Source organism: Bos javanicus, chromosome 1 (genome assembly GCF_032452875.1).
Source record: "Bos javanicus breed banteng chromosome 1, ARS-OSU_banteng_1.0, whole genome shotgun sequence".
Taxonomy (NCBI): Eukaryota; Metazoa; Chordata; class Mammalia; order Artiodactyla; family Bovidae; genus Bos; species Bos javanicus.
In genome coordinates, this window is record NC_083868.1 from 86,860,848 (window position 1) to 87,149,205 (window position 288,358).

A 288,358-nucleotide genomic window follows, 5' to 3' on the forward strand; every position below is an offset into this window, starting at 1 on the left:
CACCACTCCTCAAACAGAAAATCTTCCTGTTTTCTTTGTACATTCTAGTTTTTCAGTTTGAAATATTGCTGTTGTTTGGTAGCTAAGTCATGTCCAACTCTTTGTGACCCCATGACCTGTGGCATGCCAGCTTCCTTGTCCTTCATTATCTCCCTGAATTTGCTCAGACTCATGTCCATTGAGTCAGTGATGCCATCCAACCATCTCATCCTCTGTCATCCCCTTTTCCTTTCACCCTCAATCTTTCCCAGCATCAGAGTCTTTTCCAATTAATAGGCTATTTGCCTTAGGTGGCCAAAGTATTGGAGTTTCAGCTTCAGCACCATTCCTCCAATGAATATCCAGGGTTTGTTTCCTTTAGGATTGACTGGGTTGATCTTGCTGTCCAGGAAATTCTTAAGAGTCTTCACAAGCACCACAGCTTGAAAGCATCAATTTTCTTTAGCACTCAGCCTTCTTTATGGTCCAACTCTCACAGCCTTATTTAACTACTGGAAAAGCCACTGCTTTGACTAGATGGACCTTTGTTGGCAAAATGATGTCTCTGCTTTTTAATGCACTGTCTAGGCTTGTCATAGCTTTTCGTCCAAGGAGCAAGCATTTTTTAATTTCTGCATGCCTGCAGTCACCGTGATTTTGGAGGTCCCTAAAATAACATCTCTCACTGTTCCTACTTTTTCCCCACCTATTTGCCATGAAGTGATGGGACCAGATGCCATGATTTTTTTTTTTTTGAAATATTTGTTTACTTAAAAACTTCTGTTAATACTTGAAGGCCAGCTTTTCCCAAGATAATTAATTTTAAACTCATAGGTGTTCCTATGCCTTTTGGTATACTTTCTAATTAAACTGAGTGGAATTAACTGCTTCCTTTTCCTGTGGTGAAACTCTGATTTTTCACACTCCTCTGTCTCCCAGATCTGCTCTCCTAGTCGTTTACTTTTCCTTCATAGTTTTCATCACTTTGTATTTTTCTTTGTTTGTGAGACATGTATTCTACTTGACAATTGCTGTCTTTTAAAAAACTTTCTATTGACATTTTAAAATAAAAATTCATTTTAATGGGGGTACAGCAATTAATAAATTATAGGATTGTAATTAGAATTAGATATGATAATATATAAAAATAATTTAGCATATAGTATTGGCTGTGACCGGCGTGCTAAGCGCAGCCGAGAGGAGCCACCCCATGTCCGAGGTCAGGGGCAGAAGCCAGGAGGACCCCATGCCCAAAGGGCGGAGGCCAAGAGGAGTTACCCCATGTCCAAGGTCAGGGGCAGTGGCCAAGAGTACCAGACTGTGATGGCGCAGGAACAGCCGAGAGGAGCTACCCCTCATCCGAGGTTGGGGGGCGGAGGGGCGGCCGAGAGGAGATACCCAGCGTCCAAGGTCAGGGGCAGTGACGAGAGGAGATACCCCACGTCTGAGGTCAGGGGCGGTGGCCGGGAGCAGATACCCCATCCCCCTAAGCCCGAGGCCAGGGGCGGCGGCCGAGAGGAACTACCATACGCCGAGGCTGGGGTGTTGACCAGGAGGACCAACCCCACGTCCAAGGAGCGGTGGCTGTGCGGGCGCAGGAGGGCCTAGAGGAGCTATCCCACATTGAAGGTCAGGAAGGGCAGCGGTGAGGAGATACCCCTCATCCAAGGTAAGGAGCAATGGCTGCGCTTTGCTGGAGCAGCCGTGAAGACATACCCCATGCCCAAGGTAGGAGAAACCCAAGTAAGACGGTAGGTGTTGCAAGATGGCATCAGAAGGCAAACACACTGAAACCATACTCACAGGAAACTAGTCAATCTAATCACACTAGGACCACAGCCTTGTCTAACTCAATGAAACTAAGCCATGCCCGTGGGGCAACCCAAGATGGGCGGGTCATGGTGGAGAGATCTGACAGAATGTGGTCCACTGGAGAAGTGAATAGCAAACAACTTCAGTATTCTTGCCCTGAGAATCTCATGAACAATATGAAAAGGCAAAATGATAGGATACTGAAAGAGAAACTCCCCAGGTCAGTAGGTGCCAAATATGCTACTGGAGATCAGTGGAGAAATAACTCCATAAAGAATGAAGGGATAGAGCCAAAGCAAAAACAATACCCAGTTGTGGATGTGACTGGTGATAGAAGCAAGGTCCAATGCTGTAAAGAGCAATATTGCATAGGAACCTGGATGTCAGGTCCGTGAGTCAAGGCAAATTGGAAGTGGTCAAACAAGAGATGGCAAGAGTGAATGTTGACATTCTAGGAATCAGTGAACTGAAATGGACTGGAATGGGTGAATTTAACTCAGATGACCATTATGTCTACTGCTGTGGGCAGGAATACTTCAGAAGAATTGGAGTGGCCATCATGGTCAACAAAAGAGTCCAAAATGCAGTACTTGGATGCAATCTCAAAAACGACAGAATGATCTCTGTTCATTTCCAAGGCAAACCATTCAATATCACAGTAACCAAGTCTATGCCCAAACCAGTAATGCTGAAGAAGCTGAAGTTGAATGGTTCTAGGAAGACCTACAAGACCTTTTAGAACTAACACCCAAAAAAGATGTCCTTTTCATTATAGAGGACTGGAATGCAAAAGTAGGAAGTCAAGAAACACCTGGAGTAACAGGCAAATTTGGCCTTGGAATACGGAATGAAGCAGGGCAAAGACTAATAGAGTTTTGCCAAGAAAATGCACTGGTCATAGCAAACACCCTCTTCCAACAACACAAGAGAAGACTCTATACATGGACATCACTGAAATCAGATTGATTATATTCTTTGCAGCCAAAGATGGAGAAGCTCTATACAGTCAGCAAAAACAAGACCAGGAGCTGACTGTGGCTCAGGTCATGATTTCCTTATTGCCAAGTTCAGACTTAAATTGAAGAAAGTAGGGAAAACCACTAGACCATTCAGGTATGACCTAAATCAAATCCCTTATGATTATACAGTGGAAGTGAGAAATAGATTTAAGGGCCTAGATCTGATAGATAGAGTGCCTGATGAACTATGGAATGAGGTTCGTGACATTGTACAGGAGACAGGGATCAAGACCATCCCCATGGAAAAGAAATGCAAAAAAGCAAAATGGCTGTCTGGGGAGGCCTTATAAATAGCTGTGAAAAGAAAGAAGCAAAAAGCAAAGGAGGAAAGGAAAGATATAAACCTCTGAATGCAGAGTGCCAAAGAATAGCAAGAAGAGATAAGAAAGGCTTCTTCAGCGATCAATGCAAAGAAATAGAGGAAAACAACAGAATGGGAAAGACTAGAAATCTCTTCAAGAAAATCAGAGATACCAAGGAACATTTCATGCAAAGATGGGCTCGATAAAGGACAGAAATGGTATGGACCTAACAGAAGCAGAAGATATTAAGAAGAGGTGGCAAGAATACACAGAAGAACTGTACAAAAAAGATCTTCACGACCCAGATAATCATGATGGTATGATCACTGATCTAGAGCCAGACATCCTGGAATGTGAAGTCAAGTGGGCCTTAGAAAGCATCACTACAAACAAAGCTAGTGGAGATGATAGAATTCCAGTTGAGCTATTCCAAATCCTGAAATATGGTGCTGTGAAAGTGCTGCACTCAATATGCCAGCAAATTTGGAAAACTCAGCAGTGGCCACAAGACTGGAAACGGTCAGTTTTCATTCCAATCCCAAAGAAAGGCAATGCCAAAGAATGCTCAAACTACCACACGATTGCACTCATCTCACATGCTAGTAAAGTAATGCTCAAAATTCTCCAGGCCAGGCTTCAGCAATATGTGAACCATGAACTTCCTGATGTTCAAGCTGGTTTTAGAAAAGGCAGAGCAACCAGAGATCAAATGGCCAACATCTGCTGGATCATAGAAAAAGCAAGAGAGTTCCAGAAAAAACATCTATTTCTGCTTTATTGACTATGCCAAAGCCTTTGACTGTGTGGATCACAATAAACTGTGGAAAATTCTGAAAGAGATGGGAATACCAGACCACCTGATCTGCTTCTTGAGAAATTTGTATGCAGGTCAGGAAGCAACAGTCAGAACTGGACATGGAACAACAGATTGGTTCCAAATAGGAAAAGGAGTACGTCAAGGCTGTATGTTGTCACCCTGCTTATTTAACTTCTATGCAGAGTACATCATGAGAAACGCTGGACTGGAAGAAGCACAAGCTGGAATCAAGATTGCTGGGAGAAATATCAATAACCTCAGATATGCAGATGATACCACTCTTATAGCAGAAAGTGAATAGGAACTAAAAAGCCTCTTGATGAAAGTGAAAGTGGAGAGTGAAAAAGTTGGCTTAAAGCTCAACATTCAGAAAACGAAGATCATGGCATCTGGTCCCATCACTTCATGGGAAATAGATGGGGAAACAGTGGAAACAGTGTCAGACTTTATTTTTCTTGGCTCCAAAATCACTGCAGATGGTGACTGCAGCCATGAAATTAAAAGACGCTTACTCCTTGGAAGGAAAGTTATGACCAACCTAGATAGCATATTGAAAAGCAGAGACATTACTTTGCCAACAAAGGTTGGTTTTTCCTGTGGTCATGTATAGATGTGCGAGTTGGCAAGTTGGACTGTGAAGAAGGCTGAGCACCGAAGAATTGATGCTTTTGAAGTGGTGTTGGAGAAGACTCTTGAGAGTCCCTTGGACTGCAAGGAGATCCAACCAGTCCATTCTGAAGGAGATCAGCCCTGGGATTTCTTTGGAAGGAATGATGCTAAAGCTGAAACTCCAGTACTTTGGCCACCTCATGTGAAGAGTTGACTCATTGGAAAAGACTCTGATGCTAGGAGGGATTGGGGGCAAGAGAAGAAGGGGATGACAAAGGATGAGATGGCTGGATGGCATCACTGACTCAATGGACGTGAGTCTCAGTGAACTCCGGGTGTTGGTGTTGGACAGGGAGGCCTGGCGTGCTGGGATTCATGGGGTTGCAAAGAGTCGGACATGACTGAGTGACTGATCTGATCTGATCTGATCTATTGACAATATGTGGTAGTTTTTAGTATTAAGGTTTGCATAGAGCAACTCCTCTTTGGATTGTAAAAGCACATTTTTTATCATTTCCTTTCCCCTACAAACACAGGAGTATGTTCTTTTCGTGGCTATGCTAAATGAATATTACCTAAATTAATGAATGAAGAAAGAAATAATGTTTCTGACTGGGATTGCTTCTATCATTAGACAAAGCTATATGTAAACTTGGAAAATTTTTAAACTGAAATAAATTTTCTTCTTATTTTATTTTTTCTTTCTCTGAAATTGTTTCTTTTTTAATCTCAGTTAGCCCAACAACATGAATGACTAATTACAAAAAGGCTGAATTCTAGAGACATGACATGACCAACTAGATATAAGTTACAAGTGCCATCAGTTCAGTTCAGTCACTCAGTCATGCCTGACTCTTTGCAACCCCATAAATTGCAGCACGTCAGGCCTCCCTGTCCATCACCAACTCCTGAAGTTCACTCAAACTCATGTCCATTGAGTCAGTGATGCCATCCAGCCATCTCATCCTCTGTCGTCTCCTTCTCCTCCTGCATCAGGAGTCCCCCAATCCCTCCCAGCATCAGAGTCTTTTCCAATGAGTCAACTCTTCGCATGAAGTGGCCAAAGTACTGGAGTTTCAGCTTTAGCATCATTCCTTCCAAAGAACACCCAGGACTGATCTCCTTTAGAATGGACTGGTTGGATCTCCTTGCAGTCCAAGGGACTCTCAAGAGTCTTCTCCAACACCACAGTTCAAAAGCATCAATTCTTCAGCGCTCAGCTTTCTTCACAGTCCAACTCTCACATCCATACATGACTACTTGAAAAACCATAGCCTTGACTAGATGGACCTTTGTTGGCAAAGTAATGTCTCTGCAAGTGCCATAGGTGATCCTAATAATCAGAAAGCTATAGCATTGGGTGATGGTACCCCTCTCCTTTATTTCATCATATGCTAATCAACCACAGGTTATTGGCATAGTTTACTATGGTTATCAAGCAGTGTAAACACTGCTTTAACTCTAAGAAATTTGTTTATGAAATATATAGGAAAACCTATCTTAAAATAACAGAATGGTCCATTCTTCCTAGTTGTAAGCATTACTCAATGACAAGGGCAACATAAATGTTTCTAAATCATACAGAACCAGAGAGAAAACATGGCAAATCTTACCATGGTAACATGGTAAATGCTTAAATTCTTTCCATGGAATAATAAGCTAGAAACATTGCTTCCTCATTGCTATGGATGTTGCTTTATGGATCATGGATTATGGATAGGTCAGAACATTTGAGCCTATGGGATTTAATACTATTCAATATATTTTATAAATTAGGACAAAACCATAACTTTGTTAGTTATTACTCTTCAGATTGTAGTTGTAGAATCATATGTAGTCAAACAAAAAGGAAAGTTCATTGGCTTCCATTACTGAAAAGTCATGAATGGTTATATTCAGGGGTTCAAGCAATGTCATTACTATTGTCTGTCTTGCTCACTGTTGGCTCCATTTTAACGCAAGTCTCTCCTTTCAGTAGTGGCCAACATTTTCATATGCATATGCCATCCTCTTAGCAACCGCTACAAGAAGATAACTTTTATTTCATAGCGGTTCTAACACACTTCCTATGACTGTTTGCATTATCAGATTCCAAGTTCCTTACTGAACTAATCACTATGGCTATTGCTTGATTCCTAGGCCTGGTTCATATAGTTCCATAAAGTCCCTTGAAATGCAGTAGTAGGGCCAACCTGAGAAAATTACATAATATCTGAGTTGGGAAGCAGTTCTCCAAAGGGAAATCAAGTAGTTTCTGGGCTGGTGAATATAACAGTTATCTATTATCATCATGTTACATTTTACTTTCTTTTTTAGAAACAGTTATATTGGTAGAGTTTTTTTTTTTTTTAGATTATTTTTAAAGTCTTCATTGAACTTGTTACAATGTTGCTTCTGTTTTATATTTTGGTGTGTATGTGTGTTTTTTTGTTGTTTGTTTGTTTTTGCCACAAGACATGTGGGATTTTAACTCCTTGACCAGGGATCGAACCCCCACTCCCTACACTGAAAGGTGAAATCTTGACCACTGGACTGCCAGGGAATTCCCCACAGTTTATTTTCTTAATTTTGACCTTATTATAAATAAAGCTATTGTGAATTTTTTTCCTTTATCAAAATTAACTAGAATAGGAGCACTAGGATATGTTCTTACTTGACCAAACCTTACATACTAGGTGTTGTATGTTTCAAAGTAGACCTAAATGATTGAAATCATCTGACTCTAATACACGTTATTGCCAACTCACTCTTGAACTGATGCCTCTAATGCATTCATAGTTTGTAATGTAAGAGAGGTACAGTCCAGGAGAAAAGTAGGGTCAGAGAGAAGACACAGTACAATGAGAATACACTTTTATCACAAAATTTAAAAATTAAATATTTACATACAATCCTCATTGATTCAAGCAAATAGTTTATAGTGCCTATATTTCACTATTTTCAAAGGGTTCAAGAACCAGTTGAAAATAATCTATGGGTTAAAATATGAGTTTAGGTAGCTCAGTAGTAAAGAATCCACCTGCCAATATAGGGGATGTGGGTTTGATCCCTGGACCAGGAAGATCCCCTGGAGGAGGAAATGACAACCCACCCAGTATTCTTGCCTGGAAAATCCCGTGGACAGAGGAGCCAGGAGGGCTAGTGTCCATGGGATTGCAGACAGTCTCACACGACTGAGCCCAGATGCACACATAATGTAGTAAATGTATTTGTTGGAGGAGGCTATGGGAATCCAGAGAAGGGACATTTTCCTAGAGTGTAAAATGAGATGTGTATGTTGTAGGCAGATATGCTGGGAAGCAAATGTAGTCTCTACATATTGCTGAAACACAATTTCAGTGTTGTTTAATAACTTAAAAATTTCTTAAAATTTCTTAACTCTTAAAAAAGAGTAATAGCCAAAGAAAGAAGGTAACCTGCATTTCATTTCCTATAAATTGCTTTAGTGGAAATAATGTTCCACTGACCTCTTATGATGTTCAGCTTATTAATTTTACAGCTTTCCTGTCCTCTACATTACCAGTCAAGGATGGAATTTTGGAATGGAAAAAGAACAAGAAAACCTGTAACTAATTTTTAAAAGGATACTGTGAATAAGGCATTTCTTTTAAAGTCCTCTGAGTATACTCAGCAGAACTCTGGTTTTATTCATGAGTAATTAGAAAAAAATTGCAGCACACAACTGTCTTTGTCAAATGAGAGAGAGTCTCAATGGAAAAGGAAAAGGAAATATCAACTTGTGGGTGCCTATTCCTTTTCAGATGCCAGGTTATGTGCTCCCTGGACTCTGACATGGGATAATGGAGTTCTTGTCTCAGCCTAACCAGTACATCAGTTCACGGGTAGTCTTAGACACTTCATCTTTTCTTTTGCTTCCTTATCTGAAAAATGAAATAGTGTTAACATTTCTTACTTTAAAGAACAGAAATGACTGCTTTCTCTTCCCTTTCCTTTTTTTCTCTCTCCTTCCACTTCCTTCTGCTACTTCTTTTTCTTTCTCAAAACATTTCATGAAAGCCCACTGAATATGGCACTGTGATTAGTGCTGGGGATGCAAACAATTCTTTTCCTCAGGAGATCATAGGCAGTAGGAGAAACAGAAAAGTGAAGAAGAAATGCCAGTATAGTGTGATCTATGTTCTGGGAAGAAGAGAGAACTTTACCTCAGGCTACTGGTAGTCTCTTAACAGTTGGGAAAAGAAAAATATCTTTCTGCAGGATAAGCATTGACTTATAATAATCAAACTTAAAGGGGAATAAACATCAAGTACTTTAACATAACTCAGTGAGTCATGTCAGCCATGATCATAGTACCCATCCACTGGACCTTTAGACCTGGAACAAAAGGACGTTTTTTTTACATCGGTTTGTTAGTACCACTGCTCTTTCTAATTGTTCCACATCAGTGACCATGTGGCACTGACATCTCAGGGCTCTGGTGAGGGTTAAAATATATATGAAAGTGCTATTCTTATGCAAGTGATATTTTAAAATTTCATTTACTATGTATTCAACAGATACTGTGAACTTAATCTATGCAATGAATTGGCTAAGCACTGAGAAATAAATGCAAATAATATGCTTTTCTAATCCTAAGGAGTTTAATGTCTAGAATAAGGAAACAGTGATGTGAAAAGATATTATGATACAATCTGTTGAGAGCAATAATACAAGGATACTCTGTCCACGGTATCAAGGTAGCTCAGAAGAGGAATTTTCTTTTCTGGCACATCAGGGAAAGCTTCATAATGGATAAACTTTGGGTTGGGCTTGGAGCATGAGTTGGAGAAGGCAATAGCACCCCACTCCAGTACTCTTGCCTGGAAAATCCCATGGATGGAGGAGCCTGGTAGGCTGCAGTCCATGGGGTTGCTAAGAGTCGGACATGACTGAGCGACTTCACTTTCACTTTTCACTTTCATGCACTGGAGAAAGAAATGCCAACTCACTCCAGTGTTCTTGCTTGGAGAATCCCAGGGACGAGGGAGCCTGGCGGGCTGCCATCTATGGGGTCGCACAGAGTTGGACATGACTGAAGTATTTAGCAGTGCAGTGGAGGATGAGTAAAAGTTTAGTAAGAGGATGTTGTAGTGTGTGGGTATGGGAAATGGAAAAGGCATTCTGGGCAGTGGGAAAACTATGTGCAAACACAGGAGAGCTTGTAACAGTACAAACAGTTAAAGTGTTTGAGGAACTTTAACTTTTACTCTGGCTGAAACACAAAGTATGTGCAGGATGTTGAAGCTAGAAAAGTTAAGAGGAAGAAGACAAGACATTGTGTTTCACATATAAGGAGATCTCTAAGGAGATCTTTGCATAAAATGTTCCCTTGGTATCTCTAATTTTCTTGAAGAGATCTCTAGTCTTTCCCATTCTCTTGTTTTCCTCTATTTCTTTGCATTGATCGCTGAGGAAGGCTTTCTTATCTCTTCTGGCTATTCTTTGGAACTCTGCATTCAGATGCTTCAATCTTTCATTTTCTCCTTTGCTTTTCATTTCTCTTCTTCTCACAGCTATTTGTAAGGCCTCCCCAGACAGCCATTTTGCTTTTTTGCCTTTCTTTTCATGGGTATGGTCTTGATCCCTGTCTCCTGTACAATGTCATGAACCTCCATCCATAGTTCATCAGGCACTCTATCTATCAGATCTAGGCCCTTAAATCTATTTCTCACTTCCACTGTATAATCATAAGGGGTTTGATTTAGGTCATACCTGAATGGTCTAGTGGTTTTCCCTACTTTCTTCAATTTAAGTCTGAATTTGGCAATAAGGAAATCATGACCTGAGCCACAGTCAGCTCCTGGTCTTGTTTTTGCTGACTGTATAGAGCTTCTCCATCTTTGGCTGCAAAGAATATAATCAATCTGATTTCAGTGTTGACCATCTGATGATGTCCATGTATAGAGTCTTCTCTTGTGTTGCTGGAAGAGGGTGTTTGCTATGACCAGTGCATTTTCTTGGCAAAACTCTATTAGTCTTTGCCCTGCTTCATTCCGTATTCCAAGGCCAAATTTGCCTGTTACTCCAGGTGTTTCTTGACTTCCTACTTTTGCATTCCAGTCCCTATAATGAAAAGGACATCTTTTTTGGGTGTTAGTTCTAAAAGGTCTTGTAGGTCTTCCTAGAACCGTTGAACTTCAGCTTCTTCAGCATTACTGGTTGGGGCATAGACTTGGATTACTGTGATATTGAATGGTTTGCCTTGGAAATGAACAGAGATCATTCTGTCGTTTTTGAGATTGCATCCAAGTATGCATTTCGGACTCTTTTGTTGACCATGATGGCTACTCCATTTCTTCTGAGGGATTCCTGCCTGCAGTAGTAGATATAATGGTTGTCTGAGTTAAATTCACCCATTCCAGTCCATTTTAGTTTGCTGATTCCTAGAATGTCAATGTTCACTCTTGCCATCTCCTGTTTGACCACTTCCAATTTGCCTTGATTCATGGACCTGACATTCCAGGTTCCTATGCAATATTGCTCTTTACAGCATTGGACCTTGCTTCTATCACCAGTCACATCCAAACTGGGTATTGTTTTTGCTTTGGCTCCATCCCTTCATTCTTTCCGGAGTTATTTCTCCACTGATCTCCAGTAGTATATTGGGCACCTACTGACCTGGGGAGTTCCTCTTTCAGTATCCTATCATTTTGCCTTTTCATACTGTTCATGGGGTTCTCAAGGCAAGAATACTGAAGTGTTTTGCCATTCCCTACTCCAGTGGACCACATTCTGTCAGCTCTCTCCACTATGACCCGCCCGTCTTGGGTTGCCCCACAGGCATGGCTTAGTTTCATTGAGTTAGACAAGGCTGTGGTCCTAGTGTGATTAGATTGACTAGTTTTCTGTGATTATGGTTTCAGTGTGATCTCTTCAAGAAAATTAGAGATACCAAGGGAACATTTCACGCAAAGATGGGCTCGATAAAGGACAGAAATGGTATGGACCTAACAGAAGCAGAAGATATTAAGAAGAGGTGGCAAGAATACACAGAAGAACTGTACAAAAAAAATCTTCATGACCCGGATAATCACGATGGTGTGATCACTGACCTAGAGCCAGACATCCTGGAATGTGAAGTCAAGTGGGCCTTAGAAAGCATCACTATGAACAAAGCTAGTGAAGGTGATGGAATTCCAGTTGAGCTATTTCAAATCCTGAAAGATGATGCTGTGAAAGTGCTGTACTCAATATTCCAGCAAACTTGGAAAACTCAGCAGTGGCCACAGGACTGGAAAAGGTCAGTTTTCATTCCAATCCCAAAGAAAGGCAATGCCAAAGAATGCTCAAACTACCGCACAATTGCACTCATCTCACACACTAGTAAAGTAATGCTCAAAATTCTCCAGGCCAGGCTTCAGCAATATGTGAACCGTGAACTTCCAGATTTTCAAGAAGAACCAGAGATCAAATTGCCAACATCTGCTGGATCATAGAAAAAGCAAGAGAGTTATAGAAAAACATCTATTTCTGCTTTATTGACTATGCCAAAGCCTTTGACTGTGTGGATCACAATAAACTGTGGAAAATTCTGAAAGAGATGGGAATACCAGACCACCTGACCTGTCTTTTGAGAAACCTATATTCAGGTCAGGAAGCAACAGAAAGCAACTGGTTATGGAACAACAGACTGGTTCCAAATAGGAAAAGGAGTACATGAAGGTTGAATATTGTCACCCTGTTTATTTAACTTATATGCAGAGTACATCATGAGAAACACTGGGCTGGAAGAAGCACAAGCTGGAATCAAGATTGCTGGGAGAAATATTAATAACCTCAGATATGCAGATGACATCACTCTTATGGCAGAAAGTGAAGAGGAACTAAAAAGCCTCTTGGTGAAAGTGAAAGGGGAGAGTGAAAAAGTTGGCTTAACGCTCAACATTCAGAAAACGAAGATCATGGCATCTGGTCCCATCATTTCATGGACAATAGATGGGGAAACAGTGGAAACAGTGTCAGACTTTATTTTTGGGGGCTCCAAAATCACTACAGATGGCAACTGCAGCCATGAAATTAAAAGACACTTACTCCTTGGAAGGAAAGTTATGACCAACCTAGATAGCATATTCAAAAGCAGAGACATTACTTTGCCAACAAAGGTCCGGCTAGTCAAGGCTATGGTTTTTCCTGTGGTTATGTATGGATGTGAGAGTTGGACTGTGAAGAAAGCTGAGCGCCAAAGAATTGATGCTTTTGAACTGTGGTGTTGGAAAAGACTCTTGAGAGTCCCTTGGACTGCAAGGAGATCCAACCAGTCCATTCTAAAGGAGATCAGCCCTGGGATTTCTTTGGAAGAAATGATGCTAAAGCTGAAACTCCAGTTCTTTGGCCACCTCATGCAAAGAGTTGACTCATTGGAAAAGACTCTGATTCTGGGAGGGATTGGGGGAAAGAGGAGAAGGGGATGACACAGGATGAGATGGCTGGATGGCATCACTGACTCGATGGATGTGAGTCTGAGTTAACTCTGAGAGTTGGTGATGGACAGGGAGGCCTGGCATGTTGCAGTTCATGGGGTCGCAAGGAGTTGGACACAACTGAGCGACTGAACTGAACTGAACTAAGGAGATCAGATTTCTTGTTACAGGCATTGTGGAATCACTGAGGGGTTCAAAACACTGCAGTTATTTATAATTGGATAGGGTTTTAGAAAAATCAGACTTGGAGCAGTATGGATAATGTATTAGGATGAGGAAAAAGAAAAGCCCATTAAGAGGTGATTGCATTATTCACAATAGCTAAGGTAAGGAAACAATTTAAATGTTTGTTGACAGATGAATGAATAAAGAAACACACACACACACACAATAGAATATTATTCAGCCTTAAAACAGAAGGAAATTTGCCATTTGCAATGACATGAGTGAACTTGGAAGAACTTGTGCTAAGTGAAATAAACTAGACACAGAAGGATATGTACTGCATGTTTTCACTTATATGTGGGCTCTAAAATAGTCAGATTCATAGAAGAGGAAAGTAGAATGGTAGTTGCCAGTGGTAAGGTAAAGGAAAAAATAGGGAGGCGGTCAAAGGGTACCTATCCATTCATCCATCGTGTGCTCATTTGTGTCCAACTTTTTGTGACTCCATGGACTATAGCCCACCAGGCTTCTCCATCCATGGGATTTCTCAGGCAAGAATACTGGAGTGGGTTGCCATTTCCTCCTCCAGGGGATCTTTCTGACCCAGGAATAGAACCCATGTCTCCTGTGTTTCCTACATTGCAGGCAGATTCTTTACTGCTTGAGCCATCAGGGAAGCCATTGGTCAAAGGAGACCTAGTTTCAGTCTGCAAGAAAATAAATTTTGGAGATACGTGGAAAGGTGACTATAGTTAATAATTCTGTGTTGTATGTTGAAAATTTGCTACATCTGAATTTTTTTCATTATAGACACACATACACACACAAAAAAAGAGAAAGAAAAAAGAAGAATTGTACAAAGGAAGGAAAGAATGAAATGGTAATTACATGTGGTGATGGGTATGTTACTTAGCTTGGTGTGGTGATCATTTCACAATGCATACATATATCAAAACACTAAAATGTATACTTGTTTACTTTAGATAGATAGTGAAGTCACTCAGTCGTGTCCGACTCTTTGCAACCCCATGGACAGCAGCCAACAAGGCTCCTCCGTCCATAGGATTTTCCAGGCGAGAATACTGGAGTGGGTTGCCATTTCCTTCTCCAGGGGATCTTCCCGACCCAGGGATCGAACCGGGTCTCCCACATTGTAGGCAGACGCTTTACCGTCTGAGCCACCAGGGAAGTCCTTAGTTTACTTTAAATATATACAGTTATTATTTATCAATTATACTTGAATAAAATGAAAGATAACAGTTCCATCAAGAGATCAATAGGATAATAACAGTTTTATCGTTAGGTAAAGATAAGAAACATAAAGAGAGTAGGCTTGGATGGGAGGAAAAGATGATGAATTTAATATTGGGTATGTTGAATTTGAAGCAGAATCAGGTGTCTGGCAGTCAGAAGTGTGATCCAGTTTAGAGTCACCAAATTTTGGAGTCCATTGGCACATAGGTAGAAGCTCCCAGCATAATTTCTTGTTCTTTTTAAAAAATGTCTTTTGTTCTGAAGCGATGTGAATTATAAAGGACATGTCTAAAATATAATAACTTACAGCAACTGATACTTAGTAAAGACGGTTTATGGTTTATAAACACTTGCCCAGAAAACGCTTATGTCTGAGAGTAAGCTAGTCCATCTCTTCTCTTCTAGTATCATGCAGTGTTGTTCATTGCGGATAGAAGAGGCTGTTGGAGTGGTAGAATTAAAGAGTGTGGATCAAGAAGCAATCCATTTATGTGTGGAAAGAGAACTAAAAGCTCTCCTCACAATGGAATCATTGTTTTCTGCTTGGTTTCTTTTCATAACAGAGCTATTATCATTTACTAGTTTTTCTGGGTCCAGAAAACTTATCCCCATTCTAGTAAAAGGTCAAATGTTGTTTCTATCCTATGCACTTTTCCTCACACCCAGGCTTTAAGTAGTGGCTTCAAATTCATATTTTATTTTTAAAAAGCACAGGTAAAAGATATTCCTTGATAGTCTTTTTCCCCTGCTTTTTCTTCCTTTAAAAATAAAACCAAGTAAATATATTTTGTATAATATAAATTATCTTACTGTCGAAGAAGATTGATACCAGGATTTTGTTTGATGAAAATAAATATACAGAGAAAAATAATGAGGGTAATAATTTCCCATGTCCATGTATATTTTTTCTAAAATATTTCACATTAATTCTCATAACTTGTGAGGTAGGCAGGGAAGATGCTATTATTCCTATTTCACAAATACTTTTTTCAGATTTAGTGATTTTCAAAACCTATAAGTTGGAAACTGGGAACCTATAAGTTGGAAAAGGGTCTACAGGAAGTACTATAGTACTCTACGAAATAAAAAAAATTATCAAGTTTAATGTATACCTGTGGCGGATTCATTTTGATATTTGGCAAAACTAATACAATTATGTAAAGTTTAAAAAAAAAGATTCAGTTCATTAAAAATACACCAAATTATATATTTCCTTAATGACAAAATAAAGGGTTTAACCAAAGGTGTCTGAAGCCTGTTAATGTTAATGTCTATCAATTGTTCCATGAACAAATGCAGTGTTCACTGTTTGCACAGTTCCTATTATCCAGAAAATTAATGGATTATTTCAGGTCATCATGTATGTTGGGCCAGTATTTATTCCAGAGACTGAGAATCTCTCATTAATTTCATAATTCCTCATATTATTATAAAGGCTTGCTTTGCACTAGAGTGTACATTATTGTTGTTAATTTACATTTTATGTGACAACTACTCCCCATGCATTATTTGAAATGACTAAATAACCATAGCCAGCATTAAATGAGATCACACTCTGTACCAGGGTGTGTGGGCTCTACATTCATTTTATAATTTAATGCTCCAGCAATGGTGTAAGGGAGGTAAAAGAAGTATTCTTACTACCTTCCTTTCACAGATTAGGAAATTTAGTTACAGTGGAATCAAGTCACAGTGAAGATGGTTTAGGATCCATTCCTATCCAGGTCTGTGCTGTGTTGCTCAGTCATGTCTGACTCTTTGTTCTAGCCAGGTCTAGTGAACTCCCAAATCCACCTACTATGGAGTCTCTCTGACATAAAACACACATAAATTATTGGGTAATTTTTGTGCTTAGTCATGTCTGACTCTTTGCAGACCCATGGACTGTAGCTTGCCAGGCTCTTCTGCCCATGGGATTTTCCAGCCAAGAATACAGGAGTGGATTGCCATTTTCTTTTTCAGGATATCTTCCTGACCCAGGGATCAAACCTGTGTCTCTTGTGTCGCTTGCATTGGCAGGCAGATTCTTTACCACTAGCACCACCTGGGAAGCTCTGGATTATTGGGGGGAGGCACTAGGAACAGAAAAAGAGATTTTAGAAGGAGGATATATAATAATTTAATAATAATTTAGTTGCTACAATTTCTACTATATCCACCTCCAAGTTTCCTGACAAAGCAAAAAACATGAGTGTTTGGGTTGGAAGTAATCCATCTGACAACAGAAATATTCATTTTTTCCATACTTCTGTATGATAAAGATATTGAATATGAAAATGGTTTACATCTTTTAGAAAAAATTTTGCAAAAGGCATCAGTCAGTCAGTTCAGTCACTCAGTCATGTCCGACTCTTTGTGACCCCATTGACTGCAACACACTAGGCCTCCCGGTCCATCGCCAACTCCTGGAGTTTACTCAAACTCATGTCCATTGAGTCATTGAATGAGTCATCCAATGAGTCCATTGGATGGTGATGCCATCCAACCATCTCATCTTCTGTTTTCCCCTTCTCCTGCCTTTCAATCTTTCCCAGCATCAGGGTCTTTTCAAATGAGTCAGCTCTTCACATCAAGTGGCCAAAGTATTGGAGTTTCAGCTTCAACATCAGTCTTTCCAATGAGTATTCATGACTGATTTCCTTTAGGATGGACTGGTTGGGTCTTCTTGCAGTCCAAGGGACTCTCAGGAGTCTTCTCCAACACCATACTTCAAAAACATCAATTCTTTGGTGCTCAGCTTTCTTTATAGTCCAACTCTCAATTCCAGACATGACTACTGGAAAAACCATAGCCTTGACTAGACAGAACTTTGTTGGCAAAAAGTAATGTCTCTGCTTTTTAATATGCTGTCTAGGTTGGTCATAATTTTTCTCCCAAGGAGTAAGAGTCTTTTAATTTTATGGCTGCAGTCACCATCTTCAGTGATTTTGGAGGCCCCCCCCCCAAAAAAAAAAATAAAGTCTGACACTGTTTCCACTGTTTCCCCATCTATTTGCCATGAAGTGATGGGACTGGATGCCATGATCTTAGTTTTCTGAATGTTGAGCTTTAAGCCAACTTTTTCACTCTCCTCTTTCACTTTCATCAAGAGGCTCTTTAGTTCTTCTTCACTTTCTTCCATAAGGGTGGTGTCATCTGCAAGTACCTTGCAAAAGGCATAAATGTCTTCAAATGGATGAGGTCTCTTCCTTGAGATTTGCCAGACTTGTTGGGTTGGTGGTTGGCTGTCTTTGATAAAATATTGAATTGTTTTTAGTCAATATTTCTTCAAATATTTTTCTGCCTTCTTTTTACTCTCCTTGCTTTCTGAAACTCTAGTTAAATATATATCAGATGGCTTGATATGCCTCATATGTCACTGAGGCTTGTTTTTCCTTCTCTTTGTGCTTCTGTTTGGTTGACTTCTAATGACTCATGCTCAAGTTCACTGATCTTTTCTTCTGTTGTGTCCAATCTACCATTAATCTTTTCAAACATTCTTTTTATATATTGTATTTTTCACTTCTAGAATTTTACCCAATCCCTCCTGAAATTTTCTAAATATTTTTTCACTATAGTAACTTTTTTCATTTATGTTATAACATAATAATCATAGTTATCTTAAAACCCTTATCTTTTAAGTATAATTTCTGGGTTTTCTGTAGGTGTCTTTTTATTGAGTGATTTTTCTTGCCTATGTGCCATATTTTTCTGTTTATTCACATGTCTGGATATGTTTTTATTGTATACTGTATTTTATAGCTGATATGTTATAAGAGACATTGAATTTTGATATCTTCCTCTGAAGATTGTTGGGTTTGTTCACATAAGAGCTAACTTGAATGCATAGAGATCCAGCTTTATGCTTTCTTCATAAAAGTGTATTTAGATATTGCCCTTAATTTTAGGGATAATATTTTAATTCTTGAGCTTAATTTATATTCATGAGACATGGATTCTGGGATATTAGTGGAAAACTCAAGGGGCTTACATGCCTTTATAACTTGGCAGGACCAAATTCCAGTCTTTATCTCACCTATGGTGGGCAGATACTGAATTGTCTGCTCTACTACCACTATTCCTTCTTTTACACCTAGGACAGAATGTCCAAGTGAGAATTCTATGCTATCTTGTCCGACCATGTACTGGTGAAATTTCTACTTTCCCTTCCAAACTGCTATCTGGGTCAGATATGGTCATCAGAGTTGCACCACAGAAATGTTTTTCTTAGATATGTTCCTGAGAACTGAAGGTAGACAATGGTGATCTTGAAGTAGAAAACACAGAGCTAACTTTTCTCATTTGTCCTGTCCCAGGATGTACTTCAAGTCTGCCATCTACCCAACTAGGATAAACTGTATATTTTCCACATTCATCTATCACCTTGTCTACTGATTTCCCTAGTGGTCTCTGTTAACATTTGGTGAGGCTGAATTCAGATTATGCCCTAGAAACTGTTTGTTTATCTTCTCTTGGGAATTTTGTTCTAATTGTGGCATTATTGACTTTTCTTATGAATTGGACTTATTCTTGGGATTAATTTTTTTCAAAGTATAATAAAATATGTTTAGGAGTACATATACAGGTGCAAAAATGATAAACACAAATGAATAACACAGAAGAGAAATAACATTTGTAGGGGAAAGAGAATATTATGATTAAGCAGGAGCTCACAAAGGACTCCTGATATGCTGGTAAATTCTTTTTCTCAATCTGGATATGTGGTTGTTCATTATGTTATGATCCTTTAAGCTATACATACTCATATTACATGGAGAATGCAATGGCACCCACTCCAGCACTCTTGCTTGGAAAATCCCACGAACGGAGGAGCCTGGTGGGCTGCAGTCCATGGGGTCGCTAAGAGTCGGACACGACTGAGCGACTTCACTTTCATGAATTGGAGAAGGAAATGGCAACCCACTCCAGTGTTCTTGCCTGGAGAATCCCAGGGATGGGGGAGCCTGGTGGGCTGCCTTCCATGGGGCTGCACAGAGTCGGATACGACTGAAGTGACTTAGCAGCAGCAGCAGCATTCATTTTACACACACTTCTGTGTGTAAAATATATAATTATTGATGATGACATTCAAAGATGCAGTTAACTAAAATAGTGTCTTTCCTTATGGAAATAAAAAGTAAAAGTTTAGAACCTAATTCACCAAGGTTCACATCATACCTGTAACAAATTCTAGTAGTGTAATTTGAGGCAGATTATTTAGCCTCTCCAAGGCTCAGTTTTGTCAAGTATAAAATGAGAATAAAAGTAACTACTTTACAGAGGCATTGAATGATGAGTTAGCATGCATAAAGTACTTCCTAGCACAGAATCTGGTACATAGTAGGTCCTCAGTAAATATGTGCATCAACCATCCACCCTCAAATTTACTTTCCTGAGTATTGGACAACTAGAGACAGAGTCAGATCCAGAGCCAAATTAAATTCTTTGTATTAATTATGAGGCTGTTTCAGCTCAGCTTTCTTGGAACTTCATTTTTATTCCAAAGCCAACAATTATTCATGGTACTCCATCGTTTTACATACGAAGTTGCTGTATCTTTCAGTATCCTTAAAATTCAGTGCCCCAAATATTTTCTCTGTTATTAAAGTACACAAAAATAGAGGATAAGGGAAAAAAAGAAAAAAAGATAAGGCATAGGAGCCATGCATAGGGAAGAAACAAATTGGGTGAAAATAAATGAACCGTGAAAAGAGGACCCATAGGAAGTTTATACAAAGTCTTCCATATTTTAATGATTCACACGGTAGAATCTTGTATTAATCAGCAGCACTCCAAGAATATAGCCATATGAAGAAGCACTTAGCTCCAAGGCATACTGCTCTGCCTAGAATGAATCTTTGATAAACACAGAATATTTTCCACAGGCTAGCAAAGGCATTTACAGATACATGGGGAAAATGTCTCTGTTTTTTTTTTTCTCCCCTTAAGGCTAAATTTATGTGAAAGAAAATTTAGAAACCACATAAGAAAGGAACAGTTAGAATGAAGTTATCACTCCTAATTAAATTTAACATTGAAAACAACCTCTTCATTTCTGTGGACAATTTTTGGTTTTATTTTCTAACTTTTTATCACAAGCGAAAAGCAAGGGAAAAAAGAAAAGATAAACACAGATTTCCAAAGAACAGCACAAAGAGACAAGAAAGCCTTCTTCAGTGAACAGTATATAAAACTAGAAGAAAACAACAGAAGAGAAAAGACTAGAAATCTCTTCAGGAAAATTGGAGATATCAAGGGAATATTTTGCCCAAAGATGGGCAGAAATGATAGATACCTAGTAGATGCTGAAGGGATCAAGAAGAGATGGAAAGAATACATGGAAGAACTATATCAAAAAAGAACTAAATGAACCAGATTACTATGATGGTGTGGTCAGCCATTCAGAATCAGACTTTCTGGAGAGCGAAGTCAAGTGGGCCTTAGGAAGCACTTCTGTTAATAAAGCTAGTGGATGTGATGGAATTCCAGTAGAACTATTCAAAACCCTAAAGGATGATGCCATCAAGGTGTTGCATTCAATATGTCAGCAAATCTGGAAGACCCAGCAGTGGCCACAGGACTGGAAAATGTCAATTCTCATCCCAATTCCCAGGAAGGGTATTACTAATGAATGTGCTAGCCATCGGACAGTTGCACTCATTTCCCATGATAGGAAGGTCATGCTTAAAATCTTGCATGCTAGGCTTCAATGTTATGCAAACCAAGAATTTCCAAATGTCCAAGCTGGATTAAGAAAAGGAAGAGGAACTACAGATCAAATTGCTAACATTCACTGGATCACAGAGAAAGCTAGGGACTTCCAGAAAAACATCTATCTCTGTTTCTTCAACTACACCAAAGGCTTTTACTGTGTGGATGATAATAAATTGTGGAAATCTCCTAAAGAGATGGAAATACCAGACCATCTTACCTGTCTCCTGAGAAACCTGTATATTGGTCAATAAGCAACAGTTAGAACTCTGTATGGAACAGCTGATTGGTTCAAGATTGAGAAAGGATTATGACAGAGCTGTCTGCTGTCACCCTGTTGTGTATGCTGAGCAGATCATAAGAAATGCCAGGCTGGATGATTTACAAGCTGGAATCAAGATAGGTGAGAGAAACATTAACAACCTCAAATATGTAGATGATACCACTCTAATGGCAGAAAGTGAAGAGGAACTAAAGAACCTCTTGAAGGTGAAGGAAGAGAGTGAAAGAGCCAGCTTAAGACTAAATATTAAAAACAAAATAAAACAAAACTAAGATCATGACATCTGGTCCCATTACTTCATGGCAAATAGTGGGGGGAAAAGGTGAAAGTAGTGACAGATTTCCTCTTGGGCTCTAAAATCACTGTGGATGGTAACTGCAGCCATGAAATCAGAAGACATTTGCTTCTTGGCAGGAAAGCAATGACAAACCTAGACAGTGTGTTGACAAGCAGAGACATAACTCTGCTAACAAAGGTCTGTATAGTCAAGGGTATGGTCTTCCCAGCAGTCATGTATGGTTGTGGGAGCTGGACCTTAAAGTAGGCAAAGTGCAGAAGAATTACACCCTTGAACTGTGGTGCTGGAGAAGACTTCTGAGAGTTCCTTGGACAGCAAGGAGATCAACCTAGTCAATCTTAAGGGACATCAATCCTGAATACTCTTTGGAAGGACTGATGCTGAAGCTGAAACTCTGGTATTTTGGTGATCCGATGGGAACAGCTGACTCACTGGAAAAGTCCGTGATACTGGGAAAGATTGAGGGCAGAAGGAGAAGAGGATGTTAGAGGATGAGATGGCTGGGTGGCATCACCGATGCAATGGACATGAACGTGGGCAGACTTTGGGAGATGGCGAGGGACAGAGAGGCCTGGTGTGCTGCAGTCCATGGGGTCACAAAGAGTTGGACATGAGTGGGTGACTGAACAACTTTTCTTTGGTGCAGAGGTTCATATCCATACCCTTTACACAAACAAAAAATAATGATTTAGAGACAGCACACTCCTATGTTGAAATTATTTTACTATTATATCAGTTCAGTTAAAGGTGAAAATGATCAGAGTGTAAGATTTGGGAGTTAGCCAGACTGAAGATATTGAATCATGGAATAACAAAAGTGGACACTGGAATTGGACAGATCCAGTTTTGAATCCAGGCACAATCATTCTTTAGCTTTATCATCTAAAGAATGTATTTAATCTTTGCCAGCAAGGAGATCAACCTAGTCAATCTTAAGGGAAATCAATCCTGAATACTCTTTGGAAGGACTGATGCTGAAGCTGAAACTCCAGTATTTTGGTGATCCGATGGGAACAGCTGACTCATTGGAAAAGTCCGTGATACTGGGAAAGATTGAGGGCAGAAGGAGAAGAGGATGTTAGAGGATGAGCCAGCATCAGTGTTCCTTTTAGCAAAGTGCCATGTCATTTATCTTTAAAGAGTTATTGTGGGATTAAATGAGAAGGCGTGTATGAAAGGCCTAACATCATGCCTCTTTACTTCCCACTAGAAGCTAGATTAGGACTGGAAACAGATCTAAGACCTCCTGAGTCCCATATAGACTATAGTTAAACTGCTTCCTTGCGCTCCTCCTCACTTTTTGCCTGACCTGTGCTATTGATTACACTTGTATAATACAGCTCTGTGGGCTCACTCACTTGCTGCTCTCACCCTGCCTCCAAACACAAAGCTGTCTTAAATCAAAACCAACTTCTTCCAGGCTGGCAATTAAAGAATAAGCCTCACAATAGGAAAAATGGTGTTCTTTTAGAGCCATGATTCCTTCCCCCTAGATTGAATTTCTCCTTAGTTTTTTCACCAGTATTGCTGCCCCCACTCTCTGGTTTCAGGAATGTTCTTTCCATAAACTATGGATTAAAGTATGACTATAGAAACAGTCCCTAATTTCCCCTTTACACGATGAACACAGTTATTATTCATTAAATATTTGTTAATTGCCTAGTGTACTCTTGGTACTGTTCTAAGTAAACACCCCTCCCTGCATGGAGCTTGAATTTTTACATACACCAGAAAATAATGTTTGAAAATAGGTTTACCAAACACACGAGAAAACAGAAAAGGAAAGAGATAAAGTTGGTAATGGGTGAGGAAATAACCTGGCTCATAAATCTGGCTTCTTATCTCTCTTCAGCCTGTGACCTACCTCAGAATGTTTTTTACTAGTCTGTGTCTCGAAGTGTCATTAGAAATTCCTTCTTCAACATCTAGGACTGTTCTTAATCTTGATTTGACTCCTTCAAGTTGAAATGAGAAGTGTGGGACCTAGAGATATTGTATTTCAAGAATCAGCTGGTCTCAGAACTAGTTTTGCTACTTTTCAGGGGCAAGAGAGACTCCCCACTTGTTTATAGGGATGTGATCTTTCCCCATCACCTTAAAGCAACATTAAGTAAGCAACAATATCCAGTAAACATAAGATATGCCCTGGGGCTATATACATATTGCAGTGTTGGAGTGGTGGAGAGAATGGCCATGTTTAATCACATAAAAACATGCATGTAGATACTTACTCAGGCATAGAATTTTAATTGAGTTACTGGGTTTATCCTGTATTTTATTGATGACTGCACATTTGTGTGAAGAGGCTTTTCTTCCTCACATAGAACAAGATGAAAATTCATGTATTCAGGGATATTTTGGGGGATTTGTTATTTAAAATGACATTCATACTTGCCACATACAACTAATTCTGAACAGCAACATGGACCTAGAGATTATCATACTGTGTGAAGTAAGCCAGACAGAAAAAGACAATATCATAAGATATTGCTGATACACGGAATCTAAAAAAATGATACAAATGAATGTATGTACAGACAAAAATAAACTCATTGGCATAGAAAACAAATTTATAGTTACCAAAAGGGAAATGGAGGAGAAGGATAAATTAAGAGTTTGGAATTAACATATACACACTAATGATGCTAAAGCTGAAACTCCAGTACTTTGGCCACCTCATGCGAAGAGTTGACTCATTGGAAAGGACTCTGATGATGGGAGGGATTGGGGGCAGGAGGAGAAGGGGAGACAGAGGATGAGATGGCTGGATGGCATCAATGACTTGATGGACGTGAGTCTGAGTGAACTCCGGGAATTGGTGATGGACAGGGAGGCCTGGCGTGCTGCGATTCATGGGGTTGAAAAGAGTCGGACACGACTGAGCAACTGATCTGATCTGATATATGAAATATTAGATTGGTACAAATGAAATTGTGGATATGGACAGTGAATTTTAAATCATTATAACTAGGCTCAGACATCTTTATTAATCAAAATAGGATCCATTATAATCACATTTTGCCAATGAGAAATAAATTTATTTATTCCTATAGCATAGAAATCCATGTTTTAGGATTCAGTGAATTCTTGGAAAGCATTTTCTGCATCTTGCTGGTTGTTGAAGTACTTTCCCTGCAAAAGGTTGTTGAGATGCTTGAAGACTGGTAGTCTGTTGGTGAGAGATCAGGTGAATGTGGTGGATGAGGTAAAATTTGTAGCCCAATTCATTCAACATTTGAAGCATTAGTTGTGTGATATGAGGTCAGGTACTGGTGTGAAGAAGAATTGGGCCCTTTCTGTTGACCAATGCTTGCTGGAGGCTTTGCAGTTTTCAGTGCATCTCATTGATTTGTTGAGCATACTTCTCAGATATAATGGTTTCACCAGGATTCAAAAAGCACCGGCAGCAGACCATCAAATAGTGACCATGACCTTTTTTTTATTCAAGTGTGATGCTGGGAAAGATTGAAGGTGGGAAGTGAAGGGCACGACAGAAGATGAGATGGTTGGATGGCATCACCAACTCAATGGATATGAGTTTGAGTACACTCCAGGAGCTGGTGATGGACAGGGAGGCCTGGCATGTTGCAGTCTATGGGGTTGCCAAGAGTTGGACACGGCTGAGCGACTGAACTAAACTTGGAATGTCTTCTTGGTCCAACCATTGAGCTGGTCATTGCTGGTTGTACAAAATCCACTTTTTGTCACATGTCACAATCCAATTGAGAAATAATTCCTTGTTGTTGCACACAATAAGAAAAGATGACACTTAAAAAACAATTTTTTTAAAATTTGCGGTAAGCTCATTAGGCACCCACTTATCAAGCTTTTTCACCTTTCCAGTTTACTGCAAAATGCCAAACGATCGTAGAATGGTTGATGCTGAGTTCTTTTGCAACTTCATGTAAGAGGATCAGCTTCAATGATTGCTTTCTATTGGTTGTTTACAACCTATGATGCCTGGCCACTATACTCCTTATCTTCAAGGCTCTTGTCTCTTTTGCAAAACTTGAATTGCAACTGTATAGTAGGTTTGTTAGCAGTTCCTGGGCCAAAGGTGTTGTTGGTATTGCAAGTTGTCTCCGCTGCTTTACAACCCATTTTAAACTCAAATAAGAAAATTGCTAGAATTTGCTTTTTGTCTAACATCATTTCCATAGTCTAAAATAAATATAAAATAAGTAGCAAGTGATAAGTCATTGGCAAAAAACATAAAGCAAGAAATGTGCATTAAAATGATGCATAACAAAACCACATTTATTTAAGAATGTATTCCATTAGTAAATGGCGAATTTCAAGAATGCAAAAAAAGCAATTACTTTTGCACCAATCTAACAGGTAACTAACAAAGACTTACTGTGTTATAGTGTTATATAATATGTACATATTATATATATATAACTGAATCACTTTGCTGTATACCTGAAGCTAACACAAGATTGTAAATCAACTATATTTCAATTAAAAAAAAATATCTGTGTATTCTGGGATATATTGGGATTCGTTATTTAAAATGACATACATTCTTACCACATACACTCATATTTGTAACAAAACATTTTGACTGGTTTAGCTGTGTTCAGACCCTGCTAGTATCAATAACATCTCCTTCCACTTTCTTTGAGTTAGTTGTATTTTTTAATCATGCAAAGTTTTTACTGTGAGTATATTTTCCATGCATGTGCATGCTCTTTTGCCCTAGGACCCCCAAAGAATAAAATATTAGATATTTATGAGTTATTATCTTACCTTTAGTTGGAGCATAATTTGACATATGCCTTATATCTATTTTAGAGAATTATTTGAGGGATTATTCATTTATTAGATATAGAAAAAGATACATTCCCTAGAAAACATTTTTCCAGTTTTAAATACTGTGGCAAATTGTCAGGTTCTGCCACGTTAATTTTTCAAGTGACAATGTGATTAGGATACTATCTGTGTACTTTTAGGGGGATATACTGCATTGGGGGATGCTTGAAAGCTGAGTATCAGTGATTCTATCAAGCCTGGTATCTTTCTATCTTCTCAAAATTTGCCAAGAGACCTCAATTCTGAAATAATATGAAGACTGTCATAACTTTTCATCAGCTCTCTGTTTTATTGGCTTGTTTTCCTAATGTAATTTACAATACTTCATGGTTAATTCTTTTCTCCATGCTTGCAAAAACTTTTGTTAAAGGTTTTCTAACAAAGGTGAAGTTCTTTAGCACACAGGCTCTTTATAATCCTTTTTATCTACAATCAAGAGCCTCTTCTTTGGTCCTATCCTTTATCTCTCTTTAAACATTTTCCCATTCTTTCTCTTGAATGGGGCTACCTCCATCCTTGATTACTATAAAATGCAAGAGCCTGTAGCTTTTCTCACTTATGATATTTATAATATGAGGAGGAACTGTCATGGTAAAAAACCAAGAGTAGAGCTTGCATGTTTGGTGTTATATGCTCTGTGCATTTGGGTAAATTCCAACTGTGTTCTTAACTCATCTAACTTTTGTGGTCCCAAGAAGGAGAATAATATTCAATTTCTTTATATTTTCTCTTTTTCCACAGTATATTACGTGCCTATGCATATTTTCTTGAATTTGCTAATTTAATATATTCTCTTCCTGCTAATCTTATACAATTCCCTCCTCTGATATAATAGATCTTCTTGTAATCAATACTAACTCCAATAAAGTAAATGAATCTTCAGGCATAGGTTAAACAGTTCTATAAATGAAACAAAGCTTTAGTTTTTCCTATGATGTCATTTTTTTTTACTCTGAAAACCTCTTTATTGTAAAAATAACTCTAATTAAAACCAGTTTTCATTTATACATATAAGAAACAAGGTTAATTAATGTCTTCCACATTAATAATAATGAGTCAGGTGAGAGGAAAATTCATTTTCTTTATAGCACTTTCAATAACTGCTGTAATTAATATATTAAATTATTTCATATTCTCTTTTATATCAAAGAGAAAAATGTAAATCATATTTTTAAAAAAACAAAGTTACATTCAAATCAGATCAGTCGATCAGTCGTGTCCAACTCTTTGCGACCCCATAAATCGCAGCACGCCAGGCCTCCCTGTCCATCACCAACTCCCAGAGTTCACTCAGACTCACGTCCATCGAGTCAGTGATGCCATCCAGCCATCTCATCCTCTGTCTTCCCCTTCTCCTCTTGCCCCCAATCCCTCCCAGCATCAGAGTCTTTTCCAATGAGTCAACTCTTCACATGAGGTGGCCAAAGTACTGGACTTTCAGCTTTAGCATCATTCCTTCCAAAGAAATCCCAGGGCTGGTCTCCTTCAGAATGGACTGGGTGGATTTCCTTGCAGGCCAAGGGACTCTCAAGAGTCTTCTCCAACACCACAGTTCAAAAGCATCAATTCTTCGGTGCTCAGCCTTCTTCACAGTCCAACTCTCACATCCATACATGACCACTGGAAAAACCATAGCCTTGACTAGACGAACCTTTGTTGGCAAAGTAATGTCTCTGCTTTTGAATATGCTATCTAGGTTGGTCATAACTTTCCTTCCAAGGAGTAAGCGTCTTTTAATTTCATGGCTGCAGTCACCATCTGCAGTGATTTTGGAGCCCCCAAAATAAAGTCTGACACTGTAAGAAAGTTAAAAGACAGCCAACAGGATGTCGGAAAATGCAACTCACATATATAGTAAGGGTTGGCACCCCACTCCAGTACTCTTGCCTGAAAAATCCCATGAATGGAGGAGCCTGCAGTGGGCTGCAGTCCATGGGGTCGCGAAGAGTTGGACATGACTGAGAGACTTCACTTTCACTTTTCACTCTTATGCATTGGAGAAGGAAATGGCAACCCACTCCAGTGTTCTTGCCTGGAGAATCCCAGGGACAGAGGAGTCTGGTAGGCTGCAGTCTCTCGGGTTGCACAGAGTTGGACACAACTGAAGTGATTTAGCAGCAGCGGCAGCAGCATACTTCCCTAAATATATAAAGATCTCCTATAACTCAGCAAGAAAAGGAAAACTCTATTTAAAAAATGGATAAAAGACTTTACAAAATAGACAAAAGATGCTCAACATCATCTTAGACATTAGGGAAATTCAAATCAAAACCACAATGAGATATCACTTCATATCTACTAGAATGGCTATTATAATAATTTTGAAAATGCAGAAAATAACAAGTGTTGGCAAGGATGTGAGAAACCTTGTACAATGCTGATGGAAATATAAAATTTTGTAACTACTGTGGAAAATGGTTTGGTGTTTTTTCAAAAAATTGAACATAGAATTACCATATGATCCAGCAATTCCACTTTGAGGTATATACTCCAAAAAATTGATAAAAGGAACTCAAACAGATACTTGTATGCCAGTATTCATTGCAGCCTTATTAGCAATAGCCAAAGAGTATAAACACCCAGATGTCCATCAACCAGTGAATGGATAACCAAAATGTGGTGTATTTATAGTGTATGATTGTAATTATATGAAGTTTTCTAGAATAGGCAAAGTCATAGAGGTAGAAAATAGATGAGAAGTTAACAGGGGATTGAGCAAGAGAGGAGAAAAGGAGAATTATTACTTAATGGTTACAGACTTTCTATTTTGGGCCATGAAAATGTTTTGGAAAGAGTGGTGATGATTTTTTAACATGGTGACTGTAATTAATATCATTTAATTGCACACTTAAAATTATTTAAATGGCTAATTTTATGCTATATATATTTTACCACCAGTTAAAAATTTAAAACAATTTCCCTGAAAGGCAAATTTAATTTAAGAAGGTATTTCATTTCTGGTGTGCTGGTAAAAATCAGTGGTTGTAATTGCTACTAATTCCAAAGAAGCCTCCCAAAAGTTTCATTTCCATAACCAACTTTTCCTTGGTTTGGGGATATGAAAAATACTTCTGAGAATTTTTTTAAAGTTATTTTCTTAGTATGCCCAGGAATACAGCCAAAAAATCCAGAATTGGCACTCTGATTTCCATTTTCAATTCAGTTCAGTACTCAGTTGTGTCCGACTCTTTGCAACCCTATGGACTGTAGCACGCCAGGCTTCCCTGTCCATCACCAGCTCCAGGAGTTTACCCAAACTCATGTCCATTGAGTCGGTGATGTCATCCAACCATCTCATCCTCTGTCGTCCCCTTCTCCTCCCGCCTTCAATCTTTCCCAGCATCAGTGTCTTTTCCAATGAGTCAGCTCTTCTCATCAGGTGGCCAAAGTACTGGAGTTTCAGCTTCAACATCAGTCCTTCCAAAGAACACCCAGGACTGATCTCCTTTAGGATGGACTGGTTGGATCTCCTTGCAGTCCAAGGGACTCTCAAGAGTCTTCTCCAACACCACAGTTCAAAAACATAAATTCTTTGGTGCTCAGCCTTCTTCACAGTCCAACTCTCCATACATGACCAGTGGAAAAATCATAGCCTTGACTAGACAGACCTTTGTTGGCAAAGCAATGTCTCTGCTTTTTAATATGCTGTTTAGGTCTAACTTTTCTTCCAAGTCTTTTAATTTTATGGCTGCAGTCACCATCTGTAGTGATTTTGGAGCCCCCCAAAATAAAGTCTGACACTGTTTCCACTGTTTTCCCATCTATTTGCCATGAAGTGATGGGACTGGATGCCATGATCTTAGTTTGTGAATGTTGAGCTTTATGCCAACTTTTTTCACTCTCCTCTTTCACTTTCATCAAGAGGCTCTTTAGTTCTTCTTCATTTTCTGCCATAAGGGTGGTGTCATCTGCATATCTGAGGCTATTGATATTTCTCCCAGCAATCTTGATTCCATCTTAGGCACATTTAAAACCATACATAGTGAAATTATTTTAACGGATTCTAAGTTCTACAAGAATGGCTCATATTCTTTCTGCAGCTAAACAGTACTTAGCAAACCTATATGATTCCAGAGAGTATCCTCATTTACATTAATAGGCTTAACTGAAGTAGTAATTCAAGTAGAAGTTAGATGTTCTTTTTAAGCTGTAATAGAAAACATCAAGTTTGAAGTATTACTTGGGGATTGTTATCTTAGAGGGCGCACAAACATTTAGAGGCTTGTGTGTGTGTGTTTTTTTTTTTTTTTAAAGAGAATTTGAAACAGTGGCAACAATAAAAAGACAACTTAGGAATTGCCTCAATTTTTTTTAATTTTATTTTATTTTTAAACTTTACATAATTGTATTAGTTTTGCCAAATATCAAAATGAATCCACCACAGGTGTACATGTGTTCCCCATCCTGAACCCTCCTCCCTCCTCCCTCCCCATACCATCCCTCTGGGTCATCCCAGTTCACTAGCCCCAAGCATCCAGTATCCTGCATCGAACCTGGACTGGCATCTCGTTTCATACATGATATTTTAAATGTTTCAGTGCCATTCTCCCAAATCTTCCCACCCTCTCCCTCTCCCACAGAGTCCATAAGACTGTTCTATACACCAGTGTCTCTTTTGCTGTCTCGTACACAGGGTTATTGTTATCATCTTTCTAAATTCCATATATATGTGTTAGTATACTGTATTGGTGTTTTTCCTTCTGGCTAACTTCACTCTGTATAATAGGCTCCAGTTTCATCCACCTCATTAGAACTGATTCAAATGTTTTCTTTTTAATGGCTGAGTAATACTCCATTGTGTATAGGTACCACAGCTTTCTTATTCATTCATCTGCTGATGGACATCTAGGTTGCTTCCATGTCCTGGCTATTATAAACAGTGCTGCGATGAACATTGGGGTACATGTGTCTCTTTCCCTTCTGGTTTCCTCAGTGTGTATGCCCAGCAGTGGGATTGCTGGATCATAAGGCAGTTCTATTTCCAGTTTTTTAAGGAATCTCCACACTGTTCTCCATAGTGGCCGTACTAGTTTGCATTCCCACCAACAGTGTAAGAGGGTTCCCTTTTCTCCACACCCTCTCCAGCATTTATTATTTGTAGACTTTTGGATAGCAGCCATTCTGACTGGTGTGAAATGGTACCTCATAGTGGTTTTGATTTGCATTTCTCTGATAATGAGTGATGTTGAGCATCTTTTCATGTGTTTGTTAGCCCTCTGAATGTCTTCTTTGGAGAAATGTCTATTTAGTTCTTTGGCCCATTTTTTGATTGGGTCCTTTATTTTTCTGGAGTTGAGCTGTAGGAGTTGCTTGTATATTTTTGAGATTAGTTGTTTGTCAGTTGCTTCATTTGCTATTATTTTCTCCCATTCTGAAGGCTGTCTTTTCACCTTGCTAATAGTTTCCTTTGATGTGCAGAAGCTTTTAAGGTTAATTAGGTCCCATTTGTTTATTTTTGCTTTTATTTCCAATATTCTGGGAGGTGGGTCATAGAGGATCCTGCTGTGATGTATGTCAGAGAGTGTTTTGCCTATGTTCTCCTCTAGGAGTTTTATAGTTTCTGGTCTTACATTTAGATCTTTAATCCATTTTGAGTTTATTTTTTTGTGTGGTGTTAGAAAGTGTTCTAGTTTCATTCTTTTACAAGTGGTTGACCAGATTTCCCAGCACCACTTGTTAAAGAGATTGTCTTTAATCCATTGTATATTCTTGCCTCCTTTGTCAAAGATAAGGTGTCCATATGTGCGTGGATTTATCTCTGGGCTTTCTATTTTGTCCCATTGATCTATATTTCTGTCTTTGTGCCAGTACCATGCTGTCTTGATAACAGTGGCTTTGTAGTAGAGCCTGAAGTCAGGTAGGTTGATTCCTCCAGTTCCATTCTTCTTTCTCAAGATTGCTTTGGCTATTCGAGGTTTTTTGTATTTCCACACAAATTGTGAAATTATTTGTTCTAGCTCTGTGAAGAATACTGTTGGTAGCTTGATAGGGATTGCATTGAATCTATAAATTGCTTTGGGTAGTATACTCATTTTTTTTAGATGAGAGAACTATAATTCTGGAAAGCAAATATGTTACAGCTTCTCAAGATTCTTTGGGTTAGCACAATGAAAATCTGCAGGGCTTTATGAAAATTTAAAACTCTTTATCCTAACTAGTTGGTCATACACAATAACTTTAAAGTTTCTCATCTTTATTTTGCAAAGGAAAATGTTGAGAAATGTTAGGTTTGGATGCTCAATTTCTGCATTTCTTCTGGTCCCGTGACCTTTTTTTCACTCCATCCTACGAAATCACAAGAAGCCCTAAAAATGAGATATTCCTTTCATTCCAATCCAGCCTACCCAATCACTGTTAGCATCTGCTTGATAAATTTTCACCAATCACTGAGCAGCAGAGTTCCTTTAGGAACATTTGACTAATTAAAATGTCTCTCCCATAATGTGTAATCTGAAGAGGATGAGAAAGACAGAGAAATGTTTAAGTACTAATAATTTTTGCTGGTATCTTTTGCCAAATAACAGGACAGATTGTAGAAATTTGGCTGCTGCTGTATCTCAAAGGTGTTCTTCAGCAGAGTGGGCTGCTTTACAGGATTCATAGAGCCAAATTTGGCTCCCTGCTTCCATCAACTGTAAGGAACTTTTTTATATGACATTTTTCATTTCACGTACTGATTTCATCTCTGATGTTTATTATTTTTATCTTTAGTTTACACATCATTTGATTATCCCAGGTATTAATTGTATTTTAGTCTTTTGAAGTGTTTTGTTTATGCTACCTCAAAACATTTTTGAAAACAGAAAAGGAAGGTCTTTGTTTCTAAGAGAAAAATAGTGACACTTGGCAAATGCTTACTGTGTATTAAAACTCGTTAAGCATTTTACATGCATCAATAAATGGAATCCTTACGACCCTACATGGCAGGTTACTAGTATTATCTGCATTTTTTAGAAGAGGAAACTGAGGCACAGAAAAGGTTGAGATACACAGCCTTTATATAATGGAGCTAGGAATCTTGGCCCCAGACCTCATGCTCTACCATTACATCATATTGCTTTGTCTAGTATATTGAAAATCTCTTCCTATATTTTTTACCAAATTGGCTAATTGAATTCTCATTAATTGTATTAATCATAGTGCAACCTCTTTTATCTGTTCACCAAATATTTATCCTATTTGTATGTGTTGTATCAGTTGTATCAGAGCCTATTTGTATCAGTTGCTCTTAAAGTTGTTAGAAGTAGTGAGGTCTGAGATTTTTTTTTTAGTGGGTAAATGGGTTAAATCTTAAGGGAAAGATTTACTATGAAGTCAGTGAAACTTAAGCTTCATCTGCACAAGAGCTTTCCAAAACCCTGGAAGTGGTCCCAAGTCAATGTTAGCATTGTCAAATGCTTTTGTAAATTTAAAAAAAATTAGATATCATTAACAGCAATAGGTCAAGATTGCTATCTCTTACTACATCCACTCACTCTCTGTCACACTTTCAGTATTAGGCAGCATTGGAGTGGCCAGAATTATTCTGGGGATCCAGTTAAAGGGAAGTGGAGTCAAGAACACATTCAGCTTGAGTTTTGCATAATATATATATGAAGTTTGCCGTCACTTTCTTACATTACTAAGTTATTATCCCACTGTAGGAATAATTTCCAGGATAAATTTTGAGTAGAAGCAATGAATTAGCCTTTTGAATAGTTTAATAATGCAATTAATAAAGAGGAATACAACATATGAACACATTGGGAAAATATTTTAATTTGATATGAGTACTGAAATTGATGATAGCATAACTCTAGGATAAATTGATTAATGGATATCACTGAGTCAGTGAATATGTTAGGTTAGACTCTAGACAGGAAAACAAGAAATATGCTGAGATCATAGAGCACATACAGGAAACACACTGAAAAGGGTTTCCCACAGATGACAATAACTTTAAAAATATAGATGACACAAACAAAAACAAATTGTGATGCTAAAAAAATAAAAACTATTTTAAGTGATTAAAACTATCTTATTTGATCATGTTAGAGGAAAGTCTGAATTTTTTTTACTTATCATAGAAAATTTATAAAACCATTATCATCTCAAGAGGTTTTGAAAGAATATGCTGTCAAAACTATAGGAAACACCTATTTTAACAGCACTTCAGGCAGTTACTTCTGTATTTAATTTTGTATTCATAACACTGTAGTTTTTCTTGCAAAGAGCTTATTTTTCTGGATGTGGAAAAGAAGCTTCAAAGGCTTCATTGATTTGCTCATATTCACAAAGGTCTAAAGTTCAATATCCAGAATTCAGGTTTAGTTTGACCAATTTTACTCTTTTCTCCCCTACACTTCATTGCATTCCATACCTAAGATCTGTTTTTAAAGCAAAGTCTGGAAATGTATGGATAAATGAAAACAACACTAGATTTTAACGGACTGGCATGATCTTGTAAGGATATCTTGTTTGAACTCCTGTAAAGCTATAAAGATCATCTCAATGCACACTTAATAATGGTCTAAACTTAGACTTCACAAGTTTGGTGCTTGTAAACATTCAGGGATGTGACAAAGGGGGTTGCTTATTAAGCAAATAAGGCATGTCCACAAAGGTAAAAGAGAATGTGTAAGGAATAGAACGTGCTGTTTTCAAGCCCTTTGTTTTATTTTTGTATGACAGTTTCCTTTGACCCTTTATTTTCAGTAGGCTTAACTGAATGCATTAGGTTTTAGAGACACGTCACTGAATCATGTGTCTAGTCTTCAAGCTATAAAAGTTTTTGCATATACATTGTGCTTCTCATTGGTTGTTGTGTCTTCAAATCCATCAAGTTATCACGTTAACCTGGGAGGTCTTATTATGTACATATTCTTTATTATATTCCAGGTACTAAGACGTTTTATTGAATATCAGGCACTAAGTTTCTTACATATGTTAATTCATGTTATAGTCATAGTAATCTTTCGAGATTGGCATTATTATGATCATTCCCAGATGGAAATTGAGGCATAGAAAAGTTAAGTAGCTTGTTCAAAGCCATGCAGCTGATTCAATGGGACTCAAATCCAGACTTTGGTGCCTGAGCCATTAACCAGGCACTATATTACTCCCTTTATCATATCTGTGAGAGGGATAATGCTGTTTGCAAGATTTTACTTGGATATATTTATTCAGTATGAAGGCTGTAGCTGTAGGTCATGTTCTATAAGCAGTTGGTTCCTTTTCTTTGTCTTTGCTGCTGCTAAGTCGCTTCAGTCGTGTCCGACTCTGTGAGACCCCATAGATGGAAGCCCACCAGGCGCTGCCATCCCTGGGATTCTCCAGGCAAGAACACTGGAGTGGGTTGCCATTTCTTCCTCCAATGCATGAAAGTGAAAAGTGAAAGTGAAGTCGCTCAGTCGTGTCCAACTCTTAGCGACCCCATGGACTGCAGCCCACCAGGCTCCTCCATCCATGGGATTTTCCAAGCAAGAGTACTGGACTGGGTTGCCATTGCCTTCTCTGAGTTTCTTTGTCTTTATTTCCTCTAAATTAAAAATTCTTTCATCATAATTATAGGTTCTTGGAAATGGCAGCAACTGTTTGTTGGCACTGTCACGTAGTTCCAGATTTTCAACTGCATAGTCGATCCAGAAATATGAAGAAATTTTCCACTGAAACTTATTTTGAGCTTTCTGAAAGATGCTACATAGGCAAAGTTACACACAAAACCTAAAATCTTCAATTTGGTAGATATAGCCAGTGGTTTTCCAATTTACTTTTTAGATGATACCCAGCTTTGAAAGTACAACCCATTTTCTAATGCAAGGTTTGTATTTTGTTTTTAAAAAGTCAGATGAAACTGGAACCTATTATACAGAGTGAAGTAAGCCAGAAAGAAAAACACCAATACAGTATACTAACGCATATATATGGAATTTAGAAAGATGGTAACAATAACCCTGTGTACAAGACAGCAAAAGAGACACTGATGTATAGATCAGTCTATGGACTCTGTGGGAGAGGGAGAGGGTGGGGAGATTTGGGAGAATGGCATTGAAACATGTGTAATATCATGTATGAAATGAGTCGCCAGTCCAGGTTCGATGCACGATACTGGATGCTTGGGGCTGGTGCACTGGGACGACCCAGAGGGAGGGTATGGGGAGGGAGGAGGGAGGAGGATTCAGGATGGGGAACACAGGTATACCTGTGGCGGATTCATTTTGATATTTGGCAAAACTAATACAATATTGTAACGTTTAAAAATAAAATTAAATTAAAAAAAAAAGTCAGATTTCTTTCTCTGGCTGGCATTGAACTCTTAGTGGTCAAGTTGAATGTCCCACCACTTGCACTTTTAAAGAAATCCTGATATCCCCAGTCTCAATATCAAAATTGTTCCGTTTTGGCCACAAGGTGATAAATTCAGACTATTCAAGATACAGGATGTATTTTAAACAGATATCTTGAGCACACCACTTTGAATAAGATAAGTCATTTCCTGGTATTATTAATTTAAGAAGATGAAATACTTTTATCTTGTCCAACTTCTCAAAACCTCATATGAACACCTGTTCTTTCAATAGCTGGCATTCTTTTTTCCATTTCATTTTATATTTAGTAAATATGCATTTCATATTACTTATAAAGGTAAACCACCTTTACCTTTATGACACCCAAATGGGTGGGTCATAGGGAAGAGTCCTGCCAAAATGTGGTTCACTGGAGGAGGAAATTGCAACCCACTCCAGCATTCTTGTCTGGAGAACCCCAGGGATAGTATGAAAAGGCAAAAATGTATGACACTGGAAGATGAGCCCCTCAGGTCAGAAGGAGTCTAATATGCTACTGGGGAAAAGTAGAGGACAATTACTAATAGCAGCCAGAAAGAATGAAGCGGTTGGACCAAAGCAGAAATTATGTTCAGTTGTGGATGTGTCTGGTGGTGGAAGTCAAGTCTGATGTGGTAGTCAAGTCTGATGTGGTAAAGAACAATATTTCATAGGAAACTGGAATATTACGTACATGAATCAAGGTACATAGGAAATGGTCAAGTAGGAGAAGATGGCAAGATTGAACATGGACATATTAGGTATCAGCGAACTAAAATGGACAGGAATGGGTGAATTTAATTCATATGACCATTATATCTACTACTGTGGGCAAGAGTCCCTTATAACTGAAGCAACTGAGTGCAAATGCACACAATGTTCATATATGATGATAGTCTGAACTGAAATATTTCTGTTACCATTTGTCATCACTTTTATGCTTTTCTGAATTACTCTAAGTCACTGATCTATTTTTGTTGATACAATACAACACTATGACAATAATTTAAAATACCAACTTTATGCAAAAGATGTGAAAATTCCTTAGCTGAGACTAATTCAACTTGTTAACTTTGACTATAGCTATTCTTGCTTCTCTTGAATATAACTTAAGGAAATAATGATGATTAAGAAGAACAATATTTAGGGGGTGGTAATAATTAATCTTGCATTTGGCATTTATGAAGTGTAGGTGAACAAAACTAAATACTTACTTTTTCTTTTGAAACTGCCAGACCACCATGGACCACTTGATAATATGCAGGCAGTAGTGTTCTGGTAATTGTTTAACATCAGGCTCCTGGGGGGAGGGTCCCTGATTTGTAGCATTTGCCAGATTTTGTGGAGTAAATACTTCCACTATGGAAAAGGAGTATGTCAAGGCTGTATATTGTCATGCTGCTTATTCAATTTATATGCAGAATACATCATGAGAAATGCTGGGCTGGAGGAAGCACAAGCTGGAATCAAGATTGCCAGGAGAAATCTCAATAACCTCAGATATGCAGATGACACCACCCTTATGGCAGAAAGTGAAGAGTAACTCAAAAGCCTCTTGATGAAAGTGAAAGAGGAGAGTGAAAAAGTTGGCTTAAAGCTCCACATTCAGAAAACTAAGATCATGGCATGTGGTCCCATCACTTCATGGCAAATAGATGGGGAAACTGGAAACAGTGTCAGACTTTATTTTGGGGGGCTCCAAAATCACTGCAGATGGTGATTGCAGCCTAGATAGCATATTCAAAAGCAGAGACATTACTTTGCCAACAAAGGTCTGTCTAGTCAAGGCTATGGTTTTTCCAGTGGTCCTGTATGGATTTGAGAGTTGGACTGTGAAGAGAGCTGAGCGACGAGGAATTGATGCATTTAAACTGTGGTGTTGGAGAAGACTCTTGAGAGTCCCTTGGACTGCAAGGAGATCCAGCCAGTCCATCCTAAAGGAGATCAGTCCTGGGTGTTCTTTGGAAGGACTGATGCTAAGGCTGAAACTTCAATACTTTGGCCACCTCATGTGCAGAGTTGACTCATTGGAAAAGACTCTGATTCTGGGAGGGATTGGGGGCAGGAGGAGAAGGGGACGACAGAGGATGAGATGGCTGGATGGCATCACCGGCTTGATGGACATGAGTTTGAGTAAACTCCAGGAGTTGGTGATGGACAGGAAGGCCTGGCGTGCTACGATTCATGGGGTCACAAAGAGTCGGATACAACTGAGTGACTGATCTGAACTGAACTGATGACCAATTTCAAGCTACTACCAGCTTTTAAAATTCCTCAATACTTAACAGTTGGTTCTCACAACGTCAGAGTTGCATTAGCTTGTTCCAGCATCCATTGCAGGGACCATGCACTCATCTTGAAAAACCCAGATCAAAGAGAGAAATGTGATAACTATTCTGAATTAAAAACTAAGGCTTAAACTGTAAGACTTCCTTTTTTTACTTCAATTTGTGTGTGTGTGTATGTCTTAGAACTGGCTTATTAGATGCAACTAATTATATTTATAATTCAGCAGAGATCCTAGTTTTGAAACCAAAGTAAAATTTTATATATATACCTTGATTTTATTAAATATGTGAATTAAATTGGAAAATAACTAGAGCTTAAATACTTAAACCAAAATAAGACAGAATTTATTTAAATCTGTGAAAAGTCAGTATATAGTGAGTTGAGCTGTACTTCTCAATAAAGACATGTTCAACTGCTAACCCTTCCTTCCCTTCTCATACTATAAATGTGATTGTATTTAGAAATAGGGTTTTGCAGATGTAATCAAGTTAAGAATCTCAAGATATAGATGTGAATTTAGAATTGGTCCTAAAGCCAATGAGTGGTGTCCTTATAAGAGAAAGGACACAGAAGCACAGACATTGTGAGGAGCAGGGCATGTGAAGACAAAGGCAGAGACTGGTCCTGCTGCCACAAACCAAGGAACACCAGGAACCACCAGAAGCTGAAGTGGCAAGGAAGGACTCTTCAGGGAGCATGATTATGCCAGCTCCTTGATTTCAGACTTCTAGTCTCCAGAACTGTGAGAAAATAAAATTTTGTTCTTTTAAGAGACCAAGTAATTTGTTACAGCAGCCCTGGAGACTAATACACAGTATATCAAATTAGTAGTAAAACAAGGAAAAATACTATTTGGCTAGTTTGTTTTAAACTGAGTTACACAACCCTTCAATTTATTTATTTGTTTTTACACTGAATAAGAGTTTTATTTCTACCACTATTAATTTAAATGTAAAATTACTATTTGTTGATAAAAAGTAATTAACCATTAAATAGAATAATAGTAACTGTTAAGACTTACTGTTGCTATTAAGATCATCGCCCTAAGTACCATAACTAACTCAATTGAGTATCATAACTAAGTTATTTAGGAAACTGACACTCATAATATCAAATAAATGCCTAAAGACATTAAGCAAGTCATTTCCATGAATAAATTTGGCTGGATCTGGTGTGCAATAGTACATGAAGAGGTCTCTGGGAACTGGAGTGCTCATGCTGCACATGAAAGAGGACGTAGCTATTGAATTCTGCCTTCTTGTTGCTGGTGGAAATGTGAGTTGCCAGACCCCAGATTTTTCTGAGGAGAAGCTAGGAGTCCAGATTTTTATGTGATATTCCTGAAATTTTAAATTTGCCTCAAAAAAAGTGTTCAAAAAAGGAAAGGGAAAAAGATAGAAGAGAAAAAGACTAGAGACAAGCTATCTGCTTTTGGACAAATATGTGACCTCTTCTTAATAAAATAATTTGTGTTTAAAAATTTGAGTCCGTTTAATTTTGGAAACTGGAATTTTTTTGTATGTCATCAATTAGCAATGCCTCACAGTAGAGTAGATTTAAAATTCTGTGTCCTTTTTTTAAAACTGAAGTATAGCTGATTTACAATGTTGTGTTAGTTTCAGGTGGACAGCAAAGTGATTCAGCTGGTTCCTTGTGCTAGGCAACATGTCCTTGTTGGTTATCTATTTTACATATAGTAGTGTGTATAGATTACTTTGCCAACAAAGGTTCGTCTAGGCAAGGCTATGGTTTTTCCTGTGATCATGTATGGATGTGCAAGTTGGTGAGTTGGACTGTGAAGAAGGCCGAGCACCCAAGAATTGATGCTTTTGAACTGTGGTGTTGGAGAAGACTCTTGAGAGTCCCTTGGACTGCAAGGAGATCCAACCAGTCCATTCTGAAGGAGATCAGCCCTGGGATTTCTTTGGAAGGAATGATGCTAAAGCTGAAACTCCAGTACTTTGGCCACCTCATGCGAAGAGTCGACTCATTGGAAAAGACTCTGATGCTGGGAGGAATTGGGGGCAAGAGGAGAAGAGGACAAAAGAGGATGAGATGGCTGGATGGCATCACTGACTCGATGAATGTGAGTCTGAGTGAACTCTGGGAGTTGGTGATGGACAGGGAGGCCTGGCGTGCTGCGATTCATGGGGTCGCAAAGAGTCGGACACGACTGAGTGACTGATCTGATCTAATCTGATATATTAATCCCAAATTCCAAACTTATTCCTCCTCCACCTTTCCCCTTTAGTAATCATAAGTTTATTTTCTATGTCTGTGGGTCCATTTCTGTTTTGAATATCACTTGTATAATTTTTTTAAGATTCTGCATGCCAGTGATACCATATGATGTTAGTCTATCTGGCAACTTCACCTAGTATGATAATCTCTAGGTCCATCCATGTTGCTGCAAATGGCATTATTTCATTTTTAATGGCTGAGTAATAGTCCATTGTTTTGGAATATTGCATACCTTAGCTACTAGAGCTCATCAATGAATTTGGTAAAGTTGCAGAATACAAAATTAATACACAAAAATCTCATATATTCCTATACACTAACAATGAAACATCAGAAAGAGAAATTAAGCAAACAATCCCATTTACCATTGTGTCAAATTCCTAGGAATAAATAAGAATAAACCTACCTAAGGAGGCAAAAGGCTTATACTCCAAAAACTTTAAGACATTGAAGAAAAATGGATGATGACACAAACATGGAAGATAGTACCATGGTCTTGGATTGGAAGAATCAATATTGTCAAAATGACTATACTACTCAAGGCAATCTACAAAGTCAGTGCAATCCCTATCAAATTACCAATGGCATTTTTCACCTAACTAGAGCAAAGTCTCTGTCCTTTACCATCTTATTAAAGTAGCTAGAGTGGTCAATGATCTATGAAGAGAAGAAAATCTTAAATGTCTGGGGAACTCATTTTCTAAAACCATTTTGAAATTAAGGCTTTCAAATAATGAAAATCTTTTGTTCTTAAAAACAATATCTAATTTATTCTATAAATTTGGTTTCTCATATATAATGTTTTAAGAGACCAGACTGTGTCAGTAATAAGAGTTGTTATTTTGTGAATGATGTGGCCTCTCATCTCTTGTTTGAAGCCTATAAATTTTAGGACTAGTTTTTGTGTCTTAAAAACATTAACCCTCTCAGTTGAAAGAAAGTTCATTTTCTCAATTTAAACTTACATTTGGGACAGGTATTTTTAGCTGTGAGGATAAAGGTGAATGGTTTGCTTTGCTGGTGTCATGCTGTCTTTAAATTTCATGAAAAGAAGGAATTAGGAACAACTTCTGGACAATGTACTGCAGCACATAGCAACTGAGGTTAATTTATTTTGATTCTTTATTGCTGCCTACTGTGAGGTTACAATAGATGGATGACAGTTTACATTATCCAGAGACACAGCCCTCATCAGAGAGCTGAAGACACTGTCAAAGGAGCTATAGGTCAGTGCTCAGGGTGCAGAGGTTTTGAGACAATGCATAGAAGTGGGCCAGACAAGGTCTGGCTGCAAAGGGAGCAAACCAATGAGTTATTACAGTTCAGTTCAGTTCAGTCACCCAGTCGTGTCCAACTCTGCGACCCCATGAATGGCAGCACGCCAGGCACAACTGAGCGACTTCCCTTTAACTTTCACCCATTGAAGACGGAAATGGCAACCCACTCCAGTACTCTTGCCTGGAGAACCCCAGGGACGAGGGAGCCTGGTAGGCTTCCATCTTTGGGGTCTCACAGAGTCAGACACGACTGAAGTGACTTAGCAGCAGCAGCAGGCCTCCCTGTCCATAACCAACTTCCGGAGTTCACTCAAACTCACGTCCATCATGTCAGTGATGCCAACCAGCCATCTCATTCTCTGTAGTCCCCTTCTCCTCCTGCCCCCAATCCCTCCCAGCATCAGAGTCTTTTCCAATGAGTCAACTTTTCACATGAGGTGGCCAAAGTACTGGAGTTTCAGCTTTAGCATCATTCCTTCCAAAGAACATCCAGGACCGATCTCCTTTAGAATGGACTGGTTGGAGCTCCTTGCAGTCCAAGGGACTCTCAAGAGCCCTTTCCAACACCACAGTTCAAAAGCATCAATTCTTCGGCACTCAGCTTTCTTCACAGTCCAACTCTCACATCCATACATGACCACTGGAAAAATCAAAGCTTTGACCAGACGAACCTTTGTTGGCAAAGTAATATCTCTGCTTTTTAATATGCTATCTAGGTTGGTCATAACTTTTCTTCCAAGGAGTAAGCGTCTTTTAATTTTATGGCTGCAGTCACCATCTGCAGTGATTTTGGAGCCCAAAAAGATAAAGTCTGACACTGTTTCCACTGTTTCCCCATCTATTTGCCATGAAGTGATGGGACCACGTGCCATGATCTTCATATTCTGAATGTTGAGGTTTATGCCAACTTTTTCACTCTCCTCTTCACTTTTATCAAGAGGCTTTTGAGCTCCTCTTCACTTTCTGCCATAAGGGTGGTGTCATCTGCATATCTGAGGTTATTGATATTTCTCCCGGCAATCTTGATTCCAGCTTGTGTTTCTTCCAGTCGAGCGTTTCTCATGATGTACTCTGCATATAAGTTAAATAAGCAGGGTGACAATATACAGCCTTGACGTACTCCTTTTCCTATTTGGAACCTTTGTTGTTCCATGTCCAGTTCTAACTGTTGCTTCCTGACCTGCATATAGGTTTCTCAAGAGGCAGGTCAGGTGGTCTGGTATTCCCATCTCTTTCAGAATTTTCCACAGTTTATTGTGATCCACACAGTCAAAGGCTTTGGCATAGTCAATAAAGCAGAAATAGATGCTTTTCTGGAAATCTCTTGCTTTTTCCATGATCCAGCGGATGTTGGCAATTTGATCTCTGGTTCCTCTGCCTTTTCTAAAACCAGCTTGAACGTCTGGAAGTTCATGGTTCACGTATTGCTGAAGCCTGGCTTGGAGAATTTTGAGCATTACTTTACTAGCATGTGAGATGAATGCAATTGTATCATAAAGGTAAATAAGAGAAAGTTTGGCCATTTCTACAAAGTACCAATACTGATCAAAAATGGTGAAGGAAAGACAACTGTGCCTCATGGAGCAAAAGAATAGGATTTACAGGGAGGTTTAATTTAAAATCATTTAAATAAATATAGCCAGTTGGGAGAAATATTGAAATACATTGAATAAATTTAAATATAACTATAAAGAGAAAATATGCCTAATTATTTGGAGTTCTCTGAGGAAGCACATGAATTTATGAAAAATGAACTATAAGATTGGGAGGTGAGTGACAAATGTTTGCTATAGAGAAAGAGATGGCTTGGGACAAAAATCCAAAGGAAGGATGAGTGAATATTTTTCTTAAGAAGAAAAAGACAAAGATTTCTTCTTAAGAGAACGTATTATTCAATATTTTCAAATTAAGAGATAAAAAGTAATCTAAAGGAGGTGGACAATGTAAATATCCATTTTTCATTTGATTATATATTATTTATGACTCAAATAGCCTGGTCAATTGATACATATCCTAACATATCTGTGTGAGCAAAACAAAAGCAGATGAAGTTCCTCTCCTACATTTACTATGCTAGTTTATTTTTTTTTAATTGTTAGCAAAATATATATGTGCATAGTCTGAAAAGTACAATAAGACTAAAACTTACAGCAATAGCAGTTCTTTGATTCAATCTTTCCTTTCTTTCTGATCATCTTAAGAGGCAACCATTTTCTATTCATTTATCCATGATCCTCTAGCTTTACTTGAATACATTTAAATAATGTAATTACTCTGGGATTCTTGATTGATCAGCTTTAGACATTATCAGTGTTATACATAATACTGTAGATGCAGGCTTCTGAGTCAGTTACCACACACCACTTTTGTTTTTCTAATAGAAGTTGTCCTGAGTCTTGAATAAAGCAATTATCCCTTTGCATCTGGGATATTATATACAAGTCTAGTAAATGGACCTCAAGAAAAGAACTAAAATGGCTAAAAGGTTGGATGTATGCTGCTTGTAGGATGACTGAAAAGGGAGGACAGACCACAGCTAACACAGGGCATGAATAATGTCTAAAATATATGTAAGAGGAATCCCACCTGATCTGGGCACCTGAACTAAGCAATTATGGCAAGATTGTGGGATACAAGGTTAATACACAAAAGTCAGTTGCTTTCTCATATACCAGAACTTAAAAAGTAGAATTTGAAATTAGTAACAGAATATCATTTACATTAGCACCTTCAAAAATGAAATACTTAGGTTTAAGTCTAGCAAAATATGTGCAAAATCTAGAAAATGAGGAAAACTACAAACTGATGAAAGAACTAAATAAATGAAAATATTACATGTTCATGAACAGGAAGAATCAATATTGTCAAGTCGTTAATTCTTCCCAAGTTGATCCATAGACTTAACACAGTCCTGGTCAAAATCCTTGCAAGTTATTTTCTGGATATCCACAATATGATTCTAAAGTTTACATGGAGAGGCAAAAGAGGCAAAAGCTACCAGTGTAGCTGATGTAGTATTCAAAGAGAATAACAAAGTTAAAGAACTGTCATTACTTAACTTCAAGCTTACTATGCTGCTGCTGCTGCTGCTGCTGCTAAGTCGCTTCAGTTGTGTCCGACTCTGTGAGACCCCATAGATGGCAGCCCACCAGGCTCCCCCGTCCCTGGAATTCTCCAGGCAAGAACACTGGAGTGGGTTGCCATTTCCTTCTCCAATGCATGAAAGTGAAAAGTGAAAATGAAGTCGCTCAGTTATGTTCAACTCCTAGAGACCTCATGGACTGCAGCCTACCAGGCTCCTCCACCCATGGGATTTTCCAGGCAAGAGTACTGGACTGGGGTGCCATTACCTTCTCCCAAGCTTACTATAAGGTTGCAGTAATCAAGACAGCATGATATTCATGAAAAAACAGACAAATAGATCATTTGAACAGACTAAAGAGCTTACAAATAGACCACAAAAATGTGATTAACTGATCTTAGACAAAGGAAAAAGGCAATAAACTGGAGCAGAGATAGTCTTCTGAACAAATGGTATGGGGAAAACTGTACATTCACATGCAAGAAAAAAATGAATTAGGCACTAACTTATACTCTTCATTAAGTTAATTCAAAATGATCAAAGCCTTAACTGTAAAACACAAAACTATAAAACTTCTAGAAGACGACATAAAAGAAAATCTAGATGACCTTGGATTTGATGTTAGCTACAATACTAAAGGCATAATTTACAAAAGAAACTATTGATAAACTGTTTTTCATTAAATTAAAAAATTTTTGCTCTGCAAGAGACACTGTCAAGAGAATGAAAAGACAAGCCACAGACTGGAAGAAAATATATGGAAAATACATGTCTGATAAATGACTATTTTACAAAATATACAAAGAACACTTAAAATTTAACAAATAGGAAAACAGACAACCTGATTAAAAAACTGGCAGACAACTTAACAGACACCTAACCAGAGAGTTTATACAGATGGCAAATAAGAATATGAAAATATGCCCCATATTTTATGTAATCAGGGGATTGTAAATTAAAACAACAGTGAGGTACCACTACATACCTATTAGAATATGGCCAAAATCAGAAACACTGATGACACCAAATGTTGGCAGGCTGTGGAGCAACAAGAACTCTCGTTCACTGCTGGTGGTACAAGTCACTTTGAGAGATAGTTTGGCAGTTTGTTGTAAAACTAACATGTTCTTATCGTATGATTTAGCAGTTATATTCCTTGATTTTTACTCAACGGAGTTGAAAATTCACCTGCACACAAATAGCTATTCTTAGATGTTTATGACAGCTTTCTTCATACTTGCCAAAACTTGGAATCAACCAAGAGGCCCTTCAGTAGGCAAATGGATAAACTGTGGAATGGAATGGAATATTATTTACCACTATAAAGAAAGGAATCATTAAGCAATAAAAAGACATGGAGAAACTTTAAATGCATATTACTATATGAAAGAAGCCAGCCTGGGAAAGCTGCATACTGTATGATTCCAACTATACATGTTCTGGAGGCATTATAAATCTGTCCAAACTGATAGAATGTATAACACCAAGAGTGAACCATAATGTAAACTATGGAGTTTGATGATGACATGTCAGTGTAGGGTCATCAGTTGATGAACTGCAAAAAATGTGCCATGCTGGTGGAATACATTGATAGTGGGGGAAGCTATGCACATGTATATGTGCAGGAGTTTATGGGAAATGTTTTTACCTTTCACTCAGTTTTTCTGTGAACCTAAAACTCTTCTAAAAATCAAATTCTATTTAATAAAAAATTAAGTAATGCCAGGAGAAAATAAGTCAATATAAAAAATGAAGCACAGGTTCATATCTTGATAAGAAGTATACTGTTTCTCCTACTTCTTCCTATTTCTGCATTTCTGTATTGAATGCATAATATCAAACTTAAATTTATTTACTAGGACACGAGGGATAGGCCCATGAATGTCACTTTAAAAAATGAGAACAAGAGAAAACAAGATCTTCACACCTTTTAATGCTGACTAGCAGCATGCAAATACAAGGATACACTGTATTTTCAGATAGGATCAGTCAACATTCATTGTCATGTGAATTTGCTGCTACTGCCAAATATATCAGTCAAAGGTTAATTTATTTAAGCATAATTTTGGAAAAGGGATTAAAGATGTTACTACATTGTAGGTAGCACACATTATTTCTCAAAGTAGTGAAATGATAAAGGGAATCAAATAAGAGGAATATGTCGGGAACAGAAAATAGATAGGAACCAAAGTGTTTTAAGTAATAAGTGATGTTTCTCTGGAAAATAAATACCATAGAAGATTCCAATAATTAGAAGAAGTAATTGTAAATTTGAAAATAAATTTAAGGTGAGAATTGGTAAACCAAGGCCTTTCCCTATGTAGACATTCATTCTGAATATGTTTCCTAGGGAATTATGTATATATTTCTATATGAAATATGTTTATATTATATTGTATTAAATATATTTCTATATTGTCTGGAAGTAAGTAGAAGAAATGTATGCTTTCCTCCTTGTAATTATCAGTACAAATATATATTTTAAATACCCTAGTGTTGAATTTGCATTTGCCCTGCATACTTTGCAGTTCAGTCTAGTTTACATACACATAAAACTTGCTTCTCCGAAGTCTTTAAAATATACAACTGTCAAGTAGAGAAGAAATTTTTGATAGGATTTTTTTTTGAAATGCTAATAGGAATTTTGTATTGCTGTTGATTATGAATTCAGTTAACATCTTGTGTAAAAAATTTTTTTCTAAGGTTAATAAGGATTTTTAAAAGATTTGAGGATAAGAAAGTTCCTTAACAGAAGTATCCATAAGTATGGGAAAAAAATAGCACCATTGTCTTTCTCCTAAATTGCCTTTCCTTCTTTTTTTGGGGGGGGGTGGTGGGTATACAAAAGAACCATTCTTATATGAAAATGTGACCTTTTTAGGATTATAAATGTCAAAACATGGCCTTTTTATTTTTCCAACTTTCTGACAGGCAAATATCTAATTTATTTACTAATGTCAGCTTTTTCACATTTGTGTTCCTAGCTCTTACCTCAGTGCTTGACACATTAAGACCCTCATAAATGTTGATTGAATTTCAAATGAATTCTTTGAAAAGATTTAGCTGTTCAAATCATAGATATTATTCCTATCATTATCACATTGCCATGATCAGACATTTACTAAGAACCCTTTGTTGAAGTAGAAGAAAGTGTAATATGTCCATGAAACCACATACTGTGAGAAAGGTAGAGTCTTGCAGCATAAAAGTTTAAACTGGAAAATAAAATGAGGGTTAATTAGTGGAAAAAGTGTTAAGTCACTCAGTTGTGTCCAAATCTTTGAAACTCCATGGACTGTAGCCCACCAGACTCCTCTGTCCTTGGAATTCTCCAGGCAAGAATACTGGAGTGGGTTGCAATTCCCTTCTCCAGAGGATTTTCCTGACCCAGGGTCTCTTGCATTGCAGGCAGATTCTTTGTCATCTGAGCAACCAGGGAAAGGACATATATTTTCCAGCTATGTCACTACAGTCACATTATACTATTGATGTAATACATTACATTAGTACTGAGTGATCTAGGTTGTTCTAGAGGCAGACACTGGAGCAAAGATTCCAGTGCAAAGAGAAGAACCACAAAATGAGATAGGGATGGAAGAAAGCTGATAGAGGATACATATCTTGCAAGTTATTACTGCTTGGAACTCTGGGAGTCAATGTGAAATTTAAGTCACAGAATTATCGCACCTGCGGATGCAGGAGTTGGAGTATTTATATTCAGTCTTTCTGAGTCACGGGTTGAGCATTGCTCCCAGGTGGTGTTAATTCCCTGGCATGCACAGCCTACCAATCAAGAAGTAGAATCCGGTCACCAGAAAAAGCCCTCAGGCACAGAGAAGCAGAAATCTTGCATTTTGGAAAGGTGCCAGTGATAATTGAAATGGTAAAGCAAATAGAAAAGAGTTGGGCAGAGATTGTATCTGATACAAATATTATTCTACTCTGAAAGGAATAAAGACACTATGGGATAGCCTATTCCAGGTCTTAGGGCAAGAACAATTTAGATAGTTTTGGGAAAAGTTTTGTTAGAAAAGAGACATTTTAAAGGTTATTGTGGCAGTGCTAAAATTGTAGTAATATAAGCATCAAAATAATAATGATGATTATTGTGGCCAACTGGAATGAGTTGAGTCTGTATAAGTCACAATAATCATTATTTTGTTGATTACATCAAATATGAATTCATAATAATATAAAGTATACAAAAGAGTTGTTATAACTTTATAGTTGTAACAGAAGAGTGAATGGAATAGAGAATGTCTAATTTTTTATTTAAAAAAAAAAAGGCAAATGCTAATACAGTTGAGTGTGCCTCTGCTTATGAAGCATAGATAGGTACTCCTTTCCAGCCAACACAGGGATTCAGGAGTACTTTTATTGTTACTGGTATAAGTAGCAGTCACACCAAACACTAGTTGTACTGGTGGTCACACATTGTAACCAGTCCGGAAGACAATTGAGCTGTGAATCAGCATCAGTGATCATACACAATAGCCAAGGAAGACCAGGGCTTGACTGTGTGCTCAAGATGATAAATTAGCTCCATGAGATAAAGAAGAGACTGTATTGCAAATTCAAACTTAAATTGAAGAAAGTAGGAAAAGCCACTAGACCATTCAGGTATGACCTAAATAAAATCCCTTATGATTACAGTGTAAGTAACAATGTATATTCAAGGGATTAGATCTGATAGAGTGCCTGAAGAGCTGTGGACAGGAGTTCATAACATTGTACAGGAGGTGGTGATCAAAACCATCCCCAAGAAAAAGGAATGCAAAAAAGCAAAATGGTCATCTGAGGAGGCCTTATAAACAGCTGAGAAAAGAAGAGAAGCAAAAGGCAAAGGAGAAAAGGAAAGCTATAGCCATTTGAATGCAGAGTTCCAAATAATATCAAAGCCTTCCTCAGTGATCAATGCAAAGAAATAGAGGAATACATTAGAATGGGAAAGACTAGAGATCTTGTCAAGAAAATTAGAGATATCAAGGGAACATTTCATTCAAAGATGGGCACAATAAAGGATAGAAATAGTATGGACCTAACAGAAGCAGAGGATATTAAGAAGAGGTGGTAAGAATATATAGAAGAACTATACAAAAAAAGATCTTCATGACCCAGATAACCACAATGGTGTGATCACTCACCTAGAGCCAGACATCCTGGAATGTGAAGTCAAGTGGGCCTTAGGAAGCATCACTATGAGCAAAGCTGGTGGAGGTGATGGAATTCCAGTTGAGCTATTTCAAATTCTAAAAGATGATGCTGTGAAAGTGCTACATTCAATATGCCAACAAGTTTGGAAAGCTCAGCAGTGGCCACAGGACTGGAAAAGGTCAGTTTTCATTCCAATCCCAAAGAAAGGCAGTGCCAGAGAATGTTCAAACTACTGTACAATTGCACTCATCTCACATGCTAACAAAGTAATGTTCAAAATTCTTCAGGTGAGGCTTCAATAGTATGTGAACCAAGAACTTAAATATTCAAGCTGGATTTAGAAAAGGCAGAGGAACCGGAGAACAAATTGCCAACATCTATTGGATCATAGAAAAAACAGGGGAATTCCAGAAAAACATCTACTTCTTCTTCACTGACTATGCTAAAGACTTTGACTGTGTGGATCACAACAAACTATGGGAAATTCTGAAAGAGATGAGAATACCAGATCACCTCACCTGCCTCCTAATAAACCTACATGCATGTCAAGAAGCAACAGTTAGAACCAGGCATGGAACAATGAACTGGTTCCAAATTGGGAAAGGAATAAGTCAAGGCTGTATATTGTCACCCCGTTTATTTAACTTATATGCAGGGTACATCATGCAAAATGCCAGGCTGGATGAAGCACAAACTGGAATTAAGATTGCCAGGAGAAATATCAATGACCTCCAAGATGCAGATGACACCATCCTTATGACAGAAAGCAAAGAGGAACTAAAGCACCTCTTGATGAAGGTGAAGGAGGTGAGTGAAAAAGCTGGCTTAAAACTCAACATTCAGAAAACTAAGATTATGACATTTGGTCCCATCACTTCATGGCAAATACATGAGGGAAACAATGGAAACTGACAAACTTTATTTTCTTGGGTTCTGAAATCACTGCAGATAGTGACTGCAGCCATGAAATTAAAAGACACATGAAAAGCTATGACAAATCTAGACAGGGTATTAAAAGCATAGACATTACTTTGCTAATAAAGGTCTGTCTAGTCAAAGCTATGGTTTCTCCAATAGTCATGTGGGGATGTGAGACCAAAAAGAAATCTGAGCACCCAAGAATTGATGATTTTGAACTGTGGTGTTGGAAAAGAATCTTTAGAGTCCCTTGGACTGCAAGGAGATCAAACCAGTCAATCCTCAAGGAAATCAGTCCTGAATATTCATTGGAAGGACTGATGCTGAAGCTGAAACTCCAATACTTTGGCCACCTGATGCAAGGAACTGACTCACTGGAAAAGACCCTGATGCTGGGAAATATTGAAGGCAGGAAAAGAAGGGGATGACAGAAGACAAGATGGTTAGATGGCATTACTGACTCGATGGACGTGAGTTTGAGCAAGCTCCAGGAGTTGGTGATAGAGAAGCTTCACATGCTATAGTCCATGGGGTCACAAAGAGTCAGACAAGACTGAGCAACTGAACTGAACTGAATGGCTAAAGCTGACACAATCTCCATCTTCTTGGAGACACAACCTCTAACTGACCCTACCATTAGAAATAATAATGATAAATGCATAAAATTTAATAATATTGACAAGTCAATATCTTATGACACAGTAATGTGTGTGTTTGTGTGCTTAGTTGCTCAGTCATGCCCGACTCGTTGCAACCACATGGACTGCAGCTCACCAGGCTTCTCTGTCCATGGGGATTCTCCAGGTAAGAATACTGGAGTGTGTTGCCACGCCCTCCTCCAGGGGATATTCCCAACACAGAGACTGAGCCCAGCTCTCCCGCATTGCAGGCGGATTCTTTACCAACTGAGCCACCAGGGAAGCCCAGGATGCAATAATGGATTATAGTAAATCTTGCCAAGTGAGAATTTAAAAGTTCATCTTGTAACATAACCATCCAGGGAAAATAATTACTGCACTGTCCTTAAAGCAGTGTTTTGACTATAGATTCTGAAATGCAGAAAGGTCAGCTTCCTTCATAGCTCAGTTTATAAAGAATTCGCCTTTAAGCAGGAGACCCCAGTTAGATTCCTGTTTTGGGAAGATCACGACTGAGCGACTGAACTGACTGACTGACTGACCTACTCCTGTATTCTTGGTCTTCCCTTGTGGCTGAGCTGGTAAAGAATTGCCTGCAATGTGGGCCACCTGGGTTTGATCCCTGGGTTGGGAAGATCCCCTGGAGAAGGGAAAGGCTACCCACTTAAGTATTCTGGCTTGGAGAATTCCATGGACTGTATAGTCCATGGGATTGCAAAGAGTTGGACAGCACTGAACGACTTTCACTTTCACTTTCTGAAATGCAAAGAAATCTTAACCTACTGTCAACTTTTTGTTAGTGATAATATATCAGTGATGTTATTTTGAATATTATATTTATTTATATTATATTTACATATAATGCTTATAATAGGAAAAAGAGAACAATTATGTTAATGTTGTTAGAAATCAAAGTATTCATAGAGAGAGACTGAGAGAGAATCAATGACATTAAATAAAAATCCTGTGACTAAATTCCAATTGGAATATTAGACTGAACTAACAACATTTTTTCTTCTCTTAAAAAGTAAGTATTCCCCAGCTGTGTTCATTGAAAAGGCATGGAAGTATGACAACCCAGGAGCAATGAGCATACAGAATGCCCAAATTGTAGTGTTGAGATTCCTCTACTAAGAGGAGTCAGAGCTCCTTGGAGTAAATGGCTGATTCCATATAGGGGGCAGAAAATGTTGAAGGTGAACCTGTAATATCTCGTTGTGCCAGGAGCCAAAGAAGCTATCAAAGATTAGTGGGGTTATGATAAAACAGGAAGCAACATGAAGAGACTCCTTTTGTTCAATATTAAGATTACAATGTTGATTATATCATACTGAATGTAAAAAAGCTGTGTTTCTAACAATATTAATCCTTCCACTCCATGGACATAGTATATCTTTCCATCTGTTTCTGTCATCTTCAGTCTCTTTCATCAGTGTCTTAAAGTTTTCTGAGCACAGGACTCAGACTCAAAGAAGTTCTGAGTACACGACCCCTTTGTTGTTGTTGTTCATTCACTAAGTCATGTCCAACTTTTTGTGACCCCATGAGCTGCAACATTCCAGGCTTCCCTGTCCATCAGTATCTCCCTGAGTTTTCTCAGACTTGTTCATTGAGTCAGCGATGCCATTCAACCATCTTATTTTCTGTTGTACACTTCTCCTCCTGCCTTCAGTTTTTCCCAACATCAGAGTCTTTTCCAATGAGTCAGCTGTTCGCATCATGTGGCCAAAATATTGGAGCTTCAGCTTTAGCATCAGTCCTTCCAATGAATATTCAGTGTTGATTCCCTTTAGGATTTAATGGTTTGATTGCCTTGCTGCCCAAGGGACTCTCAAGAGTCTTCTCCAGCACCATAGTAGGTTTATTCCTAGATATTGTATTCTTTTTGTTACAGTAGCAAATGGGATTTTTTTCTTTAATTTCTTTTTCTGACAGTTTTTTGTTAGTGTATAGAAATGCTATATATTTCTGTATATTAGTTTGTATCCTACAAATTTACAAATTTATTGATGAGCTTTATCAGTTTTCTGGTGGCATCTTTGGATTTTCTGTATATAGAATTATGTAATCTGCAAACAGTGACAGTTTTACTTCCTTTTAAATTTGGATTCCTTTTACTTTTTTTTCTTTGCTGTGACTAGTACTTCCAAAACTATCTTGGATAAAAGTGGTGAGAGTAGACAAGGCAATGTACAAATTCAATGCAGTCACTGTCAAAATACCAATGGCATTTTCCACAGATTTAGAGCAAGTAATTTTATAATTTATATGGAAACACAAAAGGCCCTGAACAGCCAAAACAATCTTGAGAAAGAACAGAACTGGAGGAGTCACCCTCTCTGACTTCAGACTATACTACAAAACTACAGTAATCAAAACAGTATGGTAGTAGCACAAAAAAATCAGACATATAGATCAGTGGAATAGGATAGAGATTCCAGAAATATAATCACACACTTATAGTCAATTAATACATGACAGAGGAAGAAAGAATATAGAATAGAGAAAAGACGATCTTTTCAGTGAGTTGTGCTGGGAGAACTGGACAGCTGCATGCAAATGAATAAAATTAGAATATTCTCTAACACTACATACAAAAATAAACTTAAAGTGAATTAAAGACCTAAATGTAAGACTGGAAGCAATAAAACTCCTGGAGGAAAACAGGCTGAACATGCTGACATAAATTACAGCATAGTTTTTGCCTAAAGCAAAAGAAATAAATGCAAAAATAAACAAATGGGATCTAGTTAAACTTAAAAGGTTTTGTGCACCATAGGAAATCACTGACAGAATGAAAAGACAACCTACTGAATGGGGAAATCTACTTGCAAATGATATGACTTGATAAGGTATTAATATCCAACAAATATAAACAGTTCATATAACTCAACATCCAAAAACCAAACAGTCCAATTAAAAAATTGGCATAAGACTTAAAAAGACATTTTTTCCAAAGAGGAAATGCAGGTGGCCAATAGGCACATGAGAAGATGCTCAACATTGCTAATCATCAGGGAAATACAAATCAAAACCACGATGAGATATTATCTCACACCTGTCAGAATGGCTATCATCAAAAGAATACAAATAACAAAGCTGGTGAGGATGTGGAGAAAAGGGAAACTTCCTGCACTAAGAATGTAAATTGGTGCAACCACTGAGGAAGACAGCATGCAGGTTCCTCAAAAAACTAAAAATAGAACTACCATATGACTCAACAATTTCACTCCTGGGTGTATACCTGATAAACAAAAACACTTATTTGAAAAGATACATTCACCTCAGTGTTCATAGCAGCAGTATTTACAATAGCCAAGATATGGTAGCAACCTAAGCGTAAGTGTCCATCAACAAAAGAATGTATATATATATATATATATATATATATATATATATATATACACACACACACATACACACACACATACATACTTACATAATGGAATACTATACTACTCAGCCATAAAAAAGAATGAAATTTTGTCATTTGTAGCAATATGGATGGACTTGGAAGGCATTATGTTAAGTGAAATGTCAGACAGAGAAAGACAAATACTATATGCTTTCACTTATATGTGGAATCTAATACAACAAAGTAGTGAATATAGCAAAAAGGAAGCAGACTCATAGATATAGAGAACAAATTAGTGGTTACTAGTGGGGAGAGGGAAGATGGGAGAGGCAATATAGGAGTAGAGAATTATTAGGTACAAAATAAGCTATAAGGATATATTGTATAATAGGGGGAATATACTCACTGCTTTATAATAACTATAAATGGAGTACAATCTTGAAAAACTGTGAATCACTCTGTTGTAAACCTTTATATAATATTGTATAGCAACTATATTTGAAGTTTAAAGCTGTGTTTCTAATGGTAGGATGAGGAGAAGAAAGGTATGAAAAAGAGAAAGATACCAAAACTCATTGGAAACTATCAAATATTGCTTGGACATCAACTCATTCCTTTAAATATGGGCAATTTAAAAAAGGAATTAAGCATTTATCCTGCCCTTTATAAATTTTATTTTGATTTAACTGCATAAACCTGTGAATAAAGGAACGAAGAAGATTCTACCTAATTAATATGGAAGAGTAAGACTATTGCAGAATCACCATTTTGTAAATACTGATTAAATAATTTACAGTTGGCCTTCCATATCTGGAGGTTCTGCATCCTTGTATACTGAGCGCCAACTGTACTTTGCCACGTGATATTCCGGATATGAGCATCTGAGGATTTGGGTATCCATTAGTTATCCTGAGGGATGACGGTATTTAGATAATGCTCGTCGACGGATGTTTATGGATAACTTTATAATGAAGGGAATCAAGCTGACCAATCCCTTAACATGTAGATTAATCTTGACACCTTTAAAAGTGAGGTAACCAACTGTACTTTCTTGATGTAACACAGTGTTAAGGAGACAGCATCTCCTTTGTGGCATTCTTCAATCTCCTCCCCCAGATATTGAACCTGAATCAAATCAAGCCTTTAACACCAATTTCTAATACATAGGAAATTCCTGAAGAGAAGGAATCAGTTTTATGATACCATGAGGAAGCAATTAATCATATACATGTTGCAGATATTCCACAGGACTGCTCACTGGTTTCTTCAACAAGTCAGAGGAATGAAAAATAAAAAGATACTTTTCTAGATTCAAAGACTTAAAAATAACTTAAAAGACCTAACAAATAGAGTTGGGTGGATTTGTTCTGATACTTATTTGAACCAACTAAATTAAATAAGGGCTTCCCAGCTGGTGCGAGTGGTAAAGAACCTGCCTGCCAATGCAGGACGTGAAATAAAGGATACTTTGAATGTGGACTGAGAATTGATCATAGCAAAGAATTGTTAATTTTGTTAGCTTCAATAATAGTACTGAGGTTAAATACCCTTACCTTCGTAGATGCACTCTGAAGTAGTTAAGGGTGAAATTACATGACATCTTGAATTTGCTTTAAAATATTCAATAAATAATAGGGGAGGGAGGAAACTGATGAAATAAATATGACAAAATATTGACAAGTGTTAAAGGTAGGGAATGTGTATATGAGAGTTTCCTGTACTTGCTGCACTTTTGTTGTTTGAAATTTTCACAATAAAATATATTTTAAAGTATCTTTTAGTTAAGGAGCACAAAAGTGATACCTGTGTAAAAGGTATGGATTGTAGAAGTTTAGAGTTGAAGCACTTTGAGAGAAGAAATCAAGTTCCTCAACTTAATAAAAATTCCATCAAAACATGTGCACTTGACTGTTCTGGTGAACATCACAAACCTGGGAAGATATCAAATTTAGGCCAAAACTCTGTGAAGTTATTCTAGTAAGTAGAATAGGAAGGTATAAGAACACAGAAAGTGAAGAAATGAATTAAACTCGTGGTGTCGATATTTTAAGGTAACTGAAATTGTGTACTTGGCAACACATTTTGTACTTACTGCATCTGTGTGCATTTTGTCTAGTGTACAGGAATCTGATGTACTCAGAAGAATCAGTTGTGCTAAACTATAACTGGAATTTCGTAAGGAAACGATCATATTACAATCAGTGTTTAAATGCTCAAGAAAAATAGGTTTCCAAAAATTTTTTAGAATCAGATACATGATTTGATAAACTGAACATTAAAGTAAAAATAGTTATGTTTTTCACTAGCTGCACAAAGGTCCTTGGAGACTTATTGAGTTAATCTATACGTGGTATTGCAAATATGGGCTTCCTTGGTGACTCAGTGGTAAAGAATCCACCTGCCAAGCAGGAGAAGCATGTTTGATCCCTGAGTTGGAAAGATACCCTGGAGTAGAAAAATGGTAGCCCACTCCAGTATTCTTGCCTGGGAAAATCCCATGGACAGAGGAGCTTGGCAGGCTATAGTCCATGCAGTCACAAAAGAGTTAGACATGACTGAGCAACTAAGCAACAACTGGAAATACACTGAGATAATTAGTATTTTTAAGAGTTTTCAGATCAGATCAGATCAGTAGCTCAGTCGTGTCCAACTCTTTGCGACCCCATGAATCGCAGCACGCCAGGCCTCCCTGTCCATCACCAACTCCCACAGTTCACTCAGACTCATATCCATCGAGTCAGTGATGCCATCCAGCCATCTCATCCTCTGTCGTCCCCTTCTCCTCCTGCCCCCAATCCCTCCCAGCATCAGAGTCTTTTCCAATGAGTCGACTCTTTGCATGAGGTGGCCAAAGTACTGAAGTTTCAGCTTTAGCATCATTCCTTCCAAAGAAATCCCAGGGCTGATCTCCTTCAGAATGGACTGGTTGGATCTCCTTGCAGTCCAAGGGACTCTCAAGAGTCTTCTCCAACACCACAGTTCAAAAGCATCAATTCTTCGGTGCTCAGCCTTCTTCACAGTCCAACTCTCACATCCATACATGACCACAGGAAAAACCATAGCCTTGACTAGACGGACCTTTGTTGCCAAAGTAATGTCTCTGCTTTTGAATATGCTATCTATGTTGGTCATAACTTTCCTTCCAAGGAGTAAGCATCTTTTAATTTCATGGCTGCAGTCACCATCTGTGGTGATTTTGGATCCAAGAAAAATAAAGTCTGACACTGTTTCCACTGTTTCCCCATCTATTTCCCATGAAGTGGTGGGACTGGATGCCATGATCTTCATTTTCTGAATGTTGAGCTTTAAGCCAACTTTTTCACTCTCCACTTTTAGTTTCATCAAAAGGCTTTTGAGTTCCTCTTCCCTTTCTGCCATAAGGGTGGTGTCATCTGCATATCTGAGGTTATTGATATTTCTCCCGGCAATCTTGATTCCAGCTTGTGTTTCTTCCAGTCGAGCGTTTCTCATGATGTACTCTGCATATAAGTTGAATAACAGGGTGACAAAATACAGCCTTGATGAACTCCTTTTCCTATTTGGAACCAGTCTGTCATTCCATGGCCAGTTCTAACTGTTGCTTCCTGACCGGCATACAAATTTCTCAAGAGGCAGATCAGGTGTTCTGGTATTCCCATCTCTTTCAGAATTTTCCACAGTTTATTGTGATCCACACAGTCAAAGGCTTTGGCATAGTCAATAAAGCAGAAATAGATGTTTTTCTGGAACTCTCTTGCTTTTTCCATGATCCAGCGGATGTTGGCAATTTGACCTCTGGTTCCTCTGCCTTTTCTAAAACCAGCTTGAACATCAAGAAGTTCAGTGGCTCAGAGGTTAAAGCGTCTGTCTGCAATACGGGAGACCTGGGTTCAATCCCTGGGTCAGGAAGATCCCCTGGAGAAGGAAATGGCAACTCAGTCCAGTATTCTTGCTTGGAGAATTCCATGGACGGAGGAGCCTGGTGGGCTACAGTCCACAGGGTTGCAAAGAGTTGGACACGACTGAGCGACTTCACTTTAAAGAGTTTTAGTTTTTTACTAAAAGGAGAGAAATATTCTCTACCACAAAAATGGAACTGCTGCATTTCATTTTGCTGATGAGTTCTTTTTCAGATTTACATTCATTTGTTAGAAATTTAGTATCTTACCTCCAAGATTTTTGCAACTTGATGTAAATTGATTTGGTTGTTCAGTGTTCATTTAAAATTCTTGACATTGTGTGTGTCTATATCTTGTTCGTGTAGACTAGCATCTTCTTTAGGAAATGGCTGTCCTTGCGGTATGTATCACTGGACTGATAAGTATGATGACAATGATGAAGAAAGATGTCACTAAGTTATGTTGATGGGCAGTGTATCTCATGGGATAATACAAACAATGTTTCTTAACTACAGGATTTGATGGATATATTTTTATTATATTAAGATGAAAAATACAGTTATTACTTGTCCAGTCACATGTCTTTTCTGAAAGAGCTGTGTTTCACAATTAAGAGTCTTAAGGACAAGCCAAAAAATATATGCTTGCTAATCCACTTTACATTTTAGGAATCCTAAGAGTTGAACATAAAGTTTCCCCCTCCTTACCCCTCAAAGATACCATCCTAGTGCTGCCTGCTCAAGAAGAGACTGATGTCTTCTTAATTCTCACAACTATAACATATTTTTAATCCCTTGAGAGAACACCAGTCTCAGGCAAATATGTCACATCTCAGATTGCTGTGATGGGCTTCTTTCAGATGTAAGCAGCTATGTTTATGACTTTAAAAGTAAGTGGCCATTTGAGCCTGGGTCATACTAGTGTGCATAAATCCAGAAGGACCTTTTGCAAAAAAAAAAAAAAAAGGAAAATAATTCATTTCTTTCTTTTTCCTTTTGGCATCTTTTACCCTAAATAATGCCCATGCTCGTGTGATTTTTCCAGCTCTCTCACAAAACCTGTTCTCTGGAACATACTATTTACTGACACATTTTCTACTGAAAACATGGCTGCATTTCTTGCTTTCACACACAGGATGCCAGTTCCTGAAGTTTCTGTTTGTCTTAGATGTGTGGCATCAGAATGACAAGACTGTGTCTATTAAACCCTTACAATGTATCATACTGTATAATAGCAGAAAATCAATGTGGTTGCATGTCGTTCATTTATTTCTAGAAAAACTACTTTATACTGTGTGATTTCCAGTAAGATTTGTCATTTAATGAACACTTACTAATTTTCTACCAAATTCTTACTTTTTCTAAGATCAGTTTCCTTCCATGATTCCAGTTTCCTTTCATGTTGCTATCAATGCACTTCGAACAATTTCTGATGTTAGATTTAATACATTCCAAAGCAGACAACTGGAAGAGTAAAAGTTCTAATGCCCAAGATGTATGGAAAGTATTTAAAGGACTACTTTTTAAACATGGACCCCTGCATTTTCATATTATAGTGGGTCCTGTCAATCATGTAGCCATATGGAGCAAGGGTAACTATTTAAATGACACTCTAACCTACTGGTTAATTTTGCTTGTTTATGACTATATATGGGGCTTCCCTGGTGGCTCAGATGGTAAAGAAGCTGCCTGCAATACAGAAGACCCAGGTTTGATCCCTGGGTCCGGAAGATCTCCTGGAGAAGGGAATGGCAACCCACTCTAGTATTCTTGCCTGGAGAATTCCATGGACAGAGGCACTTGGTGGCCTACAGTCCATGGGGTTGCAAAGAGTCAGACACAACTGAGCAACTAACACTTACTCACTTATGACTGTATGTAATGGATACACACACTCACAGTACTTTTCTTGTGTCTGGCTCCTTTAATTCAATAATTGTGTATTCTTGCATATGATCATGTAGTTGTAGGTTGTTTACACTCATTATTATAGAGCAAGAAGTTTCTGTGTTCAACCACCAGAATTCTGTTTTAGTAGAGCCAGGGTGGGGCCCAATAATTTGTCTAACAAGTCTGGGAGAGTCATGTTGATGCTGATGGTCAGAGAATATGAAATGGTAGTCTAGTTAAGGAGATTAAAAAGGTAAATAGACAATTCTAATGGCACCCCACTCCAGTACTCTTGCCTGGAAAATCCTATGGATGGAGGAGCCTGGAAGGCTGCAGTCCATGGGGTCGCTGAGGGTTGGACATGACTGAGCGACTTCACTTTCACTGTTCCCTTTCATGCACTGGAGAAGGCAATGGCAACCCACTCCAGTGTTCTTGCCTGGAGAATCCCAGGGACGGGGGAGCCTGGTGGGCTGCCGTCTATGGGGCTGCACAGAGTCGGACACGACTGAAGTGACTTAGTAGTAGTAGTAATGCAAAAATAAATGCTACTGTGCTCTGGGGACATATAGGATGGAAAAAGAAAAAGAACGCAGAGTGATAGTGATGGTGGTAAAACATCCTCACTGAAATAACCACTGTGCTGAATTTGGAGATGGAGTGTTAGCTATAGAGGAAAAGGTAATTCTAGGCAGAGAAAAACTTTGTGGAAGATTTGGTGGGTGATTTTAAGCCACTTTTAGGGTATTGCAGCAGTTCCACTTGGCAGGAACACTAAATGAAGTTACAGAGAAACCTGGTGATTCAGCAGTCAAGAAACTGACTGCAATGCAGGAGATGCAGGAGATGAATATTCTATCCCTGTGTCTGAAAGATGCGCTGGAGGAGGGCATGGCAACTTGCTCCAGTATTCTTGTCTGGAGAATCCGATGGATTGAGGAGCCTGCCGGGATATAGTCCATAGGGTCACAAAGAGTTGGCCATGCCTGAAGCAACTGAGCATGCAAGCATGCATGCAGAGACAACCAGAGGAAAAAAGGAAAAGCAGAATGTCTTGAAGTGACTAATTTAGTAGACTGGAAGTCCAGCATCAGATGAATGAATGTATCTCATAGTCTAAATTTACATCCAAGTAATGGAGGGTATTTACCCATACAGAAAAGTGAAATTATTTACATTAGAAAAGATTGTCATAGAATTCCTGTTTTTCTCTGTAACATTTAAGTCAGGAAAAAAATTACTCTTCCAAATGGATTTATGCCTTACTTTTAAAACAAGATATACATTTTCTTTCTTTTCTAAAACGAACTATATAGCCACATAAAGGATAATAAGAATAATGTAATCATAATACTTTTGAGTACTACGCCTCATTTAATCCTACCTAAAATCCTATGAAGTATGTATTATTTCCCTTTTATAAATGTTTTATGAATGATAGAATGAGATATGGAAGCTTAAGCAATTTGGTAAAGCCCATTCCGTTAAATTTGGGACCCAGGTCTAATTCCAAGGCCACACTCTTAAGCTACAAGTCTGCTTTCTTTGTGTTTCATGTTGACCATAACATGATAGAACTGTGGTCTGGGGCCATGAAATGGTCCTTTAGGCAAGATCTATCAGGATTCATCTTTGGAAGAATCTCAACCTTACCTTCATAGAGTTAGCAGTCTGGTAGGCAAAAAGATATGACTACAAATGGGTGATAAATCATTACAGTGAACAATTGGGCACTACTAAATCAGAAGACAGTTCTATTTGATGAAAAGAGTACAAGTATACAGAAAGAATTTAGAAAGACTATGAGGTACAAGCTGAGTACTTCAATCCATGTAGGTACTTGGCAAGCAAAAAGAAAAGGCTTAGGCAGGGGGAAGATTTTGAACAAAAGCTCTGTATGTTCTAGGGACTGAAAATAGTTCCATCTGGTTTAGAAATGAGGTAAATCAGGAAGAAAATGAAACTGAAAAGGTGAATAGATTACCTAATCTATTCCATTACATGGTCTTCTATGCCATGTAAAGTCATAGGGACTTTGTTACTGGCAAGGGAAAGATTAAACAGGGGAGTCACATGATAATATTTACCTTTTAAAAAATGTTTTTGAAATATAAAAGTATTTTGTCAGATTATTATATGCAGAGTACATCATGAGAAATGCTGGGCTGGAGGAAGCACAGGCTGGAATCAGGATTGCCAGGAGAAATATCAATAACCTCAGATATGCAGATGACACCGCCCTTTAGGCAGAAAGTGAGGAAGAACTAAAGAACCTCTTGATGAAGGTGAAAGAGGAGAGTGAAAAAGTTGGCTTAAAGCTCAACATTCAGAAAACTAAGATCATGGCATCTGGTCCCACCACTTCATGGGAAATAGATGGGGAAACAGTAGAAACAGTGGCTGACTTTATTTTTCTGGGCTCCAAAATCACTCCAGATGGTGACTGCAGCCATGAAATTAAAAGACGCTTACTCCTTGGAAGGAAAGTTATGACCAACCTAGATAGCATATTCAAAAGCAGAGATATTACTTTGCCAACAAAGGTCCGTCTACTCAAGGCTATGGTTTTTCCAGTGGTCATGTATGGATGTGAGAGTTGGACTATAAAGAAAGCTGAGGCGGGGAGGAGCCAAGATGGCGGAGGAGTAGGACGGGGAGAACACTTTCTCCCCCACAAATTGATCAAAAGAGCATTTAAACGTCGAGTAAATTCCACAAAACTACTTCTGAATGCCAGCAGAGGACATCAGGCACCCAGAAAAGCAACCCAACTCTTCGAAAGGAGGTAGGAAAAAATATAAAAGACAAAAAAAAAAGAGACAAAAGAGGGAGGGACGGAGTTCCGTCCCGGGAAGGGAGTCTTAAAAAGAGAGAAGTTTCCAAACACCAGGAAACCTTCTCACTGCCGAATCTGTGCCGAGCTTTGGAAGCACAGAGGGCAACATAACAGGGACAAAAAATAAACAATTAGAACTCGCAGATTGCGAGCCCTACGGTAACTCCCCCAGCGGAGAAGCAGCGCAGACGCCGGCACACGCCATTAGCAAGCGGGGGCTGGGCAGGGAGGCGCGGCGCGGGCTGCATCGCTCAGAGTAAGAATCTGGCCTGAATACCCTGAGCGCTATCTGAGCGAAATAATTTGGGCTAGCAAACCAGACTGTGGGATATCTACCACGCGAAAAGCCAGCCCCAACCTAAGACACCGCCAGGCCCGCGCACGGAACAAAGGACTGAACAGAGATAGCCGGCTGCAGACCTTCCCCCTCCGGTAACAGGCAGCCAGAGCCGGAAGGGGACAATCGCAGCCCCAGAGAGACATTATCTATAAAACTGTAAGCAGGCTTCTTTGCTAACTAAAACTTCTTGGGGGTCTGGACGGTCAACATCTGCCTGAGACGGTGCGCCGGTTTTACACCCAGATAACTGAGTGGCGGGGAGGCGATAAGTTGCAGCATTGGTGTTCGCCAAACACCTCGTCACCTGAGCTGCTCGGACCTGGGAAGAGCACAAAACGCAGGCCCAACAGAATCTGCGCCTCTGAGGACTACCCGAGTGCCTGAACCTGAGCGGCTTGGACCTGGGAGGTACATGCAGCCCAGGGCCGGCCTCGGATTATTCTTGGCGGAACAACCTAGAGCCCGAGCAGTGTGGGCAGGGAGGCTACACGCGCCGTGAGTCGGGGCAGACCCAGTGTGGCTGAGGCACTGCAAGCGCACGCCAGTGTTACTTGTTTGCAGCATCCCTCCCTCCTCCCCACAGCGCGACTGAACAAGTGAGCCTAAAAAAAAAAAAAAAAGTTTCCCCCACCGTCCCCTTTGTGTCAGGGCGAAAGCCAGACACTGAAGAGACCAGCAAACAGAAGAAGTTATAACAGAGGGAAACGCCTTGGAAGCTACAGGCAATAGATTAAACCCTGTGGTTACTACGGACTATATAGGAAGGGGCCTATAGATCTTGAGAAATATAAGTCAGACCAAGGAACTAGCCAAAAATGAACTGAACCCACCATACAACATAACCAGAGAAAGTCCTAGATATATTTTTACTATTTTTACAATCATTCTTTCTTTTTTTTAATTAAAAAAATTTTTTTTAAGTCCTCTATTGTTCCTTTAATTTTCACTTTTATAACCTATTACTTTGCAGAAAAAAAAAAAAGACCCTATTTTTTTCTTCTTCAGCAAACTTCATATATATATATATTTTATAATTTTTTGACCTTGTTTTTTTTTTTTTTTTTTCTTCTTCTTTTCTTTAACATTGTATTTTTGAAATTCCAAACTCTACTCTAGTTTTTTAATTTTAGCTTTTTGGTATATGTTACCAATTTTGTACCTACAGTTTTTTTTATATAATTTCAGTGATTTTTTTTTTTTCTGTTTCTTTCTCTTCTTCTTTTATATAACATTGTATATCTGAAATTCCAAACTCTACTCTAGATTTTTAATTTATGCTTTTTGGTATTTGATATCAAATTTGTACCTGTATTTTCTTTATAATTTTTGCGACATTGTTTTTGTTTGTTTGTTTTCTCTCTTTATGTTTCTTCTTCCTTTTTTCTTAACATTGTATTTATGAAATTCCAAACTCTACTCTAGATTTTTAATTTTTGCTTTTTGGTATTAGTTATCAATTTTGTACCTGTATTTTCTTTATAATTTTCGCAACCTTGTTTATTTTTCTTTGTTCGTTTTTTCTCTCTTTCTTTTCCTTCTTCTTTTCTTTAACATCGTATTTTTGAAATTCCAAACTCTACTCTAGATTTTTAATTTTTGTTTTTATGTATTTGTTACCAATTTTGTACCTTTAAGAACCCAATGTTCAGGACCCATTTTTCACTTCGAGTGAGATTACTGGCTTGACTGCTCTATCTCCCTTTGGACTCTCCTTTTTCTCCACCAGGTCGCCTGTGTCTCCTCCCTAACCCCTCTCTACTCTACCCAACTCTGTGAGTTTATGTGTGTTACAGATGGTGGAGAACACTTAGGGAACTGATTACTGGCTGGATCTGTCTCCCTCCTTTCCATTCCCCCCTTTTATCCCTCTGGCCACCTCTCTCTCCTTCCTCCTTCTTCTCTTCTCTGTATAACTCCATGAACATTTCTGAGTGGTCCAGTTGTGGAGTGCACATAAGGAAGTGACTACTGGCTACCCCACTCTCTCCACTATTGATTCCACCTCATCTCAATTGGGTCACCTCTAACTCCCTCCTCCCACTTCTCTTCTCCATGTAATGCTGTGAACCTCTCTGAGTGACCCTCACAGTAGAGAAACTTTTCATCTTTAATGTAGATGTTTTATCAATGGTGCTGTATAGAAGGAGAAGTTTTGAAACTACTGTAAAAATAAGACCGATAACTGGAAGCAGGAGGCTTAAGTCCAAACCCTGACTCCGAGGAACTCCTGACTCCAAGGAACATTAATTGACAGGAGCTCATCAAACGCCTCCAAACCAACACTGAAACTAAGCACCACGCAAGGGCTAACAAGTTCCAGGGCAAGACATACCAAGCAAATTCTCCACCAACAAAGGAGCACAGCCCTGAGCTTCAAGATACAAGCTGCCCAAAGTCACCCCAAAACCATAGACATCTCATAACTCATTACTGGACACCCACCAGAACACCGACACAAGCTTCCCTAACCAGGAAACCTTGACAAGCCACCTGTACAAACCCACACACAGCGAGGAAAAGCCACAATAAAGAGAACTCCACAAACTGCCAGAATATAGAAAGGACACCCCAAACTCAGCAATTTAAACAAGATGAAGAGACAGAGGAATACCCAGCAGATAAAGGAACAGGATAAAAGCCCACCAAACCAAACAAAAGAGGAAGAGATAGGGAATCTACCTGATAAAGAATTCCGAATAATGATAGTGAAATTGATCCAAAATCTTGAAATCAAAATGGAATCACAGATAAATAGCTTGGAGACTAAGATTGAGAAGATGCAAGAAAGGTTTAACAAGGACCTAGAAGAAATAAAAGAGAGTCAATATAAAATGAATAATGCAATAAATGAAATTAAAAACACTCAGGAGCCAACAAATAGTAGAATAACAGAGGCAGAAGACAGGATTAGTGAATTAGAAGATAGAATGGTAGAAATAAATGAATCAGAGAGGATAAAAGAAAAACGAATTAAAAGAAATGAGGACAATCTCAGAGACCTCCAGGACAATATTAAATGCTACAACATTCAAATCATAGGGGTCCCAGAAGAAGAAGACAAAAAGAAAGACCATGAGAAAATACTTGAGGAGATAATAGTTGAAAACTCCCTAAAATGGGGAAGGAAATAATCACCCAAGTCCAAGAAACCCAGAGAGTCCCAAACAGGATAAACCCAAGGCGAAACACCCCAAGACACATATTAATCAAATTAACAAAGATCAAACACAAAGAACAAATATTAAAAGCAGCAAGGGAAAAACAACAAATAACACACAAGGGAATTCCCATAAGGATAACAGCTGATCTTTCAATAGAAACTCTTCGAGCCAGGAGGGAATGGCAAGACATACTTAAAATGATGAAAGAAAATAACCTACAGCCCAGATTATTGTACCCAGCAAGGATCTCATTCAAGTATGAAGGAGAAATCAAAAGCTTTTCAGACAAGCAAAAGCTGAAAGAATTCTGCACCACCAAACCAGCTCTCCAACAAATACTAAAGGATATTCTCTAGACAGGAAACACAAAAACGGTGTATAAGTTTGAACCCAAAACAATAAAGTAAATGGCAATGGGATCATACTTATCAGTAATTACCTTAAACGTAAATGGGTTGAATGCCCCAACCAAAAGACAAAGACTGGCTGAATGGATACAAAAACAAGATCCCTACATATGTTGTCTACAAGACACCCACCTCAAAACAGGGGACACATACAGACTGAAAGTGAAGGGCTGGAAAAAGATTTTCCATGCAAATAGGGACCAAAAGAAAGCAGGAGTAGCAATACTCATATCAGATAAAATAGACTTTAAAACAAAGGCTGTGAAGAGAGACAAAGAAGATCACTACATAATGATCAAAGGATCAATCCAAGAAGAAGATATAACAATTATAAATATATATGCACCCAACACGGGAGCGCCACAGTATGTAAGACAAATGCTAACAAGTATGAAAGGAGAAATTAACAATAACACAATAATAGTGAGAGACTTTAATACCCCACTCACACCTATGGATAGATCAACTAAACAGAAAATTAACAAGGAAACACAAACTTTAAATGATACAATAGACCAGTTAGACCTAATTGATATCTATAGGACATTTCATCCCAAAACAATGAATTTCACCTTTCTCTCAAGCGCACATGGAACCTTCTCCAGGATAGATCACATCCTAGGCCATAAAACTAGCCTTGGTAAATTCAAAAATAGAAATCATTCCAAGCATCTTTTCTGACCACATTGCAGTAAGATTAGATCTCAATTACAGGAGAAAAACTATTAAAAATTCCAACATATGGAGGCTGAACAACACGCTGCTGAATAACCAACAAATCACAGAAGAAATCAAAAGAAATCAAAATTTGCATAGAAACGAATGAAAATGAAAACACAACAACCCAAAACCTGTAGGACACAGTAAAAGCAGTCCTAAGGGGAAAGTTCATAGCAATACAGGCAAACCTCAAGAAACAAGAAAAAGTCAAATAAATAACCTAACTCTACACCTAAAGCAACTAGAAAAGGAAGAAATGAAGAACCCCAGGGTTAGTAGAAGGAAAGAAATCTTAAAATTAGAGCAGAAATAAATGCAAAAGAAACAGAAGAGACCATACCAAAAATCAACAAAACCAAAAGCTGGTTCTTTGAAAAGATAAATAAAATTGACAAACCATTAGCCAGACTCATCAAGAAACAAAGGGAGAAAAATCAAATCAACAAAATTAGAAATGAAAATTGAGAGATCACAACAGACAACACAGAAATACAAAGGATCATAAGAGACTACTATCAACAATTATATGCCAATAAAATGGACAACGTGGAAGAAATGGACAAATTCTTAGAAAAGTACAACTTTCCAAAACTCGACCAGGAAGAAATAGAAAATCTTAACAGACCCATCACAAGCACGGAAATTGAAACTGTAATCAAAAATCTTCCAGCAAACAAAAGCCCAGGTCCAGATGGCTTCACAGCCGAATTCTACCAAAAATTTAGAGAAGAGCTAACACCTATCCTGCTCAAACTCTTCCAGAAAATTGCAGAGGAAGGTAAACTTCCAAACTCATTCTATGAGGCCACCATCACCCTAATACCAAAACCTGACAAAGATCCCACAAAAAAAGAAAACTACAGGCCAATATCACTGATGAACATAGATGCAAAAATCCTTAACAAAATTCTAGCAACCAGAATCCAACAACACATTAAAAAGATCATACACCATGACCAAGTGGGCTTTATCCCAGGGATGCAAGGATTCTTCAATATCCACAAATCAATCAATGTAATACACCACATTAACAAATTGAAAAATAAAAACCATATGATTATCTCAATAGATGCAGAGAAAGCTTTTGACAAAATTCAACATCCATTTATGATAAAAACTCTCCAGAAAGCAGGAATAGAAGGAACATACCTCAACATAATAAAAGTTATATATGACAAACCCACAGCAAACATTATCCTCAATGGTGAAAAATTGAAAGCATTTCCTCTAAAGTCAGGAACAAGACAAGGGTGCCCAATTTCACCATTACTATTCAACATAGTTTTGGAAGTTTTGGCCACAACAATCAGAGCAGAAAAAGAAATAAAAGGAATCCAATGGAAAAGAAGAAGTAAAACTCTCACTATTTGCAGATGACATGATCCTCTACATAGAAAACCCTAAAGACTCCACCAGAAAATTACTAGAACTAATCAATGACTATAGTAAAGTTGCAGGATATAAAATCAACACACAGAAATCACTTGCATTCCTATACACTAATAATGAGAAAACAGAAAGAGAAATTAAGGAAACAATTCCATTCACCATTGCAACGGAAAGAATAAAATACTTAGGAATATATCTACCTAAAGAAACTAAAGACCTATATATAGAAAACCATAAAACACTGGTGAGAGAAATCAAAGAGGACACTAATAGATGGAGAAATATACCATGTTCATGGATTGGAAGAATCAATATAGTGAAAATGAGTATATTACCCAAAGCAATCTATAGATTCAATGCAATCCCTATCAAACTACCAACAGTATTCTTCACAGAACTAGAACAAATAATTTCACAATTTGTATGGAAATACAAAAAACCTCGAATAGCCAAAGCGATCTTGAGAAAGAAGAATGGAACTGGAGGAATCAACCTACCTGACTTCAGGCTCTACTACAAAGCCACAGTCATCAAGACAGTATGGTACTGGCACAAAGACAGAAATATAGATCAATGGAACAAAATAGAAAGCCCAGAGATAAATCCATGCACATATGGACACCTTATCTTTGACAAAGGAGGCAAGAATATACAATGGATTAAAGACAACTCTTTAACAAGTGGTGCTGGGAAATCTGATCAACCACTTGTAAAAGAATGAAACTGGAACACTTTCTAACACCATACAGAAAAATAAACTCAAAATGGATTAAAGATCTAAACATAAGACCAGAAACTATAAAACTCCTAGAGGAGAACATAGGCAAAACACTCTCTGACATACATCACAGCAGGATCCTCTATGACCCACCTCCCAGAATATCGAAAATAAAAGCAAAAATAAACAAATGGGACCTAATTAACCTTAAAAGCTTCTGCACATCAAAGGAAACTATCAGCAAGGTGAAAAGACAGCCTTCAGAATGGGAGAAAATAATAGCAAATGAAGCAACTGACAAACAACTAATCTCAAAAATATACAAGCAACTCCTCCAGCTCAACTCCAGAAAAAATAAATGACCCAATCAAAAAATGGGCCAAAGAACTAAATAGACATTTCTCCAAAGAAGACATACAGATGGCTAACAAACACATGAAAAGATGCTCAACATCACTCATTATCAGAGAAATGCAAATCAAAACCACTATGAGGTACCATTTCACACCAGTCAGAATGGCTACGATCCAAAAGTCTACAAGCAATAAATGCTGGAGAGGGTGTGGAGAAAAGGGAACCCTCTTACACTGTTGGTGGGAATGTAAACTAGTACAGCCACTATGGAGAACAGTGTGGAGATTCCTTAAAAAACTGGAAATAGAACTGCCATATGATCCAGCAATCCCACTGCTGGGTATACACACTGAGGAAACCAGAATTGAAAGAGACACGTGTACCACAATGTTCATCGCAGCACTGTTTATAATAGCCAGGACATGGAAGCAACCTAGATGTCCATCAGCAAATGAATGGATAAGAAAGCTGTGGTACATATACACAATGGAGTATTACTCAGCCATTAAAAAGAATACATTTGAATCAGTTCTAATGAGGTGGATGAAACTGGAGCCTATTATACAGAGTGAAGTAAGCCAGAAGGAAAAACACCAATACAGTATACTAACGCATATATATGGAATTTAGAAAGATGGTAACAATAACCCAGTGTACGAGACAGCAAAAGTGACGCTGATGTATGGAACAGTCTTATGGACTCTGTGGGAGAGGGAGAGGGTGGGAAGATTTGGGAGAATGGCATTGAAACAGGTAAAATATCATGTATGAAACGAGATACCAGTCCAGATTCAATGCACGATACTGGATGCTTGGGGCTAATGCACTGGGACGACCCAGAGGGATGGTATGGGGAGGGAGGAGGGAGGAGGGTTCAGGATGGGGAGCACATGTATACCTGTGATGGATTCATTTTGATATTTGGCAAAACTAATACAATTATGTAAAGTTTAAAAATAAAAAAAAAAAAAAAGAAAAGAAAGCTGAGCACCAAAGAATTGTTTTGTGGAGTTAGAGAAGACTCTTGAGAGTCCCTTGGACTGCAAGAAGACCCAACCAGTCCATCCTAAAGGAAATCAGTCCTGAATATTCATTGGAAGGACTGATGCTGAAGCTGAAACTCCAATACTTTGGCCACCTGATGCAAAGAGCTGACTTATTTGAAAAGACCCTGATGCTGGGAGATCTTGAGGGCAGAAGAAGGATGAGATGGTTGGATGGCATCACCAACTCAATGGGCATAGGTTTGGGTGAATTCTGGGATTTGGTGATGGACAGGGAGGCCTGCCTTGCTGTGGTTCAAGGGGTCGTAAAGAGTCGGACACGACTGAGTGACTGAACTGTACTGAACTCCATTATAGGCTATTATAAGATAGTGGGTATAGTTCTCTGTGTTATACAGTATATCCTTGTTGCTTACTTATTTTATATATAATAGTTTTTAGCTGTTAATCCCATAGCCTAATTTGTCCCTCTCCCCTTACCTATACATTTTGGTAACCACAAATTTGTTTTCTATATCTGTGAGTCTGTTCCTGTTTTGCATGTACATTCATTTGCATTTTGTAGGATTCCATGTATAAGTGATATACTATTTGTCTTTCACTATATGACTTATTTCACTAAGTATAATATTCTCTAGGTTCATCCATGTTGCTGCATATAGCAGTGTTTCATTCTTTTTTTCATAGCTGAATTATATATACATATAATTGGGCTTCCATGGTAGCTCAGACAGTAAAGAAACTGCCTGCAACATGGGAGACCTAGGTTCAATCCCTGGGTCAGGAAGATACCCTGGAGAAGAGAATGTCTACCCAGTCCAGTATTCTAGCCTGGAGAATTCCATGAACAGAGGAACCTGACAGGCTACAGTCCATGGGATTGCAAGGAGTCAGATGAATGAATGACTTTCACTTTCACATATATACAACCAACCACATTTTCTTAAGCCAATCATCTGTTGATGGGCATTAGTGTGCTTCCATGTCTTGGTTACTGTAAATAGTGCTGCTATGAACATTGGAGGTGCGTGTATCTTTTCAAATTAGTTTTCATTTGTTTTCATGATATATACCCAGGAATGAAATTGCTGGATCTTATGATAATTTTATTTTTAGTTTTTTGAAGACTCTCCATACTGTTATCCATAGTGGCTGCACCAATTTTTATCCCCACCAACAGTATAGGAGGATTCCCTTTTCTCCACATCTTCTCCATAAAGTGTTTTTTGTAGATTTTATGATAGTCATTCTGACACATGTGAGGTGATAGCTCATTGTGGGTTTTTTTTTAAGGATTTTTTTTTAATGTGGACCATTTTTTCAGTCTTTATTGAATCTGTTACAAGGTTGCTTCTGTTGTTTATGTTCTCGTATTTTGACCATGAACATGTATGATAGCTCCCTGACCAGGGATCAAACCCGCACCTCCTTCATTGGAAAGTGACGTTCTACGCACTGGACTTCCAGGGAAGTCCCCTTATTGTGGTCTGAAAATCCCTTATGATTATACAGTGGAAGTGAGAAATATATTTAAGGGACTAGATCTGATAGATAGAGTGCCTGATGACTATGGACTGAGATCCGTGACATTGTACAGGAGACAGGGATCAAGACCATCCCCATGGAAAAGAAATGCAAAAAAGCAAAATGGCTGTCTGGGGAGGCCTTACAAATAGCTGTGAAAAGAAGAGAAACGGAAAGCAAAAGAGAAGAGGAAACATAAGAGCATCTGAATGCAGAGTTCCAAAGAATAGCAAGAAGAGATAAGAAAGCCTTCCTCAGCGATCAATGCAAAGAAATAGAGGAAAATAACAGAATGGGAAAGACTAGAGATCTTTTCAAGAAAATTAGAGATACCAAGGGAACATTTCATGCAAAGATGGGCTCGATAAAGGACAGAAATGGTATGGACCTAACAGAAGCAGAAGATATTATGAAGAGGTGGCAAGAATACAGAGAAGGACTGTACAAAAAAGAACTTTATGACCCAGATAACCATGATAGTGTGATCACTGACCTAGAGCCAGACATCCTGGAATGTGAAGTCAAGTGGGCCTTAGAAGGCATCCTTACAAAAAAGGTTAGTGGAAGTGATGGAATTTCAGTTGAGCTATTTCAAATCTTGAAAGATGATGCTGTGAAAGTGCTGCACTCAATATGCCAGCAAATTTGGAAAACTCAGCAGTGGCCACAGGACTGGAAAAGGTCAATTTTCATTCTAGTCCCAAAGAAAGGCAATGCCAAAGAATGCTCAAACTACCGCACAATGGCACTCATCTCACACGCTAGTAAAGTAATGCTCAAAATTCTCCAAGCCAGGCTTTAGCAATATGTGAACCGTGAACTTCCTGATGTTCAAGCTTGTTTTAGAGAAGACAGAGGAACCAGAGACCAAATTACCAACATCTGCTGGATCATCGAAAAAGCAAGAGAGTTCCAGAAAAACATCTATTTCTGCTTTATTGACTATGCCAAAGCCTTTGTGTGGATCACAATAAACTGTGGAAAATTCTGAAAGAGATGGGAATACCAGACCACTTGAGCTGCCTCTTGAGAAACCTATATGCAGGTCAGGAAGCAACAGTTAGAACTGGACATGGAACAACAGACTGGTTCCAAATAGGAAAAGGAGTACGTCAAGGCTGTATATTGTCACCCTGCTTATTTAACTTATATGCAGAGTATATCATGAGAAATGCTGGGCTGGAAGAAGCACAAGCTGGAATCAAGATTGCCGGGAGAAATATCAATAACCTCAGATATGCAGATGATACCACCCTTATGGCAGAAAGTAAGAGGAACTAAAAAGCCTCTTGATGAAGGTGAAAGAGGAGAGTGAAAAAGTTGGCTTAAAGCTCAATGTTCAGAAAACTAAGATCATGGCATCTGGTGCCATCACTTCTTAGGAAATAGACGGGGAAACAGTGGAAACAGTGTCAGACTTTATTTTTCTGGGCTTCAAAATCACTTCAGATGGTGATTGCAGCCATGAAATTAAAAGACACTTACTCCTTGGAAGGAAAGTTATGACCAACATAGATAGCATATTCAGAAGCAGAGACATTACTTTGCCAACAAAGGTCCGTCTAGTCAAGGCTATGGTTTTTCCAGCAGTCATGTATGGATGTGAGAGTTGGACTGTGAAGATGGCTGAGCGCTGAAGAATTGATGCTTTTGAACTGTGGTGTTGGAGAAGACTCTTGAGAGTCCCTTGGACTGCAAGGAGATCCAACCAGTCCATTCTGAAGGAGATCAGCCCTGGGATTTCTTTGGAAGGAATGATGCTAAGCTGAAACTCCAGTACTTTGGCCACCTCATGTGAAGAGTTGACTCATTGGAAAAGATTCTGATATGGGAGGGATTGGGAGCAGAAGGAGAAGGGGACGACAGATGATGGGATGGCTGGATGGCATCACTGACTCGATGGACATGAGTCTTTGTGAACTCTGGGAGTTGGTGATGGACAGGGAGGCCTGGCGTACTGCTATTCACGGGGTTGCAAAGAGTTGGATACGACTGAGCGACTGAACTGAACTGAAGTGAACTGAATAATTAGTGATGTTGAGAATCTTTTCAAGTGCCTGTTAGTCATCTGTATGTCTTCCTTGGAGAAATGTCTAGTCAGGTCTTCTGCCCACTTTTTTAATTGGTTCTTTTAAAATGAGTTACATGCGCTGTTTGTTTATTTTGGGTATTAACTCCTTGTTGATCACATCATTTGCAAATGTTTTCTCCCATTCTGTAGTCATCCTTTTCTTTTGTCAAAGATTTCCTTTGCTGTGCAAAAGTTTTTAAGTGTAATTCAGTCTCATTTGTTTGTTTTTGCTTTTATTTCTTTTGCCTTAGGAATATATTGAAAACAATATTGCTATGACTTATCTCAAAGAGTGCTCTGCCTGTGTTCTCTTCTATAAGTTTTGGGGTTTCAGTCCTTAAACCTGAAACTATTTGAGTTTATTTTTGTACATGGTATGAAGAAATGTTCTAATCTCATTGTTTTACATGTAGCTACCCAGTTTTCCCAGTACCACTTGTTGAACAGACTCTCTTTCACCATTGTATAATCTTGCCTCCTTTGTTGTAGACTAATTGGCTATATGAGCATGGGTTTATTTCTGGGTTCTTCATTCTATTCCATTGATCTATAAGTCTGCTTTTGTACCAATAACATGCTGTTTTGATTGCTTTGGCTTTGTAGTACGCTCTGAAGTCTATGAGAGTTATACATCAAGCTTTGTTCTTTTTTCTCAGGATTGCTTTGGCAATTTGGAATCTTTTGTGTTTCCATATAAATGTTAGTATTTTTTGTTCTAATTTTGTAAAAAAAAGTCATGGCTGTTATTAGTGTTGAGCATTATAACAGATTTCTGCATAGTAATATTGTATTTTACAAACTTGCTGATTTCATTCATTAGTTCTAATAGTTTTAGGGTGGATATTTTAGGATTCTGTATATAGAATATCATATTATCTGCAAATAATGACAGTTTTACCTTTTTCCTTCCAATTTGCATACCTTTTATTTCTTTTTCTTGTCCGATTGCTGTGGCTAGAACTTCCAATACTATGTTAATAGAGTACTATGTTAATAGATACAATACTGTGTTAATAGACTTGTTCCTCTACATTTTCATTTTCCTTAACTTTCTCTGTCTCTATGAATTTAGATACAATGGCTACCTATTATGGTCTTGGAAGTGCTGTTCTTATGTAGAAGTGTTCCGGTGTAGATTATGTTTACCCAGTATCTTTGGTGGAAGGACTGGGTTTGATATGTTCACTAGTCAATATCTTTCCTCAAGGTGTGCTGAACACAGTCACTTCAATCGGGGGTATGGCTTGTGATAGAGGAGCTGGGGTCTGTTCAGAGTTTGAGGCAGAACTTCCTCTCTGTTCAGTGGTCCTCACCACCCTGTTAAGGGCAGGGTCTGCTCCCAGGTTGCTTGATCAGCAGCCCTGAAAGTTTGGCTCAAGCTGGCTTGTTCCTTTTAAGTGTGTGTTTTTTTCCTCTCCCCACACTGGGGACTTTGCCCCAGTGAAGGAGATGCTGAAGCTTGTGGAGCTTGTGACCTTAGAGAGTCACATGGACTGCCTGTGTAGATATTTGTGGCTCTGCTCAGATGCAGCCCATGGTTGTGTATTTCCTCCTATTTTATTGATTATAAACAATTACAGTGTTTTTACTAGATATCAACTTACTTATGGGCAGGGTTTTTAAAATTTGGAGACATTAATATTAGTTGTCACCATGGTAACAATAATGAGGTTGGTAACTACCATTCATTAAGTATCCGTGATAAACTTGGTATTTCATGTATACTAATTATATCAGTTAGATTATTTACCAATTCTATGAAGCAGGCAGATATTATTGCTACTTTAGAGATAAGAATCTTAAGGCTTAAATAATTATCCTAGTTCACATAGTAAGTGGTAGGGCAAAGATTTAAACTCAAATATGACCTAGAAGGTCATGCCTTTAACCATTAAACTAATTCTTACACTCTGTCTCTCAGGTTGGTACATGGTAGAGAGTTAATGTTTAGTAAATGTCTGTCTTTTAAATACATAAAAGAACTCGAGCAATACATGTGAACAAAGTTTTGTATGTCCCAGAGGATTTACTTTAATGATTGAAAATAAATGTAAATGGAAATGATATATAATTATGCATCATATATATGCATAAAAAGATGATTTTAAATTTAAAAATCTAAACCTAAAAGGTAAATTAAATGTGTGGTAAAGGGGCTGATTTTCATACACTTGAAAAACTAAGGTTAAGAAGAAAGAAAAAAGAAATGTGAAGGCATACTTTCATGTAAATAAGAAAGGAGAAGTAAAAAGATTTGTATGTGGTGGGGACTGTGGCAATTCATCATCAATTGTCTCAGGAACTATGACTCACTGTTAGAACAATTATGCCTAATTTGACCCTTCCAAAAAAGTTATTTCTAGCACTTTGAACTTTCATATGTTCTAAGCAGCAACTTTTAAAAACTGAAGTTATGTGGGATTATGTTTAATCTCCCTATATTATTCAAGATATGCTAACTACTGTAACAAAATACCTCTAATCTCAGTGGTATAAAAAACAAAAGTTAATTCTTGCTCATATTAAAATAAATAGGCATGGGGGAGAAGGACTCTGATATATGCAGTCATTCTGGGATGTAGGCTTATTCCATTTAGTGTAATTACTATCCCCAGGGCTTCAGTAACCTCCACTGGATCCTCCACATGCAGTCAACAGTTTAAGAAAAACAGAGTGATGATATTTACTCGAGGTTTTAGTGTCCATATATAGAAGTGCATCACTTCTTTCTTCTCATATTCCAGCAGACAAACTCAGTCCCATGATCCATGTAACTATAGGAGAGCTCTGATAGTAGCTTGATAATGTGCTAAGAAGTGAGAACAAATATCAGGGCCCAATTATTCAGTCACTTGCATACTCCCTAACTATATAGTTAGCTCCTAAGAGACATAAATATCACTTTTTAATTATTTGTATGCTCTATAATCCCTAAGAGTTTCTGGAATATAGTATACTCTCAACTAATTGTTGAATGACTACCCAAACTCTCTAGCTCACTTTTTAGCTTTAGAGCCATTTAAAGATCCTCAAAGGCCCTAATCCCACTTATTTTAGAAGCCCAAATCTGTATGGTATCAAACTATCAGCACATATCACATACCATATTAATATACTTTTTACCACTAAGATTTGAAAAACACTGTAAATTCTTGATTTTGGAATTATTTGACTACTGTAAAATGGTAAAATTGATCAAAAAGAGAATTGGTTACATTGAAAAAGAAAAGGGAATAAAGGCTTGATAGATAAAATAAACTGCATTGTTAATAAATTCAAGAAAAAGGGTATAGGATTAAAACATCTCTTAACACATGAAATAAGGAGAAGGAAACTGAAAACTGCAGCATTCTTACCATCACAACATTAAATCAAGAACACTGTTGAATTTTGACTAAATGGAGGAGAAATTATCATAACTAAGAGTAAGCTACAAAGGTGCATCTAGTCAAAGCTATGGTTTTTCCAGTAGCCATGTATGGATGTGAGAGTTGGACTATGAAGAAAGCTGAGGGCCTAAGAATTGGTACTTTTGAACTGTGGTATTGGAGAAGACTCTTGAGAGTCCCTTGGCCTGCAAGGGGATCAAACTAGTCAATCCTCAAGGAAATTAGTCCTGAATATTCATTGGAAGGACTGATGCTGAAACTGAAACTCCAATACTTTGGCCATCTGATGCAAATAGCTGACTCATTGGCAAAGACCTTGATGCTTGGAAAGATTGAAGGCAGGAGGAGAAGGGGACAACAGAGGATGAGACGGTTGCATGGCACCACTGACTCGATGAACATGAGTTTGAGCAAGCTCCGAGAGTTGCTGAGAGACAGGGAAGCCTGGCATGCTGCAGTCCAAGGGGTTGCAAAGAGTCATACATGACTGACCGAATGAACTGAACTGAACTGAACACAGTCACCCCTTCTGGCTACCTTGGTAACTAAAACCTATATTACGATGTTACTATAGTGAAAAATGCCTCCAGGAAAATAATAAAACTAATGATTAGAAGTCAAACCACATGTGACCCCTCCCCCCAATCTGAGGGAAGATCTTTGACTTTTGGAAGGGGTTAAGAAAAAGCATCACTACGAAAAAAGCTAGTGGAGGTGATAGAATTCCAATTGAGCTATTTCAAATCTTGAAAGATGATGCTGTGAAAGTGCTGCACTCAATATGCCAGCAAATTTGGAAAACTCAGCAGTGACCACAGGACTGGAAAAGGTCAGTTTTCATTCCAATCCCAGAGAAAGGCAATGCCAAAGAATGCTCAATCTACCGCACAATGGCACTCATCTCACACGCTAGTAAAGTAATGCTCAAAATTCTCTAAGCCAGGCTTCAGCAATACATGAAACGTGAACTTCCAGATGTTCAAGCTGGCTTTATAAAAGGCAGAGGAACCGGAGATCAAATTGCCAACATCTGCTGGATCATGGAAAAAGCAAGAGAGTTCCATAAAAACATCTATTTCTGCTTTATTGACTATGCTAAAGCCTTTGACTGTGTGGATCACAATAAACTGGAAAATTCTTAAAGAGATGGGAATACCAGACCACCTGACCTGCCTCTTGAGAAATTTGTATGCAGGTCAAGAAGCAACAGTTAAAACTGGACATGGAACAACAGACTGGTTCCAAATAGGAAAAGGAGTACGTCAAGGCTGTATATTGTCACCCTATTTATTTAACTTATATGCAGAGTACATCATGAGAAACTCTGGGCTAGAGGAAGCACAAGCTGGAATCAAGATTCCTGGGAGAAATATCAATAACCTCAGATATGCAGATGACACCACCCTTATGGCAGAAAGTAAGAGGAACTACAAAGCCTCTTGATGAAAGTGAAAGTGGAGAGTGAAAAAGTTGGTTAAAGCTCAACATTCAGAAAACTAAGATCATGGCATCTGGTCCCATCACTTCATGGGAAATAGATGGGAAACAGTGTCAGACTTTATTTTCTGGGGCTCCAAAATCACTGCAGATGGTGATTTCAGCCATGAAATTAAAAGACGCTTACTCCTTGGAAGGAAAGTTATGATAAACCTAGATAGCATATTAAAAAGCAGAGACATTACTTTGCCAACAAAGGTCCGTCTAGTCAAGGCTATGGTTTTTCCAATGCTCATGTATTAATGTGAGAGTTGTACTGTGAAGAAAGCTGAGCACCAAAGAATTGTTGTTTTTGAACTGTGGTGTTGGAGAAGACTCTTGAGAGTCCCTTGGACTGCAAGGAGATCCAACCAGTCCATTCTAAAGGAGATCAGCCCTGGGATTTCTTCAGGAGGAATGATGCTAAAGCTGAAACTCCAGTACTTTGGCCACCTCATGCGAAGAGTTGACTCATTGGAAAAGGCTCTGATGCTGGGAGGGATTGGGGGCAGGAGGAGAAGGGGACGACAGAGGATGAGATGGCTGGATCGCGTCACTGATTCGATGGATGTGAGTCTGATTGAACTCTGGGAGTTGTTGATGGACAGGGAGGCCTGGCATGCTGTGATTCATGGGTTCACAAAGAGTTGGACACGACTGAATGACTGAACTGAACTTAACTGAAGAATAATTTGGGATGTTGGGTTAAATTGGGGACTGCTTGCTTGGAAACTTCCTGGGTACAAAGGACATTGTATTCTGTACTGACTTAGCTGTGCATAAATTAAATGTTCATCTTCCATGTTACCTCATCTGTCTTAACTGATACAATCAGAAACCCTATACAAGGTGTTTAATGGACAGAAACCCTATACAAGGAAGTAGAAGACAGAATTTTAAGTAATTAAGTGAAATCAGTTTTGATTTCTTCACAATAATTATATATACTGCTGCTGCTGCTAAGTCACTTCAGTTGTGTCCGACTCTGTGCAACCCCATAGATGGCAGCCCACCAGGCTCCTCCATCTCTGGGATTCTCCAGACAAGAACACTGGAGTGGAATGTCATTTCCTTCTCCAATGCATGAAAGTGAAAAGTGTAAATGAAGTTGCTCAGTCCTGTCCGACTCTTAGCGACCCCATGGACTGCAGCCTACCAGGCTCCTCTGTCCATGGGGTTTTCCAGCCAAGAGTACTGGAGTGGATTGCCATTGCCTTCTCCAATTATATATACTAGAGAATTCTTAATGAAGTGAAAAAATTTAAGAATTACTTTCAAATGTAAAGACAATGTGAATTCTAAGAATGAAGTCGACTTGCTATAGTTTATTTAAATATTTAATTATTTAGATTTTGCTCCTTTTTATATTTTGATGCCAGTGCATATATATATATTTCGTGTCTCCAGTGTTTGTGTAAGCCCTTGAAAAGCTCAGAGATCCTGGGCTCTATGCCCACATTGTGTAACAGAGCAAATGGTCATGTTTGGTTCTTGCCAATTGGGTTTGAACTGAAGCGTGGTATGTGGAGAGAGGCACTTTCTCCTGTGTCATTTCACAGATGGAAACCAAGGGCATTTATTCAGAGGGTTTTCTTTTGACAGATAAGTTTGAATTTTATAAATGATAAATATAAATACACACACACATATATATATGTATATAAATAATGGGCTTCCCTGATAGCTCAGTTGGTAAAGAATCTGCCTGCAATGTAGGAAACTGGTTCAATTCCTGTTTCAGGAAGATATACTGGAAAAGGGATAGGCTACTCACTCCAGTATTCTTGGGCTTCCCTAGTGGCTTAGCTGGCAAAGAACCCACATGCAATGTGGGAGAGCTGGGTTTGATCCCTCAGTTGGGAAGATCCCCTGAAGAAGGGAAAGGCTACCCACTCCAGTGTCTTTGTCTGAAGAATTCCATGGACTGTATAGTCCATGGGGTCACAAGAGCCCAACATGACTGAGCTACTTTCACTTCACTTTATATATAAATAAAAATAAAAAGATAGACAAAGTTCTACTAGGTGCCAGACCCTGTGCTGGTTCTTACTCTTTTTAGTAGGCCTTTCCTTTGAAGGCTTTATATTTACCAGTCATTTACTACGTTGGCATGAATCAAGTTTTCATATATATTATAAATGTAAAAATTATAATTTTCTAAATCCATTGTTCCCTCTGGTAGTCTATATAAGGCACCACTTTTTCTTCTCTTCTATCTACATATCTACCATCTACCTATCATCAATATAGAATCATGCATTCTTATTTTATTCAATGGATTATTATTTTCAGTTTGTGTTAAATTGCTGCCAGTGGGCCTCCTTTACAGTGGTTCCTGATCCCTTTATCATGTCCCCATATTTTTCAGTATTTCCTTATTTTCCAAGAACTCTAGATCCTTTTATTGTGGAAAGCTATTTAGAAATGGAGATTTGTATGCTAGTTGTGTTTCCTGCTAATAGATTTTATTACTTCCTTGGAGCAAAAAAGGCTAGAAAATACACTCTCCACAACACACACACACACACATTTTTTCTAAGATTTCCTGTTCCAGTCCAAATTCTGAATGATTCTTTCTTTACTATCCTTATTCCATTTGCATCTCCCCTCTGCAGTGAGAACCCTGGTTCCTAATGTCAACATGTTCACTTACTTTCTCTGTTCTACAGTACACACACAAAAAGTTTCAGAATTGCTATACTGTTATAGAAAACAAATCTACTAAAAAACAGTTCAATATTTGTTTCAATTTTTATTTTCTTTTGACTACAGATATATAGTTAAACTGTTTGCAAAGGTTAAAAATTTACTTAGTATTTTAAAAAATTGTCCTTCAGCCTCCTTACCAAATTTTAAGGCCTGGCTGATTCCAGTCTTTTTTTAAGCTTAAGTGTAAGAATACCCAGCTGTGGATGTGACTGGTGATAGAAGCAAGGTCTGATGCTATAAAGAGCAATATTGCATAGGTCCATGAATCAAGGCAAATTGGAAGTGGTCAAACAAGAGACGGTAGGAGTGAATGTTGACATTCTAGGAATCAGCGAACTAAAATGGACTGGAATGGGTAAATTTAACTCAGATGACCATTATATCTACTACTGTGGGCAGGAATCCCTCAGAAGAAATGGAGTGGCCATCATGGCCAACAAAAGAGTCTGAAATACAGTACTTGGATGCAATCTCAAAAATGACAGAATGATCTCTGTTCATTTCCTAGGCAAACCATTCAATATTACAGTAATCCAAGTCTATGCCCCAACCAGTAACACTGAAGAAGCTGAAGATGAACGGTCCTAGGAAGACATACAAGACCTTTTAGAACTAACACCCCAAAAAGATGTCTTTTTCAATATAGGGGACTGGAATGCAAAAGTAGGAAGTCAAGAAACACCTGGAGTAACAGGCAAATTTGGCCTTGGAATACAGAATACAGCAGGGCAAAGACTAATAGAGTTTTGCAAAGAAAATGCACTGGTCATAACAAACACCCTCTTCCAACAACACAAGAGAAGACTCTATACATGGACATCACCAGATGGTCAACACCGAAATCAGATTGATTATATTCTTTGCAGCCAAAAATGGAGAAGCTCTATACAGTCAGCAAAAACAAGACCAGGAGATGACTGTGGCTCAGGCCATGAACTCATTATTGCCAAATTCGGACTTAAATTGAAGAAAGTAGGGAAAACCACTAGACCATTCAGGTATAATCTAAATCAAATCCCTTATGATTATACAGTGGAAGTGAGAAATAGATTTAAGGGACTAGATCTGATACATAGAGTGCCTGATGAACTATGGAATGGGGTTCATGACATTGTACAGGAGACAGGGATCAAGACCATTCCAACAGAAAAGAAATGCAAAAAAGCAAAATGGCTGTCTGGGGAGGCCTTACAAATAGCTGTGAAAAAGAAGAGAAGCAAAAAGCAAAAGAGAAGAGGAAACATAAGAGCATCTGAATGCAGAGTTCCAAAGAATAGCAAGAAGAGATAAGAAAGCCTTCTTCAGCAATCAATGCAAAGAAATAGAGGAAAACAACAGAATGGGAAAGACTAGGGATCTCTTCAAGAAAATCAGAGATACCAAAGGAACATTTCATGCAAAGATGGGCTCGATAAAGGACAGAAATGGTATGGACCTAACAGAAGCAGAAGATATTAAGAAGGGATGGCAAGAATACACAGAAGAACTGTACAAAAAGATCTTCACAACCCAGATAATCACAATGGTGTGATCACTCACCTAGAGCCAGACATCCTGGAATGTGAAGTCAAGTGGGCCTTAGAAAGCATCACTACGAACAAAGCTAGTGGAGGTGATGGAATTCCAGTTGAGCTATTCCAAATCCTGAAAGATGATGCTGTGAAAGTGCTGCACTCAATATGCCAGCAAATTTGGAAAACTCAGCAGTGGCCACAGGACTGGAAAAGGTCAGTTTTCATTCCAATCCCAGAGAAAGGCAATGCCAAAGAATGCTCAAACTACCGCACAATTGCACTCATCTCACACGCTAGTAAAGTAATGCTCAAAATTCTCCAAGCCAGGCTTTAGCAATATGTGAACCGTGAACTTCCTGATGTTCAAGCTTGTTTTAGAGAAGACAGAGGAACCAGAGATCAAATTGCCAACATCTGCTGGATCATGGAAAAAGCAAGAGAGTTCCAGAAAAACATCTATTTCTGCTTTATTGACTATGCCAAAGCCTTTGACTGTGTGGATCACAATAAACTGTGGAAAGTTCTGAAAGAGATGGGAATACCAGACCACTTGATCTGCCTCTTGAGAAATCTGTATGCAGGTCAGGAAGCAACAGTTAGAACTGGACATGGAACAACAGACTGGTTCCAAATAGGAAAAGGAGTTCGTCAAGGCTGTATATTGTCACCCTGTTTATTTAACTTATATGCAGAGTGCATCATGAGAAACGCTGGACTGGAAGAAACACAAGCTGGAATCAAGATTGCCAGGAGAAATCTCAATAACCTCAGATATGCAGATGACACCACCCTTATGGCAGAAAGTGAGGAGCAGCTCAAAAGCCTCTTGATGAAAGTGAAAGTGGAGAGTGAAAAAGTTGGCTTAAAGCTCAACATTCAGAAAACGAAGATCATGGCATGTGGTCCCATCACTTCATGGGAAATAGATGGGGAAACATTGGAAACAGTGTCAGACTTTATTTTGGGGGGCTCCAAAATCACTACAGATGGTGACTGTAGCCATGAAATTAAAAGACGCTTACTCCTTGGAAGTAAAGTTATGACCAACATAGATAGCATATTCAAAAGCAGAGACATTACTTTGCCAACAAATGTCCGTCTAGTCAAGGCTATGGTTTTTCCTGTGGTCATGTATGGATGTGAGAGTTGGACTGTGAAGAAGGCTGAGCACCGAAGAATTGATGCTTTTGAACTGTGGTGTTGGAGAAGACTCTTGAGAGTCCCTTGGACTGCAAGGAGATCCAACCAGTCCCTTCTGAAGGAGATCAGCCCTGGGATTTCTTTGGAAGGAATGATGCTAAAGCTGAAACTCCAGTACTTTGGCCACCTCATGGGAAGAGTTGACTCATTGGAAAAGACTCTGATGCTAGGAGGGATTGGGGGAAAGAGGAGAAGGGGACGACAGATGATGGGATGGCTGGATGGCATCACTGACTCGATGGACGTGAGTCTGAGTGAACTCCGGGATTTGGTGATGGATATGGAGGCCTGGCGTGCTTCGATTCATGGGGTCGCAAAGAGTCAGACACGACTGAGTGACTGATCTGATCTGATCTGTAACTCTCTAGTGGATGCCTTCCCAAGCTCTATATTAAATTAGGTCTGCTTGTTAGATGGTCTCATAGCATCCTATGCTTTTCTTCTACAGAACTTTTCCTTTTTTGTCTTTATGGTTGTTTACGGAGTCTCCTCCCAATATGCTGTAAGTTTCAAAAGGACAGAGATAATGTCTCCCTTATCGCCCCTTATTCCCCTATGAACACATAGTAGGTATTAAAATAAAAGTTCATTGGGTAAATGAATTATATCTAATAGTTGCTATAGGAGCAGAAAAAAAGAAGAAATTATAAAAGGTTGTTTGTTACATTCCTTCTTTCTCTCACTATTCCACCCTTTTGTTTCCTTCTCCAGAGGCAGAGATTTCTCAATTTAGTTGACAAATATTTGTTAAACAACATTTTTGAGCACCTAATGCATATTTCCTGAGAACTGAAATATATATATATATACACTTATATATTTATTTATATATAATTTAGGAGACTAAGATCTAGTACCAACAAAAATGAATTTAAAATGGCTTAAAGACAATAATTATAAGACACAGCATCAGAAAATTCGTAGAAGAGAGTATAGGCAAAGCGTTCTCTGATGTAAAGTGTACCAGTGTTTTCTTAGGTCGTTATCCCAAGGCAACAGAAATGAAAACAAAAATAAATGAGACCTTATCAAAGTCACAGGCATTTGCATAGCAAAGGAGACCATAAAAACAAATGGAAAGACAACCTACAGAATGGGAGAAAATATTTGAAAATCATTGATGTAACAGACAAAGGCTTAATCTCCAATATATGCAAACAGCTCATAAAACTCAATAATAACAAAAAAGCCCAATCAAAAAATGGGCAAAAGATTTTAAAAGACATTTCTCCAAAATAGACAATCAGTTGGCCAGTAGACACATGAAAAAATGCTCAACATCACTAATCATTAGGGAAATGCAAATCAAAACTACAATGAAGTAACACCTCATACTGATCAGAATGGCCATCATTAAAAAGTGTATGAATAACATATGCTGGGAAGGGTGTGGAAAAAAGGGAAACCGCCTACATTGTTGATGGGAATGTAAGTTGGTACAGCCATTATGGAAAACAGTATGAAGGTTCCTCAGAAAACTAAAAATAAAGTTACCATATGGTCCAGCAATCTCACTTCTGGGAATATACCCATAAAAACTATAATTCAAAAAGATACATGTTCATAGCAGCACCATTCATGATAGCCAAGGTATGGAAACAACCTAAATGTCCATCAACAGGTGAATGGATAAAGAAGATGTACATATATGTGATATGACATATATAATATAAATGATATATACTACTCAGCCATAATGAATCATAATAATGCCATTTGCAGCACCAGGGATTCAACTAGAGATTATCATACTAAGTGAAGTAGTTAGAAAAAGAAAGACAAACACCATATGACACCACTCATATGTGAAATCTAAAATATGGCACAAATAAAAAAAATAAAATATGGTACAAATGAACCTATATACAAAACAGAAACAGACTCATAGACATAAAGAACAGACTTGTGGTTGCCAAGGGGGAGGGGAGAGAGAGAGATGGGCTGGGAGTTTGGAGTTGGTAGATGCAAACTATTGTATTTAGAATGGATACACAGCAAGGTCCTAATATATGGCAAACTATATTCAATATCCTGTGATAAACCATAATGGAAAAGAATAAAAAAAAGAATGTACATATGTGTATAAATGAGTCACTTTGCTATACAGCGGAGATTGGCACAACATTGTAAATCAGCTATGCTTCAATTAAAAACAAAAGAAAAAGATCTAGTGCCAAAATGTATTGTCTAATGTCTAAAGAAATCAACAGGGCTTTCTCAAAGACCCCAGAAAGATCGGGCAGATGGGTTACTACATTTATCTGCCTTAAAATGTAGATGTTCTTTTGACTCATAATCAGTACATTTCATGTTCATTTTTGAAGATATTTCTGCCAAGTATGCTTTCTCTTCAGTGGTTAAATGTAAAAATAGAACTTCTCACTTGAGAAGACTCTGAATTAGGTTCCACATATGAGTGTGAAAATCTATTACTGATAGGATTGCAGTGTAAATAGTTGTAAATAAAATTTTAAGGTGGATCAAAAGCCACGTGATTTCTCATTTGGACCCTTCTAATGGAAACCATGTGGCCCATGATTAAATTGAATTTCTCTTTATATGTTAGAAAACAATAAATAGGAAACAAAGCAATTTAAATAATGACAAGAAGCTGTTCATGAGGAATTTAAATGAAATAGGAAGAAAATTACTATGAAGTGATTTCTGTCATATGCTTTACCTTCCTCTATTGTTCTTAGATCCCAAGAATCCTGTGTCATCTTTCTTTATACCCTAAATCAGATAGTTATTTTTTTTTCTGTTGAATTCTTTTACTTAGTAAAGGAAAAGTTCCTTTCCTTCACTTTTTCTTCTGAATAAAGTTGGAGGATAATCAAATAAAGAAGAATGTAAAAGGAGAACTATGCTGTGATGGGCAAGTATAGGCTTGAATCCAGAAAAGCCTGTCTCTCGGTTCAGTTCGGTTCAGTTGCTCAGTCATGTCCAATTCTGTGACCTCATGGACTGCAGCGTGCCAGGCTTCCCTGTCCGTTACCAACTCCCGGAGCTTGCTCAAACTCATGTCCATTGAGTCGGTGATACCATCCAACCATCTCATCCTCTGTCACCTCCTTCTCCTCCCGCCTTCAATCTTTCCCAGCATCAGGGTCTTTGCCAATGAGTCAGTTCTTTGCATCAGGAGGCCAAAGTATTGGAGCTTCAGCTTCAGCATCAGTCCTTCCAATGAACATTTAGGACTATTTCCTTTAGGATGGACTTGCTGGATCTCCTTGTAGTCCAAGGGACTCTTAAGAGTCTTCTCCAACACCACAGTTCAAAAACATCAATTCCTCAGTGGTCAGCTTTCTTCACAGTCCAACTCTCACATCCAGACATGACTACTGAAAAAACCATAGCCTTCACTAGATGGACCTTTGTTGGCAAAGTAATGTCTCTGCTTTTTAATATGCTGTCTAAGGTGGTCATAGCTTTTCTTCCAAGGAGAAAGTGTCTTTTAATTTCATGGTTGCAATCACCATCTGTAGTGATTTTGGAGCCCAAAAAATGGAACCCAAAAGATGCAGAGTACATCAGGCAAAATGCCAGGCTGGATGAAGCATAAGCTGGAATCAAGAGTTCCAGGAGAAATATCAATAACCTCAGATACACAGGTGACTTCACTCATACGGCAGAAAGTGAAGAGGAACTGAGGAGCATCTTGATGAAATAGTGAGAAACTTGTAGAAGACTACAAGGAGATCCAACCAGTCCATCCTAAAGGAGATCAGTCTTGGGTGTTCATTGGAAGGACTGATGTTGAAGCTTAAACTCCAATACTTTGGCCACCTGATGCGAAGAGCTTGCTCATTTGAAAAGACCGTGATCCTGGAAAGATTGAGGGCAGGAGGAGAAGGGGACAGCAGAGGATGAGATGGTTGGATGGTACCGCCACTGGTTGGGGCTAACACCATAAACTGTGGAAAATTCTGAAAGAGATGGGAATACCAGACCACCTGACCTGCCTCTTGAGAAATTTGTATGCAGGTCAGGAAGCAACAGTTAGAACTGGACATGGAACAACAGACTGGTTCCAAATAGGAAAAGGAGTATGTCAAGGCTGTATATTGTCATACTGCTTATTTAACTTATATGCAGAGTACATCATGAGAAATGCTGGGCTGGAAGAAGCACAAGCTGGAGTCAAGATTGCTGGGAGAGATATCAATAACCTCAGATATGCAAATGACACCACCCTTATGGCAGAAAGGGAAGAGGAACTAAAAAGCCTCTTGATGAAGGTAAAAGAGGAGAGTGAAAAAGTTGGCTTAAAACTCAATATTCAGAAAAAGAAGATCATGGCATGTGGTCCCATCACTTCATGGGAAATAGATGGGGAAACAGTGGAAACAGTGTCAGACTTTATTTTTGGGGGCTCCAAAATCACTGCAGATGGTGACTGCAGCCATGAAATTAAAAGACGCTTACTCCTTGGAAGGAAAGTTATGACCAACCTAGATAGCATATTCAAAAGCAGAGACATTACTTTGGCAACAAAGGTCCGTCTAGTCAAGGCTATGGTTTTTCCAGTGGTCATATATGGATGTGAGAGTTGGACTGTGAAGAAGGCTGAGCACCGAAGAACTGATGCTTTTGAACTGTGGTGTTGGGGAAGACTCTTGAGAGTTCCTTGGACTGCAAGGAGATCCAACCAGTTCATTCTGAAGGAGATCAGCCCTGGGATTTCTTTGGAAGGAATGATGCTGAAGCTGAAACTCCAGTACTTTGGCCACCTCATGAGAAGAGTTGACTCATTGGAAAAGACTCTGATGCTGGGAGGGATTGGGGCCTGGAGGAGAAGGGGCCAACAGAGAATGAGATGGCTGGATGGCATCACTGACTTGATGGACGTGAGTCTGAGTGAACTCTGGGAGTTGGTGATGGACAGGGAGGCCTGGCGTGCTGCGATTCATGGGGTCGCAAAGAGTCGGACATGACTGAGTGACTGACCTGAACTAAACTGAACACCAGTTCTAGTAGACAGTATTTTTGAACCTCACTTGCCTATAAGTAGAGAGATTCCACCATCTAAACAAACAGGAGGCAGGACAACATGCAATCCAAGAGGCAAGGTTCCAAGAGCAGCCAAAGTCCATAACAAGAGGACACTAGCTGATGACAGGAGGTGTCCAAAGCTGTAACTGGGGAGAGGATATGAATGAAAACTGGGGGAAGAAAGTTGCAGGAATAATAAAGATGTAAATGGAGCATCTGACGGAGCATTCTAATCAGGAGTACCAAATTGTTCCTTGATCTCTCTTTCCTTTAAAGTTGAGTTGGTGTTGGACAGGGAGGCCTGGCGTGCTGCGATTCATGGGGTGGCAAAGAGTCAGACATGACTGAGCGACTGAACTGAACTGAATTGAACCATGGATGGGTCCACCATGGTCGGTGGACTCAGTGGACATGGGTTTGGGTAGACTCCGGCAGTTGGTGATGGACAGGGAGGCCTGGTGTGCTGCAGTTCGTGGGATTGCAAGGAGTCGGACATGACTCAGCGACTGAACTGAACTCTGCATCTAAGTGAAATAAGCAGGGTGACAGTATACAGCCTTGACTTACTCCTTTCCCAATTTGGAACCAGTCCATTGTTCCATGTCTGGTTTTGACTGTTGCTTCTTGACCTGCATACAGATTTCTTAGGAGGCAGGTAAAGTGATCTGGTATTCCCATCTCTTTAAGAATTTTCCATAGTTTGTTGTGATCCATGCAGTCAAAGGCTTTGGCATAGTCAGTACAGAAGTAGACACTTTTTTGGAACTCTCTTGCTTTTCGATGATCCAGCAGATGTTGGCAATTTGATCTCTGGTTTCTCTGCCTTCTCTAAATCCAGCTTGAACATCTGGAAGTTCTTGGTTCATATACTGTTGAAGCCTCACTTGGAGAATTTTGAACATTACTTTGCCAGTGTGAGATGAATGCAATTGTGCTGTAGTTAGAACATTGTTTGCATTGCCTTTCTTTGGGATTGGAATATAAACCGACCTTTTCCAGTCCTGTGGCCACTGCTGAGTTTCAAGGCAAGTATAGGCCTTGAATCCAGAGAAGCTTGTCTGTACATCTTAGCTATACCAGCTAGAAAGTCTTGGAGAAAGCAGATGTTTCTAAGTCTCTTTTTCTTCATCACTAAAATGATGGTTTAGTTGCAGGCTTAAAATTACATACAGCACTGTTACACTGTGCCTGGTATGTGGAAAGTATAAATAATTTGTAGTCAGTATGTGGAGTCTTTATTTTATCTCTATCCATAGGCAATTATTATGTATCTGCTATTTGTTCTGTGCACTAAATGAGATGTAAGTTATTTGTAAGATATAGTCCATCACATATAGGGCTTGGCCGGGTTAGCTAAGGAGGACTGAATCTGGAGTTACTCTTACCATATAGGTGGGAAGAAGGCCACCCATGGCTGTTGAAGAGACAGCAGAACACAAAACAACTGAAGTTTGCCTGAGTCCTTTGGAAGACTCCACATATAAAGGATCCACTGTGGATTCAAAATGGGACACAAAGTCAAAAAATGGGTGCTATTCTTACAACCACACATGTAATTCAAACTAGTCATATCTTTCTACAGGTACAAAATTGATAGTCATTGTGCTAGCTGTTAAAAAAAAAAATTTCAACTCTCTGGTAAAAACTGGCATGAAAAATGTAGGACCATGATCCTGCAAAGACTGAGATCTTCAACAGGTTTGTCAAGAGAGTTTCAGGATACAGAAGCCAAGGAAGAGCTAGTTAGCCGAGCTGGAATATAGAGAAGGGACTGGATCCCAAGAATGAAACAGAGTACTTTTTTCAAGGCTGGATTTAAGACTAGAGTCAGAGACACAGTAAATGATTGAATAGTGAGATAGTAAAAATAATTGAATTATCAAATCAGGTACATGAATCAGATTTTGGCCAGGAGCAAGTTTTACTAATGATTTCAGGCATGCAAGTAATCATGAGACACAGGTGAAGCACAGAGACATCTGAAATGGTCAGTGTAGCTTACTGGGTGTTTTGTTGTTTGTTTTTTGCTGCATCAGGTTGTTTCCTGGTCCCAGATTAATATATGAGGTCTCCAATGAGGTGTGCAATTAAGTCACTTATTGGGAAAAACTATTTGGACCACAAAACATCTCCAGTTTATGTTTGGATAGTTATATAGTTTATATGTCTATTAATCCATTGATTCCAGGTATGTTATCATAAACAATCTTATAACAGGTATGTCCTTCTACAGATGAGGACTATCTTGTTAGAAAATACCATAACTTTGTTTAATAGAGGTCATTAGTTTTAGCATGTTTACAGGGATATTTGACCAGGTCATCTTTTCCCCCCCTCCCCCTGAAGATGTCCCTTGCCAATGGGATGAGGAATGGGAGAGGGGAACTGCAAATCTGTTTAACTATTTACTTCCCTATGATAAGACCCAGAAAATTGGAATCAAGCAAAATTCTGTCCTTCCTGAAATCTAGATTCCTTCTGGAGTTGGACTTTAGGATGGAACTAGCTGATGGGGAGCATACAGAACTAGGGGGAAAAGGAACTTTTGAGCTCATCTCCATACTCAGTGGATGGATATACTCTGTATCATTAAGGATTTAAAAGGATAAGTGAACTTCACAACCCAGATAATCATGATGGTGTGATCACTCACACTCACCTATAGCCAGACATCCTGGAATGTGAAGTCAAGTGGGCCTTAGGAAGCATCACTACAAACAAAGCTAGTGGAGGTGATGGAATTCCAGTTGAGCTATTCCAAATCCTGAAAGATGATGCTGTGAAAGTGCTGCACTCAATATGCCAGCAAATTTGGAAAACTCAGCAGTGGCCACAGGACTGGAAAAGGTCAGTTTTCATTCCAATCCCAAAGAAAGGCAATGCCAAAGAATGCTCAAACTACCCCACAATTGCACTCATCTCATATGCTAGTAAAGCAATGCTCAAAATTCTCCAAGCCAGGCTTCAACAATACGTGAACTGTGAACTTCCAGATGTTCAAGCTGGTTTTAGAAAAGGCAGAGGAACCAGAGATCAAATTGCCAACATCCACTGGATCATTGAAAAAGCAAGAGAGTTCCAGAAAAATATCTATTTCTGTTTTATTGACTATGCCAAAGCCTTTGACTGTGTGGATCACATAAACTGTGGAAAATTCTGAAGGAGACGGCAATACCAGACCACCTGACCTGCCTCTTGGGAAACCTGTATGCAGGTCAAGAAGCAACAGTTAGAACTGGACATGGAACAACAGACTGGTTCCAAATAGGAAAAGGAGTACGTCAAGGCTGTATATTGCCACCCTGCTTATTTAACTTATATGCAGAGTACATCATGAGAAACGCTGGGCTGGAAGAAGCACAAGCTGGAATCAAGATTGCCGGGAGAAATATTAATAACCTCAGATATGCAGATTATAGTGCCCTTATGGCAGAAAGGGAAGAGGAACTAAAAAGCCTCTTGATGAAAGTGAAAGAGGAGAGTGAAAAAGTTGGCTTAAAGCTCAACATTCAGAAAACGAAGATCATGACATGTGGTCCCATCACTTCATGGGAAATAGATGGGGAAACGATGGAAACAGTGTCAGATGTTATTTTTCTGGGCTCCAAAATCACCGCAGATGGTGATTGCAGCCATGAAATTAAAAGACACTTACTCCTTGGAAGGAAAGGTATGACCAACCTAGATAGCATATTAAAAAGCAGAGACATTACTTTGTCAACAAAGGTCCTTCTAGTCTAGGCTGTGGTTTCTCCAGTAGTCATGTATGGACATGAGAGCTGGACTATAAAGAAGGCTGAGCGCTGAAGAATTGATGCTTTTGAACTGTGGTGTTGGAGAAGACTCTTGAGTGTCCCTTGGACTGCAAGGAGATCCAACGAGTCCATCCTAAAGATCAGTCCTGGGTGTTCATTGGAAGGACTGATGTTGAGGCTGACACTCCAATACTTTGGCCACCTGATGCGGAGAGTGACTCATTTGAAAAGACCCTAATGCTGGGAAAGATTGAGGGCAGGAGGAGAAGGGGACAGCAGAGGATGAGATGGTTGGATGGCATCACCAACTCAATGGACATGGGTTTGGGTAGACTCCGGCAGTGGTGATGGAAAGGGAGGCCTGGCATGCTGCGGTTCATGGGGTTGCAAAGAGTCAGACACAACTGAGTGACTGAACTGAACAGAACTGAACATATAATAGATAATAAGGGCCTTGAGTGGATGGATAAAGGGAGAGTAGGTGAGTTAGAATAATCAGGGCAGGTTTTGTGACCTTCTTTGCTTTCCTTCTCTTTTAATTTAACCCTTTCTCTCAGCCCTCGGGATAGTAAGGGGGATTTCTGCACTCCACTATTGAATGAAGTTCTGTCCATATAGTCAAGGCTTGCTCTAAGTCTAAAATAGAAATATTAAAGGTAAAAGAGAAATTAACTTTGAAAAAAGATATTGATAGGTAGGGGTTTCTGCTCCTTGAACTGACTTAATTTAACATTGAAGTATGGTCTGCTTCCCTGGTAGCTCAACTGGTAAAGAATCTGCCTGCAATGCAGAAGATCCTCGTTCAATTCTTGGGTGAGGAAGATCCCCTGCAGAAGGGATGGTCTAACCACTCCAGTATTCTTGGGCTTCCCTGGTGGCTCAGATGGTAAAGAATCTGCCTACAAGCTGGGAGACCTGGGGAAGTTCCCTTGGAGAAGGGAACAGCTACCCACTCCATTATTCTGGCCTGGATAATTCCATGGACAGAGGAAATGTTAATTTATCACTGACATATGGTCCATTGTCAAGCCTGAAATCCTCTCCTAATAACATCTCACACCAGTTGGAAATATTTTGTAGAGAGATCATGATTCCTTGATCATGGTTTTTTGTGCAATATTTACACCCAAACTAATGTGAACAAATTAATTTCCTTATTCAAGGCAGAAGAAATATGCATGGAAGGACCCTGCAGCTTCTCTGAGTCTTCTGGTTAATAATGTGAGCAATGAATCATCTATTACCTTGAAATATTTCATCTATTGTTGTCTTGAAATATCATTTAAATGTTTTATTTTTTTCTAGATTTCCATGCTTTTATTTTTGTTACCAACTGAATTTAATTTTCTAGAACACAACCAGTATAGGAGCTTCAATACATGTTTCTTGATTTAATTTGCAGATCTATGGGACCTTGGGAAAATATTTTAGAAATTAGTCTCTTTGGTATCTATGTCTGCTAAGGCACCTTTAAGAATCTGTAATGACAAGCCAAATACAATTTATAATAGAAAATTTAAATTTTACATTGGTGGGTATTCATGATTTCCAGCTTCATTTTTAAGAGCCTATACAATAGTTCAAAAATAACACAAGACTTAAAGAGAAGAATAAAAAACATTAAATACCATCAAAAGGGAATTAAGCTGCAATCAAATGAAAGTATCCTGAGTACAGTTTGAAACAGATTCTAAGTGGAAGGGTTGAAAATTTTCTAATTTTTTAATAGGCTTTAATTTTTTATCCTTAATCTATTGTAAAAAGTTCCAAGAAAATCTTAGTTTCTTGTACTATCTATACTGGTCAGATTTTAATCAGAAAAATAGATGCTACTTTAAGGATTCCAACAGGGTCTCAAAGTAGATGATTCTCTGGAGTTTGTCAGATAGCCTTTGCATCTGCTCATACTACCAGCAGTGACTACTGATTTCTCTTCCACCTACCAAATTCTAAAAGTCTAATTGCTTCTCATCATCAGAAACTGACTTAGATTTTAGGGATTCTGGGAAATGTATTAATAGTTTTGAGTCTTACCTAAGATGGTGAGGAGATGTAGAAATAGGTAGGCAGCGATATCCAGGAAACCAAAGATCATCTTGCGCACTGTTCAGCATTTAAAAATTTTAAAAGCAGTTGTATAGACAATTATTATATTAATATTTACATAATTGATTCAAAGATACAATGAACTTCCTCTTCTTATAAAAACCAGGCATTTTTAGATATAGTTAAGGAAATTCAAAATGACTCTAAGTGTCATAGTAGGAAGTAGTACTCTAGGGAAAAATTTTGTTACTTCTATTTATCATCAAAGTCACACCAAAGTGTGTGACAAAGTCACACCAGAATATTCTTTGCTATTGTTTCATGCTGAAAGAGTTCCATGAGCTATGGTGAACTAAGTTTTCTCATTTTTTGACATCACAAACATGAATATAGGGCAATAATGATGATAATCTTGTTATCTTGATGATAGATATAAAAAGAAAAACAAATATAAAAGGCATTTAATGTAATCAACTGCCTTACTGCCTCTTGAGAAATCTGTAGGCAGGTTAAGAAGCAACAGAACACACATGGAAAAACAGATTGGTTCCACATTGGAAAAGTAGTATGTCAAGTATTGTCATCCTGCTTATTTGATTTCTCTGAAAAGTACAGCATGAGAAATGCTGTGCTGGATGAAGCACAAGCTGGAATCAAGGTTGCCAGGAGAAATATCAATAGCCTCAGATATGCAGATGACACCACCCTTATGGAAGAAAGTGAAGGGGAATTAAAGAGACTCTTGATAAAAGTGAAAGAGGACAGTGAAAAAGCTGGTTTAAAACTCAACATTCAAAAAATGAAGATCATGGCATCTGGTCCATTACTTCATGGCAAATAGATGGGGAAACAATGAAAACAGTGACAGACTTTATTTTCTTGCAAAATCACTGCAGACAGTGACTGCAGCCATGAAATTAAAGGACACTTGCTTCTTGGAAGAAAAGCTGTGACAAACCTATACAGCATATTAAGCAGAGACATTAATTTGTGGACAAAAGTCCATCTAGTCAAAGCTATGGTTTTTCCAGTAGTCAAGTATGGATATAGGAGTTGGACCATAAAGAAAGCTGAGCGCCAAAGAATTGATGATTTTGAACTGTGGTGTTGGAGAAGACTCTTGAGAGTCCCTTGGGCTTTAAGGAGACCAAACCAGTCAATCCTGAAGGAAATCAGTCCTGAATATTCATTGGAAAGACTGATGCTGAAGCTGAAACTCCAATATTTTGGCCACCTGATGCGAAGAACTGACTCATTTGAAAAGACCCTGATGCTGGGAAAGATTGAAGGCAGGAAGAGAAAGGGATGACAGAGGTTGAGATAGTTGGATGGCATCACCAACTTAATAGACGTGAGTTTGAGCAAGCTCTGGGAGTTGGTGATGGACAGGGGACCTGGCACGCTGTAGTCCATGGGGTCGCAAGGAGTTGTACATGACTGACTGACTGAACTGAATTGAATACAGTTAACAATGTTGTTGTTGTGTGTGCGCAGTCACTCAGCCGTTTCCAACTCTTTGCGACCCCATGGACTGCAATCTGCCAGGGTCCTCTGTCCATGGAATATCCAGGCAAGAATACTAGAATGGGTTGCCATTTCCTCTTCCAGGGATCTTCCAAACCTACGGATTGAACCCGTATTTCCTGATTCTCCTGCATTAACAGGCAGATTTTTTACCACTGAGCCACCTGGAAAGCTTCATTGTTGAGTCAAGGATCTTTAGAAAACAAAATTGGTTGTTGATTTGAAAACTTCTTTTAGTAATGTACTTATTATTGTTACTGATATAATTAATTGTTGACTTTTAGAGGTCTATGCAATTAAAAAAAAAAAACAATAACCTGCAGCAAGCATAAATATCCTCATTTATGGATAAGGACAACAGGGATTCACATCACAGACAGTAAGTGACACAACCAGGAATTGAGCCTACAGAATTCTTGCTCTTAACCAATTGCATGAGCCTTTATAGTAAGGAGAAACTTTAGAAAAACCTTGTCTAAACCATGCATTTTATATTTCAATGAACTAAAAGCTTGAGAGCTGAAGCATATTGCCTTTGATTATACTGCTAATTGCAGAGTTGTTACTATGACCTGGGTACAATAGCCAGGCCAGACTAAGTTTGGCTGCCTGAAATTGCAATGGCTTTAGTACAACAAATATTTGTTTCTTCTTTTATGAAGTCTAGTAGAAGTCAAAAAGTCAAGCAGTCCCACCCTATGGTGCATGTAGCTTCCACTGGTTTTGAACTGCCTGGGATTGAAAGTGACATGATAGAATAAATCAAATGACTTCAACTTAAATACCATGATAGGAAATATGGTCTTCCTACCAGAGTGGTAAGCACACAATATTGCCCCTGTCATAACAGGGGTCCTGGTACCCAGCCACATACTCTTATCATGACATTAGTCTGCCTTTCATCCCATATGCTTTCCAGGTTTGAAGCCAGCTGATATTCTTCAATAACAGTATTTGTAGCTAAAATATATTTGTTCCCATAAAGCTGGTAATTCTGGTCTTTTTTTCTTATTTTAAAAATATTAACTGTGGCTGCTTATAATGGATGTGATTTTTTAAAATCAGTTCCCACTCGATATAAATTTCAAAGTATATATGAAACTTCAACATAAGCCCCTTATTCTAAGTAGATAGGGGACTCATCAGACCTCATAGAAACAGTTCAAGTTTCAAATTTATTTTTCTAGCTTTACAATGCAAATGGGCACTGTACACATTTCATATCCATTGTACACATTCATTTTCCATTGGAAACTGTTGCTTTGGAGTTATAGCTGCATGATTTTTAGATAAAATATCTATAGAAATATATCATCTTGATAAAGAGGAGAATCAACATTCTTTATGTTACTCTGCAGAGAAAAAGTATAACAAATGCTAAGCGATGTCTTTGGTATACGAAGTACAGTGAATAGAAGATGCATTCATTCATCATGCAAAAATGCAAATATTTACTGAGTAATAACTAAATACAAAGAAGACCATATGGATCCTTGTTCTACACTGACACCCAAGAATCATAAAATATGGTTGGACTGCTGAATATTGCCGAACAAGGTATATAGCCAGTGGGCTTGGCATGCTCAAATCCTGCACATTCCAGAGAAAGGACTGGTCCGTGACTAGCTCATGGGAGACAATCTCTGAGCCCTTATAATATTTTGCCTGAAAAGAGTATCTTTGTATACCTGAGACCTCGAACTATACAAGACAGTTTATGCTAACAGTGAAATTTATAGCAAATACTTGTCTTGGTCACCTGATGTGAAGAGCCGACTCATGGGAAAATACCCTGATGCTGGGAAAGACTGAAGGCAACAAGAGAAGGGAACAACAGAGGATAAGATGGTTAGATAGCATCACTAACTCAATGGACATGAGTTTGAGCAAATTCCAGAGACAGTAGAGGACAAAGAGGCCTGGAATGCTGCAGCCCATGGGGTTGCAAAGAGTTTTAGTGACTGAACAACTGAACAACTTAGTGACTGAACAGCAAGAGCTTGCTTTTGTTCTCCTGCAATGCTGGAACTATGCTGTTTTAGTTTGACCTCTGAGGGGCAGGTGGAGTGGTTGGAGTCTGAATAGTTAGTTCATTCATATAAGCATGGTGTGCTTATGTACTGACCTACAATAAGAACCTAGGACACCAAAGTTCTAGTGAGCTCCTTTGGTTAACAATACATCCTGCACATTGTTCTGGGGAAAATTAAATGCTGTCTGTACAATTTTAACGGGAAAGAATAACTTGCAGCTGGTTTCTCCTGGACTCTCTCCTATGCATCTTTTGCTGATTTTAATCTGCATCCTTTCACTGTAATAAATTGTATCCATGAATAAACAGCTTTACTGATATCTGAGTTTGTTAAACCTGAGTGCAGTCTTGGGCTCTCCTGAAACACAGCTGAATAAAAGTTCATAAACAGAAAAAAAGAATCCCAAATGAATTGTGAGACACTAAGTGTCATAAAAATATATTAACATTTTTAAAATGTGTTACTGTTTACAAAAATTTCCTATAATTTTTTTATAGGAATTCAGAAGGAGTGAGAACCACTTCAAACTGTAGAGATTGAGCAAGGTTTTATGGAGGAAGACTCAGGATGTTGAGCAGGATCTCAAAGGGCTCAGGAGAGGAGAGAAGACAGAACAAGGTAAGGAAATGCAATCCAGGGTCAAGGGCACAAAGCAGAACACTTATGCTCAAGTGTGAATTTGAAGAAGGTAAGTAAAGAGTTAAGACTGGAGATGTAAGCTGGGGCCAAATTACAGGGTTTTAATGCTGATATTGTTTACCATAAAACTAAAAGTTTAACTTTTATAAATTAAACTAATCAAATTTCAGAAAGTTTCTGTGTGTGGAGAGAGTTACCTGTAGGGGGTCTCCATATGCTGCAAAATTCTGATGATAAAGTAACTCTTAGTGCCAGAAAAAAAGTCACTGTAATAATAACCTAGCAGGGTTCCAAATGTATCCTCTTACAGTGATGTCCACATCAAATTTGCACAATTTATAACTGCAAAATTGAATTGTCTCCAGCCAGAAGTTGTAAGTTCCACCTGTCATCTGAGAATCCAGCTGTGTTCTTTTTGGATTGTTACAAAATCACATTAATAAGGATTCTGCAATCAGAATTTAGCTCACACTTCTGGGTAATGATTCATGATCCACAACTGTCTCCAGCTCAGCTTCCCTGTGGCTCCACTGGCCCTAAAGCCCCCAAAACTGTTGTTGTCAGGAAGACACACTGTTATTACTCTTTTTGTTATTCACTGAGTGCCTTAAATACACACCATTTTCTTTGGAAGTAAGTTGTGGGGGGTGGGATTGGAATGGGTAGTATTTGTAAGAAAAAGATGTCAGGTTTATGGAAGGGTTTGGATTACAGAAAAATATTAAACCCAATGTAGTTCTTAAAAAGTTGTTATAGTGGGCAGACCACCCCACTTCTTTATTTCTATAGCAAAATATTATGCCAATCAGCCATTTCCTTTTTGCCCAGCTATATAATTATTATAGTGGTATGTATTTTTGTTTCAAGTGTATTTGTTCCATCAGGAGTAGAAGAAAACAGAGGCACTCTATATTTGATGGTCCTTAGTTTGGAGAAGGCAATGGCACCCCACTCCAGTACTCTTGCCTGGAAAATCCTATGGATGGAGGAGCCTGGTGGGCTGCAGTCCATGGGATCGCTAAAAGTCGGACATGACTGAGCGACTTCATTTTCACTTTTCACTTTCATGCATTGGAGAAGGAAATGGCAACCCACTCCAGTATTCTTGCCTGGAGAATCCCAGGGATGGAGGAGCCTGGTGGGCTGCCATCTATGGGGTCGCACAGAGTCCGACATGACTGAAGCGACTTAGCAGCAGCAGCAGCAGCAGTTTGGTTCAATGCAAAGTTCTGGCCCTCCAGTCATATTATTGTGCAGATATACTCTTTCATATTTTTAAAAATTATCATCTGTAATTAAATTACATGAACATTTTCTCCAGTTTCTTATTGTATTAATATCTATTAGGCATGAGCTTTCAATATGACTAAAATTGAATCATTTATTCTTCTTTCTTCAAATTGTATGCTTTCCATGTATTCTCTATCTCAACATCACTAGTATCCACCCAGACTCCAAAGTTGAACCTAAAATCATTCTGACTTTTCCCACTCCAGTCTTTACTTCCAATCAGTTATCAACTTCTGGCTAACTTACTGTCTGAAAACGTCACCATCCTGTCCACTTCTTTTCCTGCCTATCACTATTCCTTAGTCTAGGACACCATTACTTCTCACATAAATTGAGGAAATAACTTCTTGCCTGGTTCCTCTGTTTCTCATCTTCCATCCCCTAAGTCATTTTCTTTTCCAAAATATATTATGAAATATTGTACTAAATTTTCAGAACACAGAGCAAGAGATACATGATGGTCAGGGGAGATCTTTCCTGCCACTTTTCCTCTCCTCCCTCCCTTGTTCAGTCCTTGAGTAGAACTGGGCAGTGGGGAGGAGGCAGAGTGAGGGAAGAAAATAAGCCAACTATACCTCTCCTCTCTCAAGGAAGCCTACACTAAGGTGAGATGAAAACTTTAACTAGAGTATTTTGGGATACAAAAAAGAATTCTGATATAGACATGTTAATTTTGAGATATCAACTGGGCATTTGATGGAGATATTGAATAGGTAGTTGGATTTATGAATCTATTGATAAAATTTAAGGCTGAAGGGTGCCCACTCTCACTACTTCCATTCAACAGAGTGCTGGCAGTGCTAGTCTAGTATTTAGGCAAGAAAAATAAATAAAAGGTGTCCAAATTGGAACAAAGAGGTTAAATTGTCTCTGTTTGCAGATAACATGATCTTATATATATAAAACCCTAAAGATTACACTGAAAATTGCTAGAACTAATAAATAGATTAAATAAAGCTACAGGATACAAAATCAGTTGTGTTTCTATATATTAACAAACTATCTGAAAAAAAAGCTTTTAAAAATTCCATTTACAATAGCATCAAAAACAATAAAATACTTAGGAATAAATTTAATCAAAGGTATTAAAGATCTCTACATTGAAAATTGTAAGACATTGATGAAAGAAATGGAAGAAGAAACAAAAATGGAAAGGTATCCCATGTTCATACATCAGAAGAATTAATATTTTAAAATATCCATACTGCAGTCCATGGATTTGCAAAAAGTCAGACATGACTGAGCAACTGAACAACAATACTGCCTAAGCCACCTATAGATTCAATGCAATGGCTAATAAAAATCCCAATAGAATTTTTCACAGCAAAAAAAAACACAAAAAACCTAAATTTGCATAAAACCCAAAAAGATCCCAAATAACCAAATCAATCTTGAGAAAGGAAAACAGAGCTTGGTGGTTTTATACTTCCTAATTTCAAACTATTACAAAATCACAGAACAGACAGTCTCTGACTTATCATGCTTTGACTTAGGATTTTTCAAATTTATGATGATATGAAAATAATATACATTCAGTAGAAATTGTACTTTGAACTTTGATCTTTTCCTAGGCTAGCAATATGCAGTGGGATACTCTCTTGTGATGCTAGGCAGCTCCCAGTCAGTCACTTGATCAGCAGGGTATTTAAACAACAATTCTGTACCTATAAACCATTCTGTTTTTCACTTTCACTATGGTATTCACTAAATTGAATGAGATTTTGAATATTTTATTATAAAATAAAATTTCTGTTGGATGATTTTGCCCAAGTAGGCTAATATAAGTGTTCTGAGCATCTTTAAGTTAGGTTAGGTTAAGTTATAATGTTTGGTAGGTTAGTTGTGTTAAGTCATTTCCAATTTACAATATTTTCACTTTACAATGAAAATATGATCAGGAAAACTTTTTCAGGAGGTAACCCCTTTGTAAGTCAAGAGAAGTTTGTGTCAAAACAATATGGTAATGGGCTAAAAACACAAACATAGATCAATGAAACCAAATAGATCTCAGAAATAAATCTATGGATGTACAGTCAGCATCCTTGACAAGGGTGTCAGGAACACACAATGGGGAAAGGAGAGTATCTTCAATAAGTGGTATTGGGAAAACTGAATGTCCATATGCAAAAGAATGGAGTTGAACTGTTATCTTACACTATGCACATAAATTAACTCAAAATGCATTAAGGGCTTAAACATAAGACCTGAAACTACAAAATTATAGAAAATATATGAAAAAATTTCCTTGACTTTAGTCTTGACAATGATTTTTTAGGTATTACACCAAAAGCAAATGCAACAATAGCAAAAAAAAAAAAAAATAAGGGGGGTTCCCATCAAACTGAAAAACCCATAAAAAAGTAGATAATCCTGCTACTTGCAACAATATAGACGAAAATTGAACGAATTATGCTAAGTGAAATAAGCCAGAGAAGGACCAATTCTATATGATCTCACTTATATGTGGAATCTAAAAAAATCAAACTTATAGAAACAGAATAAAATGGTTGTGGACAGAGTCTGGGGGTTTACAGAAATAAAATGTTGGTTAAAGGATATAAACTTTCAGTTATAAGATAAATAAGTTCTGGGGATCTAGTGTACAGCATGGTGGCTATAGTTAATAATACACATTGTATACTTGAAATCTAATGAGAGAGTAAATATTAACTGATCTCATCACACATACACACAAAAAGGTAGCTATGTAAATTGGTGGATGCTTTAGCTAATTTTATTGTGGTAGTCATTTCACTAAATGCATGTTTCAAAACATTATGTTGTACAGCTTAAATTTATACAAGTTATTTTGTCAATTATATTTCAATAAATCTGGGGGAAAGTGTTAAATCAAAATGGGAAAAATCCACTTCCTCCACAATAAATAAAATAAAATGTAAGGCTGGAGATAAAATTTAGGAGTCTTCAGGACATTAGTGGTATCAAAAGCCAGGAAACTAAGTGAGATCATAAGGGAGTGAATATAAATAGAAAAAAAAAGTGGGAGTTGAAGACTGAGATATACAGCTTTCCAATGTTTAGATGATGGGTTGGTGGGGAGAAAACATAAAGGAGACTGAGAAGGTACTTTCAGAGATGAGAAAGGAAAATGAGTAGTGTCCTGGGAGCTAAGTGAAGAATGTGTTGCAATGATGTAGCCTGATGGCCTTTGTGAAATGGTGGTGAAGAGGAAGGAAATTGAGGATGGAGGAATAACCACTGTATTTAGCAATATGGAGACTGTTGGTGACCTTTCAATTCAGTGAAGGGGCTGGGGGGAAAGCCTAATTTGAATAGTCCCTAAAGAGAACAGGAAGAGAGTCATTGAGTCTAGGAAGTATAGACAAGGCGAGGAAGAATTTTTCTCTAAAAGAAAATGAGGTGCTTGCTGGAGGCAGAGGTGGACTAAGGATTTTTAAGATGACAGATATTTACATGCCACTGAGCAAGAGAAAATTGATGATGCAGGAAAGAGAGAGGACAGTGAATGAAGCAATGATCTTTGTCAGCAAGAGGGGTTTGGATTTGGTGCACGAGTGGCGGACTTTGGTTTATCCGAGTGTCGATAGTTCATCTTTCCTTCTTTCTTCCTTTCCTCCTTCCCCTCATCCATTCCTTTTTTCTTCTTCGATTTTAATGTTAGAGTTTTAAAACAGAATATTATTCACACAATTGATGATGGGAAAGGGGGAAGGGCAGGCAATTCAGAGATTAGTAAGAACAGGAAGCAACAAACCTTAGGGCTAAAGCAGCAGGTTGTTCAGTCCCCGAGTCATGTCTGATTCTTTGTGACCCCATGGACTGCAGCACGCCAGGCTTCCCCGTCCATCTCCAACTCTTGGAGCTTACTCAAAATCATGTCCGTCGAATTGGTGATACCATCCAACCATCTCATCCTCTGTCATCACTTTCTCCTCCCAGCTTCAATCTTTCCCAGCATCAGGGTCTTTCCAATGAATCCGTTCTTCACATCAGGTGGCCAAAGTATTGGAGTTTCAGCTTCAGTATCAGTTCTTCCAGTGAATATTCAGGACTGATTTCCTTTGGGATTGACTGGTCGGATCTCCTTGCAAACCAAGGGACTCTCAAGAGTCTTCTCCAACAGTACAGCTCAAAAGCATCAATTCTTCAGCGCTCAGCTTTATTTATAGTCCAACTCTCACATCCATACATGACTACTGGAAAAGCCATAATTTGACTAGACAGACCTCTGTTGGTAAAGTAATGTCTCTGCTTTTTAATATGCTATCTAAGTTGGTCATAGCTCTTCTTCCAAGGAGCAAGCGTCTCAGTTTCACGGTTGCAGTCACCATATGCAGTGATTTTGGAGCCCAAAAGTATAAAAAGTCTCTTACTGTTTCCATTGTTTCCCCATCTATTTGCCATTAAGTAACAGGACCAGATGGAGAAGGCAATATGTCACCCCACTCCAGTACTCTTGCCTAGAAAATCCCATGGACAGAGGAGCCTGGAAGGCTGCAGTCCATGGGGTCACTGAGGGTCAGACACAACTGAGCGACTTCACTTTCATGCATTGGAGAAGGAAATGGCAACCCACTTCAGTGTTCTTGCCTGGAGAATCCCAGGGACGGGGGAACCTGGTGGGCTGCCATCTATGGGGTCACACAGAGTCGGACACGACTGAAGTGACTTAGCAGCAATAGGACCAGATGCCATGATCTTAGTTTTCTGAATGTTGAATTTTAAGCCAACTTTTTCACTCTTTTTCAATTCGAAGAGTCTCTTTAGTTCCTCTTTGCTTTCTTCCATAAGGGTGGTGTCATCTGCATATCTGAAGTTATTGATTTTTTTTCCCTCGCAATCTTGATTCCAGCCTGTGCTTCATCCAGCCTGGCATTTCGAATAATGTACTCTGCATATAAGTTAAATAAGCAGGGTGACAATATACAGCCTTTATGTACTCCTTTCCTAATTTTGAACTAGTAGGTTGTTCATATCCGGTTCTAACTGTTGTTTCTTGACCTTCATTCAAGTTTCTCAGGAGGCAGGCAAGGTGGCCTGGTATTCCTATCTCTTGAAGAATTTTCCACAGTTTGTTGTGATCCACACAGTCAAAGGCTTTAGCATAATCATTAAAGCAGTAGTAGTTGTTTTTCTAGAATTCCCTTGATTTTTCTATGATCCAATGGATGTTGGCAATTTGATCTCTGGTTCCTCTGCCTTTTCTAAATCCAGATTGAACATATAGAAGTTCTCAGTTCACATACTGTTGAAACCTATCTTGGAGAATTTTGAGCATGACCTTGCTAGCATGTGAAATGAGCAACAGTTGTGTAGTAGTTTGAACATTCTTTGGCACTGCCTTTCTTTGGAATGAAAACTGATCTTTTCCAGTGCTGTGGCCACTGCTGAGTTTTTCAAATTTGCTGGCATATTGAGTACAGCACTTTAACAGCATCATCTTTTAGGATTTGAAGTAACTCAGCTGGCATCTATCCCCTCCACTAGCTTTGTTCGTAGAGATGCTTCCTAAGGCCCACTTGATTTTACACTCCAAGATGTCTGGCTCTATGTGAGTGGTCACCCCATTGTGGTTATCCAGGTCATTAAGACCTTTTTGTATAGTTCTTCTGTGTATTCTTGCCACTTCTTCTTAATCTTGTTTCCTTCTTTTAGGTCCTTACCATTTCTTTCCTTTATTGTACCCATCTTTGCATGAAATATTTCCCTTGTATCTCTAATTTTCTTGAAGCAATCTCTAGTCTTTCTCATTCTGTTGTTTTCCTCTATTTCTTTTCATTGTTTTTTAAGAAAAGTTTTCTTTATAATATTGTATTGGTTTTACCATACATCAACAATTAAATTTATATTAAAAAATAGCAAAGTTCTCTGTTTTTTTTTTAAGATTCACATAAAATATAAAATATAAGAAGAAAAGAGCACCATCAAAAAAAGAAAAGTTTTCTTGTCTCTCCTTGCTATTCTTTGGAACTCTGCATTCAGATGGGTATATCTTTTCTTTTCTCCTTTGCCTTTCACTTCTCTTCTTTTCTTGGCTATTTGTAAGGCCTTCTCAGATAACCATTTTGCCCCTTTGCATTTCTTTTTCTTGGGGATGGTTTTGATCACTGCCTCTTGTACAATGTTATGAACCTCTGTCCATTGTTCTTCTGGAATTCTGTCTATCAGATCTAATCCCTTGAATCTATTTGTCACTTCCACTATATAATCGTAAGGGACTTAATTTAGGTCATATTTGAATGGCTTAGAGGTTTTCCCTACTTTATTCAATTTAAGTCTGAATTTGGCAATAAGGAGTTCATGATCTGAGCCACAGTCAGCTCCTGGTCTTGTTTGTGCTTACTGTATAGAGCTTCTCCATCTTCAGCTGCAAGGAGTATAATCAATCTGATTTCGGTATTGACCATTTGATGATGTCCATGTGTAGAGTTGTCTTTTGTATTGTTGGAAGAGGGTGTTTGTTATGACCAGTGTGTTCTTTTGGCAAAACTCTGTTAGCCTTTGTCCTGGTTAATTTTGTATTCCAAGGCCAAACTTGTCTGTTAGCCTGGTATATCTTGACTTCTTACTTTTGCATGTATATATTGGTTTGCCCACAAAGTTCATTTGAGTTTTCTGTACTATGTATGAACTTTTTTTGGCCAACCCAATGCAATGACTCTTTCATAATAGGAGCTGAAGGCATCTTTTTTCCACCTTCCCCTTTGGGAAACATCTCTCAAAGCATTGCTTTCTAGAATGATAAAGAAACTATTCTTCTAAAGAGAATTTTGCCACAAAGTCTTATCTTTGGATTTCCTTTCAGTTGTTGCTGTTCAGTCACTCAGTCATGTCCAACTCTTTGTGACCCCATGGACTGAAACACAGCAGGTTTTTTTGTTCTTCACCATCTCCTGGAGCTTGCTCAAACTCATTTCCATTGAGTCAGTGATGATATAAAACAATCTTATCCTCTGTCATCCCCTTCTACTCCTGCCTTCAGTCTTTGCCAGCTTCAGGGTCTTTTCCAATGAGTTGGCTCTTCCCATCAGGTGGCCAAAGTATCGGAGCTTCAGCTTCAGCATCAGTCCTTCCAATAAATATTCGGGGTTGATTTACTTTAGGATTGACTGGTTTGATCTCCTTCCAGTCCAAGGGACTCTCAAGCGTCTTCTCCAACACTACTGTTCAGAAGCATCAATCCTTTGGTGCTCAGCCTCCTTTATGGTCCAACTCTCACAACCATATCTGACTACTGGTAAAACCACAGCTTGGATTATCCAGACCTTTGTTGCAAAGTTATGTCTCTGCTTTTAATGCATTGTCTAATTTTGTCACAGCTTTTCTTCCAAGGTGCAAGTGTCTTTTAATTTCATGGCTGCAATCACCATCCACAGTGATTTTTTGGAACTCAAGAAAATAAAGTCTGTCACAGTTTCCACTGTTTTCCCATCTATTTGCCATGAAGTGATGGGACCAGATGCCATGATATTAGTTTTTTGAATGTTGAGTCTTAAGCCAACTTTTTCACTCTCCTCTTTCACATTCATCAAGAGGCTCTTTAGTTCCCCTTTGCTTTCTTCCATAAGGGTGGTGTTATCTGCATATCTGAGGTTATTGATATTTCTTCTGGCAATCTTGATTCCAGCTTGTGCTTCATCCAGCCCAGAATTTCTAATGATGTACTCTGCGTATAAGTTAAATAAGTAGGGTCACACTATGAAGCCTCAATGTACTCCTTTTCTAATTTTGAACCAGTGTGTTGTTCATGTCTGGTTCCAACTGTTGCTTCTTGATCTGCATACAGATTTTTCAGGAGGCAGGTAAGGTGGGCTGGTATTCCCGTATTTTGAAGAATTTTCCACAGTTTGTTGTGATCCAAATAGTCAAAGGCTTTAGCATAGTCATAAAGGCAGAAGTAGTTGTTTTTCTGGTATTCCCTTGTTTTTTCTATGATACTAATGGATGTTGGCAATTTGATCTCTGGTTCCTCTGCCTTTTCTAAAGCCAGCTTGAACATCTGGAGGTTCTCAGTTCATGTACTGTTGAAGCCTAGCTTGGATGATTTTGAGCATTATCTTGCTAGCACATGAAATGAATGCAATTGTGTGGTAGTTTGAACATTCTTTGACATTTCCTTTCTTTGAGATTGGAATGAAAACTGACCTTTTCCAGTCCTGTGGCCAGTGCTGAGTTTTCCAAATTTGCTGGCATATTGAGTGCAGCCCTTTCACAGCATCATCTTTTAGGATTTGAAATAGCTCACCTGTAATTCTATCACCTCCACTAGGTTTGTTCATAGGGATGTTTCCCAAGGCTCACTTGACTTCACATTCCAGGATGTCTTGCTCTAAGTGAGTGGTCACACTATCATTGTTATCCATAATTAATTTCAGTAGTCTTTATCAAAAGCAGCATAGACCCAAAGTTGACACAAAGGGGGAAGTTCTCAGAGATCACATGTTTTAAGGATTATTTCTCTGAAACTTCAGTCACTTTGGGGTCCCCTGACAATATAGTGTTTATAGAGGTGACTACAAAAATCAATAAACAAGTGTTTCCAGAAGAGCCTAAAGTCAATAGCCCTTAATCCTTGCTTCTAAAATAGGATGTTATAATTTTTCATAGATCTTAAAATAGAGTATTTGTAATTGCTGCACTGATATGTTAAGGGAGACTTATCTCTTGACAGTAATAACTGCTGTCAAGGTTAAGATTCATGTTCACAAAAGTGTGCATGATACCAAATAAACTTAATTTATGTAATATGACCTAATTTGAAATTTGCGATAACTTTGTCTTGGAAAGACATAAGTGTCTGAGCTAAGGATGATAAACTCCAATGCTTGTATTGATAGATGGTCCATACTTTCAAAGCATTCATTGCCTAGTAGGGTTTTCCCTTAATGAAAAGGTCTGCATAAATTATGATTCAGGAAGAAAATAATCTATTTAACAAAAAGCTTTAAGTAAACAAATTGTATGACTCACTACAACTAATTTTTATCTCTTCATTAAAATAGAACATGAATTCTTATTTTGCTTAGAATATAATTAAATTGCAATGGAATGAACAAAACTATTTTAACAGGTAATCCTAGAATCAGAATCTGAATTTGTCACATATAATATCAGAGTGATTTTGGGCAAGCCATCAACTTGTGAATAATGATATCTGCTCTGTAGTATTCCATGGAAGATAATTAAGGAAATACTTAAGAGTTTTTCCCACTACCTGTTTCTACATCCAGAAATATTTGATGATTCACGTTCTTCCCTTCTATGGGAAATGCTTCACTTCTTAGCCATCAATTCTAGTTATCTGGTCTTTGGACAGTAATAAAAAATGATTTAAAAATATTTTCTGTGTTTCAGGCATTTTAATAATGTTATCCCCTAAATTACTCAAATAAAAAGGGTTTATTTTGTGTTTTTAACTTATATATATAATTTGTAACATATATATAACTTACATATATAATTTTTAACTTATATATATAATTGAGGGGAATTCTTTTTTCTCCTGATAACCAGACTTGTCCAGAAATTTCAAAACCAGAGGAAAGTTTATGGAAGCAAAAACATTTTTCTTTATTTCTTCATTCCTTAGTGGCACCACTACTATTTTTGGATGTACTTTTCCTTTAATCTTTTAATAAAAACTTTTCTTTATATAATTTGAAATGATACCTTATATACATATGCAGTTTGGTATCTCATTTTGGAGGGTAACTTTACATTATATGTATTTTCCAAGTCATTAAACACATAGTAAAGTACCATGTTCCATTGTAGTGTTTAAAAACAAAAACCAAGAGAGTAAATTCAAAGATCTAATTGACATTACTCAATGAATCAAGCAGCAGTCTATCTAGCAAGTAGGAGATCTGAGGAGCTGTAAAAACTGGAAGATTTTTATGGGCACAAAGAGGGTGGGATAATGAAGTCATAAACAAAAGAAAGGATTATTTCAGCAAGATGACCTCCCTTTAGAGGCAGGGCAGGGGTCTCTGATTCAGATTACCTCAGTAGTGCTGATTAGATAATTCCAAATTGCCTGGTTAATGGTCACATTTCTGGGAGTGGCGGAAACTGCAGTTAAGTCTTGGTTTGTTGTCATAGGTCACGAAGTAACAGTTAGAACCGGCCATGAAGCAACAGACTGGTTCCAAATCAGGAAAGGAGTACATTAAGGCTGTACATTGTCAGCCTGCTTATTTAACTTAGATGCAGAGTACATCATTTGAAATGCTAGGTTGGATGAAGCACAAGCTGTAATCAAGATTGCTGGGAGAAATACCAATAACCTCAGATATGCAGGTGACACCACTCCTATGGCAGAAAATGAAGTACTAAAAAGCCTCTTGATGAAAGTGAAAGAGGAGAGTGAAAAAGTTGTCTTAATATTTGGCAAAACTAATACAATTTGTAAAGTTTAAAAATAAAATTAAATTAAAAAAAAAAAGTTGGCTTAAAACTCAACATTCAGAAAACTAAGATCATGGCATCCAGTCCCATCACTTCATGACAAGTAGATGGGGAAACAATGGAAACAGTGAAAGACTTTATTTTGGGGGGCTCCAAAATCACTGCAGATGATAACTGCAGCCATGAAATTAAAAGACACTTGCTCCTTGGAAAAAGAGCTATGACCAACCTAGACAGCATATTAAAACGCATTACTTTCCAACAAAGGTGCATCTAGTCAAAACTATGGTTTTTCCAGTACTCAGGTTTGGATGTGAGAGTTGGACTATAAATAAAGCTGAGCGCTGAAGAACTGATGTTTTTGAACTGTGGTGTTGGAGAAGACACTTGAGAGTCCCTTGGACTGCAAGGAGATCCAACCAGTCAATCCTAAAGTAAATCAACCTGAATATTCACTGGAAGGACTGATGCTGACACTGAAACTCCAATTCTTTGGCTACTTGATGGGAAGAACTGACTCATTGGAGAAGACCCTCGTGCTGGGAAAGATTAAAAGCAGGAGGAGAAGGAGACAACAGAGAATAAGATGGTTGGATGGCATCACCGACTTGATGGATATGAGTTTGAGTAAACTCCAGGAGTTTGTGATGCCCAGGGAAGCCTGGCTGCTGCTGTCCATGGGGTCACAAAGAGTCAGACACAACTGAGTGACTGTACTGAACTGAACTTATTGTCATAGGATTGACTGGTTTGATCTCCTTGCAGTCCAAGGACTCTCTGGAGTCTTGTCAAGAATTATTGTCGTAGAGCTTAGCACAACTGATTCCATTTTAAACCTGTTTCTTTTTTAACAGTAGAGATATATCATAATTATTTAAGAGGATTAAATTATTCCTTTAAATTTGGGCTCTTTGCTTGTGTTCCACTTTCTTTATTATAATTAATACTATAAATATGTTAGTACATTAATGTATGCACACTTATGGATTGCTGGATTGTTTTGTGAGAATAGACATTCAGTAATATATTTACAGGTCAAAGTTTACAAACTTTTTAAAAGCACTTGATAAGAAGTGCCAAACTGATTGCATCAGCAATAACCCAGGTATTATATTATTTTAAGTGTTTAAGGAAGAAAATAATAACAATATATACTATTTCAGGTCTCAGTTGTTTAAATAATAATGATATTGGAGATGTTCTAATATGCTTACTGGACACTTGAATTTCTTTCTTTTAGCAAATTGCTTGTGAAAGAACAAATTATTTTCTATTCTGTTTGGTAAATATTCCTTTAGCATTTTCTATGCGCCATCTGGAACAACAGGAGTTGGTGTATAGAGATTCATAAAATGTAATCCCTATCTTCAAGGAATTCTAAATATCAAAGGAGAGAAGGAAAAAAAGTATAATAATATCAATCATAGAAACAAAAGTGATTTTAGTTAGAATAGAGAAAGGGGTAATTAATCTTTAAGACTAAGGAAATTTTTAAAGGATGAATACACATTTTCCAGGCAGATAATTAAGGAAAGGGCTTCTCAGTACAGAGTTAAGAGCACACAAAAAGACTGGAAGTTTGGAAGAGCAAATATTCAGTAACTAATAGTTAGCAACTAATGGAGTATGCAGTGGGTCAAGAGGGGATAGAGTGGGCAGAGATGAAGATGGGAAGATGAAAAAGTTTATAAGAAGCAAATCGTGATGAACCTCAGTGTGATATTCCATGCTGAGCAATATGACTTGACCCTGAAGGTAATATGTAGCTTCTGAATTCAACCTTTTTACTATTAATTTGTGATTTCATAACTAAATAAGAAGATAGCAATTTAAGCTTTTAAAATTTCTCATCTGTAAACTAGAACAATCTGTTTATGTTTTTGCTATTCTCAACATGCAATGAAAAAACCAACACTGATTATGTGATGTTACCTTGGAGACATGGAAATTATTTTAGGAAGCATACTGATTACCTTATCCAGAGATCAATTCCACCAGGGCCCAATTATTTCCCTGGTATCACACATGTCCTTTAATCTACTCAGCTCTGGAAAACTGTGACACTTTCCTCAACAAAAGTATATGTATTTTAACACTGACAAGCAATTTTCATTTTACACAGATTCAACATCCATGTCTTTACTAAGACATCATATCACATGACATTTTATTTAGGGATATAATTAACCCATATTTCCCCTTTTATATGTTAAAGTTTAAAAATATAGATGTTAATTTGACAGCTGACTATCACCTTCCCCCTGAAGGTCAAGGAGTCCCAACCAGCCTCAGGCCAAACTATGTAGGGATCCTCTCTTGTGCTCTAGTTCTCTCAGCACTGCAGACACAACCATATTTGGCAAGCAAGCATTGAATGGCAGAATTCCAAGGAATTATTTAAATAACAACTGAAGGTCAAGCTAATGCACTTCTTAAAAATATTTTTTAACTAGAGTACTATATATACAGAAAAAAATATAAATAAGTATATTGCTAGATGAGCTATCAAGCATAAACACCACATGTTACCACAAGACACAAAATAAAATATTACCAGCATCCCAGAAGCCTAACTCAAACCCTGTCATATATACTCACAACATACCAATCATTATACTAATTTCTAATGCTATTGATATCTTTTCCCTCTTATTATTTATTATTGTTTTGTACCTGACTTTTATTGCTCCCTCAACATAATATTTGTCCAATTGACTATGTTGTAAATATACCACAGTTTCTAAGTTTACATTATTTTTTATAAACCATGAGGATGTTCTCCATTATTATTACAAATAATGCTGCTACAAGCATACTTCCCAGATGGCTCAATGGTAAAGAATCCACCTGCCAATGGAGGAGATGCAGAAGATGCAGGTTCGATCCCTGGGTCAGGAAGATGCCCTGGAAGAGGAAATGAGAACACACTCCAGTGTTCTTGCCTGAAAAATCCCATGAACAGAGGAAGCCTGACAGGCTACAGTCCATGGAGTCACAGAGTCAGACACGACCAAACAACTGAGCACAGCACAGCACAGCGCAGCACAGCACCACAAACATACTTGCGCGTGACTTTTGGTGTGCATATATGTGCATACCAAATGTTGGATGTATGCCTAGGAGTGGAATGCTAGATCATAGTGTGCCTATATTCATCATATACTAATAATATACACCAAGTAGCATTCTAAAGTGGTTGTATAATTTTTGTTCTTATCAACAGTGTATGTATCTGTACTTCATCCTCACTGATACATGTTATTATCAGTCCTTTTAATTTGAGTCCTTCTGGAAGGTGTTTGATGGTGTCTCATTTAGTTTTAGTTATATTTCTCTGATGACTAATTAAGTAGAAGATCTTTTCATACATTTATTTGTTCTTTGTATACCTTTTTTTTTTTTTTTTTAATGAACTTCACTGGTGGCTCAGATGGTAAAGCGTCTGTCTACAATGCGGGAGACCTGGGTTCCATCCCTGGGTCGGGAAGATCCGCTGGAGAAGGAAATGGCAATCCACTCCAGTACTATTGCCTGGAAAATCCCATGGGCAGAGGGGCCTGGTAGGCTACAGTCCATGGGGTCGCAAAGAGTTGGACACGACTGAGCGACTTCACTTTCCTTTCCTTTCCTATACCCTTTTTTGGCTTTCTGGGTGACTCAGTGGTAAAGAATCTGCCTGCCAATGCAGGACACTTGAATTCAATCCCTGTGCTGGAAAGATCCCTTGGAGAAGGAAATGGCAACCCACTCCAGTATTCTTGCCTAGGAAATCCCATGGACAGACAAACCTGGTGGCCTACAGTCCGTGGAGTGACAAAGAGTCAGACACAACTTAGCAAGTAAACAACAAAAACATCCTTTTTAATGAAATGTTTGTTTAAGTGTCTTCCTCATCTTTAATTTCATCATTTACCCTTTGACTTATTGAATTGTGAGGGTATTTTATACATTCAAAAAATCACATGCAAGTATGTTTGTGGTGCTGTGCTCAGTTGTTTGGTCATGTCTGACTCTTTGTGGGCTTCCCTGGTGGTAAAGCATCTTCCTCAGATGGTAAAGCATCTGCCTGCAATGTGGGAGACCTGGGTTCAATCACTGGGTTGGGAAGATCCCCTGGAGAAGGAAATGGCAACCCACTCCAGTACTCTTGCCTGGAAAATCTCATGGATGGAGGAGCCTGGTAGGCTACAGTCCATGAGGTCGAAGAGTCGAAGACAACTAAGAGACTTCACTTTATACATTCCAGATACTAGCTCTTTGCCAATTACAGTTGTATCTTCTCCTAGTGTGTAATGTGTCTTTTTCTCTCTCTTTATGGTATCATCTGATGAACAGAAATTCTTCATTTTAATGTAGCTCAATTCATCAGTTTCTTCCTTTTATGGTTAGTTTATTTTGTACTGTGAAAAAACTCTTTTCACACCGTACTTGTGTACCTTGAAAGAGAGGACAGAATGCTCCCCTCCCCACCACCCCAACCCAAAGAAAAGTTTACTCACTTTCCTTGCTATTTGTAACCAATGGGAATTAACATGAGCAATGCACTTTTGAGGGTATAGGAGCATTTGAGTCTGCATAAACTCACATCAGTTTGTTTCTTTAAATAACTTTTTGTTTGAGCTCAGTTTTTTTGTTTTGTTTTTTTTGTTTTGTTTTTTGAGAACCAGGGACTCTCTTTAGTCATTTGGTCTGTTCATACCACCAAGTACTGAAATCATATCCAAGAAAGAGCATCAAGGATATCAATCCAGGGGACCATATCCATTTGTCTTTTCAGAGAAAGATGGGCTTGGGTTGAGAACCAGTTCATCAGTAACCTTGCTAAAGAACTAGAAGGTGGTTTGGGCCAATCTAAGAGGGAGTGGCTGTAATTTCCTATGACCAACTTAAATATGTTTCTGGAACAAGTCACATGAGTAGAGCAATGGCATGGAACACATGTAGAAGTGCTCATTTTCAGACATATTTCCCTCATATTTTCTTTCTTTATGTGTTAGGCTATTCCTATATCAATAAAATCCTCTTAAATTTTAATCTACTAATTGTAAACATAACCATAATCTTAACAAACTCATAAACAAGAAAGTACTTTTTTATTTCTGAGAGTTCTGTTTATATTAAGAGGGCATTAACATTGTGTTTCCCTAAGTACATCAGGGAAATGTGTGATTCTGTCTTTTTTTTCCTTCTTCATTAAAAGTTTTTTTTATAGCCTTCCAAGGGTACTAGCACAATTGCTTATTGAAGAGAAGAAGGCTAAGTGACCTAAAATAGCTGTGCCTTTCCCTGCCTTCAGCCTCATTTAGAACATTGTTCATCTTTGGAGCAGTGAAGTCCTGTAATCCTTCCTGGTTGTAGTTGGCAGTCATTTTCCACACTGGTAGCAAAGCATGTGTATCTTCTATGTGTTTTATTAGGTGAAAGAACTTTAGAGTCTATGGGACTTTAAAGGAAAGAGAGATCAAGGAACAATTTGGTACTCCTGATTAGAATGCTCCATCAGATGCTCCATTTACATCTTTATTATTCCTGCAACTTTCTGCCCCCAGTTTTCATTCATATCCTCTCCCCAGTTACAGTTTTGGACACCTCCTGTCATCAGCTAGTGTCCTCTTGTTATGGACTTTGCCTGCTCTTGGAACCTTGCCTCTTGGATTGAGTGTTGTCCTGCCTCCTGTTTGTTTAGATGGTGGAATCTCTCTACTTATAAGCAAGTGAGGTTCAAAAATACTGCCTACTAGAACTGGTGTTCAGTTCACTTCAGTTCAGTCACTCATTCGTGTCCAACTCTTTGCGACCCCATGAATTGCAGCACACCAGGCCTCCCTGTCCATCACCAACTCCCGGAGTTCACTCAAACTCATGTCCATCGAGTTGGTGATGCCTTCCAGCCATCTCATCCTCTGTCGTCCCCTATTCCACCTGCCCCCAATCTCTCCCAGCATCAGAGTCTTTTCCAATGAGTCAACTCTTCCCATGAGGTGGCCAAAATACTGGAGTTTCAGCTTTAGCATCATTCCTTCAAAAGAACACCCAGGAATGATCTCCTTCAGAAAGGACTGGTTGGCTCTCCTTGCAGTCCAAGGGACTCTCAAGAGTCTTCTCCAACACCACAGTTCAAAAGCATCAATTCTTCAGCACTCAGCTTTCTTCACAGTCCAACTCTCACATCCATCATGACCACTGGAATAACCATAGCCTTGACTAGACAGACCTTTGTTGGCAAAATAATGTCTCTGCTTTTGAATATGCTATCTAGGTTGATCATACTTTTCTTATAAGGAGTAAGTGTCTTTTAATTTCATGGCTGCAGTCACCATCTGCAGTGATTTTGGAGCCCAGAAAAATAAAGTCTGACACTGTTTCCACTGTTTCCCCATCTATTTCCCATGAAGTGATGGGACCACATGCCATGATCTTAGTTTTCTGAATGTTGAGCTTTGGGCCAACTTTTTCACTCTCCACTTTCACTTTCATCAAGAGGCTTTTGAGTTCCTCTTCCCTTTCTGCCATAAGGGTGGTGTCATCTGCATATCTGAGATTATTGATATTTCTCCCAGCAATCTTGATTCCAACTTGTGCTTCTTCCAGCCCAGCGTTTCTCATGATGTACTCTGCATATAAGTTAAAGAAGCAGGGTGACAATATACAGCCTTGACGTACTCCTTTTCCTATTTGGAACCAATCTGTTGTTCCACATCCAGTTCTAACTGTTGCTTCCTGACCTGCATACAGGTTTCTCAAGAGACAGGTCAGGTGTCCTGGTATTCCCATCTCTTTCAGAATTTTCCACAGTTTACTGTGACCCACACAGTGAAAGGCTTTGGCATAGTCAATAAAGCAGAAATAGATGTTTTTCTGGAACTCTCTTGCTTTCTTGATGATCCAGCGCATGTTGGCAATTTGATCTCTGGTTCCTCTGCCTTTTATAAAGCCAGCTTGAACATCTGGAAGTTCACGGTTCACGTATTGCTGAAGCCTGGCTTAGAGAATTTTGAGCATTACTTTACTAGCGTGTGAGATGAGTGCAATTGTGCGGTAGTTTGAGCATTCTTTGGCATTGCCTTTCTTTGGGATTGGAATGAAAACTGACCTTTTCCAGTCCTGTGGCCACTGCTGAGTTTTCCAAATTTGCTGGCATATTGAGTGCATCGCTTTCACAGCATCATCTTTCAGGATTTGAAATAGCTCAACTGGAATTCCATCACCTCCACTAGCTTTGTTCGTAGTGATGCTTCCTAAGGCCCACTTGACTTCACATTCCAGGATGTCTGGCTCTAGGTGAGTGATCACACCATCATGATTATCTTGGTCGTAAAGATCTTTTTTGTATAGTTCTTCTGTGTGTTCCTGCCATCTCTTCTTAATATCTTCTGCTTCTGTTAGGTCCATACCATTTCTGTCCTTTATCGAGCTCATCTTTGCATGAAATGTTCCCTTGGTATCTCTAATTTTCTTGAAGAGATCCCTAGTCTTTCCCATTCTGTTGTTTTCCTCTATTTCTTTGCATTGATCACTGAAGAAGGCTTTCTTATCTCTTCTTGCTATTCTTTGGAACTCTGCATTCAGATGCTTCTATCTTTCCTTGTTCCTTTGCTTTTCGCTTCTCTTCTTTTCACAGCTATTTGTAAGGCATCCTCAGACAGCCATGTTGCTTTATTACATTTCTTTTCCCTGGGAATGGTCTTGATGCCTGTCTCCTGTACAATGTCATGAACCTCTGTCCATAGTTCATCAGGCACTCTATCAGATCTAGTCCCTTAAATCTATTTCTCACTTCCACTGTATAATCATAAGGGATTTGATTTAGGTCATACCTGTGTGGTATAGTGGTTTTCCCTACCTTCTTCAATTTAAGTCTGAATTTGGCAATAAGGAGTTCATGATGTGAGCCACAGTCAGCTCCTGGTCTTGTTTTTGTTGACTCTATAGAGCTTCTCCATCTTTGGCTGCAAAGAATATAATCAGTCTGATTTCAGTGTTGACCATCTGGTGATGTCCATGTGTAGAGTCTTCTCTTGTGTTGTTGGAAGAGGGTGTTTGCTATGACCAGTGCATTTTCTTGGCAAAACTCTATCAGTCTTTGCCCTGCTTCATTCCATATTCCAAGGCCAAATTTGCCTGTTACTTCAGGTGTTTCTTGACTTCCTACTTTTGCATTCCAGTCTCCTATAATGAAAAGGACATCTTTTTTGGGTGTTAGTTCTAAAAGGTCTTGTAGGTCTTCATAGAACCGTTCAACTTCAGCTTCTTCAGCATTACTGGTTTGGGCATAGACTTGGATTACTGTGATATTGAATGGTTTGCCTTGGCAATGAAGAGAGATCATTCTGTCGTTTTTGAGATTGCATCCAAGTACTGTATTTCAGACTCTTTTGTTGACCATGATGGCTACTCCATTTCTTCTGAGGATTTCCTGCCCACAGTAGTAGATATAATGGTCATCTGAGTTAAATTCACCCATTCCAGTCCATTTTAGTTTGCTGATTCCTAGAATGTTGACGTTCAGCCTTGCCATCTCCTGTTGGACCACTTCCAATTTGCCTTGATTCATGGACCTGCCATTCCAGGTTCCTATGCAATATTGCTCTTTACAGCATCGGACCTTGCTTCTATCACCAGTCACATCCACAATTGGGTATTGTTTTTGCTTTGGCTCCATCCCTTCATTCTTTCTGGAGTTATTTCTCCACTGATCTCCAGTAGCATATTGGGCACCTACTGACCTGGAGAGTTCCTCTTTCAGTATCCTATCATTTTGCCTTTTCATACTGTTCATGGGGTTCTCAAGGCAAGAATACTGAAGTGGTTTGCCATTTGCTTCTCCAGTGGACCACATTCTGTCAGCCCTCTCCACCATGACCCGCCCATCTTGGGTGGCCCCACGGGCATGGCTTAGTTTCATTGAGTTAGACAAGGCTGTGGTCCTAGTGTGATTAGATTGACTAGTTTTCTGTGATTATGGTTTCAGTGTGTCTGCCCTCTGATGCCCTCTTGCAGCACCTACCATCTTACTTGGGTTTCTCTTACCTTGGACGTGGGGTATCTCTTAACAGCTGCTCCAGCAAAGCTCAGCCGCTGCTCCTTACCTTGGACAAGGATATCTCCTCACCGCCGCCAGAACTGGTGTGATGGAACCCAAATTCTTTCCTATAAATTCCTACTTGTATCCCTACCCCATTCCACCTCAAATTTTACTGAACTATTTCTACATTTCTAAATATCTCCCCCACCCCCATCCCTTCCTCCATCTGCCTCTCTTTTTGCTGTTGTGGATCTAGTACCCCCTGACTATTCTGCTTGGAACCCTTTCTGCCCACTTATCATACACTGCTTGTATTTATCCTTCACAACTCACTTCAGGCATCAAACTTCTCAGGAATCTTTTATAATTGTTTTTCCAACCCAATCCTGATCACTTATGTTGTCTTAGGAGCCTTTTCTGTGGTTCCTCATAGCTTAGTGTGTGTGCCTCGAGCCTCTCTAGTCAGGTGTTTACTCATCTGTCTCCAAGACTATACGTTTCTTAAAGTTAGGGAATCCCATATTTTTCCTTGTTGGTTTCTCAATTTTTATGCCAATGCCTGACACACAACTAGCAAAATATATGACTCTACTAATGTTTCTCTGTATACATCCTAATAGAGGAAGAAATTGGCTTATTTTTTAGCCTTATTAATAGAGAAAAACACTTTAATTGGCTTTCCACTAATTTCAAGTTTATGAAAATATAAACAAGGACTAATCTCAAGCTTAACAAAATATGTGTCAAAAATGGTACAATTTAAGCTTCTAGGCAAGAGTGTTTAAATTATTCAAGGAAACAAATACTTAAGTATTAATTTAGAGAAAGGAAATTCATATGATGATTATGTCATTCTTATATTTATTAACTTTATAAATTATACATATAAAATAATTTTTATAGTTTTATAGTATAAAGGGGGAGACCAAAGACTTATACTAGGTAACATTTTTTTTAACTATTAGCTGATATCCTTGAAAACAAGAGAACAATTTCAGGATGTTTTGGAACACCTAAAACAACATGAACAGATTTCAACCAGTTGATGATTATGAATCTTATTGCAAAGAGTAGGCCTTTAAAGCCAGAAGATCTCTGCAACTAGCAACCTGTGTGATTTTAAACAACTTATTCATCCTCTATAAGCCTCAATTTTTCTCATTTGAAAAATGAAATTGCCCTAAGGATAACAGGAAAAAAGAGTATGATTCATACAATGCTTGGCCCAGCATGACATTTAGTGCTAGTAGAAACTATTATTATACTAAACTGATCTAAGTTAATGAGAGTCTTTTATGTCTTCAAAGTTTTCCTAGTACTTCCTGATAATAATTATAATTATATTTTCTTCAAGGAAAGCAAAAAGTAAATGATACTTTTTTATTTTTAAGCATTTGTTGTTGTTGTTCAGTTAGTCAGTCACGTCCAACTCTTTGCAACCCCATGGACTGTAGTACTCCAGGCTTCCCTGTCCATCCCCAGCTCCCGCAGCTTACTCAAACTCATGTCTGTCAAATCGGTGATGCCATCCAACCATCTCATCCTTTGTTGTCCCCTTCTCCTCCCACCTTCAATCTTTCCCAGCATCAGGGTCTTTTCCAATGAGTCAGTTCTTTGCAACAGATGGCCAAAGGACTGGAGTTTCAGCATCAGTCCTTCCAATGAATATTCAGAACTGATTTCCTTTAGGATGGACTGCTTGGATCTCCTTGTTGTCCAAAAGATTCTCAAGAGTCTTTCTGACGCTAGAGTTCAAAAGCATTAATTCTTCAGTGCTCAGTTTTCTTTATAGTGCAACTCTGTCCTTCACCATCTCCCGGAGCCTGCTCAAACTCATGTCCATCAAGTTGGTGTCACCATTCAACCATCTTGTTCTCTGTAGTCCTCTTCTCCTCCTGCCTTCAATCTTTCCAAGCATCAGGGTCTTTTCTAATGAGCCAGCTTTTCTCATCAGGTGGCCGAAGTATCGGAGCTTCAGCTTCAGCATCAGTCCTTCCAATGAATATTCAGGATTGATTTCCTTTAGGATTTACTGATTTGATCTCCTGTAGTCCAAGGGACTCTCGTTTTAAGCATTAGATTCCATGAAATACTTATTTTCCCTGTGAGCAATCATCAGGTGCTGTTATTGTTTTGCTTTGTTTTAATCTAACAGTATCCCTAACCTTAACCCTAACCTTTCTTTTGAGAAACTCCTACCTTTTATATGGATTGGGTAGATTGAACCCAACCCCCTCAGCTTTGGGAAACTCATCCTTTTTTTTTTTTTTATAGCTTAGTTAGATTGAATGCAGCCACTTCCCCATACCCAGAGGTCTGAGCTCAGTGTCCAGATTTGCTCAATAAGAATAGTATATCTCTCTCCTTCAGTGCTGGATTCATAATTCAAATAGGGCCAATCAGCCTTTCCTGTTATGTTATATGAGGACATGGGGAGAAAGTAGGACTTTCTTCCTCTCAGATCAAGAGCTGTGAGAAAACCATAAACTAGAGTTACTTTCTCCCATCTTCTTTAGCTACTTGGAAGGGGCTATCTGAAGAAGAAAATGAAATCAAAACATGATACAAAACAGAGATGAATAGAGATAAACCCTGGATCAAGCCATGAAACTTTCATTTATGTGAAACAATAAATTATTTTTTCTTTGCATTTGATCTATAAATAGAACTAATATAATTTGCAATTTATGGAGTCCCTGCTAAGAGTTGCCTCCTTAGCACAATAGGCAGCATGCCAGACTCATAATCTGAAGGTCTTAAGTTTGAACCTTAAAGAGGGCAATGCAAAGCTTTGGGCTTCCCTGGTGGCTCTGATGGTAAAGAATCTGCCTGCAATGCAGGAGACTTGGGTTTGATCCCTGGATCAGGGAGATTCCCTGGCAAAAGGAATTGTCACCCACTCCAGTATTCTTGCATGGAAAATTCCATGGACATAGGAGCCTGATGGGCTACACATGGGGTTGCAAAGATTTGGAAATGACTTAGAGACAAATGCTTTCACTTTTTCACTGTTAATATACCTCAAAGCAGCAGGAAACTGAGATAGTAGGAAATAAAAAAAAAAAAGAAAATCTTGCTGGTCAGCACAACGATTCATGATCAAAACCTTTATATGACAGACAAACATTTATATGACAGTCAATTTTACTAACATGCTTCCTCAAATAAAAATGAAAGAATGTACCTATCCTAGAAAATTAAGAAACTCAAAATATCCATTTGTTTTTTACTAATTGAAAGCTATGAAAAATGTATTTATAGATATTGACTCTGATATTAGGAGAAAAAAAAAAGCTGGGCTGATTCTTTTAATTTGGTGTTTCCTGTCACAAATTTTTTCCACAGTTTATTGTGATCCACACAGTCAAAGGTTTAGGCATAGTCAATAAAGCAGAAATAGATGTTTTTCTGGAACTCTCTTGCTTTTTCCATGATCCAGCAGATGTTGGCAATTTGATCTCTGGTTCCTCTGCCTTTTCTAAAACCAGCTTGAACATCTGGAAGTTCACGGTTCACGTATTGCTGAAGCCTGGCTTAGAGAATTTTGAGCATTACTTTACTAGCGTGTGAGATGAGTGCAATTGTGCGGTAGTTTGAGCATTCTTTGGCATTGCCTTTCTTTGGGATTGGAGTGAAAACTGACCTTTTCCAGTCCTGTGGCCACTGCTGAGTTTTCCAAATTTGCTGGCATATTAAGTGCATTGCTTTCACAGCATCATCTTTCAGGATTTGAAATAGCTCGACTGGAATTCCATCACCTCCACTAGCTTTGTTCATAGTGATGCTTCCTAAGGCCCACTTGACTTCACATTCCAGGATGTCTGGCTCTAGGTGAGTGATCACACCATCATGATTATCTTGGTCGTAAAGATCTTTTTTGTATAGTTCTTCTGTGTATTCTTGCCACCTCTTCTTAATATCTTCTGCTTCTATTAGGTCCATACCATTTCTGTCCTTTGCATCTTTGCATGAAATGTTCCCTTGGTATCTCTAATTTTCTTGAAGAGATCTCTAGTCTTTCCCATTCTGTTGTTTTCCTCTATTTCTTTGCATTGAATACTGAGTGAGGCTTTCTTATCTCTTCTTGCTATTCTTTGGAACTCTGCATTCAGATGCTTATATCTTTCCTTTTCTCCTTTGCTTTTCGCTTCTCTAGAAATGAGAATACCAGACCACCTGACCTGCCTCTTGAGAAACCTATATGCAGGTCAGGAAGCAACAGTTAGAACTGGACATGGAACAACAGACTGGTTCCAAATAGGAAAAGGAGTACGTCAAGGCTGTATATTGTCACCCTGCTTCTTTAACTTATATGCAGAGTACATCATGAGAAACGCTGGGCTGGAAGAAGCACAAGTTGGAATCAAGATTGCTGGGAGAAATATCAATAATCTCAGATATGCAGATGACACCACCCTTATGGCAGAAAGGGAAGAGGAACTCAAAAGCCTCTTGATGAAAGTGAAAGTGGAGAGTGAAAAAGTTGGCCCAAAGCTCAACATTCAGAAAACTAAGATCATGGCATGTGGTCCCATCACTTCATGGGAAATAGATGGGGAAACATTGGAAACAGTGTCAGACTTTATTTTGGGGGGCTCCAAAATCACTGCAGATGGTGATTGCAGCCATAAAATTAAAAGACACTTACTCCTTAGAAGGAAAGTTATGAGCAACCTAGATAGCATATTCAAAAGCAGAAACGTTACTTTGCCAACAAAGGTCTGTCTAGTCAAGGCTGTTTTTTTCCAGTGGTCATGTATGGATGTGAGAGTTGGACTGTGAAGAAAGCTGAGCACTGAAGAATTGATGTTTTTGAACTGTGGTGTTGGAGAAGACTCTTGAGAGTCCCTTGAACTGCAAGGAGATCCAACCAGTCCATCCTAAAGGAGATCAGTCCTGGGTGTTCATTGGAAGGACTGATGCTGAAGCTGAAACTCCAATACTTTGGCCACCTCATGCAAAGAATTGACTCATTGGAAAAGACCCTGATGCTGGGAGGGATTGGGGGCAGGAGGAGAAGGCCACGACAGAGGATGAGATGGCTGGATGGCATCACCGACTTGATGGATGTGAGTTTGAGTGAACTCTGGGAGTTGGTGGTGGACAGGGAGGCCTGGTGTGCTGCGATTCATGGGGTCTCGAAGAGTCAGATATGACTGAGCGACTGAACTGAACTGAACTGATCACAAATTTACAAATGGAATCAATGGATCTTTCCTCTTCCTATTGATCCCCAAATAGCTCAAAACAAGTGAATATTCTACTGAATATCCTAAAATTATCAGTAGTCTTTAGATCGAAAGTTCAAACCAAAGTGAAACAAAATTCTCAGGAGGGACAGTGGTGTTGGTAAAGGAGGAAATATGATTATTATCCATGCCACAGATAAAATTAAAGCCTCTTATTTTAAAATCGTGTAAAATGGTTTTTGTTTGTATCTTCTCTGGTACAGCCTGGGTTTAATATGTGATCCAGTACTGGTAAGAACTATTCAAGAGTCATGCCCAACCTATATTATAGGATCACTCATGGTCTAAAAGTCTTTCATCTAGTCCGTGTTTTTTCCCTAGGATACTTCCAGTGGATATCTTATATGTATGCTCAGAAACAGGTCTTGAGCTTTGAGATGATAGCCACTGTTTATTTCCTCTTTCGCTTACCACTTACTTCTCATTTCATGACACCCAGCAATAGCAAACACTTTTAGTTATATACTCTAATTTTCACCTTCTCCCTTGCTAAAAGAATCCTGACTTTTTGCAGGATGACAATGTACTCATTAAGAGGGATAGATGATGTTGTTGTTGTTCAGGCACTAAGTTGTGTCCAATTCTTTGTGACCTTGTGGACTGCAGCACCAGGCTTCCCTTCACCATCTCCTGGAGTTTGTTCAAACTCATATCCATTGAGTTGGTAATGCGTTCCAACCATCTCATCCTCTGCCACCCCCGTCTCCTTTTGCTTTCAATCTTTCCCAGAATCAGGGTCTTTTCCAATGAATCGGCTCTTCACATCAGATAGCCAAAGTATTGGAACTTCAGCATCAGTCCTTCCAATGAATGTCCAGGGTTAATTTCCTTTAGGATTGGCTGGTTTGATCTCCTTGCTGTCCAAGGGACTCTCAAGAGTCTTCTCCAGCACTACAGTTTAAAAGCATCAATTTTTCAGTGTTCTACCTTCTTTATAGTCCAACTCTCACATCATACATGACTACTGGAAAAACCATAGCTTTGACTACATGGACCTTAGTCAGCAGAGTGATGTCTCTGCTTTTAAATATGCTGTCTAGTTTTGTCATAGCTTTACTTCCAAGGAGCAAGCATCTTTTAATTTCATGGCTGCACACACCATCCTCAGTGATTATGGAGCCTAAGGAAAAAAAAATCTGTCACTGCTTCCACTTTTTCCCCTTTTATTTGCCATGAAGTGATGGGACCAGATGCCATGATCTTAGGTTTTTGAATGTTGAGTTTTAAGCCAGATTTTCCACTCTCTTCTTTCACCTTCATCAAGAGATTCTTTAGTTCCTGTTCACTTCCTACCATTAGAGTGGTATCATCTACATATCTGAGGTTGTTGATATTTCTCCCGGCAATCTTTATTCCAGCTTGTGATTCATCCAGCTGGGCATTTCACATGATGTACTCTGCATATAATTTAACAATCAGGGTCACAATATACAGCCTTGTCATATTCCTTTCCCAATTTTGAACCAGTCCATTGTTCCATGTAAGATTCTAACTGTTGCTTCTTTTTTTTTTTTCTTTGCATTTTTATTTTTTATTTTTTTTAATTTAAATTTATTTATTTTAATTGGAGGCTAATTACTTTACAATATTGTATTGGAACTGTTGCTTCTTGACCTGCATACAGATTTCTCAGAAGGCAGGTGAGGTGGTCTGATATTCCCATCTCTTTAAGAATTTTCCACAGTTTGTTATGAACCACACAAAAGCTTTAGTGTATGATAAAGTGTCTGCCTGCAATGTGGGAGACCCAGGTTCAATCCCTGGGTCAGGAAGATACCCTGGAGAAGGAAATGTCAACCCACTCCAGTACTCTTGCCTGGAAAATTCCATGGATGGAGGGGCCTGGTAGGCTACAGTCCATGAGGTGGCAAAGAGTCAAACACAACTGAATGACTTCACTTTATGAAGCAGAAGTAGATGCTTTTTCTGGAATAGTTGATTAGTCTAAGCTAATTATGGCTGGCCTAGTCCTGGCTTTGCCAGAGGTGGTCTTGTCACATTGCCATGGTCAATGAGACCCCAAAACAAATTTGTTCTGGGGTGGTTCTAGGAGAGCTTTTTATTTCTTGATTAAAAGTGGCACACTCTGTCATGATTTCTTTCACTTTTTCGCTCTTCCTGGCTTGTATGTGAATTTATTATCTAAACAGCAGCAGCTGTATTGCAGTCATGAGCTAGGACAGAAGGATGAAAGCTGAATTGCTAAGACTGGCAGAACATAGAGTTGGAAAAGCCTGGATCCTTGAAGTCATTGTTGAGTGGCTGAAACAATGCAGCAGCTAGCTTTCATGCTATAATTCTTGGCATGTAAGAAACACACTACTATTTGTTGAAACTACTGTTAGTCAAGTTTATTTCTGATTTGCAACCAAATCCAATAATAATTTCCACATATCCTGTTTTGGCCTCCTTTGCTTGGAAAACTGAGGAAAGATGTCTCTTCACTCCCTGCTGGACATCAGAATCTCTGCCGGTTGCTTATACTGAGTGGATACGTCTTGTCCTCCTTGTCTAGTGGGCACCATTGTCTCCTTTGAGTCAACCTGTTACCCCAACTGGGCATCATTTCCTTAGTGTAGTAGTCCTGCTGATGTTCCTGTTACTCACATTATTTAAACAGAGGGCAAATACAGTAGTAAAGACCAAACACCAAAGTGCATATTCTCAAGTTAAGATGAACATAGTTTGAAATTAGAGAACAAAAGTGAATCAGGTCTATACAACATTGACCCTTATAAAAATGGAGAGCCATTTGCCAGTAATACTTCAAGACTGGACTGAGATATACTATATATGCTGTTTCTCTCAAACTGACAAGATTTAACTACTTATTTAATTTTTTTTAGTGGAAATGAGGAGAAATTGATTTACTATTAATACACATCAAAAAAGGTAGCATACTAAACTCACTTCTACTGACTGAAGCAGATTCAGTCTTCTAAAGAAACTAGAAGCATTTCTTCTTCTCTGTCATCCTGGTCCTCTCTTCAGTGTTCTTTGTCAATTTTCTTAACCAAAAAACTTTGTGTGAAATATATTAAAGAATTTAACATTTGGACAATGAAATAGACCATGTGTTCACTTTAAATAACCTTGTGCCATTGCTTTATTTCAGAAATTTCAGCTGTGATCGCTGATTTCAGTTTCCTCAGAATACTCAAGAATAGATAGGCACATCAAGCAGGACTGTTTGCATGTCTGCTTGGCAGAAGTAATACCAGTTTGCGTTTTGCTAGTCAACTGTGGATGGAAACTTGAGTTAACTGGCACCTATTTATCCCGTTGGTGTCTTAGTAATCCTTAAAGACTGAGATCCTAAGCAGTTGCCTGGTTGGCATGCCCCTAACTATCAGTTCAGTTCAGCTGCTCAGTCGTGTATGACTCTTTGTGATGCCATGGACTGCAGCATGCCAGGCTTCCCTGTCCATCACCAACTCCTGAAGTTTACTCAAACTCATGTCCATTGAGTTGGTGATACCATCTCATCCTCTATCATCCCCTTCTCCTCCTGCCTTCAATCTTTCCCAGCATCAGGGTTTTTTCCAATGAGTCAGTTCTTTGCACCAAGTGGCCAAAGTATTGGAGTTTCATCTTCAGCATCAGTCCTTCCAATGAATATTCAGGACTGATTTCCTTTAGGATGGACTGGTTGGATCTCCTTGCAGTCCAGGGGTCTCTCAAGAGTCTTCTTCAACACCCCAGTTCAAAAGCATCACTTCTTAAGCGCTTAGCTTTCTTTGAAGTCCAACTTTCACATCCATTAGATGCCCCTAACTATAGTTTTAAATGATTCAAAGTCATTGGAGAAATGTAGAGGGAGGAAAAAGAAAGGCATCTACAGTGTCCAGAGGGAAATCCTCTGGACTGCTGGGTGCAGAGCTCTCTTAGTGTGGGCATTTCTGCCTTCAGGCCTGAAAGGAAAGAGCACAGTTCCCACAGGATAAATCCTGATTTGAGCTTGTTAAAAAAATTTAGAATCTTCAACTAAATCAACTAGCACAAAATAGTTTATCTGTCTCTTTTTAAAAATTCAGAAAGCTAAAAATTTATTGGAAATCTTTTATATATTAACCACTGTGCTAAAAAATGTAGGTGGTATTATAAAAGTATCAACAAAAGAATTACAAATCACAATGGGATTGAAATTAGAAGTGAAATGTGCCAATAACTGGATAGGCAAAATAAAAATGAAATGCATTAATCCATGTTAATATGTGCATTATTTGTTGTCTTCAACAGCATTGATTTCACTCTGTGTGCGGACTCTGTTATTTTAAGCTTTGCAATATAACACAGTATCAGCATCCAGCTAATAGAAAGATGAGTAAAGAGGACTTTACTCTTTAGTAAAGTACTCTTTAGGTCCACTCAGTATTCTAGAAGAAGTGAAAAATAATGTATTATATTTTAAAAAGTGTATTACTAGCAACTTTCTATAACTCAGCTGATATTCAGCACATTAGTCCCCATTTATTTGGCCTCAGGAAATTATTGTAACTGGAGGGAAAGCAAAATCAAAGATACACATTTTTAAACTTGAGCAAAAATCTGAGATGGGTCAATTTTTTTACTAAGATTTGGAGCCATAATTTTTAAAATGTACTTTCACCAAATTAGTTCTGACTGTATTGGGTCACTCTGAGAGAAATGATGGTTCTATCATAAGTAAAGCTGTTGGGAAGAAGAATTTCTTCTGTCCTGTGGAAATGACTAGGCCTTTGACTTGCATCATGGAAGACCTTTTGTCATATATCACAACTTCACAAGAGAGGCCTTAAGCTCTCCTAGCAAGAAAAAATTAATTGCAATAATAGCCTTTGAAAGGAATCTTAGAAATGAATATCTTCAGAACATTCAAGACACAGAAATAAGTAATATAGCTATTTAAATACTTTAAGTCATATGTGCAAATTCAGTGAATATTTAGTACTAGTTAATCTTCCCTTTATATAATAGATGAGTTTAAATAAGGTCAGATTTAAAATTTGTACAGAGAATCTTACTTTTGCTTTTTCTTTAAAATTAGAATATATTTCCTTTTGGGAAAAAAAAAGTATCACTATAGACTTAAGTTAAACATCTTTGATAAAAAAATAAAACCTAGTGGGCAAGTCCATGCTACACTCACCATCATGTTTTACAAACAGAAAAGATGTGTAGAAAGACAAAGTTCTTATTTAGCAGTTCACTAATAATTTTGAGTCAAATTCTCTTTCTCCTGTTCTTTCACAACTTTAAGAGATTCCATTAGGTACCTTCTATTCCTCTTCTCCTGACCTGTTTATATGTTCTTCCTGCTGTATCAGGGATTCCCTTAGCGCTGCATTCAAGGATACCTGAAATTTTTGCATGGCTAATTTTTTAAATTTTGTTTACATTGCTTCGAGATGTATATATAATTAGGTAACTCTAGCTCTTCAACCAACAAATACCAAAATATCAACAACTCAGCACATTATACGGTTATGCTATGCTCATCTAATAGTGTAATGTATATGTTCCTGGTTGGAAGGCAGTCTTCTTCTACAAAACTTACTCTTAGTAAAGTGGGAAGAGTGTTTTGGGAGGAAAGGGGTTTGTTTTTGTTTTTTTTTTTTTTTTTGCTATATTTATTCCTATAATTTTCTGAAAGAGAAATATTTGACTCTCACTGGCTCCAAACTCCAATTTCTCTACATAAACTTCTCTCAGATTTGTGAACAAGTTCCAAAGCAAATCTGTGAATCTTCTACAAATTTGAAAATGGTGTACATTGTTCTGTGTGTCAGATCCTTTAGTATTATTTGATAATGCTACTTTTAATGTCAAGGGTGTCTTGACTGAGCCAAAGCCAAAAACTAGAATGGTTAGTGGGTTGAGCTAGTTGAACTGCACTCTCTCATTTGTTTATCTCCATAAGCTAATGACTGACATAGGAAAATAAAGCATTTAAACAATGTTTCCCAGAAGAGATGACTAGATGGTATTCAAATTGCCAAGAAGGGGTGAACTCACCATCAGAAGGACAGCTTGGGGTGTGGTTTGCTCAAGTCATTATTGAGACATCAGACTTGATATCCCAATAATAGAAGTATAATTAGAGCCTCTTTGTGAAAGTGAAAGAGGAGAGTGAAAAACCTGGCTTAAAACTCAGCACTCAAAAAACTAAGATCAGGGCATCTAGTCCCATCACTTCATGGCAAATAGATGGGGAAACAATAGAAACATTGACAGACTTTATTTTGAGGGGCTTCAAAATCACTGCAGATGGTGACTGCAGCCTTGAAATTAAAAGATGCTTGCCCCTCGGAAGAAAAGCTATGACCAACCTAGATAGTATATTAAAAGCAGAGACCTTACTTTGGACAAAGGTCTGTATAGTCAAAGTTATGATTTTTCTAATAGTCATGTATGGATGTGAGAGTTGGGCCATAAAGAAAACTGAGCACCCAAGAATTGATGCTTTTGAACTGTGGTGTTGGAGAAGACTCTTGAGAGTCTTCTTGGACTTGAGTCCCCTGGACTGCAAGATCAAACCAGTCAATCCTAAAGGAATGCGCTCCTGAATATTCATTGGAAGGACTGATGCTGAAGCTGAAGCTCCAATACTTTGGACACCTGATGCAAAGAACTGACTCACTGGAAAAGACCCTGATGCTGGGAAAGATTGAAGGCAGGAGAAAGGGATGACAGAGGATGAGATGGTTGGATGGCATCACCGACTCTATGGACATGAGTTTGAGCAAGCTCCAAGAGTTAGTGGTGGACAGGGAAGCCTGGAATGCTGCAGTCAATGGGTTCACAAAGAATCAGACACCACTGTGCGACTGAACTGAACTGAACTGATACCTCAGTAAATAAGTGAATGAAGAAAGCCAGGAAGGGAGGGAGGAATAAAAGAAGGAAGTATCTAGCAGCCAGAGAGGAGTAGTGGTTCTGAGCTAGGTATGATGGTCAGTACTTGAGCATGACATTTCTCACATTCATGGGCAGCATGTGAACCCTGGGGAGAAGATGGCCTCTGCATGGACCATCTCACTAAATATGGTAACATGCTCCCCTGCTGTGGGACTCTTATAAATCAGCCTCCCTCACCTGGCCCCAAGTTCTGCTACTCTCCTCCTATTCTTCTCTGCTGATGGATAAATCCTCTGCCCTACCCAGGTGAAGATCTCACCAGCTGTGCCAAGTACCAGGTCTGCCTGCACAATGTGCAGTACACAAGCCAGCAGTCACTAGCAATGGAAGAAAAATGTTCCTTTTCTGTACAATGTTCAGTTGTCAGAGAACTGTAACCTATCACCAGTCTCCTGTTATTCCTCAAGACTGGCACAGATATTGTCTTTGGGATACAATGTCAGCCATACTACATAACGACTCAAACCAGGGTTCAAATCTCGCTTCCACCACTTGCTCTGTATGTGATCTTTATCTTTCTGAGCCTCAGTTTTCTCATCTTTAAATATGCAAAACAGTAATACCTGCCCTATTTCCTTTGTTGTTGTTCCGTCACTAATTCATGTCTGATTATTTGCGACCTCATGAACTGCAGCATACCAGGCTTCCTTGTCCTTCACTATCTCCTGCAGCTGGCTCAAATTCATGTCCATTGAGTCAGTGATACTATCTAACCATCTCATCCTCTGCCACCCTCTTCTCCTATTGCCTTCATTCTTTCCCAGCATCAGGGTCTTTTTCCAGTGAATCAGCTCTTCATATCATGTAGTCAAAGTATTGGAGCTTCAGCTTCAGCATCAGCTCTTCCAATGAATATTCAGGACTGAGTTCCTTTAGGATGGACTGCTTTGATCTCCCTGCAGCCCAGGGAACTCTCAAGAGTCTTCTCCAGTACCACAATTCAAAAGTATCAATTTTTCGGCACTCAGCCTTCTTTATGGTTCAACTCTCATGTCTGTACATGACTACTGTAAAAACCATAGCTTTGACTATACACTATTGACTATACAGTTGACAAAGTGATGTCTCTGCTTTTTAATACGCCATCTGGATTTGTCATAGCTTCTATTACATTTTCTTTAAAGAATCAAGTGAGATAATGTTTGTAAAATTATACTGTGAAGCATAAAGTATTATATAAATTTGAATAATTTTTTAACTATTATCATCAATTTGTAAAAGAAAATAGGAAAAAAATATTAATGAGAAAGAAAAGTTTATTCTGAAATCGTCATTCTCCAAAGTATAGTCAAAGGTATATTCCAGATGGCAAAGTCACTTTCTTTTCACTAAAGACTTAGATTTCTGATCCCCTAGTGAGGAACAGAGAATGTAGAATTAAGAGAAGAGCATTAATGAAGAAAGCACAGAGAAATTACTTATATGGGCATTTCTAGGTGAACGATATTTTAGAGATGGTCCAACTAATGTGAACTTTGTAGAAAATGTTAGATGATCCTTGAACTGACAGATGATACATTTTGATACAGCGTGGTAGAAAATGGCCACTTTTTAAATGTGATGAACCCATAATTCATAGGGGTTCATCATAAATTATTAGAGCTTATAATCTTATTTGCAGCTAATATAGGAAATTAGAGACATTCTTCTTGAGCACTTCACATTAAGATGTAACTTCTTTTCTGAATGATAGAAAATGAATAGCTGCATTACTGGCATGAACTTGCATGTCACTTTTGAATTTATAGATAATTTTAAGAAAGACTATACACTTTGAAAAATCTAATACTGAACTTAAAGACAAACTCTTAAAATAACTTTTTAAGTTTCATCATTAATAGGGTAAATGTCACCCTGATGACTCAAAGTTATTAATATAGATCACATTTTTGTGATTCTTGAGCCTGAACTCAGTCCAGCTCAGCCCTTCGTTCTTGTTGATATGAACATATTGCCAAAAAAAATTAAAGTGAAGGTTTTGATCCTAATGCAGATCCATTCTAATCAAGCAGCCAGTTGAGAGAATAACAATGGGTGAACACTAGCCAACATCAAAACTAGAAAAACAGTTCAAAATAAATTTACTACTGTTGGTGATCAATACCACCTTGCCATGCACAGATTCACTCTTAAGTGAGATTTTCTTTTTCTCTCCATTTATTTTACTTTTTAACTTTTAAATGGAGCAAATCCATTTTTTAAAGTTTTTTCCATAGTGTCATTTACATGATACTGCACAAGGTTTAAAGTGATTTAAACACATACACAAGCACAAGAGATAAATAATTTACAAAGAGCAACCAATTCTTCTTGAAAGTTACTGAACTTTTTTAGTGACCTAAAGATAATTTAGGAAGGGGTGAATTTAACTCAGATGAGCATTGTATCTACTATTGTTGGCAAGAATCCCTTAGAAGAAATGCATTATGCAGTATGTCAGTAGTATCATTCAATATTACAGTAATCCAAGTCTATGCCCTGACCAGTAATGAAAAGAAGCTGAAGTTGAATGGTTCTATGAAGACCTACAAGACATTCTAGAACTAACACCCAAAAAGATGTACCTTTCATTATAGGGGACTGAATGCAAAAGTAGGAAGTCAAAAGATAGCTGGAGTAACAGAAACATTTGGCCTTGGAGTACAAAATGAAGCAGGGCAAAGGCTAACAGAGTTTTTCCAAGAGAATACACTGGTCATAGCAAACACCCTCTTCCAACAACACAAGAGAAGACTCTACACATGGACATCACCAGATGGTCAACACCAAAATCAGATTGATTATATTCTTTGCAGCCAAAGATGGAGAAGCTCTATACAGTCAGCAAAAACAAGACCAGGAGCTGACTGTGGCTCAGATCATGAACTCCTTATTGCCAAATTCAGGTTAAATTGAAGAAAGTAGGGAAAATTACTAGACCATTCAGGTAAGACCTAAATCAAATCCCTTATGATTATACAGTGGAAGTGACAAATAGATTCAAGGGATTAGATCTGATAGAGTACCTGAAGAACTATGGATGGAGGTTTGGGAACAGGCATTGATTAAGACCATCCCCAAGAAAAAGAAATGCAGAAAGGCAAAATGGTTGACTGAGGAGGCCTTACAAATAGGCCTCCTATTTGTGAAAAGAAGAGAAGCTAAAGGCAAAGGAGAAAAGGAAAGATATACCCATCTGAATGCAGATTTCCAAAGAACAACAAGGAGAGATAAGAGTCTTCCTCAGTGATCAATGCAAAGAAATAGAGGAAAACAATAGAATGGGAGAGACCAGAGATCTCTTCAAGAAAATTAGAGATACCAAGGGAACATTTCATTCACAGATGGGCACAATAAAGTACAGAATGGTATGGGCCTAACAGAAGCAGAAGATATTAAAGAGGTGGTAAGAATACACAGAGGAACTATACAAAAAAGATCTTCAAGACCCAGATAACCACAATGGTGTGATCACTCACCTAGAGCCAGACATCCTGGAATGTGAAGTCAAGTGGCCCTTAGGAAGCATCACTATGAACAAAGCTAGTGGAGGTGATGGAATTCCAGTTGAACTATTTCAAATCCTGTAAGATGATGCTGTGAAAGCGATGCACTCAATATGCCAGCAAATTTGGAAAACTCAGCAGGGGCCACAAGACTAGCAAAGGTCAGTTTTCATTCCAATCCCAAAGAATATTCAAACCACCACACAGTTGCACTTGTCTCACACACTAACAAAGTAATGCTCAAAATTCCCCAGGCCAGGTTTTAGCAGTATGTGATAAGTGAACTTCTAGATGTTCAAGCTGGATTTAGAAAAGGCATAGGAACCAGAGGTCAAATTGCCAATATCCATTGGATCATCAAAAAAGCAAGAGAGTTCCAGAAAAGCATCTATTTCTGCTTTATTGACTATGCCAAAGCCTTTGACTGTGTGGATCACAACAAATTGTGGGAAATTCTCCAAGAGATGGGAATAATAGACCACCTCACTTGCCTCCTGAGAAATTTGTATGCAGGTCAAGAGGAAACAGTGAGAACAGGACATGGAACAACAGACTAGTTCCAAATTGGGAGAGGAGTACATCAAGGCTGTATATTGTCACCTTGCTTGTTTAACTTATATGCAGAGTACATCATATGAAATGCCAGGCTGGATGAAGCACAAGCTGGAATCAAGATTGCCAGAAGAAATATCAGTAACTTCAGATATGCAGATGACACCACCCTTATGGAAGAAAATGAAGAATAACTAAAGAGCCTCTTGATGAAAGTGACAGAGGAAAGTGAAAAAAATTGGCTTAAAGCTCAACATTCAGAAAACTAAGATCATGGCATCCATTCCCATCACTTCATGGCAAATAGATGGGAAACAATGGAAACAGAGACAGACTTTATTTTCTTGGGCTCCAAAATCACAGATGGTGACTGTAGCCATTAAGTTCAAACATGCTTGCTCCTTGGAAGAAAACCTAAGACCAACCTAGACAGCTTGTTAAAAAGCAGAGACACTACTTTGCTAACAAAGTTCCATCTAGTAAAAGCTGTGGTTTTTCCAGTAGTCATGTATGGTTGTGAGAGTTGGACTATAAATAAAGCTGACCACTGAAGAACTGATACTTTTGAACTGTGGTATTGGAGAAGACTCTTGAGAGTCCCTTGAACTGCAAGAAGATCCAACCAGTCCATCCTGAAGGAAAGCAGTCCTGAATATTCATGGGAAGGACTGATGCTAAAGCTGAAATTCCAATGCTTTGGCCACCTGATACAAAGAACTGATTCATTGGAAAAGACCCTGATGATGGGAAAGATTGAAGGCAGGGGGAGAAGGGGACGGCAGAGGGTGAGATGGTTGTATGGCATCACCAACATGATGGACATGAGTTTGAGTAAGCTCCAGGAGTTGGTAATAGACAGGGAAGCCTGGAGTGCTGCAGTCCCTGGGGTTGCAAAGAGTCGGACATGACTGAGTGACTGAACTGAACTGACTGAACTCAAGATAATTTAAAACATAATGTGCTAAATAGGAATGGAGGGAGAAAGAGAGAAAGATGGAGAGTAATTTCAAATAAAACCCTTTCCTCCACAGATACCACCAGTTTATCCTAAGAATTAAGAATTTATTAGAGTTAATTAAAACAAACAAGAAAATCTCATATCTTATTAAACTGAAAAATAACCTTAATATCATTTTTGCAGTTGGCCTCAAAATTTCCCCCTAATTTCTATTACCCCTCACCTACTTCAATCCCTCATTATATACACAATATTAATATAGCCTTCTAGAGAGCCCTACCTCTCCTTCCCCTCTGATCATTCTTCTACAGTTACTATCTGACCATGTTCCCACTTGAAATCCACACTTGAGATGGCTTCTGCTACTTGTAGGTTGAAATCTCAAATACTCACCTGGGTTTCAAGGTCCTCAATGGCAAGACATCTCCCAACCTTTCTAATCATGTGTTCTGCCTGGATTCTAACATCAATAATGTAGATTAGACTTAATAGAAATTATGATTTAATCAGATTTGTATAAATTAGATATGATTAAAAAGAATATATCTAAAGCAGTTTTCATGATTCCTGGAAAAGTGTAGGCATTAATAAATTATAACTGCTATTGGTTTTGCTGTTAGTGTTATTATTGTCATTTACTATCTCTGTCTGGAATGCCTGCTTAAATCTCATCATTTAAAATTCCGCAATTCCTAGGATCCTCTCTTCCTCGCTGTCCCACAGCACAATATTGAAACCTTGTTTATAAACTCTATTTATCACAGTATTGATTTTTTTCTTTCATTGTCTATGTCTCATCATGATAATGAACTTTTGGGCAAAAGGAACCATATTTACACTTAGCATTATAGCTTCTAAGCTAATATTTTATATGTACCATTCAATAAATGTTTTTTATTGAATATATGGCATAGGAAAATCAATATGTTATACAGTATGTTCAACTAAATTGCAAATTCATTTGCAAAGTATGACTATGATGACCAAATAACATATTATTACAAAGAGGGACACTTTGAGAGTAAGAAAGGATATTCTTGATCATTATGTGGAGACAGTAGGCACACACTAGAATGTAAGGTAATCAAGTAGGGTAAAACTCCATGAAAACACAGCTGAATGCTGCAAAGATTATCCCAATCATATTATCCCTTCCTTCATGATCATCATGAAAGCAAGCCTGTTACAGAGAGAAGGTTGGGGGTATGATTGAGTTTTTACAAGATGAAGGAGCACTAACAGAAGCCACTGGAGTATGTACCACACTTTGAGCATCCTTAGAATTAGCCTGAGTTGACAAGACTACAAAGGATTTAAAACAAGCCCCCTTCTCTCATTGCACACCTGAAATGAAGAGTATGAGCAGAATGTCTTGAATTTGTCTGGCATGTTGAACTGGTGTGTGATGGGGGAGTGTCCCTGGGCAGAGGAATGTGCTGCCTCCTAAGTGTAAGAACTTTCCCTGAGCAGTTTCCTTTCTCATTCTAGAGCTGCTCAGGCTATAGCCACGGAAGCTGTAGCCTTCACAGCTCTGTGCATCTTTCCGTTTCTACACTCCTCTCACTTTGTATCTGTTAATGCTACGTGACTATTTTATAAAAAAGGTTTTATTCTACCCTCTAACCGTCCTTAGTGAGCATATTCTTAGGCCTTCAGTGGAGCTGCTCACAGAATGTTGTTAAAAAACAAACTTCAGCGGACTAAATTGGAAGATTTAATTGACTTTAGTGATTCATGAATTGGGCAGCATCCCATCTAGCAGCAACAAGGGTGCTCCAAGAAGTTATATAACATGGGGGTTTTTATAGAAAGGAGGGTGGGGCGAAGAAGCCATTAGCGAAAGGTAAGAAACAGTTATTTGGGGACAGGACATTGTCTTTTGGGAGGGCTAAAGGGACTGTACAGGTTTCATCAGGCAGATTGCCTCTTCTTCCCTTGGTGGATCAGAGGTGAGATAGAGAGGGCCCATGTGACAGATTATCTCACTGATGCTGACCAGAGTGATTAAGATTACATTTCTGGTGGAAGTTGAAACTACAATATGGTATATTATTGAGTGAAGTCGCTCAGTCATGTCCGACTCTGCGACTCGATGGACTGTAGCCTACCAGGCCCCTCTGTCCATGGGATTTTCCAGGCAATAGTCCTGGAGTGGATTGCCAGTTCCTTCTCCAGGGGATCTTCCTAACCCAGGGATCCAACCCGGGTTTCCTGCATTGTAGACAGACACTTTACCATCTGAGCCACCAGGGAACTCAAAAAAAAAAAAAAAAAGGTCAGAATCAACCTTACTGAAACTCTAGTGAAAGTGAAGTCGCTCAGTCGTGTCCGACTCTTTGCGACCGAATGGGCTGTAGTCCCCCAGGCTCCTTCCATCCATGGAATTCTCTAGGCAATAGTCCTGGAGTGGGTTGCCATTTCCTTCTCCAGGGGAATCTTCCTGACCCAGGATCGAACCCGGGTGTCCCGCACTGCAGGCAGACGCTTTACTGTCTGAGCCACCAGAGAATCCCAAGTACATTATTGACAGGTGTTAAATCTAGGTTTGGTATTCCTTGATTGAAATTTAATCTCTGGGAGAACTGGGACAGAGAGCATTACTCCCTATTTCATCAGATTTAAAACCTAGTATATTATTGATAGGTGTTAAATCTAGGTTTGGTATCATGGACTTAATTTAGCATGAGTGACACCATTTTGGACCTGTTTGTTTGTTTTTTTTTCTTAACAATATGAAAAAGGGGCATTTTCCAAAGAAGGATGTGGTCCTCCCTCATGGAGGTGGCCCTGCAGTGAATCAGAGAGTTGACAGAGTCCACACAGGAGTTAGGAGGAATCTGATGAAATAGGGAGTAATGCTCTGTGTCCCAGTTCTCCCGGAGATTAAATTTCAATCAAGGAATTTAGCAGTGCTTTTTATACTCAGTGAGTGAACATCTGATCACTTGGCCAATGTCCAGAACACAGAATGACCATAATATCACAGTTCAATGAAGGGCTGTTACTGTAGTGTGGGAGAACTGAGAACCAGGAGACTAATCTAGGCAGGGCTCACCAACCAGCTGTGTGACTTTGAACAAGTCATATAACAACCCTGTGTCTTAAGTTATAAAAAGACAGTAACATCATTGAATAATTTATAATAATGCAAGTAGCTGTGAGATCACTTGTAACTTTGTAAATAGCTTGGAATATCTTATCTTTTATTAAGGTAGGCCACTTTATTCCCTTTACATTACACTTCAAAGTCTTTGAGATATAAATGTTTCTTTTAAGTACTGTTCTGAGTGCAGTTAAGCTGTTTCTTTTCATGATCACAATTTTTGGGTCACATTAGTGCAAGACAAGTTTTATTACTTAATGAAAAACAAGTAAGTATATTTTCCTTTTCAAATTAAGAAAATTAGCTTGAGATGATATGGCTTTTGACAGCAATAATGCTTGTTGTGAGCCAAGTGTCTAATTTGGAATGCAGATACACTTAACTATGTAGGATTTAATTAATTCTGAAAAAAACAGCATATTGTTTGGAAGCACTATGGTATCTTAATCTATCTAATTTCATTAATAGTTTGAAGGGAAAATACCAGACTTTTGATCCAGTTCTACTCTGCCAGTCAGTTGCTCTGTGACCTCTGGTAAGTCATTTAACATTTCTGGATCTTACTTTTACTTGCAAATCACCTGGAGTAGCTAGTATCTAAAATCCTTTCTAGTTCTAAAATACAGACTATTTCACAACCATTACAATTTTATTTTTATTCATTTATTTTAAAAATTTATTTGGCAGCACTGGGTCTTAGTTGCGGCACGTGGGATCTAGTACTCTGATAGAGATTGAACCTGGCCCCACTGCATTGGTAGAGCAGTCTTAGCCTGTGGGCCACGATAGAAATCCCACAACCATTACAATTTTAAAAGCAATTTTAAATTTAACCTTTTTTCTTTTTTATTAAAACTAATACATGCTTGGTTGGGATTAATTTACTCAGCACCAAGCAAATGACAGCCCCGTGATGGTATTTACAAAATGAAGTTGTCAAAATGAAAGAGTGACTTTTCAAAAAAGAGTATTAAAGTGCAATTGACTTTGAAATAACCTGTCTAGGCATGGCTCACAAATTCTACCCAAAGCAACATTCTTGAGACTGTTTGCTTAGTATGCAAATTAAAATCATCATTAAAAGATCAGTAGCCATGTGGTGGCTCTATGATTAATGATTTCTACAGCCAAAGGGAGAGATTTGAGTTAATTAGCCTGCCTGATCTCCTGCCCCCTTTGCCTCCTGGGACAGAGCTGAGTGCAGAGGTCTTCCTCGGGGGAGAAGGAGGGGCTCTCAGTCATGGAGAGCGGGCTCTAAACTGACCATGGCCATCTCATCCACTTCATCACCCCATCCTTTTAGCTGAAAGGAGGTCATTCCTTGAAAGACAAAGTGATAATGGTCCCCATGAGAGAACCAGGGTTATTAGATTGCTTATTTGGTCTCTGATGGAAATCAAATTAATAAATTGTGGGAATAAAAATACTTGACAAGAATTAAGAAACAACAAAAAAAAGAAAAGTATAATGTAAACTCCAAAATTTTTAAAAAGGACAAAACCCAACCACTTTCCATTTTTCCTGTTCCGCTCTCTGCTCTTGCCTGTTTTTTTCCTACCTTTACGTAAGACGTCTCAGTATAGTAAATAGAAAAAGCTGCCCCGTGCCTTCCCCACTAACTTGTATTGTAATCTTGGCAAGTGAATACTTCTCTGGGACTGTTTCTAGCTTCAATAACTCAGTGACTTCATAACTCTTTAATTTTACTTAAAAAAAAAAGACAACAATATGAAGTTTGAAGGTCAGGGAAATTGTAGATCAGAAATTGGTGAGGCAAATAGGACTTAAGGAAACAAAGTAGAGACTGTTGGGGTTTTGAAGTCTCAGTAAAGTGGTCTATGCCCAGGTCAGCAAGAACTAGAGCTGCTGGAAGTACCTAGGCTGTTGCACTTTCACTTGAACACTTTTGTTCCTACTCTGGACACTTGGATTACTCAAAGATGTCAGTTCTGGAAGTTTTAATCCATTTTTGTATTATTCTTGTCATCATTTTCTCCACTTCTGCTCTCTTATTGCTGAGCTCTGATGGCAAAAATCATGCAAGCACTTAGACTGATATCACCAAAAATCTGTGGCCTTCAACCCCTCATCAACCACTGAAAACCCCACCTCACCTTTTCTCTGTCACCACTCTCTCTGAGCAGAGAACTTCTTGACCTCACAGAAAATAATAGAATTTTTCCCAGGACCTCTTCAATGTTCCTTTGCTACTAACTCTTTCCTCCTAGCACATAAAATTAGCTCTTTCCCTTTCTTAAAAACTATTTCTACACTCTATTGTGGTCACCACTATTAATTTCCCTCCTTTCATAGAAAAGCTCCTAAGAAAGAAGTTATGTCATTTTTTCTTCGGCTTCTATTTACTTTCAGATAGTTTCTGTCTGGGTTTGGATTCCCTCAGAAGCAGACTCTGGGTTGAGGGTTCAATTGCAAGTAGATTATTTGGAAGGTGATCCCAGGAATCACATTAGAGTGAAGGAAAGCCAGGCAGGGAAGGAGGAAGCCACTACTGGATATGGAATCAAACAATCACTGCTGCCAGCTCTCAAATCTGTATATCCAAGTCACTTTCCTAGTTCCAGATCCATGTTTCAGTTCAGTTCAGTTGCTTAGTCATGTCTAACTCTTTGCGACCCCATGAATCGCAGCACACCAGGCTTCCCTGTCCATCACCAACTCCCGGAGCTTACCCAAACTCATGTCCATCGAGTTGGTGATGCCATCCAACCATCTCATCCTCTGTCATCCCCTTCTCCTCCTGCCCCCAATCCCTCTCAGCATCAGGGTCTTTTCCAATGAGTAACTCTTTGCATGAGGTGGCCAAAGCATTGGAGTTTCAGCATCAGCATCAGTCCTTCCAATGAACACCCAGGACTAATCTCCTAGATGGACTGGTTGGCTCTCCTTGCAGTCCAAGGGACTCTCAAGAGTCTTCTCCAACACCGCAGTTCAAAAGCATCAATTCTTTGGTGCTCAGCTTTCTCCACAGTCCAACTCTCACATCCATACACGACCACTGCAAAAACCATAGCCTTGACTAGATCCATGTTTATAAATGTACAAAATGCCCATAATTGGATATCTATGACAATTTAAATCCAACATCTACAAATACTGGTGTCATGGTTTCAAGACCTGGCTCCCCTACTGACTACATATGCAGCACTGAGCAAGTTATTTAATCTCCATAATTCCCAGATAAATCCTCTGGGAAAAAAAAGGGGGGGCAATAATTGTGTATCAATAATGTTTTGACAATTAAATGAAGTCATTTGTGTTAGGTACTAAGCACAGTACTGGGTACGTAAGAAGTGATTGGTGATCATTAGCTTTCATTATTAATGTAATAAGGACTTTTTCCACAAACATTTCTTAACATGTATTCCCTCTATGTTAATGGCATTGCCATCTACCCACTTAAATCAGAAATTTTCAAATCATCCTAGAATCTTTTCTCACTCTCAACATCAGGCACCATATTCTGCCAATTCCACCTCCCACATATGTCTTAAATTTGTCATTTCCTCTTCATCCTTCTTCCTCTGCCTTAATGCCAGCCCTCAGCACTCTTGCTTAGATTAGAATTCCTTAGGGGATTCTTCCTGTTCACAATGCCTAACATAGTGTCTGACACAAAGTAATCATTTAATAAATGTTTGAATGAATATCATCAAATTATCTCTATCATAATAAATGGTACCACAGGCCTAAGAGTTTTCCTTGATTCCACTTAATTCCTCATAGCACACATTTAATCCATGGTAACCCTGTTGCCTCTACTTCCAAAATACACCCAGAGTCCAAGCATTTCTTAACATCTCCCCCAGTATAGTACTAGTTTAAAACCAGACTCATCTGCCCACCCAGACTTTCCTCCTTTCTATATAACTGCCACATGGAAACTGGAGTCATCAAAACATAAATTAGATCTTAGCATTTAACAATCTTAAAAATTTCCTATGGCTTCTTGATAAAATTTTTAATATCCACAGGGACTCCAAAGTTCCCTATTGACTTCTCCACTTTACCTCTTTCCCTTTCTCTCTTCGCTCACTATATTTTGGCCACCGTGGCCTTTGTGCTATACCTGGAACATACCTGGAACATACAAAATATGCACATTTTTTAGCTGTTGTTTTCTGCTCGGACTAATCACTCATCCCTGGGTCTTCACACAACTGCCTCTTTCTCACCATTCAAATCTCAGCTCCCCATAGTTATCTCATTACTAACTTGGGTCTTTATGTAAATCTTATTCTCTATCTCCCCATCCTCACTCCTAGAACATAAAGTACTTGAGGCAGAATTTTTATCTCATTTCTCACCGTCTCCCAGGACCCAGAACAGTATCTAGTACATAGTTGGAGATGAATAAATATTTGTCAACAAACGTTTATTAATACATACTACATTCAAAATCAGGCTCTGTAGGACACTAAAAGAAGTAAAAAGTTTAAAAGATATTAACAAGAACATTATTAACAGCAATAACAAGACCCTAAATACACATAAATAAGGATGAGAAATAAATTAGAAAAGTTAGAAACAGCTAATTTGTTAGGATGATAAGATTGCATGTCTTTGCTTTTGAAAGCTTCATTAATTATCACTAATGTAGAGCAACAAATGAAAATTACTCGTTGAGTGCTATGACAAAAGGTCCCGTAGCACTTCTCAGAAGTATTTTGTAGTCAGGATGGTCTAAGGACTAACTTCTGTTACTCAGGTCACTTAGAAAATAAATAAATGTTTGATATAGTATATAATGAACATTTTTATTCTTTAATTTATTTCTCGATAATAGTCTATGAAATCTTAAACAGCAGTGTTAACATCATAAGGAAAGAGAATATTCTAAAGTTATGATTCTTTGATGGGCTGAGCTGGAATAATATTTGTGTGTGTTTGTGGAGGGGCAATTAGTGAATACATAGAGAAGGTGTTTTCAGTTTGGGGGCCTCCAACTACTCATCAAATTGCAGGTGGCACAGCCATTTGTCATGGATTCCCTGTTCCACTTAACCTGGAAATTCTGAACAAGTATCTGAGGTTCTCTTGATTTCCCTTGAGAGTCCCTGTACCAAAAACAGCTTCTTACGGTTAACTTGAGCTGAGAAACAAATTGGTCTGAGAACATTCCCATGATTCCTGTTACCAGAGAATACTGTTTCTTTTAATTATAGCACAGATTTGCAGAGTTTTACTGAGAAGCAGAAAAGAAGAATAATAAAAAGCTATCAGGGTATTTTTTTAAAAAGGAAAGGGCAGGAGAATGAGTTTATCAAGTTTGATACCATCATGATTGACGATAGGCTTCAGTGATCCACACAATAGGATAATTTGATATTATAAACCACTTCTTCGGTTCTACTTTGGTCAGTAATGATAAAATGGGATACATGAAAATCAGTTTACAAATCAAGATCTCATGATTATATGTCTTACTACTACTGCTGCTGTGAACACATTCAGTTGTGTCCCACTCTTTGCAATCCCATGGCCTCTAGCTCGTAGGCTCTTCTGTCCATGGGATTTCCCAGGCAAGAATACTGGAGTGGGTTGCCATTTCCTTCTCTGTCATATGGCTTAGCCAAATAAAAATAAATAAATGAATAAATATGGATAATTATGTCAATACCAGTATGAAATCAGAGTAACAGTCATTCTCACTCCGTAACGCCAGACAATGAGAAATCAGAGCACTTGGAAAAAAAGAGTGCTGGTTTTGTATTACCCAAAATATTGGTAAACATAAATTTTGTACTCAGATTCTAAGATTGACATTAAAAAGAATAAAGCATTTAGCTCTTATGGTAGGAATTTCTAGCTGCTGTAGCTAAATCTTTTCCCTTCTTGCTGGACACTTAGGTAGACTATATTTCTTAGACTCATTTTCAGTTAGATGTCGCCATGTGGGTGAATTTTGGCCAATAGGATACAATCAAAGATGATGTATATCCTTCAACAACTGGTCCATAAAGTCTCTCATGCAAAATTTTTATCCCCTTTTGGCTTGATGCAATGGACAGAGTGACCTTGGAAGCCCCACTTGAAGCTATAGAGCCACAAGATAGAAGAATCTGGGTCCTTGGACCATTTGGTAGAAAGCTACTTGTCAATCAGGATTTTGCCTAGGATTTTCTAAGTGAGAAATAAACTTCTCTCATGCTAAGCCTCTGAGATATGGGGATTTATCTCTTATAGTAGCTACTGTTACCTATACAACTGGTTAGATTTGTTGCTTATAAATTAAAGGTCCTATTGGTTCTATCACAAGCTTTTCACAAAAAGCGCTAAACATTTTAAACTGCATCTTCAATCTCACAGTCATATTTTTTCATTTATATATAATTTTCCAACAATAACTACTGATTGGGAAAATTCTGTCCACTGGGATTGTATATTATATAACATCCCAGAAAGCTAAGAGCTTCCCAAGTGAACTAATTCATAAATTTATGAATTGATGATTTTTTAGGCCAATTATAGTAGTTAACAATGAAAGTCAAATAGTTACATAGCTTAGAATTGTCGTATATATTATAAAAGAAATAAAGATTAAGTCAAGTTGTTATGTTAAGTGATTCTAAAGTTTACAATAATTATCCCAAAATGATGTGCCAAAATAAATACCTCTCAAAGAAATGTTTCTGAGATCAGGTCACAAATCATCATTTTCAAGCAGTGGGTAAAAAGATACATTTTTTAAAAAGGGACATATGACCATTTCTCCAAATGGTGTAAATAAACATTTGGTGTCCTTTCAAGACCACATGAATTGATGTCTTCAGATACTAACTAAAGGTAGATAATCTTTCAAAAAGAATTTCTGTCCAGAGATACAATTATAGGTTATGGTATAATTCTTAATGCAGGAAACTTTCATTCTTCAATCTTATGCTTTTCTTTTTTTAAACTGGAAACACTTTTGTTACTAGTTGCAAACCAGAAAAAGTACTTAATCAATCATACTTTTAAAACCTTACTGAGCGGATGAGAAAACAAACTGTTCTTTGGCTTAAAAATTGAAGATTATGGAAATAGATTTCAAGGTGTTGACTCATGCATGCAGTTATATGACTCTATCAGTACTCTGTTTGTATATGTGAATATTTATGAAGCTCCTGGAGGTTTAAAAGTCACATGAATGAGAATTCTTGGTAAGGAAAGGCAGAAAAGATCTTATTAATGAAATTTTGAAGAAGGACCAAACTCTTAAACTTGATAAATAATTTCTTAGGAGCAGAGATTATCAGTTAAAAATATTTTTGTAACCACCATCCTAGTTTAGGCATTGACTGACTCACTGTTACCTGTATTTTCTCTCTGGTTTAATCCAGTCACACATATGCCAACAAAATGCTTTTTTTTTTACTTTTCTGTTGATTGATAATATTGTGCTACAGTTGTACAGCAAAGTGATTCAGTTACATATAAATATATACATTTTTTCAGATTATTTTCCATTATATTATTATAAGACATTGAATATAATTTCCTGTGCTATTACAGGGAAATAAATCCTAGTTTCTTATCTATTTTATGTATAGTAGTTTGTATCTATTAATTTCATTCTCTTAATTTCTCTCCCCTTCCCTTCCCTCTTTGGTAACTATAAGTTTGTTTTATATGTCTGTGAGTCTCTTTCTGTTTTGTATTAATATATAGATTCATTTGTATTATTTTTTAGGGTTTCTAGCCTTCATTAAATGAAGCTGGACTCAAATAAATTATTAATAGGCAGTGAGTTCCCAGCTGCCTCTCATGGCAAATCCATTTTTACTTCAAAGCTCTTTACCAATTCTAATCCAAATAGTGCTTTTCTTCCTTTGTCCTACTTCCTTCCGTCTCTCCTACCGGCTTCCACCCTAAATTATCTTGGTTTTGAATTTGTTTAAATCTGTGAAATGAACATAAATAAATCCATGCCAAAAGATTGGCTACAGAAATAATGTTTGCAAAAGCACCTAGTGGAATTCCTGGCACATACTGAGTGCCTTCATGCTCAGTCACGTCTGACTCACTCACGTAATGTAGCCCACCAGGTTCCTCTGTAGATGGAATTTTCCAGGCAAGGATGTTGGAGTGGGTTGCCATTTCTTACTCCAGGGGATCTTCCTGACCCAGGGATAGAACCTGCATCTCCTGCATCTCTTGCATTGGCAGGTGGGTTCTTTACCACTGATGCTTTAGTTTTTGCATCATATAAATCACCTCAACATAATACATTAAAATAATAATGGTGATTTATTATTTCTCCTGGCTTCTGTGGATCAAGGAGTTAAGAAGGACTCAGTGGGCCATTCTTATTTAGAGTTTCTCATGCATTTGCAGTCATCTGTCAAATTGGGTTGCAGTTATCTGAAAGAAGTAGAAGACGTGATGAAACTCACTTGCTTAGCTAGCAGCTTAGTCCTAGTAGTTGGCTGGGGCCTTTGGTTTCTCTCCATGAAGACTTTCCCACATGATATGGTGGCTAGCTTTCCTCCACTCCCCTGGAGTGGTTCCTTGGTTCCCAAGAAACCAAGGTGAAAGTTTCAGCATCATTTATGAGCTTGCCTGGGAACTCATATACCACCATTTCCACTATATTCTACTGGTCACTAGAGACAGCCCTGATTTCAAGTGAAAATAGTTTATACAAGAGGGTGGTGCCTCCCAGAATATTGGAAATAAAAGCAAAAATAAACAAATGGGACCTAATTAACCTTAAAAGCTTCTGCACATCAAAGGAAACTATTAGCAAGGTGAAAAGACAGCCTTCAGAATGGGAGAAAATAATAGCAAATGAAGCAACCGACAAACAACTAATCTCAAAAATATACAAGCAACTCCTACAGCTCAACTCCAGAAAAATAAACGACCCAATCAAAAAATGGGCCAAAGAACTAAATAGACATTTCTCCAAAGAAGACATACAGATGGCTAACAAACACATGAAAAGATGCTCAACATCACTCATTATCAGAGAAATGCAAATCAAAACCACTATGAGGTACCATTTCACGCCAGTCAGAATGGCTGCGATCCAAAAGTCTACAAATAATAAATGCTGGAGAGGGTGTGGAGAAAAGGGAACCCTCTTACACTGTTGGTGGGAATGCAAACTAGTACGTACAGCCACTATGGAGAACAGTGTGGAGATTCCTTAAAAAACTGGAAATAGAACTGCCTTATGATCCAGCAATCCCACTGCTGGGCATACACACTGAGGAAACCAGAAGGGAAAGAGACACGTGTACCCCAATGTTCATCGCAGCACTGTTTATAATAGCCAAGACATGGAAGCAACCTAGATGTCCATCAGCAGATGAATGGATAAGAAAGTAGTGGTACATATACACAATGGAGTATTACTCAGCCATTAAAAAGAATACATTTGAATCAGTTCTAATGAGGTGGATGAAACTGGAGCCTATTATACAGAGTGAAGTAAGCCAGAAGGAAAAACATAAATACAGTATACTAACGCATATATATGGAATTTAGAAAGATGGTAACAATAACCCAGTGTACGAGACAGCAAAAGAGACACTGATGTATAGAACAGTCTTATGGACTCTGTGGGAGAGGGAGAGGGTGGGAAGATTTGGGAGAATGGCATTGAAACATGTAAAATATCATGTAGGAAACGAGTTGCCAGTCCAGGTTCGATGCACGATGCTGGATGCTTGGGGCTGGTGCACTGGGACGGCCCAGAGGGATGGTATGGGGAGGGAGAAGGGAGGAGGGGGAGGGAGGAGGGAGGAGGGGGAGGGAGGAGGGAGGAGGGGGAGGGAGGAGGGGGAGGGATAGGGAACACATGTATACCTGTGATGGATTCATTTTGATATTTGGCAAAACTAATACAATTATGTAAAGTTTAAAAATAAAATAAAATTAGAAAAAAAAAACAAAACAAAACAAGAGGGTGGTGGTGGTTTAGTCGTTTACTAAGTTGTATCCAACTCTTTGTGACCACATGGACTGTAGCCTGCCAGGCTCCTCTGTCCATGGATTCTCCAGGCAAGAATACTGGAGTGGGTTGCCATTTCCTTCTCCAATACAACAGAGTAAATACCAGAAAATGTGGATCATTGGAGGCTATCTTGACGGCTGCCTATCAGAGTTAGATATTAATTCCCTTAGAGAAAATGGTGACTCTTTGGATTACTGCCAGACTAACCAGAGTGCTTTTCAGTTTCACCTTAAAGTTTTCCTTTTTAGGCTAGCTAAGCCCAAATTCCTGCCTCATATTGGTGCTCTCTCTCTCTCTTGCACACACACACACAAACTAGCATCCACATATAAATTCTGTATACACGATTTTTCAAATTTGAATCATCAATTTTTTAGAAAAGTAAAATCTTAGAGTAGTTTCAGATGAACAGAAAAGTTGTTAAGATAGCACAGAGAATCCCCATGTTTTCCCCAATTAGTCTCCCCTATTATTTTAGGCAAAACTTTGAAAGAAAGAAAAGGGTTTTGAGAGGTCAAGATGGAACAGTGCAAGTAAAAACCCTAAGGCCAAGAACCATCCCCTTCAGCATTTTCGAGGTGCCAGAATCCAGCATTTGTAAAGGAGGCAGAGTGATATAGACTGAGGGAGAACTAAATGACTCAGATGAAGTTATTACTATTATTACTTATTATGGCTTTAAAAAGAAGCAATTATTATTTAAAAATCATTTTAAGAAAGTGGAGTAATAAAACTGGAGGTGGACAGGTAACCAACTTGGAAAATTCATGGTCCAAAAGGGCCAAAATTGAGTAACTTGTTTCCTAAAACCCATGTTAACTCTTCCAGACAGAATTTTCTCCTTGTTCTCATATGACTTTGGTCTTGTAATGATCTGTTTCCCACTAAGCAAGTGTTATGAGTTACTCTGTCTTGGTCTGGGTTTCTCTCAAAGCAGACTAACAGAGATAGGATTTGGGTCAAGCAGTCTTTGGAGAGGTGCAAAGAACATGTATAGATAAGGAAGGAAGTAATCAAGAAAGGGAAGGCAGCCTTTAAGAGATATGTTTTTAAGTCAACTCTTGTCATGGGTGTCTGGTAATTACTATCCCATAGGGAAACTGGAAAACCATTCAAGACTTAGTACTCAGTATTATCCCAGACAAGAAAACGGGATCTGAGATGAGTATTTTTATTTCTACACTAATTAGTCATTGGTTACAATTACTCTTGTACCTGTACAGGCACCTCTGGCTCGTGGTTCACATAAGCATAGTGTATTCTGGAAGCCTGAGGGCAACCCACCAGCAAAGATACCAGTGTTGCAAAGATACCAGTGTTGTTTGAAAGCCTACTTGATGTGTGTTAAGGGGAGCTAAAAGAACAGGGTGGAGTGTTAAGCGTGTATGCTATTCATGTCTTATGTGTACCTGTGTGCTAAGTTGCTCCAGTCGGGTCCAACTCTTTGTGACCCCATGAACTATAGCTCTCTAGGCTTCTCTGTCCATGGGATTCTCCAAGCAAGAATACTGGAGTGGATTGTCATGCCCTCCTCCAGGGGATCTTCCTGGCCCAGGCTTCAGACCTGCATCTCTTCCATCTTCTGCATTGGCAGGCAGCTTTTTTACCACTAGCACTACCTGGGAAGACCTCATATCTTGTACTTCTGTGTAATCATTTATGCATTTATTCACCTGACTTTTCACCTCGAATTTTCCCATACAATGGCTAGTATGCAGTGAGGAACTTCATTTTGATATTTGGGAAAACTAATACAATATTGTACAGTTTAAAAATAAAATAAAATTTAAAAAAAAAGAAGAAAAGGGAGGGAAGAGAAGAAGGGTGGGAAAAAGGGAAAGAAATAGAAAGGAAAGAACAAGAAATGCATAGAAGAAAAAGGAAGGGAAAGGAGAGGAGTGGAAGGGAAATATGCACCCTATGTTGTGATTTGGAATGGAGAAATCTCCCTTCTGTTTACCTCTTTTGGCAGCAAAATACAGATAAAATGTATACAAATGCTAAGGAAATAAAGAATTCCCAGGAGGAGGCAATGGCACCTCACTCCAGTACTCTTGCCTGGAAAATCCCATGGACGGAGGAGCCTGGTAGGCTGCAGTCCATGGGGTCGCTAAGAGTTGGACACGACTGAGCGACTTCACTTTCACTTTTCACTTTCATGCATTAGAGAAGGAAATGACATCCCACTCCAGTGTTCTTGCCTGGAGAATCCCAGGGATGGTAGAGCCTGGTGGGCTGCCGTCTATGGGGTTGCACCTCTCGAGTTGGACACAACTGAAGCGACGTAGCAGCAGCAGCAGCAGGATGGCATACATAATGCTGTCTAAAACATTAATTCAGGTATTTACTATCAGAGTTTATTATAGAGTCAGAGTTACATTCTTTTAAATTTTCCTTGTCCTATCAAAAGCCAAAAAGTTGCTATATAGCTGGTAAGGATCTCTCAAACACCAAACAGCATATGGTGTTTGAGAAAGGATTCTAAGAAAGTAAGTGAGGATTTTTTTCCTTGCCTTACTAGATAATGAGTTTTATAATGGAAACACAATTGCAAGTTACATAATGAAGTAGGTCAGAGCTATTGATTTTCCCAGTGACAAGACTTCCTTCCTGACTGACCATACCAAAAAGATGATAGAAAGCTAATAATGGCAAATTGTGTTACCTGAGTTTTGTACTTCTGTTCGGATTAAGCTCATTACTTCTGCACATTGAAAATGTTAACCTAAAGCAGCTTTGTGAAGCAGCGTTGCAGGTGGCCACTGCACTTGGAATCAGTGCAACAGACTTTGACTAGCTTTTGTGACTTTGGAGTCGCCATGAAAATTTCTCAGGTCCCAGTTTCATCATTTGTAATATTAGGACACTGGACTAAGCTGTAAGTTGGAAATTCAGATGCCAGTGCCTCCTGAATGAATGAGAATGATGATGCCAAACTGAAGAGCACATACCCCATCTAAGGGGGTGGACATTACTCAGATCCAACCAAGGATTGCCATGCTGAAATTTCAAGCTCATGCTGTCAAATCTTCCTGAGAATCAAAATGTGATATTTAAGTTACTTTCAGATTTTAATGTGTTGGTACAATTTTTATGAAAAATACAGTATGATCCAAGGAAGGCTTATTGATAATGAGCAGAATAGAGCCCAAGGCTATTACTCACTTCTGGACTAGATGAATCTCAAATGTGCTTCTAGTTACAACTTTCTGAAAATGATACATGGAAGCCTAAATGTGTTCTAAGGTGGAGACACCTGTGCGTAGTGCTGCTTCTATTCCTCCACCTGCTTTCTTCCCCAAAGGGGTTTGTATACCTTGGTTGAGGTCCAAGGAGATTGCCAATAATCTTTCTCAGCTAGGCATTTCTGCAGTAGCTTTGGCACCTTGTTTCCTGATGACCCAGATCTATGTCTTGAAACTTAAAAATTGGTGGAGCTAATCATCCCAACTTTGGATGAATTTCTATTACTTACCATTCTTACCTTAAGATTGTGTCAGTCCTTGTATTCCTCTGTATTCTGGAACCTTGTTGAAATCTCCCCTAACAACTTTTGTATCCTCCTTGATATTTAATTAGGATTTGGAAATATTGACACCCTTAAGGTCCAGGATGCACCTTCAATCCTAGCAGATGCCACGGAAAGTGGGTTAGTTATTTCAAGTGAGTGATAGAAAGCACATTCTAGACATAGAGGGATAGGAGAAGGAACAATAGAAAACAAAGAGAAGGAACAATAGGAAATAAGAAAAATAGATGGTGCAAAGTGTTAGAAAGAGTGAAATAACACTAGAAGGGTTGGGGGCCATCTTTGCAGGGATGCCTTGAAAAAACATTTCTTACTCTGAGATGGAGATCAAATAAGAGCTTGTAAAAGCAAACTGTTGGGAAGGAAAGAGAAGATCATATGACTTGGGGTCCTCAATCTTTCCTGTAAAGTAGGTGATAAGGTTTTATTCAGGAAGTGAATAGCAATAAATTACATTTAATGAGGGAGAAAACAATTGAGAAAATGTTCTCTCCAAAAATGTCATATGTAGACAAATGTGGATGATTTTTTAAAATACCAAGTAGATTTAAGAGTTAATAGATTTGAGTCAGCAAGAACCCACTGTGGAACAAACTGAACCAGCTTATTGCCTATTGCCCTTCTCTAAGAAGGTAAATCATAGCTTTAGGATAAATGAAGAATCAAAAAGAGCATAGGAGTAGGAGAAGGGAAATTTTAGTTTCGTAGATCTTGGATATAGAGCTATTTTGTGGGAACCTAAGATGCAGGATGTGGTCATGTCTGTGAGTGGTTTAAATTGGAGATGAAGCCATATGTATTAAGAAGGTCAAGAAACTGTGACACCAATGGGGGAAAATACCAAAGTTTCCAAGGAATGTAGCTGTAGAGGACACCATGAGTTGAGGTAGGAGGTTGTTGTACAGGTTAGTTATATTGGGGATGGCAGTAAGGAATAACAAGCTTATCCTTGGTTTGAGAATTTTGATAAATAGCATAATGGGTTGCCTCAAGGGGATAGACTTGTCAGGGAAATGGAATTGTTAGTAAAAAAAAAAGTACCATCTTATTTGGGGGGAGAAAGTAAAAAGAGTGACCCTATATTGTTTCCTGGCAACAGGGTAGGGTTTCAATGGAAGGAGAAAGCAGAGGATCATGGAAGAGATCCAGCAAGCAGTAGTTTTTAAATCAGACAGAGTTGGGTTTGAATCTGATCCTGCCACTTACTAGCTGCAGGGTTGATCCAGTTTTAGAATCCCACTTTAAGAATAATATAAGCAGTGACATTAGCAAGATGGCAAACTCATAAGTCTCATGCCTCCACAAAAACAATAATTTAATAACTACTCATAGATGAAAACAGCTCTGGAGAGCTATGGACTACAATTAAGAAACTGTAGCAGAATAGTTGAGCAATAAAGTTGAGGATGGCTGTGTTGGAAAGCACTTTACCTGCACCTCGCATCCTCCATCCTGGCACAGCCTGGGGCCAAAAGGGATCCCCTGGACTGAAAACTCTCTCATGGGAGTAAAGGAAACCAGAAGGGCCCCAGCAACCTTCACCACAAAGAACAGCTGATCCCAGCTGACAGAGCTTCTTAGAGTCATGCTAAGCAAGAGCTGTATGTGTCTGTATCCTTACCAAGCAAGAGCTGTCACTGCATCCCTCTAGGGCCAGAGCTGCCACGCCCTACTCTCCTTCACTGCAGTCTACTCAGTCCTGGTGCCACAGCATGGGCACCCGTGTCCCAGACGCTAGCATTGCTATCACTGCGCATATACCTTTGTCCCTGACCTTGGCACCGAGAAAGAGCCCCTTGGCACCGAGAAAGAGCCCCTTGGCACCGAGAAAGAGCCCCTTGGCAGTAACTTATTCCCAGCAGCATTCACACTGTGAACATCTGCAGTGCAATTGAACTTAAGTTGTTATCAACTTAAAATAGAAAGTTATAACGACAGGATATTTTATGCAAGCCTGGAACTAATCACAAAGGAAAAAAAAAAAAAAAACCTGTAATAGGTACACAGAAGATACAGAGAAAAGAATCAAAGCATATCGCCCCCCCCCAAAATATCATCAGATAACAAAGGAAGACAGCAAGATAGGAAGAGAAGAATAAAACAGCTGCAAAACAAAAAACAATTAACATAACAGAAATAGTAAGTCCTCACTTATCAGTAATTATATTGAATAGATTAAACTGTTTAATCAAAAGGCATAAAGTAGCCAAATAGATTTTTTTTAAAGAGCCAGAGTCTACAAAAGACTTACTTTAGATTTGAAGACACTCAGGTTGAATGTGAAAGGATTGGAACAGATATTCCATACAAATGGTAACCAAAAAGAGGGGAAGAGAGGCTATGCTTGCATCAGACAAAATAGATATTAAGTTAAAAACTGCCTCTAGAGCCAAAGAAGGTCATTATGTAATGATTAAGAGGTCAGTTCAACAGGTAGATATGACAATTATACAGCAATTCAAATACAGTTAACAATACTTTACTGTATACTTGAAATTTGCTAATAGCATAAATCTAAGTGTTCTCACAACACATGCACAAAGAAAGTGGTAGCTATGTCGGGTAGCTTGGTTGTAGCAGTTATTTCACAATGTGTACATATATAAAACATCAAATTGTATAGTTTTTATTTGTCAATTATGCATCAAAAAATGGGAAAAAAAGAAAAATAATACAAAATATGAAACTAAAATTAGAACCAATGTGAATTTTTATTTTGAACAAAATCATAATACACTTAAAAAATTTAAAGCTAACAAATACCAAAAACATTCCAATTTTCAGAAAGATAACAATATATATATATTTTTTAATAACTACCTAACAACTATATACACTACGTGATTCCCATAGTGCTTTCTTTCATACATTTCTGTAGGACATAAAATTCTTTAGCCATTTCTTCTTGTACAGTAGTTTAGCAATATCATTTTCTATTATAAGAATAGAAATGCAATTCAATCCTTCATATAGCATCGTTGCTATAAACTTTTTAAATAATTGCTAAGAAAAATGCCTTTTGCCTTCATAAGTCATTATTGATATTGTCATATCGATTTGTAGAGTTTTTGCCAAATTTGGGAAAACCTGAATTAATCCTCCCATATGTGAATTTAAGATTTGGAAGCATTCCCACCGACTAGCTTTTGTGTCTGTAGACCTTAAACCTTGCCTCTCCTCTGTTGCTTTGTTGTTTAGTTACTAAGTTGTGTCCAACTCTTTGCAATCCCATGGACTGTGTAGCCTGCCAGGCTCCTTTCTGTCCATGGAATTCTCCAGGCAAGAATACTGGAGTAGGTTTCCATTTCCTTCTCCGGGGAATCTTCCTGACCCAGGGATCGAACCTGGTCTCCTGCTTTGGCAGGCGGGTTCTTTACCACTGAGCCACCAGGGAAGTCCCAAATTAAGTACAGCTCTCAACTTGCCTGTATCCATCTCCCCAAAAAGTTTATGGCCACTCCAGTCCCATGAGAGAGTGTGTGATGGTGAGGAAGTTGTAGTGGAAAGAGAAAATAGTCTTAACTGATTTCTATTAAAATTCCTTACTTTTGATGATTTAGTGAAAACATGACCATATGAATGCACGCTATGACTTCTCACAGAGCCTTTGAAATGGAGGAGCTAAAGCCTAACCTGCATCAACTTCATAGAAAATCACCTGTTGGGTAGTTAGGGACCTCATAGCAGATACACAACTTTTCTAGAATCTATTCTGCATGTTATATGACAGATGAATTAAAAGAATGTATATAAAGTGCCAGTGCCCAGCGTATAGTAAATTATCAATAAAGGGCAAATAAAAAGTAATTAGTATATTTTGCAAACCAGTGAGTCTTTTGTGTTGATTATAGTAGGTGCCATTCAAACACTCAAAGGCTATGAACATTTGTTGTTTTTATGGTTTGTTTTCATTTAAAGCTAGAGTAGATTATTTGAGTACTTTTTACACATCCCCTTAGAACTAGGGGCACCATGGAGTTATTATAATGCAGAACTTGGAATCACCAGGGATTGGGGTGGGGGGGACAGTTTAGAGCAGAGCAGTAGAGGCAAAACAGCATAAGTCCATAAGGAAATCCTATCTCCTAAAGGATTTCTTCTCCTTTTACTCTGCCAGCTGCATAGGTACACATACTCAGATATGAGTATTTGTCATATCTTCAGATTCCTGATAGAAGGTCAGGAATAAATGAATACATGTATGAACAAACACCCATTTTTTGAGTAGCTTTCCTGTGTCAGTCATTGTCCTGGACCTTCTCCTATTTGCCATCTCAGTTAAACTTCACGGGAAGTCTGTGCTTGTGAGGGTCCTCAATGTACAGATGAAGAAACAAACAAGGAGAGGTGATCAGCCTCCTCAGCCCTCGCTTGGAGTGTTTTTTGTAGAAGTGGAAAAGCCCAGGGGGAGAGAAGCTGTTCTCCATCTGCGTGGTTCTCAGTCACACCACAGAAAGGCAAGAACCAGCTGGCCTGGTCCTCCTCCTCCTTGTCCAGGTCCTGGGGCAAAGCCAGCACTCTAAGTCACTTTCCAGAATTCTGTGTGTCAGGCCAAGAGGGCAGGGCTAATTCCCATTAAAAAAAGAGTAAATGCCATGAACAAAATGGGAGTGGGAATAGGTTAAAGGGTTGGGAAAGAGAAAGCAATGCTATTTTCAACATACAGTGACTGTTGAATGGAAGTCCACATATTCTTGATCAATAAAAATACAGTTTTGGATAACACTAGGAGCATTTTTCTTACCTCCCCCAGCCCAAATTTTGAAGTAACATCAGTCAAAATACCTGCTTTATTTTAGTTTTCTTAAATATAATTTATATAATTTGAACATATGAAAATCTGTGTTTTTAAAAATAGATTAAAATTCCTTTATTTTGTTGACTAAAGGAGTTGTTATAAAATACCTCTAACTAATCAAAATGCAAAAGTAGGAAGTCAAGATATGCCTGGAGTAACAGGCAAGTTTGACCTTGGAGAACAAAATAAAGCAGGTCAAAGGTTAACCGAATTCTGCCAAGAGAATACACTAGTCATAGGAAATACACTTTTTCATAAACACAAAAGCCAGCTTTACACATGGACATCCCCAAATGGTCAATACCGAAATAAAATTGGTTACATTCTTTGTAGCCAAAGATGGAAAAGCTGTATACAGTCAGCAAAAACAAGACCTGGAGCTGACTGTGGCTCAGATAATCAGCTTCTCATAGCAAAATTCAGGCTTCAGTTCAGTTCAGTGACTCAGTCATGTCCAACTCTTTGCGACCCCATGGACTGCAGCACACGAGGCCTCACTATCCATCACCAGCTCCCAGAGTTTACTCAAATTCATGTCCATGAGTTGGTGATGCCATCCAGCCATCTCATCCTCTGTTGTTCCCTTCTCCTCCCACCTTCAATCTTTCCCAGCATCAGGGTCTTTTCAAATGAGTCAGTTCTTTGCATCAGGAGGCCAAAGTATTGGAGTTTCAGCTTCAACATCAGTCCTTCCAATGAATATTCAGGACTGATTTCCTTTAGGATGGACTGGTTGGATCTCCTTGCAGTCCAAGGGACTCTCAAGAGTCTTCTCCAACACCACAGTTCGAAAGCATCAATTCTTCCGCACTCAGCTTTCTTCACAGTCCAACTCTCACATCCATACATGACCACTGGAAAAACCATAGCCTTGACTAGATGGACCTTTGTTGGCAAAGTAATGTCTCTGCTTTTGAATATGATATCTAGGTTGGTCATAACTTTTCTTACAAGGAGTAAGTGTCTTTTAATTTCATGGCTGCAGTCACCATCTGCAATGATTATGGAGCCCCAGAAAATAAAGTCTGCCACTGTTTCCACTGTTTCTCCATCTATTTGCCATGTTTCCCTGTGGTCATGTATGGATGTGAGAGTTGGACTGTGAAGAAAGCTGAGCACCGAAGAATTGATGCTTTTGAACTGTGGTGTTGGAGAAGACTCTTGAGAGTCCCTTGGACTGCAAGGAGATCCAACCAGTCCATTCTGAAGGAGATCAGCCCTGGGGTTTCTTTGGAAGAAATGGTGCTAAAGCTGAAACTCCAGTACTTTGGCCACCTCATGCGAAGAGTTGACTCACTGGAAAAGACTCTGATGCTGGGAGAGATTGGGGGCAAGAGGAGAAGGGGATGACAGAGGATGAGATAGCTGGATGGCATCACTGACTCGATGGACCTGAGTCTGAGTGAACTCCGGGAGTTGGTGATGGACAGGGAGACCTGGCGTGCTGCGATTCATGGAGTCTCAAAGAGTCGGACACAACTGAGCGACTGATCTGATCTGATGGGACTGGATGCCATGATCTCTGTTTTCTGAATGTTGAGCTTTAAGCCAACTTTTTCACTCTCCTCTTTCACTTTTATCAAGAGGCTGTTTAGTTCTTCTTCATTTTCTACCATAAGGATGATGTTAATTCAGGTTTAAACTATAGGAAACCAGGAAAAGTGATAGGCCAGTCAAGTATGACTTAAATCTAATCCCATATGAATTTGCAGTAAAGATAATGAGTAGATTCAAGGGACTAGATCTAGTTAAAAGTATGCCTAAAGAACTATGAACAGGGGTCCGTAATATAGTATAGGAGGTGGCGAACAAAACCATCCCAAAGAAAAATAAAAGCAAGAAGGCAGAGTGATTATCTGAGGAGCCTTTACAAATAGCAGAAGAATGAAGAGGAGTGAAAAGCAAGGGAGAGAGGGAAAGGTACATCTAATTAAATGCAGAGTTCCAAAAAATATCTAGAAGAGACAAGAAGGACTTCTTCAATGAACAATGCTTAATAACAGAAGAAACAACAAAAGGGAACAGATTAGAGATCTCTTCAGGAAAATTTGAAGCATCAAGGGAGCATTCTGCCCAAACATGGGCACACTAAAGGATAAAAATGGTAGAGACCTAGTAGACACTGAAGAGATCAAGAAGAGATGGAGAGAATATATGGAAGAACTGTATGAAAAGTATCTTAATGAACCAGATTACTATGATGGTGTGGTTAGTTACTAGAGTCATAAATTCTGGAGAGAAAAGTCAAATGGACTTCAGGAAGCACTAAGCTAGTGGATGTGATGAAATTCCAGCAGAACTATTCAAATCCCTAAAGAATGATACCAACAAGGTTTTACATTCATTATGTTAGCAAATCTGGAAGACCCAGCAGTGGCCACAGGATTGGAAAAGGTCAATCCTCATCCCAACTCCCAAGAAGGGTAGTACCAAAGACTATACTAGCCACTGGACAATTGCACTTAGTTCCCATGGTGGTGAGTTAGTGCTAGTCGCTCAGTCGTGCCCGACTCTTTGCGACCCCATGGACTGCAGTCCACCACGCTCCTGTGTCCATGAGATTTTCCAGGCAAAGATACTGGAGTGGGTTACCATTTCCTTCTCCAGGGGATCTTCCCAATCCAGGGATCAAACCAGGGTCTCCTGCACTGCAGGCAGATTCTTTACCGACTGAGCTACAAGGGTAGTAAGGTCATGCTTAAAATCTTGCATGGTAGGCTTCAGCATTATGTGAAACAAGAACTTCCAGATGTCCAAGCTGGATTTAGAAAAGGAAGAGGAACTAGAAATCAAATTGCCAACATTCGCTGGATTATAGAGAAAGCAAGGGAATTTCAGAAAAACATCTATCTGTTTCATCAACTATGCTAAAGTCTTTGACTGTGTAGACCATGCAAACTGTGGAAAGCTCTTAGAGAGATGGGAATACCAGACCATCTTATCTGTCTCCTGAGAAACCTGTATGTGGGTAAAGAAGCAATGGTTAGAACCCTGTATGAAACAACTGGTTGGTTCAAGATTGGGAAAGGAGTACGACAGGGCTGTCTGCTGTCACCCTGTTTGTTTACCCTATACACTGAGGACATCATGAGAAATGCCAGGCTGGATACAAGCTGGAATCAAGATAGGCAGAAGAAACCTCTACAACCTCATATATGTAGATGATACCACTCTAATGGAAGAAAGTGAAGAGGAACTAAAGAGCCTCTTGATGAGGGTGAAGGAGGAGGTGAAAGAGCCATCTTAAGACTAAATATTAAAAAACTAAGATCATGGCATCTGGCCCCATTACTTCATGGCAAATAGAAGGGGATAAGGTGGAAGTAATGGCAGATTTCCTCTTCTTGGGCTCCAGAATCACTGTGGATGGTGACTGCAGCCATTAAATCTGAAGACAGGCAAATTTTCTTGGCAGGAAAGCTAAGATAAACTTAGACAATGTGTTGAAAATCAGAGACATTACTCTGATGACTAAGAACCATATAGTCAAGGCTATGGTCTTCCCAGTGGTCATGGGTATGGTTGTGAGAGCTTGACAGTAAAGAAGGCAGAATGCCAAAGAATTGATGCCTTAGAACTGTGGTGCTGAAGAAGAGTCCTGAAAGTACCTTGGACAGCAAAGATTTCAAACCAGTTAATATTAAGGGAGATAAACTCTGAATATTTACTGGAAGGACTGATGCTGAAGCCATAGCTCCAGGATTTTGGTCATCTGATGTGAACAGATGACTCATTGGAAAAGTCCCTGATGCTGAGAAAGACCAAGGACAGAAGCAGAAGAGGGCTTCAGAGCATGAGATGGCTGGATGGCATCACCAATACAATGAACATGAACTTGGGAAAACTCCAGGAGATAGTGAGGGACAGGAAGGCCTAGCGTGTTGCAGTCCATGGGGTTACAAAGAGTCGGACATGACTGGGTGAGTAAACAACAACATAAGGGCAGTTTTCTTACCTTCCCCAGCCCAAACCTTGAGGTAGCATCAGTCAGAATAGCTGCTTTATTTTAGTTTTTTAAAATATAATTTATATAATTCTAACATATGAAAATCTGTGTTTTTAAAATAGGCTAAAATGCCTTTTTTTTTTTTTTTTGACTAAAGGAGTTATCATAAAATACCTTTAACTAATCAGTACCCTCAGAACATTTCATTTCTTGAGGATTTGTCTATTACCATAAGCAGCAAGGTATACTGTACATCAAACTGACTGTACATTGAGCTGTGGGTGTCTCTCATGCCATTAATGATGGGACCTGTATCTCAGGGCTGAGAAGAAAACTGAAAAAGTACTGGAATAATTTTATTCCTGCCCTTTACCACTACCTCTGACTCTGACCATCAGATCTCTATGCTGCTGGCCACCACTCCCATTTCTTGTCCTACTCACATAAGAGGTGAGGAGGCAAAGGAAGAGGCCCTGTTACATGTGAGTGGGAGAAAGGGTGAATGCCACTGGTTGTGTTCCCGAGAAGCAGGTCCTTAGATATCAAAACATCTATGAAAGAAAGGGAAGGGGGAGAAAACAAGATTGGGCAAGGGGAGATTTCAGATCATGATACAGGTCTGGCATGATCTCTGCCAACTTTGTGGAGCTCCAGAGCAAATATTGACCATCAGAGGAATTCTGAATTATGCAGAAATATTCTCCCAACTTGCTCAGTCATTGTCTGCCAGTTTTTCCAGGAAGAGTGAGGCCCTGGCTGTCTGCAGTTGAGGCAAACTTTGAAGAAGCCAGTGATTTGAGGCTTTCTACTCTCGATTGCTTCCTACAGTAGGGCGGAAATTCATTCCTGGAAGAAGGATATGGGCAGCTCATTTCTGTGTCTATCATAGTCCCTCTTGGATCTCCTTCTCCACTCGTTTTGGCAGCAGATTCTCGGGGATTTTGATGGACCTCTTTCCTGAGAGAAACCTGGAAAAGAGACATTAGTAGTACGAACTGTAGCTGCCATAGCTAAAGTAGGTACCAACAACTGGTACTCACAGTCTCCATCCTCCACTCTACTTTCCAGGACCTCCTCACTTTAAGTACTACATCAACTCTTCTCTACAGCATAACTGGTAGCATTACCCAAACCCTTATTCCTGAGGGATCTAAGCCCATCTGAATGTCCCACCTTGGGCCAAGATGATTGTCCACTTACACCCTGCCTTGTGGAGTCATTGCATGGAGACAGCCCTGAGAAGAGTAGCACCCTGGGTTCTCTGCTGCCAACACAGATCCTAAAAGACCAATGGATAGAGGCTCCCTGCTGATCACATTCCCTGCATGTGACAGCAAGTCCTTCCTTGGAAGCAGAGCTAAGCAGTACATTTCCACATCAGTGATTGGGGGATGCTATTTTAAGTATCTCTCACAAAATAATAAGAAAAATATGATTTATGCTAAAATAATAATTCATCTATTATTCAATATTTGTATATTTTTCTTTTTTAAGTTAAAAAGAATGATATTCTTGATTAAAAGCTTAGGTTTATCTTTAAATTCACATATTTCTAGGTTACTAGGTGGAACAGAAGATGAGGAAATAACCATCTGGCTCTTTAATAAGTGTGAGTTTTTTATTTAGTAGGTGGTGGTTGTGTTAAAGAATGCAGGCCCTTTGGGGTGTCTGTCTACATTCCTTAAAAAAGGAGACACAAATTCCAAAATAGTCTTGTTTGGCTGTTTAAGAGTCAGTTATTTTTCTGATAACTAATGCTTCAGAGTGAAACATAAAGTCCTGGTAAAACTGAATGAGTGAATGGTAGGGATATGTGGTAAACCAGAAGAACAAGAAGATGAATTTCCAGAGATGACTGTTAAAAACAAAAAAAAAAGCCTCAAGTGATGGGGACCATCCTCAAGAGAGGGGAGAATGAAAAATGAATTCATTCTTTAATAAACAGGCATCAGTGTCAGAAAGGAACAGACTCTTAACCGGGACTAGTGCAAAACCTAACTCGCTGGGAAGAGGCTCTGCTCTGTGGGAGCCATCCAGTGAGCTCACCTCAATGTGAACACAATGACTCTTGCAGTTGTTTGCACAAGCAGTAGTATGACACAAATGTGGAACCTAAAAGAGACTAGAGTCTTATGAAGTAATTGGTAGGACCGAGCTGGAAATAGCACATTTATCACTATCAGTATAGTTAGCCAACTTCAGTCGCTTGGAAAAACATGGGTATGTATAACATATATATACATACTTGGTATAGGCATTTATACAAACTTTGCAGATAAATTCCAACATTTGTTTCATAAGAGAACATAGATACAAATATATTATACAGAAATCTACATCTTGGCAAATTAACCAGTCTTGCTCTGTTGACTAAATGAGTCCTATCTAAGTCTTGAAAACAAATTAACCTTTAAAACCTATAGTGTCAAACTTTTGGTAGAATTCTTTAAAGACAAGGACTTTGTTGAAATTCTTAGGGTCGTGCTTGGCATGTCATAGTAATTCAATAAATATTCACTGTATGAAGGATACATGGATGATGAATGAATGATATTTGATTAAGTACCTGTAGAATAGGGAAGTGACTCAATTTTTAGAAGCTTATGATACACTTCATTTAGTTCAAATCATTAGGAATGGCTACAATGATACGGACTGTAAGAACTGGAATGGTCTTTAGCCATGCTTCCCTGGTGACTCAGAGGTTAAAGCGTCTGCCTGGAATGAGGAAGACCTGGGTTCGATCCCTGGGTCGGGAACATCCCCTGGAGAAGGAAATGGCAACCCACTCCAGTACTCTTGCCTGGAGAATCCCATGGAGGGAGGAGCCTGGTAGGCTACAGTCTATGGGGTCTCAAAGAGTCGGACATGACTGAGAGACTTCACTTTACTTTCACAACCCAGGAAAAGAAAATGGCATCCCACTCCAGTATGCTTGCCTGGAAAGTTCCATGGACAGAGGAGCCTCACATGCTATAGTCCATGGGGTTGCAAAGAGTCAAACATGACCAAATGATGAGCGTGCCCACAATTTAGAACTGTCTAGTTAAATTCTCTTATTTTACTCACGAGACAAGTGAAGCTTAGAGGAGTGAAATGACTCACATAGGATCAATCTGTGATCTAACCTGTTCTAGACTCCAGGTATTCTGACTTTGATTCACAGTGCTACCAGATGGTTATTAATAGATCTTATATTGGTTCCACATAGATATGTTCATCTGTATAATACCATGCTGGAGAAAGAGAGAGAATTTATGCAATATTTCTTCTGTTTTTATAATTGACATAGCATCATATGAATTTCACATGTATACCATAAAGGTTTGACTTTACCTTATCTTGACTTTACCTTTACTTTATGTTGTGAAATGATTGCCACAATAAGTATAGTTAATGTCCATCATCTCATACTGATACAATAAAAAGAAGAAAGAAAGAGTCTGATTCCGTTTAGATTTCTTCTTGTTTCCCCCTACAACATTATGTGTATAAGGGTGGTCAACTGACTATGCATATGCATAGGAACCCCTGTCTTCTTCTCCTTTTACCATTTCTTTCTGGCCTGGAGTATTTTCTTTTTGTGGATATTTTAGAGTTAACTTCATTTTGGATTCTAGCAAACCTGACCATTGAAAACAGGTGAGGCCCTGTCTCAGGTGCCTGTTCTGTTTACAGTTTCCACACAACAAACATTTCAGTCTTTTGCAGGTGCAGTTACTAGATTTAAGCCATATTGTGTCATGCACTTTGCTGTTCACTTTCCATCTCAAATGCCCTCTGCAGCTAACCTTTTAACAGAGTGCCTTCTGTCATCACTAAAGGATCCACAGAACTCTGTCACAGAATAATAACCTTGGCATCCCTGTGCCAGGTGCCAAACCCCTCTCTGCATCCCATTATAGAATTTGGTTCTCTCTGGTACTTAGTCACTTGGAAGTGGAAGCTGGCCTTCAATAACCTTTCTATTTTTAATTGCAGTCTTATTTTCCTTCTCCCATTATTTCTCATCTCCTTAGCTCTGTGATGCCTTGGTTCAGGTCAGGCTCAGCTCAACTTCCACTTTCTTCACTTAACCTCTCAATTCTCCTGACAGCTCATTCTTTTCCTTTGTCAAAGCTGTACTTTGCAGAATGTTCTCAGTCTATAATTGGTGTTTTGGTTCATGATTAGGCAAAGGTATGTATTTTATTTCTGATTATAAAGTACTAGTTTATAACATGAAAGAAAATGTTTATGGAGCAGGTACTGCTGTAAGCTTGGTGATGAAGCACTCAACAACATTGCCCCTATCCTCAGTGCAGCTTACATCTTAAGGGGAAGGTAGATTATAAATGTACATATATACATTCAATGTTGAGTTTTAAACTAACTTTTTCACTCTCCTCTTTCACTTTCATCAAGAGGCTGTTTAGTTCTTCTTCACTTTCTGCCATAAGGGTGGTGTCATCCACATATCTGGGGTTATTGATATTTCTCCCAGCAATTTTGATTCCAGCTTGTGTGTCATCCAGCCCAGCATTTCTCATGATGTACTCTGCAGTTAATAAGCAGGGTGAAAATATACAGCCTTGATGTACTCGTTTCCCAATTTGGAACCAGTCTGTTGTTCCAAGTCCAATTCTACTGTTGTTTCTTGACCTGCATACAGATTTATCAAAAGGCAGGTCAGGTGGGCTATTATCCCCATCTAAGAATTTTCCACAGTTTCTTGTGATCCATACAGTCAAAGGCTTTGACGTAGTCAATAAAGCTGAAGTAGTTGTTTTTCTTGAACACTTTTGCTTTTTCGATCGATGATCCAGCAGATGTTGGCAATTTGATCTCTGGTTCCTCTGCCTTTTCTAAATCCAGTTTGAACATCTGGAAGTTTACGGTTCACATACTGTTGAAGCCTGGCTTGGAGAATTTAAAACTCAACATTCAGAAAACTAAGATCATGGCAACCAGTTCCATCACTTCGTGGCAAATAGATGGGAAAACAATGGAAACAGTGAAAGACTTTATATTTTGGGTCTCCAAAATCACTGCAGATGGTGACTGCAGCCATGAAATTAAAAGACGCTTACTCCTTGGAAGAAAAATTATGACCAACCTAGAAGACATATTAAAAAGCAGAGACATTACTTTGCCAACAAAGATCTGTCTAGTCAAGGCTATGGTTTTTCCAGTAGTCAGGTATGGATGTTAGAGTTGGACTATAAAGAAAGCTGAGCACTGAAGAATTGATGATTTTGAACTGTGATGTTAGAGAAAACTCTTAAGGACCCCTTGAACTGCAAGGAGATTCAACTAGTCCATCCTAAAGAAAATCAGTCCTGAATATTCATTGGAAGGTGAAACTCCAATACTTTGGCCACCTGATGGGAAGAACTGACTCATTGGCAAAGACCCTAATACTGGGAAAGATTGAAGGTGGAGGAGAAGGGGATGACAGAGGATGAAATGGTTAGATGACATCACCGACTCAATGGACATGAGTTTGAGTAGGCTCTGGGAGTTGGTGATGGACAGGGAGGCTTGGCATGCTGCAGTCCATGGGGTTGCAAAAAGTCAGACACAACTGAATGACTGAACTGAACTGAACTGATATACATTCAATGTATATACATGTATATATATATTCAGTTGAAATGAGGTAGTGATAGTTCTATAAAGGAAAATAAAGCAGCAGGAGAAAATAGATAAGAACAGAGAGTTGAAGGAGTAATATTCTAGGTAGAATCAGGAGACTCTCTCTAAGAATTTGACTCTGTATAGGGATAAAATGAAAAACTATATCTGAAGGGACCTGGACAAGTGTGTGCCAGGAAGAGGGACTAACAAATGCAAAGGTGGGAACAATCATGATCACTTCAAAGATGAACAAGTGTAAGACGTGGATGATCAAAAGCTGGAGAAGTAGGGCAGAGCCAGATCTCACACAGCCCAGGGAAAGATGTGAGGAAGCCATTGGGGAAGAAATACAGAACAACATGGTCTGAATTGTGTACTACTAAAACTATTCTAGCTGTGGTGCCTTGAATTGACCTGGGGGAGTTGGGTGGGGAGAAGGTTTGGGCAAGAATGGAAACCGAGAAGCCAATCTGTGGCTATTGAAGTAAATCTAGATAAGATTTTGCAAGATGGCAATAGAGCTTATCAGAAGTGGTCAAATTCAGGATGTATTTTGCTCTAAAGAAAGGAGGTAAGGATGACTCTTAGTTTTGGGGCCTGAGCAAAAAGAGAATGGAGAGATCATTAATAATTTGTGAAAGCTGGGCAGAGTGCATCTGTCTGGTTTGTGTGGTGGGCAGGAAAGAAATTCGAGTCCTAATTAGATGTAAATTTGAGATGCTGGACTTGAATTTTCGAAGGAATAACCAATACAATATTGTAAAGTTAAAAAATAAAAAAAAAAATCTTAGAGTGCTCTAATTCAAAGGAAAATACCTATTAACATTGTAGGTTTTCTTTATAAGTGTATTTACTTTATATTTTTATTTAGCTTCAAGCCCACCTTATTTCAAAAGAATTGTGTTCTTTGAGCTCATATACAAAGCTATGTTGTATTAGATAATGTTCTGATGTGTAAAGGGAATTTTCTGAAAAGTTCCTCTGTGCAAACTAAAAGTATCTATGCAAGTTTTAAATATGTAAGAGAGTTTGACAAGACACCAAGAAAGCCCAGGCCTTAATGTTTTCAAAAGGGGTCTGATAGTCACCCAATGAAAGTACAGTGTGGGAACACTGGTAGTAAAGGCTGGATATGCAAGCCCCTCCATTCCTTCAGCTATTGATGTTTAATATTAATAAGGGTTAGAACAGGATGAGGTCAGCTTCATAAGGAGCTATGTAGGGATCTGAGGAGAAGCTGGTATTGATTTTTAGAAGCTTGGAAGCTATAATGGTTGCATTAGAAGCACCCTGAACTGAGAGTGAGGAGACCTGCCCCCCTGGTCACACAGTACTGTGAAATCATTTTCCTGCTGTGTGACCTTCTATCCCACGGTCTCCCTGGAATTCAGTTTCCATACATTTGAAGCAGTGTCAAAACTGAAACTTGTAGGAATATTTAAAGGATTTGATAAAATAATGAATAGGAAATACTTGAAGGGTAATGAAGCAATAAAAACTATATTTTATATATAATGCAAACCGTATATATCATACAAAGGTAAATTTATGAATAACCTGTGAGTTATACAAGAATCATATTCCTTTTATGCCATACCATGTAGATATGTTAGTGGCATGATTACATACATAAAAGTTCATCAATCTTTTTACACTAAGAACTGCAAAATTACACATTATCTGGAATTAAGGTTATAATTTTCTCATATATTAATCTCAGAATGCACATAATTATAAATAAAATGATATGTCACAATATGCATTATGTCCTACTGACGTAAGTAAATAGACACGGTAACCATTGATGAGTCTCTATTATGAGAACTAGTGGGTTAGAAAGGTCTCAGTGGGTGACTTAATCTGAGCATTCACTACTAACCAAACATTTTTCCAGGTACCTCTGATACCTAGATAATTTTTAATAATTTTCCAGTGAGATGCCTGCATAAATATTGAGTCGGCAAAAAAGTTCATTTAGGTTTTTCCATAACATTTTACAGACAAACCCAAACAAACTTTTTGGCCAACCCATACAAATTATGTAATTCCTATTTAGGTAAATTGAGACCATTTTTGAAGATGTGTATGTGTATGTATGTGTGTATGTCTAATATGTCTCTTTCTTTCACATAACATTATATAAATTCTACTTTGATTATAAATATCATCAAAAACTATGGAAAAAGATATGCCTTGATTAGACTTAATGGAGATTCAAGGGTAGTGCTGGTTTATAACCTAAAAAACTTTCTAAGTCTTAAAATTTTTAATTTTATTTCATAACCTCACAGAGGGTAATATGGGGCCTTTAAAATGGAACAAGTTTTTTAAAAAGTAAATGTACCTATACCAGCTGGTACATTGAATAAAGCATACAAAAATTGCTTCACTTGTTTGTCTTTATAATGCCTTATTCAAAAAAATTCTTGAAATTATTTATGAAACAATGTCAGTAAAAGTAAAAGTGATGTGATTAACGAAATGAATTTAAAGGGAAAATGAAGGTAGGCAGAGATCTCAAAGCTGAGAGGCAATGATATTACAAAAAAAAAAAAAAAACTGCTGAAATATCTTGCTAGAGATGTGTTTGTTCATGATTTGGTTCTGAGTTTCCTATAAGGCCCCCACCAAAGGAAACGATTCCTGAGTCAGTGACAATTTTATAAAAGCAGATAATATAGAAATTTCTTTGGTTGTGTTTTGTTTCCCCCTAAGAAACACATTTGTTGTAAGTAAATATAACTTGAATGGTGTAGGCCTTTTCCTTTTCCCACTTAAAATGTTGTGGTTATCAGTTTGGTAATGAGTTTTTAAATTGAGAATCAACCTTTATAATCTATTGCTGCCACAAAGATCACCTGTGACTTAATAGGCACTTTCAAAAAGCAGAGACAATATGACTTGACTTGGTGGGTGATGACCTAGAAATTTATGATGAACAAAACACAGGTAAGTAGGAAACGCTTGCAGCAGAGAGGATATCAAGCTAAAATTTGAAAATATCTGACACCATTGTTTATTACTAGTTTTATAATCACCCCAAAGGGGAGAAACTTTCTTATTCTGTATGTTTTCATCTGAAAAATTCTGATTTTGAAGTAGATGACATTTAATCTACCTTGCTAGCTGTGAGAATCTGTTTGCACTTACACTCTGGACTCAGATGAACAAAATGGGTTGCCCTGAAAAAGGAAAACAGTGTTCAGTATGATTGTGAGTGCCAGAGTACCAGAAAGATAACAATGGCTCATTGAATGCCTTAATGTATTAATTCTATAATATTTTAAAATGTTTAATTTTTGTATAAAGATTTTAGACATAGTTTTTCCTGTATAGCAACTCTTCATTTTCTGACTTCTTGCTCTGAATATCATCAATTGGGAAACTGTACTGGTACATGCAGCTGAAAAATCAAACTCTTCAAATCCTCCCATCCATTACAAGGCCCACCACACACTCTCAGGTTCTTCACCTTACCATAAAAATTTAGAAAACTGGAAAAAATAAGAAGATAAAACGGAAAGTGTTATTTTATAAAAAACATTTCAAGCTGTCAAATAAGTAAAAGATCTACTTGCTGGGAGATAAAGACAACTGTTCTGTCTTCATATATACATTTTTTTTATATCAACAGGTTTATGGAATTATTTTGCCTACCAGAAAGCTAGTAGAGCTCATCTATGAATTCAGTAAAGTTTCTGGATACAAAATTAATATATAGAATCTATTGCATTTATATATATTTACAATGAAATATCAGAAAGAGAAATTAAAGAAGAAATCCCATTTACCATCATAGCAAAATGAATAAAATACCTGGGGAAAAAAATCTACCTAAGGAGACAAAGGACCTATACTCTGAAAACTGTAAGACATGAATGAAAGAAATTGAAAACAGCACAAACAGATGGAAAGATATACCATGTTAATGTTCTTGGACTGGAAAAATTAATATTGTTAAAATGACCATACTACCCAAGGCAGTCTATAGATTCAGTGCAATCCTTAGTAAATTGCCAATGATATTTTTCATAGAATTAGAACAAAAAAAATTGTTTTTTAATTTGTATGGAAACACAAAAGTCCCTGAATAGCCTAAACAATCTGGAGAAAGAAGAATAGACCTAGAGGAATCAGGCTCCCTGACTTCAGTCCATACTACAAAGCTACAGTAATCAAAATGCTAATTGGCACAATCAGACACATAGATCAATGGAACAGGATGGACAGCCCAGACATAAACTTGCACACTTAATCTGTGACAAAGCAGTGAAGAATACACAGTGGAGAAATAAAAAGAAAACAGTCTCTTTAACAAGTAGGGCTGAGAAAACTGGACAGCTACAGATAAAAGAATAGAGATGATTTGAGAGAGTAGCAATGAAATGTGTATATTACCATATGTGAAATAGATTACCAGTCCAAGTTCAATGCATGAAACAGGACACTCAAAGCAAGTGTACTGGGACAACCCTGAGGGAGGGGATGGGAAGGGAGGTGGGAAGGGGGTTCAGGATGGGGGACACATGTACACCCATGGCTGATTCATGTCAATGTATGGCAAAACCACTACAACACTGTAAAGTAATTAGCCTCCAATTAAAATAAATAAATTAATTTTTTAAAAAGAATACAATTAGAACATTCTCTAACCAAATACAAAATAAAAACCTCAAAATGAATCAAAGACTTAAATGTAAGACCAGATACTATAAAACTCATAGAGAAAAACATAAACAGAACACACTGACATAAATTACAGCAATATTTTTTTTGTTCCCTATCTTAGAGTAATGGAAATGTAAACAAAAATAAACAAATAGGGCCTAGGCAAACATAAGCTTTTTCATAGCAAAGAAAACAATAAACAAAACAAAAGGACAACCTACTGAATGGAAGAAAATATTATTATCTGCAAATAATGCTACCAACAAGGGATTGATTACCAACATATGCAAACAGCTCTTACATCTTAATATCAATAAAACAAACAACCCAATCAAAAAATGGTCAGAAGACCTGAATAGACATCTCTCCAAAGGGGACATATGGATGGCCAACTCAAGCTTAAAGTATTAAGAATTACTCAGGAAATGCAAATCAAAACTACAATGAGGTATCACTTCACACCAGTCAGAATGGCCATCATTAAAAACTCTACAAATAACAAATACTGGAGAGGATGCACAGAAAAAGGAGCTCTCTTACACTATTGGTGGGAATGTAAATTTGTGCAACCAATATAGAGAACAATATGGGGGTTCCTTAAAAAACTAGAGTTAGAGTTACCATGATTCTGTAATCCCTCTCCTGCACATATATCCTGCGAAAATTCTAATTCATAAAGATACATGCACCCCAATATTCATAGCAGCACTATTTACAATAGCCAAGACATTGAAGCTACCTAAATGTCCATTGACAGATGAATAGATAAAGAAGATATGGTATATACATACAATGAAATACTACTCATAAAAATGAATGAGGTATTGCCATTTTGCAGCAACATGGATAGACCTAGAGAATATCACACTAAGTGAAGTCAGACAGAGAAAGACAAATATTCTATGATATGACTTATATGTAGAATCTAAAAAAGGATACAAATGAACTTATTTAAAAACAGTTATATACTCACAGATATAGGAAAAGAACTTATGGTTACCAAGGGGGAAAGAGAAGGGATAGAGGGATAAGTTGGGAGTATGAGATTAACAAATACAAATGGATATACATAAAACAGAAAAGTAACAAGGATTTACTATATAGTTCAGGGTATTATATTTAATATCTTATAATAACCTATAAGGAAAAGAATCTGAAAAAGAAAAATATATGTATAAATAAATCACTTTACTGTATACCTAAAACTAACACAACATTGTAAATTCATTATACTTCAACTTTTTAAAAATTGCTTAAAAAAATACAGGTAAATTATGAAAATAAATAAAGAAATGTAGATAAGTAAATAATAATTACCCATAACTACATCTTCTAGATAAAACTCACAATTACTATTTTGGTGAATTTCTGAATAGCAGTTTTTTTATGTATTTAAATACAATAATAGTATAAAACATTTATTGAATTTACTGTGTCACAAACTATGCTAAATACTTTACATGCATTTCTCATATAACTCAACAACCTCCTGAATGAGTGTACATATATTAATAAGTATTTAGTATACATATATTCATAGATACACACATACTAAACTTTGTAACATTCATATGTATGTCCATTTTAAATCTTCTCATCTTTAAAGATTACATTATGAGCAGTACTTCATGTGCACTAGAATTACTTATCACTCCATGGCACCCCACCCCATAGCCTGAAAGGAAAAACATTAAGATCTCATGATACCACCTCTTGACTAACTGAACAAGAATGGACTCTGCTGCTGCTGCTGCTTGCTAAGTCGCTTCAGTCGTGTCCGACTCTGTACGACCCCATAGACGGCAGCCCACCAGGCTCCCCCATCCCTGGGATTATCAAGGCAAGAATACTGGAGTGGGTTGCCATTTCCTTCTCCAATGCAAGTGAAGTCGCTCAGTCGTGTCCGACTCTTAGCAACTCCATGGACTGTAGCCCTCCAGGCTCTCCACCAACCTTGCCCAAGAAAATGAAATTGAGGAACAGAAAATGAATCAGGCATTCAGGGGTCTGTATTGGAGCTTGAGGCCATTTTCAACAGTGGGCCCATTAAGCAAAGAAAGCTTGTCTGAAAGGAAAAACAAGGAAATGGAAGAGGTACCCAAAAAGAGCAGAAGTAAGAAACTGAACAATTTCGTGTCCAGGAAGACAGGGGAGACAGGAAGAATAGCTGCCAGAGGCATTTCCAGTTGCAGGGAGATCTTTCTATCTTTCCTCCAAATGGATTCCAAAACACTTCTCTGTATCTTTTCTCTAGACATATTTTAAAATTAATTTAAATATGTTTCTGTTCTTAAGATACCATATAAATATGTGCTAATGACTAACTTGCTTTCACCTTGCTAGGTGAAAGACATTATTCCAAACATTTTATGTTCATTTATCTCATTTAATGTCTTTTAATCTTTATGTCAACTCTAAAAGATAAGTATTATTATCTTAATTTTGCATATGAGGAAACGCAAGCTTAAAGCTCTTGAACAGAAGGTACTGTTTAGGAATGGCAGGTTTACTGCTCTCACTAACACCACCCTCCCCCAACCATACATTTTTTGCCTTTGTCAACTCCTCAAGCCTCACTAAAATGATTGAAAGGAGGGTTTTTGAAAAGGCTTATCCACCCTGAAACTAAGAGTACAAGAGCAGTAAAAAGCAAATAGACAAATGTAATTGATGGAATAAATCCAAGAAAGCTGAGTTCTAAACTGACAGTGAGAAAATTTGAAAAGCAACTCATTTTTCCATTTGTTACTGACCTCAGAACTCAACAGAGCACCGAAAAGTGCCAGAGAAGATGGGACTGAAAACTGGAGAAATCATTGATAATTTTGAAGCCCCATATCTGGAATCCTGCTCCACACATGGAAACATCTTCTCCTCCTCTTCCCATCCTTCCCCAGAAGGATATTAGAGGTTTAATCCAGGGAAAGAGTAAAATGGAGGGTCCCTCACATGGAAGATACCAGTGTATCCAAGGGTACTGATGCTATGTCAAAAGCAGAGGCATTAGATACATGTGTACATTGAAGGGCTTTTCCAAATGCTGGCAGCCAGATTCTTCCCATTCAGGGAGGAGACTGGAACATTTATCTATTAAGAATCAGACTAACCTGAGCTGAAAGGCCCTGACATCAAGAATTCCCTAATGAAACAGGCCAGGCATTTCACTACCCAGTCAACAGACTCCACTCTCGCGTACAAAGCTTCCAGCCAAATCTCTAATACAAATATCCTATGGCCACCAGATAATACACAGACAAAATACAAGTGAATATAAAAATGGCAACTTGGATAATTTTTTTTAAAGACTCAAAACATTCTGATTGATGTGAATTTGAATATATGAGAGAGTCATGAGATGATAAACCTATGGGAAAAAAGAACCCAGAATGTTTTAAAGAAGTGCATTCAATGGTCACAAAGAAGAGCTCTTGGATGTTAAAATATAATAGCAGAAATAAAAAATATATATATAATAGCAGAAATAAAAAATTCAATAGAAATTCTTGATGATAAAGTTGAGGAAAGCTTATCGAAAGTGAAGCAAAGAAATGAAGCTATGGAAGATAAAATAGGCAGAGAATAGGCAAATTAGTAGGACCAGTCCATGAAATCTAGAAGCAGAGAACAGAGGAAGAGAAAGGGAGGAAACCAACACAGAAATAATTCAAGAACCTTTGCAAGAACTGAAGCACATCATATTCAGACTAAAATAGCCCACTGTGTCTTCACGATTAGGAATGAGAAAAGTACACCACAAGACACAGCATTGTAAAATTTCAGAATACTAAATTCAGAATAATAAAAATAAGAGAAGTATTTAGATTGAAAGTTCACAATTCATTAAGATTACTAATCAATTTGTCAGTATGGCATAGAGGCTAAGAGCATGAGCTTGCCATCCAACTCAGCTGAATTCAAGTCCCAGACTAGCCCTCTAACTCTGGGAAAGTCATTGCAACCCTGTGTCTTAGTTTCCCGTAAAGAAGGAAATTAAAGTAATACCCAACTTATAGGTTTGTTGTGAGAATTACATGAGATAATAAACATAATACATATGGACGTGTGACTGGCACATATTTAGTGCTGAGAGAATGTTAGCCTTTATTACTGAGCATCTTATTAGCAATTCTAGAAGCTAGAAGGCAATAGATCAATGCCATCATAATTCTGAGGGTACATGTTTTCTAGTCTAGAATTCTATTCCCAGCCAGTTATTAAGTTATGAGAGTAAATTTTAAAATTTTCAGAGTGCACAGTCTCAAAATTTTTTTCCTCTTATGTGCAGCTCCTCAGGAATCTATGTTCTACCAAAACAAATAAAACTAAGAGAGAAAGGCATAGAATCCAGGAAAAAAAATTTATGCAAAAGATGGAAAGAAAATCCCCAGGATCATGGTAAAAGGAGATGCCAAACAAGAGCTAAGCTTCAGCCATGCAGATATGGAAAGTCAAAAGCTCATGACTTTGTTTTTAGGAGGATAATATTGATGCTTAATGTCTGTGTATATAGTGAAAGGAGATGTGCACAACTGGAAAAGTGAACTGTAACTATATAGTAAGTTAAGAACAGACAACAATAGCATCACCTAAAAATTTTTAAAAATAACAACAAGGAAAACCAAAACTTGTTCAGAAAGGGAAAAGTAATAACAGTACCCAGTATGACTCAGCAAGTTCTCATGTTTATAAGGTCATAATACTATACACACTGTAATGGTAAACCAAAATTATGATGAAACTCTGTTGAGAAAGGGAAAGAGTAAGTATGTATGTGTAAGCTGGGGATGGGGATAGAAGCAATGAAAGAAACCTAAATTTGTATTTTCCACAGTAGGAAATCAATATGTTATGCCTAAAACTGAAAAATTAAGCTGTTTCTTTGTTTTTATTTTTATTTTTTCTTAATCTCAGTTTTATTTATTTTTTACTTTACAATATTGTATTGGTTTTGCCATACATTGACATGAATCCACCATGGGTGTACATGTGTTCCCCATCCTGAACCCCACTCCCACCTCCCTCCCCATCCCATCCCTCTGGGTCATTCCAGTGCACCAGCCCCGAGCACCCTGATTCATGCATTGAACCTGGACTGTTGATTCATTTCTCATGTGATAATTTATATGTTTCAATGCCATTCTCCCGTATCATCCCAGCCTCACCCTTTTCCACAGAGTCTAAAAGACTGTACTATACATCTGTGTCTCTTTTGCTGTCTCGCATACAGGGTTATTGTTACCATCTTTCTAAATTCCATATATATGCCTTAGTATACTGTATTGGTGTTTTTCTTTCTAGCTTACTTCACTCTGTATAATAGGCTCCAGTTTCATCCACCTCATTAGAACTGATTCAAATGTATTCTTTTTAATGGCTGAGTAATATTCCATTGTGTGTATGTACCACAGCTTTCTTATCCATTCATCTGCTGATGGACATCTAGGTTGCTTCCGTGTCCTGGCTATTATAAACAGTGCTGCGATGAACACTGGGGTACAAGTGTCTCTTTCAATTCTGGTTTCCTCAGTGTGTATGCCCAACAGTGGGATTGCTGGGTCATAAGGCAATTCTATTTCCAGTTTTTTAAGGAATCTCCACACTGTTCTCCATAGTGGCTATACTAGATTCCCACCAACAGTGTAAGAGGGTTCCCTTTTCTCCATACCCTCTCCAGCATTTATTGCTTGTAGACTTTTGGATAGCAGCCATTCTAACTGGCGTGAAATGGTACCTCATAGTGGTTTTGATTTGCATTTCTCTGATAATGAGTGATGTTGAGCATTTTTTCATGTGTTTGTTAGCCATCTATATGTCTTCTTTGGAGAAATATCTGTTTAGTTCTTTGGTCCACTTTTTGATTGGGGCATTTATTTTTCTGGAATTGAGCTGCAGGAGCTGCTTATATATTTTTGAGATTAATTCTTTGTTGCTTCCTTTGTTATTATTTTCTCCCATTCTGAAGGCTGTCTTTTCACCTTGCTTATAGTTTCCTTTGTTGTGCAGAAGCTTTTAAGGTTAATTAGGTCCCATTTGTTTATTTTTGCTTTTATTTCCAATCTTCTGGGAGGTGGGTCATAGAGGATCCTGGCTGTAGTTTATGTCAGAGAGTGTTTTGCCTATGTTTTCCTCTAGGAGTTTTATAGTTTCTGGTCTTATGTTTATATCTTTAATCCATTTTGAGTTTATATTTGGGTATGGTGTTAGAAAGTGTTCTCATTTCATTCTTTTACAGGTGGTTGACCAGTTTTCCCAGCATCACTTGTTAAAAAGATTGTCTTTTCTACATTGCATATTCTTGCCTCCTTTGTCAAAGATAAGGTGTCCATAGGTGCATGGATTTATCTCTGGGCTTTCTATTTATTTCCATTGATCTATATTTCTGTCTTTGTACCAGTACCATGCTGTCTTGATGACTGTGGCTTTGTAGTAGAGCCTGAAGTCGGGCAGGTTGATTCCTCCAGTTCCATTCTTCTTTCTCAAGATTGCTTTGGCTATTCGAGGTTTTTTGTATTTCCATACAAATTGTGAAATTATTTGTTCTAGTTCTCTGAAAAATACTGTTGCTAGCTTGATAGGGATTGCATTTAGATTGCTTTGGGTGGTATACTCATTTTCACTGTATTGATTCTTCTGATCCATGAACATGGTATATTTCTCCATCTATTTGTGTCCTCTTTGATTTCTTTCATCAGTGTTTTCTAGTTTTATATATATAGGTCTTTTGTTTCTTTAGGTAGATATATTCCTAAGTATTTTATTCTTTTCATTGCAATGGAGAATGGAATTGTTTCCTTAATTTCTCTTCATGTTTTCTCATTGTTCATGTATATTTCTGTGCGTTGATTTTATATCCTGCAACTTTACTATATTCATTGATTGCTGCTGCTAAGTCGGTTCAGTCATGTCCGACTCTGTGCGACCCCATAGATGGCAGCCCACCAGGCTCCCCCATCCCTGGGATTCTCCAGGCAAGAACACAGGAGTGGGTTGCCATTTCCTTCTCCAATGCATGAAAGTGAAAAGTGAAAGTGAAGTCGTGTCCAACTCTTAGCGACTTAACTCTTAACTGTTAACTGTTAGTCATATCCAACCCATCAGGCTCCTCCATCCATGGGATTTTCCAGGCAAGAGTACTGAATTGGGGTGCCATTGCCTTCTCCAATTCATTGATTAGCTCTAGTGATTTTCTGGTTGAGTCTTTAGTGTTTTCTATGTAGAGGATCATGTCATCTGCAAACAGTGAGAGTTTTACTTCTTATTTTCCAATCTGGATTCCTTTTATTTCTTTTTCTGCTCTGATTGCTGTGGCCAAAACTTCCAAAACTATGTTGAATAGTAGTGGTGAGAGTGGGCACCCTTGTCTTGTTCCTAACTTTAGGAGAAATGCTTCAATTTTTCACCATTGAGGATAATGTTTGCTGTGGGTTTGTCATATATAGCTTTTATTATGTTGACATATGTTCCTTCTATTCCTGCTTTCTGGAGGGTTTTTTTTTTTTTATCATAAATGGATGCTGAATTTTGTCAAAGGCTTTTTCTGCATCTATTGTGATAATCATATGGTTTTATTTTTCAATTTGTTAATGTGGTGTATTACATTGATTCATTTGTGGATATTGAAGAATCTTTGCATCCCTAGGTTAAAGCCCACTTGGCCATGATGTATAATCTTTTTAATATGTTGTTGGATTCTGTTTGCTAGAATTTTGTTAAGGATTTTTGCATCTATGTTCATCAGTGATATTGGCCTGTAGTTTTATTTTTCTTGTGGCATCTTTGTCAGGTTTTGGTATTAGGGTAATGGTGGCCTCATAGAATGAGTTTGGAAGTTTACCTTCCTCTGCAATTTTCTGGAAGTTTGAGTAGGATAGGTGTTAGCTTTTCTCTAAATTTTTGGTAGAATTCAGCTGTGAAGCCTTCTGGTCCTGGGCTTTTGTTTGTTGGAAGATTTCTGATTACAGTTTCAATTTCTGTGCTTGTGATGGGTCTGTTAAGATTTTCTATTTCTTCCTGGTTCAGTTATGAAAAGTTGTACTTTTCTAAGAATTTGTCCATTTTTTCCAAGTTGTCCATTTTATTTGCATATAGTTGCTGATAATAGTCTCTTAGGATCCTTTGTATTTCCGTGTTGTCTGTTGTGATCTCTCCATTTTCATTTCTAATTTTGTTGATTTGATTTTTGTCCCTTTGTTTCTTGATGAGTCTGGCTAATGGTTTCTCAATTTTATATATCTTCTCAAATAACCAGCTTTTGGCTTCATTGATTTTTGCTATGGTCTCTTTTGTTTCTTTTGCATTTATTTCTGCCCTAATTTTTAAGATTTCTTTCCTTCTACTAACCCTGGGGTTCTTCATTTCTTCCTTTTCTAGTTGCTTTGGGTGTAGACATCTCAGTCTACACTTTGCATCTATGTACATCAGTGATATTGGCCCATAGTTTTCTTTTTTTAAAAAAAAGTTTTCCTGGGTAGGGAAGCTTGTGTCGGCGTTCTGGTGGGTGGGGCTGGATTTCTTCTCTCTGGAGTGTAATGAAGTGTCCAGTAATGAGTTTTCAGATGTCAGTCAAATAAATAACCATTTCAGTCTTAGGTTATTTATTTGACTCTTTTCTTGTTTCTTGAGGTAAGCCTGTATTGCTATGAACCTTCCCCTTAACACTGCTTTTACAGTGTCCCATAGGTTTTGGGTGGTTGTGTTTTCATTTTCATTCGTTTCTATGCATATTTTAATTTCTTCTGTGATTTGTTGGTTATTCAGCAGCGTGTTGTTCAGCCTCCATATGCTGGAATTTTTAATAGTTTTTCTCCTGTAATTGAGATCTAATCTTACTGCATTGTGGTCAGAAAAGATGCTTGGAATGATTTCAATTTTTTTGGATTTACCAGGGCTAGATTTATGGCCCAGGATGTGATCTATCTTGGAGAAGGTTCTGTGTGTGCTTGAGAAAAAGATGAAATTCATTGTTTTGGGTGAAATGTCCTATAGATATCAGTTAGGTCTAACTGGTCTATTGTATCATTTAAAATTTGTGTTTCCTTGTTAATATTCTGTTTAGTTGATCTATCCATAGGTGTGAGTGGGATATTAAAGTCTCCCATTATTATTGTGCTATTGTTAATTTCCCCTTTCATACTTGTTAGCATTTGTGTTACATATTGCAGTGCTCCTATGTTGGGTGCATATATATTTATAATTGTTATATCTTCTTCTTGGATCAATCCTTTGATCATTATGTAGTGTCCATCTTTGTCTCTTTTCACAGCCTTTGTTTTAAAGTCTATTTTATCTGATATGAGCATTGCTACTCCTGCTGTCTTTTGGTCTCTATTTGCATGGAATAACTTTTTTCCAGCCCTTCACTTTCAGTCTGTATGTGTCCCTTGTAGACAACATATATAGGGGTCTTGTTTTTTTATCCATTCAGCCAGTCTTTGTCTTTTGGTTGGGGCATTCAACCCATTTACATTTAAGGTAATTATTGATAAGTATGATCCCATTGCCATTTACTTTATTGTTTTGGGTTCAAGTTTATACACCCTTTTTTTGTTTCCTGTCTAAACAGGAAAAGAGAAGCTCCTTTAGCATTTGTTGGAAAGCTGGTTTGGTGGTGCTGAATTCTCTCAGCTTTTGCTTGTCTGTAAAGCTTTTGATTTCTCCTTCATATTTGAATGAGATCCTTTCTGGGTACAGTAATCTGGGCTGTAGGTTATTTTCTTTCATCACTTTAAGTATGTCCTGCCATTCCCTTCTGGCCTGAAGAGTTTCTATTGAAAGATCAGCCGTTATCCTTATGGGAATCCCCTTGTGTGTTATTTGTTGTTTTTCCCTTGCTGCTTTTAATATTTGTTCTTTGTGTTTGATCTTTGTTAATTTGATTAATATGTGTCTTGGGTTGTTTTGCCTTGGGTTTATCTTGTTTGGGGACTCTCTGGGTTTCTTGGCCTTGGGTGATTATTTCCTTCCCCATTTTAGGGACGTTTTCAACTATTATCTCCTCAAGTATTTTCTCATGGTCTTTCTTTTTGTCTTCTTCTTCTGGGACTCCTATGATTCGAATTTTAGGGCATTTAACATTGTCCCAGAGGTCTCAGGTTGTCCTCATTTCTTTAAATTCTTTTTTCTCTCTGTTTCATTTATTTCTACCATTGTATCTTCTACCTCACTTGTCCTATCTTCTGCCTCCATCATTCTACTGTTGCTTCCCTCCAGAGTGTTTTTGATCTCAGTTATTGCATTATTCATTATATATTGACGCTTTTTTATTTCTTCTAGGTCCTTGTTAAACATTTCTTGCATCTTCTGGATCCTTTTCTCCAGGCTATTTATCTGTAACTCCAATTTGTTTTCAAGGTTTTGGATCATTTTCACTATCATGATTCAGAATTCTTTATCAGGTGGATTCCCTATCTCTTCCTCTTTTGTTTGGTTTGGTGGGCATTTATCCTGTTCCTTTACCTGCTGGGTATTTCTCTGCCTTTTCATCTTGTTTATATTGTTGTGTTTGTGGTGGCCTTTCTGTATTCTGGCAGTTTGTGGTTACTCTTTATCATGGAGGTTCCTCACTGTGGGAGGGGTTGGACAGGTAGCTTGTCAAGGTTTCCTGGTTAGAGAAGCTTGTGTCGGTGTTCTGGTAGGTGGAGCTGAATTTGTTCTCTCTGGAGTGCAATAAAGTGTCCAGTATGAGTTTTCAGATGTCACTGGGTTTGGTGTAACTTTGGGCAGCCTGTATATTGAAGTTCGGGGCTATGTTCCTGTGTTGCTGGAGAATTTGCTTGGTTTGTCTTGCTTTGGAACTTGTTGGCCCTCGGATGGTGCTTGGTTTCATTGTAGGTATGGAGGCGTTTGATGAGCTCCTATTGATTAATATTCCCTGGATTCAGGAGTTCTCAGGTGTTCTCAAGATTTGGACTTAAGCCTTCTGCCTCTGGTTTTCAGTCTTATTCTTACAGTAGCCTCAAGACTTCTCCATCTATACAGCACTGATGATAAAACATCTAGGTTAATGATGAAAAGTTTCACCATAGTGAGGGACACCCAGAGAGGTACACAGAGTTACATGGAGAAGAGAAGAGGGAGGAGGGAGATAGAGGTGACCAGGAGGAGAAGAGGGGGAATCAAAAGGGGAGAGAGCAAGCTAGCCAGTAATCACTTCCCTAAGTGCTCTCCACAGTCTGGATCCCTCAGAGATGTTCACAGAGTTACACAGAGAAGAGAAGAGGGAGGAATGAGACAGAGGTGGCCAGGAGGATAAAAGGGGGAATCAAAAGGAGCGAGAGGGATCCAGCCAGTAATCAGTTCCCTAAGTGTTCTCCACAGCCCGGAACACACAAAGAGATTCACAGAGTTGGGGAGAGAAGAAAAGGGGGAGGGGGGAGATAGAGGCAACCTGGTGAAGAAAAAGGAAAGTCAAAAGGGGGAGAGAGCAATCAGACCAGTGATCTCACTCCCAAGTAAAAATGGGTACTGAAGATTGGGTTCTTAAAGGTACAAAGTTGATGTGAAGTGAGTGAAGTCACTCAGTCGTGTCTGACTCTTTGCGACCCCATGGACTGTAGCCTATCAGGCTCCTCCATCCATGGGATTTTCCAGATAACAAAGTTGATAACAAATACCAAAAAGCAAAGATTAGAAATCTAGAGTAGAGGTTAGATTCTCAAAAATACAATATTAAAAAAAAAAAAAGTCACAAAAATTATAAAATATATATATGAGGTTTGCTTTAAAAATAGGGTCTTTTTTTGTAAGGTAATAGTAGGTTATAAAAATGAAAATTAAAGGAGTAATAGGGGACTTGAAATTTTAAAAAAAAATTTTTTAATTTAAATAAATGATAATAGTAAAAATATATCTAGGACTTTTTCTGGAGCTGTTTTGGACAGTGTGGGATCAGTTCATTTTCAGATAGTTCCTTGGTCCAGCTTGTACTTCTCCAGGTCTATAGGCCCCTTCCTATGTAGTCGATGCTAACTACAGGGTTTTGATCTCTTGCACCTGTCATTTCCAAAGCGGTTCCCTCTGTTTATTTTAGCTTCTTCTGTTTGCTGGTCTCTTCGGTGTCTAATTTCCACCCTGACACAAGGTGGGGGGTGGTGGTCACTTTTTTTAGGCTCACTTGTTCAGTCGTGCTGTGAGGAGGGAGGAACAGTGCAAACAAATATCACTGGCGTGTGCTCACAGTGATTCAGCCACACTGGGTTTGCCCCCACTCATGGCATGTGTGCTTTACCAGTCTACACTGCTCAGGCTCTAGGTTGCTCTGTCGGGAACTGTCTGATGCTGGCCCTGGGTTGCATGCACTCCCCAGGTCAAGCCACTCAGGTTCAGGTTCTTGGGTACTCCACAAAGGCGCAGACTTGGTTGGGTCTGCGTTTTGTGCCTGTCCCAGGTCTGAGCAGCTCAGGTGACCAGGTGCTTGGCGAGCAGAGTCACCTGCCTCCCCCGTACCAGCAGCTTGGTTTTCTGGGTGTACACTGGGTGCGCCTTCTCAGGTGTACTGTGTGTCTCTTCTGGGGAGCTGATCTCTGGCTGCAACCCTCCCAGTGGATGTCGACCATCCTGAATCCCAAAAAGTCTTGGTTAGCAGTGAAGTCTGCTTGCAGTTTGCTTTCGGATGTCTCTCTGGGGCCGCGATTGCCCCCTTCCGGCTCTGGCTGCTCTCACCTGCCTGTCTCTGATGGGGGATGGGCCTGTCCACAGCCCGCTAGCTCTGCTCAGTCCTTTGTTCTGTGAGTGGGCCTGGCAGTGTCTTAGGTTAGGGTTTTTTGCCGGATAGCTATCCCACAGTCTGGGTTGCTATCTCAAGCTAGTTCCCTCAGATTGCCCTCAGGGCATTCAGGCCCAGTCCTTACCCTAAGCAATGCAGTCCACGCCTCCCTGTCCAGCCCCCACTTGCTAGTGGGGGATGCGAGTGTCTGGGCTGCTGCTCCACTGGGAGTTGCTGTTAGGCACTTAATCTCCTTTCAAAGATAATGGGCTGCCTTTCTGGGTGCCTGATGCCCTCTGCCAGCATTCAGAAGTTGTTTTGTGAAATTTGCTCGGCATTCAAATGTTCTTTCAATGAATTTGTGGGAGAGAAAGTGGTCTCACCATCCTATTCCTCCGCCATCTTAGGACCACCACCTGTTTCTTTGTTTTTAGATTGATGGAAGTATGGAGGAAAACATGCTAAGAGTCAGTTTAAAGAAATGAAAGTGGCTACCTGTAGAGAACAGAAATTGAAAAGAGGTAGTCAGAGTTCTGCTTTTTTCTGTAATAAGTCTTGTACAGCAATTTGACTCTCTAAATTATGATCATGTGTAACTGTGATAAAAAAAATTAGCACTGAATTAAAAAACAAACATTGCCCCCATTATTAGAGCACAATTAAATAAGACACTTGCTCATGATCAGTATTATTATGTAACAAACATCCTTATACTTTAAAACATTAATCCCTGACAAAATCTCTGAAGATTTATTTTACATAAACATATAGAAGTAGAATTCATTTGTTTAAAATGTCTATGAACTCTTTAAAGTCTTTTTGTATATATTCCCAGATTATTTTGCAGAAAAAAATGTATCAAAATATTCTCATAGCAGCAGTAGAGGAGAATAAATCTCTCAACATACTCTCATCAACTTTATTATTCTTCAATCCATTTTGTTTGGTATAAAGAAAATAGAATTTAATTGACTTATCAAAAGATAAATTAGATTCTGTTCATATGAATTGTTGGCCTAATAGTTAAAATTTTTAGTGACTTCCTGAAGGTATTTCATAGAAGTCAATTATTAATATCCATGTTTGGGGTTTTTGTCTTTGATCAGGATATTTGGAAGAAAATGTGCCATTACACAAGTTATGTTATACAGACTTTATTATGTTTGCTGTCTTAAAAATAAGCTTTATTCTGAGCTGAAGGAAATTAATGATCTTAGACTTTAAACATGACCTTTCATTTTAGAAGTAGTTATGTACTTTATGACTATCTTAAATTTACACAGTGCTTCTTTCTTGAAAAGACTTTTCAATTCATTTAACAAACATTTACTAAGTGTATACAGTGTTCTAGAATGTACCATGTGCTGGGACACAACGGTAAACAAAACAGTTTTTGTCCTAAATGCTCATTGTGTAGGATTTACATAACAGCCTCAGAAAGTCCAGATACTTTCAGCAATTGAAGGAGAAAATTATTTCTGAAAATATACATGTCTCTATAGTATGAGAAATAGAGGTGAATAACTTGACTTCCTGATTGCCATCCAAGAGCTTAGTCAACTTAGAAATTGCTGCACCTGAGAATTTTTAAACTAATCATGTTCAGGAGTAGTATTTGTTTACAGTTAAATGTATGGTATGCATATGTGACTCAGGCATCAGGTGGTCTCTATCCTGTTTATAAAAATGGATAGAGAATTCCATCTTCACATAAAATATAGAGAATGTCCACAAATTCTGTTTTATCTTTATACATTCTGTGTAACTGAATTTTTTGTCAGAAGAGAGATGTGATCCTAGTTCAGAAAACACAAAATACTGTTACATGGTCATTTCTGTCTTTGAATTGCATTGTCAATGACACTTTAAAAGAAAACTAGATATGGGACCTGACACATACTTTAAAATGTCAACATTCAATTATATCACCATGGTAAGAAGGAAAAACTTCGCACAATTTTCACCCACCAGACACAGACCATCCTGTTGCTCTGCTTCTCTGCCTTAGTGACAGTTTCCCATTTGTACAAAAGCTATTTCTGTGACAGAAACATGCCTTCTCTTTATTAGTCAGATCTTGAGTTATAACTCTCTCTCTTAAAAAAAAAAAAAAAGGAAAGCACCACACTGCTTAGAAGCCATAAGAAGGGCAGATAAAATCATCTTCATTCTGTACCTTCCACTCACAGCACTCAGAGAACTTGGTTTCAATTTTGAAAAATGGCTTAGTGATTAGAATGGAGTCAAGCACATTTGCAGAAAGATTAATAATTAGGTCTTATTAAGACAATAGTTGGATAGTGTTATATAGTGTTATAAACATCAAAAAGCATAACTTTCCTGCCCCAATGCTAGTGAGTAGCCAATTAAAGAATTATTATCTGTGTGTCCCTATCATGGACTACAGCTGCCAGGCTTCTCGGTCCATGGGATTTTTCCAGGCAAGAATACTGGAGCTGGTTGCTGTTTCCTCCTCCATGGGATCTTCCTGACCCAGGGATTGAACCCTCATCTCTGTGTCTCCTGCATTGGCAGGTGGATTCTTTACCACTGAGCCACTGGGAACACCTTGCCTCTCAACATGCTTTGTTAAAACAAATGCATAGATATATTCTTCAATTTTTCTAACCATTTCCCTATTTTTGTGCTAATTTATGGGTAGAATTGTAAAAATAATAGTTTTATAAGTCAGACAGATGTGAGGATCAATCTTGATGCTACTTAGTTAAATTAAATATGTTAACTTGGGCATAAATGCTCCAAACCTGTTTGCTCACCTGTAAAAAGTGTTTGTGTGCTCAGTTGTGTCCAACTTTGTGACTCCATGGACCAGGAGTCCACCAGGATCCTTTGTCCATGAAAATTTCCAGGCAACATACTGGAATGGGTTGCTATTTCCTACTCAAGGGTATCTTCCTGTCCCAGGGATCAAACCCATGTCTCATGTCTCCTGCATTGGCTGAGGGATTCTTTACCACTACACCTCTTGGGAAACCCAGATGAATCCCTAAGTAAAAAACCCAAATAAAAAGAATGAAATGCCCTCAAAACATATTACAAAAGTCTCTACTTCTTCAGTGTGGTCTGTGCATAATGACTTCCTTTTAAAATACTCTATGGAAAAGCAGAAAAACAAGCAACTTTACGATGGAGAAATCTGACAAGTCCTCCCCAAGGTTGACTTCCATAGTGATGAGTCAGGCTGATAGTACCTACCCTGGATATCCTGTGCTGAGAATGACACTTCTCTTCGGTGGTCTTCCTCCCCTAAACCCCAATCTAATTATGAGGAAAAACATCAGAAAAACGTAAATTGAAGGACAGTCTACAAAATGTCCTGACCAGTACTCCCAAGAAGGAAGAAATGGCATCTTTCTTTGTGAAGATTTTTAGTTATTACAAATTATTTGACGATTCTGTATTTTCAAAATACACATTTCTACCCTACTGATGTCAGGCTTGGCCATTTGACTTTCTTTGACAAATGAAATGTGAGTAGAGATGAAGTGTGTCCCTATGAGCTTCTGTCTTGTGATTTTGTCATGCTGTTTTCTCTCTGAAACCTCCATTAAGGCTTCTTGGTTTATCAGCCAAAATCCTAAGTGAAGACAATCAGCTGCCCAGTAGCCGCATTACTATGGCAGGAGAAGGAAATGTCATGTCCTGGGACATGGAGAAGTCCTTAGGGCAGATCAAGTGAGAATCCTTGGCTTCATGCAGGAAGGAATTCAAAATGGAGCCAAAGAAAAGGAAAAGCAAGTTTATTTAGATAGATATGCACCATAGGCAGAATGCTGACTGTCTCAGAAAGTCAGGGTGGCCCCATGGCAGGAGAGTTGGTTTTTATGGTCTGAGTAATACAACATGCTAACAAATGGGAGCAATATTCTTGCTACTTTGGGGAAAGGTGGGGATTTCCCAGGAATTGGGCCACCACCTACATTTTAGCCTTTTATAGTTTTCTCAGAACTGTCATGGCTTCCCAGGTGATTCAGTGGTGAAGAATCCTTCTGCCAGTGTAGGAGACGCAGGTTCGATCCCTGGATCGGGAAGATCCCCTGGAAAAGGGAATAGCAACTCACTCCAGTATTCTTGCCTGGAATATTCTGTGAAACAGTGGAGTCTGGCAAGCTATAGTCTGCTGCTGCTAAATCACGTCAGTCGTGTCCGACTCTGTGCGACCCCATAGACTGCAGCCCACCCTCTCCGCCATCCCTGAGATTCTCCAGGCAAGAACACTGGAGTGGGTTGCCATTTCCTTCTCCAATGCATGAAAGTGAAAAGTGAAAGCGAAGTCGCTCAGTCATGGCCGACCCTCAGTGGCCCCATGTACTGCAACCTACCAGGCTCCTCCGTCCATGGGATTTTCCAGGCAAGAGTACTGGAGTGGGGTGCCATTGCCTTCTCCAAGCTATAGTCTAGGGAGTCACAAAGAATCGGATACAACTAGGCACACATTCACGATCAGAACTGTCAGTGGGCTAAGGGGGAGTGATTTTTTGTTTTACAATTAAGGTATAATGAGCTAAAGGTAAGTCACCTGACTATTCTGGAAGCCATCTTGGCTTCAGGGGGTTCCAGCCGGTTTTTATTGCATCCTAACAGTTGTGCCCCTTCATTCATCTAGTAACTGGATCCTGCCCCTTCCTTTTCTATCTCTTTACCAAGCAAAGAGCTTGCTGCCTGATGCACATAGAAGCCAATATTTTTGTGCTGGCTTTTGAGAAAAGAAACATTATTGTGAAGGTCAACCAGCAATGAGACAGGAGGTATGGTTGAATTTTGCCAAACAAGCTCGGTCAAGGACCTCCCCCGTGACTCAGACAGTAAAGTGTCTGCCTACAGTGCGGGAGACCCAGGTTCAATCCCTGGGTCAGGAAGATCTCCTGGAGAAGGAAATGGTAACCCACTCCAATATTCTTGCCTGGAAAATCCCATGGATGGAGGAGCTTAGTAGGCTGCAGTCCATGGGGTTACAAAGAGTTGGACACGATTGTGCGACTTCACTTTACTTTTTAGGGGCTCAGTCAAACTATTATAAGTTAGAGGAGAGGGTTGGGATTCAGAAATGCAAGTGAGACCTTGGAACTTGGTCATTGTGGTACAGTAAAAGGACTTCAGTCTGGGCCCTCTGCTTCTGAAAGGGTTCGTGCTTTCAGGTTCCAGTCCACATCCGGGTCTTTGTCGGGGAGAAACTTTAGTTCTGGGTGTTGTTTTAGGTCAAGATCTTCTCCTCTGGATATGCTTCAGGTTTTGTTCTTTTGTCTCTGAAAAATAACTCAGTATCTTTTTTAAAATACTGTTTATTTTATAGCCAATTAATAATGCCATGATAATTTCGGGTGAATGGCAAAGGAACTCAGCCATACATATCTTGTTATAAAACAAGAAAGGGCCATTTTGTGGCTGGCTTTGTGATTGCAGCAATTGACCTATGAGAGACATGCAGTATGAGAGAAAAAGTTATTAAGATGTTGGGGTAACCTTTTGACAGAAAAACTGAGCTTAAGCTGAGGACCTGCTGCTGCTGCTGCTAAGTCGCTTCAGTCGTGTCTGACTCTGTGAGACCCCATACATGGCAGCCCATCAGGCTCCGCCATCCCTGGGATTCTCCAGGCAAGAATACTGGAGTGGGTTGCCATTTCCTTCTCCAATGCATGAAAGTGAAAAGTGAAAGTGAAGTTGCTCAGTCATGTCCGACTCTTTGCGACCCCACGGACTGCAGCCCACCAGGCTCCTTCATCCATGGGACTTTGCAGGCAAGAGTACTGGAGTGGGTTACCATTACCTTCTCCGAAGCTGAGGACCTAGCTCTAATCAAATAATGAACTTCATACCTTTTTCCCTTCTCTTCTTCCATGTTCCCTCCTGTCTCCTCCCCTTCTTCTTCTACCAGCTTCTTGCCATTATGCATTAATTACATATTAATTTCTGACTTTCTCCTACCTCTAGTAACCACGTTTAGACTTGAGCATTCTAGCTGCTCTTCTTAAATTTGCTTTTAGCTATTTCCATCATTTTCATTTTTCTGGTGTTTTTAGCCAGAGGCACTGGTGACTGATTGAAGCTCAGATAAAAATCACTCAGCTCCTCAGCTGCCTTGCCCTTTATTCTCTCCACATTGGCGTCCTAATGAAATCATTTAAAATTAACATCCAGAAACTATTTGGATGGAAAAAGAAACCACCACAAGGGAAATTAGGGGTGTTTTAAAAGAGGTTAGGAGCTGCTTATAAGCATGTAAGTCTTGTACTTTCTTTTCTTTTTTTTTTCCTTTTTGCATCAGCTACCTCTTGAATCACTGCCCAGTTGTCAGCTGCAAGTCCTAGCTCTCAAGAATGTCTGGCCAAGCCTAAAATTCTAGTTGACTCATCCAACCTTCATGTTCACCCAGAACTTACTTAAGCATCCAAAATAACTTTAAAAAATTAGATTGCATTTTCCTAAGATATCTGCACCTGGTAAATGATGCAAAGGGTAAATGGGCAGAAAAGACTCCTCTTAATCATGTCTCATTTCAACTCACATGCATGCAACTTCCATAGGGGAAAATGTCATTAGATTCACCCAACCTTCACAAAGTCAAACTATCCAATCAACTATCTTTGCAGGGAGCAGATGTCCACAGCACAAACCCAGAGACTCTCTAAAGGGGTGATGCTGTCAGATAATAGGAGAAGCTGCCATTCTGAAGTCAGGTGAAGTTCATGTCGGCTTCAGGATTAATTTCACTGGCACAGGGAGCAAGCTCACTGCCATCAGGTAAGCACACACACAACTTTTTCTAGTCCTGTTAAAAAAAAAAAAAGTAAGGGGTTTGATTTTCCTTCTCAACTTCTATCTTAGATTCATATTGCTCTCAATGGAGTTTGTTTATCTCTCTCATCTGAAGATATAGGATATGTTTGCTCAGGTGGGTGTTATGGCAAAAGGAGTCAAATTAGAGGGAAAAGTCAGTCTGCGAAATGGTTGTTGAGGAGTAGCCTGTGTACTTCTCCATGAAAAATCCTGTTAGCGCAGCTGTGCAGAGGATTTAGGGGGCTGGGGTGTTAGGATACATTTTTCTGGTACAGAAACTTAAATGTGTAGTTCAGAAAGACAGAAAATTTTCTGGTTTATTTTGCCACATACCAATGGCATCTGGACAAAATTTGGATCAATCGGATTCCAAATCCTACGAAGCTATAATGGTAATTTAGATTCTATAGCTTTTCAAAAGCTGAAAATTAGGCAATTTTCACAATGTATAAAGAATCTCTGCAGAATTTGCACTACTATTCCTCTCCATACTAAGATGGAGGAGGAGAGTGATAGTTGGGGCAATCCACCTGTGAAGCCTTTAATTGCCTTACAGGTTTTATTTTGTTTGGCGAACTGAACCTTGATTTTTTTCTGAGCTCACTATGAAAATCTCTCAGTTCGGATCAGTCACTCAGTCAAACCCGACTCTTTGCAACCCCATGGACTGCATCGCACCAGGCTTCCCTGTCCGTCACCAACTCCTGGAGCCTACTCGAACTCGTGTCCATCACGTCAGTGATGCTATCCAACCATCTCATCCTCTGTCATCCCTTTCTCCTCCCCCCTTCAATCTTTCTCAGCATCAGGGTCTTTTCCACTGAGTCGGTTCTTCGCATCAGGTGGCCAAAGTATTGGAGTTTCAGCTTCAGCCTGTCTTTCCAGTGAATATTCAGAACTGCTTTCCTTTAGGATGGAGTGGTTGGATCTTCTTGCAGTCCAAGGGACTCTCAAGAGTCTTCTCCAACACCACAGTTCAAAAGCATCAATTCTTTGGCTGAAAAATCTTTTCTGGTCATCAAATTTCTATTTTTTCCTGTTCTTAGCTCAGTTGTTTTTGTGTGTATTTTTAAAGATTATTTTATTATATACTTTAAATCTTATTTTTAAAGTTTTATGGGAACAAGAGCCAGTTTCCTAGATCCTTTATACCTTTTTCATGTACAAAGTTCATAACATGGTCTTATAAGGACTACTTAAAATATATTTTTGAGCATAGTTTATACCATCTTATTGAAGGCAAATAGGAAAGTTGCATATTAAATATTTTGATCACCACATACAATTGCTAAGAAGAATGTCATTAGAAACATAAGTATGCAAACATAGTAAAAAAAAAAAAATTACCAGATGGTTATCATCTTGACAACTTGAGACAGAGGTTAAACCCAGAAAGTACAACTTTTGAATTCTTGAAAGAAAGGAATGCATCCTTAAAATATCAAAAGGTAGAACCCAATACTTTTCAGAATATATTGTTTTGTGGCTTGTTAGAACTTGACATGAGGCACTGATGTTAAACATAATGAATTGCTAATATGGTGTGTACTTGTAGCTAGGTGATTCAAAGAAAACTATTATTTGGAAAACAATGTTCAAACTTTGGTATATTATATTAAAATATGGGACATGGGCAGAGACTAGTGACCTAGGTGAGGTGCTAAAGATAAAATTCCCTGGAGTAGTTCTAACTTCTTTAAGTGGTTCTCAGTCTGTGGTTAGTTAAGATCTTTGGAGGAGAATGTAAAAATAGCCTGAGATTTGGGGGACATGGTGAAGGCATTTTTTTCCTTGGAATGCACACTAGACCGCTCAAGTAAGTTATTTACTTCCTTACATATAAAGTTTAGATATTCCAGATGTTTAGGGTTCCTTGATAAGTAACATAACGTACATATAATAAAGAAATAATAAATTCTAATATAAGTACATAGAAAAAAGTGTTCAAACATTTGTACTAGACAATGATGTTAGTCACATCATAAGACTAATTTGTAAATTTAAGTTAAATGCATATGTTTTTTGTTAATAACTAACCTCAGTGTTAAATTCCCTTCCTCAAACCCCTCTGCCGCTGCTGCTGCTGCTGCTAAGTCACTTTAGTCGTGTCCGACTCTGTGCGACCCCACTCTAACCCATCTTAAAAAAAAAAAGAAAAAGAAATTCATGCCTTTTTATTCACTCCACACATACTCCAAAGAAATATCAATACTTATTTTAACTTAAATTAATCATTCTGTCACTCATTTCACTGGAGTAGTGACCTCTCAGCTGTTTATTCCAGGAGCTACATTTTATACATTCATCGTAATCCTAGGGTCTTTCTGATGGAATAAAAAGTAATTGGCACATTTGTGCCTCGGCTGTTGTGCTTCCTGCAGTTGGAGTGTCATGGCTCTAAATCTAGTAAATGTTATTCATCCTTTAAAGTCTAAGTCAGTAGTGTCTCCTTTTTAAAGATTTTTCTGTACAAAGTAGGACTAACAATTTGTTTATTTACATTTATTAAAATCTTATGCTAAAATATGTAACTATTCCAACCTTTTTTCCTCTTTTACAAAATTTATTTCACATTCTAGCTGATTTAGATTTAGCTGATTTAAAATTAGCAGTGAATTTCAAGTATTTGAATGAAAACTTCATACTGCCTCTACTAGTTACTGGTTAAAAAGAAAATTCTAGGCTTTTATATTCCAGTGCTGGTCATTTTTTGTTTTTGCTTTTTTTCTACATAGTGCCTAGGGTTTCTTTCTTTTTTTTTTCTATTTGTGTGGCATAGTTGGCTTATCTTCATGTGTACCTTATTTTATTATATTTGCTATTTTCTAATTATTCATCACATCATAAATTAATTTATTAATATATTATGGCCATATCTGAGAGCATGTCATAACCAGAACTGTTCTCATATTCCTTAATTATGCTCATCTTTTTAAACAATGGAAGTAAACATTGTTACTAAAGAATCTTTGACTTTTGAGGGTTCTTTTGTTTTACGTTTAAGACAATCAAATTTTTGACTGAAGCATAATTGATTTACAATATTGTGTCAGTTTCAGGTATACAGCAAAGTGATTCAGTGTTATATATATTTTTTTCCCAGATTATTTTCCATTGTAGGATATTACAAGATATTGAATATAATTCCATGTGCTATATAGTAAATCCTTGTTGCTTTTCTGTTTTATATACAGTACTTTATATTTGTTAATCTCATACTCCAAATTTATCCCTCCCCCTCTTCTCTTTCCCCTTTGGTAACCATAAGTTTATTTTTTGTATTTGTGAGTCTATTTCTGTTTTGTATATAGATTCATTTGTATTTTTTAGATTCCACATGTAGGATACCATATAATATATATCTTTCTCTGTTTTTTCACTTAGTGTGATATTCTCTAGATCTATCCATGTTGCTTCAAATAGTAATATTTCATTCTTTTTATGGCTGAATAGTATTCCCAGGTGGCACTAGTGGTAAAGAACCTGCCTGGCAATGCAGGAGACGTAAGAAACACAGGTTCTAATTGCCGGTTGGGAAGATCCCCTGGAGGAGGGCGTAGCAACTGACTCCAGTAGTCCTGCCTGGAGAATCACATGGACAGAGGGGCCTGGTGGGCTATAGGTCATGGGCTCCCAAAGAATCAGACACGACAAAGAACAGCATGCACAGCATTTCTTTGTTTATATTTACCACATCTTTTTAAACCAATCATCTTTTGATGGGCACTTGGGTTGTTTCCATGTCTTGGCTATTGTAAATAGTTCAGCTATGAACATCGGGGTGCATGTATAATATCTTTTTGAATTTGTTTTCTCTGGATATATGCCCAAAGTGGGGTTACTGGATCATGTTTTTAGTTTTTATGGAACTTCCATACTACTTTCCATAGTGACTGTACCAATTTTAATTCCCACGAGCAGTGTAGAAGGGTTCCCTTTTCCCCACCCACTTTAGCATTAATATTTGTATACTTTTGATGAGAGCCATTCCAACACATCTGGTGATACCTTATTATGGTTTTGATTTGCATTTTTCTATCAGCGATGTTGAGCATCTTTTCATATGTTTGTTGGCCATTGCCAACATCCACTGGATCATAGAAAAAGCAAGAGAGTTCCAGAAAAACATCTATTTCTGCTTTATTGACTATGCCAAAGCCTTTGACTGTGTGGATCACAATAAACTGTGGAAAATTCTTCAAGAGATGGGAATACCAGACCATCTGATCTGCCCCTTGAGAAATTTGTATGCAGGTCAGGAAGCAACAGTTAGAACTGGACATGGAACAACAGACTGGTTCCAAATAGGAAAAGGAGTACGTCAAGGCTGTATATTGTCACCCTGCTTCTTTAACTTATATGCAGAGTACATCATGAGAAATGCTGGACTGGAAGAAACACAAGCTGGAATCAAGATTGCCGGGAGAAATATCAATAACCTCAGATATGCAGATGACACCACCCTTATGGCAGAAAGTGAAGAGGAACTAAAGAGACTCTTGATGAAAGTGAAAGAGGAGAGTGAAAAAGTTGGCTTAAAGCTCAACATTCAGAAAACGAAGATCATGGCATCTGGTCCCACCACTTCATGGGAAATAGATGGGGAAACAGTGGAAACAGTGTTAGACTTTATTTTTCTGGGCTCCAAAATCACTACAGATGGTGACTGCAGCCATGAAATTAAAAGACGCTTACTCCTTGGAAGGAAAGTTATGACCAACATAGATAGCATATTCAAAAGCAGAGACATTACTTTGCCAACAAAGGTTCGTCTAGTCAAGGCTATGGTTTTTCCTGTGGTCATGTATGGATGTGAGAGTTGGACTGTGAAGAAGGCTGAGCGCCGAAGAATTGATGCTTTTGAACTGTGTGTTGAGAGTCCCTTGGACTGCAAGGAGATCCAACCAGTCCATCCTAAAGGAGATCAGCCCTGGGATTTCTTTGGAAGGAATGATGCTAAAGCTGAAACTCCAGTACTTTGGCCACCTCATGCGAAGAGTTGACTCATTGGAAAAGACTCTGATGCTGGGAGGGATTGGGGGCAGGAGGAGAAGGGGACGACAGAGGAAGAGGATGAGATGGCTGGATGGCATCACTGACTTGATGGATGAGTCTCAGTGAACTCCGGGAGTTGGTGATGGACAGGGAGGCCTGGCGTGCTGTGATTCATGGGGTCGCAAAGAGTCGGACACGACTGAGCGACTGATCTGATCTGATCTGATCTGATGTCTTCTTTGGAGAGATGTCTATTTAGGTCTACTGACCATTTTTTGATTGGGCTATTTGCTTTTTGATACTGAGTTGTATGAACTGTTTGTATATTTTGGATATTAACGCCTTGTCAGTCACATAATTTTCAAATGTTTTTCTCCTGTTCTGAAGGTTGTTCTTCATTTTGTTGATTTCTTTTGCTCTGTAAAAGTTTTAAGTTTGATTAGGTCCCATTTGTTTATTTTTGCTTCTATTTCTCTTTCCTTGGGAGACAGACCTAAGAAAATGTTGCTATGATTTATGTCCTGTATTTTTTTATTTTGCCTGTATTCACTTCTAGAAGTTTTATGGTGTAATGTTTTATATTTAGATCATAAAACCATTTTGAGTTTATTTTTGTATATGGTGTAAGGGAGTGTTATAGTTTCATTGGTTTATATGCAGCTGTAAGACACACTCTTAAAGTGTTTTTCTTTCCATTTTGATCATAACTGTTAGTTCTTACACAATTTTATTTTTATAAATAAGTTGTCTGAGATGGTGACTGTGGCTCCCTGAGATCCATATATGCTTATTTTCTGGTTTGTATTAAGGTTAACAGACAAGTAACTGCAAATTAGCAAGGTATTGGTATATTAAATATGAGATGAAGTTTTTAAAAAGTGTATGTCAGTGGATGGCCTCTGAATTTCTCTTAGGGAGACAAATGTTTTTGAAAAGAAAACTACCTGTTTAGTGTAGAAAATGAGGATGAAGAATTATAGTTTGGAAGGAAATGTATGAAAGTATTAGCTAAACTGTTCATCATGGAAAGTTATCACAAATTTGGGTATTTCAGTGAGGAAGAGAAAAATAACAGAGGTAAGCATAAGACAGGAGAAGTGCTCAGATTATATGGCAGAAGACTCATGCCCAAAGAGAGTAAATTGATGAATATCTGCTAACGGAGGTACTGGAAGAGTTTTAAGAAAAGAATTATATAATGGTCTGTTTTAAAATGTTTTGTGTGTAATTCTTGCTGTCACTCCGCTCTTCCATTACCTTAAAGTTTCAGAGGAGTCATCTATACAAATGGACACTATTTTGGAATCAAGAAAAAGTCTTTGAGCCTTCCAATTTTGTGTAAGACAGAGCAAAAAATATAGTCATTGGGGATGAGATAACAGTGAGAAACTCAAGAGTTCATCTGAAATTGGAAATGAGAACTACTGCTGTCCATGAAAACACCAGTCGGTAGATAACTCTCTGAAGGCTGGATGGTGGGGGAAGGGGATAGGTTTTCTACTTCCTAAAAGGATAAGAGGGTTGAATCAATTTTATGATAATCTTTAAACAAAAAGGAAGATTAATTTGGTTGACATTTTGGTATACCTATAAGTGATAAATACTAAACCTGTAAAAATTATTTTTAAAGTTTTTATAGAAGATGGTGCTATCAATGGAAATAAGATTTCTGTGCCATCTGATTATGCCATATTTCTTATGTCCTCCATGTGTTTATGAGAAAATTATTATCTTCATTTTTAAATCACAGGCACCAGAATATGAAGAAGATTAGTGACTTTCTGAAGGCCAGTCTGTTAGTTAGAAATTGAATGAAACAATCAAAAACCTACATGACTCAGGTTAAATTCATGATCTATAAATACTGTGGTGAAAATAGTTAATACCTGGCACTTCACTAACTATGTGGCACTGAGCATTATCTAAGTAGTAGCATCCTTTTTTTTTAAGTAAATATAACATGGAATAGTTTTGAGGGTTAAATAATACATGCAAAGCATTAGGCAGAGTTCCTGGGCCAAATAAGCATTCAATGAATGCTAACATTATTTATTAGGTTTTTACATTATTATTTGGAAAATAATATTTTATTAATATTATTTTTAGTATTAATAAAGTTATTTACATTCCTTTCAATTCCTATAATTCCAGAAAGCATTGTCTATAAACACTTAAGGATTTTTGGAACAGAATTTTAAAACATTCTGACTTTTCAGCCCACATCAATTTCAATCTCATGGTCACTACAAATTTATATTAATTGTATAAGGTCTAAAAAGAAATCTCAATTGACCCAGGGGCACTCAGATACCTGAACCCTCCTGTTGGTTGATTATCACCCTGGAAACAGCTCAGCCTGGGTTCAAGCATAATATTCCACAGATGCCTCACAAATTGAAAAATCAATAAAAGTATCCATAGCAGCTGGTGGTACAAGAGCCATAGTCAGAGTCTATATGTCAAATTATAATACTGCCACCCTTCCTTATTCCAGAAATTGTTTTTATCATTAAAATTTAAGTATCAGAGTTTAGGACTTCCTCCATCTTCTTGAATGTATCTTGTGTATCATAGATTAGAGATGATAGAAGGGATCTTTTATCATTGTAGAAGTCAACTCTTTCTAAAAACTGAAAAAAATGAATCCATCCCCATGATGTTCATAACTTGCTCAGGTTCCACAGCAAGTCATGGATTTCTTTCTAATGAAGTAAAAATAGAAGACTACTATGATAGTCAAGGCTATGGTTTTTCCAGTAGTCATGTATGGATGTAAGAGTTGGACTGTAAAGAAAGCAGAGCGCTGAAGAATTGATGGCTTTTGAACTGTGGTGTTGGAGAAGACTCTTGAGAGTCCCTTGGACTGCAAGGAGATCCAACCAGTCCATTCTAAAGGAGATCAGTCCTGGGTGTTCATTGGAAGGACTGATGCTAAAGCTGAAACTCCAATACTTTGGCCACCTCATGCAAAGAGTTGACTCATTGGAAAAGACTCTGATGCTGGGAGGGATTGGGGGCAGGAGGATAAGGGGATGACAGAGGATGAGATGGCTGGATGGCATCACTGACTCGATGGACGTGAATCTGAGTGAACTCTGGGAGTTGGTGATGGACAGGGAGGCCTGGCGTGCTGCAATTCGTGGGGTCGCAAAGAGTCACGACTGAGTGACTGAACTGAACTGATGGTCACCAAAAATGACAGGTAGTTAGTTTCTGTTAAAACTTTATTGAGGTCTAATTAACATAAAATAAACTTCATATGGGCTTCTCTGATTCCTCAGATGGTAAAGAATCTGCCTGCAATGTAGGAGACCCAGGTTCCATCCCTGGGTCAGAAAGTTCCCCTGGAGAAGGAAATGGTAACCCACTCTGGTATTCTTGCTTGGAGAATCCCATGGATAGAGGATCCTGGCAGGCTACAGTCCATGGGGTCACTTGGACGTGACTGAGTGACTAACACTTTCACTTTCAAACTCCATATAGTTAAACATTAAGAGTTTTTATATATGTGTAGACTCATGAAACCATCACTGCAGTCAAAATAATGAACATATCTATCACTCCCAGAAAGTTTTTTTCATATCTCTTTATAATTTTTCCTCCTGCTCCTCCTTTTTCCCTGCTATCCCACCATTGTCCCAAAGTAACCACTGATCTGGCTTTCTATTATTATAGTTTAATTTTCACTTTCTAGAATTTTTATGAATAAAATTACATAGTATTTGTTTTGTCTGACTTCTTTCACTTCATAAAATTATTTTTAGGTATATCCCTGTTTTTGCATGTATCAGTAGTTGTACCCTTTTATTGATGAGAAATATTGCATTCTATAGCTATACAAAAATTAGTTTATTCATTTACCTAGACAGATGTAGATGTGTACATTTGGGTTTTCCAGTTTGGGGCTATTAAAAATAAAGTGACAATGAGTATAGTGTAAAAGTCTTTGAGTCAACATCTGCTTTTGTTTTTCTTGGGTAAATACCTTGGAATGAGTTAAACATTGGAGTAATATGGTAGGTATGTGTTTAAATATACTGTCAAAATACCTTCAAAAGTAGTTAAATCATTTTACATTTTACATTTCCATCCACAGTTGCTCAGTGTTTTTGTCAACATTTTGTGTAAACAGTCTTTATTTTAGCTGTTCAAGTGGATGTGTAGGGATAATATCATTGCAGTTTTTATTTGCATTTCAGCAATGACTCAAGATATTGAGCATATTTTTGTGTGCTTATTTGACATCTATATATCTTCTTTGACATGTCTATTAAAATATTTTTGCCCATTTTTAAATTGGGTTATCTTCTTTCTACTGGAGTGTAAGAATTCTTTATACATTCTGGCCATTTCCAGAAACATTTAATCATTTATTTAGTCGTTTATTGCTTTATCATACTGGTGAGAATATCCAGTACATTATTAAATAGAAATGGTGGGATTAGACATCCTTACCTTGTTCCTGACTTTAGGAGTAAGTCTTTCATCACTAAAATGCCTTTTATCAGGCCAAGGAAGTTACCTTACATTTGAGTAAGACTTCTTTTTAATAGAACAGAATTCCCTTGGTGTCGCAGGAGAGAGTTTGGCTGTGAAATTTAGTTGTAGTTCCCATGGGCACAAAAGCCCTGTATGCAAAAGTAAAAGTCAGAGGCTTGTTTTGGAATCAAACTGTACTGGCCACACAAGAAGCAAATTTTTGCTTCTAAAAGGAATTAAAAATACTAATATATGTGCCTATGTTTTTTCTATGCTTTATGTTAGAAATTAACCGTTGATCACAGCATTCTTTACTGGAAAACCCAAATGCAGACACTGAAACCAGGTCATCATGGGGTCTGCGCAGCCACTAGACTTGGCATTGTGATGAGTATTTTCATCCATAATATTTATACATGTCTACTAGTTGCTCAGTCATGTCCAACTCTTTGCAACCCTCATGGACTGTAGCCCACCAGGCTCCTCTGTCCATGGAATTCTTCAGGCAGGAATATTGGAGTTGCCATTTCCTTCTCCAGGGGATCTTCCTGACTCAGAGATCAAACCCAGGTCTCCCGCATTGCAGACAGATTCTTTACCATCTGAGACACCAAGGAAGCAAAGAATAAAATATTCAGTTAAGCAACACTGTGGATGTGAGTATAGTCTCACTTGGTATCTGAATATTGTTAATAAACAGGTTTAGAGACTTATCTTACAGCTTTGGGAGCCTTTTCATAACTATTCCTCCATAAAACCTTGTGGAGAGGGCCATGATTTGGAAACTGGATCATTTATAATACTGTAGGACCATAGGATGTTCCAAAAGTAAAGTTCCTTTGAGATTGTTTAACTCCGAAGTTTTCACACTTTTCTATTTTTGGCCTTAAAATATTTATTTTAAAGAACTCTACAGAAAAATCTAACAGATAAGCCAACTGAAAATAGAACTGTTGTAGTCTCCCCATACCCCATCCCTTTGGAGCCCCTGAGATATCTCAATGAAATATGCTGAGGCTCCACTGAGTGAAGTTTCAAAACCACTAATCTCATCCAACTTTCACTTTATGGATGTTGAAGTATAAGGATGTTGAAGTATAAGTGATGTAAAGTACCTAACAGTAACAAAATTGAGGCTTGAAGACAAATCACTCATTCCTGGTCTTATATTTTCTTCTGAACCATGTACATACAAAGAAAATATTTCCATTATACATACACAAGCCACTAATGATAATAATAAACTGCATGTGTGTGTTACTCAGTCGTGTCCAATTCTTTGCGACCCCATGGACTGTAGCCTGCCAGGTTCCTCTGCCCATGGTATTCTCCAAGCAAGAATGCTGAAGTGGGTTGCCATTTCCTTCTGCAGCCATATAATAATCTACAAAAGTCTCATTTACCTCTCATTTGGCTCCCACAGCATCTTCATTTGCCAATTAGGAAACTGAGGCTCAAAGAGAAGTCATTTGCCCAAGAGAGCTGCCATGTTGTTAGGTTGAGCGTCAAACACAACTTTACCTATACTTAGGCTAACATACCATGTGCTCAAGACCCACAAAAATTGAGGCCTCATAGCCTTCTGCAAAGCTCCAGGCTCATGTATCCCCACCACTCATGGGTTATTTACATCTCCATCTTCAATGCCTCACAGATATCCTCAACTAGTCACATTCAAAGGTGAGCTAACATGTCTGCTACCCCCTCAAATGCATGTAGGTGAGTTTTGGGTATTTGTACTTAAGTCTCCCCAGGCAGTAATAATGTGCAGCTGGGATGATGAACCACTGGCCTAGAGAATAGAACTAAGCACAGTACACAAACCCTTTATAATAATTCCAGTGCGAGAAATCCAATCTAATTCTCTGCTACTCTCTGCCTGATATTTTATGCTCTAGGGTCATAAGTGTTGTTGTTCACTCCCTCATATCCAACTCTTTGGAACCCCATGGACTGCAGCACGCCAGCTTCCCTGTCCTTCACCAACTCCTGGAGCTTGCTCAAACTCATGTCCATCGAGTCAGTGATGCCATCCAACTGTCTCATCCTCTATAGTCCCCTTCTCCTCCTTCCTTCAATATTTCCCAGCATCAGGGTCTTTTCCAATGAGTCAGTTCTTCCCATCAGGTGGCCAAAGTATTGGAGCTTCAGCTTCAGCATCAATTCTTCAAATGAATATTCAGGACTGATTTCCTTTAGGATGGACTGCTTTAATCACTTTGCTGTCCCAGGGACTCTCAAGAGTCTTCTCCAACACCACAGTTCAAAAGCATCAATTCTTCAGCGCTCAGCCTTCTTTATGGTCCAACTCTCACATCCATACATGACTACTGGAAAAACCATAGCTTTGACTATTTGGACCTTTGTCAGCAAAGTGATTTCTTTGCTTTTTAGTACACTATCGTGGTGTTGGAGAAGACTCTTGAGAGTCCCTTGGACTGCAAGGAGATCTAACCAGTCCATTCTGAAGATCAGCCCTGGGATTTCTTTGGAGGGAATGATGCTGAAGCTGAAACTCCAGTACTTTGGCCACCTCATGCAAAGAGTTGACTCATTGGAAAAGACTCTGATGCTGGGAGGGATTGGGGGCAGGAGGAGAAGGGGACGACAGAGGATGAGATGGCTGGAAGGCATCACCGACTCGATGGAAATGAGTCTGAGTGAACTCCAGGAGTTGGTGATGGACAGGGAGTCCTGGCGTGCTGCAATTCATGGGGTCATGAAGAGTCGGACACGACTTGAGAGACTGAACTGAACTGAGCTGAACACTGTCTAGGTTTGTCATAGCTTTTCTTCCAAGGAGCAATTGTCTTGATTTCCTGGTTGTGGTCCCCATCCATGGTGATTTTGGAACCCGAGAAAATGAAGTCTGTCATTGCTTCCATCATTTCCCCATCTATTTTCCATGAAGTGAAGGGACTGGATGCCATGATCTTAGTTTTCAGAATGTTGAGCTTTAAGCCAACTTTTTCACTCTCCTCTTTCACTTTCCTCAAGAGGCTTTTTAGTTCCTCTTCACTTTCTGCCATAAGGGTGGTGTCATCTGCATACCTGAAGTTACTGTATTTCTCCTGGCAATCTTGATTCCAGCTTGTGCTTCATCTAGCCTGGCATTTCTCATGATGTACTCTGCATATAAGTTAAATAAGCAGGGTGACAATATACAGCCTTGGCGTACTCCTTTGCCAGTTTGGAACCAGTACACTGTTCCATGTCCAATTCTAACTGTTGCTTCCTGAACTGCACACAGGTTTCTCAGGAGGCAAGTAAGGTGGTCTGGTATTCCCCTCTCTTTCAGAATTTTCCATAGTTTGTTGTGATCCACACAGTTGGAAAAGTCTTTAGCATAGTCCATGAAGCAGAAGTAGATATTTTTCTGGAATTCTCCTGCTTTTTCTATGATCCAGTGGATGTTGGCAATTTGATTTCTGGTTCCTCTGCCTTTTCTAAATCCAGCTTGAACATTTGGGAGTTCTGGGTTCACATACTATTGAAGCCTACTTTGGAGAATTTTGAGCATTACTTTGCTAGCATGTGATCATAATATCTACCATTTATTGAACTTGATACATTCTTTCACCCTTTTGTATTAATACAATATTCCTTCCTCTCTTCCCATATACCTAACAAACTTTTATTTGTCCTTTAAGACCCTGCTTAAGCAGTGTCTACTGCCCAGGGTAAAGATTTCCCTGACTTCTCCAGGCAAAGTTCATGGCTTATTCTTTTGGTGCCATTTTTACCATGCGTATTATTCTATTATTGTATTTGTAATGGTGACTTATTTAAACAATTATCTCCCTTATTGGACTGTTGGTGGAACCATGTCTTGCTCGTACTTTTTTTGCATAATGGGGATAATTTACACAGTTTCTTATTCCTTCCCCTTGACTCAGTGCAAATGTTCCTGATTTTGTAGGACCATTCTTTTTCCTAAATGTGAAAGAATCCTGAATGTAGCTCACAAATATCTCCTGCATGTCATCTATAAAGAATTGCAGGGATTGGCAGCAAAAGCAAATAAAGTCAGCAATCTAGGGATCAGTGTTGCTGTTGCTTAGTCACAGAGTAGTGTCCAACTCTTTTGCGACCCCATGGACTACAATTTTCCAGGTTCTCCGTCCATGGGATTTCCCAGGCAAGAATACTGGAGTGGGTTGCCTTTCCTGTTGATCGATCAATTAAACAACACAGAGTTGTTGTGCATCTGTTGTATGCTTGACACTATGCTAGGCACCCCAGCAGTACAACCGCAGGTAATCTGGGCCTAAAATTGCTAACTCTCTATTTTGTCACCTTGATAAATGAAGGTGTGAAGGACTTGATGTATATAAAGCATATTTGTGGTTTAAAATTAGTAAACAGAGCAGGTAACATTTACTCCTAAAACCTTAAAATAAGAAAAATAAGCAACCTATTGTATGATATGTTTATAGGGGTCTTCTCCAATCTTCTGGTGGATGCCTACAATTCCTCCATTAAAGCCTCATCTTGTTAATATAAGAGTTTGATCCTTGTTAAAATGCAAATAAATTCAGGGAGGAAATCATTGTTTTTAATTAATTGTGCCTCCCTATTAATAAATTACATAGGAGTAGGTTTTTAGGAAGATAGAGGATGAGAGGAAGAGGGAGTATAGGAAAGAGGTGTTGGCAAGTGGGTAAAAAGTTGAGGAACCAAATGCTGAGACAATGTACAAATTCACAGGGCTGAATCAAATATGTTATGAATTATTGGATGAGCAAAATTAATGTAGATTATTATAAAAGAATATACGAATACTAACATTTGGCTATTTCTAATAATTTGCAGAAATTTACTAATATAAAAAGTAAATATATACTAGAGTGAACAAATCAAAAGGTTATTGACAATAAAGACACAATATCAGAGACAAGCACAGTATCCAGTGATATGGATAGTTCAGTAAATTATGTATTTACATTAGGAGTGATGTTCTAGAACAGATTATCATTTCTTAAGAGATTATAGGATAGGAAAGATAGGATAAATGGTAAAAAAAAAAATCCACATTATAAAATAGCATATGTGATCCTATATTTGTGAAAAATGTATATAAACTGAGAAAAGGACCTCACCCTGATGTTCACAGTGCCTATCTTTGCAGGGCGGGGAAGAGACTATGAATATTCCTTTTAAGGAAATAAAAATTTGCTTATCTATGTTCTTTAATTTTGTTTTAAGCTGCAATTTTAAAACTATAATAAACTTTTTAAAGGAAATCCACTAGAAGTTATACAATCTGAGTGCATTCTGTCAGATCACACTTGATTATTAATTAAAAGGGGATGAGGGAATGTGGGGGTGAACATATACAGATGAGTACATGATTAAGAGCCCTAGTGAGGATTTTATAAAACAGAGAAGTGCCAAAGTTGTCCAGAGGTCACTATATGTACAACCCTGCTTATATGACAGAAAAAAACCCAGAGCATCTGCATAATTTAAAAATATTCAAAGTCAAATAAGATTTACAATATGAAGAGTTTCATTCATGAAAATATACACCTATTTTAATAACAATGAAGATTCAAGAAGTTTGACTGTTAAAGATACTATTAAGAAATAGTGCCAAGAGCCAAAATGAATCACTTACAAAGTTGAGGAAAATTCCTCAAGTAAAGGGAAACTTAACATTCCTAATCACACACTAACTGAAACCATAATAGTAAAATTCTAAAAAAGATTACATGGGGACATGTATTAAGTATGACATTTAATCCACTTGTAATGCTGTTCAATATGTTCATCTGTACTTGTTTTCTTTCTTCCCCTTCCTTGAACTCAGAGGATCAGATTTTGGGAGCCTATTCTACTTTCTCCAGTAATTAATTCAAGGAAACAGTGTATCAGAGATTGAAATCTCCTCACATAGTTCTTGAGTTCTCATTTCTTTTTTAAGCTTACTGAATGTCAGTGGTATTATAAAACACAAAAGTCTAACTTTCCCAGTAACTTTTAAGATGCCTGCTGCAAGCAGAATCAAAATTAACAAAAGAAACAACTCAAACAATACAAAAATCTTGGTAGTGCTTTAACACTGGGAAGAATTTAAATGCCACATGCAAATATCAAATGACATTTACAAAGCACATACCCTGTCTAATTCTTCTGTGAGCTAATGCAGTAATTACAGACTTTATACTTTCCAACAAAATCACCATTGAGAGTACACCAGCCAGGAAAAATTCAATCAGTATAAAAGCCACAAAGAATTGCTGAAACTGTCACCCACTCAGATTTAAAGTTCAGAGGGTTAATTGTGTTAATTACTAACTGACTGATTCTTTTGTTCCTTAAGAATGAATGTCAGGAGTTAGTACCTGTATAGAATAAATATTCATATCTAGTTCTATATCTGTATCTGCATATGCATCTGAATATATGCATATTTGTATATCTATCTCATCTGGGCTTCAGTGATGGACAGCAGAGCCTGGTGGGCTACAGTCCATGGAATGACAAAGGCAGACACAAATGAGCACACAAACACAACACTGACATATGCAGTAATTTGCTGCTATGAAAAACTAGGAGTATTAACTCTGGGAAATATTCAGTTTATAACCAAAGACAATATCTTTAAAAGAAAAAAGCCATACTCTAAAATAGTTTTGTTTAATAGAACATTCTGAAATGATAGAAATATTCTATAGCTGCCCTATCTAACACACTAGCCACTAGACCATTTGAAATGTGGTTCAGTTCAGTCAGTTCAGTCGCTCAGTTGTGTCCAACTCTTTGCAACCTGATGGACTGCAGCACGCCAGGCTTCCACGTCCATCACCAAGTCTGGAACTTGCTCAAACTCATGTTCATCAAGTCGATGATGCCACCCAACCATCTTATCCTCTGTCACCCTTCTCCTCCTGTCTTCAATCTTTCCCAGCATCAGGGTCTTTTCCAATGAATCAGTTCTTTGCATCAGGTGGCCAAAGAATTGGAGTTTCAGCTTCAGCATCAGTCCTTCCAATGAATATTCAGGATTGATTTTCTTTAGAATTGACTGGTTTGATCTCCTTACTGTCAAAGGGATTCTCAAGAGTCTTCTATAACACTACAGTTCAAAAGAATCAATCTTCGGTGCTAAGATTTCCTTATAGTCCAACTCTCACATCTATACATGACTACTGGAAAAACCATAGCTTTGACTAGATAGAACTTTGCTGCAAAATAATGTTTCTTCTTTTTAATATGCTGTCTAGGTTGGTCTTAGCTTTTCTTCCAAGGAGCAAGAATTGTTTAATTTCATGGCTGCAGTCACCATCTGCAATGATTTTGGAGCCCAAGAAAATAAAGTCTATTACTATTTCAATTGTTTCCCTATTTTCCATGAAGTAATGGAACTGGATACCATGATCTTAGTTTTCTGAATGTTGAGCTTTAAGCCAGCTTTTTCACTCGCCTCTTTCATTTTCATCAAGAGGCTTATTAGTTCTTCTTCACTTTCTGCCATAAGGGTGATGTCATCTTCATCTCTGAGGTTATTGATACTTCTCCCGGTAATCTTGATCCCAGCTTATGCTTCATCCAGCCCAGTATTTTGCAAGATGTACTCTGCAAATAGGTTAAATAAGCAGGGTGACAATATACAGCCTTGACATACTCCTTTTCCTATTTGGAACCAGTCTGTTGTTCCATGTCCAATTCAAACTGTTGCTTCTTGACCTACATACAGGATTCTCAGGAGGCAGGTAAGGTGGTCTGGTATTTCCATCTCTTTAAGAATTTTCCACAGTTTGTTGTGATCTACACAGTCAAAGGCTTTGGCATAATCAATAAAGTGAAAGTAGATGTTTTTCTGATATTCTCTTGCTTTATCTATGATCCAAGGGATGTTGGCATTTTGATCTCTGGTTCCTCTGCCTTTCTAAATCCAGCTTAAACACCTGGAAGTTCATGCTTCAGATACTGTTGAAGCCTGGCTTGGAGAATTTTCAGCATTACTTTGCTACCATATTAGATAAGTACAATTGTGTAATAGTTTAACTAATATGCAGAGTATATCATGAAAAACACTGGGCTTGATGAAGCACAAGCTAGAATCAAGATTGCCAGAAGAAATATCATTAACTTCAGATATGCAGATGACATCACCCTTATGGCAGAAAGTGAAGAAGAACTAAAGAGCCTCTTGATGAAAATGAAAGAGGAGAGTGAAAAAGTTGGCTTAAAGCTCAACATTCAGAAAACAAAGATCATGGCATCTGGTGGAGAATGGCAAATAGATGGAGAAACAGTGGAAACAGTGGCAGACTTTATTTTCTCAGGCTCTAAAATTACTGCAGATGGTGACTGCAGCCATTAAATTAAAAGACACTTAATCCTTGGGAGAAAAGTTATGACCAACCTAGATAGCATATTCAAAAGCAGAGACATTACTTTGCCAACAAAGGTCTGTCTACTCCAGGCTATGGTTTTTCCAGTAGTCATGTATGGATGTGAGAGTTGGACTGTAAAGAAAGCTGAGCGCAGAAGAATTGATGCTTTTGAACTGTGGTATTGGAGAAGACTCTTGAGAGTCCCTTGAACTGCAAGGAGATCCAACCAGTCCATCCTAAAGGAAATCGGTCCTGAATATTCATTGGAAGAACTGATGTTGAAGCTGAAACTCCAATACTTTGGCCACCTGATGCGAAGAGCTGACTCATTTGAAAAGACCCTGATGCTGGGAAATATTGAAGGTGGGAGGAGAAGGGGATGACAGAGGATGAGATGGCTGGATGGCATCACTGACTCAATAAACATGAATTTAAGTAAACTCTGGGAGTTGGTGAGGGACAGGGAGGCCTGGTGTGCTGCAGTCCATGGGGTCGCAAAGAGTTGGACATGACTGAACGACTGAAATGAACTCGACTGAACCTGAACATTCTTTGACATTGCCTTTCTTTGGGATTAGAATGAAAATTGACCTTTTCCAGTCCTGTGGTCACTGCTGAGTTTTCCAAATTTCCTGGCATATTTAGTGTAGCACTTTCACAGCATCATCTTTTAGGATTTTAAATAGCTCAACTGGAATTCCATCACCTCCACTAGCTTTGTTTATAGTGATGCTTCCTGAGGCCCACTTGACTTTGCATTCCAGGATGTCTGGCTCTAGGTGAGTGATCACACCATCATGGTTATCTGGGTCATGAAGATCTTTTTTGTATAGTTCTTCTGTGTATTCTTGTCACCCCTTCCTAAAACCTTCTGTTTCCATTAGGTCCATACCATTTCTGTCCTTATTGTGCCCATATTTGCATGAAATATTCCCTTGGTATCTCTAATTTTCTTGAATAGCTCTCTAGTCTTTCCCATTCTATTGTCTTCCTTTATTTCTTTGCACTGATCATTGAGGAAAGCTTTGTTATCTCTCCTTGCTATTCTTTGGAACTCTGCATTCAGGTGGGCATATCTGTCCTTTTCTCCTTTGCCTTCAGCTTCTCTTCTTTTTTCAGCTATTTGTAAGCCCTCCTCAGACAACCATTTTGCCTTATTTGCATGTCTTTATCTTGGGTACGGTCTTGATCACTGCCTCCTGTACAGTGTCATGAACCTCCATCCATAGTTCTTCAGGCACTCTGTCTATCAGATCTAATCCCTTGAATCTATTTGTCACTTCTACTGTATAATCATAAGGAATTTTATTTAGGTCATACTTGAATGGTCTAGTGGTTTTCCCTACTTTCTTCAATTTAAGCCTGAATTTGGCAATAAGGAGTTTATGATCTGAGCCACAGTCAGCTCCCAGTCTTGTTTGTGCTGACTCTATAGAGCTTCTCTATCTTTGACTGCACAGAGTGTACTCAATCTGATTTTGGTATTGACTATCTAGCGATGTCCATGTGTAGAGTTTTCTCTTGTGTTGTTGGAAGAGGGTGTTTGCTATGACCAGTGTGTTCTCTTGGAAAAACTCTGTTAGCCTTTGCCCTGCTTTATTCTGTACTCCAAGGCCAAATGTACCTGTTGATCCAGATATTTCTTGACTTCCTACGTTTGCCTTCCTGTCCCCTATAATGAAAAGGACATCTTTTGCGGGTATTTGTTCTAGAACACCTTATAGGTTTTCATAGAGCCACTCAACTTCAGCTTCTTTAGCATTACTGGTTGAGGCATAGACTTGGATTACTCTGGTATTGAATGGCTTGCCTTGGAAATGAATAGAGATCATTCTGTCATTTTTAAGATTGTACCCAAGTACTCAATTTCAGACTCTTTTGTTGACTATGACGGCTACTCCATTTCTTCTATGGGATTCTTGCTTACAGTAGTAGATATAATGGTCATTTGAATTAAATTCTCCCATTCTAGTACATTTTAGTTCACTTATTCCTAAAATGTCAATGTTTATTCTTGCCATCTCCTGTTTGACCACTTCCAATTTGCCTTGATTCATGGACCTAACATTCCAAGTGAAAGTGAAGTCGCTCAGTCATGTCCGACTCTTTGCGACTCCATGGACTATAGCCTACCAGCCTCCTCTGTCCATGGGATTTTTCAGGCAATAGTACTGGAGTGGATTGCCATTTCCTTCTCCAGGGGATCTTCCTGACCCAGGGATCAAACCTGGGTCTCCTGCATTGTAGACAGGCGCTTTACCGTCTGAGCCACCAGGGAAGTCCAAGTTCCTATGCAATATTGTTCTTTACAGTATTGAACTTCATTTCCATCACAAGTCATATCCACAACTGGGTGTCATTTTTGCTTTGGCTCCATCTCTTCATTCTGGAGTTATTTCTCCACTCTTCTCCAGTAGCACATTGGGCACCTACCAACCCAGGGAGTTCATCTTTCAGTGTCATTTCTTTTTGCCTTTTCATAGTGTTCATACCCAGTTCAGTAGGTGCCCAGTATGCTACTGGAGAAGAGTGGAGAAATAACTCCAGAACAGTATGAAATGTGGTTAGTTTGACTGAATGACTGATTTATTTTCTTTTATTTTAATTAACTTAAATAGCCAGATTTGCCTATTCACTACTGTATTGGGCAGCTCTTAAGAAGTTAATGAAATGACAGTGGTGAAGTGCTATCCAAATAAAATAGCCTCCATTTACTTACCAACTGTTTGCATATGAACAAGTTAGACTTCCCTTCTACAGAATTAAGCCATCCACAAGGACTGATGACAGGGAAAATGGGTAGAAGACACACAAGCTATTTGGGATATTTAGGATGTTTTGTTGAGGTGGAGACAGCATTATTCTCTCTGTATATGCAGTAAATAGCACAGTGCATAGAACAAAGTAGGTGGTCAGTGTTTGTTTTTCAGTATGTTTGATAAGGTGTGTCTACTGGGTTGGTCAAAAAGTTTGTAGGGTTTTTCTCTATGATTTATAGACAAAGACGGTCCCCAAGAACTTCACAAAGGCAATGCCCAGGGCTGCTGCAGCCACCACCAGCACATTGCTCCTCAGCCAGCTCCCAGTCTTCTCTACACAGTCCTCAGTGTGGATCTCCTTCACCTTGAAATTGATTCCACAGCCTTGAGTGACATTGACACAGCAGGAGTCAGGGACTTGCTTGGTCATGAGCGGGATCATCTCCTAGTCTATGTAGTTAGCCACCCCAAAGTACCTGAATCACCTGGCAAGTTTGTTAAATGCAAAATTCAGATTCATTGCGTCTGATATGGTTAAGACTCTGCATTTCTAACAAGCTCCCGCTGATATCCATATTTTGGTCTGGGCCACACTTTGAATAGTAAGGGTCTCTACATCACACTGCTTTTCTTGGGATAGTGCTACGGGGCCAGCATAAGTATTCAATACATGGTAATGGATGAACAAAGACAAATCAAACTATATGTGCACAGAGATTATTTTCAAAATTTTCAGAATGTTTCTTTCTTAAGAAAACCAGTACCTGCATTTTAAAAATAACCATTAAGCTTAATATAAAATCAAGTTACGTATTATGTGATTTCAACTCCATTTCTGTGACAAAGTGTGTTTGGTTTTAACCCTCATTGGGATAATATTCTAATTTAAAGAAAATAGCAACAGCAAAATGAACAAGTAATTAGTTTAATTTTGAGGTCTGAAATAAACATCTCAGATTCTTTTCTTCTTTCTCCCTTCATTCCCAGTAGCTCTCTGGGGAATGTGTCAACCTAGGAAGACACTTCCTTCCTATGGTATTGCTCAAAGTCTGCCCTATCATTTCTAAATTCAGGCTTTCTCACCCTGGGCCTAAATGCTCAAGGAGGTAATAGATCCCAGTCATTGATTGGTAGCAGCTTCCATCCAGCTAGTTCTAAAGAGCAATTGGGTGGAGGCATTAAAGAATGCACACTTAGGCTGTGGTTAGAACAGTTAGAAGGCAGCCAGAGGGCATGTCAATCACCTTCCGGCTGCTGCAGTGCCAGGCAGAGGGATGACTGGCTGGAGACAGGGGCTACTTCGGGTCATTTATGCCCAGGCTCTGGGGGCCCCAGAGGCACTGCAGAATGTAGGAGAGGAGGGCCAAGTGTCCTGTTGGAGCATCAGGTAGTCTCTTACAAAGGACTTTCTTATTTGGCTCTTTTATTTATTTTTAAATTTTCTTGGTACGTTATTTTATAAGAAAACGATTGTTTTTAAATGACTGTTTTATTTTTGAGCAATAAAGGAATTCATTTCAATGAACCAAAATGAAATATTTGTGAATAATCCTATTTAGTAGCCAGAGGTAATTTAACAATCTAGAAATGGCTGGTTTAATGAACAACAATGAAAATAATTTTTAATAATTTTTAAAGATCTTGTTACTCTGAAAGTCCAGCTGACACATATTTTCTACAGATTACATGGGGAAATTAAAAATATGAAAATCTCTTTGGGATTGATAAGTTCACAACAGACAGAGGGAAATAAATATTTTCAGCAAGTTTTAAGCTCTCCTTCCCTTCCCTTTGTTGTAAATTGCTGAGTTGTCTTTTTAGTCACAGACTGTGTAAAAATTGGCTAGTAAACATTTTCAACAACTTTGAAAGCATTTATAGATCTTTGTTCCTTGCCAACTCTTGGTTCATATCCTTTATGTTCTTAACTTGTACTTATAGTGATATCTGATCTAAGGCATTTATATGCATTTTATAAGATGGATTTATATTTTATTCTGATTTTGACTTACCATATTGAGTATACTCTCTTCCAACTGACAGCTTTATCATAGCTTCATTATTCCAAATTTTTGGCAAGTAATTGTGAACTCTTTTGTATAATATTTATTAAGTAATGTTCAAAAAACTATCTCCTAGGTTCTGAGAATACAGAGGTGAATTGATGTCCCTCCCTCAAGAACCTGTGACTCAAAGGCCAAGTTTTCAAATATTTTTATGCAAGAATGTCTTTCTCTTAACATGGCTCTTTTGTTCATATACTGTTTTATCTGTTTTATCAATTATTCCATTCTGTTAATCCATTAGTTGATGGAAACTGCACAGACTCATCTTTATAGTGTACTTCTTAGAACTGACTCACCAACTCCATATCATGAAAGTAATTGTGGCCCTGAGTCCATATATTGAACCTGTCCTCTGAGTTAATAATGACTTTGTTTTAGGCCAGGGTTTTAGAGCATACCTCTAATGAAATTAAGGTTCTGAGCTCAATCTGCTTGTGGGCCAGTTATCGTTACATGACTTGTAAAGAGCTCACACCCTAATCTTTTGTGAGTGATGTTTGTGAATGTCTCCCACTGGTTGCACAGGAAGCAAGTGAGAGAGTTGAGTCTTAGCCCAAATGCACCTTCACTGGTGGGAAAAGAAACCAAAGATCAGGTCTCATAGAGGAATTATTATTTAACCATGAGGCCCTTTGTAAAACTTTCATACCATAGAATCAATGTTTATGGATGAATAAATGAGCTTGTGCATGATAGAGCCTAAGGAGCATGGGGTGGTATCTGACTCTTACAACCCCATGGACTGTAGCCTGCTAGGTTCCTCTGTCCATGGGATCTTCCAGAGAAGAATACTGGAGTGGGTTGCCATTTCCTTCTCCATGGAATCTTCCAGACCCAGGAATCGAAGCCAGGTCTCCTGCATTGCAGGCAGATTCTTTACTGACTGAGCTACAAGGAAAGCCCAAGGAGCATGGGAGGCCTATTCATATTAGCAGGAGAGAGGCCACCAGGGGTAGAAATCACACACATGATTGCTTCCAGTGTGGGGCTTTAGGAAGCAAAGTGTGTTGTTAGCATGAGGGAACATGAACATGCCGTATCCACTCCCACCCTCAGGACACAGCACAGAAAGTTATAATGACAGCCCCGCAAGGCCTCTTCAAGGTCAGTCTTTGGGATCTATGGTCACTTTCTCCTGCATCCAAAGCTTTAAACACAGGACTGTCTGGGTGGCAAAACTAGAACTGCAGAGGGACAGGGTCTATAGATGAAGTCTAGTCTCTGCTTCTCTCTTTCTTAACACATATACTTCTGTACTGTTATGGTTGGTTTGTCTGTCTATTTTCCTTCTCAATTCTGAGTTCCTTGAGGACAACAACCCAGTAACTCCAGTGTTTGATCTGGTACTTAGTAGGCCAGTAGGTCCTTCAATTAAGGTTTGTGGACCACTTGGATGCTGAACATGGAGTCTGGGAAATAAGTATTAGCTGGCTAAAGACAGACAAGGCTGGAAGGTCTCCATACAGGTGGTGATGACAGCTGACAGGGGACTCAAGAAAGCCCGAAAAAACATGAAATCTGTAGTAAGGTGCATGCTGGGGGCTAGGAGGAAACCAATGGCAGCAGCAAAGCAGAGAATTCTGGCCAAAGTGCAGGAAAGTTCAAGCCTCCTGTGGTGTCTTCTGAAGTTGAAGTCAGCACTGAGTAGACTGAAGACCTTAGGTAGCCAGAGTAGTGAGAGCCTAGGTTGCAGCAGCCACAGCAACAGCGCATGTCAGAGATAGCCAAGACAGGAATGGACAAAATTCACATTCTCCAACTACTGAGTGGATTAATGGGCTAGGTACTTGCAGAAACAAACTCAATCAACCCTTTAATCAACACAGTGTGGCAGTATTTTTACAACCATTATGGAAATGAAGGAACTGCAGAACAGCACACAACCAGGGAGTTTCAGGACTGGGCCATAAGCCCAGATCATATGATTTCATGTTCAGTGCTACAACAAACATTCCTGGGCCAACCCACCTGAGCCTAATCACTCAGAGCAGGTGGAAGTCTCTGTCTCTGGGAACCGGGCTTTGCATCTCAACTCTGAAGAATCTAAAGTGAGTATTTTCTTGGTGATAAAGGCCATGGACTCCCAGTAACCCAGTGAGTGGCTCAGGGCTCCACATGACTGCTCATATTTCAAAGAACACATGTTCATTGTTATCCATTTACAACCTCCATATATTCTTTGGATTATATAACTTCATTGTTAACACTAGCAAGTGGGTATTCTTTCTGCCCACTTCTGATGCCTATGTCAGAAGCTTTCTCTATCTCCTTTATACTTTAATAAAACTTTATTACACACACACACACAAAAAAAGAGAAGTTTGCGTACAGAAGTCAGTAATTTTATTGTGTTTAGTGTATTATGAAATTTCTATCAGTTTAAATGGCATTACTTCTGTTAGCTGAAATTTGTCATTTAGTTGATATTCTTTCCTTGTGAATGTTATCAATTCAAGCTTAAACTACTCAATCCTCTATATATCATCAGCTATAGACCTTTTCACTCATGTTATATTTGCCCCTTGAGTATGGAGCAAAAAAAAAAAAAAAAACCAGAAGCAGAAGAAGAAAAACAATACTGTTGCTTTAAAATTGCAATAAATAGTCCTCTTTTTCATTTCAAAATGTCCAGAGCAGCCAGTACTATATAAATGTTGGTTGCTTAGAGATAATAAGACATTATTCTCTATCTTCAAAGAGCTTACATATAAACAGCTAAATCAGAATAAAATACTTGCTAAGTAGAACTACAAATAATATGGCTAGGGCAGCTCAGGGAAACAGTTAATCCCAACAGCACCCTAAGAGTGAAAGTATAATAATGACTCTCATTTTAGTGGAAACTTGAGCCCTGAAGAAAGACAAAGACTTCAGGGGTTAGAGAGGGAAGAAAAAATAACCATACCATTGCCTTGCTGTTAAGATGTTTTGTTATTTTTAAGGCTACATCTTCATAGTTAAAGGGTCAGATTTGAGCCAGACTACCTTCAGAAACCATCTCCATCCTAGCTTATATCACTCACATTGAGCAAGTACTGATCTCTCTGTGCTTCAGTTTTCTCATCTGCAAAAAGGGCATAATAATATTTCCTGCCTTTTAAAAGTTGTACTTGTTGTAGTTCAACATTCAGAAAACTAAGATCATGGCATCTGGTCCCATCATTTGATGGGAAATAAATGGGGAAACGGGGTAAAACTTTATTTTGGGGGGCTCCAAAGTCACTGCAGATGGTAATTGCAGCCATGAAATTAAAAGACACTTACTCCTTGGAAGGAAAGATGTGACCAACCTAGATAGCATATTCAAAAGCAGAGACATTACTTTGCCAACAAAGGTCTGTCTAGTCAAGGCTATGGTTTTCCCAGTAGTCATGTATGGATGTGGGAGTTGGACTGTGAAGAAAGCTGAGCACTGAAGAACTGATGCTTTTGAACTGTGGTGTTGGAGAAGACTCTTGAGAGTCCCTTGGACTGCAAGGAGATCTCCATTCTAGAGGAGGTCAGTCCTGGGTGTTCTTTGGAAGGAATGATGCTAAAGCTGAAACTCCAGTACTTTGGCTACCTCATGCGAAGAGTTGACTCATTGGAAAAGACTCTGATGCTGGGAGGGATTGGGGGCAGGAGGAGAAGGGGATGACAGAGGATGAGATGGCTGGATGGCATCACCGACTCGATGGACATGAGTTTGAGTGAACTCTGGAAGTTGGTGATGGACAGGGAGGCCTGGCGTGCTGCGATTCATGGGGTCGCAAAGAGTCAGACACAACTGAACGACTGAACTGAACTGAGTTGTTGTTTAGTTGGTACATTATGTCTGACTCTTTGCCACCCCATGGACTGCAGTATGCCAGGTTTCCCTGTCTTTCACTATCTCCCGGACATGTCCATTGAATTGGTGATGCTATCCAACCATCTCATCCTCTGATGTCCCTTCTCCTTCTACCTTCAATCTTCCCCAGCATCACGGTCTTTTCCAATGAGCCGGCTCTTCACAGCAGGTGGCCAAAATATTGGAGTTTCAGCTTCAGTATCAGACCTTCCAATGAATATTTAGGACTGATTTCCTTTAGGAATGACTAGTTTGAACTCCTTGCTGTCCAAGAGACTCTCAAGAGTGTTCTCCAGCACCACAATTCAAAAGCATCAGTTTTTTGGTGCTCAGCCTTCTCTATGATCCAACTCTCACATCCATACATGACTACTGGAAAAACCATAGCTTTGCCTAGATGGACCTTTGTCAGCAAAGTGATTTCTTTGTTTTTTAATATACTGTCTAGATTTGTCATAGTTTTCTTCCAAAGAACAAGTGTCTTAATTTCATGGCTGCAGTCACCATCTGCAGTGACTTGGGAGCCCAAGAAAAGAATATCTGTCATTGCTTTCACATTTTCCCCTTCTATTTGCCATGAAGTGATGGGACCAGATGTCAAGATCTTCATTTTTCGCATATTGAGTTTTAAGCCAGCTTTTTCACTCTCCTCTTTCACCCTCATCAAGAGGCTCTTTAGTTCCTCTTTGCTTTCTGCCATTAGAATGGTATTATTTGCATGTCTGAGGTTATTCATATTTATCTCAGCAGTCTTGATTGAAGCTTATAATTCATCTAAGCCCAGCTTCAGGGCTTCCCTGGTAGCTCATGTGGTAAATTGTCTGCCTGCAATGCAGGGGATCTCGGTTCAATCCCTGGGTTGGGAAGATCCCCTGGAGGAGGAAATGGCACCACACTGCAGTACTCTTGCCTGGAAAATCCCTTGGATGGAGGAGCCTGGTAGGCTACAGTCCATGTGGTCACAAAGAGTCGGACATGACTGAGCGACTGCACTTTCACTTTCAGCCCAGCTTTTCGCATGATGTGCTCTGCATATAAGTTAAATAAGCAGGGTAACAATATACAGCCTTGACATACTCCTTTCCCAATTTTAAACCAGTCTGTTGTTCCATGTATGGTTCTAACTGTTGCTTCTTGACTTGAATGCAAGTTTCTCAGGAGATAGGTAAAGTAGTTTGGTATTCCCATGTCTTTAAGAATTTTCCACAGCATATGATCCGCATAGCCAAAGGTTTTAGCATAGTCAATGAAGCAAAAGTAGATGTTTTTCTGGAAATCCCTTGCCTTTTCTATTATCCAACAGATATTGGCAATTTGATCTTTGGCTCCACTGCCTCTTCAAAACCCAACTTGTACATCTGGAATTTCTCAGTACACGTACTGCTGAAGCCTACCTTGAAGGATTTTGAGCATTACATTGCTAGCATGTGAAATAAGCACAATTGTGTGGTAGTTTGAACATTCTTTGGCATTGCCCTTCTTTGGAATTGGAATGAAAACTGACCTTTTCCATTAAGTTGTCATGAAGAACTATTAATCAATCCATATATGCAAAAAATATTTGAAACATTGCCTGATACATCGTGTCATATAAACTTTAGCTACTGTTATTCTCAGTGCCTTTTAATTTCCTTATATCTCAAAGAGATAACAATACTGACCTTACCAATTTGTTGTTGTTTGTTAAATCACTAAGTCTTGTCCAACTCTTTGCAACCCCATTAACTGCAACACCCCAGGCTTTCCTGTCCCTCACCATCTCCCAGAGTTTGTTCAAACTCATGTCCATTGAATCAGTGATGTTATCTAACTATCTCATCCTCTGTCGTCCCCTTCTCCTCTTGCCCTCAGTCTTTCCCAGCATCAGGGTCTTTTTCAATGAGTCAACTCTTCTCATCAGGTAGCCAAAGTATTGGAGCTTCAGCATCAATTCTTCCAATGAACATTCAGGGTTGATTTCCTTTAGGATTGACAATCAATTTGTTGTCAGGATAAAATGAGATAGCTTAAGTATTGGGCACACAGTTAATATTAAACATCAACCTTTCCTACTTTCTTAAGAGAAAATGTATTTCCTCAATTCAAATCAGACAATTATATGCACACAAAAAATGTTAGCTTAAAGTTTTCCCTTTTGGAAATTGCCACTGTGACACTTTAGAAATTTGTGAACATGCCAATAAAAGTATTGTCTCAAGTTTTTCTGGGAAATACATTATTTATGCCCAAGTTCCAAAGCTTATCAAATTCTGAAAATTTACATGGAAATTTCTATGATAGACTCAGTGAAGCCTTTAAAGAGGCTTATTTATGTCATCATTTCAGAATAAAGCAATCCTATCAAATATCTATAAAGCTTTGCAACAGTCATTTCTTCCACCCACTCTAAAGGCTTTAAAGTCTGTAAGCTTGTCAAGAAACTGTTGTTTTTCATTTCACTTTGGAACTCTCTAAGCTAATGAATGAGAAGGCTTGCATTAAAGGGCATTTATAATAACAGTAATAAAACACTCATACATTTGGAGATAAACCAACTTTAAAAATGAATTTTGGCTGTAAACTTATTCTTCTATATTAGCATATATTTTGAACAGGTGCCCCCACAAAGGCATGCAAATGTTTGAATGTGGGCAGTAGTATTTTTTAATTACTTTCCTAATGGACTTTATTTTTTGAAATGTTTTAGTTTCACAGCAAAATTATGCAGAAGATACAGAGATTGCCCACACATGTGTAGCCTCCCTATTATTAACATATCCCCCCAGAATGGCATGTTTATTACAACTGATGAACCTACACTGACACATTATGATCACCAAAGTCTAGTTTACACAGGGTTCACCTTGGTGTTGTATATTCCTTGGAATGGGACAAGTTTATAATGACATTATCTACCATTATAGTACCAGACAGAGTATTTCACTGCTTTGAATGTGTTTTGTGCTCTGCCTATTCATCCCTTCTCCTGGCCCAACCTCTGGCAACCACTGATCTTTCTACTGTCCCCATACTTTCGCCTTGTCTAGAATGTCATACTGGAATCATGTGATATGCAGCTTTTTTAGACTGGCTTCTTTCACTTAAAATATGCATTTAAGGTTCATCCATGTTTTTATAGCACTTTTAGCAGCAGATAATATTTCATTTTCTTATATACCTCAGTTTAACCCTTTTACCACCGGAAGGACTTCTTGGTTGCCTCCAAGTTTTAGCAATCATGAAGAAAGATGCTGTAAATATCTATGTACAGGTTTTTGTGTAGACGTGTTTTAACTTCCTTTGGGTGAATACCAAAGAACATAATGAAAGCTGCCAAACAGCCTTCCCAAGTGATCGTGACATTTTGCGTTCTCACTAGCAATGAATGAGAGGTCCTGTTGCTTCATATTCTTGTCAGCATTTGATATTTATCAATTTTTCCAAGCATGGTCACATGATAGATATGTAGTGGTATCTCATTGTTATTTTAATTTACATTTCCCTGATGACATATTATGTGGAGCATCTTTTCATATTCTTATTTGCCTTCTGTATATTTTCTTGGTAAGATGTCTGTTAGGGCTTCTCTAGTGGTTTAGCAGTAAAGAATCCATCTGCAATGCAGGAGACTTGGGTTCAATCCCTGGGTCAGGAAGCTCCCCTGGAGAAAGAAATGGCAACCCACTCCAGTATTCTTGCCTTGGAAAGCCCATGATCAGAGGAGGCTGGTGGGCCATCATCCACGGGGTTGCAAAAGAGTCGGACATGGCTTAGTGACTAAACAACAGCAACAAAGGTATCTGTTAAAGTCTTTGGCTCATTTTTAAAATCAGGTTATTGTTTCCTAGTTGTTTGTCAAGTCTTAAGAATTCTTTATATATTTTAGGTAATAGTCCTTTATCAAATATGTCTTTTGCAAGTATTTTCTCTCAGTCTGTGGCTTGTCTTTTTATTCTCTTGAAAATGTCTTTTGCAGAGCAGAACTTTTTTTTTTTTTTAATTTTAATGAGTTCCAGCTTTTCAATTCTTTCTTTCATGAATTATGCCTTTGGTATTTTATCTAAAAAAGCCATCACCCAACCCCAGATAATCTTGATTTTCTCATATGTTATCTTTTAGGAGTTTTATAGTTTAGAGTTTTAAGTTTACTTCTATGATCCATCTTGTGTTAATTTTGAGGGGCATAAGGTTTGTGTCTAGATTTAATTTTTTGCATATGGATGGCCAGTGCATCCAGCACCATTTGTTGAAAAGACTATCTTTAGTCCATATATTGCCTTTGCTCCTTTGTCAGAGATCAGTTGACTCTATATGGTCTATTTCTAAGTTCACCAGTCTATTCCATTAATATGTTTGTCCATTAGTTCACCAATATTCCACTCTTTTGGTTACTATAGCTTACTATATAGTAAGTCTTAAAGTTGGGTTGTTTCAGTACTCTATTACTTTGTTATTCTCCTTCAGTTTTGTGTTAACAATTCTGGGTCTTTTGCTTTTCTGTATAAACTGTAGAATCAGTTTTTTGACATCCATGAAATAACTTGCTGAAAGTTTGATTGGGATTGTATTGAATCTATACACCAAGTTAGGAAGAACTGATATGCTGATAATATTGAGTCTTCCTGTATATAAATATCTCTCAGCTTATTTAGTTCTTTGATTTCTTTCATCAGGGTTTTGTAGTTTTCTTCATATAGACTACATATCTATATCTCTGTTTATCTATGTGAGCTTCCCAGATGGTGCAGTGGTAGAGAATCTTCCTGTCCTTGCAGGAGATGCCAGAGTCTTGGGTTTGGTCCCTGAGTCAGGAAGATCCCCTAGAGTAGGAAATGGCAACCCACTCAAGTATTCTTGCCTGGAAAATTCCATGGGCAGAGGAGCCTGGTGGGCTACAGGATATGGGGTCACAAAGATGTGGATACCACTGAGCACACACACACACACACACACACACATAGAGAGAGAGAGAGAGAGAGAGAGAGAGAGAGGGAGGGAAAGAGAGATTTATACCTGAGTATTTTGGGGGGGGGTTACTAATATAAATGATCAGTCCAGTTCAGTCCCTCAGTTGTGTCCGACTCTGTGACCACATGGACTGAAGCACACCAGACTTTCCTGTCCATCATCAACTCCTGGAGTTTACTCAAACTCATGTCCTTTGAGTCAGTGATGCCGTCCAACCATCTCATCCTCTGTCATCCCCTTCTCCTCCCGCCCTCAATCTTGCCCAGCATCAGGGTCTTTTCAAATGAGTTAGCTCTTTGCATCAGGTGGCCAAAGTACTGGAGTTTCAGCTTCAGCATCAGTCCTTCCAGTGAATATTCAAGACTGATTTCCTTTAGGATGGACTGGTTGGATATATAAATGATATTTGTTTTTTTTTAATTTCACTTATTTATTGCATGCATATAGGAAAGTGATTGACTTTTGTATATTAATCACATGTCTTGCAACCTTACTATAAGCACTTAATAATTCCAGTTTGTTAGTTTGTTTGTTTTTTGGTCAATTCTTTCAGATTTTATGTATGAACAATCATGTCACTTGTGAACAAAGACAGTTTTATTTCTTCCTTCCTTATCTGGATACCTTTTATTTCCTTTTCTTGTCTTATTACATTAACTAGGACATCCAGTACAATGTTGAAAAGAAGTGGTGAGACAGAACATCATTGCTCAGTTCCTGATCCTAGTGGTGGTGGTTTAGTCACTAAATCGTGTCTGACTCTTGCAGCCCCATGGACTGTAGCCTGCCAGGCTCTTCTGCCCATGGGATTCTCCAGGCAAGAATACTGGAGTGGGTTGCCATTTCCTTCTCCAGGGAATCTTCCCAACCCAGGAACTGAACCCGGATCTCCTGCACTGCAGGCAGATTCTTGTCTTATTACATTAACTCGGACATGCAGTACAATGTTGAAAGAAGTGGTGAGACAGAACATCATTGCTTAGTCCCTGATCCTAGTAGAAAGCTTCAACTTTCTCACCACTGAATCTGATGTTAGCTGTCAGGGTTTTATAGATATTCTTTATCAAGTTGAAGTTATCCTCTGTTACTAGCTTACTGAGAGCATTTATTATGAATGACAGGTGGATTCTGTCAGATGCTTTTCCTGCATCTATTGATACCATGTGACTTTTATTTTTAGGCTGTTGATGTGATATGTTACATAAATAGATTTCAGAATGTTGAACCAGCCTTACTCACCTCAAGTAAATTCCACTTGGTTGTGGTATAAATTCTTTTTATACATTGTTTAATTCAATTTGCTATTTTGTTGAGAATTTTTGTCTAAATTCATAAGACACAATTGCACTCATCTCACATGCTAGTAAAGTAATGCTCAAAATTCTACAAGCCAGGCTTCAGCAATATGTGAACCGTGAACTTCCTGATGTTCAAGCTGATTTTAGAAAAGGCAGAGGAACCAGAGATCAAATTGCCATCATCCGCTGGATCATCGAAAAAACAAGAGAGTTCCAGAAAAACATCTATTTCTGCTTTATTGACTATGCCAAAGCCTTTGACTGTGTGGATCACAATAAACTGTGGGAAATTCTGAAAGAGATGGGAATACCAGACCACCTGATCTGCCTCTTGAGAAATTTGTATGCAGGTCAGGAAGCAACAGTTAGAAGTGGACATGGAACAACAGACTGGTTCCAGATAGGAAAAGGAGTTCGTCAAGGCTGTATATTGTCACCCTGTTTATTTAACTTATATGCAGAGTACATCATGAGAATTGCTGGACTGGAAGAAGGACAAGCTGGAATCAAGATTGCCGGGAGAAATATCAATAACCTCAGACATGCAGATGACACCACCCTTATGGCAGAAAGTAAAGAGGAACTCAAAAGCTTCTTGATGAAAGTGAAAGTGGAGAGTGAAAAAGTTGGCTTAAAGCTCAACATTCAGAAAACGAAGATCATGGCATCCAGTCCCACCACTTCATGGGAAATAGATTGGGAAACAGTGGAAACAGTATCAGACTTTATTTTTCTGGGCTCCAAAATCACTACAGATAGTGACTGCAGCCATGAAATTAAAAGACACTTACTCCTTGGAAGGAAAGTTATGATCAACCTAGATAGCATATTCAAAAGCAGAGACATTACTTTGCCAACAAAGGTCCATCTAGTCAAGGCTATGGTTTTTCCTGTGATCATTTATGGATGTGAGAGTTGGACTGTGAAGAAGGCTGAGTGCCGAAGAATTGATGCTTTTGAACTGTGGTGTTGGAGAAGACTCTTGAGAGTCCCTTGGACTGCAAGGAGATCCAACCAGTCCATTCTGAAGGAGATCAGCCCTGGGATTTCTTTGGAAGGAATGATGCTAAAGCTGAAACTCCAGTACTTTAGCCACCTCATGCGAAGAGTTGACTCATTGGAAAAGACTGATGCTGGGAGGGATTGGGGGCAGGAGGAGAAGGGGACGACAGAGGATGAGATGGCTGGATGGCATCATTGACTCGATGGACATGAATCTCAGTGAACTCTGGGAGTTGGTGATGGACAGGGAGGCCTGGCGTGCTGCGATTCATGGGGTCGCAAAGAGTCGGACACGACTTAGCGACTGATCTGATCTGATAAGAGACATTGGTTTGTAGTTTTCTTCTAATTCTTTGATTATCCTTTTCTTTGAATTCTTTGATTTTCTTTTCTAATTCTTTGATTATTCCTAGAGTCCATAGGATCTATAGTGATGTCCTAACTTTCATTTTTGATATTAGTCATTTTTCATTTTTCATTTCTTCTTAGTCAACCTGACTAAAGGCTTATCAATTTTATTGAACTTTTCAAAGAACTAACTTTTGGCTTCACTGATTTTCTCTATGAACTATTTTCAATTTCATTGATTTCTGTTCTATATTTTGCTATATTTTTCTTCTGATCATTTGAATGTAATTTGCTCTTCTTCTTCTAGTTTAATTTGTCCTTTTTCTATTTTTCTAGTTTCCTGTTAATTTTAGATCTTTCCTCTTTTCTAATATATGCATTTAATGCTATTATTTTACTCTAAGGACTGCTTTCACTACATCCTACAAATTTTTATAAGTTATATTTTATTTTCATTTAGTTAAAAATATTTAAAAATCCCTCTTGAAATTTATTCTTTGCCCTTGTTTTATTTAGATGTATGTTGTCTAGCCTCCAATTATATTTTGAGTTTTCCAGCTATTTTTCTGATATCAAATTTTAGTATAATTCTATCAAGATCTGCTAACAGGTATTAAATTATTCCTAGTCTTTTAAATTTGTTACAGTGTGTTTTATGGCCCAGAATGTGCTCTATCTTGGTGAATATTCCATGTGATCTTGAGAAGAATGTGTATTCTGCCCTTGTTGAATAAAATAGTCCATAAACGTCAATGATATCTAGGCCAATGACAATGGTGTTGAGTTAAACTACGCACTTATTAATTTTCTGACTGCCAGATCTGTCCATTTCTGATAGAGGGGTGTTAGAGTCTCTGCATGTAAAGGTTTCATCTATTTATTTTTGCAATTCAGTCAGTTTTTGCCTCACATATTTTGATGCTTCTTTGTTAGGCATATGACCTTTAGGATTCTCATGTCTTCTTGAATAATTGACCCCTTTATCATTATGTAATGCCTCTGTTTATTACTGATGACTCTTCTTCATCTGAAGTCTGCTTTATCTGAAATTAATGTAACTTTTTGTGCTTTCTTCTGATTAGTGTTAGCATGATATGTCTTTCTCCATTCATTTGCTTTTATTTGTGTCTTTATATTTAAAGCAAGTTTCTTGTAAACAGTATATATTTGAGTATTGTATCAACTCTGACAATCTCTGTCTTTTACTTAGAATATTTAGACCATTGATGTTCAGAGTCATTATTGATACAGATTGATAATCTACTATGTTTGTGGTAATTTTCTGTCTTTTGCATTTACTCTTTATTCCTATTTTTAATCTTCCTCTCTTTTTCTGCCATTTGTGATTTTGAAAATTTTATTATTTCATCTTCTCTGCTTTCTTAATACATCAGTTATATTTCTTTTTTTTCTTTTAGTAGTTGCCCTGGAGTTTACAATATACAACTAATCCAAGTTGACTTTCAAATAACACTATGACATTTCACTACCTTGTAATAACAGTATAATCCTAATTCATCCTTCCTGTCCCTTGTCATTACAGTCATTCCTTTCACTTATGCATAATCATATATACTATATACTTATCATTTTGCAAACCCATGGACTGCAGCATGCCAGGCTTCCGTGTCCATCACCAACTCCCGGAGCTTACTCAACTCATGTCCACTGAGTCAGTGATGCCATTCAACCATCTCATCCGCTGTCATCCCCTTCTCCTCCAATCTTCAATCTTTCCCAGCATCAGGATCTTTTCCAACGAGTCAGTTCTTCACATCAGGTAGCCAAAATATTGGAGTTTCAACTTCAGCATCAGTCCTTCCAATGAATATTCTGGACTTATTTCCTTTAGGATTGACTGGTTTGATCTCCTTACTGTCCAAGGGACTTTCAAGAGTCTTCTCCAACACCACAGTTCAAAAGCATCAATTCTCTGGCTCTCAGCTTTCTTTATACTCCAACTCTCACATCCATACATGACTACTGGAAAAACAATAGCTTTGACTAGATGGACCTTCGTTGGCAAAGTAATAGCTCTGCTTTTTAGTATGCTGTTTTGGTTGGTCATAGCTTTTCTTCCAAAGAGCAAGCATCTTTTGATTTCATGGCTGCAGTCACTGTCTGCAGTGATTTTGGAGCCCCCCAAAATAAAGTTTCTCACTGTTTCCATTGTTTCCCCATCTATTTGCCATGAAGTGATGGGACTGAATGCCATGATCTTAGTTTTCTGAATGTTGAGTTTTAAGCCAACTTTTTCACTCTCCTTTCTTTTCACATACCTATGCTGCTGCTGCTGCTAAGTCGCTTCTGTCATGTCCAACTCTGTGCGACCCCATAGACAGCAGCCCACCAGGCTCTGCCATCCCTGGGATTCTCCAGGTAAGAACACTGGAGTGGGTTGCCATTTCCTTCTCCATTGCTTGAAAGTGAAAAGTGAAAGTGAGACTGACTCATAGCGACCCCATGGAATGCAGCCCACCAGGCTCCTCCATCCATGGGATTTTCTAGGCAAGAGTACTGGAGTGGTTATATACCTATATAAACTTACATAATCAACCAAACACCATCTTCCTGCCTTTTCACTTGCTTCTCATCTTCCCTATCAAAACCCTTTTTAGGAAAGGCTCTATTTTCAGTGGTTGAGAAGCACAGAAGAACCAGAAATCATCAGAACTATAATGACCTTAAAAATCACTTAGTTTAATTCACTTGACATGCCTCAAGCTCTTCTACAATATCCCTGTTATCACCGTTGGTGTATACTACTGATGCTGAGCTCACCAATGCCTATAGCCTGTATACTGAATAAGGACAGCTCATGGAATGTAATCAGAATACAAATTTTCACTATCCATTGTCACTTTAATAGATAGTTGTGGGAGAAGTTTATTTCAGCCTCTAAATAGAAATAGATAGAACTAGTGGTTCTGGTCACTCATGGCTAATGTAGAGTGCTACAGTCTGTTTAAGTCACAAAAGTCCATTTTCAATTTTGTAATTAAATACTCAATCCAATATATCTTTCAACATTTCAGTATTCATCAGATCAGATCAGATCAGATCAGTCGCTCAGTCATGTTCGACTCTTTGCTACCCCATGAATCGCAGCACACCAGGCCTCCCCGTCCATCACCAACTCCCGGAGTTCACTCAGACTCACGTCCATCTAGTCAGTGATGCCATCCAGCCATCTCATCCTCTGTCATCCCCTTCTCCTCCTGCCCCCAATCCCTCCCAGCATCAGAGTCTTTTCCAATGAGTCAACTCTTCGCATGAAGTGGCCAAAGTACTGGAGTTTCAGCTTTAGCATCATTCCTTCCAAAGAAATCCCAGGGCTGATCTCCTTCAGAATGGACTGGTTGGATCTCCTTGCAGTCCAAGGGACTCTCAAGAGTCTTCTCCAACACCACAGTTCAAAAGCATCAATTCAGTATTCATACAGAGACACAAATCTCTTACAATCCTTTACTGGGTGATCTGCCTCTTTCTTCTTGGCTTTCCTAGCTAACCTTGTTCTTCAGACTCCTGGATTTGGAGTATAGAGAGAGAGAAAAGGGATAGGCAGCAGAAAATTCTTTCTTCATGAACTTAACCATAGAACTTCTGAAATCAAGCTTCAGAGCTCTTTTGCAAAGAACTCTTTCTTGCCTTTTAGCTAATTTTGTGTTTGTGATGCTTTATTCTTTTTCTAAAAAGAGCCTCTCAGTGTCTATTAATTTAAGACCTCATGAAAGTTGAAGTCACAAGTGCTGCCTTAAGTTGGCTCCACTGCCCATGATTCTGGCTGATGATTAAAACTGATAGTTCCTGGGTATATAGAGTTGGCAGATTCTTCCTAGGCTCTCCTGCTGGGCCCTTCTGAGGTTACTCCCAGGATATAAGAAGTCCCACCCTTTGCTTATTGCTCTGCCTCCTTTCTCAGCTTCTGATTTTCCTGTGATCCTCCTCATCCAGACCCTTCAATGGACTCCCTTCACATTTCAGTAGATACCTCTTAAACAGGACTTTACTAAAGTTTCTTAAATATGTTCTCTGGGTCTCATGCATCTTTGATTCACTATAAGAGAAAGAGCAATTTCTTCCAATACAGAGAATCTGTTTCTTCTTGCTCCACCCATTGAGACTGATGGCCAAAGCCTCTTGTTGGTCACACCCCAATCCAATGCTCCTCTCTTTTAGAATGGTCTCTCTGAAGCCCATTCTCTCTAGGCTGGACATAAGGGAGAGAGTACCCTTTCCTCTTCCCTGTGAGGAAAAGAGAAGAGATAATATCCCTGTAAAGAAATCTTTTTGAAAATCCTTCCCCATGTCCAATCTCTTGACCTCCTGACGGTAGCCTCATGAAGTCATTTTCTTTGAAAATCTGTGTATTTGTCTAGCACTTCTCTTTGGAATGTCATATTATATTGTGGTGCCATCTTTGTAATCCCAGTTTAACATCTTTTCATACACCCAATGGAAAGTGCTAATACAAAATACTTCTTTTCAAATTTTAAAAATGTATCTTGCCATCCGTGGCTGATTATATTCAGGGTCACACAAAACAAGGTTAATTCCTCTTCTACTTGATAACCATTTGTGGTAGACTGACTAATGTCCCCTACCCTCTGCCAGAAGTTATCCACATCCTAATTCTCAGAAGTTGTGAATGTTACCTTATATGGCAAAAGTGACTTTGCAGGTCTAATTAAGAATCTTGAGATGGGTAGACTACCCTGGATCCTTTAAATGAACCTACATAGAATCACAATATTCTTAAAATGCAGAGAGAGGGGGATATTTGCCTATAGAGGAGAGGGAAAACTGATGATGAACACAGAGACTGGAGTGATGTACTTTGAAGACAAGGGAAGGAACCACCATCCAAACGATGAAGTGAAAGTCACTCAGTCGTGCCTGCCTCTTTGCAACCCCATGGACTATTCTCCATGGAATTTTCCAGGCCAGAATTCTCCAGGCCAGAAACCTGGAGCAGGTAGCCTTTCTCTTCTCCAGGGGATCTTCCCAACCCAGGAATTGAACCCAGGTCTCCCGCATTGCAGGCAGATTATTTACCCACTGAGTCACAAGGGAAGCCCCCAAGGGATATAGGTGGCCTCTAGAAGCTGGAAAAGGCAAATTAATGGATTCTTTCTCCAGAGCTTCTAAAAAGACCCTACTCTGCCTACATTTTGACTTTACCCAAGTGAATCAGGCTTCAGACTTATGAAATTCAGAATTCCAATAGAAAAATTTGTGCTGTTTTAAAGGCTTAAGCTCTTAAAGGTTTAATTCTACTAAGGTCTTGGTAATCTTTTACAGTGATGTTAGGAAACAAAAAGATCCTTCAAATAGTTGAAGAGCATTATAGCTTCTCAAGCCTCTCAATAAAGAATCATGTAGCCCAGAAGGATTGAGACTCTTGTTTAAAAATATTTAAGCAAAAAGCAGTGGCACTTTCTGATGCCCAGCATCATCCAACTTATATAAATATCACTGTTCTAAAATGGTTCCCTATGTTTTGCTTATTTGTTTTTGAGGTGGGGTTTCCCAACTAAAGCCTATCAACTCATTTTTATGGTGTCAAATTTCTACCCTGTCTGGTCTTGGGAACTTTCTCCAACTCTGAGAAAATAAAGGAATACAGCAATACTGATGGTACCAGCATACGTGGCTCCGCTGCTGTAGACTATTTCAAAGTTCTCTTTAACTGAAACTTAGCTCTTTTGTTCTAAGAAGTTCAGCAGGCTGCATAACTGCCTTCTGCTAAAGAGCTTTAAATAATCCCTGCCCCACACTATTTTTGGTATCCAGGACAATAGATTATTATAGGCAAAAGGAAAAATTCAGGGCAGTACTCCAAAAATAGGCCATCTCATTTTAAAATGAATTATCTGTTACTTGGTCCCAGGGTATCTTGCAGGGACAAAAAAAAATTCCCCAGGGGAGCAAAGCAAGGACCTTGATGGCATTTTGGGCAGCAAGTTTCATTTTCTTCTATTTTGTTCATTATTTAAGTTTGATCAATTTCCTGTGTTCATTTACATAACTCTATATCTTACCACGTTCCCCCAATAACTGGATAGTCTGGCAATTTCAACTTAGCACTCTTAATATAGCTCTTGTATTTTTTTTTAGCAAAGTCCAAAATGGTAAGAAAATTCCAAGCCTCAGCTTCTATGTTCTCTACTTTGCTGTATTATTTGTGTTTTAATAGAAGTATGAATTTATATATATTATTATTATTATATCATTTGCAAATAAAAATACAGCAGCAACATCATAATTCCACAGTTGCCAGTTTTATGCTAAACACTTTTGTTGGTGTCTCTAATTATTCTATTTTTGGCAAATTACATTTCTTTCACTATTTATATTCTCTCAGAAGAACAAATTCAATTGAATTTACATCGACCTGCATTTGTGGAGCAAATACAATGTATTAATACTATCAGACAACATGCCAGACACTGGTTATAAAAGTGGCATGCACATGTTCCCCTTATTAAAGAGCTCACAGGTAACACAGGCAAGAAACTGATGCAAATATGCAAAAGAAACCCATTCCAAAATGTGAGAATAATGTAACTACAGATGCAAAAAGGACAAATAAGGAGGGAATCTTTTCTCTTTGGAAAGGGGAAGGGGAAGCTAGAACAAAGACATGATCTCTGGTTTGGGCTCAAGGCTTTTGTTTTGTAGGATATTTTGTTTTGAGGGGGCCAGGTTTCTGTTTTGTTTACAGAGCCAAGAATGCTATAGGGAAGTACATTTCAGAAGCTAACAAATAGATCAAAGACAATACAAATGCCTGGTATATTTGAGGGGAAAGCATCCACATTAATAGGAATACAGATATCACCTACATTGTAAGCCCTTCAGAAAAAGTGCTAAAAGTAAGCTAAGCAAAGAGTGCAAGGGGTGTTTTAGACTATATTTATCCACTTCCTTGTTTCAAATGTATAGATACACATGAGCACACAGGCAGAAACATTAGACTCTTCATCTTCCAACACCTTCATCTTCAGGCCAGTTCCATGCTTCCATGTACAGGAATGAAGAAAGGAGACAGAGCAGATAGAAAAAAAAGTTGGGCTGGAAATCAAAAGCTTAAATTCAAACCTAAGTCACTACCTACTAGTGACTGTATTTTCCATTTTGATCTTCCCAGAGCTTCAGTTGCTGTTGAAGAATGGAAATAGAAATGAAAATAACTGCCCTGCCTACTTTTTCAGGTGACTGTACATGTCAATTGTAAAAATGAGCTGTCAGTTCTGAAATCTCATTAAGTATTAGTTTATGTGTATTACCTCTAATTCTTATAACAGTTGGTGAAGTGAGATGTATTAATCTCATTTTTCAAATGATTAAAGAGAAATAAATGAGATTTTTTTCTATCTGTATTGAGATGTAATTGACATAAAATAATGTGAAAGTTTAAGAAATACAGTGTGTTGATTAGATACACTTATATACTGCAGAATGATTACCATCATAGTGTTCATTAATACCTCCATCACATCACATAATTACCTTTTTTGTATGTGTGTGGTGAGAACATTTAAGATCTACTCTCTTAGCAACTTGTAAGAATAATATAGTACTGTTAACTATAATGACCATGTTGTATATTATATTTCTAGAACTTATTCATCTTATCACTGAAAAGTTTATATTCTTTCACCAGTATTTCCCCATTTCTCCTACCCTGATAACCATCATTTTATTTTCTGTTTCTATGAATTGCACATATATGTGATATGTGCAATATTTGTTCTTCTCTGCCTGACTTACTTCCCTTATCCTAATATCCTTAAAGTTCATCCATGTTTTTGTGAAAGATGAAATTTCCTTCTTTCTCATGATTGAAAACATTCCATTCTGTGTGTGTGTGTGTGTGTGTGCATGTATGTATGTATGTGTGAAATTGCAAAAAAAAAAAAAACTGACTAGCCAAAGCAATCCTGAGAAAGAAAAAACAAACACTGGAGACATCACACTTCCTGCTTTCAGGCTGTATTACAAGGCAATAGTAATCAAAGTAGTGTGGTATTAGCATAAAAACAGATACATGGACCACTGGAACAGAACAGAAAGCCCAGACATAAACCCATGTGTATGCCAAACTAATTTTTGACAAAGGGTGCAAAAAATGTATGATGGGGAAAGGACTGTCTCTTCAATAAATGATGTTGGGAAAACTGGATATCCAAATGAAAAAGAAAGAAACTGGATCCCTATTTTACACATTTGAACAATTAACTCAAAATGAGTCAAAGACTTGAATGTAAAACCAGAAACTGAATTTTCTAAAAAACATATAGGAAAAGCTCTGACATTGGTCTAGGTAATTATTTTTCTAGAAGTACAGGCAATGAAAGCAAAAGTAAACAAGTGGGACTACATCTAACTAAAGAGCTTCGGCACAGCAAAGGAAATGATAAATAATTTGAAAAAGCAACCAATGGAATGGGAAAAGATATTTGCAGGCCATATGTCTGATAAGGGGTTAATATCCAAAATGCATAAAAAACTCATACACCTCAATAGCAAAAATAAACCGTCCAATTTTTAAAAGAGAAAAGGACCTGAATAGACATTAAAAAACAAAAAAAGATATACAGTTGGCCAATATATATATGAAAAGGTGCTCAGTGTCACTAATTATCAGGGGAATGCAAATCAAAACCACAAGGTGATACCTCGCATCTCTTGGATGACTATTATCAAAAAGAAAAGAATAACAAACATTTTTAAGGATGTAGAGTAAAGGCAACTGTAGGTGGGAATGTAAATTGGTACACTCGTGAAAAACAGTATGGAGATTTCTCAAAAAATTAAAAATTTAAACTTACATATTTTTCAGCTTTTTTCTTTCTCAAGATTACTTTGGCTAATGCAGGGTCTTTTGCAGTCCCATACAAAATTTAGGATTTTTTTTTTCTATTTCTGTGGGGAAAAAAGCTATTTGAATTTTGATGGGGATTACACTGAATCTGCCAGTTGCTTTAAATACTGTGGACATTTTAACAATATTAATTCTTCCAATCCATGAAAATAGAATCTTTCCAATTATTTGTGTCTTCTTTAATTTCTTTCATCAATGTCTGGAGGGATAACCACTTAAGAAATGCTTCTTTTTTTGCTGCAGTCATGTGGAACTCCTAATTGAAAGCCACATTGGCTATCACAACAGACTATCTAAGGACCTGTCCTTTGAATGGCAGCCACAAAACCCGGGGTGCAGCTGTGTTAAAGGTCCTTTCAGGGAGATACTAGTGGCTCAAAGTGGCCCATTTTGATGCAGATTTTCCTCTTTAACCAATGTGTAGGAGTCACTCAGTTTCTGTATTTCTTTCAGAGGGAATCACTTCACATTTAGTGTCTTTGGGAGAAGTTCAGGAGCCTCCTATATTGCTATCTTTAAAGAACATCTTCAGAAATAAATGAGATTAAATACTTGTTTTCAAAGCTGTAGACTTAGATAGTAATGATTTTGGACCTGAACTTACTCAGATTGGTTCAAAATTGATACTTATTTCTTCTTACACACAGATGATCAAATGAGATGAAGTATTTTGTTGTTTTGTGTGAGGTGAAGCAAGCTTTAAAAGTATGTACTGTAAATGTTGCTTGACTGATTACTGAGATTGTTCAGAGATTCTGCACTTTGAGAGTTTAAAATTGTCAGATGAAATCATCAATTGAATACAAAACTACAATGTAACCAGAAATTTTTGTCATACTATACCCTGGGCTGTAGACTTTGGTACAGACTTTTCACTCCTGATTTGTCCGCCACATTTTAAATATGATTGAATGTTTAAATTTAATCTATGTAGATCTAGATTACCTAGTAGGGGTTCATACCATTGCTGAGAGTCTAAGAATCTGATAGTCTAGGGGCATGGTAACCACTAACAATGACTCACCAAGTGAGTAAGTCATTTTCTTTTCAATTTTCTTTCAATATATTTGGATTACATGAGAGAAGGAATCTTATATTTGTGCTATTTTTATTTAACATCTCCTTAATAATTGATGGTCTCTTTTTTTCAAAGAAAGCCAAAATTCAGGCTCAAATCTTTCAGTGGGAAAGTTTATCTCCTTAATTCTTTTTTATAAGATAGAATCTGTTTTTATTTTCTTAGTTGTTAAATATCTTCTATGAATGGCAACTGAGTCTGATTTTCTAGGTAAGGATATGTCATTTACTTTTCTAATAAATTTATTTTAGTAAAATAAAGGTCAGTTAATTCAAATAAATATTAAGTAAATAATAGCTCACATGGTACTCAGTTATGGCAAAAACTCATCAAGATGGTTCACAAATGATGAAGTACATGAAATTATAGTTTATTCCAACTCTCTCAAATTATAAATACAAGTCTTAAGTGAAGGTTAGTTTGGGGCAAAAAATAGAACTATTTCTGCTACCCTCTGTATTCATTGTCTCCATTAACCAACCTACTTCCCCAAGTTCTGAAGATTTTCTCTTCCTTTTCCGTTCTTTTTTTTCCTCTAACACTTAATTTTATACGAGCAAGCTGTTTCTTTTACTGGAACTTCAGTGGTATTTGTATTTATTGTATCTGATTCACACTGTTGGTAAGTACTTGTTAACTTGATTGTCAAGAAGCTGTCCCATCATTTAAACCATATAAAGGTTTACATTCAATTGAAATCCACATGTTCTTAAATGAAGATATTTTTATTTTATTAATAAATAATAGTAAAGCTTAGAATATTATTTTTATGTTGACAAGTTAAAAATAGTACTTATGCTTGACTTTAAGGAACTTAACTAAATTGGAACATCCTTTTTTAACATCAGGAGTGGTAGTAGCCTAAGATAAATGCTATGAACATAAGTGCAGTTTAATTCAATTAATGTTTATTAAATGCCAACTATTTGCCAGTCATTGTGCTCAGCACTGAAGATACAAGAGAAATTTAATATCCTAATAGCTATAATTTATTGGGCATGTTTAATTTATCATGCCATTTACTTCTTCCAATGGCCCTCTGAGATAGAATACTGTTACCCCTATTTTATAGGTGAAGGAACTTGGGTTCACAGGGTTTAGGTAACTCATCTAATGGCATACAGCCAGCAAGTGCCATGATCAGAGTTTTAATCTGTTTGAGGCTAATCCTCACGTTCTTTACATTCACTGTTTTACCTGTGAGAGTCCCAAACTTGATTAGCTTATAATTTAACCAGATTCATATGTGGTTTCTGCCCTCAAAAAACTGACTGTTTGGGAAGGGAAAAACACGAAATATCAAAAAGGAGGAAAAATAATTTATAATGTTCCAAGTGAATATTATATCCATATACATGGCCAGTGTTCAAAGCTGCATTGAAGTTGAACACATTGGAAGACTTCTTCTGCCTCAACTGGCCAAGAAGTCTAGGGTTCAAAGAAGCAAAGATGATTTGAAAAGGTGTTTAATGCAGATCAATGGAAATGTGCAAATGAATAGAAGATTAGAAGAGAGAAGCCAGGGGATGTTAAATAGTACATTACAGTTAGAGCAGAGAGTATACATTAATAAGCAGAGGGACAGGAATGGAAAGGTTGATGGGTAGGTCATGAAATGCTTGAATGCCAGGCTTTGGGTTTTATTCTAGAGTCAAGGGATCTATGGAAGTTTCTTGAGCAGAGGAAAAGTATGACGATAGTGCTTTAAGAAGATCCATCTTGCACATGCATGCAGGTTAAGTCAGGAGGGGAAAGGAATGAGGAGACCAGAAGCATGGAATTGTAGTAGCGTGATGAAAGTTTAGAATGGGAGGTAGCCAAGGAACGGAAAATATCAGACACCTCTATATATTTAGTAGTCACTCTTAGATTATACATCCAAGGCTCCCTCCAGGTTCTGGATCTCTAGGTCTCCTCTTTAGAAGAAGGCCACGATAAGGAGATTGGGGAAGTGGTGAGTGAAATTCCCACCAAGACAGGGTTACAAGAGGCAAGAAAGTAAAATATCTTAAGATGGTGTGATTCAGGGATAAGTAAAACACCAATGCTGCTGCTGCTGCTGCTAAGTCGCTTCAGTCGTGTCCGACTCTGTGCAGCCCACGGCAGCCCACCAGGCCCCGCCGTCCCTGGGATTTTCCAGGCAAGAACACTGGAGTGGGTTGCCATTTCCTCCTCCAGTGCATGAAAGTGAAAAGTGAAAGTGAAGTCGCTCAGTCATGTCCGACTCTTAGCGACCCCATGAACTGCAGCCTACCAGGCTCCTCCGTCCATGGGATTTTCCAGGCAAGAGTACTGGAGTGGGGTGCCATTGCCTCCCCCAAAACACCAATGCAGGTAACGCTAAAGGCACTATAGAGAACTAGCAGGAGGGGATGGAAAATCCTTGCAGTCAGATAAAACCATATAAGCACAGACTACACAAAGAGAAATGAGTGTGCATGTGTGTGTGCACACATGTGTGTATGGCAGGCAATCTTTGTTCTGTAGCTTTCTGAAAGTCTTGCTGAAACCAGGACTGAGGAAAAATATCATTTCAGATCTTTGGAATTCTGCCTCAATAAGGTATTATCTGAAGTGTTTTTGCTGCATATTGCCGGAAAAGTATTATGTGGTTTGAAATGGAAGCCTGTTCTGACATGCAACTGCTGTGTAGTAATTTGTAGTAATTTGCAGTTGTGTATATTTTGTATTTGCCTTATTATATGACTGGTCATTTATGAAGCATAATTAGGACCTTGTAAGCTATAAATAAGGTAGAGTTTAATTTTTGACAAATTCTTTAGTGATTACCCCTGGCACAATAGCTACACTTGCATGAGCTTCTTAAATAAAAACTGCATGATGATCTTTCCATCTGTCAAAGTCACATAATTAAAAGCATCAGCAGTGCATAGAATTAGCACTTCAGGTTTTGTTCACAGGTTTAGACAGCATCCATCTTCAGTTTGACAGATGGAATTGTTTTTTCTTTATTTCTCCATCTTTCTCTTGTTTCTGTGGCTATGTAAGTCCCTATTGAGGGCCCCTGGGAAGACTAAGAAACAGCGACCTGAGATAATTGGCTACAGGCAGGATTCGTTACCTTGCTTCATTATTTATCACCAGATGTAAGCTGAGACTGTGTGCCATTAGAGAGGGTATCAATCTGCCCTGTTATCCCTTTGGCATGGGAGAAAGCTATTATAAGGGCACACAAGGACACTTGGCATTCTCTAAGATGGAAAGGTGAATTATTTGCTTCTTGGTGGCATTTTGTGAACATCTACTATATACTTGACTGTTAGAGTTACTAACCACAGAGTCATCACTTTCACTTGCATATTCTAGCTCTAGTTGTCACATTAAATAATAATAATAATAGCCAGCATTGGGCTTCCCTGGGGGCTCGGATGGTCAAGAGTCTGCCTGCGGTGCAGGAAATCCAGTTTTGATCCCTGGGTCGGGAAGATATCCTGGAGAAGGCAATGGCAACCCACTCCAGTGTTCTTGCCTGGAAAATCTCATGGACAGAGAAGCCTGGCAGGCTACAGTCCATGGGGTCACAAAGAGTCAGATGCGACTGAGAGACTTCACTTTCACTTTTCAGTCAGCATTATGAATGCTGTGTCATGAGCACAATCCTCATGCATTTTTGCATTTTATAGATGAAGAAAATGCAGAGAGCTAAAATCTTGCCCAAAGTTTATACTTAGTAACAGAACCAGAATTTGACTCTCTACTTAAAATAGTCTACATAAGTAGAAAAGTAATTAGTAGAGAGCCTTTTTTCTTTCCCGTACATGGAAGAACATCATAAGGAATAATAATAAAAAATAATTATTTGACTCAAAGTGTAAATACAACCAATATTCAAATAAGTAGAGGACTGTGTTCTAAAATGTATTTGTAAATTAGCTGTTTGGCATTTATTCATAAAATGATATGATGTCTGGGATATCTTTCAAAATAGTGGGAGAGAGTGAAGATGAAGTAAGATTGGTCATGAGTTAGTAATTGTTGAAGCTAGGTGATAGTTACATAAAAGTTTATAATACTACTCTCTATATATTTGTACATATTTAAATTTTTTCATAATAAAAATTCTTTGAAGAAACTGATGAAAACCTAGCAGCTTCTCTTCAGAGACATGTATGGCTACATATACATGAATGCATGTATGGACCATTACACACGAAATTCTCAAGAACCTTTGTAGCATATAGTAATAAGATAGATAAAATAGATGGATGGATAAATAGTGGTTTTTTTGTAAGGAATTGGCTGGGGACCAAGTGGAGACAATGGTATAAGTTGTATCCATGTCTAAGTCTGAAGGCAGTAGAAGTCTAATGTCCCAACTGTGTCAGAAAGCAAATATTCTTACTTGACCTTTTGTTCTCTATTCAGGCCCTCAGTGGTTTGGATGGTGCCAACCCACATTGGGGAAGGCAATCTGCTTTACTCTGTCTACCAATTCAAATGTAGAATTGAATTGAATTCAATTCAATTCAAATTTCAATTCAATAGAAATAGAAATTCAATTCAAATTTCATTCCACAGACACATCTAGTTTAACCAAGTATTTGGATACCCAATGGCTCAGTCAAGTTGACAAAGTTAATCATCACAGTCTTAATAAATCATAATACATCCAAAAGCAAAAACAAAAAGAAGAACCAGGCAAACAGTTACCTAATGAAATTCCAGATCCCTCAATTAATCCATGATCACAAAGGAACTTGATAGATGTGCTGGTACTTATGTCCATAGACACCAAGTTTAAAATCCCTGAATGTAAAGATGTCAATTTACCTTATGTTAGCTGTATCTGAGACATAAGTAATTGGTTTTCCTTACAGTCCCAACTACTACTTCTTCCTCCCTTCCTCTCTCTCCCTCCCAGCCTCCCTTGATTCTTTCCTTCCTTCCAGAAAAATTTGTTGATCAAATGCTAGCAGGTATAGGTGCTAGGCACTAGGAATACAAGGTACTAGGAATCAGAAGCATTGTCCTAGTGAGAAGCAGTTTTATAATTTCTATGCAAAAGAGGCTTAGAAGTAAAAACTGCTTGAAAGAAGGGCAGGACATTTGTCTTGAATCTTTTTTTGTGTAACACTTGACATGCCACTGATGAAATGCCGATTGTGCATATCAAGTAATGCAGGGAGATGTTAAATGGTACATAACCACCTTCCCATCCTTTGATACTGCCCATGGCCCTGCCCTTCACCCCAAAATCTAGTGAGGAAGATAGACAGTAAATAAATAAATCACTGCTAATTGTGGTAAATACTATGGAGAAAAATACCTGTATCAAAATATAATAACAAAGCTTAATTTATATTGGGAGGTCTTTAAAGCTCTATCTCCAAATGTAGCCACATTCTAAGTAGTGGAGGTTAGGACTTCAATTACATAAGTTGTAGGAGGACACAATTCAGCCCATAAGAATGGTCATCCAGAAAAAAAAATGGGTGGAAGTGGGATAGGAAATTACATTGTAATTTTGGTGACAAAATACAAGGAAACTTCTGATAACTTGTATTTCCTCTAACATGTCTTATGCAATGTCATTAGCAAAGAAATGGCAAGGAGCAGATGGGAGGTCAGAGGAGAATAGAGAAAGTATGAACTGGAAGTTACTATGGATGGAAGATCAAGCTTATTGGAAGAAGAGATTTCTGGGCAGTGTCAAGGACTGAGGTGAGGCAAATGAACAATATAAGTCCATCCGGCAGTGTAGTTTTTCTCTGCCATGTACTTAGATGCTCTGGTGAAGGCTCAACAAATATGAGTGATGGGTTCATTCAGAATGGGATTTTGTCAGGGAGATGTATTACAAAGGAGAGGAGTCAGGGACTCATTGTGATACTGGCCTGTGAAATCCAGGCTAGATAACCATGGAGATGAGGAAAAGTAGAGAATAATGGCTATTAAGGAAATAGAAAAATCAGTTAATTAGAAGAAGGAAATGTATTTCAGTTCAGTTCAGTACAGTTCAGTCGCTCAGTCGTGTCCAGCTGTTTGCGACCCCATGAATCACAGCACGCCAGGCCTCCCTGTCCATAACCAACTCCTGGAGTTCACCCAGACTCACGTCCATCGAGTCAGTGATGCCATCCAGCCATATCATCCTCTGTCTATTTTGGAGCCCAAAAAAATAAAGTCTGACACTGTTTCCACTGTTTCCCCATCTATTTCCCATGAAGTGATGGGACCAGATGCCATGATCTTCGTTTTCTGAATGTTGAGCTTTAAGCCAACTTTTTCACTCTCCACTTTCACTTTCATCAAGAGGCTTTTGAGTTCCTCTTCACTTTCTGCCATAAGGATGGTGTCATCTGCATATCTGAGGTTATTGATATTTCTCCCGGCAATCTTGATTCCAGCTTGTGTTTCTTCCAGCCCAGGGTTTCTCATGATGTACTCTGCATATAAGTTAAATAAACAGGGTGAAATATACAGCCTTGATGTACTCCTTTTCCTATTTGGAACCAGTCTGTTGTTCCATGTCCAGTTCTAACTGTTGCTTCCTGACCTGCATACAAATTTCTCAAGAGGCAGATCAGGTGGTCTGGTATTCCCATCTCTTTCAGAATTTTCCACAGTTTATAGTGATCCACACAGTCAAAGGCTTTGGCATAGTCAGTAAAGCAGAAATCGATGTTTTTCTGGAACTCTCTTGCTTTTTCGATTATCCATTGGAGGTTGACAATTTGATCTCTGGCTCCTCTGCCTTTTATAAAGCCAGCTTGAACATCAGGAAGTTCAGGATTCACATATTGCTGAAGCCTGGCTTTGAGAATTTTGAGCATTACTTTACTAGCGTGTGAGATGAGTGCAATTGTGCAGTAGTTTGAGCATTCTATGGCATTGCCTTTCTTTGGGATTGGAATGAAAACTGACCTTTTCCAGTCCTGTGGCCACTGCTGAGTTTTCCAAATTTGCTGGCATATTGAGTGCAGCACTTTCACAGCATCATCTTTCAGGATTTGGAATAGCTCAACTGGAATTCTATCACCTGCACTAGCTTTGTTCGTAGTGATGCTTTCTAAGGCCCACTTGACTTCACATTCCAGGATGTCTGGCTCTACGTCAGTGATCACACCATCGTGATTATCTGGGTCTTGAAGATCTTTTTTGTACAGTTCTTCTGTGTATTCTTGCCATCTCTTCTTAATATCTTCTGCTTCTGTTAGGTCCATACCATTTCTGTCCTTTATCGAGCCCATCTTTGCAGGAAATGTTCCCTTGGTATCTCTAATTTTCTTGAAGAGATCTCTAGTCTTTCCCATTCTGTTGTTTTCCTCTATTTCTTTGCATTGATCGCTGAAGAAGGCTTTCTTATCTCTTCTTGCTATTCTTTGGAACTCTGCATTCAGATGCTTACATCTTTCCTTTGCTCCTTTGCTTTTCGCTTCTCTTCTTTTCACAGCTATTTGTAAGGCCTCCCCACACAGTCATTTTGCTTTTGCATTTCTTTTCCACGGGGATGGTCTTGATCCTTGTCTCCTGTACAATGTCACGAACCTCATTCCATAGTTCATCAGGCACTCTATCTATCAGATCTAGGCCCTTAAATCTATTTCTCATTTCCACTGTATAATCATAAGGGATTTGATTTAGGTCATACCTGTGTGGTATAGTGGTTTTCCCTACTTTCTTCAATTTAAGTCTGAATTTGGCAATAAGGAATTCATGGTCTGAGCCACAGTCAGCTCCTTGTCTTGTTTTTGCTGACTGTATAGAGCTTCTCCATCTTTGGCTGCAAAGAATATAATCAGTCTGATTTCGGTGTTGACCATCTGCTGATGTCCATGTATAGAGTCTTCTCTTGTGTTGTTGGAAGAGGGTGTTTGTTATGATCAGTGCATTTTCTTGGCAAAACTCTATCAGTCTTTGCCCTGCTTCATTCGTATTCCAAGGCCAAATTTTGCCTGTTACTCCAGGAGTTTCTTGACTTCCTACTTTGCATTCCAGTCCCCTATAATGAAAAGGAATTCTTTTTTGGGTGTTAGTTCTAAAACGTCTTGTAGGTCTTCATAGAACTGTTCAACTTCAGCTTCTTCAGGGTTACTGGTTGTGGCATAGACTTGGATTACTGTGATATTGAATGGTTTGCCTTGGAAACGAACAGAGATCATTCTGTTGTTTTTGAGATTGCATCCAAGTACTGCATTTCAGACTCTTTTGTTGACCATGATGGCTAGTCCATTTCTTCTGAGGGATCCCTGCCCACAGTAGTAGATATAATGGTCATCTGAGTTAAATTCACCCATTCCAGTCCATTTTAGTTCACTGATTCCTAGAATGTCGACATTCACTCTTGCCATCTCTTGTTTGACCACTTCCGACTTGTCTTGATTCATGGACCTGACATTCCAGGTTCCTATGCAATATCGCTCTTTACAGCATCGGACCTTGCTTCTATCACCAGTCACATCCACAGCTGGGTATTTTTTTTGCTTTGGCTCCGTCCCTTCATCCTTTCTGGAGTTATTTCTCCACTAATCTCCAGTAGCATATTGGGCCCCTACTGACCTAGGGAGTTCCTCTTTCAGTATCCTATCATTTTGCCTTTTCATACTGTTCATGGGGTTCTCAAGGCAAGAATACTGAAGTGGTTTGCCATTCCCTTCTCCAGTGGAAATGTATTTAGTGATATTGTATTCTCTCGGCTGTTGGACACCCAGAAACATTTACCTTATCCACAGACCAAAAGCTCTAAAATAGGCCGTGCTGCCATCTTATCTATAGAGATGAATGTATCTTCCCAGAAAGGTTATTTCACTTCAAACCCCTTAATCCAGAGGCTGAAAAATTCCCATTGTCTCCCCAAATAGTATTAAAATAGGAAAATTCAAATCACTTTGCCGTATTGCTGAGCATATAAGACTCCTAGACCTAACTTCCTACCTTCACCCTGCTCTTCATGCCTCATTACTTACCGGTTAAAATGGTGTCTAAAATAGCTCTGAAATACTTACTACCTTTGGTTATCAGAGATTTGGGAAAGTGGAGGTTGGTGCTGAGAAACCTTGTTTGTGCTAACTGGGACTAACGATCTAAATGTCAAATGCTAATAGAAATTCACCAAAGGATTTGCTTAAAAAATGGCGAAATTCATTATTTTCAGAATTTTAATTGGTTGTTGTTTGAACTTTCTGGCTTCTCTCTGCATCAAAAACACATGCAAGATTTATTTTGCACAAGTATGTCAAGTAATGGTTTTTGACCAAACCAAGCAGACTTAACTTAATGACTATAGTGGTGGGCCTAGTCCCAATTGCATTAATTGGTAAAATATTTATGACCCACAGTATCATAATGTATGTGCAAATATAAGTGGGATGTTGAGTGACCCAGATAACATTGAGAGTGCCTGTCTAGGATTGGATTAATTCTACTAAACATTGTTCTTTGATGCTCTTTGGGCCTAAGGACAACTGAACAGAAATTCCAAAGAAGGGACAGGAAAGAAAAAGCTGGGAAAACCCCCTCAAGAATGTATGCCTAAAATCTGCACTTAGCAGCTCAACTTCATGCAGAAATGAGAAAAGGATATCAATCTGTGGCTTGCCTACTCTGTGTCAGGTCCTTTTACATCCATCATTCTGTTATAACAATAATATTGCAAGGTAGATGTTTACTTATTAGAAAACTAAACTTAGCAAGGATAAATAACTTACCCAAAATCATATGCTTAGTAACTGGCAAGCCATGATTCCAACTTAACTTTGTCTGGTTCATGAAACCCTGTCTCCACCCTGTACTTCTTCAGGAGCAGCCCCCTTCCTACTATCATACCTGTTATTCTGTCTGCCCCTCGAGATTTTTTATCTCCTTCCAGGTTGTTTGTCATATTCCTTGAGTGCATTTTCTCCTAGATAAAAATGTTGGAGGGTCAATACATAGCACATGTTCAAAATTGTCCACATAATTCCCATTGTGTCTCTTGAGAAAATGGCCTATTGGAATAGATCATATTCAATTCATTTATTAATTATGGCTTCACCATTTCCACTAAGGACATGAGGAACTGACAGATTAGCCAATAATCCTGATTATTAATTTATTTGAATCTCATTTATTTTAACAATAAATTCAAAATATTTGACTTGTGATCATCACTTAAAAATATTTTAATGAATAAGATAATATACACTAAAAACTGTGGAGTGTTTATAAGAAAAGTAGTAAGCAAAATCCAATAGTAGCTTTATTAATAACATCAAACATCTGCTATATTGTACAAGGCCTTCCTGCTGAAAATACGGGAGCCTTGGCAACCCCTGAGAGGCAGTGAGAAATACAGAAGATCAGGCCTCCCTGAGTCAGAATACACAGTTTAACAACATCACTAGTCTATGTGTAGGAACATTAACATTTGAGAAGCATTGTTCTAATATATTTACTTTCAATAACCAGCATGTAAGTGTACATAGAATCACTCTTGCTGGAGGAGTTTTGAAATAGAAGACAGAATAAGAGTTTAGGTGTCAGATTGGTGTTAACACTTCCTAGTTTTGTGACTTTGGGCAAGTTTTTTTTTTCCATTGAAAGAAAATTGCTTTACAATGTTGTGTTGGTTTCTGCTGTACAACAATGCAGATAAGCCATAATTATACAAATATCCCTTCCCTCTTGAGTCTCCCTCCCCTCCTCACACCCCACAGTTCTTGGTCAAAACAGAGCACCAGGCTAGGCTCCCTGTATTATAAAGCAACTTCTCACTAGCTATCTATTTTACACATGAAATATAATGTATATATATTGATGCTACTATCTCCATTCTTCCCACTGTCTCCTTACTCTACTATGTTCACCATCCATTCTCTATATATGCATCTCCATTTCTTCCCTGCAAATGGTTCGTCAGTACCATTTTTCTAGATACCATGTATATGTGTTAACATGTGGTATTTGGTTTTTTTTTTTTCTGACCTACTGCACTCTGTGTAACCAGCTCTAGGTTCATCCACATCACTTAAACTGACTCTAACCCATTCTTTTTTATGGTTGAGTAATATTCCATCATATATATATATATACCACATCTTCTTTATCCATTTATCTCTAGATGGACATCTAGATTTCTTCCATGTCCTAGCTATTGTAAATAGAGCTATAATGAACATTGGGGTACTTGTGTATTTTTTTTAATTTTATTTTATTTTTAAACTTTATAATGTTGTATTAGTTTTGCCAAATATCGAAATGAATCTGCCACAGGTATACCTGTGTTCCCCATCCTGAACCCTCCTCCCTCCTCCCTCCCCATACCCTCCTTGTTTAGAATTGTGGCTTTCTCAGGGCATATGGCCAGTAGTGGGATTCCTGGATCGTATGCACTCCTTTTTATGGCTGAGTAATATTCCATTGTACATATGACCATAGCTTCTTTAACCATTCATCTGTCAATGGATATAGAGGTTGCTTTCCTGTCCTAGCATTGTAAATAGTGCTACAGTGAATGTTGGGGTACATGTGTCTTTTTCAGTTTTGGTTTGCTCAGGGTATATGCCTTGTAGTTGGATTCCTGGGTCATATGATAGTTTTATTCCTACTTTTTAAAGGAATCTCCATATTATTCTCCATAATGGTTGTATCAGTTTACATTCCCACCAACAGTGTACAAGAGTTCCTTTTTCTCCACATCATCTCCAGCATATATTGTTTATGGATTTTTTGATGATGGCCATTCTGACTAGTGTGAGGAATACTTCATTGTAGTTTTGATTTGCATTTCTCTAATAATTAGTGAAATTGAGCATCTTTTCATGTGTTTATTGGCCATCTGTATGTCTTCTTTGGATAAATGTCTGTTTTCTAATTTTTGATCCATTTTTTAATTGGGCTGTTTATTTTTCTGATATTGAGCTGTACGAGCTGCTTATATATTTTGGAGATTAATCCTTTGTCAATTGTTTCCTTAGCAATTATTTTCTCCCATTCTGAAAGCTGTTTTTTAATCTTGTTTATTGCTTCCTTTACTGTGCAAAAGCTTTTAAGTTTAATTAGGTCCCATTTGTTTATTTTTGTTTTTATTTCCATTACTCTAGGAGGTGGATCAAAGAGGATCTTGTGATTTATGTCAAAGAGTTTACTGCCTGTGTTTTCCTCTAAGAGCTTTATAGTTTCTGGCCTTACATTTAAGTCTTTAATCCATTTTGTTTATTTTTGTGTGTGGTGTTAGGAGGTGTTCTAGTTTCATTCTTTTACATGTAGCTAGCTGTCCACTTTCCCCAGCACCACTTATTGAAGAGACTGTCTTATCTCCATTGTATATTATTGCCTCCTTTGTCAAAGATAAAGTACCCATAGGTGTATGGGTTTATCTCTGGGCTTTCTATCTTATTCCATTGGTCTGTAAATCTGTTTTTGTGCCAGTCCCACACTGTCTTAATGACTGTAACTTTGTAGGACAGTCTAAAGTCAGGAAGGTTGATTCCTCCAGCTCCATTCTTCTTTCTCAAGATTTCTTTGGCTATTCAAGTCTTTTGTGTTTCCATACAAATTATTAAATTTTTTGTTCTAGGTCTGTGAAAAATACCATTGGTAGTTTGATAGGGTTTGCAATTGAATCTTTAGATTGCTTTGGGTAGTAGAATCATTTTCACAATATTGATTCTTTCAATGCAAGGACATGGAATATCTCTCCATATGTTTGTGTCATCTTTGATTTCTTTTATTAGTGTCCTATAATGTTCTGCATACATGTCTTTTGTTTCTTTAGGTAGGTTTATTCCTGGGTATTTTATTTTTTTGTTACTTTTTCTTCTTTTTGTTATTTTATTCTTTTTGTGGTAAATGGGATTGTTTTCTTAATTTCTCTTCCTGATGTTTCATTGTTACTGTGTAGTAATGCAAGATATTTCTGTGTATTAATTTTATATCCTGAAACTTTACTAAACTCCCAAAGTCATTCTGTATCACCATCACCCTGATACCAAAACCAGATGAAGATATTAAGAAAAAAATTGCAGGCCAATATCAATGATGAACATAGATGAAAAAATCCTCAATGAAATTCTAGCAAACAGAATCCAACAACACATTAAAAGGATCACACATCATGATCAAGTGGGCTATATCCCAGGGATGCAAGGTCAATCAATATGATATACTATGTTAACAAACTGAAAGGTAAAAACCATATGATCATCTTAACAGACACAGAGAAAGCTTTCAACAAATTCAACACCCATTTATGATAAAAACTCTGCAGAATGTAGGCAAAGAAGAAACATACCTCATCTTGATAAAAGCTGTATATGACAAAGCAACAGCAATCACTATTCTCAATGGTGAAAAACAAGATAAGGGAGCCCACTCTTACCACTGCTATTCAGCATGGTTTTGGAAGTCTTGGTCATGGCAAGCAGAGAAGAAAAATAAATAAAAGGAATCCAGAATGGAAAAGAAGTAAAACTCTCACTGTTTGCAGATGACATGATACTATACATAGAAAAATCCTAAAGATGCCATCAAAAAATAACTTGTTATTTAAATAATTTAAACCTCTTTAAGTCTGGGAGTCTTTACCTATAAAGATGAGAAAAATAAAAATGGGGCAGAGTGGAAGCCAAGAGTAACACAGGCCAAAAGACAACAGGAAAAATGGATTTTGACATAGGGTCTACAGGAATGAGAAGTGGAGAGCAGATTTTGAAGAATACTCTTGCACTTCATAGTTTATTAGAAATATATACCTGTATAATTTGGCTGACATTTAAGAACTAGAAGAGATTAATTTTGGCTAAGGTTTTACTATGCCTTTTTGCCTTTAAGCAGCTTAAATTTTGGAGAAATGGTCATAGACTTTAGAACACCAAGAGAAATGGTGAAACAGAGGTGACTTAAGGATATACAATCAATTTAATGGAAAAGTTCATATAAGCAAAACAAAAAAAAAGTCTTACAAAAATACATCTGCATAACATATCTCTCACAGTTACTCTTGTGATCTAATGAATTGAGATTTTTTTCTATACCAAAGCCTGTAGGTTTTAAAAATCCAGTTTGCTAAATTTTAATGAATAAAATTTACCAAAGATACTTTCTTTTTCAGGAAGAATAATGGTTTAATCAAAACATCTCTAATTTTTTGATCTATTAATGTGATTCCAAAAATGAGAAAAGTAAGCAGAACTTCATCTATTTCAGCATTGATTAAACAAAACAAAAAGTTTGAAATTATAATATCAGATATACTGTTCATTTTCCAGACATAATTTTTTCATGTTCTCCTGCCAAAATATGGATGATGCAAGTGTTTCTTTGAATGATAGCATTATAGCAAATGTTTTTAAGGGAGTGTTTTTTAAATGAGAAACTAATAATCATACTGATAATAAATTGTAAAACACTCTTCCCACTCAATCTGACATTATCCTTGTCTCCCTTTTTTAATTGGAGTATCTTGCACAAATACATCTGCCTAGAGTTCCAGGTATAGGTAAATGGATGTCTCCAAAATAACATGAAAAATAAAGCTTTACCATGGTTTGACATTGGCTGTTGGGACAAAAATACAATAATATGCTGTATTTTTAATGGAGTTTACTGGGGTCAGCTTGGATATTGGCATGGAGACTGTTGTTTTTCTGACTAAAGGAGTCCAAGAAAATGAAACCTAATATATTTGAGCAAATCTTAGATGATCCTGTACACAAAAATTTAAAAATAAAATGCCATTACACAGTACTGGCACCTATGCACATAAAGAAAAACAACAAAAACAACTTTGTGCAGCTTATGGTGTTTTGAGGTTTTTAAAAAGCTTCATTCTAATTTTAACAAATCATCATACTGTGTTTGCTCCTTGGAAAAAAGCTAGAACAGAAAAATGATTCAAATAAAAATGTTATATCAGAAACTAGAGGAATCAGAGCAGGATTTATAGCACATATTTCAAAGAAAGTAAGGAGATTATAAAAATCTAAAACAATGCATAATTCATGATAAATCCTGGCATATCCGAAATGTCCTTGAATATTAATTGGGTGCCCAGATAGAAGTGAAAGTGACTTCACTTTGACTTTTCACTTTCATGCATTGGAGAAGGAAATGGCAACCCACTCCAGTGTTCTTGCCTGGAAAATCCCATGGATCGAGGAGCCCGGGAGACTGCAGTCCATGGGGATGCTAGGAATCAGACATGACTGAGCGACTTCACTTTGACTTTTCACTTTCATGCACTGGAGAAGGAAATGGCACCCCACTCCAGTGTTCTTGCCTGGAGAATCCCAGGGACGGGGAGCCTGGTGGGCTGCCGTCTATGGGGTCACACAGAGTCGGACACGACTGAAGCGACTTAGCAGCAGCAGCAGCAGCAGCCATATAGAAGTTGGTATACTTTCTGTCCTATGATGAACTCAGAGAAAACTTTTCATATTTGTATAATAATTCAGAAGTGTCTTGCAAAAAAAAAAAAAAAAGAAAGAAATGTCCATTAGGGATTTTCCAATGTAAAGTATGTGATCCTATGAAAAGACTAAATTGAAGAGTTGGAGTACCTCGTAAGAATGATTTTTGAATCACAAAAATCATTTTATAGATTTTGGGAAAGTGGGAAGGGTTGTATCCTAATGATGATTGTAAGCTGTTGATATGGGGCTTAAAATTGTCAACAACAAATATATTATTTATCATTTAGTGATATCCACAACATAGATGCACCAGTTCCATTGCTCTGCAAAATCTGTGGATCAAAAGTAATCTCTCTTAGAAGTCTTTTCCAGGTTTCGCATTTCTGTGTGCTCACTAAATATTTTGAGATGGAGTTCCCCCATAGCCCACAAGCACACTGAATTTAAACTCTATAGGCAAGCAGTAGTTGACTATGCCAGTTATGCAAATAACAGACTATAGCAAGAAAATTGTATATGGCAAAGAGAATATTTCTTTCTGAAAATATCACTTGTACAATGATAAACCACCTATCTTTTAGGAATCAAAAAACTATTAACATCTAAGTACTGATAGTGTTTGTTGAGAAATAATTTAGATAGAAGTAATTGTTTAGCAGAAAACAGGAGATTTAGATAGTTGGGTGGATTTAAAATTACCCAAAACAGAATGATTACTAATAATACTTAATAGATATTGCTGTTTTCCCTTACAATAATAGAGAAACCTCTGTTGTGATACTTAATTGTTCCAGGTATTCATATAAATCAAGATAAATCAAATTCTCTTCAAATAAACCTTCTAAATATGAAGACTGAAATTAAGCAGTGATCACTTTCATTAAGCAGTGATCACAAACATGTGCCATATTGTTCAGGATCCTGACTGTATCTGTTTCCTATGGCTTCCATAACAAAACCAAACTAAGTGGTTTAAAACAGCAGAAGTGCGTTCTCTAACAGGCTAGAAGTCTGAAATTAAGGTGTTGGCAGGGCCATGATCTTTCTGAAGGCTCTGGGGGAGGATCCTTATTTGACTCTTCTAGTTTCTGGTGGTTGCTTGCATTCACTGTCTTGTTAATGCACCACTCCAATCTCTCCATCTGTCTTCACATGTTCTTCTCTGTTTCTGAATCCAGATTTCTCTCTTCTTATAAGGACATCAGTCATTAGATTAGGGCCCAACTTAATCTGGTATAACCTTATTTCCAAATAAGGTCATATTTTGAGGTTCCGGTGTTATCTTTTTGAGCAAAACATAATTCAATCTATAACACTGGCCTAATGTTAAGTAGTCTAGATGTAGTCATTCACTATCCATTTACAATTATTTATTTGTATCTATTGAGTGTCTATTATGCCAGGCGCTGTTACAAATAAAATAGACTATATCCTTACTCTTAAAGAGCTTATGGTCTGCATTCAAACCAAATCCTATAGCTGTATATACTTTATATTTTAAAATTATATGTAGCTTATAATTTAGCAAACTCTTTTAATCTACATTTCTGTGATTAGTGTTCAAAATACCCTGCCATATATGCTAAGTTCAGTTCAGTTCAGTTCAGTCTCTCAGTTGTGTCTGACTCTTTGTGACCCCATGAACTGCAGCACGCCAGGCCTCTCTGTCCATCACCAACTCCTGGAGTTCACCCAAACTCATGTCCATCAAGTTGGTCATTCCATCCAGCCATCTCACCCTCTGTTGTCCCCTTCTTCTCCTGCCCCCAACCCCTCCCAGCATTAGGGTCTTTTCCAATGAGTCAACTCTTTGCATGATGTAGCCAAAGTATTGGAGTTTCAGCTTCAACATCAGTCCTTCCAAAGAACACCCGGGACTGATTTCCTTTAGAATGGACTGGCTGGATCTCCTTGTGGTTTAAGGGACTCTCAAGAGTCTTCTCCAACACCACACTTCAAAAGCATCAGTTCTTCAGCGCTCAGTTTTCTTCACAGTCCAACTCTCACATCCATACATGACCACAGGAAAAACCATAGCCTTGACTAGATGGACCTTTGTTGGCAAAGTAATGTCTCTGCTTTTGAATATGCTATTTAGGTTGGTCATAACTTTCCTTCCGAGGAGTAAGCATCTTTCAATTTCATGGCTGCAATCACCATCTGCAGTGATTTTGGAGCCCAAAAAAATAAAGTCTGCCACTGTTTCCACTGTTTCCCCATCTATTTGCCATGAAATGATGGGACCAGATGCCATGATCTTCGTTTTCTGAATGTTGAGCTTTAAGCCAACTCTTTCACTCTCCTCTTTCAGTTTCATCAAGAGACTTTTTAGTTCCTCTTCATTTTCTGCCATAAGAGTGGTGTCATCTGCATATCTGAGGTTATTGATATTTCTCCCAGCAATCTTGATTCCAGCTCGTGCTTCTTCCATCCCAGCGTTTCTCATGATGTATTCTGCATATAAGTTAAAGAATCAGGGTGACAATATACAGCCTTGATGTACTCCTTTTCCTATTTGGAACCAGTCTGTTGTTCCATGCCCAGTTCTAACTGTTGCTTCCTGACCTGCATACAAGTTTCTCAAGAGGCAGGTCAGGTGGTCTGGTATTCCCGTCTCTTTCAGAATTTCCACAGTTTATAGTGATCCACACAGTCAAAGGCTTTGGCATAGTCAGTAAAGCAGAAATAGATCTTTTTCTGGAACTCTCTTGCTTTTTCGATGATCCAGCGGATGTTGGCAATTTGATCTCTGGTTCCTCTGCCTTTTCTAAAACCAGCTTGAACATCTGGAAGTTCACGGTTCGTGTATTGCTTGAAGCCTGGCTTGGAGAATTTTGAGCATTACTTTACTAGTGTGTGAGATGAGTGCAATTGTGCTAAGTTAGTAGCTACATTATTTTGGGAAAGGGGAGCCCAGGACTTAGAGAGGTTAATTTTTATTCAAGGCTGCCCATCTGGTAAAAGCAACCAAAGTTGGAACCAGAACTGAGGTAAAAATGTAATAGAGTATAAAATGCTGTATTATATCCACTTGCCATTCCTAATTAATAACAAGGAGCATTCCTACATATTAGGGTGTTTACAATTCATCATATTCGAATATGATTAAAAACTAAAGAACACTAGCTCATAAAGCAAAATTTGTTTATTTATTTTGACAAATTTCTTTTATTTCTAACTATTCATGATACTACAGCAAACATTCTGTGATTTATTTTCTAAAAAACAGTGTAACACCTTAGGAGTGGCAAGAAGCTATCTCAGGTTTTCACTGAGGAATAAAGCAAAGCTAGATTTTGATGTGAATTCATAATATCATAGATCCATTGGAATTTCAGTATTAAATATGTTGAAAGGAATCTTAAAGCTCATGTCATTCAATCCCACATCCCCTCCACAACAGGTATCTAGACAGAAAATCAAGACAATGAAAAATATACAAATGTGAGCATGGTGTATTTATTCCCCTATAATTAATCTACATAATGGTTGATACTTTATATATTCCAGACTTCAATGAGTAACAAAACTATGGCAACTCTTAATGAACCAGCATCATATCTGCAGTCATAGTGATGGCACGGATGGGGAAATGGTGAGGCAGTGGGTGAGCCCAGATTCTACTCCACAATTGTGTGTATGTGTGTTTTCAGTCTTTCAGACTTCTTTCTGGCACACTCCCTTATGAGAAATGCTTTAGCAGACACACAGTTCTTAGCCCCTTACAACAAAGCTGCTGCCAGTGCTGAAACCAACGTTAAGAAACAGAGAGAAAAAAAGCACTCAGGACTGAAACCAAGGTGATAGAGACGTAGGCTCAAAATCAGCCAAAAAAGGCAGATGCCAAATGGAAGCATATACTACTCACTTTACAAGACTCTGCAGTAATAGCAAAAATAATGTCATTTTAGTTAATCAATAAGACGGGTGAGGGAGGAGAATGAATAAGCAGGAGAAGGAGCTAGAAAGAAATCTCTGAGAAGATAAGCTGCTGCTCATGGACAAACAGAGCACATTCTGATTAATTTAAAGAAAAAGTTGCGTATTTCAATGACAGTGAGTCTTTGGGTCATCTGCATGCACTTCTTATTCTCCCAATACTGAAGGAGCACCTTCTAAGCAATTGGGACTTTGGGACTATGTATTCATATCTTGCAATATGATTTTTTACTCTCCTGGAAACAACCAGAGTGATATTTTCTTATGAATAACTCATCATCTACTGTGGTCTCCAAAGTCATTTTTGTCATGAATGCAGGGAACACAACATTCCCAACACTGTAGTTGTGTGTCATTAGCTAGACTTTCTCATTTCTTACTAATGTTAAGGGCTTTATAGAAGATTTCATACCTCTATTCCTTAAATCCAAAAATCCCTTAACATGACTTTTCTGTTGTGTTTTTCTGCCCATAATCTATTCCCCGTTCTGATAACTTCCTTAAGTACATCCCTTAAACTTTTTGCTCATGTCTTATTTTCAGGGGAAGACATTATTGAAGTGGGAAAATGAGGCAAATGCACTGAATGCAGCCCTCAGCTCCCTGCGAACCAGCAAGTCTTCACAGGGGCATAGCTGAAATCAGACTAAAGAGAGCTGGCTCTGAGATTTCTTTTAGAATCTGGGGAAATATAAAGATTTCTTTCTATTCAGATAATATACAATAAGATATTAGCCTGGGGCTGCCAGTACCATTTTCATGCCTGAAAATAAGCCCAGCTATAGAAAAGTAGAGGCAAGAAATGAAGAAATAAATATTGGGTTGGCCAAAAACTTTGGGATATTCCATAAGGTCTTTTTCCAAAGTGGCCCAAAAGGCCACATTTTGGCCAAGCCATTATTTCTGAATTTAGTGCTTAAGCACCTGGATTCAGCTATGCCTGAAAATAGACATCTCCTTTGGACTTTCCAGTTACTTTGGATAATTATTCCCCTTTGTGCTTAAGCCAGATTAAGTCCAGTTTTCTATTGCTTTCTGTTAAAAGATTTCTGAATACTCAAGCCCTTAGGGCCCAACACATTATCCTCAAGTTGTATAATTCTTTGTTTCAAAACTGTATACTGTCTTCCATTTCCTTTCCTCTACCCCTAGTTCAACCATGCTTTTCCTGTCAGAATCACATTGATCTAGAAAAGGGGAAGTATTTTTTATGAAAGATCATTTATTATAAACATATTTCATGCTTATCCTAAAAATATCAATCAGAATAATACTATATGAACCAAATAATACAAGACATCTGTTCGTCTCACTCCTCACTTCACCCCACTTCAAAAGCAAACGTGTGTGTGTGTGTGTGTGTGTGTGTGTGTGTGTGTGTATGTGTGTGTGTGGTGTTGAGCAAGGAATATAAATTAAAAGTGCAAAAACAGCTATTAAAAGAGGTGGTACATCCACATTTCCTAGTGTTCTCAAAATATAAAATTTTAAAAATACACAAAAAATTCTCATATATGTAGTGTAATCCTGCTTTAACTAAGAATCACCACAAAGCAGCCTGCCTCACCCCTCAGAATTTGAGCCATTCTTTTCTCTTATCCTGCAATTCTTTACTTGTTTATTTATTTAATTCTGCTTTATAGTATAGATAGCTGCCAATACATATTTGACTCCTCTCCAGGTGATAAGAACCCTAAAGGCAAGGAATGAGTTTAATTCATCTTTGTGTTCCCAGGATTTAGTCCAGTGGTTAATTTATGTGTTTAAATGAATTAATGAGTGTTTGAATGATAAATAAGTATAAAAGATCTCACTGATCAGCATTCTCTAAAGTTGAATTGGTTATGCACACATTCTCCTGTATTTTAATTTAAGCTCATTCTCTTAGAGTTTCATGTGTATTATCAGAGACCAGGCAATTGATGAGCAAGCCTTTAGCACCAATTCTCTGGGGAGAGCAAACACTCATCTTAAGTTCATCCTATCCTTAATCACTATAGAATGATGACAGGGAGGGAAAAAATAACCAAGTAAGATGTAATTATTATATCTTCTGGAATTTCCAATACAGACTTCAGTTAAAAGAGGTGGTACATCCACATTTCCTAGTGTCCTCAAAATATAAAATTTATATCTTATAGCCTGGACCCTGTAGCTTTCTAACCTTGATCCTGTGACTTAGCTAATAAAGAATTCTTGACTTGTTCTGTGACTGAATTTCTATGTAGTAATTAATACCTCATCTTTTCTCCTTCATTTTTCCTTAAGTCCTCTAAAGTCTGGAACTGGAATCAAAGTTTTGAAATGATGGATTGGGATGTCTTAAGGGCCACAAATTTTTGCCTCCTTGCTCAGATTTCCAAATATTGCTCGTTCCTGGATTTCCATCACCCTGGATCCATCAGTTTTTGTTTATAATCTTCTCAATACTTACTACCCTATTGAACTACCAACTACTCTTGTTTGTCTCCCACCTTGTAAGGTGGGAGGCAATATAGCCTAATGGGAAAATAGTCAATCTTAGAATTAAGCCTACATCCAAATACCAGTTCTGACACATAACGGCTGTGTGGTTCTGGGTGAGTTACTTAACTTCTCTGCACTTGTATTTCTTATAAATAGGATTTATAATTAATGTGCCTTCCATATACTTATAGATAATATAGGGAGTATTTTTAGTGCCCCCTTCCATCTGCATTTATTTGTTTGCCTTTTAGTTCTCAATTCCATCTCTTCCTTTTTGTCTTCTTCCAAATATCATAGTTAGCAAGAAATATACAAACTTTCTGGACTCAGGCCAATCTTCTTTTGGTTACCTTGTGCAAGAAGGCTCTGCTGGCTCTGCAAAGGGCTGGGAAGTTGGGCGGAAGAGAGAAGCTATTGTTTTTCCGCTTCTAGTGGTACATTCAGCTGCAGCAGCTGTCACAGCTCTGGGATACAGAAGAATATGTGGTAGTTTTAGTAATATTTGGCAGGATTGCAGCTGTTGCTTGGTCCCAACAACAGCAGCAGTGGCCATGTCTCCAGAATATTTGCTTTCATTTACTAAAAGTTAAGAATATGACTCTAATGTAAATATAGACTTCATATCATCAAATATTTTAATCAGTTTGATAAGTAATAAGCAAATCAGCAAGATTGTAAGGCTGGTGCAAAGAAGATTTAAAAATAGAGAGTTACACAGTCAATAACACAAAAGAATGATTAAAATGAATTTGCTAATAGATACAACATGCCTACAAAACAATGAACTATAACTCCTAGTGTTATCTTTGCAAATGAGAAGAAATTATTTGTATTTCTATCAAACATCTATAAATTAACATGTAACATGTATCTTCACTAAATCTGGACAAAATATATTCTCCTAAATATCTTAGGGTGCATCTGTTAAACAGTGCCCTCATAAGATAGTGGAAAAACAACATGCTGCCCAATTTTTTACCTCATTTCCTGTTTTTAGATAAAACTTTCGCAAATGACAAAAGGACATATTCCACCCCTACCCCCAATCCCCTATAACCAGATTGCTAGACCCAGAAAATTCTTCAGATAAGTAGTCTTGTGCCTTTACTGTTTAAATGAGATGTGGAATATTAATGCAAATTTAATATGTGGTCAATAATAGGTGAGAGTAATAATAGTTGCCACTATTTTTAAAAACTATGCTTGAATAATCAGTTACATAGATGTAATTTGGAGCAATTTTTTTTTCTCTGCCCCAGTTTAGGACCTGGTCCTTCTTACACTGTCCAGTTCATTCTAATTGGTCATGCCATGTTCTGGAACATCACTTGGATGAGTATAGAAGTAACTAGTGACTTTCCATAAAGTAATTAGTTGACAAGGAAAGAATCACCATCTCATTCGTCATTTTGCTGAGTGTTTAGGAAATGCAACTGTAAGATCAGTACCATATGGTAGAGCTATGGCTAAGACAGTAATGTGCATATGCCCAGAGACAATTGCCTTATCAATTGGCCAGCAAGGTGCTGCCATGCTGTGGCATCTTCTCACCACATTTGTGTGACACTGAATCTAGTTCCATAATTCCTAGCAAAGCGTGGGTACAGACAGGATAGCATCTGGACAGATTCTTGTTTGCCTAATAAGGAAGGATGATTAATTTGGGATTGGAAAAAAATTTTTTAAATCTTTTGAAAATCCTGGACCTATGGTTCTATTTTCATTTATTTTTTGCATCAATTTTTATTGGCTTTACAATGTTGTGTTACTTTCTTACTGTACAGCATAGTGAATCAGTCATATGTATACATATATCCCCTCATTTTTAGGTTTTTTCCTGTGCTATACACTAGGTTCTCATTAGTTATCTATTTTATACATGATTGTGTATATATGTCAGTCCCAGTCTCCCAATTCATCCCGCCTCCTTCTCCTGCCTTGGTAGCCATTAGGATCTAGAGATTGTCATACAGAATGAAGTAAGTCAGAAAGAGAAAAACAATTATCTTTTAATATCATGTATATGTGGAATCTAGAAAAACTGTAGAGATGAACTTATTTGCAAAGCAGAAACAGACTTACAGATATAGCGATCCATGGTTCTATATTTACTTCAGGATGACTGACTCAATGTGGATATGAAGAAATGTATTAAGTGATTACTCAACCCTCTGAATTGAATTAGAGAATGTTGGCCTTTCTTCTCTAACAATTTATTTCAGGGCATTTAGAGTCATCAGCACTTTCTTTTAGTCTGACTCTAATAGTTTTTTAGACCCTTTGTCTCTTATCAATCCAGCCCCCATAGCGGTGTAAACAATCGCCATGGAGAGCTCCATGTGTTTGTGTATGTAACCTCCTCTCCTGAATTTGAACAGCCCCATTCCCATTCAGGCATGTAATTCAGCAAATCCAAGATTTCCAGTTGGAGAACTTAGTACCAGATTTGCCTTGATATTGGTTTCACACTGATGCATAACAAGGTTTCTAGCACACAGAGCGGTACCAGCAACTGAACCTCAACTTTGGTTGCCTGTTCAATTCCCAACTTCTACAAGGATAAGAGAATCCTGCCTTGTTTCTTAGAATTAGAGATTTCTCCCTGCACCTAGTCCTGATGTTAATTCCCTTTCTGTACAGACAGACTCCCAAGAGTTCAACTGTTTTCTTGGATTTGGAATAATATCTGTTGCTAGACAACTGTGATCATTCATCATGACTATTCCTCTGTGCTTATTTTGACCAACCCTGAAACATCTCTGTGGTGAGTCTCTTTCTAACACCTCTTTTGTTATCTTGCATGAGCTCCATTTAGACTTGAGTAATGATTACTGTACATGGTTTATAACAAGTAGAATCCTTAAACATGGGTTGCCTAGGTAACATAAATGCTAGAAGAGGATTTGAAGACCAAAATACTGTGCAGTTCAGCTATGCATCAACAACTTAGAATCCATACAGATGGCATCTCCTTTATTCATGGAGAGTGGTGGTCCTAATGGCATTATATGCCACACAGAATTTTTACCAATTCTTTTTTCTTTTTTTTAAAGAAACTCAGAAATTCTCTTTTTTTAAGCTGCACATTTTTAAAATTTATTTATTTTTAATTGAAGGATAATTGCTTTATACTATTGTGTTGGTTTCTACCAAAAATCAATATGAATCAGCCATAGGTTGACCCATGGCACCACCACTTGAACACCCCTCCCATCTCCCCACCCATCCCACTCCTCTAGGTTGTCACCAAGCCCCAGCTTGAGTTCCTTGAGTCATACAGCAAATTCCCACTGGCTATCTATTTTATATATGGCTATCCATTTTCCTGTCTCCATACATCCCACCTTCTCCTTCCTCCCCACCAGCCATATGTATGTCTGTATCTCCATTGCTGCCCTGCAAATAGTGTCATCAGTGCCATCTTTCTAGATTCCATATATATGTGTTAGTATACAATATTTGTTTTCTACTTTCTGACTTACTTTACTCTGTATAATAGGTTCAATGTTCATCCATCTCATTAGGATTAACTCAAATGCATTCCTTTTGTGGCTGAGTAATATTCCATTGTATATATGTACCACAGCTTCTTTATCTATTCATCTGTCAATGGACATCTAGGTTGCTTCCATGTCCTATCTTTTGTAAATAAAGCTGCAAAGAACATTGGGATACTTGTGTCTTTTCAATTTTGGTTTCCTCAGGGCATATGGCTAGTAATGGGATTAATGGGTCATATGGTGGTTTTATTCCTAGCTTTTTAAGGAATTACCATACTGTTCTCAATAGTGGCTGTATCAATTTATATTCCTATCAGCAGTGCAAGGGGGTTCTCTTTTCTCCACACCCTCTCCAGCATTTATTGTTTGTAGATTTTTGATGATGGCCATTCTGACCAGTATGAGGTAATACCTTATTGTAGTTTATATTTGCATTTCTCTAATAATGAGCAGTGTTGAGCATTTTTTCATGCGTTTGTTAGCCATCCATATATCTTCTTTGGAGAAATTTTTTACCAATTCTTTTTTCTTTTTTTTTTAAAAGAAACTCAGGAATTTATCTCTTTTTTAAGTTGCACATTTTTTTTAAAGTTGGAAGTTTATTGAAAATGTTTACAATACTGTGGTAGCTAAAGTAAATATGTCAATCAGAGGATCTGGCCAATAATCCACCAGTGTGGATCAAACACTGAATGATCTCTAGAGCTGAAGTTTGGGGGAGGGGAGGCCAGTTGTGTTCTCCAAACTGCCCCCTTTGTCATGTTGCAAAAAATACTCTAATATTCACTATATTCTCACCTAAGACTTTTCTATCTTATTTTATTCTCATAGTTATCAATATTTTTGTTCAGAGTAAAATCTTCTTAGTTTTTAATTATTCAACATTTTAACCTTCAAAATTGCTCTATTAGCAGTTTATGCAGTATCTTATGCAGTATAATATCAACCATCACTATAGTTTAGTTTGACAGAAACTCTTCATATATGAATGTATTGTAATAGAGCTGTTACTGAATTTTGACTGGTTGCATTTGTTTCTGCTTGACTGCTTGTAAAGTCTGATAGTCTTGTACATTTATAAGAGTTCAGGTTACACTAACCACTCTTGCAGAGAAGTAATAGTGTATATTTTATTAATGCATATTATGTAACATGGGAACTCAAAACTTTGGACCTAGAAGTGTTTCTTAAGGTCTAATAGAAGAACTGTAGTCTAACAATGTGTATACACTTGGAGCCCTAGGAGTGTTCTCAACTTTCCCTCCAAAGTACCCCTAAATGCCATGAATCTGGGAGTTCAACACATAACTACTCACCTTAAACTTAAAATACTGTTGTCATTTCATGTTTTATGTATAAATAATAAGAGGAGTTTTACTTTAAAATCCATAAGACATCTATGTATAATCAGGTAACCATGGATAAAATAAATTAACTCAGAATTTAGAAATAACGGAGTTCAGGTGTGGGCTTTTTCTTCTGGGGAAAAGAAAAAGCTGTGTTCTCACTATCTGTTGTACTGAAAAGGTAAGAGTCAGAAGTAGGGAGCTAGATATTAAATAAAGTGAAACTTTGTTCCCTTTCTGAGGCAGGAATCAGCTGCACTCAGAACTTAAATCTATCCTTAGATATCCTTAGATTGGGAGATTGGGACACCTAATGTGACTTAGCACATTTCTCCTGAGTCAGAGGTGACATATGCTTAATAAAGTTTCCTTGTCATCATAATATCCTTCAATATGCAAAACTTTTTGAGCAGAGCCAAACTGAATAAGTTTAAAGATTTCCTGAAAAACTAATGAGCCCTTTCTGATTTTGATGTTCAAAATTATTTTAAAAATTTGTTGGGTTAAGGTAGCCCCAACAAAGCCCTGTTTTGTTGTTCAGTTGCTAAGTGGAGTCCAACTCTTTGCAACCCTGTGAAAGTGAAAGTATTAGTTGCTCAGTCATGTCCTACTCTGCAACACCATGGACTGTAGCCCACCAGACTCCTCTGTCCATAGAATTCTCCTGGTAAGAATTTTGGAATGGGTTGCCATTCCCTTCTTCAGGGGATCTTCCCAACCCAGGGATTAAACCCAGGTCTCCTGCATTACAGGTGTATTCTTTACCATCTGAGCCACCAGGGAAGCCCATGGACTGTAGCATTCCAGGTTTCTCTGTCCTCCACTATCTCTCAGAGTTTGCTCAAATTATGTCCATTGAGTCGGTGATTCTATCTAACCATCTTATCCTCTGCCACCCCCTCTCCTTTTGCTTTCAATCTTTCCCAGCATCAGCTGCTTGGGAAACCTACCAGTTGCCCTGTTATCCAAAAGTAATTTACCATGAGGGTAAAAGGAAGGTGAATTGGGCCCAAATATTTTTGTAACTTGAAAGCTAGTCCAAATTCATCTACCAGGCATGGAGTCATATTTAGGGGAGAAGTGGCTGATTTTAGAAGCACAAACTAAGACAGCAATGACTTTGGGAGCCAAGCACAGGACACCATTGCACACTATACCAGCAAGCGTATCACTGTGCCTGCACAAGCACCTGTGAGATTAGAATCCCACAGCAACATTGGTTGAAGATTGGCAGTTCAACCAATGGTGCTGACAAGTTAATTGGGTTTTTACATTTATTTTCTTGTCATTTGAAGATGGGACTAATCCCTATGGACAGAGTAGGCCCTATAATTGTTGAATGAATTAGAGGAAGGTTGCAGAACATGAACAATTGATTTAAAAAACAAAAAGTTCACCTATTTGTAAAGTGTATCTGCATTTTGGTTAAGGAGATCATGCCAGTTATTTTAACAGGACTTAAATAAACTCCAGTCATGGGACAGAAGCTACCCATGGTCAGATGCCTGTCTGTAAGTGATATGGGGCATGTCTGGAGAGAGATCAAAGGTTCCTTTTACACAAGGTGAAAGACCTTAGATTCTGAGAAGAACCTGGAGATTCTTGGATGAATCAGTGTAGAAGAGAGTAGCACCCCTCTCCTGAATAGGAAATCTATAGAGTGCTAGGCTGCAGAATAATTTGGCTCAGACAGACAGAAAGCAGCTGAACTAGGCATCCATGCTAAGGCTGAGTAGCAGCAGTCACACAGTCTAACCAGGTTCTTACATATTCAGCTTCCAGGGCCACATTTGAATTGATCTCCATCCTCAAGAAGGAACATCTGAGATTCACATTGGCCAGTGAAAGATTAGAGCAGATAGGACACTCCCTCTGAAGTCAAGGGAACCCCTTGAGACCCTCGAACATATCAAGAGCCACTAGAAAAGCCTGGACATCCTGATAGAGTTGACAGGTGGTGATCCCAGAGTTGTTATACTCTGGGGTTCTGATATAGGATGCCATAGTTTCTACTCCATGGTGATGAATCTAGACATTTCCACATAAATGCTTATTGAGTATAAAATGTCTTCATCTAAAGAGTATAGTAAAATTGACATTTTAGGAAGATACTTCAATGAACCACTGTCACTTTACTTTTCTCTTAATCCCCTACCCCATCTTGCCGCTTCTTGTCCCCTCTCCCAACTGCTAACCACTAGTTTGCTCTCTATATCTGTAAGTCTTTTACATTTTCTCATTTTGACTAGTTTGTTGTACTTTTTAGATTCCATATATAAGTAAAAGCATACAGTATTTGTCTTTTTCTGTCTGACTTAATTCACTTAGAATAATACCTTCCAGGTCCATCTGTGATTTTACAAATAGCAAAATTTCATTCCTTTTTATGGTAGAGTAGTATTCTGTTGTGTGTGTGTTTATATATACATTATGATATATATGATACTTGTATATCATATATATATATATATATATAATTTTTTATCCATTCATCTGTTTATGGCCTCTGCGGTTGCTTCCATATCTTGGCTATGAAATAATGCCACAGTGAACACTGGCGTATCTTCTTGAATTAGCATTTATGTTCTCTTCAAATATGTACCCAGGCGTAGATTGCTGGATCATATAGTAGTTCTTTTTTTGTTGTTTGAAAAACTTATGTACTGTTTTCCATAGTGGTTCCACTGACTTACATTCCTACCAACAGTGTACAAGTGTTCCCTTTTCTCTATGTTCTAGCCAACATTTTGATGATATTCATTCTGACAGGTGTAAGATAATATCTCATTGTGGTTTTGAACTGAATTTCTCTGACGATTAGTGATGTAGAGAATCTTTTCCTATGCCTATTGACTATCTGTATATATTCTTTGAAAAAGTGTTTCTTTAGGTCTTCTGCTCATTTTTTTAATTGGTATTTTTTATATTGAGTTGTATGAACTGTTTGTATATTTCAGTTATTAACTCCTTGTTAGAAAACTTCTGCAAAAGTAGTTTGGGCTAAAAAATAAATAAATAAATAAATAATACAACCTCTTTCTGAAATAGTTTGTGTTAGAAACAATTTGTAAAAATCATTGCATGTGTTAGTTGCTCAGTCATGTCCAACCCTTTGCGACCCTATGGTCTGTAGCCCATCAGGCTCCTCTATCCATGGAATTCTCTGGGCAAAAATGCCATTTCCTTCTCTAGGGGATCTGCCCAACCCAGAGATCAAACCCAGACTCCTGTGTTGCAGGCAGATTCTTTACTGAATGAGCCAACAAATCATTGGTTACTATGGATGTCATTTATGTAAATGCATTTTAATTAAAGTGAAGAGAAGGAACAGAGAGAAGTCTTTCCAAAAAAAAAAAAAAAATTAAATGATCAAATAGGAAGCAGAAGTATTAAGAGTTATAGTACAGTAAACTAGATGCAATTAACTTGCTTTGATTGCAAGTCCAATTCTTTGAGCTACAGAATTTATGAAGAATTATATAGTGAGAGTCCTAGTCTCTACTACTCCATCTCTTTCAAGCCAAAACATTTTCAACCCTCTTCACTCCTTCACGTATTCCTTTGAGCCGTTAGTAAGATGTTTTGTTCTCCTTAAAATGCCTCTTAGACCATCTCTTGTCAGTACTTTCCAGCCTGGCTTCCTGTCCTTCCCTCCTGAGACCCCTAGGGGTCCACTTTACCCTTACTCTAAGATCTGAAGCCAGTCTGCCATTAGACTAGAGGAATTTAAACAGACATAAGCCAAATAGTTTAATGTTTCATCTTAAACATCTGTGAACCTGTACAGATTCTGAATCATTGAGGAACTAGCAGGAATCAAGGAACAAGCAAAGAACAAAGGTAATGATAGTCTAAGACAATAGTTCCCTCAAGCCCTCCAGGGCATGGATTCCAAACTTCAACACAAGTCTCCATGATTGGATCCCTACCGTGATTCTAGCTTTACTAAACTTAAAAAAATTAAATAAGATCAATGTTGTACCACTATTTATTGAGCAGTATCTTTATACCACATGCTGTTTAAAGCACTTTACATACCTTTATCTCATTTAATTCTCGTAACTCTCATGGGCTGATTATATTCTTGTCCCCATTTTAGGTTAGAAAAAAATGCTAATACTAAAATAGCTATTACTTGCTTAAATTCTCACAACTAGAAATAGACCAAGTCAGGATTTGAACCCAAACCTATTCAACTGGGAAACCCAACTTCTGCTGTTGGATCTTCCTCACTTAAATCCACTTTGAGTTTGTTGCCACCTCATGTTCAGATCACTGCAAAGAGCCTGGTAACCAGGGTCCTTGCTTCAGTCCTCTCCCCAACACCAAGCTTTGTCATCTGTCCCCAGAAATGTTTGTAGCTTCCTCCTGGCCTCCTGCATGAGCAAAGAACAATATGGAAAGAATTAAAATCAATATGGGGACGGGAGGTTAGCATGTACTTCATCCCATTACATTCTTCAATATCAGACTTTGTTGAGGATCACCAAACAGATTTGCTGTAGTTCTCAGATGTGTTTTATCTAGAATAGACAAGGGACAAACGACAATTTTATGAAATAATAAATCATTTCTCACTGTAAAATGTGTTCTTTATGAGAAGATCATTCATCGTTATCACTGAGTCTTTCAGCCATTTGTTGTGAGATTAATTTATGCAATTTTACCAGCTAAAAGCATGATGATGCCAAATTTTCAGTGGAGATGACACAATAGAATATGGGATCCACTATAGCAGAAGGTTGAGAACCAACAACCAGTATTGCTTTTTGAGCTTCTTAAAAGCATGAAGCCTCAAACAGTGAACAAACTGCTCTAGATTTTTTTTCCATGGCCAATTAGGGCATAGGCTTATTTTTAGTAAATAGTCCACAGAGATTTTTGAAGGAATAAGCACAGAGTACTTATGACTTTTCCTTTCACTAAAAAATAAACAACACAACAAAAAACACTTTTATTGTAACTACATAAACATTTTTTTAATTATAGGAGAGAAAAAATTACCTACAGTTCTACTCTCTAATACAATTATGATGAATATCTTTATATATTTCTTTTCATCATTTCATTATTTTTTCCTCATTGAAATAAAATTCATAATGGATGAAAACAGGCAATTCATAGAAGAAATATAAATGGGCAATAAGCGTGCTTTGCTGGTAATCAGGAAAATTGAAATTAAAACAATGAGGCATCATTTATTGGCAAAAATTCAAAAGATTGAAAATATTCACTTTTGAATACAGGCACAGCTATATTCCACTTATTGGAGTACATAATGGAAAAAGGTTATGGGGCATTTTGTTGTATCTATTAAAATTATATTTTAAAGTATCATCCTTCAGAAATATTCAGACAGGTACAAAAAATATATATGCAACAATGCTCTTTGAATCATTTTTTGTAGAATTAAAAAAAACAAATATCATCTGAATTTGTATCAGTAAAAATGGTTAAATGCATTACAACATATTCATCCTGGGGAATGAACATCAGTAGATGTTTAAAATCGTGATGCAAGAATAATAATAGCAATGTCAGTTATGGAAAAGGTTTCCAATAAATATCATTAAGTAATAAAAATATGTTATAGGACAATAGATTTAATATAATCTCATTACTTAAAAAATGAAACATAGAAATGTATAGATAGTGAGAATGGAAATGCACCATGTTGTTAACAATGATTACATCTAGAAATGAATAAAATTAGAGTTATAAAGAGGTATTATTACTTCTTAGAGTTTTTTTTATTTTAATGAGATTATATGAATATATTTGAATTTTATTATGTAATTATTGTATTTGTTGTGGAATTTTTTCAATATTGGAACAAAGAATTATAATATTCATATAATTTTAGATATCCTTAAATTCATTTAGCATTATCCCCAAGCATATTGCCTGCTTTTTATAACAAATATTTTAATAACATACAATATTCCATCCAGTAAATAGACCACTTTCTATATTAATAACTCTCTTTCTGGATTTTCACATTGTTATCGACTATATATAATGTTGCAATATATATCTCTTTCAAAAACAGGGTTTTTTTACTTTCTTTATTTTGAAATGAATTTCTATCAGTTAGAACCCCAGGGCAGAATTAACTTGGTGAAATGTTAAGAATCCTATTGTGTTGAACAATCCTATTGAAGCCAAGAGCAAGACTTTATTGCTCTCCATCCCTGCTGCCAAGGAATCTTCTCTACAAACAGCAAAGCCTCTATTTTATTTGGCCAGTTTTTCCCATTGTACCATTTAGTGACTTTGATCTTAATTAAGCAGTTAATATTTCTACCATCTCATATTTTGTGACCGGACCCAATATTAAAAAGGTGAAGCAAGGAGGCAGGAAGATGGCTTGTTTTTATCATAATGTACCAGCACGAAGACTCAGACGTCAGTTACTACTTGCTATTCCAGGGAGCATTCTCTGGTTGGCGAGGACTATGCTGTAGAACATCTTTTCCCAGAAGGCAATGAAGTTGCTCAGCAAGAGCAGGCTTCTGTGGAAGAAAAACCTGATAAAGATCAAGTAGCCCCAGGAAAGCTGTGCTTAGATTTTGGAACAAGGTGTGCCTTCAAATAGATGAGCTCAATCTTGATGAAAACCAACTGCGTTCATGCAACCCAAGACAAACATTTTCACTTCTGTAGTTGTTGCCACTTTCTCCTGAATACCCAATTCTTAAAATAATACAGGAGCTCTTAAAAGCTTTCCATTATCCTGCAGTTCAGGAATAGTTGAAGTTAGTTACCACATTGGGAGCCTTAGGAAGTAGAGCTTTCATTATAATATAAATATATATTATAAATAATAATATATTGATGCTTACAAATTGTGGTGTTGGAGAAGACTTTTGAGAGTCCCTTGGCCAGCAGGAAGCTTTCCCGGTGGCTCAGAGGTTAAAGTGTCTGCCTGCAACGCGGGAGACCTGGGTTCGATCCCTGGATCAGGAAGATCCCCTAGAGAAGGAAATGGCAACCCACTCCAGTATTCTTGCCTGGAGAATCCCATGGATGGAGGAGCCTGATGGGCTACAGTCCACAGGGTCACAAAGAGTCAGACACAACTGAGTGATTTAAATTTCACTTTAACTTTCTGGCCAGCAGGAAGATTTAACCAGTCAATCCTAAAGAAAATCAACGCTGAATATTCATTGGAAGGACTGATACTGAATCTGAAGCTCCAATACTTGATGGGAAGAGCCAACTCATTAGAAAAGACCCTGATGCTGGGAAAGATTGAAGGCAGGAGGAGAAGGGGACAACAGAGAATGAGTTGGTTGGATAGGATCATCCAATCAATGGACATGAGTTTGAGCAAGTTCTGAGAGTTGGTGATGACAGGGAAGCCTGGAGTGTTGGACCATAACCCACCAGGTTCCTCTGTCCATGGCATCCTCCAGGCAATACTGGAGTGAGTTGTCACTCCCTCCTCCAGGGGATCTTCCCGACCCAGGACTTGAACCCACATCTCATATATCCTGCATTGGCAGGTGAATTCTTACCACTAGCACCACCTAGGAAGCCCCAGAAAGGGTTCAGTCCAGTTCAGTTCAGTCGCTCAGTCATGTCTGACTCTTTGCAACCCCATGGACTGCAGCACGCAAGGCATCCCTGTCCATCACCAACTCTCGGAGTTTGCTCAAACGCATGTCCATTGAGTCAGTGATGCTATCTAACCATCTCATCTCTATCATCCTCTTCTCCTCCCACCTTCAATCTTTCCCAGCGTCAAGGTCTTTTCTAGTGAGTCAGTTCTTTGCATCACTTGGCCAAAGTATTGGAATTTCAGCTTCAGTATCAGTCCTTCCAATGAATATTCAGAACTGATTTCCTTTAGGATGGACTGATTGGTTCTTCTTGCTGTCCAAGGGACTCTCCAGAGTCTTCTCCAATACCACCACAAATATATAACAATTACATGTAAATCAGAGACCCTCATCAAAAGGTAGAGTTTATTTTTCCTCCACTTGAAATTGAGAATGGGCTTTGTTGCTGCTCAGTTGAACAGATGCAATAGAAGTGAAGCTATGTAACATCCAGTGCTATGTCATAAAAAGCAATATGACTTTCCCAGCCCCACCTTGATACTTGCCCTTGGAACTCAGCTACCACATAATGAAAAAGCACATTACTTTGAAGAGATCATGTGTAGGTGTTCCAGCCTACATATTAGTCTCCCCTAAAATCTCAGTCTTCTCCAACACCACAGTTCAAAAGCATCAATTCTTCGGCGCTCAGCCTTCTTCACGGTCCAACTCTCACATCTATACATGACCACAGGAAAAACCATAGCCTTGACTAGATGGACCTTTGTTGGCAAAGTAATGTCTCTGCTTTTGAATATGCTATCTAGGTTGGTCATAACTTTCCTTCCAAGGAGTAAGCATCTTTTAATTTCATGGCTGCAGTCACCATCTGCAGTGATTTTGGAGCCCCCAAAAATAAAGTCTGACACTGTTTCCACTGTTTCCCCATCTATTTCCCATGAAGTAATGGGACCAGATGCCATAATCTTCATTTCCTGAATGTTGAGCTTTAAGCCAACATTTTCACTCTCCTCTTTCACTTTCATCAAGAGGCTTTTGAGTTCCTCTTCACTTTCTGCCATAAGGGTGCTACCATCTGCATATCTGAGGTTATTGATATTTCTCCTGGCAATCTTGATTCCAGCTTGTGTTTCTTCCAGCCCAGCGTTTCTCATGATGTACTCTGCATATAAGTTAAAGAAGCAGGGTGACAATATATAGCCTTGACATACTCCTTTTCCTATTTGGAACCAGTCTGTTCCATGTCTAGTTCTAACTGTTGCTTCCTGACTTGCATACAGGTTTCTCAAGAGGCAGGTCAGGCGGTCTGGTATTCCCATCTCTTTCAGAATTTCCCACAGTTTATTGTGATCCACACAGTCAAAGGCTTTGGCATAGTCAATAAAGCAGAAATAGATGTTTTTCTGGAACTCTCTTGCTTTTTCCATGATCCAGAGGATGTTGGCAATTTGATCTCTGGTTCCTCTGCCTTTTCTAAAACCAGCGTGAACATCAGGAGAAGAAGGGGACAAGAGAGGATGAGGTGGCTGGATGGCATCACTGACTCAATGGACGTGAGTCTGAGTGAACTCCGGGAGTTGGTGATGGACAGGGAGGCCTGGCATGCTGTGATTCATGGGGTCACAAAGAGTCGGACACAACTGAGCGACTGAACTGAACTGACTGAAAATCTCAGTCAATAGCCACTGTCAACTGTCACATATGTGGAAGTGAGTACATTGGTTCTCATATGAACACTGTTGCCTCTCTGCTCCCTTATAAGGGAACATTTGACAATTTGGGGAGATATGTTTGATTTTTACAACTTGAAAAGGAATGCTGCTAATAGCTAGTAAGTAGTAGACCAGAAAACTGCTAGATATTCTACAATTCACAGTCCCCTACAACAAAGAATGTTCGACCCAAATGACAACAGTACTGAGATTGAGAAACCCTGCTTCAGATGACTCCAGCCTGCATCTTTCAGCCCGGCCAGCGAATTCTAAGTGGAGCAGAGACAAACTGTCCCTGCCAAACCCTAAGTTGTACTTTCATGAGGTGGTTTGTTTTTGAGCAATAAATAATTGGAACACCATCAAATAAGTGGAAGAACTAAATAACACCCTCAGGCTTTTGTAAATCCCAAGCTCATGCATCTTCCCATGCTGCCTTGAAGAAAGAATAACAAAGAGTAACAAAGCACTTTAACCAAAGTGTAATGAGATCTGGACACAGGTGAATAAAGGAAAGATGACTATTACAGGAAGAGAGAAATACAGTATTTTTCACTGGGTAATTGTCTCTGTTCATTTCCAAGGCAAACCATTCAATATCATGGTAATCCAAGCCTATGCCCTGACAAGTAACACTGAACACGCTGAAGCTGAACAGTTCTATGAAGACCCTCAAGACCTTTTAGAACTAACACCAAAAAGAGATGTCCTTTTCATTATACGGGACTGGAATGCAAAAGTAGGTAGTTAAGAAACACCTGGAGTAACGGGCAAATTTGGCCTTGGAGTACAGAATGAAGCAGGGCAAAGGCTAATAGAATTTTGCCAACAGAATTCACTGGTCATAGCAAACACCCTCTTACAACAACACAAGAGAAGACTCTACACATGGACATTACCAGATGGCCAACACCGAAATCAGGTTGATTATATTCTTTGAAACCAAAGGTGGAGAAGCTCTATACAGTAAGCAAAAACAAGACCAGTAGATGACTGTGGCTCTGATCATGAACTCCTTATTGCCAAATTCAGACTGAAATTAAAGAAACTGGGAAAAACAACTAGACCATTCAGGTATGACCTATTTCAAATCCCGTAAGATTATACAGTAGAAATTAGAAATAGATTTAAGGGACTAGATCTGATAGACAGAGTGCCTGATGAACTATGGGTGGAGGTTTGTGACATTGTACAGAAGACAGGGAGCAAGACCATCCCAAAGAAAAAGAAATGCAAAAAAGCAAAATGGCTGTGTGAGGAGGCCTTACAAATAGCTGTGAAAAGAAGAGAAAAGCAAAGGAGAAAAGGAAAGATACACCCACTTGAATGCAGAGTACCAAAGAATAGCAAGGAGAGATAAGAAAGCCTTCTTCGGTGATCAGTGCAAAGAAATAGAGGAAAACAAAAGAGATCTCTTCAAGAAAATTAGAGATACCAAGGGAACATTTCATGCAAAGGTGGGCTCAATAAAGGACAGAAATGGTATGGACCTAACAGAAGCAGAAGATATTAAGAAGAGGTGGCAAGAATACACAGAAGAACTGTACAAAAAAGACCCAGATAATCATGATGGTGTGATCACTCACCTAGAGCAAGACATCCTGGAATGTGAAGCCAAGTGGGCCTTAGGAAGCATCACTACGAACAAAGTTAGTGGAGGTGATGGAATGCCAGTGGAGCTATTTCTATTTCAAATCCTAAAAGATGATGCTGTGAAAGGGCTGCACTCAATATGCCATCAAATTTGGAAAACTCAGCAGTGGCCACAGGACTGAAAAAGGTCAGTTTTCATTCCAATCCCAAAGAAAAGCATGCCAAAGAATGCTCAAACTACCACACAATGCACTCATCTCACACGCTAGTAAAGTAATGCTAAAAATTCTCAAAGCCAGGCTTCAACAATGTGTGAACCATGAACTTCCAGATGTTCAAGCTGGATTTAGAAAAGGCATAGGAACCAGAGATCAAATTGCCAACATCCACTGGATCGTTGCAAAAGCAAGAGAGTTCCAGAAAAAAACATCTATTTCTGCTTTATTGACTATGCCAAAGCCTTTGACTGTGTGGATCACTATAAACTGTGATCCTGAAAATTCTGAAAGAGAGGGAAATACCAGACTCCCTGACCTGCCTCTTGAGAAACCTGTATGCAGGTCAGGAAGCAACAGTTAGAACTAGATATGGAACAACAAACTGGTTCCAAATAGGAAAAGGAGTACATCAAGGCTGTATATTGTCACCCTGCTTCTTTAATTTATATGCAGAGTACATCATGAGAAATGCTGGGCTGGAGGAAGCACAAGCTGGAATCAAGATTGCTGGGAGAAATATCAATAACCACAGATATGCAGATGACAGCACCCTTATGGCAGAAAGTGTAGAAGAACTAAAGAGCCTCTTGATGAAAGTGAAAGAGGAGAGTGAAAAAGTTGACTTAAAGCTCAACATTCAGAAAACTAAGATCATGGCATCCAGTCCCATCACTTCATGGGAAATAGATGGGGAAACAGTGGACACAGTGGCTGACTTTATTTTTCTGGGCTCCAAAATCACTGCAGATGGTGATTGCAGCCAAGAAATTAAAAGACACTTGCTCCTTGAAAGGAAAGTTATGACCAACCTAGATAGCATATTAAAAACAGAGACATTACTTTGCCAACAAAGATCTATCTAATTAAGGTATGGTTTTTCCAGTAGTCATGTATGGATGTGAGAGTTGGACTGTAAAGAAAGCTGAGTGCCAAAGAATTGATGCTTTCAAACTGTGGTGTTGGAGAAGACTCTTGAGAGTCCCTCAGACTGCAAGGAGATCCAACCAGTCCATCCTAAAGGAGATCAGTCCTGAGTGTTCACTGGAAGGACTGATGTTGAAGGTGAAACTTCAATACTGGCTCCCTGATGCGAAGAACTGACTCATTTGAAAAGACCCTAATGTTGGGAAAGATCGAAGGCAGGAGGAGAAGGGGATGACAGAGGATGAGATGGTTTGATGGCATCACCAACTCAATGGACATGAGTTTGGGTAAACTCCGGGAGTTGGTGGTAGACAGGGAGGCCTGGTCTGTTGCGTTTCATGGGGTCACGAAGAGTTGGGCAAGACTGAGCAACTGAACTGAACTGAACTGAATTGTCCTCCATGTTCTTAACTTCAAATTCATACCCACTCCTCTCTTCCCTGGAAGAGCTGAAGAGAGAACCCTTGGTTTCTTCTTCACAGGTCTCTGGTGAATATGCTTTTGAGGCCTATCTGACGACCCCAAATACTCCTCCAATAACTTTTAACATTTGAGAGATCTGAAAGAGGCCCAACCTTCTCCTAGTAAGCTGTGAAAATATTGTTTTCACAAGTATGTTAACCCTAGAGAGAGCTGATTATTCAGTATCATTTCTTGACCATATCACACCCCCATTTAATTCATAAAATATTTAAATATTCAGCTGATTTCCTAAATACCTCATCACTTCAAAGTAATTGCAGTTCTGGTATCTGTCCTAAGAACATAAACTGATATGTAAGCAATGATTTGTGGACACCATTGCTTACTGCAAGATTGTTTGTAAGAGTTTTAAAACTAGAGAAACCTTAAGGTCTAACAAGAGTAACATAATTTAGCAACACAAATTTATAGTATTAATCTACAGTAGACTATCGTGCAACCATAAATGAACTGCTCTATTCTGTGCCCTACTTTGCATACCTTCTTACACAATTGACCTACTTCTATGCCTATGATAATCACACCTGTTTCTCAAGACTAGATCTTTGGTACACCCTATCTCTGGTTTTTTTGTGTGTTCTACTTTTTTAAAACATTTCCTTAACTTTATTTTCAAACCTTTTATTGATTTGCTGTTGTTCTTGTTGTTCTTATCTGTTCTTGTCCTAATTTTTTTAATTTCTAAAAGTTATTTCCTTTTACATATTATCCCGTTACTTTTTTATGGATGCAATATCTTCTCTTATATTTCTGAGCATACAAATTACAGGGTTGTTTTTGTATTTGTCATGTTCCCTCTGAAGGTTTTGTTTGTTTGTTCTCTGTTGGAGCTATTGCTTAATTTTATAATATACCATGCACATTTAAGAGAAAGGCTCCAAAAATATGATTGGAGTTTTTCTAGTGGAAAGGGGAGAAAAGATGAACTTTTAAATTAGTAGGCTTTATTTTAGAGCAATCAAGTAGGAAGATAACTTTTTAGATATGGAGCCTAAATAACTGACATTGGGGCCCCTTCTCGATTTCCCAAGAAAGTAATCCTCTTTTATTCAGCCTGGGGTATGTAAATGACTGGCTGTTATGGGAAAGATGTTGGAGAAGACCCGTGATTCAGGAAATAGATATCCCCCAGTCCTCCTGTTCCATCCACTGTGTCTGGACCACACTTCAGTGTCACTCTCTGCAGGCACATAGGTTTTATAGCTTCCTTCCCTTGCTGAGTTAGTTACTATTCCTCCTTTTGAGTTTTGTTTTCCAAAACTTGTATCATTTCTCATCTTTTGCTTTCTCTTATGATCCATTTGTACTTGTAGTTCTATGCTTTTTAAAAACTCTTTTACTGATATTTTAGAAAAGTTTCCATAGAGAGAAGAGATAAATGTATCTATTCAATCACATTCCCATCTTTTTCTCTCTAGTTTAGATACTGCTTTCACCATACACTAAAATTGGCATATAATTGGCAATATTTTAAGGCATTCTTAATCTATCCTACTGTGCTATCTAATTATATAACAGTACCAGACTTCTAATTATCATGACTTTAAAATATATTTTCATATCTGGCAGTGTAATTCCTAATCAGAATTCTTTTATAAAATTTCAAAAATTTTCCTGGCTGTTCTTGCACTTTCAAGATTAACTCTAAAATCAAGTTATATAAACTTTATAAGCCAATTTAAGAAACTTGACTTTTTCTGTTGTGTTTCCATATTCAAGAACTTCATATGAGTCCCTGTTTATTTAGTAAAATTTTATATTTTCTTTCATATCAATACTGGTTAATTCTTAAACCTGTTTTTAGGTATTTCATGTTTTAATTTTATTTTGAAAAAGAAGTTTTTTAATTTTATTTTCTAATGTGTTTGTGATGATACAGTGGAAAACTGATTTTTTTAATTCAATTTATAATTTAAAATTGTACAGGTTGCTAATTCTTGATTCACTTAGATTTTCTTTATATGTAGACATATTATCTGCATATAATGATAATATTTGTTTGGCTTCCAGGAGTTATTTTTATTCATTTTCCTACTTTATTACACTATCATTTGAAATACAGCATTAAATAATGATAGTAATAACAGGTATTGTTCTCTTGTTACAGATTTTCATAGGCATGTATCTGATGTTTTATTATTAAGAATAAATTTATCAGGTTCAAATATATAGCATTTATGACTTTTAGAAAGTGATAACACAGTTAATGAGAACTTTCAGCAAATCCTGGCACTGCCACCCTAGCTTCTCTTGACCCTTCCCTCTACCTCCTCTTTCCATAATCAGTCATCACTAAGACTTCACAATTCTACCTCTTCAATATCTCTTAAATCTTCCCTGGATTTCCTCTTCTACTGCCTTAGTTAATACTATTATACTTTTTCTTCTATTATCATATAAACTTTTAACTATCTGCTGATGCAGAACCTCTCCAATTCATTTCCATACTTCTGCTCAAATGAATTTTTGAACTGCAAAACTCATTATGTCACCTCCTAGTTAAGCCTCTATTGCTCTTAGAATAAAATTTGAACTCTTTAATATGGCTTGTAAGGAACTCAGTCATCTGGCCCAGCTTAGCTTTCCAGGCTTTATCTCTCACCACCAACCATTTACCTCTACATTCTAGCAGTATTCTATTTTCTCTCAATTTGCAGTCTTTGTCCAAATTATTTCTTCTGCTCAAAACACTTTTTTCCCTTCTTTGCTGCCTAGCTCCTATTCTTTGCTCAGCAAGCCTTCCAAGAAACATACTTTTGATATGTAGCCCAAGGATATCTCCTGTATTTTGCTAACAAAGCCATTTGAACTCTATAATACAATTACTTTATCACCACTCTGTCTTTCCCACTACAATGTAAACTATATATAACCAGAGATAGTTTCTATTTTTTTTCACTATTTTATACCTATTGCCTAGTGGAGCACCTGGAATTAGTATTCAATAAATATTTGTTAAATAAGCTTCTGTTAAGTGAAGAAACAGATATTGGATAGATCATGTATATTTTTTTCTTTGAACTTCCACTGATGCTATTAGTGACTTATTATTTTAATGGTGCATCATCTTTGTATGTCTGAAATAAAAACTAATTGGCTTTGGTATAATTGTCTCTTGATATACTGCTAATTCAGTTGCTGCTAAGCTGCTAAGTCACTTCAGTCGTGTCCGACTCTGTGCAAGCCCATAGACGGCAGCCCACCAGGCTCCCCCGTCCCTAGGATTCTCCAGGCAAGAACACTGGAGTGGGTTGCCATTTCCTTCTCCAATGCATGAAAGTGAAAAGTCAAAGTGAAATCGCTCAGTCATGTCCGACTCTCTGCGACCCCATGGACTGCCGCCTACCAGGCTCCTCCATCCGTGGGATTTTCCAGGCAAGAGTACTGGAGTGGGGTGCCAGTTACTTAATATTTAATAGATTTCTTTGCATCTACTTTGCATCTACCTATCCTTCAGATTATTCTGTTTTTTTGTTATTGTTTGTTGTTATCTTTGTCTAATTTTGATATTATAATTATATATAATAGCTTGATTTTATTATTATTTTTCTGGATTATATTTTCTCCATGAAAACTCTCATTCAGTACTGGAGCCCTGGAATCTAGTAGAGTAGGTACCCAAAAAGTACTTGTTAAATGAATACATAAATTGAATTAGAAAACTTTTCTTATTTTTTCTGTAAAAACTGAGTAAATAACTTAAGGATTAGTTGTTATTTTGAAAGTTAAAATGACCAATATCCAGTGCATATTAAACTTAAAGCTTTTTGTGGAGCAATAAGAAATGAGAGAGAGAATTTGTTGAGTTCTGCTTTTCTCTGCTTTTGGTCTATTTATATTTTCTAATTCTTCTTATTCAATTTGTATATGCATACTACCCAGAAAATCATACACTGAGTCCAAATTTGTAGGTTGTATTCCTCTATCATAAACTATATTTTCTTTGAAAAATACCAAAAACACAACAAACTGAAAATCACTGAGAATCCATATATAGATGTAGATTTATAACCTACATCTAATCCCAGCCCCTAAATAATCACATTTGTTGCTAATTTATTTTTATATACATTTTCTTATCTATTTATTTTCAAACATCTTATTTTCTATCTTATTTTCAAACATCGTTAACAATCTCTTATTTTGTGGCTTGCTGAGAAAAGTCTCCCTATATCAAACTACAAAAATATTCTCTTTATATTTTGTTCTAGTACCATGTTTTAGAGAAGGCAATGGCACCCCACTCCAGTTCTCTTGCCTGGAAAATCCCACGGATGGAGGAGCCTGGTAGGCTGCAGTCCATGGGGTCGCTAAGAGTCAGACACGACTGAGCGACTTCACTTTCACTTTTCACTTTCATGCATTGGAGAAGGAAATGGCAACCCACTCCAGTGTTCTTGCCTGGAGAATCCCAGGGACCGGGGAGCCTGTGGGCTGCCATCTATGGGGTCGCACAGAGTCGGACATGACTGAAGCGACTTAGCAGCAGCAGCAGCAGTACCATGTTTGTTTGCTTTTTAATATTTAGGGATTTAATTCCTCTGGAATTTATTTTTATATAAGATAGGGCTCTGTATTCTTGCCTTGAGAATCCCAGGGACGGGGGAGCCTGTTGGGCTGCCACCTATGGGGTCCCCCAGAGTCGGACACAACTGACATGACTTAGCAGCAGCAGCAACAGGGCTCTAACCTGACTGCCTTTGTCAGTAATCCAGTATCATTTATTGACTAAATCCTTCCTTTACTTGGCTGAAATTAAATGTGACTCTTATCACTTTGGTAAATATATAACTTGTTTCATTGCATTAATTAATAGTGGTAATTTGCAATGAACTGTGGAAAATTCTGAAAGAGATGGGAATACTAGACCACCTGACCTGCCTCTTGAGAAACCTATATGCAGGTCAGGAAGCAACAGTTAGAACTGGACATGGAACAACAGACCGGTTCCAAATAGGAAAAGGAGTAAGTCAAGGCTGTATGTTGTCACCCTGCTTCTTTAACTTACATGCAGAGTAGCTTACAAGCACAAGCTGGAATCAAGATTGCTGGGAGAAATATTGATAACCTCAGATATGCAGATGATACCACCCTTATGGCAGAAAGTGAAGAAGAATAAAAAGCCTCTTGATGAAAGTGAAAGAGGAGAGTGAAAAGTTGGCTTCAAGCTCAACATTCAGAAAACGAAGATTGTGGCATCCAGTCCCCTCACTTCATGGGAAATAGATGGGGAAACAGTGGACACAGTGGCTGACTTTACTTTTTTGGGCTCCAAAATCACTGCAGATGGTGATTGCAGCCATGAAATTAAAAGACGCTTATTCCTTGAAAGGAAAATTATGACCAACCTAGATAGCATATTGAAAAGCAGAGACATTACTTTGCCAACAAAGGTCCGTCTAGTCAAGGCTATGATTTTTCCACTGGTCATGTATGGATGTGAGAGTTGGACTGTGAAGAAAGCTGAGCTCTGAAGAATTGATGCTTTTGAACTGTGGTATTGGAGAAGACTCTTAAGAGTCCCTTGAATTGCAAGGAGATCCACCAGTCCATTCTAAAGGAGATCAATCCTGGATGTTTATTGGAAGGACTGATGCTGAAGCTGAAACTCCAATACTTTGGCCACCTCATGTGAAGAGTTGACTCATTGGAAAAGACTCTGATGCTGGGAGGGATTGGGGGCAGGAGGAAAAGGGGATGACAGAGGATGAGATGGCTGGATGGCATCACCAACTCAATGGACATGAGTTGGGTAAACTCTGGGAGTTGGTGGATGGACAGGGAGGCCTGGTGTGCTGCAATTCATGGGTTCTCAAAGAGTCAGACACGACTGAATGACTGGACTGAACTGAACTGAACTGATGGTATAGTGGTTTATGGTAATATTGGCAATCTGACAATGGCAGAATATCTGCTTCTTAGAAATAATAGTAATGAAAATATCCTTAGAATGTCATCAGTGTTGGTTTCTACTTTAATCCTCAGGACCAGATTGCTTGAATTTGAATCAGTGGTGTGCTGGAGTCTGCTCAAATAGGCTTATAAAAGCTAATTGTGTGTTTCTCCTTCCAACTCTACACAATGTCTATTCTTTGGTAACTTGAAATTGATCATGGTGGAAGTTCTTGCAAACACTACAAACAAGGCTTTTTGGCGGGGACAGGAATTGTGAGAGGAAAGCTATTTGTCAATCATTGTGAAGGATTTACCAGAACACTACTAGATTGAATTCTTCCTGTGTTGTTTACTAGATAATTCTGGGCAAGTTATCTATCTGTGCTTCAATGTACTCGTCTAAAAATGAGCATAATAATAGTGATTCCCTTGTAGTATTTTTTATGAAGATTAAAAAAGTTAAAACAAATAAAACATTCTAGTGTCTGCTTAAAAAAAATATCCAGTGTTGAGCTGCAAGTTAAGTTTTATTTTGAGCAAAGTGAGGCCTGCAGACTGAGACAGCACCTCAGATAACTCTGAAAAACTGCTCCATAACATATACAATACCATGTGTAAAATTAGATAGCCAGTGGAAATTTGCTGTGTGACTCAGAGAGCTCACAGCCAGTGCTCTGTAACAACCTAGAGGGGTGGAATGGGGTAGAAAGTGGGAAGGAGTTTCAAAAGGGAGGGGACATACACATATCTATGGCTGACTCATGGTGATATATGGTAGAAACCAACACAACATTGTAAAGCAATTATCCTCCAATTAAAAATAAGTAATTAAAAAAAAAGGTGCAGGCAGGAAGATTAACCAGTTCAGTTCAGTCATTCAGTTGTGTCCAGCTCTTTGCAACCCTATGAATCGCAGCACGCCAGGCCTCCCTGTCCATCACCAACTCCCGGAGTTCACTCAAACTCACGTCCATCGAGTCAGTGATGCCATCCAGCCATCTCAATCTCTGTCGTCCCCTTTTCCTCATGCCCCCAATCCCTCCCAGCATCAGAGTCTTTTCCAATGAGTCAACTCTTCGCATGAGGTGGCCAAAGTCCTGGAGTTTCAGCGTTAGCATCATTCCTTCCAAAGAACACCCAGGGCTGATCTCCTTTAGAATGGACTGGTTGGATCTCCTTGCAGTCCAAGGGACTCTCAAGAGTCTTCTCCAACACCACAGTTCAAAAGCATCAATTCTTCAGCGCTCAGCTTTCTTCACAGTCCAACTCTCACATCCATACATGACCACTGAAAAAACCATAGCCTTGACTAGACGGACCTTTGTTGGCAAAGTAATGTCTCTGCTTTTCAATGTGCTATCTAGGTTGGTCATAACTTTCCTTCCAAGGTGTAAGCATCTTTTAATTTCTTGGCTGCAATCACCATCTGCAGTGATTTTGGAGCCCAGAAAAATAAAGTCTGGTTAGTATATATATGTGATTTTGGTGAAGGGAGAGTATATGCAATCAAGTACTTATTTTTTTCAGAAGGTTTCTGTTAGTCACGACGAGCAGTTTCACCATGAAGAATTGTAGTGCTTTTCTCCATATGAGGAGATATAAGAATTAGGCTCATATAATTGGATCCTGAAAGTATCTGTCTAAAGACCTGTTCTTCCAGTTTTCTCCTGAGCACAAGTGCCTCGTTTCTAATCTCCGTCTGAACTCCTTTCAGGGTGTGTTAAAAATCAGTATCTGCAGAAGTGCATGATTTAATCCTGTAGACACAACCACCAATGGCAAAGTGCCAATTTGTGGTTGACAATAGTGTCAGATACACTATGTCCACTTATAATTTTATTTTTTTCTAATTTGTAATTCTTTGTTGTATCATTATTACCCCCTTCTTTCTGGTTTTCTTAGTCATGTTTTTCTAACTTGCATTGAATTATTTTTCATTTATTTTAATTCTGTTAACACTCTTTCCACGTTTCCCCATCTATTTGCCATGAAGTGATGGGACCAGATGCCATGATCTTCGTTTTCTGAATGTTGAGCTTTAAGCCAACTTTTTCACTCTCCTCTTTCACTTTCATCAAGAGGCTTTTTAGTTCCTCTTCACTTTCTGCCAAAATGGTGGTGTCATCTGCATATCTGAGGTCATATCAACAAGATCACTGAACTTCTATTTCAAGATTCACTAATTTAGATATCTATAGACTTCTTATTTTGATAGATAAGGATTTAACATGACTTTATCACATTTCATTTTTCCTCCTTTTTTCACTGGAACTATATACCACTATTTTTTTTTTTCCATTTACAGCAACATTCTTTTTCTTTTTTTTTTTTTTTAACTTTACAATATTGTATTGGTTTTGCCATATATCAATATGAATCCGTCACAGGTATACACGTGTTCCCCATGCTGAACCCTCCTCCTTCCTCCCTCCCTGTACCATCCTTCTGGGTCATCCCAGTGCACCAGCCCCAAACTTCCAGTATCCAGTCGCCAATCCAGTGCATCGAACCTGGATTGGCAACTCATTTCATATATGATATTATACATGTTTCAATACCATTCTCCCAAATCATCCCACCCTCTTCCTCTCCCACAGAGTCCAAAAGACTGTTCTATACAGCAACATTCTTAAACCATCACCTATTTTCCCAATAACAATATACACAGCTTTTAACACTCTCTTTGCATAAGAACATTATTGTTATCCAACGTCATTCAATCCCAACTGGAGTGGGCTTTATCTTAACTTTTTCATTGTTATTTTTATTTTCTATTATCTTAATTTCTCCACAGTTCTCTCATAAACCATAAATCCTGAAAGCTGAAAACCAATAAAGAGTGATTACACCCTAATGACTAGGTAAAATTTTCAGCTATTGTTGTCATCATTGTTTTAAGTTTTAATGATCACCTGTGCCATCAAAGGAGAATATTCTTGGTCCAGGATTAAATTTATTCCTCTTGTTTATGCTGAACCACTCAAGATATGCCACGTATTTGATGGCTGCCTCTTTGGATAAGACTTCCCTGGTGGCTCATACGGTAAAGCGTCTGCCTACAATGCGGGAGACCTGGGTTTGATCCCTGGGTCAGGAAGATCCCCTGGAGAAGAAATGGCAACCCACTCCAGTATTCTTGCGGAAAATCCCATGGACGGAGGAGCCTGGTTGGCTACTGTTCATAGGGTCACAAAGAGTCGGACACAACTGAGCAACTTTCACTTCACTTCAATTCTTTGGATAATGACTTTCTCATAAAATTTTCTTTTATTTTGCTTTCATGGAATCTCTGACTACATTTCTCAGTGTGCTTTTATCATATACAGTATTCCCAAACTTTCCATCATGGCATATGTTCCATCACACTTTAAGTTGTTATGTTTTTCACCAAAACCCTTTGTCCTCCCACCTCTGTGATCTGGACTGTTCTCTGAACCACAGGTAGAATTTCACTTTTTCCTCATTGTTCCTTGACTTCCCATTTTAATTCATGCCATGATTGCAACAGAGTACATCCTTTTAAAAAATAAATCCTAAGACAATATCTTAGTCCTTTCATATTTTAAAATATTTTTATATTGTCCTTACACTTGTTAATAATATGACAAGAGAAGTTTGCTTGGGAAATTGTTCTTCCTCAGGTGTTTAAGGGTATTTGCTCCATTGTCTCATAGCATCCAGAATTTCTGAGAAATATGGTTTCAGTTGAATTCTTACTCTTTGGTAGATTATCTTTTATTCTATTTGGAAATTTTAGGAACTTATCTTTATGCTTATTTTCTAATACTTCATGTGGTTCATCTCTTTTTTGCAACATTTGAACATTTTCCCTTCAGTTCTAGAAAACTAATTTTGTAACTATAATTTATTTGTAATTTAATAACATTCTTTCCAGGTCTTCTCTAGTCTTTCTTTTTTGAATGGCCACTTAATTGAATACCAGTTCTTAGAAGTGATCCTGTATATAACTTATCGATCATTTTCCACACAATTATGGCTGTCCTTTTATTCTACATTCTATGTAAGTTATTTTTCCAAATCTTAAATTATTTTTTATATAGCAATCGTATATTTAATTTTCAAGAGTTTTTCTTCTTTGAACTTGCCTTTCCCATAGGAGACAGTACTAGTAATAGGCATGCAATATGGTCTTGAATTTCCCTTAAGTTAACATTCAATAATTGGAGTTTCTTTTGGAAGTTCTCTTCTTTTCCCTAATTTATTTCTAGGTTGTCTCTAGAGACAGTTTTTCCATTTTAGTCTCTTGGTTTTTCTGTCATGCTGTAGGCTTTCATCAAATCTCTGGTAATTCTTATTTTTTAATTTACATTTCAGTTCAGTTCAGTCACTCAGTTGTGTTTGACTTTTTGCGACCCATGGACTACAGCACACCAGGCTTCCCTGTCCATCACCAACTCCTAGAGCTTATTCAAACTCATGTCCGTCGAGTCGATGATGCCATCAAACGATCTCATCCTCTGTCATCCCCTTCTCCTTCTGCCCTCAATCTTGCCCAACATCAGGGTCTTTTCCCATGAGTCAGTTCTTTGAATCAGGTGGCCAATGTATTAGAGTTTCAGCTTCAGCATCAGTCCTTCCAGTGAATATTCAGAACTGGTTTCCTTTAGGATTAACTGGTTTGATCTCCTTGCAGTCCAAGGGACTCTCAAGAGTCTTCTCCAACACTGAAGTATAAATTCTTCAGCGCTCAGCTTTCTTTACAGTCCAACTCTCATATCCATACATGACTACTGGAAAAACCATAACTTTGACTAGACAGAACTTTGTTGGAAAAGTAATGTCTCTGCTTTTTAATATACTGTCTAGGTTGGTCATAGCTTTTCTTCCTAGGAGCAAGCATCTTTTAATTTCACAGCTGCAGTCACTGTCTGCAGTGATTTTGGAGCCCAAGAAAATAAACTCTGTTACTGTTTCCATTGTTTCCCCATATATTTGCTATAAAGTGATGGGACCAGATGCCATGGGCTTAGTTTTCTGAATGTTGAGCTTTAAGCCAACTTTTTCACTCTCCTCTTTCACTTTCATCAAGAGACTCTTTAGTTCTTCTTCACTTTCTGCCAAAAGTGTGG